We start from the raw sequence: 279,393 nt of genomic DNA, 5'->3' as shown, positions 1-279,393 counted from the left end.
GATCTTTGTCTTTTCGTTCTAATACATTCATAATGTTCTTTGCGATTCTAAATATTTAGTATTTTATCTGTGTATTATGGTATATGTACTTAATGTGTTTTCTTGGTTAGGTGGGTGTGTTGGGGGAAGGAGGGAAAGGGGTTTCCAAATCCTTCAAATAGGAAATATCTCTATGGCTAGTTTACATTATGTGCTTAATAATAATTTACTTATATTTCTTTTGAATGCTGTTTTATTATAGTTTTTATAACATCTATGAGTTCACATTAGGAATAAATGTCCTCCACATGATCCTAGTTAAAATATTATTACTCATAGATTTTAATTTTATCTTTTACAATACCATGTGATATTCTATTTAATCAATGAAATTCCATCTATAGCTCCATCAAATTTGCTGCTGCAGTGGATATCCATGGTACAATATGCACGTTATGATGATAAAAATTCACCCATTTAACTCAAACTTGATAAATAGCTCCAGTAACAATTAAATCTTTTAGTCCTTTCCGATATTGTTGGAGTCCCTTTGATATGAGCAGTGAAACCATGGCTTCTTATATATGCATATAGGCATAGCATGGGGGATGAGCCTCTCTTCTCTCATTCTCATGCACACCAAGATAAAGGCTCTTCCACCTCTCTTTTTCACAATGGCCTTTTCTTTCTTGAAAATATCATTACAAAACAGTTTGCTCACATCAGTTGCACCTAAACAATAGGATTTGTAAAAAACAAAAAGAAAAAAAAAAAAATTAAAGACCACTTGTGTGAGCACAAAGCAAAAAGAAGCATCCTCTCCCTATTCCTAATCACGTAGTTGGTGATTAGCATCCTCTATAACTCGCTTTTTTCTACAGCAACAACATTATTGAATTCAACTATCTACAAATTTTCCTCTTCTTTTAGACACATAAATACTTGCACATTTCCCATATATAATGCGGCTCCCAAATGTTTTGATTGCTATTTTTCTTATAGTGATGCTTTCTTTTTTTCCAACCGGATATTCTGCAGACGAACAAAATTTCACTACTGGTAGCTCATCCTCGCCATGGCTCAAGAAAGTAATAAAAAACTACCCACACATAAACCGCCGCCGCCCACATCCACCTGCACACCTGCACCCACACCCACCGCTACAACGCCCGCATATGCGACCCCTTGCTGGGTGCAGGAGCAACCCTTGGATATGCAGAGAGAGAAACCGTCGACCTAACGCTCAAATGCGGTGTTGTGCAAATAAGTGCATTGACGTGTCTTCTAATGTTAATCACTGTGGTTCATGCGGAGTTAGGTGCCCTTTTAGTTGGCTATGTTGCCATGGAATTTGTGTTGACGTCAATATTAGCCCCTACAATTGTGGCGAATGTGGGAACAAATGCCCCTTGGGGATCTACTGCGATTATGGGATGTGTGGGTACTCTGAGCCCGAGCCCGAACCCGAGCCAGACCCAGACCCTGAGCCCGAACCCGAACCTGAGCCAGAGCCAGAGCCAGACCCTGAGCCCGAGCCCGAGCCAGAGCCAGAGCCCGAACCTGAGCCTGAGCCTGAGCCTGAGCCTCTACCTCCATGGCGTCCACATCCGCGTCCTCGTCTTCGCCCTCACCGTCGCCCTCGCCCTCGTTCTCGATTTCCATTTCCTCCGAAACTGCTCAGACCATGGCCGCATTACCCACCTAAAGGTGATAAGCTGCCAGCAAATGCAACAAATCCAAGCTCTTGATGTTGCATGTTTCCTGCTAACGTGGAAGTTTTCTTGCTCCACCAATTTTCTCGTTTTATACCATGGCATCTCTTCTAGTTAGGACATATTCAAGGAAGAATGTTGAGTTGTGTTTTATAATATTATCTTGTGACTATTGTTCAGAACTATATTATTAATTTAAATAACAATAATATTAATTTAAATAACAATAATATTAATGATAGTAATAAACTAGTGGTTTCAATTTTACCTATTTTGATGAGATTTTAGAAAATATAAGTCAAGAGCAATTTTTATTAGATCCTATCTCTAATGAATTTAAAATATAAATAAATAAATTCATTTTTAGGATTTTATCTAGATAAATTATATATATATATATTAATAATTTATTTTCTAATTATGAACAGTTGGAGTAAATAAAATTTTTAATCCAACAACAAGACGGTAATTAATAACAAAAACCTCATTATCTTGTTCCAATTGTGGACAAGATAGCAGCCTTTATATACAATTTCCCCCTTTTTCCAAGGTATACAAAATTGAAAATTTATCCTTAAATAATTTAATATTAACTTAAATCAATGATCATCCATGAAAGACACTTCCATAATGACAAATTTTTAGATTTCTCCAAGTTGTATCCGAATCTTGTTGAGTATATCTCAATTAGAAGCAAACTTTAATCCCTAAATACAAAAAAATTTATAATAATTTAATTTAATTCAATTCTATTATATCAGTTTTCTTGGTTGGAATGGAGAAATTTATTTCCTTTTTAATTTATAAAATTTTTATTTTTAGCTACCATAAAATTAGATATAATTTTATAATAATTTATTTAAATTATTTTTTTAATAAAATAAATTATGACAAATGGAGAGTATATGAAAATAAAAGGATATGGATATTTCTTTATTTAAACTTCAAAATAATAATAATAATAATAATAAAATGACTTTATGAATTTTTTTTTAATGATCTTCCATAAAATGACTTGGAAATAATACAAATCAGGTTTTATGCTGCTGAGTTCTATTATTAATGTTTCTTAGTTTGATATATATTTTTTTTAAGTTTTTCGTTTAACATTTTGAATCCTCATTTTAAATGTATTGAATAATTTACTGGCTATAAATTAATTGTGGTATGATACTTCAAGTTTTTCTTGAATTTTGATTAATTAAAATTTCATTTTCTAAAGAAAACAAATAAAAATCTGTATTTGTAAATTTTAGCTGAATAATATTAAGTTTTTTTTTTAATTATAATGCTCTAAATTTTAATTTCAATAAATCAATTTTTTTTTTAAAAAAAAGCAAATGTAAAACCTGAGGGGAAAAAAGGAACTCTGGAGGGGTTGGATGTAATTTACGTTTTTTTTATTTGCGCCAAAAACATAGCTTGCTTTTTCCAAAGATCCCGCTTTTTTCTCTTTCTTCTAAAACCCTATCCTTTTCTCGCCAGCCAAACAAACTAAGAATCTGCAATCGGCTCTCTCTCACTATACTCAGGTTCGTATGCTCTCACCTCTCTCCCCTGTTCTGTTTCCTTGATATATACTTTGATCAGTTCTATTTTAGTTTTTCTTATGTATGTTTTTAAGCTTTTATACGATCTAAGAAATGTAAACAAAAAACGCAAAAGAGTCTTGAAAGTTTCATTATTCATTGTTAATCAATCAATCAGGTCTTTGCAATCAATTCGAATTTTTCTTTAATGTTTTTGTTTGAATCTACATAAGTATAAAAGTATGACACACTATAAATTGTGATTGCGTTTATTTTACAGGTTATATTTGGCGGAGTTTAAGCTATTTGTTAATGGCCGCCTCTTCTTGGTTTTCCACCGGTTTATTGAATGAACGTTCAATCTCTTTCACGCCCATGAAGTGCTATACACGGACAATATGCAATTGTCCAAATCTGTTCAGTAAACAAACCTTTTGTCCAAAGCCTGTCTCTGTTTATGCTGGATCAAGACATTCAACTAGGAATGGAATTCGGTGTAGAACATTGGAAGTTGAAAGTACACCTTCATTTTCAATTGGAAAGAAATTTCAACTTGATGATGTGATTGAGGCACAGCAGTTCGATAGAGAGATTCTAAGTGCTATATTTGAAGTTGCACGAGAGATGGAGAAGATTGAGAAGAATTCTCCTGGGAGTCAAATTCTTAAGGGTTATCTCATGGCTACCCTTTTTTATGAGCCGTCTACTCGTACTAGGCTTTCTTTTGAGTCAGCCATGAAACGGTTAGGTGGTGAGGTTCTGACTACTGAAAATGCAAGGGAATTTTCATCGGCTGCCAAGGGAGAGACCCTTGAAGGTGATTTTTTCCGCCTTTTTTCATCACTGTTATACTGACAGCCTGGTTAATTATGTTTGGAGCTTGATTTGCAGATACTATTAGAACTGTTGAAGGGTATTCAGACATTATTGTCATGCGTCATTTTGAAAGTGGTGCTGCAAGAAGAGCTGCAGCAACCGCTAACATTCCCATTATTAATGCAGGGGATGGTCCTGGACAGCATCCAACTCAGGTGTGCTGCAATTTCTTTCAATGCTTTTTGCCTTTATTTTTTTTCTGCAAGCAGTACAGCTAATTAAAAGAAAAAAACAATTGAACAGAGAGTCAGTTGATAGGAAAAAGGAGTAACCAATTGCTTATTGAATAACATAACTTTTGACAATGTGGTAAACAATATGAGAGGCTATGGAATTTTGTTTTGTATAAGTTTATCATCCTTCAAAATCTATCACAAGTTGTACTTTTTTCAGTGAAGCAGATGCATAACTCACATTTTTGTTCTTTTTTTCTTGGAGTAGAACTCTGATTGTATCACTTTGTTCCATTTTCTTCCTGCTTGTATATAGAAACTGTCATCTTGACTAAATTTTTGTACAGATCATAAACTAGTCATTAGCATTTATACATTGATGTGAAATGTGGTGTGAGGAAAAGATGTCAGTTGTAAAGATATTATGAAGTATTGCTGGTGGCTGAGACCTGCCTTTCAAACTTTTTTAGATACCCTGTTTCTACGGCAATATATTTTGCGCATGATATTGAAGATACTATTACAACCTCTTCTGTTTGTATATGATGATAGTGGATTTTATAGTTCTTAAAACTGAAGCTACAGCTCTAAGAAATCAATGCAGGCTCTTTTAGATGTATACACTATAGACCGAGAGATAGGTAAATTGGATAGCATTAAAGTTGCACTTGTGGGAGATCTGGCAAATGGGAGAACAGTCCGTTCACTTGCATACTTGCTTGCCAAATATGAAGATGTGAAGATCTATTTTGTCTCTCCTGATGTAGTAAAAATGAAGGTAATAGAAATTTCTTCTAACAAGAACGTACATTCTTTTCATTAATGGGTTGCAATCATACAATAAATGAGTTCTTTAATTTTTAATTTGGGCTAGATGAACAAGCCTTACATCGGATGAAGGACTTTGAAGACTGAAATTTACATTTTTCTTGCATAAATGTGAAAAGAAAACCTTATATGAGTGTGGATTTGAAATGTCTTGTACAAAGTTGACATTTGAAATTCTCTTAAAATGAGTTTTTAGAAAATTCATGAAGTAATGACTCGATTTTCATCCAAATAATTTAAACTTAAATTCAAATCATTTTGTCCAAACATAGTGCAGAAGGATTTCTGGAACTTCAGGTTCTAGTTTTTTATATGTCATGCTTCTTTCTTTCTCAGGATGATATCAAAGACTATTTGACGTCGAAGGGAGTCAAATGGGAAGAAAGTGGTGATTTAATGGAAGTGGCTTCAAAGTGTGATGTTTTGTATCAAACTCGCATTCAACGAGAACGGTTTGGAGAGAGAGTTGACCTTTATGAAGAAGCTCGAGGCAAATACGTTGTGGATAGTGATGTGTTAAATGTGATGCAGAAGCATGCTGTGGTCATGCATCCTCTCCCGAGACTTGATGAGGTAAATGTGTTTCCTGTAGTTACTTTGGTTTGATTTTACTTGTTTGTAATTCGTTCTTTTCACCATTAGATTAGGCTTCCTCAATTCCTTTAAGGGTAGTTATTGACAAAGTAATATTTAGGGAAAATTACTACTTAGTCTCTATGATTTGAGAAACTCACTAGTTAATCCTTTAGTGTTAAAACATGCATTAAAATGCTTTTAACGTTTTAAAAAGTCTACTAGTTGGTCTCTCCGTTAATTTTGCCGTTAAATATTTTATTATTTAGTTCTTATGATTTTGAAAAACTTATTAGTTTATTTCTTACATTTTTAAAAAGTTTACTAATTAGTCTATTTGGGGCATTTTAGATTTTTTTTGTAATACTTAATGGTTAAAATTAATGGAGGGACTAGTAGACTTTTTAAAACGTCAGGGACGTCTTAATACATTTTTCAAAACCGATGGACTAACTAGTGAATTTCTCTATACTATAGGAACTAAGTAATAATTTTTCTTAATATTTACTTTATAAAATACAAAATTACAGTAGGACCTCCTGGAGGTAAATCCTATAAGCATTATATTATATATATATATATAACAATTATCATGATGGTTGGCAAATTTATTTCTCTTCATTATGCTTTGTAGATAACTGTAGATGTGGATAAGGATCCAAGGGCTGCATATTTTAGACAAGCACAGAATGGTCTATACATTCGAATGGCGCTTTTGAAACTTCTACTTGTTGGATGGTGAGAGATGTGCTATTGGAAGTATTGAATTTTGACATTTCATCTTATGGCCTGCTGGTTGAATTTATAGCAAAACTGCCAGAATCGCCTAACATTTTAAGAAATCACTAGTCAGGAAAGAACTATGATGTACGCATCTTTTCTCGACAATCCTTTTGAGGCCTTTTTCCCTTTTTTTTTGGTGGGTCTGAATTAAAACCATCCAAACGGAAGAATCCAATAATGATTCCTTTAACAGTGTGATATCTTGAAGAATAACTTTGGGAAGATTACGGAGTTTGAATGCAGGTTACTTTTGAAGTGGCTGGCGAATAGAATTTGTAGTACACCAGTTGCCAATTTAATTGTAAGAATGCAAAATCCAAATCGTGTTCTGCTGCTTCTAATTTGATTCCTTTATAGGGTCGAGGATCCAAGCATAAAACGGTTAGCTTGTAGATGACTGTTTCTTCGTCCTTGGCGATTCCTCAGTAAATTGCAGATTAGTTAATGTGCCCTTCAACAATAACACAGATCAAAAGCAATTTGAAACTGTTAGTGGTATGACCCTTCAGGTACAAAACTGGCACAATGATCAAGTAGATCTCCTCATGTAAATGAACTTGAAAATAATGGTTTTGTTCAACTATGTGGGGAAATTTGGATCAACATTACGAGCCCAGGCCTCTAGGCCCCCAATGACATCCATGGCAGAACTAAAGGCTTTCTTGTGTAATAATTGAAGAACAGCCTCTGTGAATCATCATCTCTCCTGCATACAACGTATAAGCTTATACCCGGCTCTGATTCAATACTCCTGCGCTCTCTCTTCCTCTAAAGCTGATGATATCTCAAGCAACCCTATCTCCAAACTTCCTAGCGGGATGTTCAAGGCACTGGGAAGAGAAACAATCTTAAAATGGTGGGCAGGGCGTACATCTACCGACACGTGTGCTTCCCCTTTAACAATATCCTCACTGAATTCTCTACTGCTTATTCTGGAATCTGATGGAAGCAGGTTCAACTTCAATGGAGCAAGCACATAATCTGTATATGCCTTCAAGGATATTACTAAAAAAATTTAACTTCCAAACCAAGCACACATCCAAGGCCTACTGAAAAAAGCAAGTCTTACCAACACCACATAACAAAGCAGGCGACCCCAGCCCTCCAGCTCCAACAACTAGAATAGAATACTTTAAAAGATTCGACTGCTCTTCAATTGATAAAACAAAAGGGGTTATCACACTAGTAACAATAGTAACAAATTGAAGTATACAACACAAATGATAAATATATTAATTTGAAGAAAAACTAGGGCCTTGAACTCCAACAGAAGGGAGCAAGAGATGACGACTATAGTGGTGAAGCATATCAAGCGATAAACCATGGCCGAAACCAAAATGAGGTGTGCAAACTGAAAGATGAGAACCGTTAAGGCGACAGCATCATTTTGGAGATTCAAGTTGAGAAAGCTGCTCTTCGAGAGACGCAATCCGATTCTCTATGTCGTTTTTAGAGGCCTTCAAGGCTTGAATTTGGGCGATGATTCCAGCTGCTTCACCTCCATTCGACTCAATTTGAGTTGGTTGCTTTCGGTTAGCTTTTGCAGAGAATGAACCTTATGGTAGAGTAAATTATATCATCAGTCCCTTTACTCTAAAAATAGTTTCATATTTGTCTCTCAATTTCATTCCATCATCAAAGTATTCGACTTGAAGATAATTTTTATATTCATCCACCAACTTTATTTTATCACCAAAATATCTTACAACTTTAATTTTGTCAAAAAAAAAAAAATCTTTTATACATGGAATTACTTTTTTTCTTCTTTGTCCTTTTATTTTTCTCTTATTTGAGAATATTTATTTATGTAATATTTTAATTAAAGTTATTAACATTAATTTATTAAAAATGTTAATATTAATTTATTTAAAATATTAAAAATCTTAATTAAAATATTATGTAATTCAATAAATCTTGAAAATTTAATAATTTTGCAAAATATTATCAATTAATATAAAAACTATATCACTTTATTTTAATATTACAGATAATAATTAATTTTATCCGTAAATATAATAAAATATGTTAATTATAAAAATAAAAAAGAAATATAAGTGATATTGTTCGGATTAGATTGATCACGTGTTTCAAGTGGAATTGAGTTATGATTAGCTAGAGCAAAGAAGAAAGTGTGAAGTTGTCATACCCAGCTAGAGTCTGACATCGGAATTCCAACTTAACCCCAGTCTTGCAGGTCCAGTGTACTGGTTGTACAGGGAAAGAGCAGCAGAGTACAGAAAGGAGTGAAGAGTTTTGTAATAGCATAGTGTGGACATGTAATAATAGAAAGAGATGTAAAGGTTGTATAGAGTCAGAGTTGTGCTTGATTCAGTTGTACTATAAATCTTTTGTGTACGTGGTCTGTTTGTATAACAGTTGTAACGACCCGAAAATCGGACCGCTACCGGCGCTAGGATCCAGATCGGCTTAAGGCCGCCGGGACCCGTAGCAAGCCTGACACGTAACCTGTAAACCTGTTTAATCCCATACATGATCAACAATCATACATAAAAATTTAAAACTTTTCTTTCATACATTCTATCATACACCAAACTCAACCTGTGCATGCACTGAACATATACATAATCATAAACTTGACCCCTCAGTGGGATCTCATCAATGCCCCCAATGGGTGGCATAACAAGTGTTGAGTTGGCTAAACATAATCATCAATAAACATTTAGATCATGTATCAAAAAGGGATTACAATATACTATGATCAAGCACATTTCTAACCTTAATATCATTACATTACATATCCAAACATCATTATACAATCTGTCATGTCCACATTCTAACTATTACATGCATAAGACTTCATTACTCTTCTTGACTTCTCTGTCTAACCCGTACCTGCAAACCTGGGAATTTGGGAGAGGGGTGAGCTACAAGAGCCCAGTGAGCAGAATCATAAAGCATTTAAAACACATGCTATCATGGAATGCATCACATCACAACTAATCATATCAAGGATGAACTTGTCACCATTTAGCCCTCTACATATTCCAATCATGTCAGGGGCGTAGTGCAGGCCACACCTAGTCTTTCTCTTATACATAACATATCATACATAATCCATGGTGCCGGGGGCATAGTGCAGGCCACGTCCGGTCTTTCTCTTACATAGTGCCAGGGGCGTAGTGCAGGCCACACCTGGACTTCCATATCATATCATCATGTCATAACATACGAGGGCTAATGGATCATTCAACATTCATCCACATCAATCAACATATTATGCAATGCAACATATTCGTGATTTCTAATGCAAACAACCTAAAATATCACATGGCATCCGTGATGCATGAGCATGCTCAAAACTGGTTTATTTATTTAAAACATAAGAGTTATTCCACTCACCTCTGGCTAGCTCTGACACTGACTGAAGCAGCTGACTCACTGCTGAGGTCCTCGGTTCCTCGGGTCCGAACCTACACAGGTGGACTCAAATGAGGGACCAACATACTATAACATAACTCTAAAAACATCCCCCAAAAACCCTATAAAACTCCTCAAAACATTCATGCAAAACATGCAAAGGAAGGCTGGACAGGGCACTTTCGGCGGCAGGTTCGGCGGCCGAAAGTCCCTCCAGAGCCGAAAGTCAGGCAGGTTCGGCGGCACCTTCGGCGGTCGAAACTCCCAGACAGAGGCGAAACTCATGCATGTTCGGCGGCACTTTCGGCGGCCGAAACTCCCAGACAGAGGCGAAAGTCCTCTTTCGGGGGCAAGCTTCGACAGCCGAATTCTGCCTCCACAAGAGGGTTCGGCGGCCGAAAGTTCCTTCAGCTGCCGAACCTGGTTTTTCCCAGAATGACAGAAACCAGGTTCGGCGGCCGAAAACCAGCTCTTCTATGCATATTTGCCTCCAAAACTTCTCACATGCAAATAACTCATTCAAATCATGCAAATATACATACATTGGCTCCTAGGGGCTTCAAACTAACTTAAACCCCAACTACAACACATTGCTCAAAAACACCTCATAAACTCAAAAACCTAACTATAAGCTAAACATGCATTCTACCCCATAGATCTTGCATAAAACTTACTTTAAACATGAAATGAGCTTAAGATCGGCTCTTACCTCTTGAAAATCGAGAGAGAGACGTCCTAAACTCGGAGGTGGGCGATTTTTGAGTTCTTGAACCTCAAAGCTCCAAAACTTGCTTTAAACTCGAAAATCTTCAAAACAAAGCAAAAACTTGTGAAAATCTTGAAAGATTTGAAGGAAAAACTCAAGGATTGATGAGGAACGGCGGAGAGCTCACCTTGGCCGACAATGGGGAGAAAAACTCGTCCATTTTTGGCTAAGGGACCCTTTTATAGTGGCTGGCCAGGCCACGTTCGGGGGCCGAACGTGCCTCCGCATGCATGCCATGTTCGGCGGCCGAACTTGAGGTTCGGCGGCCGAACCTGGACTTTCCTCAACCTATGCCTTCGGGGCCTAAGGCACACCCGAAATGCTTGCATGTTCGGCGGCCGAACTTGAGGTTCGGCGGCCGAACCTGGGTTTTCCTCCAAGGTTGTTTTTATTCAAAAACTCATTTCCTCTTTACTTAAAATCATCAAAAACATTAAAACATTTCATGAAAACATGGTTTTACCCTTCTAGAGGTTTTCGACATCCGAGATTCCACCGGACGGTAGGAATTTCGATACCGGAGTCTAGCCGGGTATTACAACAGTTTTATGAACAGGTGAAAAACCAGGCTTAACAGGTATGAGTTAACCCATCTAGAGCCAGCTCTAGTCAGGGGTACAGAGTACAGAGATAGTGCATGCACAGGTTAAGCCTTGGTCCAGAGAAAAGAGTTTTTATTTTCACAGAAAATATATGATCATGTATGAGATTGTACAGATACCCAGAGAGTATAGCAGGCTTGCTACGGGTTCTGGCGGCCTTAAGCCGACCTGAATCCTAGCGCCGGTGGCGGTCCGATTTTCGGGTCGTTACAAAAGTGTTGGTAGATGCCTATAACAGTCACTCCGACACTCAAGTCAATATCACGTTGAGAAGAGAATAGAACGAATTACTTATAGTTTTTTTTGTTAAACAATAATGTATCTTTATCTCTATTATCGTTCTCCTTTTATACTGTGAACGGGTAAAAATAAATACAGTGTTTCTTAAAAATTCCAATAGTGATGTGGCTGGCTATTCGATAATGGATATCATCAGCTAATTAGATTGATAATGCCATGATTTCTGGCGAAATGAGAATATGCCTGATAGTGGTAACTCTGTACCAAAACTCGGTTTATCCAAAAGCGAGTCATAATGATATTCCGCGTGTCAAAATGTCCGGGTCTTCTTCTCCTATAGTGAGACTATGCTTTCCACTCGTCAGATCCTTGCTACGTGGCTCTTGTCTTGTGGTGATAGCTCACAGTTTTCTTTGGCAGATGATATGTGCCATCAGAGGTTTTCCGCTAGTCTTCGACTCTTTAGATTTGAAGGGAACATTTTTTATCGAGGTCTGGGACACATAGCTCTTCAAAATTGGCTCATTGTTATTTATGTCACTTTATCTACGGGACATTTTGGCGGTTGTTGCACTATTTGTTGTGCTGCATTTAACGCTTGCTGTAGAAACTACTTTTATAAGAGTCCATTGTCTTCTTCAAACATTGTTTTTTGCTTTTTTCTGCAACTTCTTTTTCCAAAAAAATCATTATGCGACTTCCTTTCAGTTGAAGCCCTTTCCTGATTTACGGTAATTTGTGTTGTCCTTTTAATATGGATAGAAACATTTCTTCCTCCCCTAGTGGGGTTTTCAGCTCTTAATCAAACGGTCCCATCCAAGTGCCAGCCCCTATTATTCCCTTGAATGAGACCTCAGAGAATGAAGGTGGCTCCCTTAGTGATATCTCGTCCATCCTCTCATATAGCGATGTGGATTGTTTGTATGATACCTATCACATTCCTTAGGATTTTTTCTGAATCTTTGCTCCTTCTCCTTGCATCCATGCTAACGATCTTATTCCTGCTGGTGACACCATCATGGTTTTTGAAGAGCAGTTGAAGATGGATCTTTGTTTCCCTTTAGACCCCTTTTTCATGGAGGTTCTTTAGTTTCACAACCTCTCTGTTACTCAGCTTCATCCTAACAGTTGGAGAATCTTAGTAGCCTTTCGATTCATGTGTTTTAATAATCATATTGAATTTAACGTAGCGCTTTTCTCCCAACTGTACCAACTGAGTACTCGTAAGAATGAGGAGTTCTGGTATTTCAACAGCCATAAGTACTTGAATATTTTTTATCAGATGCCTTCTTCTTTGAAACGGTGAAAAAATAATTTTTTTATCCTCCATCATCGCATTCTGGGGGGGGTTTTAGGCACCTTCAGACAAGGCTATGGCTTCCCTTATGGTGATGGCTAAAGTCTTGAGGAAGATTGATATTACTTATGCGGTGAGGAACACCGTCTTATCCTGGCAGAGTCACCTACCGGCAAGCCAGGCCTGTGTTCCTCCCTCGCCCCTCCTTTCCAAAATTGTACCCCTTCCTTAGGATCAGTGTACTTCCCTTTTCAACCTTTTTATTTTCTGAACTGACTATCTCACTAACTTTTTCTCTTATTTTTAGATATGGTTGGGTCAAGCAGGTTCATTGAGGTGATACGTGTTGCTCGAAAGGTAAAAGCTGTTGCTACTGAGTTTACCAACCCCCCTGCTAAGTGCGCTCGCCCTTCGGGGGATGTGATTGCACTTCCTCCTCCTCCTTCCCAACCTTCGGCCGAGGAACTGGCACCCTCTAAGGCTTTGGTCCCAGGCGCCTCTATTTCTACCTCATCCCCAGCACTTCCCACTGATGCCTCATCTTCTTCCGCTCATGTGGATGTTGGGGTCGAGTCCTCCTGGCCCGCGGGCATTCAACGTCTGACCTTGGCGCTAAATAGGGCACCTTCTCTCCTTGATGACCCTTATTTGGGCCTTCTACTAATCAAGAGTACTTTGACGCCCACAGATCGTCATCACTTAAATGAGATTGAGACATATGAGCTATTTATAAATGCTATTATTCCGCGCTGGGGGGCCTTTGTGCCTGTAATACCCTGCTAGACCCCGGCATCGAAATTCCTGCTTTCTGGCGGAATCTCGGATGTCGGAACCCTCTAGAAGGGTAAAATTATGTTTTTCTAAAATGGTTTCATGTGTTTTAAGGTTTTCAGTAAGAAAGAAATTGAGTTTTTAAAAGAAAAGCACCAAGGAAGGAAAGCCAAGTTCGGCCGCCGAACATGGTGCACTTTAGGGAGCACCTTTGGCCCCCGAAGGTGGTCTGGCCAGCCACCTATAAAAGGCCCCATGTCCGAAAATGGGCGAGTTTTCTTCTCCATTTTCAGGCAAAGGTGAGTCCATGCCCTTCCATGGTTAGTTTTGATGTTTTCCTTCAAATCATTCATGTTTTGATGAGTTTTAACTTGGTTTTGAAGATTTTGAGCAAAGATCGAAGTTTTGAAACTTGGAGACCTCAAGGGTTAGTTTCTCTACATCTCCAAGCTTGGATCATCCTTCCTCTCGATCTTCAAGAGGTAAGAGTAGATCCTCACCCTCTTCTATGTTTTAAGTAAGTTTTGAGGGGTTTCAAGGGTATATGATGCATGTTTAGAGTAGATTTAAAGTGTTAGGGTTTATGTGGGTTATATGATGAAATGTATGTTTATTGTTGTTAAAATGTAATGTTGTTGGGGTATAGGCTAGTTTTAAGCTCCTAAATGCTTAAAGTGTGTTTGTGCATGTTTTTGCATGGTTTGGGTTGAGTTTGGAGGATTTGGGAGGCTGTTTGTGCATGAGAACTCGAGTTCTGTCATTTCTGGAAGAACTCAGGTTCGGCAGCCGAAACCATGTTCGGCCGCCGAACCTGCCTGAGGAGGCAGTTTTGGCTGCCGATCCCTGCCCCCGAAAGTTTGGACTTTCGGCTCTGGAGGAGATTTTCGGCCGCCGAACCTGCCGCCGAAAGTGTCCTGTTCAGCCTTCCTTTGCATATTTTCTATTATTATTTTATGATGTTTTAGGGGGTTTTTGGGGAGTTGTTTAGAGTCATGTTAGTGTATGTTTGGTCCCTCATTTGAGTCCACCTGTGTAGGTTCGGACCCAAGGAACCGAGGACCCCAGCAGTGAGATAGCTACTTCAGAGTCTTCTCAGAGTTAGCCTGAGGTGAGTAGAATGGATCTTTATGTTTCAAAGCAAATAAATTTCGAGCATGTTCATGCATCACGAATGCCATGATATATATATACTAGGGTGTTTGCATTAGAAATCACGAATATATTGCATTGCATATTATGATGTTGTGGATGGATGTTGGATGACCCATTAGCCCTCGATATGTTATGATGACGATGATACGGTATGGAAGTCCAGTGAGGCCCATTCTACGCCCCTGGCACATTGGAATGTTATGTTATGTTATGTTAAGAGAAAGACCAGTGAGGCCCATTATCTGCCCCTGGCACCATTGGAATGTGTAGAGGGCTATTGGTGATAAGTCCATCTTTGATGTGATTTGTTTGTGATGTGATGCATTCCATGAAAGCATGTATTTAAATGTATTATTTTACTATTCTACTTACTGGGCTTTAGTAGCTCACCTCTTTCTCTTAACCCCCAGGTTTGCAGGTTCGAGATAGGTAAGGAAGTCATCAGGAGTAAAAGTACTGTGTTTGTAATAGTTAGTTGTGGACATGAAAGATATTGTAATGTAATGTATTGTATCGTATCGTTAGATATTGTATAAAATGGTATTGAGGTTTAGTATTGTGCTTGGCCCTGATGTTATATTAATCCCCTTTTGCACATGATCGATATAAAATGTCTTAATGTTAAGAAATGTTAAACCAAACTTAATGTATGATATGATGTCCCACTAGAGCATTTGATGAGGGCTCTTGTGTGGGGTTTATGTTATGGTTATGGTGCATGTACAGGTTAAGCTTGGTGAATGAAAAAGTCTAAAATTTTTATGTAAATGTATGATCATGTATGGGATTATCAGGTGTGACAGGATGTATGTTAGGCTTGCTACGGGTCCCGGCGATCTTAAGTCGATCTGGATCCTAGCGCCGGTAGCGGTCCGATTTCGGGTCGTTACAGTGCCTATGTGGTCAAGGAGCATTTTAGGATCTTGCGACGGGATGGCGCAAATGAGACGGACATGGAGCTTTTGGCTGAAGAATGTTCGGCCTTGAAGACCTGGGTGGCTGAGGTTGAGAGTACAATGAAGTAGACCCTAGAATCTGTGGACAAGTTTTAGGCTGACCTTGACGCAGCCTTTGCCTCTAAACTGGGCCTTAAGAATCAGGCTAAATTTGTCGAGGATCAGGTGGCCTTGTTGCATTGCCAGGTTTTGGAGCTGCAAGCTCAAGCTAAAAGGGCCCGAGTCGCTTCCACTAAGGTAGTTGAGCTAGAAGTAGAATCTAGGAGACAATGGCCCAGTGCGAGGAGATGTTTGTTCAGGGTCAGGATTCCGTGAAGAAAGAGCTGATGAAGCGTTATCCTTCTAAGAATTTCTATTGGATAGATGATGTCCTCCCCGAGGAAGAAGGTGAGGGTAGAGGTGTAATACCCGGCTAGATTCCGGCATTGGAATCCCTACCTTCCGGCGGAATCTCCGTTGGAATATGGAATTTTGATGATGCCAGAGTCTTCTAGAGGGGTAAAATGTGATTTCTAAAATGATTTTTATTGATTTCATGGTTTTAAATGAAAAAGAAGTGAGTTTTGAAAAGAAAAGACTAAGGAGGTTTTTGCCAGGTTCGGCCGCCGAAAGTGAAGTTCGGCCGCCGAACATGAGTTGGTTTTGGGAGCGCTTTTGGCCTCCGAAAGCTATGTTTGAACAAACCAGGTTCGGCCACCGAACCTCAAGTTCGGCCGCCGAACATGGGGGTGTTTTTCTTGCACGTTAGGCCGCCGAAGGAGGTTTGGCTGGCCACCTATAAAAGCCCCTCAGACCGAAAATGGGCGAGATTTCTCCCCATTCTCGAGCTCAGGTGTGTTCATGTCCTCCTTTGGTCATTTTCATGTTTTATCTTCATCTCCTTCATATTTTTATGAGTTCCATGGTTGTTTTGAAGAGTTTTCAAGCTTAGATCAAAGTTTTGGAAGCTTGGAGACCCAAGGAGTAGTTTCCTCCCATCTCCAAATTAGAGCTCGCACAAACCCTCGATCTTCAAGAGGTAAGTGTGGATCTATGCTTTCTTTTACGTTTCATGAAGTTTTAAGTGAGTTTTAAGAGGTTTTGATGGTTGAGTATGGGTAGATATGCATGTTAGGGTTTATGTGGGTTTTATGCCCAATGTATGAATATGTATGTTCATGTGATGTTTGTGTTGGGGTTTAAGTTAGTTTTCAAGCCCCTTGAGCATATGGGAGAGAGTATGCATGATTGGGAAAGAGTATGTGAGGTTTGGTTTGTTTTGATGGTTTTGGCCTATGTGGGTCATAAACTATCTATGTATGCTTTAGATGTTGTTTTTGGGAGTTTAAGCTTGTTTGAGCTCTTTTGTGCATGGTTAATGATGTATGCATGTGTTTGAGAAGTTGGGTGCTTGTTTTGGGGTGTATGGAAGGTTTGGGAGGCTTGGAATGCACAAAGGCTGAGTTCTGGATGAACTCAGGTTCGGCCGCCGAAGGTGGTTTCGGCCGCCGAACCTGCCTGAGGATGCAGGGATTGGCCGCCTAACCTTGCCCCCGAAAGTTGGGTTTTGGCTTGAAAGCAGACTTTCGGCCGCCGAAGGTAATGTTCGGCCGCCGAAAGTGCCTGACTTTCGTCTCTGGAGAGAGAGTTCGGCCGCCGAAGGTGCCGCCGAACCTGCCTGACTTTCGTCTCTGTCTGGAACTTTCGGCCGCCGAAGGTGCCGCCGAAAGTACCCTGTCCAGCCTTTTCATGAGTGTTTTCTATGCATGTTTCAGTGATGTTTTAGGGGGTTTTTGGGTAGTTGTTTATGAGTTTTTTAGAATATGTTTGGCACCTCACTGGAGTCCACCTGTGTAGGATCGAACCCGAGGAACCGAGGTGTTCAGCAGTGTTAGCTGCTTCAGAGTTAGTCCAGAGCTAGCCAGAGGTGAGTGGAACTAACCCTTATGTTTTAAATCAAATGTTTTCAGCATGTTCAAGCATGTTCATGCATCATGAATACCATGTTATGCAATAGGTTGTTTGCATTAGAATTCACGAATATGATGCATTGCATAATACGATGATATGATGTGGATGGATACTGGATAATCCTCTAGCCCTCAGTATGTTATGACATGATATGAAATGATATGATATGGCATGTACGATATGATATGAGATGAGAAGTCCAGGTGTGGCCGTATCGCCCCTGGCATAGAGCATATGAAGTCCAGGCGTGGCCGTATTGTAACAGCCCGGAAACCGAACTGCCACCGGCACTAGGATCCAGATCGACTTAAGGTCGCCGGGACCCGTAGTAAGCCTGCTATCCTGTGTATACCTGTAAAATCCCATACATGATCATACATTTGCTGTAAAAACATAAAAATTTTCTTCATTCCAAGGCTTAACCTGTGCATGCAATCTTTCGATTCTCTACTAATCCCTACTAGAGCTCCTCATGGCCCTAGGCGGATCAAACTCATCATGTTAAGCCTGGTTTTGCTCATAAACATACAACAATAAAGAAACATACATAAACTGATCATGTGACTCCACAATGGGATTACAAGTCTTATAAATCAAGCACCATTCTATACACTGTACATATACATTATCTCTCTATACATTTACATGTCCACACTAGCTATTACACCACTCTGTACTCTTCCTGTACCCTGCTGAGTTCTCTCTGACCTCTGAACCTGCATAACTGGAGTTAGGGGAGAGGGATGAGCTACGATAGCCCAGTGAGTAGAATAGTAAAATAACAGGTGATAAAACATGCTCTCATGGAATGCAACATATAAGCACATCACCTCGGCCGGACGGATCAAAAATCCCTCTATCTCATCTGGGGTACCTAAGTACCATGTTCCTGGTCCCCGTAGGGCTGTTCCAGGTCTTTGTGTTGTGCCTGGTCCCCGTAGGGCTATTCCAGGTCTTCCTCTGAGGGCTAATGAATCCTCACGAAGTCCGTGCCGTCTCACATAAGCAATGTACAAGGAGCAATGCCAAGTACAAGGATAAATGCAATGCATCATCTTTGTGTACACTAATGCACTCACCCTATAGCATAGTCATGATGCATGAAGCATGAGAAAATATCAGTTATCATATTAAAACATTAAGTTAAATTCCACTCACCTCTGGTTATCTTTGCACTGACACTGCAGGTTCTGACACTGGACTCACTGCTGATGTCCCTGATTCCTCTGGTCCGTACCTACACAGGTGGACTCAAATGAGGGACCAAACTCACTCAAGAACATCTCTAAGAAACTCCCCAAAACCCCTCTAAACAATCCTAAAACCATCACATACAACATGCAAAAGAAAGCTGGACAGGGCACTTTCGGCGGCAGGTTCGGCGGCCGAAACCCCACTCCAGAGACAAAACTCATGCATGTTCGGCGGCACCTTCGGCGGCCGAAGGTCTCGTCCAGAGACGAAACTCACACACTTTCGGCGGCCGAACTCCCTCTTTCGGCGGCCGAAAGGCTCTTTCTAAACCGAAAGCCTAGCTTTCGGGGGCAACCTTTGGCAGCCGAAACTGCCTCCACAAGGGGTTCGGCGGCCGAACCTTCCTTCGGCGGCCGAACCTGGTTTTGCCCGAAGGACAGAACCCTGCTCTGTTTCATGCAAACTTTGCCCAAAAACCTACAAACATGCATAGCAACTACTCCCAACTAGCATATACACATCTATATGCACAAAGGGGTCTACAACTACCCTAAAACCCCAAACAAACATAGCACATAACACTTAAACATGCTGGAACACCACAAATCACCAAAAACCTCACCTAAACCTAAACATGCATACTACCCATACAAACTGCATAAAACCTTTCAAAATCATCAAAGAAGCTCAGGATCTTCACTTACCTCTTACACAACTTGAGGATGAAGGATCCTAACGTGGAGATATGAAGAAAAGCTCTTCCAAAGCTCCAAGCTTCAAACCTTGGTTCTTTTGCTCAAAACCTTCATAAATCACCAAAACTCTTAAAACTCTTGAAAGATTTGATGAAAATCATGGAAAACATGAAAGTCAACGTAGGAGAGGCTGGAACTCACCTCTGGCTGCAAGTGGAGGAGAAATAACCTCCTTCCACCGACCCTTGGCCCTTTTATAGGTGGCTGGCCAGACCACCTTCGGCAGCCGAACGTGAAGCCGCAACCATGCAATGTTCGGCGGCCGAAAGTACCCTTCGGCGGCCGAACCTTTGCATTTCTCCCTTGTTGCTTTTCTTTCAAAACTCAATGCTTTTCACACTTCAAAACATGAAAACAAGTGAAAATACCTTGGAAAACATATGCATTACCCTTCTCGAGGGTTCCGACACCCAAGATTCCACCGGACTACAGGAATTCCGATGCCGGACTCGAGCCGGGTATTACATTCTCCCCCCCTTAAGAACATTCGTCCCCGAATGTCCCTAACACAACATAAACACATCGAAAAGGGGAAAAACTAACCTTAAAACAGATATGGGTATTGCTGGAGCATGGACTCCCGAGTCTCCCAAGTGCACTCTTCTATGTTATGGTGGTTCCACAGAACTTTCACCATTGGTATCTCCTTGTTTCTCAGCTTTCTGATCTGAGTGTCAAGGATCCGCACTGGCTGCTCTACATAGGTGAGATCACTTAAGATTTCCACCTCAGGTTCACTAAGAACCTTCTCGGGATCTGACACAAACTTTCTCAACATAGAAACATGGAATACCGGGTGAATTTTTTCCATAGAAGCCGGTAAATCTAGCTTATACGATACAGGCCCGATCTTTTGCAAGATCTCAAAAGGACCAATGTACCGTGGGGCTAGCTTACCCTTCCTTCCAAAGCGAACCACTCCCTTCATCGGAGACACCTTAAGCAATACCATATCCCCCTCCTGGAACTCTATCTGCTTCCTACGGATGTCTGCATAGCTTTTCTGTCTGCTTACAGCTGTTCTGATCCTCTCTCTGATGATAGGCACTAACTTGCTGGTTATCTCAACTAACTCTGGCCCTGCAAGCGTTTTCTCTCCTACCTCTTCCCAGCAAACAGGTGTTCGGCACTTCCTCCCATACAAAGCTTCATAAGGCGCCATCCCTATGCTAGCATGATGGCTGTTGTTGTAGGCAAACTCCACCAGAGGTAGATGCTGCCTCCAAGAACCGCCAAAGTCTAACACACACATTCTCAGCATATCTTCAATGGTCTGGATGGTCCTCTCTGACTGACCGTCTGTCTGTGGATGGAAAGCAGTGCTGAAATCCAACCTTGTGCCCATTTCGTTCTGTAGACTCCGCCAAAACCGGGAGGTGAACTGAGGTCCTCGATCTGATACTATTGACACTGGAACTCCATGCAACCTTACTATCTCGTCGACATACACCTGCGCCAACTTGTCCACAGAGTAGTTACTCCTGACTGGAATGAAGTGAGCAGATTTAGTGAGTCTATCCACAATCACCCATATGGAGTCTAGTCTGTTAGACGTCGCCGGTAACCCCACTACAAAATCCATAGCTATGTTCTCCCATTTCCATTCTGGAATTGGCAGTGGGTTAAGCATTCCAGCCGGCTTCTGGTGCTCTAGCTTCACCCTTTGACATGTAACGACCCGAAAATCCGACCCGTCACCGGCGCTAGGATCCAGATCGGCTTAAGGCCGCCGGGACCCGTAGCAAGCCTACATACCTCCTGTAAACCTGTGGAATCCCATACATAACAACATATACGTGATCTGTAAAAATTTTTCTTTTCTCTTATCCAAGCAAAACCTGTGCATGCATAAAATCATACATAAACCCCACACTGGAGTACTCATCAAATACTCCAATGGGGTATCATCATCATACATAACAGCTTGGATAATCATGGTCATTAACATCATTACTCATTAAACACTCTGTACATAATGGGGATTCACACACCTCTAGGTCAAGCACTACTATAATCCTCAATACATCATCAAATCATTCGTTACATTACATGGTCATAAATACTCTTTACATCATGTTCATGTCCACTACTATCTATTACAACATACATGACTTAACTTCACTCTAGCCGACTTCCCGATCTATCCTGTACCTGCAACTCTGGGGATAAAGGGAGTGGGGTGAGCTACTAGAGCCCAGTGAGCAGAATAATAAAACATCAATTTAAATCATGCTCTCATGTATGCGCCATAACACAAACATTTCATAACAAGGATGAACTTGTCACCATTTAGCCCCTATCTTTCTTACTTATACATGCCGGGGGCGTAGAGCCGTAGCAGGCACACCCGGACTACCATAATCAGTCATAGTGCCAGGGGCGTAGAGCCGTAGCAGGCACACCTGGACTCACATAGGCTATCATGACATAAAGGGCTAATGGATCATTCAACGTTCATCCACATCAACAACAAAGTATGCAATGCAACATATTCGTGAATTCTAATGCAAACAACCTAATATATCTCATGGCATTCATGATGCGTGAATCATGCTAAAACATTTCATTGATTTGCTTTAAAACTTAAAGTTTATTCCACTCACCTCTGGCTAGCTCTGAAGAGACTCTGAAGCAGCTGGCTCACTGCTGGGGGTCTCGGTTCCTCGGGTCCGAACCTACACAGGTGGACTCAAATGAGGGACCAAACATACATGAACATGACTCTAAAATACTCCCCAAAAACCCCCTAAAACATCCTGAAAACATCACATTTCCAACATACATTGTTCAAATCACAACATAAACCTAACAACAAGCCTAAACATGCATTCTACCCCATCAACTTGCATAAAACTTTCATAAAACATAAAAGAAGCATAGATCGAAGCTTACCTCTTGAAGATCGAGAGGAAGAACGACCCTAGCTCGGAAAATGGAGGGATTTAGCTCCAAGACTTCCAAGCTCCAAAACTTGTTTCAAAAGCTTAAATCTTCAAAACCAAGGGAAAACAAGTGAAAATCTTGAAAGATTTAGAGGAAGAACATCAAAAATGGGTGAGGGGCGGCGGAAAGCTCACCTTGGCCGAAAATGGGGAAAAACTCGCCCGTTTTCGGCTAAGGGACCCTTTTATAGTGGCTGGCCAGACCACGTTCGGGGGCCGAAAGTGCCTCCGCATGCATGCAAGGTTCGGCGGCCGAACATGAGGTTCGGCGGCCGAACCTGGACTTCCCTCACTCATGCTTTCGGGGGCCTAACGTGCCTCCAAATCACATGCATGTTCGGCGGCCGAACTTGACTTTCGGCGGCCGAACCTGGGTTTTCCTCCAAAGACTTTTTCATGTAAAAACTCATTTAATTTCTTACTTAAAAACATGAAATACATGAAAACATTTCATAAAATCATAGTTTTACCCTTCTAGAGGTTTCCGACATCCGAGGTCCCACCGGACGGTAGGGATTCCGATACCGGAGTCTAGCCGGGTATTACATTCTCCCCCCCTTAAGAACATTCGTCCCCGAATGTTCCTCAACTAACATACAAAGCATGGCATCAATCATAACATACAACATATCATACATGCAACACATAGAACAACTAACACTCACCTCAAAACAGACGGGGGTATTGCTGGAGCATGGACTCCCGTGTCTCCCAGGTGCATTCTTCAATATTGTGGTGGTTCCAAAGGACTTTCACCATCGGGATTTCCTTGTTCCTCAGCTTTCTGATCTGAGTTTCTAGGATCCGCACTGGTTGCTCTACATAGGTGAGATCCTCTTGGATCTCTACATCAGGCTCACTAAGAACCTTGCTCGGATCTGACACGTACTTTCGTAACAGAGAAACATGGAAAACCGGATGGATTCTCTCCATCGAAGCAGGCAAGTCTAGCTTGTACGACACATTACCGACCCTCTGAAGCACCTCGAAAGGACCGATGTACCGTGGAGCTAACTTACCCTTCTTCCCGAACCGAACCACTCCTTTCATAGGAGACACCTTGAGCAAAACCAAATCCCCCTCTTGAAATTCTAGCTGTCTTCTGCGGATATCTGCATAACTCTTCTGCCGACTAGCAGCAGTCTTGATCCTCTCTCTGATTATGGGTACCACCCTGCTGGTAAGCTCTACTAACTCCGGACCCGCAAGAGTCCTCTCTCCTACCTCCTCCCAGCAGATTGGTGATCTGCACTTCCTCCCGTATAAAGCTTCATATGGAGCCATCCCTATGCTAGCATGATAGCTGTTATTGTAGGCAAACTCCACCAAAGGTAGATGCTGCCTCCAAGAACCGCCAAAATCTAGCACACACATTCTGAGCATATCCTCTATTGTCTGGATGGTCCTCTCTGACTGTCCGTCTGTCTGTGGGTGGAAGGCAGTACTAAAGTCTAATCTGGTACCCATAGCATTCTGCAGACTCCGCCAAAACCTGGAGGTGAACTGGGGCCCTCTATCTGACACTATAGACACCGGGACCCCATGCAGTCTGACAATCTCATCTACGTACACTTGCGCCAACTTGTCCACAGAGTAACCACTCCTGACGGGGATGAAGTGAGCAGATTTGGTGAGTCTGTCCACAATCACCCATATGGAGTCCAATCTGTTGGACGTCGCCGGTAACCCCACTACGAAGTCCATAGCTATGTTCTCCCATTTCCATTCTGGAATCGGTAGTGGATTCAACATTCCAGCCGGCTTCTGATGCTCTAGTTTCACCCTCTGACACACATCGCAGGCTGACACGAACAGTGCCACGTCCTTCTTCATAGCTGGCCACCAATACACTCTCTTCAGATCCTGATACATCTTGGTGGCTCCAGGGTGAACACTATACCTGGTATTATGGGCTTCCCCCATAATATCTCCCTTCAGACCAATGTCATCTGGCACACATAATCTGTTCCCGTAGCGGAGGATCCCCTTATCATCAAATCTGAACTCATTACTCTGGCCTGACTGAACCGTTCTGGCTATCCTGACCAATTCTGGGTCCTCATGCTGTTTCTGAGCTACCTGCTCCAGAAACACGGGTGTCACTCTCATCTGAGCCACTAAGGCACCTGTGCCAGACAACTCCAACTGTAATCCCTCACTCATAAGTCTGTGGAACTCCTTCACCACCGGCCTCCTCTCTGCTGAAATGTGGGATAGACTGCCGAGTGATTTCCGGCTTAGGGCGTCTGCCACAACATTCGCCTTACCCGGATGGTACTGAATTTTGCAATCATAGTCACTCAACAGCTCTACCCATCTCCTCTGCCTCATGTTCAGTTCTCTCTGACTCAGGATGTACTGCAGGCTCTTATGATCTGTGAAGATCTCACACTTTACCCCATAAAGGTAATGCCTCCACATCTTGAGTGCAAAGATCACTGCTGCCATCTCTAGGTCATGTGTGGGGTAATTCAGCTCATGCTTCTTCAGCTGCCTAGAAGCATAAGCGATCACCCTCTCATTTTGCATTAGCACACAACCCAGTCCCACACGGGACGCATCACAATATACTGAGAAGTCATCATCACTTTTTGGCAGAGCTAACACCGGTGCTGAAGTCAACCTCCTCTTAAGCTCCTCAAAGCTTTCCTCACACTGATCGGTCCATATGAACTTCTGATTCTTCTTTGTCAATTTGGTCATAGGAGCAGCAATCTTTGAGAAGTCCTGAACGAACCTCCTGTAGTAACCTGCTAAACCCAGAAAACTCTTGATCTCGGTCACTGTGGTGGGTCTAGGCCAGTTAGCTACAGCCTCTACCTTCTTGGGGTCTACTTCAATACCTTGTTCTGACACAATGTGCCCCAAGAATGATATGCTCCTAAGCCAAAACTCACACTTGGAGAACTTGGCATACAAGCCATGCTCTCTCAAGGTCTGCAAAACTGCCCTCAGGTGATGGGCATGCTCCTCTGCATTTCTGGAATACACCAAGATATCATCTATGAAGACAATAACGAAGTGATCCAGATACTGACTGAATACTCTGTTCATGAGGTCCATGAATGCTGCAGGGGCGTTGGTCAACCCAAACGGCATCACAAGGAACTCATAGTGCCCATACCTGGTCCTGAAAGCTGTCTTCGGTACATCTTCATTCCTTATCCTCAACTGATGGTACCCTGATCTCAGATCTATTTTGGAGAAACAACCTGCTCCTGCTAGCTGGTCGAATAGATCGTCGATCCTCGGCAAAGGGTACTTGTTCTTGGTAGTGACCTTGTTCAACTGTCTGTAGTCGATACACAGTCTGAGGGATCCATCCTTCTTCCTCACAAACAAAACCGGAGCACCCCAAGGTGAACTACTCGGTCGGATGAAACCCTTATCTACCAGTTCTTGCAACTGTTCCTTTAGTTCTTTCAATTCAGCTGGTGCCATCCTGTAGGGAGGGATAGAGATCGGTCTGGTACCAGGCATTAACTCAATCTCGAACTCTATCTCCCTAGCAGGTGGTAACCCTGGCAGCTCGTCTGGGAAAACATCTAAGAACTCACTCACCACAGGCACTGAGGCGGGCTCTCTGACATGACTATCTAACTCCCTCACATGAGCTAGAAACCCCTGACATCCCCTCCTAAGCAACCTACGAGCCTGAAGAGCTGAGATCAGACCTCTAGGTGTACCCCTCTTGTCTCCTCTGAAGACGACCTCTGACCCATCCTGATCTCTGAATCTGACTACCTTGTCTCTACAGTCCAAGGTAGCACCATGGGTCGATAACCAATCCATCCCTAGAATGACGTCAAAATCTGTCAAATCTAGAACCACGAGGTCGGCGGAAAGGCATCTTCCCTCTATGAAAACTGGACTACATTGGCAGACTGCCTCTGCCACTGACGGGTCACACTTGGGTCCACTGACCCATAGGGGACACTCTAACCCAGAGACCATCAATCCTACCCTCTCCACAACTCTCGGAGCAACAAAAGAATGAGATGCACCCGGGTTCATTAAGGCATACACATCAGAACAACCAATGATGAGATTACCTGCCACCACGGTGTTGGATGTATTGGCCTCCTGCTGAGTCATAGTGAAGATCCGTGCCGGAGCTGATGGACCTTCACCTCTGTATCCTGCTGATGAAGAGGCTGACCCTCTCCCTCTGCCTCTGCCACTGGCCTGTGTTGCGGCTGGAGCTACTGGCTGCACCACACTGCCGGAGGCTGTCTGCTGAGACGGTGCTGCAAAGGCTGCTCTAGGACAGTCTCGAGCCAAATGACCCGCCTGTCCGCATCTGAAACATGTGTTTGTCCCTGCCAGACATACTCCTTTGTGTGGTCTCCCACATCTCATACATGCTGTAACCTCTGCGCCAGAGCTTGAACCACTGCCTAAACCCAGACCTGACTTGATTTTGTTCCAGAACTTATTCTTCTTAGATTTTCTGTGGCCTCTGTCCCACTTCTTGCTGCTTGCAACTGCTGCACTCAGAGAAGAAGAGTCTAACCTTTCCCCACCTGGGGTCTTGGAACCAGAAGACTGTGCCACTGACTGTTTTACCTTCCCCTCAACGATGGCACAAGCCTCCATTCTCCTAGCCATATCCACTATGGCATGGAAACTCTCCCTCTCTGCTGACTGTATCAAAGAGGAATACCTGGAGTGCAGCCTCATAATATATCTACTTGACTTCTTTTGATCTGTGTCCAAATTCTGCCCAGCATATGGCAACAACTCCAGGAACCTGTCTGTGTACTCCTCCACACTCATCTGATCAGTCTGCCTCAACTGCTCGAATTCTATTATCTTCTGCTCTCTGGAGCTCTCAGGGAAAGCCCATCCTGCAAACTCATTTGCGAACTCCTCCCAGGACATACTGTCCGCTCTCGGGTTCACATAGTTCTTAAACCAACCACGTGCCTTCTTGCACTCCAGTGTGAACCCAGCCATCTGAATGGCTCTACTGTCATCAGCCCCTATCTCATCTGTAATAGTCTTGACCCTGCTCAGATACTCAAATGGGTCATCACCTGTTCTGTACTGAGGAGCACCCAACTTCATGTAATCGGTCATCTTGACCTTGCTCCCTCCAGATGAGGTAGGTTTGGGTACTTGTGTTTCCGGGACAGTAGGTACTGGTGGTGGTGGAGGTGCAACATCCCCCGGGGTAGGGTTTGCTGCATTGGTATAGGGAGGTGGAGGTGGGTACATGGGGTACTGAGAGTATGGTGGGTAGTAAGGTGGGTATGGCATATGTGGAGGATAAGGGCTAAAACTGGGGTTATCCGATGTACCTCCCATCGAATACCCTGGATGGTGTGAATAGGGTGGGTAGTGATGTGGCTGGACATAACTCGAAGCCTGAATGCCTCCTTCTGATTCTCCCATGCCCTCTTCCAGCATGCTCACACCGAGATTGCCATCCCTCCTCTGATCTACTTCCATATCCTCAGACATTCCTCCCTGCACTGTTCCCCTTACTGATCTGCTTCTACCCAGATCCAAAGACCTTCTAGGGTCTCTAGCTACTCTGTCTCTGTTGGACCTACTAGACATTGCCCTAGGCAAAGCTGAAGGACGGGCATCAGCGCCCTCGTCCTGAGGTGGCACTCCAGTCAATCGTGCAGATCGACGAGTTCCTCTCATTCTACCTTCTGAAAAATAGCACATAGCATAAACAATCATTAGCATCATATGGTTCATGTGGAAACACATGAACCCTCATCACATACATAGCATCATATCATAGCATTTATGCACATGCATATCATCATGGCATATCATATCATCATATAGACAGGACTCTACATCCTATCCTAGTGGACATGATTTTCCTAGTGTGCTTGACCTTCTATAACATCTATGAGCCCGACACTCTAGGTCCGACCATATGAACCTAGGGCTCTGATACCACTCTATAACGACCCGGAAATCCGACCCGTCACCGGCGCTAGGATCCAGATCGGCTTAAGGCCGCCGGGACCCGTAGCAAGCCTACATACCTCCTGTAAACCTGTGGAATCCCATACATAACAACATATACGTGATCTGTAAAAATTTTTCTTTTCTCTTATCCAAGCAAAACCTGTGCATGCATAAAATCATACATAAACCCCACACTGGAGTCCTCATCAAATACTCCAATGGGGTATCATCATCATACATAACAGCTTGGATAATCATGGTCATTAACATCATTACTCATTAAACACTCTGTACATAATGGGGATTCACACACCTCTAGGTCAAGCACTACTATAATCCTCAATACATCATCAAATCATTCGTTACATTACATGGTCATAAATACTCTTTACATCATGTTCATGTCCACTACTATCTATTACAACATACATGACTTAACTTCACTCTAGCCGACTTCCCGATCTATCCTGTACCTGCAACTCTGGGGATAAAGGGAGTGGGGTGAGCTACTAGAGCCCAGTGAGCAGAATAATAAAACATCAATTTAAATCATGCTCTCATGTATGCGCCATAACACAAACATTTCATAACAAGGATGAACTTGTCACCATTTAGCCCCTATCTTTCTTACTTATACATGCCGGGGGCGTAGAGCCGTAGCAGGCACACCCGGACTACCATAATCAGTCATAATGCCAGGGGCGTAGAGCCGTAGCAGGCACACCTGGACTCACATAGGCTATCATGACATAAAGGGCTAATGGATCATTCAACGTTCATCCACATCAACAACAAAGTATGCAATGCAACATATTCGTGAATTCTAATGCAAACAACCTAATATATCTCATGGCATTCATGATGCGTGAATCATGCTAAAACATTTCATTGATTTGCTTTAAAACTTAAAGTTTATTCCACTCACCTCTGGCTAGCTCTGAAGAGACTCTGAAGCAGCTGGCTCACTGCTGGGGGTCTCGGTTCCTCGGGTCCGAACCTACACAGGTGGACTCAAATGAGGGACCAAACATACATGAACATGACTCTAAAATACTCCCCAAAAACCCCCTAAAACATCCTGAAAACATCACATTTCCAACATACATTGTTCAAATCACAACATAAACCTAACAACAAGCCTAAACATGCATTCTACCCCATCAACTTGCATAAAACTTTCATAAAACATAAAAGAAGCATAGATCGAAGCTTACCTCTTGAAGATCGAGAGGAAGAACGACCCTAGCTCGGAAAATGGAGGGATTTAGCTCCAAGACTTCCAAGCTCCAAAACTTGCTTCAAAAGCTTAAATCTTCAAAACCAAGGGAAAACAAGTGAAAATCTTGAAAGATTTAGAGGAAGAACATCAAAAATGGGTGAGGGGCGGCGGAAAGCTCACCTTGGCCGAAAATGGGGAAAAACTCGCCCGTTTTCGGCTAAGGGACCCTTTTATAGTGGCTGGTCAGACCACGTTCGGGGGCCGAAAGTGCCTCCGCATGCATGCAAGGTTCGGCGGCCGAACATGAGGTTCGGCGGCCGAACCTGGACTTCCCTCACTCATGCTTTCGGGGGCCTAACGTGCCTCCAAATCACATGCATGTTCGGCGGCCGAACTTGACTTTCGGCGGCCGAACCTGGGTTTTCCTCCAAAGACTTTTTCATGTAAAAACTCATTTAATTTCTTACTTAAAAACATGAAATACATGAAAACATTTCATAAAATCATAGTTTTACCCTTCTAGAGGTTTCCGACATCCGAGGTCCCACCGGACGGTAGGGATTCCGATACCGGAGTCTAGCAGGGTATTACAGACATGTCTCGCAGGCTGACACGAACTGTGCCACTTCTCTCTTCATTGCTGGCCACCAATACACTTTTCTCAGATCTTGATACATCTTGGTGGCTCCCGGATGAATGCTATACCGCGTATTATGAGCTTCCCTCATAATGTCGGCCTTCAAACTGCTATCATCTGGTACACATAACCTCTTACCGTGCCGAAGAATCCCCTCTCCGTCAAATCTAAACTCTGCACTGTTGCCCGACTGAACAGTCCTGGCAATCTTTACTAACTCGGGGTCTTCGTGCTGTTTCAGAGCCACTTGCTCTAGAAACACTGGTGTCACTCTCATCTGTGCGAGCAAAGCACCTGTACCAGATAACTGCAACTGTAACCCTTCGTCCATGAGCTTGTAGAAATCCTTCACCACCGGTCTTCTCTCTACTGCAATGTGGGATAAACTGCCAAGTGATTTTCGGCTTAAGGCATCAGCTACAACATTAGCCTTGCCCGGATGATACTGGATCTTACAATCATAATCACTGAGCAATTCTACCCACCGTCTCTGCCTCAAGTTTAACTCTCTCTGACTTAAGATGTGCTGCAGGCTCTTATGATCCGTATAGATCTCACATTTTACCCCATAGAGGTAATGCCTCCACATCTTAAGTGCAAAGATAACAGCTGCCATCTCAAGATCGTGTGTCGGGTAATTGCACTCGTGCTTCTTCAGCTGTCTAGAAGCATAAGCTATTACTCTGTCCCTCTGCATCAACACACAACCTAATCCCACTCGGGATGCATCACAGAACACTGTGAAATCTTCATCACTGATCGGCAGCGCTAACACCGGTGCTGAAGTTAACCGTCTCTTTAACTCTGCAAAACTTTCCTCACATTCTTCTGACCACACAAACTTTTGATTCTTTCTGGTCAGTCTGGTCATAGGAGCAGCTATCTTCGAGAAGTCCTGAACGAACCTCCGATAGTAGCCTGCCAAACCCAGAAAACTCTTGATCTCTGTCACTGTAGTGGGTGTAGGCCAGTTGGCTACTGCCTCTACCTTTTTGGGATCTACTGATATACCGTCCTCTGATACAACATGTCCCAAAAAGGAAATGCTCCTTAGCCAGAACTCGCACTTGGAGAACTTGGCATACAAGCCATGCTCTCTCAAGGTTTGCAGCACTATCCGCAGATGCTGGGCATGGTCCTCTGTATTCCTGGAGTACACCAAGATATCATCAATAAAGACGATCACAAAACGATCCAAGTACTCCCTGAAAACCCTGTTCATGAGATCCATGAATGCTGCAGGGGCGTTAGTCAACCCGAACGGCATCACAAGGAACTCATAATGCCCATATCTGGTTCTGAAAGCAGTCTTGGATACATCTCCTTCCCTGATCTTCAACTGATGGTATCCAGATCTCAGATCTATTTTTGAAAAACAACCTGCTCCTGCCAGCTGGTCGAATAGATCATCGATCCTGGGTAATGGATACTTGTTTTTAATAGTGACTTTGTTCAACTGTCTATAGTCGACACAAAGTCTAAGAGGTCCATCCTTCTTTCTGACAAATAATACTGGAGCACCCCAGGGTGAGGTACTCGGGCGGATGAAACCCTTAGCTACTAAATCCTGTAACTGCTCTTTCAACTCTCGCAACTCTGCTGGTGCCATCCTGTAGGGAGGAATAGAGATCGGTCTGGCATTGGGCATCAACTCAATCTCGAACTCTATTTCCCTATCCGGTGGTAGTCTTGGAAGCTCTTCAGGAAACAAATCTGGGAAGTCTCTAACAACTGGTACTGAGGATGGTTCCCTAACCTGACTGTCTAGCTCTCTCACATAAGCTAGGAACCCCTGACACCCCTTCCTTAACATTCTACGAGCCTGGAGGGCTGATATCAAACCCCTAGGTGTCCCTCTTCTGTCTCCTCTGAAGACACACTCTGACCCATCCTGGTCTCTGACACTGACTACCTTGTCTCTACAGTTCAGGGTAGCATCATACGTAGATAACCAGTCCATCCCTAGAATGACATCAAAATCTGTCAACTCTAGAACCACCAGGTCAGCTGGAAGGTATCTACCCTCTATGCACACTGGACTGAACCGACAGACTGACTCTGCCAAAGATGGATCACATTTGGGTCCACTGACCCATAGAGGACACTCTAACTCAGACACGATCAGACCCAACCTCTCTGCAGCTCTAGAAGAAATGAAAGAGTGAGAAGCACCGGGGTCCATTAAAGCATACACCTCTGAACACCCAATGATGAGATTACCTGACACCACCGTGTTCGACGTGTCTGCCTCCTGCTAAGTTAGGGTGAAAATCCGTGCTGGGGCTGACGGACCTGCACCTCGGGAACCCATCCCTGATGAAGAGGCTGCCCCTCTTCCTCTTCCTCGGCCACTGCTTGATGGAATGGCTGAAGCTACTGGCTGGACTACACTACCCGTACTCATCTGCTGGGATGGTGCAACTAAAGTCGCCTGAGGACATTCTCGTGCATAATGTCCCTCCTGCCCACATCTATAGCAGGCTGTGGATCCCAACTGACAAGCTCCTCTATGCTGTTTGCCACACCTCTTGCACACTGGAAAATCTGCGCCAGAACTGGAGCCACTACTCATTCCCAGACCCGACTTAAGCCTGTTCCAGAACTTGCCTCTCTTTCCTCTGAATTTCTCCCATCTCTTCTTACTTGCACTTACTGTACTCTGTGAGGAGGAACCTGGTTTAACACCAGAAGACTGTGCCTTGACTACACCTTGACTTATGGCACTGGCCTCCATCTTTCTAGCAGCATCCACAATAGAGTGGAAACTTTCTTTCTCCGCATGAAGAATCAAAGAGAAATACCTGGGATGAAGCCTTGTGGCATATCTCTTTGCCTTCTTCTGATCTGTATCATATGCCTGACCGACATATGGCAACAATTCCAGGAACTTATCTGTATATTCATCAACACTCATCTCCTCCGTCTGTCTCAACTGCTCAAACTCCACAACCTTTAGTTCCCTGGAACTGTCAGGAAAAGCCCATCCAGCAAATTCGTTGGCGAACTCTTCCCATGTCATACTCTCAAGTCTCGGGTCCACATAGTTCTTGAACCATTCTCTAGCTTTCTTACACTTTAACGTGAACCCTGCCATCTCAATGGCTCTACCATCATCTGCTCCCAACTCACTTGTTATCATTCTAACTGCACTGAGATACTCAAAGGGATCATCTCCTGTATTAAATTTAGGAGCATCCAACTTTAAGTACTCGGTCATCTTCACCTTACTTCCCCCTGAAGAACTGGGTTGCTGTGCTTCCACAACAGTGGCTCCTGGTTCAGGAGGTGGTGGTGGAGGAACTGGTTCCCTCACTTCAGGCTGTACTGGACTTGGATGACCAGGTGGGGGTGGATACATGTGATATGGTGGATAAAAGGAAGGATAGGGCATATATGGCATGTAGGATGGATATGGGGCAAAGCTGGAGTAATCCGACGTGCCTCCCATCGGATACTCTGGGCCCTGTGGAAAGGGTGGATAGCCAAACCCCGAGGCCTGCATGCCTCCCTGGGATTCCCCCATACCTTCTTCTGACCTTCCTACACCCATGCTTACTTCTCTACTCTGACCCTCTTCCATCACACCTCTTTCTTCTACTGCCCTTCCCCCTCTGTTTACTCCTCTCCTGCTCTCGTCAGAAGACCTTCTAGGGTCTCGTGACGTTCCTTCCCTGCTTGATCTATGAGATCTTGCCCTTGGCAAGGCAGGTGGACGAGCAGCTGTACCCTCACTTACAGGTGGGACTCCAGTCAATCTCGCGGATCGACGAGTTCCTCGCATCTTCACTCTCTGGAAAACAACAAATCACATAACACATCAGCAACACATCCAAAACATGCACATGCATAACTCATGGCATAGCACAGTAGCAGATAGCGACAGGACTGACATCCTATCCTAGTGGACATGTTTTTCCTATGGTGCTTGACCTGCTAAACCTCTCTATGAGCCCAACTCTCTCTCTATAGGTCCGACCATGTGAACCTAGGGCTCTGATACCAATCTGTAACAGCCCGGAAACCGAACTGCCACCGGCACTAGGATCCAGATCGACTTAAGGTCGCCGGGACCCGTAGTAAGCCTGCTATCCTGTGTATACCTGTAAAATCCCATACATGATCATACATTTGCTGTAAAAACATAAAAATTTTCTTCATTCCAAGGCTTAACCTGTGCATGCAATCTTTCGATTCTCTACTAATCCCTACTAGAGCTCCTCATGGCCCTAGGCGGATCAAACTCATCATGTTAAGCCTGGTTTTGCTCATAAACATACAACAATAAAGAAACATACATAAACTGATCATGTGACTCCACAATGGGATTACAAGTCTTATAAATCAAGCACCATTCTATACACTGTACATATACATTATCTCTCTATACATTTACATGTCCACACTAGCTATTACACCACTCTGTACTCTTCATGTACCCTGCTGAGTTCTCTCTGACCTCTGAACCTGCATAACTGGAGTTAGGGGAGAGGGATGAGCTACGATAGCCCAGTGAGTAGAATAGTAAAATAACAGGTGATAAAACATGCTCTCATGGAATGCAACATATAAGCACATCACCTCGGCCGGACGGATCAAAAATCCCTCTATCTCATCTGGGGTACCTAAGTACCATGTTCCTGGTCCCCGTAGGGCTGTTCCAGGTCTTTGTGTTGTGCCTGGTCCCCGTAGGGCTGTTCCAGGTCTTCCTCTGAGGGCTAATGAATCCTCACGAAGTCCGTGCCGTCTCACATAAGCAATGTACAAGGAGCAATGCCAAGTACAAGGATAAATGCAATGCATCATCTTTGTGTACACTAATGCACTCACCCTATAGCATAGTCATGATGCATGAAGCATGAGAAAATATCAGTTATCATATTAAAACATTAAGTTAAATTCCACTCACCTCTGGTTATCTTTGCACTGACACTGCAGGTTCTGACACTGGACTCACTGCTGATGTCCCTGATTCCTCTGGTCCGTACCTACACAGGTGGACTCAAATGAGGGACCAAACTCACTCAAGAACATCTCTAAGAAACTCCCTAAAACCCCTCTAAACAATCCTAAAACCATCACATACAACATGCAAAAGAAAGCTGGACAGGGCACTTTCGGCGGCAGGTTCGGCGGCCGAAACCCCACTCCAGAGACGAAACTCATGCATGTTCGGCGGCACCTTCGGCGGCCGAAGGTCTCGTCCAGAGACGAAACTCACACACTTTCGGCGGCCGAACTCCCTCTTTCGGCGGCCGAAAGGCTCTTTCTAAACCGAAAGCCTAGCTTTCGGGGGCAACCTTTGGCAGCCGAAACTGCCTCCACAAGGGGTTCGGCGGCCGAACCTTCCTTCGGCGGCCGAACCTGGTTTTGCCCGAAGGACAGAACCCTGCTCTGTTTCATGCAAACTTTGCCCAAAAACCTACAAACATGCATAGCAACTACTCCCAACTAGCATATACACATCTATATGCACAAAGGGGTCTACAACTACCCTAAAACCCCAAACAAACATAGCACATAACACTTAAACATGCTGGAACACCACAAATCACCAAAAACCTCACCTAAACCTAAACATGCATACTACCCATACAAACTGCATAAAACCTTTCAAAATCATCAAAGAAGCTCAGGATCTTCACTTACCTCTTACACAACTTGAGGATGAAGGATCCTAACGTGGAGATATGAAGAAAAGCTCTTCCAAAGCTCCAAGCTTCAAACCTTGGTTCTTTTGCTCAAAACCTTCATAAATCACCAAAACTCTTAAAACTCTTGAAAGATTTGATGAAAATCATGGAAAACATGAAAGTCAACGTAGGAGAGGCTGGAACTCACCTCTGGCTGCAAGTGGAGGAGAAATAACCTCCTTCCACCGACCCTTGGCCCTTTTATAGGTGGCTGGCCAGACCACCTTCGGCAGCCGAACGTGAAGCCGCAACCATGCAATGTTCGGCGGCCGAAAGTACCCTTCGGCGGCCGAACCTTTGCATTTCTCCCTTGTTGCTTTTCTTTCAAAACTCAATGCTTTTCACACTTCAAAACATGAAAACAAGTGAAAATACCTTGGAAAACATATGCATTACCCTTCTCGAGGGTTTCGACACCCAAGATTCCACCGGACTACAGGAATTCCGATGCCGGACTCGAGCCGGGTATTACACGTATCGCCCCTGGCATAGAGTATTGTTGACTTGTTATGGTACGAGATTGATATGTAGAGGGCTATTGGTGACATATTCATCCTTGAGGTGATATATTTGTGATGTGACGCATTCCATGATAGCATACGTTAAAATGAACTGTTTTCTTTTATGGTTTCTGCTCACTGGGCTTTTTAGCTCACCCCTCTCCCCTAACCCCAGGTTTGCAGGGTCAGAGGTAGTTTAGGAAGACGACAAGATATGAGTATGGTCATGATATGTAATAGAATAGTAGTGGACATGATGTAATGTAAAGTTATGTAAGGATGTAAAAGAGTTATGTTGTAATATGACATTATGATATATGTTCAGAGTTATAGTTTTGTGCTTGGCCCGAATTGGATAATCCCTTTGTACATGAGTTTTATTTTATGATGATACATGTGATGGACCGAGTTTGACATAGGGTATGCTGACCCTAGGGGTTCTATGAGTTCAGTCATAGTGCATACACAGGTCAAACTGGTTAAAGGTAAAGTTTTATATGTTTTATGAGAATGCTTGATCATGTTTGGGATTATACCAGATGTACAGGACATATGTTAGGCTTGCTACGGGTCCCGGCGGCCTTAAGCCGATCTGGATCCTAGCGCCGGTAGCGGTCCGGATTTCCGGGTCGTTACAAGAGGGGGGGAGCATACTAAATATACTCCTTTTGAGCGTTATGAAGTTGTACCCTCTAACCGAGTTTCTCCTATAATAAATGTTGAGAATTTTGATATAACGGAGACTCGAGCAAATGAGGTTGATGACTCTGCCCCTTTGTAATCTTTTTATATTTAATGAGAATGTTTCTTTTATCCGTTGTTCATATTTCTTGCATATAATTTTTCTATGAGAAAAAAGGTTTACTAATGTGGCTAACATTTGTTTATGATGTTTAGTCACTGACCCGTCTTGGGTCCATGAGATAAGGAACTTGGTGAATTTCCAGTGACCAATCAAAAGGTATGGCGAACACTTGCCTTATAGTTATAAATCGTGACCTAGCTTAAACTGCCTTATGAACTTATTTTGTAGGATCAATTGCCTCAGTGGTTTGGCAGGAACCGCCTTGTGACCAGTCTTGGCGGAAATTGCCTCGTGACCATTGTTCGTGGGACCAACACCCTGGTAGTTTGGAGAAAATTACCTTTTGATATGACTTGGCTAAAATTTGTCTTATGGCATTAATTCGTGGGACCAATGCCCGAGTGGTTTGGCAAAAATTCTCTTGTGACCTGACCTGACTAAAATTTGCCTTATGGCCTTGATTTGTAGGACCAACGTCCGAGTGGCCTGGTGAAAATTGCCTTGTGATCTAACCTGGCCTGGTTAAAATTTACATTGTGGCCTTGATTCATGGAACCAATGCTCGAGTGGTCTGGCGAAAATTGCCTTATGAACTGGTTTGGCTAGAATTTGCCTTATGGCCTTGATTCGTAGGACCAATGCACCAGTGGTCTGGCGAAAATTGCTTTGTGACTGGCTTGACTAAAATTTACTTTATAGTCTTGATTCGTGGGACCCGAGTGGTCTGGTGAAAATTACCTTGTGACCTAGCCTGATTAAAATTTGCCTTATAGCCTTAATTCATGGGACCAACGCCCAAGTGGTTTGGTAAAAATTACTTTGTGAACCAACGTCTGAGTGGTCTGGCGGGGACCGCCTAAAAACATATCACGTATGAATACTTTGTTGACTTTATTATTAAAAGAATCTTCTTCAGAATCTTCTTCATTTACATACGAGGGTAAAATTAGATTTCTTGTCAAAATGTAAACTATACGGAATGGATACTTCGGGTGGACAACCTTTACGGGCGAATGTTCTCCTTGCTTTACGGGTAGCTAGGTTGTAATCTTGTCTATCCTTCATCTGATCCTTTTGTTATCACATGTATGATTCCCACGGGTTTTCGATCAAGAGTCATTTCTGGGGTTATTTCCTCAGACTCGGACTTTTGCTCTTCTTTTTCTTTTCTTATGAATTTTTGGAGGGTGTCATCTCTTATGAGCCTCTCGATCTCATCCTTTAGTTGTCGACATTATTCCATTGTGTTGCTATGATTTTCGTGAAAGCAATAATATTTGGTCATGTCCCGTTTGTCTGTCTTCTCGGGATTTAGCTTGGGAGGCCACCTGATCTCTTTGTCATTTTTCCTGATCCACATCAAGTTATGAGTTTGTGAGTCATTTAGTGGGGTGTAATTCCTATACTTACCATATTCGTCCGTCTTTCGCAAGATGGGATAGCTTTTGTGATCCCCTTCAAAGGCTCGCCTGTCAGACTTTAGCTTTTGACTCGCCTTTTTATCTTCTTTTAATGTCTAGATCTCATCATCTAACCTGATATACTTCTGGATTTTGCCTATCAGCTGTTGATATGTTACCGTTATCTTTTTTATTAAGGAATCCATGAACTTGACTTTATGGGTCCCTTTCTTCAGTATCTCACATGTTATCTCATGATTTAACTCTTCTACCTGTATGGCTTCAGCGTTGAAACGGGAAATAAAACTCCTTAAAGACTTGCCCTCTTCTTGGCGGATCTTTCGCATGTCCGAGTGGCAAAACTTGGGCTTACGAGAAAAGTTTTTTTGGAGGTATGCAAATGTTAAATCTAGATTTGAATATTGTAGCAAATTGTGTGTTGATACTTCGGATTAAACTTGGGCCGAACATTACTTTCGGCGGCCGAACCTGCACTTGTTCCCTTGGTCTTTCCTTTTCACAACTCACGTCCTTTCTCTTTCAAAACCTCAAAACACTTAAAACGATTTTAGCCAACCTTTCTCTTACCCTTCGAGAACCTTCCGACATCCAACTTCTAGATTCCAACGGAGATTCCGCCGAAAAGTAGGGATTCCGATGCCGAAATCTAGCCGGGTATTACAGAGAAAATGATGACTCATTCGTTGGTAGCAACATTAGCTGTGGCTGTAGGGGTACCGACCATTTTGAGAGTGAGAGAAGAGAAAGAAATAGAAAATTGATCGTAATCGAAATGAATGAAGGGGATTCAATAGATCTCTCGGCAGCAGAACCAAATGATATTGTTGAGATTAGATTGATAATGTGTCCAAAATGAAATTGAGCTGTGATTGGCTAGAACCTATAAGGAAGAAAGTGTGAGGTGGTGGTGGGTGCCCACGACAGCCACTCCAACGTTCAAGTCAGTATCGTGACAAGAAGAGAATGCAATGAATTACTTATAACTTTTGTGTTAAAGAATAGTATACATTTGCCTTTGAGATCGTTCTCCTTTTTATACCTTGAGAGGATGAAGATAAATTTAGTGTTTTCTGAAAATCCGGAAGTGATGTGACCGGCTGCTTTACAATGAACATCGTTAGTCAATTAAGTTGGTAATTCTGCGATCTCTGACAAAAGGAGATCGTTCTCCTTTTATACCGTGAGAGAATGAAGATAAATTTAGTGTTTTCTGAAAATCCGGCGGTGATGTGACCGGTTGCTTTACAATGAACATCGTTAGTCAATTAAGTTGGTAGTCCTGCGATCTCTGACAAAATGGGAATGTGTCTAATAACGGTGAATGTGTCTAATAACGGTAATTCTATATCAAAATTCGTCTTATTCAGGAGTGAGTCTTAACGATATTCTGAGTGTCAAAGTGTTTGGGTCTCCTTCTCTTATAGTGAGACTGCGTTTTCCACTCGTCAGATCCTTATCTCGTGACTCTTATTTTGTGTTACTAATTCACGGTTTTCTTTGGACGTATATTATACAACATCAATAAAAAATAAAAAAAAAGATAATATCATTATTTTTAATTCAAAAATCTATTATTGCATGCGAGAGAAACTTTTGTTTAGATAAAATTAAAGTTAAAAAGTATTTTGGAAAGAAAATGAAACTGAGGGATGAACAAATTATTCTTAAAGTTTAGAGATGTTTTGGTGACAAAATGAAGTTGATAAAGAAATATAAAATGAGGGATATATTGACAACAAAATAAGGTTAAGAGACGAATATCAAATTAGTTTTAAATTTTTAGGATATTTTATTGGCAAAATAAAATTAAAAAACGAATGTAAAATTACTCATAAAATTGAGAAATGAATGATATAATTTGCCCAACAGTAAGGAGAATAACAGCCAACAGAGAGACCCTTGCTGCCTTTCGGATTTTAGATAATATTTTTAAATTAATTATTTTTTAATTCGTTTAATTTCAATTAAAATTAAAACTCAATAAGAGCTTAGAGAGTAAAATCTATTGTACTTAATTATTAAACATTCATCTAGATTAAATTAAATTAAATATTAACAAGTTATCTCTCAAATTGAGGTATTATATAAAGTTACTTTCTCAAATTAATTACGACTTCAATTTCAGATGTAGATGTATACTCTTATAAATTACAACTTACTGTAGATATTATTAGGAGCTTGACATTCAATTGAATTATAAAATTATTGTTTTAAAGAAAATGAATCTGTGACTCATCTGAGGATAGAGTTAGTTCTTCACTGAAATGCTAAGGTCAAGCTTTTCCAAAAGAGTAATTACGTAAGAGTACAACATTGAATTTTATGATCTTGCAGTTTTCAGCAGTCAGGCAATGGCAAGGGGCTGGATTTGGAAATACTTTGGACAACCAAAATTCATGCATTTATTTATTAAGTTTCTTTTGGTTTTGCATGAGCTGTAAATCAATAATCACAATGTAACAAAAAAATTCATTAACAAATGCAATTGTAGGGGGGAGGGATTTTAGCTTACATTTTACAGGAAAAATAAATTTATAAATCTTTATGTGGTAGGTGAACTGGTTCTTCAAAACCAAATCTCGCTAATATATTTCATATACTCTCTGTGGCCGAAGAATTTTAATGAAGTTTCTGTTAGCTAGAGCTCGACGCAAACTGATGATGGATCAGCTTACAAATCTTCCTCTTCGAATCTATGCAATTTAGCAAAAACCCCAACAAGAGTTGCAGTATTGTAAGTGCAGGCCTCTGTTTGCATGTAATTTTCTCTCTCATCCCAAAACTCATCTTTGTTATTGGGCCCACCCACTATGGCCCCCACAATAACATTAGGGTTTGGATCTTGCCGGCTGTACCAAAGATCGTAACCTTGTGTGCACCCAATAAAACCCTTGTTCCCTCTATATGATTCAATGGATGCTCCTCTATGGTGGACCTTTAAAGGGTACCTCAAACCGTACCCAACTAAGTAGCTCATGCCCATTGGATTATTACCCAATATGTAATCTACTTGTGATTTTGCGAAACTGAAAATTTCTTGTGGGGTCAACATGCCCTGATCGCATTTAAGCCGCTGATTTGATGCGTCCAGGTAATCAGAGTAAACCGTGAGTAGAAATGCAGCCGTGGATACGTATTGGAGATTGTTCCACTTGCGGATGTGTAGTAAGCCTCCTGGGGTGCGTTCCACATTAGTCGCATTGTTTTTGTGAAGGCAAGAACAGAGATAATGCTCTGCTTTTGAACGGTATTTTTGTAATATGAGCTTGTGTTTTCTCTGCCTCTCATCCCTTAACAGCTGCAATAAATTATCAAGAAACGCTAGTTAGAGAGCAAATCTTTGAATCTTCCCTCGCCTCATTTCAAGGATTACACTAAAGGATAATGATGGAAACAAGGTATTTTCAAGATTTTAAATTTATAAAGTTATACCATAGAAGCAATGAGCTGAACACCAGCATACTTGACATCCCAGCTAAACTCAGAGATGGCCCAAGTGATCCCACCAAATCCATAGCCATTCTCCAACACATACATCAAATAAGCCTCGTTGTCGGTGGCTTTGTGTAGCCACAAGGCAGCCCATAACAACTCATCCTTATACCCACTCACCGACGGATAGTACCCTTTCACTGCTTTCACACTCTCATCATATTTTCCCCTATGCTTGTCCCCAAACTCGAACAACTGCATCACAACCCACCAACCCTTTTTAAAAATTGATTCAACTCATTTACTTGAAAAGCCAATTTTTAAAAATTTTTAATCTGGGATTAGTTAAACCAGTTCTCTAATTATATGGCTTGTATGGAGAACTTTGGTGAATAGCCTACCTACCTTGTATTAACATGTTAACAACGTTATTAACTTACTTCTTTTGCATGATGCAATAGTAGGTAGGAATAATGTGGGTTTGTTCTCCTGAACACGATTGATGCTGCTGCCAGTGCCGCCGCCGTCTCTCCGGCGACATCTGATCCTGGGTTTTTCTCATCCACCTTGTAGGCTTGCCGAGATGTCGTCATGTCTTCTGGCCGTTGCCAACAGTAATGATCGGTGTAGCCATCACCTACCTGAAAATGTCGAATTGTAATAATGTAGTTCAAAATGCGATATATATCCCACGCGCTATCAACAATGGCAATGCGACTGGAAATGCCACATGAATAATGCGTTACCTGAACCCACAATACATTTGGTTGCGTGTGTGCCTTGATGAAATAATCCGTTCCCCACTTGATAGCTTCAAGGGCATGCTGGTACTCGCCGGCGTCAGACATTTGTTTTTCGTATTGGATAACACCCCAGGCGAGCATTGTGACGGTGAAGGCCATTGGCAGACCAAACTTGACGTTATCGCCTGCATCGTAGTAGCCTCCAACCAAGTCCACCTTCAAATATAAAAGAACAACAATATCAATTATCCGTCAAAATTAATACAGACGGCAATAGAGTCGTCGGCGGAGAATGAACACACTTACTCCTTGTTCAAGGCCATCGGTGAGGGCAGAATGGTGGCGCCAAGTGACTCTTTGGTTGTAAGGTAAGCGGCCGGAGCGTTGGGATTCAAAATAGAGTAGACTCTTGGAAAGAGCTTCGGTGTAGTTGAAAGATTGGCATACGGGTAATAAAACTGCGGCGAAGCTGAAGAAGAGAAGGAATTTTTGTTGCTTCTTGTGGTTGTCCTCCATGCTTAGTTGGGCTCCCTTTTCTCCTTGAAGCCTTTATTCATATATTCTGTTTGCTTTGCTTCCATCTTTATATATACGTTTTAGGCGCAAGGGGTTGCTGGCTGTCTAAAGCTCATGACTGATTACCTGTGGTCGTGTTTATGAAACTTGTTGTCGTGGGATGAGTTGATTGGTCTAATTGATAACTGAGTTGATTGGTCTAAAGCTCATGACTGATTGCTCATGAGAAAAAAACTTTTGGTGTATGAATAACATGCCAATAAAATATTATTAATTTAAATTTTAAGATGTATCCACTTTAATTTTAATGAGTATATTATGTATTCAGTGAAAATGCCAAAATTGTCCCCAACTATAAAGTAGGGAAAACAAAAATGAAATGACGTGTTCAAGGTAAATTTGCTTATCTATTTATTAAATGGATGAATGCATACACAGACAATTTTTAAAATTTATACATAAAATTTTTTTAATGTAACTATTGATTTGTAATCGTTCAAGCTTTCTTTTTAAGCATATTATTTTCAAGTAAGTTTTTATTATTTAAGTTTTAAAAAGTTATTTATAACAGAAATGAAGGAAAAAAACACTATAAAATCAATCTCAATTAATTTAAAATTAAAATTTAGTGGTTGTGAGAATATATAAAATTAATTTTATTATAATTAAAAAAAAACAAATTATGATTGTATATTTATACTATAGATAAAAATGGAAGATGAAGGAATATATGGATTTTCAAATATACCTCTAAATTTGTTAATTATTTATAATTGAATTTGAAATTTTAAATGGATAATAATTTTATTATTTAAATTAAAAAAAAATAAGTTTTAGATATTCATAAATGCTAAAACATAAATTTTTAAGATAAAATTATTAAAATAACATTTAAATATTAAATAATTCTTTAAAAAAAGGTAAAACAAAAATTTTGATAATATAAAATTATTAGATAATCAGTGTTTTTCTAATTATTAACAAATTTATTTAAATTTTAAATTAAAAATTGAATAAATAATTTGATAATATAAAATTATTAGGTAATATCTTTTTCTTTTAATTATTAATAATTATATTTAAATTTCAAAGCCAAAATTAATATTTATTATAAATGAATATTTGGATTTTGGTTATATACATTAATAAAAAAATCAGAATTGAGATAATATTATTAAAATAAATTTAATTCTCATAATATTAAATTATTAGATAATAAATTTAAATTAAAAAAATAATTAGAGGGATGGTAAATGATAATATAGTTTAATCATACAATAATGATAATTCAATTTTAATAAAAATATTAAAATAATTATATTAATAAATAGTGATTATATTAGAAAAATAAAGTCTAAAAAGCCTAATAACAAAAGCCTTAATTCAAGAACTCGAACGGATTATTTTATAGTATATTTTAAATTATAATTCTAAATAAGAATTAAAAAACTGTTTTATCGAAGATTCTGAAAAACTGTTTTATCGAAGATTCTGAAAAAATCGAAATAGGTGACAACTCGATGCAGCATCAATTAATTTCGATTTGAGTTAATAAATAATAGGTAATAAGTTTTAAAATTTTGATTAGTTGATATTAAAATAATTTATAAAAATATTATCAAATATCATAAATTTATTATTAATTCAAATATTAAATAATTTTGATTAAATTCAAATTTAATCAATAAATAATATTAGAATATTAGATAAATATATGTATATATTAAAATAAATTAATTGAAATAATATAATTAACACTAATGTGAAGATAAATTAGTTGAAATAATATAATTAACGTTTAAACAAGATAGTTTACTTTTTAGATAAATATAATAATTAAAATTTAGTATTTAATTTGTATAACAATTAATATTTAAAATATTATTTTAATAGTGAATGTAATTTGTACCAAAAAATTTTATTACAATTTCTAATTTAAAAAATAGTAATTTTACGATTGTAATTCTATAATATTAAATCATAAAACTCATATGTTAAAGTTTTTATATTATTTAATTTAAGACTACAAGATGATTTTTTATATAAAAATAATTATTTATTTTTAAATTTTTAAAAAGTTTATTAATTATTTTTTGTATAAGAAATATTTTAATTTTCTTTTACAATATTTAATAAATAAAATTAACAAAAAAATTAATTCATAAACTTTTTAAAATATTAAAGATATTTTAATATGTTTTTTAAAATAAAAAAATTAAATAGTAAATTTTGTTGTATAAGAGTTTATTTTTTAAATAAAAATTAAATTTAAAATAGATGTTAACATATAAATAAAAATTAAAAAATCTTTTACACGTCAGCTATATATATATCAATAAAATGTGATTAAATATGAAATTTTCTAGAATTTTCAATTGTTTATTTATTATTTATTTATTTGTTGAGGGTATAAAGCCAGTGGTCTTTTGTATAGATTTAATCACAATATGTACAAAGTATTTATAGTATTCCAAAGTGGTATATGATAAACCTTGATATATAATCTAATTATATCAATCTTAATCTTATTATATCTCATTAAAGGATAGCTATAATCTTTACGATTGATAATACTTACCACACCCAATCCCAATCAAGAGTTGGACGGATTAGTAACAAATTACGAAGATTATGATGGCAATAATTAAGTTTTGTCAAAGTGTTTGGCAATTTGGGCTTTGGAGGAAATGTATGATAATCGAAGTTTTTTCTTAGCAATTAATAATATTTTTCCCCTATGAAAATTAACACTCAACAAACTAATACATTAAGAAATAGAACCGCCTGTTTGGTGCAGCATCGCATCTATCTCCATTTCCAACTGTAGCAACAAAATATTAGAAACAATGAACTTAAACAGTAGTGTGCCCTACACAATTAATAACACTATTTTTTTTTTTTTTTTGAGAGAGAGAGAGCGACCTCATCTGGAGTCTGATCCCCGCGAAGCCTACGACCATAAAATAAAAATGCAATAGAGCTGAGCTCCACTGACTGACGATCACAGTAAGCATTCATGAGCTTCTTCAATTGAGTGCTTCTCTTAATCCTGAAGAATACTTCATTACCATCCTACAAAATGAAGCCAATCAGCCTGTCCATGTCTAAAACACCATAAGATTTGAACAGGTCAATACACCTATCCATCAGAAGTGACAAATTATTTTTTTTAAAAAATCATACATGTAATTTGCATAATAAAGATAAAATATTCCCAGTGTGAAGCTCAAAATAGAGACATAAACCACATAAACAAAAAGTAGCAAAATATTAAAAAAATTAATCAACTCATATTTAGTTGGCATCAGTTCTTTTTTCTTATTATTTTTATGATTATATTGGTTTGGTTTAGTTCAGTTATTTTGAGTTAAAAAAACTGGAAAATCAAACTGACCCTATACGTGATGCTAAAGTTACTTTTTTTTTTTGCCTGCCTATTAAACTCCTTAGCCAGTTCTCACTGAGCAAGGCCCAACGACTGATGCCACCCTCTCACCTCTCCTCTCTTCTATCCACTGCTCTCTTCCGTTCTCAGTTTCTTACTCTCAACTCTCAAGTTTCAATCTCTGTTTCCATCCTAAACTCATCTTCTGTAATTCATTCAAACTTCCAAATTTTCCCAATGTCACAGTCATCCTCCATGCTCATCCTTGCAGTGGCCAGAGTTCTGGTGTTCTCACATCCAAAGATCTACCGATATCGCCATCCTCCTCCTTGATTACATTCACAATGATAAAAGCTATTGCTACTAGCGCCCCACCCCCTCTCTCTCTCTCTCTCACACACACACACACACAGTGAGTTACTTCAGCAATGAATGGGTAGGAAAAAAGCTGTAACTAAAAATCTTCTAATTTTCAAGCTTTAGCCATACAAATGAGAAAACTTGGGGATTGTTTTATTTTGATCATAATTGACAGTTTCATGGTTTAACCCCACAACTTGTAGTGTTTCTTCTTGCGCACTAAACTTCTGAGCATGTTCTGAACACCTTAGGATATTATCATATTTGAATTAAATTGATAAATTTTTTGTCTTCTTATTTGTCTGCAAAACTTTCTTGCTTTTAACTGGAATCTTCGTTCACTTCTTTTTGGGTCGTTTCCAGCAATGGTGCTTTACCATTCATTTGCTTGTAGCTTTAATATTATGTATAATTCTGAATCTTTGCATGTTCAGTAAAAATAAGGTGTTTATCAAATAAGTTTGTGGGCTTTCCTTTGTGTTTATGTGAAACTGTGTTGAAAATTATTTAGCATATGAAGATTACTGATGGTCATCAAGTTGTATGCAAAAAATGGAGGCTGATAAACAGGCACAAACCAGATAAGCTTAAATGTGACGCAGAAATGCCCAAAGTAAAAAACTAAACTAAGAAAAGTTTCCTTCCAAAATACAATGCAGTTCACAAACAATGGTAAGCATGTTTATAATGCTTTTAGAGGCCTACTTCTAACAACAGTTAGTGGAAAATAATACAGAGCAAGAAAATGTATTCAAACTAGAAAAGCTACGGATCAATCTACCTCCAACACTAAATTTGTAACTTATATATTTTACTATGTCATTCTCATGTAATTTTTATATTTCACTAAATACTTTTTTATTGATTTAAATTAATATTTACCCTAATTTAATAAATTTTAAAATAATTTTTATTTATTTATTTTAAAGTCGAATTATCTTGTATGAATGAAATATGTTTGAAAATAATAGCATTGTAAAAAAGTGATTAATATAATTAATTATTTAAAAATAATTTAATACTGTTTTAATTATTTTAATAATAAATGTTCCTATAAGGTAGTATCCGATAAACACAACAATGGATTGCATATACTTAAAAAGCTCTCATATTTATAATTAATTTTTATAAATTAAGTCTGATATTTTTTATATATTTTTTTAAGCGAAATAAAAATTTCAGGAAGAGGATTAATTGAGTTATTATTTAAAAAAGATTATAATTTCACCTATTTTTTTATTTTAAAATTTAAACTTTAAGATATAAATTTAATTTTATATTAAAATAATATCTTGCAATATATATTATGATATAAATTTTATATTAAAAAGGAGTTTAAAAATTATCAATATTTATTAATTATATAATATTATAAAATATTATTTTCACATAAAATTAAATTAAATTTTGAAGTATCAACTGATTGAAATAAGAGGGTTTACTGCTAGAAGATTAATTAATTTAACTTTGCCGCGTTAAATTGTTCTTCAATTTGTAAGATTCTAAAATTAAATTGGTACTATAAACAATATTTATTTATGATATCCTTCACTAATATTTTGAAAAGAATACATCAGCATATGATTAATTATAAAAATACCCCAAAATTTGGAAGAACCTTACTATAACAGACAGAACAAGTAAAATGCTTTCAAAAACTTCCTACAAATACAGAGACAGGAATAAGGAAACCTGCGATTTCAACGTTCCTAGTTTAATCTTATATACATATTGATTTTAACCATGTGGCATAAACAAATTAGACTCAAATATTCAAGCTTTAAATAAAGATGGCTTAGAGTTAGCTTCACACCGTTGATTTTACAAACTATTGGTGATCATATTGTATTACTAATGTTTAATATCATAACTCATAAGCTCCACTCGCAAGCGTATACTCGTTAGAAGATAACAAAAATGAAGGGGTTCAATCAACTCTGGGACAGTAAAAAGCATTCGTCGAATTAAAAGAATTCACTGTTCTAATAGTTTCGACTTATGTTGGTGTTTAGTGCCCTCTGGCTCTGCTTCAAAATTTTAAATTTTCAGAAAAAAAGAAATTTTGAAAGGGAAGAATGGGGAAGAGAGAACATCCCATGCAACTGACCCACCAAGGACAAGGTTCATACTATCTGCAAAAAACTTCAGAGCCTAAAACTAAAGCAACGATTTAACTTTGTAAACAAATACTTGGAATAGCACATTCAAATGCCTCAAACAGACAATTTTAAAGCAAGCGAGCCAAACTCCAAGCTATACAGCAAACTATGTCCAGAAAGGATGGACTGCCAGAGAAATTGATAACTCTAGCCATTGTTATCCAGAGACCCTAAGTCATGATACAAATATTTTATCCCTAATACATTAATAACACATCAAACCCAGGCATCAGGCAATTGCACCACCTGTTTGGTGCAGCATTGCATCTATCTCATCTCCATCCTCCATTTCCAACTATAGCAACCAAAAAATTAGACATGTTAGACATAAGAAACTTAGATGATAGTGTGCCCAAATAAATTGAGAGAGAGAGAGACAGAGAGAGACCTCATCTGGAGTCTGCTCTCCACGAAGACGACGGCCATCAAAAAGAAATGCAATAGAATTCATCTCCACCGACTGTCTATCACAGTATGCATTCATAAGTTTTTTCAATTGTGTGCTTCTCTTAATCCTGAAGAAAACTTCATTACCGTCCTACAAAATGACACAGAACACTCTGACACTCTGACAAAATATAGCAGCAATGGTCTACCTAGAATAATCCTACCTAACAAGCTTAACAGATTAGACAAGACGTCAAAATCAGCAACAAAGTTGTAAGAAAGGGATTTTCTTCATGAAAAACACATAAAATGAAGGAAAAGAAAAGGCTGTAAAAGAGAGGAGCCCGGGGAGAGGAAGAATTTTACATCCTGATACTATTAGGTACTCAGCCAAAGAGCCAGGAAGAGAAGCCGCGGCCCATAACAACTGAAAGTATATTAAAAAAGAGTAAAAAAGAGCCCAGAATAGAAAAGAGAAGAATGGAAGGAGAAGGTTCTACAAAGAGGCAGCTGGTATGAAACGCAAGATGGTTAGTTTGTCAGAGGAAAATACAAGGGCCAGAATACACAAGATCATTGCCATCTGGAAAGAACTAGAATCTATATATAGAGCTAATTCAGCTGTGGAGAGGCACCTAAGAAATCTGGCATTTCCCCTGGTATAGAGGCGCAGAGCGTTCTGCACAAGGATTCTTTCCTGGGGGCAGGTTGCAGCCATTGTTTGTGATTTTTTTTCTTCCCTTTTCATTCTAGAATTTGTAAGCGAGTAAAGAAGAGAAATAAGTTCTGTGATTGCTCTACACAAATTGTAAAAAGTATTCTGCCAATTTATTTCAACCAAGTAGAATTCTTATTTCACAACCAAATATTTAATATTACAATGTTCCCAACTCCATCAGACACCAAACCATTTTCTCTTCAAGTGCACAAAATACTACAGTGAATTACCAACCAAGCAGTGTCAAAGTCGACAAGTAAAACTAGCTCCAGACTATGATTTTGGGAAGGCGCCTTCATTGTTCATCTTCCAAAAGCCGAGTTATAACCATCGCCAAAGTAGCTAAATCCGAATTTAGTTTAACCATCTCAAAATCAGCAGTGACGCCTTAAAGGAAAAAACTTGGGACTATCTAATCATTCTACGAAACCCACATTGATAATTGAGGATATAAATATAGGAAAGAAAAGAACAAGACCTGATGAACAGAATCAGAAACCCTAATAAAATTGCAGTTGGGTAAATTAAAACCCTAAACACAAAGAAAGTATAAAACAGAAAAACATAATGGTACTTATCAAACCCTAGTAAAAGGTGGGGTGAAAACCAAGTAATGCATTTAAGCAAGAGGAAAAGGGGAAGAAGATCGGACCTGTCCTTTGACCTTGAGATTGATATGAGCCGATTGATCGGCGGGTTTCTTGTCCTCCTCTTGATTGGTGGTGACTCCCGACATGCTTAATTTCTTCGCAGCTCTTCGGTTTCTAGCTGATGAGAGATGAGGCTGCCACTGATATTCAATTTCTCTGTCGCTCTCTAGGCTACTTGAAGGAGAGAGATCAGTGTCTGCCTTTCTGCTTACGACGAATGAAATTCACGGCTGTGATCGTTTACTTGAAGTTAATCAACGGAGGGTAGAAGTCGTCTTACAAGTCAACGATTGCAGATGAAGAGGCAAAATCCGCAAAGGTATTTAACTATTTATTTGTGTTTGAAAAATCAACCTAATGTTTTGTTGAATTTTAATCCTATTTTTTTAATTTCTTAACATTTTAAGTCTTGTTTCTGTTAAAAAACAATATTTTGTCTCAAATTTTTAGTCTCTCAACTCTTTATTTTAAATAAAAATTAATAAAATAATACTTAAAACCTCTCAAATTTATTTAAATTTACCGATCTAACGTATTTCCGCACAATTTAAAAGGCTTTGTCTTTTTAATTTTACAGTTTATATTTTTATCCATCATCAACTTTTATAGAAATTGAAAGCAAAAAGTTACTAATCTTTTAACTCCTCACAGTATAAAGTTAATGTGGGTAAAAATTATTCAATTTTTACATAAATTTTACATTTTAGTTCATAGAGAAAAACTCAATGGAGAATTTAAGTAGCTTAAGAATGATAATGAATATGTTACTTGCAAAAATCATATTATTTAAATTTAACTTATTTAATATTTTAGCAGTCTTCTTGAGCTTGATTAATTTAAACTTATTTATAGTTGTTGACTATAATGGATTATACATAAATCTTACTATAATTAATTGTAAGAATTAATATATGTTAATATATAGCGGTTGTTAAAGAAAGTTTATATTATTTGGAAAAATCTCAATTCAAAATTATTAAAAATTATAAAATATAAAAGAATTTAAAGGTTAACAAAATCAAATAATAAGAAAATAAATCAGAAAAATTAAAATTAGAAGAAGACGTTGGCAAAGATATGCATAGGTAGGAGATAACAAAAGTAATGTCCTCCAAGTCCAGGCTTTACAATAACAACCACATTATCAAATGGGTTTTTTTTAAGCCACATTGTCCATCTCCCCGAAACAAAAAGGAAAGAAAATTATAGACACTTGACATTCTAACTATGGGGACAGCAAGGGAGACATTGATAAATCCCTACCAAATTTCTGGCCTTTGTGAGTTTTGCATAGAAACCACATCTTACAATTCCTGGGCATGTGTCCCAACAAGACAGTGTCGATCTTGATTAACTTATTTATTTATTTTGCCTACTTGGCGAACCAATTCGAATTTAACTTTTCAATCAACCTGATCATTTGGAGCTTGTTCGTGAACTCGAACTGCTGTAGGCTTCATATTCAGATCGATCATTTTATTCTCCATCCTGGCATGCCCATCAGATTTAGCTTCAGATGGCGTCACATGATTTTGTTGATTTTGTCCTTTTTTGTTCTCATCTTGATTCATTATTATAGCATGTGAAGTTGATGGCTCAGCTGCATCCTTTGGAAACTACAGACAACAAGCAAAGCAGTGGACATCACAATTCACAAGAAATCAAAGAAATTACAGAATTATGCATAACTCGTGTCTAAGAACAAATCAAGAACGAACCTCAACTTGTTGTCTGAATAAAAGATACCTCCCATGAGTTCTTTTACCTCCAACATGAACAGTCACATCACATTGCAAACAAAGAGAACTTCCATCTACCTCACAGTAGAAGAAAGCTACAAATTTCCATTTTTTACCAATAAGATATCAGATAAACATACAAATTTGAAACCCTTTTCCATAATCACCAAATTAATCAAGACTTTACAGCTTCAGTATGAAAATTATACGTGAGAAAAATAAGTAAGCTGCTAAAGTTACCAGGTGCATTTTCACATATATCACAACGGGGAACATCACTGGGGTTTGCCAGACCAACTCTCACGTGCCGGCTAGCAAGCTTGTTACACTTGTGAACCTGCCAACTCAATTGAAAGTTCAAAACTTCTGATTAAATACTTCAAAATTTCAGATGCTAGACCAGACAATCTGTTAACATCTGGTGTTCAATGAGTTCAGTCAAGACAAAGCTTTCAATAGAATGCCCATTTCTGGATAGCAGTTCTATGAAGAGGAAAAGGCCCTTTTTCAGTTACTGTTTCTTAGTTATCTTCGTTTTGGTAAAAGTTTGGAATCGCAATTAAAGCTTCCAGCACTTGATTTTTATCCTGTAATCTAATGGATTTTGGAGATTTTCACAGCAAAGAGGAAAATTTATCACTAAAAATTAATGTTTTATTGATTTCGATGTGTAATAAATAAATCTCTACACCATAAAGGCAGATGCTCGAGTACCAAGTTGTACAAAGGCAGACTAAACTATGAAAAAGCAAGAACTTTTAATATGTAAATACCTTCTCGTCGCAAGCATGGCAGAGAGCAGCCTCATCGGCGGCGCAGAAGACAATAGCGGCAGCACTCTCACAGGCATCACAAAGAGTTCGCATATTTAACTATAATCTCTTCAACTGAAGATCTCATTTCTCCAATAATAATCCAAAAACAAGAATAAGAAGCAGATTCATGTAGAGTATGGCATGAGGAAGCAAGAAGACCGAAAGCTGTCAAGGATAACAAATGCACGCACCAGAACAAGACACAGGTCACCAAATATACACAGAAATGATTAGATTTGTGATGGGTATGTGTTCTCATAAAACGTTTCAATTCTTTGTTGTGGTCATTGTTGTTGATGGTGGTGGTGGTGGTGGGGGGTTAGCGGAAGCTGACGATAGATAGAGACTGTGGATTAACCAGCGAATGAGGATAAAGAGAAAGGGGTAAGGGGGGGGGGGGGGGCAAACTGCACACGTCGACTTAATGAGGAGCCTGCCACCACAAGTTTGGAGGTTCAGTGGGGTTTGATGGCTGCTCTTCGACGCTTCTGAGCCACCAGTTACATATCCGATATGGGGCCCAGTTTTCTTTGGTTTATGGATTTATCTTTGCAAGCCTAGTTGTCCACAAAACAAAAGGCGTCTCCTCTCTAGATCTTGCTCCATATGTCCTATTGTTTACAGCTAACTTGTCTAGAGAAATTTTAATTAGTTTTTTTTTTTTTTAAGATAAGAGATAATTGCATTTATAAGGTCTAAGGCCCAAATTACATGCATATAAATAAGATTAAAAATAAAAACACAAAACAGTCAACAAGTCTAAGGCCCAAAGGGTCATAAATTTTAGAGCCACATTAAGAAGAAAAGAGATCTTTCCGCCATTTTAGAGCTGTTGTGCTCCGATCACCATATGAAACTGTTGAGATCTTCATTAGCAAAATTTAATACACATTGAAGAGCTAAATTAAAGAACATCCAAATCGCAAAATCAAGATAAGCCTCTGATAGCCCAAACCAAGTAGAGTGTAGCGAAGGGAACGATTCAAGGTAAAGGAGGACGCTATGCAAAGCCTAAAATCTCTCGTACCTTGAAGCAACTAGGTGAAGGATGGGAAGGAACAATGCCTATGGAATGTGCAATGTCAAACTCAGAAGAAATTACCCCCAAGCCAATAAAGCAACAAATCCTTCCATACTAAAATACAGAAGAACAATTTTGCATTCTTAATCTTCAAATTAATGCATTTGGTAGAAACACAGTATACATTGAGCTCCTCAGTCCAACAAGAATAGAAAAAAATATAATACAGTCAAAGAATCCTACGCATTTAGCACAATTACTTTCAAAAAAAATAAAAAAAATTAACATTCCATTATATTTGAATATTGAATAATTCATTAAATTAATTTGTTCGAATTTAAATTATTTAGATCAAGCTATTTTTTTAATAATATCTGAATATTTACTATCTATATTCAGTTATGGAGAATGCAAATTTTTTTGAAATATATATATTATATATATATATATATAAAACAAAGAAAATAACTGAAAATAGGGTAAAAAAAAAACATGTATTAATCACTTGTGGTGGAGAAGAGAAGGATGGACAAAAAAATGAAGATTGGGAAAGTAAAGCATGTGGGATGCGGGAACGAATTTCCCGTGTGCCACAAGAATGCAACTCCCGACAACAGCAACCTGCCGACCTCACCCACTAAACTGTCCCAATTGATATCAACTCACTGTAAATGTAGGCAGCCTAACCTCATTCACTGTCTCATCTTTACGCCCATTTCCCACCTGCCCCTGTTTGTTTCATCTTCCAACTAACCCTGCACATGCCTTGTTTTTTTCAAAAAAAAAAAAAAAAAAAACAACTTGAATGGATGCCCTAAGTCAAATTTTGATTAGGTAAACCTCCCTACACCATAATCCTTTGTCGTCTCACTACACCCACTTCTCTGTGCTGTGTCCATTAAATAAACATAAAACAAGGCATAACCACAAACATATGTTCCCGCAAATGGGTTGAGATTACATTTTTATCAAACTTTGGAAAAACTTAAAAGATTTGGATAGGGCTTCATTCGGTCTGTCTACTCCTATGACAATCTATTCTCCAATAATATGACTTTGAGATTTATATTTTATTTTAAAATACATCTAAATTCAATTCAAAAATTAGTGCGAGATAAAAGAATTATTGAAATTTTATTAAATATATATCAAACTAATGTAATACAACACATCACCCTTATTAGGTCGACTACTCTAATGAGGTGACTAGAAATGGGCCAAGGGGGAAAATACGGTCTTGAACCAACAACGACTACCTAGTACCTGCAATGCCCTGTAATTCTTAATACAATTAAAATGTCTAAATGGCGTGGATTCTCCGTCTCTACCCTCTGCCAAAAACAGCTAATTTCAATCTTACATCAATCATTATGGATCAACGGTACCAATTTGGTTTCACATTTAAAAGTCTGCCTCTCAACTCTTATAGGATAAGCTTTGTTTTATATATATATAACATATAAAAAGGAATTTTCTGGAGGAGCTATCTACACGCCTCTGCTAATGGCATGGATTATCATTATCCTCCTCCAACTCTTTCGTCTCAATATCATTTAAGAAATTGTTCCTTAATACTATATTCAATAAACAAACAATATTTTTTTGTATAATAACAAGGGTTGGAATCAATCGTTATCATCAAATCATTTCCAATTTGATGTCTCAAATTAAATAAAACCATAAAGTATTGAATATTACTAATTTATTTATTTATTTTAAATATCTTGCCGTATATATCTTCTTCCGCCCAATTATCATTTTACCTGCAGAACATATTGATTAATGAATTTTAAACATGTAAGAAAACCCAAAAATATGTGGACATCGACCTAATGATTTTATATACCTCTATTTGGAATAATTATTTTATTTTTTGAAAAAACTTAAAAATTTTCATTTATCTTGCATGAATTTATTTAAACATTTTATTGCAAGGATATAATTGTCACAATGAAGATATGGGTCGGCTACAAAATAATGTTTAAGCTTGGAATATAATTATTTATTGGCTTTCCTTTTCATCACTTAATAAGTTAGAAATTATATATGTGAAATATAATACAGGAAGTTGAAATGTTTGACAATAAATGAAGAAAAACAAAGTGAATTCATTAACTAGAGAGATTGACCCAATTGCAGCCGAAGTACACAATACACATGTGTAATAATATCTTATACTTGGAGATTAAGCATTCAACCTTAATGTCAACCTCATCACAATTCTTTACTTTTATAAATTTTTATCCAATCACTCGACTTGATTTATAAACTCTTCGTAGAAAGTACTGATTTTTAAACTGGTGTTACAATCAAAATGGCTAATATCATTACATAATAGCATTGGCAATGGCATGCAATCAGTGACAAAGACTATTCAACATATTGGACTGGTAATCATTGGATAATGCTTCACAAATCATATACTAACTATTGCTAAGGCCCCGTGCTTATAATAACAAAATGATGCTGATGCTTCATATATAAGTTGCGGCCTTAAATATAGATGATAAAAGTATTTTCATTACATAGGATGTCTCTCTAAATTATAATTTACAAAATTAAGAATGACTATGTTTATTATGTAATATATTACCAACAAAATGAGAGGGATTTTTCTTTTGAAAGAGACAAAATTAATTAAAATAATTCAATAATATTTATCTTATATTTTAAATTATTTGATATGAAAGTGTGACAATTTAATAGATGAATAAAAATAAAGCATAAAAAAATATATTATACACTCACAGGTTATACTAATAGTAAATAGATTTTAATAAATTTAAAAAATTTTAAATTATACTCCTATTTTTAATTTTTATTTAAAAAAATGCAGTATATTTTAAATATTATTTATAAAATTGGTGTTTACTTAGACGTTGATTTCGATTAATTTAATTATAAAAAATTTAATTGTTAATATGATAATAAAATAGTGGTAATCAACTTTATGTGCGACACTGGGTCTGACGATCAATGCTAATACGACAAGCACAGCTGGCAATCCAACGTTCAAATTTGAGTGAAAAAGAGAAACAAAACAGAAACCGCAGGTAACTTCCTAGATCACAGTTGCGACTTGCGAGGTAAAATAAGGAACACCTAAACCCTCAACTCAACAAAAGATCCGTTAGCGCCAATCAAAATGAATGGAGACAGGCGTAGGCCATCTGATCTGATCTCTTAACCACGTGTAGGACTGCCGTTTTGCAGTGAAAAAATTAATTGTGGGAGTGGAAATGAAACGGTCAAGTAGGTGGGTTCCGTTAACTACGCAAATTTGTATTATGGAAGAAAGAAAAAAACCTGTTTCGCCTGTTTGGTGTTTGCTATCTCTATTCTCCCACGCGGGCTCCACCATCAATCACCCCACCACTATCAAGCCCTAAAACTCTATCCCCCACCCCACCCCCAACTTGTATTCTATAAAAATATCTCTATCTTTGGGTTAACCAGCCAGTTTCCCCTCTCTCTTGCTCTGCTCTAAGAACCGGAGCATGGCAATGGCATCCTTCACTTTCTCTCTCTCGTGCTTCCTTGTGCTTCTTTCTTTCTTTGTCTTTGCAGGTTTTTTTCTTATTCTTTTGTTGTTGTCCGTGTTTATTTATCCTTTTGGTGCTTATTCATTCTTGTTAATGAAATTACGCTGTGTTTAATTTGCAGATGCAGCGGGTATAATAGGAATAAACTACGGACGAGTAGCCAATGACTTGCCAACCCCGGACAAAGTGGTGGAGCTTCTGAAATCACAGGGGATCAACCGTATCAAGCTCTATGACACTGACTCAACCGTTTTGACAGCACTTGCCAATTCAGGAATTAGCGTCGTCGTAGCGCTGCCTAATGAGCTCCTTGCCTCCACTGCCACCGATCAATCATTTGCTGATAAATGGGTCCAAGCCAACATCTCTCAGTATTACCCCAAGACACAAATTGAAGCCATTGCCGTCGGCAATGAAGTTTTTGTTGACCCCAAAAATACCACCAAGTTCCTTGTACCCGCCATGAAAAACGTTTACAATTCACTTGTCAAGCTTAACCTTTCTTCAATTAAAATCTCGTCTCCTATAGCTCTCAGTGCATTGCAGAACTCGTACCCATCATCAGCCGGATCGTTCAAACCCGAGTTGATTGAGCCTGTGATGAAACCCATGTTGGAATTTCTGCGTCAGTCCAATTCATATCTCATGATCAATGCATACCCATTTTTTGCATACTCTGCCAACTCAAAGGAGATTTCTTTGGACTACACCTTGTTCAAAGAAAATCCAGGAGTGGTGGATTCCGGAAATGGTTTAAAGTACTACAGCCTTTTGGAGGCTCAACTCGACGCCGTTTTCGCTGCCATGTCAGCTATCCAGTATAGCGACATAAAGATGGTGGTCACAGAAACCGGATGGCCTTCACTGGGCGATGAAAACGAGATTGGTGCAAGCGAGGAAAATGCGGCGTCGTATAATGGGAATTTAGTGAATAGAGTCTTGACCGGAAATGGGACCCCTCTAAGACCGCAGGACCCACTTAACGTTTACTTATTTGCATTGTTCAATGAGAATCAGAAACCGGGTCCCACATCCGAGAGGAATTACGGATTATTTTATCCTAATGAACAGAAAGTCTATAATATACCACTCACACTGAAGGAGTTGGAGAACAGGCAATCAACCCCAGTCAACGGGAACAAGAGTGAAGTTCCGGTGAATGGCACCAGCGGCGAAGTGTCAAAGACGTCCGTCGGACAGACATGGTGTGTAGCCAGCGGGAACGTTGGAACGGATAAACTCCAAGATGCAATTGATTACGCGTGTGGAGAGGGAGGAGCAGATTGCCGTCCGATCCAACCCGGCGCGACGTGTTATAATCCAAATACGTTAGAGGCACACGCTTCGTATGCGTTTAACAGTTATTACCAGAAGAAGGCCCGTGGTGCTGGCACGTGTGATTTTGGTGGTGCCGCATATGTGGTCACGCAACCTCCCAGTAAGTAGATAAAATCTCTCTACTTTGTTTATTTTACTTGATGAATTTAAATTTACATGATATTATTTTTTTTTAGCATTTTATCCTGACAGACACAAGTTTTCGTTAGAATCGGTAATTTTTTGTTAAGCAAGAGACATTTTGATATCATAAAGTTGAATTGGTAAGTGGGTCTAATTTCTATGCAAAAGTCATGTGAGGTTGGTTAGAAAAAAATGGTTTAACTTTTTCAACAATATACACTTAAAAATCTAATTATGAGGGTGTTGTTAATGACTTGATTGAAATATAAAAGAAAAATCAAATGCATTGATTTATGTAATTAATGAAGATCATTAATTGACTTTTATGGTTTGAAACTCTTTTGTTGTAGGATTTGGAAACTGCGAGTTCCCTACCGGCTATTGAGATGAGGCAGCTATTTGTTTGTTTTTACTGTTAGAATATATTAGAAAGCATTGGCTTTTGTATTTAATATAATATTATTATAAACATAGTAATGAGTTTATGGTGTAATTTTAGTCTGTAGGTGATTACTTGTATTAATGTTAATATAATATCCCCTTGATGAATATGATTGATTTCTATGGTATGATATAAGTAGGTTGGAATATGTGATAGAAGGGATGGCCTACTACAACTACTACCTTTACCATGTATGGTTATTTTAGATTTGGGTGTGGTTGGGTTGTTTTGGAAATTTTGGTAAAATTAGCTACTGTAGTTGAGTTGCGTGAGTGAGTGATGACGATATGAAATGTTGCACGCTAGCTTTTGGATTGAATCGTATTTTTTGAATAAATAGCTTTTGGTTTGGGTTTGGGTTTGCGATGCACACCGTGACCTGATACACGTTCATTTTCCACACTCTTATTTCTGTAGGCACTGCATTTGTACACGGTAACTTCCATAAGTTAATGTATAAAAAAATGGTGGTATTTAATAAAATTTTAATAAATATATATTAAATTATTTAATTCTTTTAACAACGACTTTTTTTTAAATGTCTCAAATGCTAAAATACAAAATATATTTTATGAGAAATAAATAAAGCTAAATCAAATCCTAAAAATAACATATTTAAAAAGAATTTAGAAGTATGGCCTTTTTATCTCAATATATTAACAATTTCATATATAAACAAAGGGGAGGGGGTTTGGGAGTTTTTTTTTTCTAAGATACTCTTCATAACGACATACTAGCATTAATGTCTCTCATTGAGCGTAAAATGTTACCAACAAATAGCAATTATGAAAGCTGTTAGTTTGATAAAATTTCTCTATGAAAGCTGTTGTTTTATTTCATGTGATTTATTTTCTTAGTTTAATTATAGTATTGAGATAAATCGCCTACAATGACGTCCTTAATTTGGAATTGTTAAGGGATTGGCCAATCTCGAGCAGTCCAAACTCTTCATGAGCTTCTTGGTAAATATCGGCCTAGTATAGTTTTTCATTGAAAACCAAAAATAATAGACAATATATGTTAATGTTATAACTAAAGACATCATGGGTATCCTAATGCACTGTTTGTTGATCTGATTGGCATTAAGAAGGCCTATATCTTTGGCAGAATGACTTAGTTGAATTGACATCTTCCCTTTAGTGTCAGAGTTTTGTAGATTGCCATGTCTCTTTGTTAGCTACCAAGCAATATTGAAAAATGACTTTTGTCTACAGATGTCCGAATAGAGTGAGAAATAATGATCTTTGGGCTAACTTACCAATTGCGACTATGTGTTTCTATCCCATGGTGTTGTGTTGGTGACTTAAATGCTATTTGCCCCTCTATGGATAAAATTGGATAAAATTTGTGATCGTTCTATGAGTATTTCTTATTGTTTTAGGTTTTAATGCTTTCGTTCAAAGTTATGCGCTATTAGAATTATCATAGCAGGGCTATCCTTTTATTTAGTTTAACAAGCGTTTTGGAGTTCAAGCTATTCAATAAATATTGGATAGGGCACTAGTTTCAATAAAATGGAGAGACTATTTTCCGCGGGCTCATCTAGTGCATAAATCTTTGGTGGGATCAAATCATATACCTTTGTTGTTATTTTTAGATTCTCTTCCAACCAAGCGTACTTTCTTATTTCGATTTGAAGCAAAGTGGTTACTTCATCCTCAATATTTTGAAATTGTTTCTAACGCATGGCGTACACCTATTTGTGGTTCTTTAATATTTTCATTTTTGTAGAGGTTGATGGCCAACAAAACCCATTTGACTTGATGGCATAGAACAATATTTAAGAGAGCTTCTTTAAAGATGCAGTCTATTCAACACCAATTGGAGGATCTTTATTCCAAATCTTCTGATGCTTATAATGCGATTCTTGAGTCTCCATTATTGTTAGAACTCCAAGAATTACAATAGCGTGATGATCTCCACTGGAAACAACGATCTCGAGTGCAATGGTTATAAGAAGGTGATCATAATCCTAAATTTTTCCATATAACCACCATATAACAGCGGTACCATGATGTGATTCACGAATTGCAGAATGAGTTTAGTACATGGATTGAAGGAGATTCTGAGATACCGATTATGGTTTGAGATTTTTTTCTAACAACTTTATACAGTAGGGCATATTGCCAGCAGCGAAATAGTAGTTAGTCTAATTCCTCGCTTGGTCATAGATGAAATCATTGTTATGCTTTTGGTGCCATTGTCAAATGATGAGGTTAAAAAGGCAGTCTTTAATTTGGATGGTAGTAAAGCTCATGGTCCTGACTGTTTCTCATATTTGTTTTATCAAAGTAATTAGGACTTACTTGGTCTGATTTATGTAATATGATTCACAGTTTCTATCCTTGGGGTTATCTGTTGAAGAAAATAAATAACACTAATAACGTTCTCATTCTAGAACGTGCTACTCCAGTTACTTTGGCTCAATATAGACCTATTAGTATTTGCAATTTTATTTATAAAGGCAATCTCAAAGACTTTGGTTAATCACTTGAAGCCGTGGATGAATTATTTAATCTCATAGGACCAAACTGCTTTCATTCCCTCTCGTGCCATCTAGGATAATATTATTATTGCCCATGAAGCTTTTCATCATTTTAAGGCTTCGCGTAAGAAAACTCATGCTATGGCACTAAAACTGGATATGCACAAAGCTTATGATAAAATGGAGTGGTCTTTTTTACAACAACTTTTACTGTGAATCGGCTTTGTTGATCGGTAGGTGCAATTGGTCATGCGGAGCATTACTACAATTCGATGTTCTATTCTTATTAATGGCATTTCTACATCAGCTTTCTCTCTTTCTAGCTAGGGGATTTAGATAAGAGGATCTTTTATCTCTATATTTATTTTTGTTTGTATCTCAGGCTCTTTCCTACTTGATTACAGGTACTAGAAATGAGGGTCGACTCCAGGGCTTGTAGATTTCTCATTTTGCTCCAACCATTACTAATGTCTTATTTGTTGATGATATTTTACTCTTTGCAAGAGCATCAAGATGTGAGGCTAGCCATTTGTTATAAATTATCAGGAACTACTCTTCAGTGTCTAGTCAATGCATTAATTTCTCTAAGTCTTATATTTACTTTAGCCGGATGACGCCCCCTTCTTTGAAGCAAGAGATTTTGCAGCTTCTTCATATGCAGGAAATTTGCCAATGTGATAAATATTTTAGCTTACCTGTACTTTTGGGTAAATCTAAACAATAGGCTTTGCATTAGATTGAGAATCGCACTCATTCTAAAACTCAAGCTTGAAAGCAGAAACTTTTATCTCAGGCTAGCCGAGCTACTTTGATTTAGTCAATCCTTACGGCTGTTCCGTCTTATTCTATGTCTCTTTTTTGATATCCTAAAAAGTTATGTATAAAGTTGAATGAATTTTGGCCAACTTATAATGGGGAGGAGATGGGGAGACTCGAAAAATGCATTGACTTAACTGGCAACGATCTTACTTATCTAAATTTTGTGGAGGTATAGGGTTCAAGGACTTTAAAATTTTTAATCTTGCATGCTTAGCTAAGTAATGTTGGTGCCTTCTCTAGAATCCATCTAGCTTATGGGCTCGACTTCTTAAAGGTCTATATTTTTCTCGCGCTTCTATTTGGGTTGCACAAGTTAGGAGGCAAAGTTCTTGGATCTAGCAAGAGATTTTGACTGGTAGAGATGTGCTTAAGGATTGTGTCTAGATGAATATTAGCGATGATCGTAGTACTCTTTTTTGGTATGATCCATGGGTTCCTGGTGTGGCTGATTTTCGTGTGGTCAGGTCGCTTCATTACCCTCTTCATATTAATTTAGTAGCAAATTTGGTGAACCAGAGTGGTATGGACTAGAATCATCACTTGGTGCATCACCTTTTCCCTTCATCTCTTGTTATGGCTATTCTCTCTATTCCAGTAACTCCTATGGCTACTCTAGATTCCTTGGTTTGTCATTTTGAGCAGAATGGACAGTATAATATCAAATCATGCTATAAGTATCTCACCCAACAATCCTTTGTATAGGCTTCCATCTCATCCCTTTCCTCTTCGACTATCCTCATGAAGTTGACTTGGCAAAGGACGTGGGCTCTTTAGGTGCAGCTTAATATTAAGGTTTTTATCTGGTATTTATGTCATAATACAGTTTCTACCATACATAATTTAGTTTTACATGGCATACAAGCTTCTCTCATGTGTCTCCTTTATTTTACACAAGTAGAAACACTAGAACATACTCTTTTTCTTTGCCTCCATTGTAACGACCCGAAAATCGGACCGCTACCGGCGCTAGGATCCAGATCGGCTTAAGGCCGCCGGGACCCGTAGCAAGCCTGACATAGAACCTGCAAACCTGTATAATCCCATACATGATCAACAACCTGTATAAAAATTAAAAACTTTTCTTTTATCATCCAACTCAACCTGAACATACATGTACATAATCATTATCATAATCATGATCCCTCTGTGGGATCTCATTAATGCCCCAACAGGCGATACAACATGAGATGAGTTGGCTTATACATAAACATCAATATCATGTATCGACAAGGGATTACAATACTCATAGGGTCAAGCACATCTATAACCGCAATATCATTACACATAACATAAATATAATCTCTTACATTACAGCATAGTACAATTGTAATGTCCACAATCTAATTATTACATAGATATACTTCAAAAACTCTGGCTAACCTTCTGGTCTACCCTGTACCTGCACATCTGGGATTAGGGGAGAGGGGTGAGCTATAAAGCTCAGTGAGCAGAATAGTGAAAACAGTATATTAAATTTCATGCTTTCATGGAATGCAACACATCACAACAAATCACATCTCGGATGGTATTGTCACCAATAGTCCTCTACATAGTCCAACTGTGCCGGGACGTAGAATGGGTACAACCGGTCTTTCCCTTAACATAACATATCATACAGTCCAACTGTGCCAGGGACGTAGAATGGGTACAACCTGGACTTTCTCTTACATCGTGCCAGGGACGTAGAATGGGTACAACCTGGACTTCCATACCGTATCATGCCGTAGCATCATCATGCCATATGAGGACTAAAGGGTCATCCAATAACCAATCCACATCAACATCATAAATGCAATGCAACATATTCGTGAATACTAATGCAAACAACCTACTATATCTCATGGCATTCATGATGCATGGATCATGCTCAAAATTCATATTTCATTTAATTTAAAACTTAAAGTTCATTCCACTCACCTCTGGCTAGCTCTGACAAACTCTGTAGCAGCTGGCTCACTGCTGGGGTCCTCGGTTCCTCGGGTCCGAACCTACACGGGTGGACTCCAATGAGGGACCAAACATACATAACATAACTCTAATATACTCCCCAAAAACCCCCTAAAACATCAAGAAACAATCATAGAAAAACATGCAAGAAATGGCTGGACAGGGCACTTTCGGCGGCAGGTTCGGCGGCCGAAAGTCCCTCCAGAGCCGAAAGTCAGGCAGGTTCGGCGGCACCTTCGGCGGCCGAAACTCCCAGACAGAGGCGAAACTCATGCATGTTCGGCGGCACCTTTGGCGGCCGAAAGTCCCAGACAGAGACGAAAGTCTCTTTTCGGGGGCAACTTCGGCAGCCGAAAGGCCTGCCTCCCCAGCCATATTCGGCGGCCGAAAGTTCCTTCGGCTGCCGAACCTGGTTTCTGCCAAAGGGCAGAAACTCGGCTCCTTTATGCACATTCGCCTCCCAACACTCAAATCATGCATAAACTCAACCAAAACATGCATACAAGTTCCTAGGGGCCTCAAACAAACAATTACCCCAACTACAACACTTCAAGCATACTCAAACATGCCACATTGTTCAAAATCACATAAAACCTAACATTTGCTTAAAAACTCATACAAACCTATACATGCCATTCTACCCCATAAAATCACTTAAAACTTACTTAAAACATGCATTGAGCTTAAGATCGGCTCTTACCTCTTGAAGATCGAGAGAGAGACGACCTAAACTTGGAGATCCAAGAAAATGAGCTCCTGAGTTCCCAAAGCTCCAAAACTTGTTTCAAAAGTTCAAAACCTTCAATGCAAGCTTAAAACTCAAGAAAAATGGTGGGGATTTGAAGGAAAAACACTAGATTTGGAAGAGGGAGGTCGGAAGCTAGCTGTGGTCGAAAATGGGAGAAAGCTCGCCCATTTCGGCCAAGTGACCCTTTTATAGGTGGCTGGCCAGGCCACGTTCGGGGGCCGAAAACGCTTCCGCAAGCATGCCATGTTCGGCGGCCGAACTTGGGTTTCGGCGGCCAAACCTGAACTTCCCTCACTCATGCTTCCGGGGGCCTAACATGCCTCCAAAACGCATGCATGTTCGGCGGCCGAAACCATACTAGAGCCACCTGGTTTTTGAGCCCTTGTACATATAACCTGTGCCTTCCAATTTTTTGAATTTTTCTGTCTAGTGGGAGACCTTTTGGGATCATTTTAAGGCTAAGCCATATTATGATACTATTATGCAACTTTTGTCTCTTATTCTATGGCATATATGGAAGGCACAAAATAAGGGAGTCTTTGAATTTATCCTTACAAATCCTTTAGCTACTTCTTTTTGCATTGCTCTTAGCTTTGTGGAGCTTAGACAATATGGAGTTTTTGCTACTTTTTCATCGAGCAGCTCTCCGCGCCAATTTCGAAATGAAGTCTGATTACCTCCTCCTTTTGGGAATCTAAGATATAACACTGATGCTGCTTGGCTCCAGCTACTATTGTCGTAGTGGTTCGAAATAGTAATAGTGTTTTAGTAAATGGGGTAGCTAAACGTGTTTGGAGTTATTCTCCATTAGCAGCGGAGGCTTGTGCCATACTTGAAGCTCTTTGATTAGCCTTGGCTCAAGGTTCACGATTTTTTATTTGTGCCATTGACTCACAAGTTTTATTTGCAGTTTTAACTAATACGAATTCCCCACTACTTTATAATATTGTGACTACTATTGCAACTATTTGGTTTTTGTGTTTCCAGTTAGGTGATTTTTTTTATTTAAGCTTATCCATCCAAAAGATAATAGAATTGTTAATATAATTGTTAAACTTTATTTGAGAAATGTTTTGCTATATTTTGTGGCTAGCTCTTTAGAACTAATCTTAGTTTTGTAAATCATTTTACATTTACGGTCATGTGGCTTGCACTTTGGAACTAATCTCAGTTTTTTAAATCATTTCACATTCATAGTTATGTAATACATAATTGTGTAGATTAAAAAGAATAACAATTATGATGGATGTCCAACCCAAACTTAAAAATTCCCTCAACCCAATTCCAGAAGAAATGAAAAGTTAAAAAGCTTATCCAAGTTGAATACAATTTATCATTAATAACGTTAGCTAGATGTCGCATGCAGGTCAGGATGGCCGAGTGGTCTAAGGCGCCAGACTCAAGTTCTGGTCCTCGTGAGAGGGCGTGGGTTCAAATCCCACTTCTGACAAATGTATTTTTTTTTATTATTCTCCATTTTTTCTCTCTTATTAACTATTAAAGCTTCCGTATTTTCTATTTATTATAATTCATTATCATTATCCGCTTCTCTTTTTTCCTTTTTCATAATTCTAATATTTTATTTTTTTCATATTATTTTGTTTGAAAGAAAATAATTTATAATCTCACATTTTCCATAAAAATAATTGTTGAAATATTTATTTTAAAATTTTGGTTCAAGTAGATTTACATGTATTATTAGAGTGAATCCAAATGAAACAATTTTCTTCCGGACAAACATAACTTATCTTGGTTAATATAGTAAACTAAATTTAATTAAACTGTTATTTAATAAATAATATCAAGTAATATTCAATAGTTAAATTCATTTGAGTGGTTCAATAGAAAAAATAAAAAAATTAAGTCTAAATTTTTGAAACTTAATAAAAATGGAATGATTCAATTGACTCTAGGGTTTCATGTGTTGTGGGCTATGGACTCTGATGGATTACTCGGCCTCATATTTGTCTTATGTTGCAATCTAGAGGCCCATGTCTGAAATGCAAAATTATCTTTACTAAACTTTACATTTCACAAAAAATAAAGAAATAAAGTTATCTTTAATTCTTTTTTTAGTAACATCTAAAATAATATTTAATAAAAAAAACTTATTCCAATCCCCACTGAAACAAACGTCGCTATATGCAATGTTGGGGTCCCATAATCTGGAGGAAAGAAGGAAATCCATTAAATGATGGGGAAACAGAGTTTGGCTGCTTCATGCTCCGCAGCGGCAGCCAGCAATGCCTGCAAAAATTTGATGCCAAACCCAGTTGCCCAATTATTGTTTCTGCCTTTTTTTTTTTTTTATATACGCCATGTTTATTTCTTTATTTCTCTTCTCTATTTTTTTCCTTATTTTTAGGCATATTTTCTTTACTTTATTCTACTATACTTTTCTATTATATTAGTTAAATAATATAAAAAAAATTCAGTTGATTTTATTTTCAAATTATACAAATAGAATATTTTTATCAATATTAAAATAAATAAATTAATAATTTTTTATAAAAAATTAACTACTTAATTTTATAAAATAAAAAATATTTTAATTGAATAATTTTAAAATAGAAGGGTAGAAATAATATTTTTAAAAATTGAGGGATTCAATACTAATTCTAAAGCAAAGATATGTTGAGAGCAGTTGCGTTCATATCGAGCGAATGGCGACACAAGCCCCAAGGCCTATGCTGTAAAAAGCAGAACAAAAATTTTCAGGCAGGGTCCGACGTGGGTCAGAGTTTAGCCACCTAATTTTCCCGCCAAGCCCAATTGCTCTCGATACTTAATAGATATAATTATTATTTTCATCTCTCTTAATGATGGGAAAATAAAGCAAGGAGAAAATTTTTGAAAATAAAATATCTTTATTTTCTATTTCATTTATGTCTGATGATAATAAAAAAAAGAACAGAACATTTTAATAATAATAATAATAATAATAATAATTTTTAGTTTTTACTCTCATTTTCTCTATAAATTAAAGAAATTTAGGAAGAAAATGTTTAAGATTATACAGATACCCTACATTTCTAATTTATTTTAATTACTTAGAGATAAAATTATAACTTTATTATTTAAAAGCTAAGATTCTCAATATTTTTTTTATCATATCCTGTTATTTTCTTTCTTTTCATCTCATATGAATTATATTAAATTTAGTAATTTAATTTTTATATTTTAATCTAAAAATATAGTAATTTTTATTTATTTTATTAACTTATCTTTTAATTAATTAATTAACAAATAATTAATGAAGAAAAAAAATATAGTTGACATTTTAAGATGTAAAATATTATTAATGATAAAAAATGAACGAAGAGGCGGATGGCGGATGCATATGGTAAAGCTAAAATTTAAAAATTAATTAGTAAGTTTTTTAAATATAAAAAAGTTATTTTTCATAAAAAAATAAAGATAAAGGAGGATGCTGTTGCCTGCCTCGCTTGGGTCCATGGATTAAAAAAAACACCAGCATTCAACAGGCACATTATTTTTATTTTAAAAAATAAAAAGAGGTTAGCGTAAACCGTGTACACGTTGAAAGCACAGTTACGAGCTACAGCCTCCACCCACACTTTCCTGCGCAGTAACGAACCAGAGGGATAAAAAATTAAAAAAAAAAAAAGGCACGCCGCGTGCGCGTTTCGCAAACCCTGGTGGTGCGGTCCGTTGCGTGCCATTCCGATGCGTCATCTTCAAGTTACATTTATTTATCAACCACTGTTTTCTGAATTTATTCTTTATATTTTTATTATTATTATTATTTCTTTATTAATATTACAGTTACCTCTAAAATTGATAAATTTTATATTTAAATTTTACTTGGAGTTAATTATATAAAAAAATATTATTTATTTATTCATCTATGCCTGAATTAAATTTACACGAATTTTAATTACATTGATTGAGTCCAAAAAATGTTAATTCAAATTTATTGAAAATCAGATTTAAGATATAAAATATCATTAGAAAGAGAAATTCAATAATTACTATTGATTACGGCTAATATGTAAGCTTATATTACGTGAACACACAAAGGAAGGAAAAGCTAACGTGTAACGGTGTTGAAGCAATGATGTTGACATGGCAGAGCATGGGTGGTCGGTCAACTTAGAAACCAATCCTGACCTGACCTCACCGGACACTACCCACACCCATCAATTGTGTCCCCACCTGGCACTCATCCACCCGTTCATTCCGGTACATGCCACTCACAAACATCGAAAATTACTATTCTCTTTCTTTTTTTTAAAATTAAAAAAAAAAAAGGGAAAGCGGTCAAAAGTCAAAGCCCGATTTTAAAATACTATCCCGAAAACAGGAGAATTTGTTAACCGGTTCACACGTGTCGGTCCTCCAATGCGCTAACTTCGGATAAAAGAAAAGCACACCTGTCGGTTAGCGTGACCTCGAGTCACGAGAGACCGGCCCATAGATATGTGGACAATCAGCCGGTAGGATATTACCGGGGAACCGCTTGGTGCCGGTAAAAGAAAAGGAAAGAAAACCAGGAAATCAAAAGGGATACGCAGCTTTGATGCGGTGAGTGAGGGGGTCCACCGAACCACGCCTTGAGGTACGGCGTGTTGCGTTTCAAAAATTAATAAAAGGGCGGAGGAGGAGAGGAGGTCCGGTCAGGATCAGAACAGTCACTCGCTGGCTACTTGGCTGGGGTTCAGCCTGCCTCTAGGTCCCACGCAGCATGGTCCAGAATCAAGAAGATCTTCTTCTGTGGAACTGAAACCATTTGTCCCCAGTACATATATTATTATTACGTGACTTTATTGAATTAGTATATATATATTTCTATATGTAATAATTAATAAATTTAACTTGATAATGATAAAATTATTTCAAAGAATCACATTAAAATCTAAATTATATATCAATTTTGCAAAGTAATAATAAAATTTTTATTTTTTATTTTTGAATTCTGGTGATCATACTTATATGGGACATAATTATGTCTTTTTTTGGGATAATTAATCCTGCCTTTATCATCTAATTAAAGTAAGGTGAAACTTGATTACCTTTGGCCCTAATTCTTTCACAGTCCTCGTAAGCATGATTAGGATGCTGGTGGTGCTAGTGACCCAGAAAGCGATATAATTAAAACTCTTCAGTAATGGTTTAGACTCTCATAATCCTCTATATGTTCAATTTCCTTAATCAAATATTAAGCTCTACACTTTTGCATAATGGAAAAATTTAGTATTAATACGAATATAATGTAATTAAACAACCTTATAATTTGACTAAAAGTTTGTTTTTTTTTTAATATTTTCTACAAAGAAATTAATTAATAAAATAAGTTATTTTATAATAAAATATTTTTCATGAAGAAAACCATATGAAATATTTTTTTAAAATTAAATTATTTTTTATAGATAAACGGATTTTAAACTAAAATTATTTATCTAATGCTTACGTGTTAATTATAATTAAACTGTTTTAGTACGATTAAATTGTTAGTATTTTTCATATATTTAATTTAATTATCGACGTGGGGAGGCCTGAACACACGTGTTGAGCATGTAGACGCATTGCTTAAGAGCTAAGACCCACTCGCAATGGAGATGAAAGGAATGGTCATTTAGTAATGCATAAAAAGCATTGAGAATAATCTCAGATATTCAGCATCCATCCTTTTTGTAATAAACATTTCACGTTTCAAATTAATATTTAAATTTGTAAGTTTCAAATATATTTATTCAATTAACCATTATTTAAAATTAATTTCAATATTTCTTAATTTTAAATATAAATCCTTATAAAATTTATAAAATAGTCATTGTATTTTCTTATAATTTATCTAGTTGCAAAAAATGAACCCATTATTACCTAAAAATTATTTTTCTATGCTCAAATTAGTTCTAAACGTACGTTTTTTTTTATAAATTATTTTATATTTATATTTATGTATGGAGAAAATATGCAATGTATTTATTTTTAATGCTTATGAATGAATTACTATTTTTTCTATAAAGAAAAGTATCTATTAATAATGACCTATTAATAGCAACTTATTTATAGTAACTAATTACAAAATATCTTTTAATTTAATAATTAAAAAAGTAATTAATTATAAAATGATTTATATTTTATTTTTTTCTGAAAATATTAATATTATTATATAAAAGTTATTTTTTATTTGTCAATTATATTTCTTTTAAATTATTTTTTATTTGGAAATAAAGATATAAAAGGTTAAAATGCTTAATTTTTATTTTTAAGATGATTTATACCAATGTTTACATTTACAAATATAATATTTTTATATTCTAATAGAGTATACTTTAGATTATATTATTGAAGGGGAATTTTAATTCTTAAAAAATAGATAGAATAGTGCATATCCCTTCCATTTTAATTTAAAATTTTCAAATTTAAATTATATACCCAAACCGTTTTGATTTCTTACTATATTTTAATAATTATAATATATATATATATATATTTTACTTTCCTTTTTTTTAATCATCAATCATATTACAATTTAATTGCAAAATAATATAAGAAAACAAAATAAATTGTATCACGTATTTTCCAAAAAAGTGTTTTTTAATTGGATTGATGTCTTGGTTTGTCTTTTTGATTAAAACATCAATAATCATGTTAACTTAAAATATTTTCATAAAAATTTCTATAAATTAAATAGTTAATTATTATTAACTAATTTCAAAAGCTTCATATATAGTGACTAGCAAAGGAATGTGACATAAAAATTAGAAAAGAGAATTTATCAATTTGAAAGAACTACAATGACAAGACTTCAGTGTGATTGTATTTATTTTCAGTATTTTTTTAAAAAAAAGCAAAATGTGATGGATATTTATGAAAAGAAATGTGAAATTTAAGTAAAAAAAAAGGAAGAAAATAGATTTAAAAAACACGAGAAAAAAGTGAAAAATGAAAATCGACATGGCACAAAATCTAATCAAAATCCAGCATGACCCACAGACAAGTGAAAATGGCAGCCAACAAAAACTTACTGCAGGGTATTAAGGAAAACTGGAAGGACCTTTCTGTCATTTCCTGCGCTATATTATTTTCAATAATAATCAGAAAATTAATTTATTTATGTATAAAATAAAAAGGAAGAAGAAGCAATGATCCGAGTCGGTTTGTGGGGGCGAGAGAAGGTAGAGAAATCGAGAAAGAAAAAGAAGGAAAAGCCATTTCAGCCATAGAAAGAGAAAAAGCTATTGCTTCTTCTACTTCCTCATCTCTCTCCATTCTCTATCCTTTTCAAACCCCATAATTTCTCTTCTCCTCTCTCAATCCATTTTTACCTCCTCCGATTGAATCCTTCAATTTTATACATGAACCTTGGTTTTGATAAACTGATTTGGTGCTGATTGTGGGTTTTCTTTTTTTTCTTCTCCTCACAATCCACCCCTTCTTTTGTTTATTGCTTTTCATTTCATTATTTTATCTACTTCAACAACCCATATGAGGAGAGGAAGAGGAGCCGCCGCCCCTAAACAGGTCGTGGAACCAAATGGATCAGCACCTCAAAATATCGTAAATGGAAAAGAGCCCAGATACAGAGGAGTCCGGAAAAGACCGTGGGGCAGATTTGCCGCTGAGATCAGAGATCCCTGGAAAAAAACGAGGGTCTGGCTCGGCACATTCGACTCAGCGGAGGATGCTGCTCGTGCCTACGACGCCGCTGCACGCTCCCTCCGTGGTCCCAAGGCCAAAACCAATTTTATTTCCGACTCCCATTTATCTCCTTTCACCTACCAAAACCCCCCACACCCTTTCATGGATCACAGATTATATACATCAAATGGGTTTCACGAGCATCACGTAATTCCACAGAGACCCGCATCTAGCAGTCAGAGCAGTACTGTGGAATCTTTCAGCGGTCCTAGGCCGCCGGCACAGCAAACAACAACGGCAACAAAAAAATCGAAGCTTCCGTTGGCGGCGACAGCCCCGAGGAAAAACCATCATCGGACCCCACCGATGGTACCGGAGGATTGTCACAGCGATTGTGATTCGTCGTCATCGGTGGTTGACGATAGAGATATCGCATCATCCTCGTCCTTGAGCTGCAGAAAGCCCTTACCTTTCGATCTGAATTTTCCACCGTTGGACCAGGTTGACTTTGTTATCGATGATCTCCAGTGTACTGCTCTATGCCTTTGATGATGATGATGATTATGATGATGATAAAAGAAAGAAAATACCAAATTTTTTAACATTGTTGTGCGAATTGAAGAGAGAAAAAAAAAACAAAAAAAAAATCAGATTAGGTTAAGTTAAACACATCTTAATCTGTATGAGGATGCACGTATGATGTTTTTGTTGACGATCATGTTTGTCAGATTATGATGGACTATTAAATTACTGGTTACAGATCCATCTATGTAAATAAAACGCCTGATTTAGTTTTTTCTTTCCCCCTCCCCTTTAATAGAAAGACTTCTTATGATAATATTTGGTGTTGTGCACTGCTTTTGCTGATTTGTTTGCTTGGGGTAATCAAGAACATAACTGATATATTTTGTTTATTGCTAATTGTGTTTTTAATTTTGTTATGAAGAAAGAAAGAAAAAGCAGCTACAAACCCTCTCTTTTCCTTATGGTACATGAACTTGTTTATTTTCTTGCATTTGTAGGTAAGAAAATGATATTTGATGACTGTGTTCATGAAGCTACAGTGGATGTAGGTGAAAATAGTATTTCTGGCTAGACTGGTTAATCTTTGTGGTTGCATTTGGTTAACATTTGCATCTGCGATTTTTTTTTTTTTTTTGGTGTCCAGTAATTGATTTCATGATGGGTTTATTGGAAAACAGGTAGGTTTAGCATTTAACCTGGTCTGCTGTCATTTGGTATAACTATAAACCAAGCTCCTGAACTTGTATATTATAATCTTGTGAACTATATTTCACTTGGTCTGTAGTTGAATACTTGAAGCAGAAACCCTAGGAAAGACAGCGCTCTCCTTTTTGAAGCTGGAGCAATTAGATTGTCCTTGTTCTCGTTTCTAAACATCATTTGATGGCTTAGATGTCTCTAGCTACACTGGTATTGTTCATCATTGTTTAAGCTGTGAGAATGGGTAATTGGGTGTACCGTAGCCAACTGATTCAGTCTTTGTAGTCTATAGGTGAAAATAAGATGAATGTTGTTCATTTATATAAAGCAAATTGTAGGAATCAAATTTTAAAGGATGATGGAACTCTCATGCTTTCAAGGAAACTTTATTATTTGAGTTGAGACCTTAACATTGGGTGTAGGCTGTAGCAATATGAGGACGGAAGATGAGGCAAGGTTATGCCATTTTTTTCTTCTCACGGCCTGCCGCTGATAGTTGTGTAATATGCATTTGGTTGAGGCGATTTAGTATTAGCAATGTTTTGTTGAAGGGTTTATTATATTTCTTACGGCCTCCTCAACCAAACAAGAAACGACTGTTTATGGGTAAATCTCCTAAGCGACAGACATCATACGGCGAAAGATGGCTGAAATTCCCAACTTGGAGATGAAGCAGCAGCCATCGAAAATAACGAAATTGAGCGTCCTCGCAATATCTTTTAGCCGTGTGGAATTGTACAAATAAAACATTTCAGGCTGATGCTGCTTTGATTTCTCCCAGATCGTAAGCAACTTTCATCGTATCAAGCAACCCAAAATTCGGAAAACAAAAAGCAACCCAAAAAATCTAAGAAAAAGAAAAGCAAATCGAGTCAGAGGACCGATTCAAATGGGTTGGGCTATGGTAGCAAAACGGTTTTTTCCAAATCAAAGAACTAACTGTTTTATCTTCTTTGACATGATTAAAAATCTTATTATATATATAATTTTTATATTTTGAATAAAATTTCTGATTTTTATTATATTGCATTTATATATCTTAATAGCATTTTGAAACTTTATGTAAAACATGTCAATTATTTTATAGCAATAATTAGTATATAAAATAGTTGGTTATATCCATTTCAAAAAAAAAAACTTGGTTATATCTTTAAAAATCTAAGGACAATACTTGTAAAATATTAACATTGAATTATATGGAAAAAAATGGATCAAATTACTAATTCTTTTAATTAAAAGGCCAACTGAGTTTAGCGTTTGAAATTTGAATCCCCGGTTTGGGCCGGACAGAATCCAATAATACTGGTTAGTTTCAGGGCATACTGAAAGCCCGTAAAAGCTACAGGTCTAGGGAGAAGAGAAGGTAGAGAAAATCGAGAGAAAAAGAAAAGCCATTTCAACCAGACAAAGAGAAAGTAACCAAAATAACTTTCCTCAAAAATAAAATAAATAAATAAATTCTCTCTTTTATGTAGAAGAGAAGATGATGTTTGTATCGTGCCATCCAGTTCCTATCCTCCCCCTCTTCTCTGTTTCTGTTCTCTTTTTTTAATCCATGTCTGCAATATTTCTCATCTCTCCATCCTTTCCCTTGCCTTATTTTTACCAACTCTGGATTTCTTTATGAACAGTTTGGTTCTGATGAGCTGATCTGCTGCTCATCCTGGGTATTTTTTCCGTCTTTGTAGATTTTTTTTCCTCCCTCAAAACACTATGAGGAGAGGAAGGGGAGGAGGCGCCACCACTATTGCAGCTGAGCAGGTCGTGGAACCAAACAGATCTGCACCTCAGAATATCATCAATGGTAAAGAGCCCAAATACAGAGGAGTCCGGAAAAGGCCATGGGGAAGATACGCCGCTGAGATCAGAGATCCCCTGAAAAAGACGAGGGTCTGGCTGGGTACCTACGACTCTGCCGAGGACGCTGCTCGTGCATACGATGCCGCAGCTCGCACCTTCCGCGGACCCAAAGCCAAAACCAATTTTCCCATTCCTGCCTCCCATTTATCCCCTTTTACCAACCAAAATTTCCCAGACTCGTTCATGGATCATAGGATATACACAACAAATGGGTTTGAAGAGCATCACGTAAATGCTCAAAGACCCACATCTAGCAGCTTGAGCAGTACTGTGGAGTCATTCAGCGGTCCTAGACCACCACTGCAGCAGCCAAAAGCAATAAAGTCGAGTGCTCCGTTGGCAGCGGCGGTTGCTCCGAGGAAACACCACCCTCGGACTCCACCAGTTGTGCCGGAAGACTGTCACAGCGATTGTGATTCGTCATCTTCGGTGGTTGACGACGGAGATATTGCATCGTCGTCGTCTTTGTGCCGGAAGCCCTTGCTGTTGGATCTGAATTTCCCACCGTTGGATGAGGTTGCCTTCGGCAGTGATGATCTCCATTGTACTGCTCTATGGCTTTAATGATTACTATTAAAACTAATCATGTTTTTTTTTGGGTTGTTAGTATTGTTATCTTATTTATTATCATGCGGGATTAAAAGAAACAGAAGAGAGTGAAATTGGATTAGGTGAAAAACAAAATTGATGTTAATCCAGTATGAGCGTGCACGCAAGGTGTTTGATGAGAAATCAATTTGTGCTAATATTTTTTACTGGATGGGTGTATGGCAATTGACACTTTGATTCTTCTTTTTCCCCCTTGCTTAATATTGATAAGAAGAGATGAGCTGTAGGTAGAAAAGAAGAGGAAATATGCCGAGCATGTTGTTTGTATATTCTGAGAAGCAATGAATAATGGCAATAATAATGATGCTGTGTTGGTTGTCGCCGATCAATCATTTTCAGCTTTGCTGGCCATTTGTGAATGCACGACAAGATCGTATTTGGGCGGAAATTTGATGGATTCCGCTGTTCATAAGCTCACGGTACCAGTTAAACGCCAAATGATTAAATCAACAAGCGGGGATAGCTCAGTTGGGAGAGCGTCAGACTGAAGATCTGAAGGTCGCGTGTTCGATCCACGCTCACCGCATTTTAATTTTTCAGTACTTTTCTTATCTCCATTTGAGTCTACGTTCATTAGATAGTGCCATGGGCTTCCCGCAAGTTTCATTTATTCAGAAGCAATATGGGCTTGTTGGACCCTTAAACAGTCATTCTCGCTTTAGTTTATGAACAAAAACAATTATGTTTATTGATGGGCCAAATTAAAATTCAATAAATTGAATCTAAAACTTTTAATTCTTTGATGAATTAAGTTTAAATTAATTTAGGTAAAAAGTTGAAAATATACTAAAACAAGATTTCAAATAAAAAAAATTACGTAAACATACCATTTTTTTCCCCTTGAACTATAATATACCTCTAAATATGTAATTACATTTCAATTATATGCTTCTTTATCAATTTATATTAAAATTTGCAACGTAATTTCTTCAAATAATAGGGTTTGCGCCGATTATGAAGTTTGCAAGTCTTGGATGACAATTTTTAAATTGGGTTTTATATTCCGTGTGTTGTTTTTTGTTTCGATTCTAATAGGGACTTTTTTATAAATTAAAACCGAAATAAAATTTGCTACATTTTTTATTTGATTTTTCAATCTTTTCATTTTAAATTGATTTAATTTTCGATACTTTAATTTCTGTGTAATTTTTATGCAATGTTTTTGTTTATTTATGTAATTTTAAATAAGGAGTCATACCTAACTATTATTTAAGTTTTAAAATTTTTCACTTTTGTTTTTTTTTTAGAAAAATGAATTGATTTTAATATACAATATATCATGTTATGTTTTATTATGTCGTATAAAAGTATTTTTATAAATAATTCATATATTAGAAGTTCAGAAAATTAAACAAAATTTAAATTTTATTTTTAAAATGTAATATTTCAATATTTACAACTAAAATATATAATTATACTTAAGTAATAGGTTTGAGCAACAAGCAACAGTGAAATTCAATATTATACTAATTTTGAAGCCTAAATATTTGTATTTATTATTCAAACAAATCTCACAAAGATATGGTAATATCGAGTGTCCAAACTATTTTGGGCCTTTTTGTTTTTGCTAAAGTAACAGCATGTTGATAAAACACATATTGCTTTAATTCCAATTTTGTTATATACGGTAATTAAAATTTTATCCCTACGGTAATATGGGCTTTGTAGAGTGAGTTATAAAAACTTAAATTTGAATTTATTAAATAAAATATGTATTTTTAGCCACGGTAACAAGTTTGCCATAATGATTATATTGTTATGATATTGTAGAAAAAAAAGTTCATATTTTTTAAATAATGCCCATTAATTAATGTGTTCTATAAATATAATTTAATAAAAATAATGATATTTAATTAGTGATGGCAATAAAATAATAATCTAACATATTATTTTTTTTAATATACGTAACATATAGGTTTGAACTCATATGATTGTAATGATGTAGGTTATAATTATTATTATAAAATTAATTAAAATATTTATAATAAGAACACAACTAATCTTTTATATACATGCATGGAAGCTGAGGAATGGGTGAATGCAAACTATTAATATTGTTATTATTACTATTTTTTTTTAAATTGCATTGCTTGGCCAATCAGAGACTTACAAGTGTACCAGCTTTACAGCAGTGCATTTGACTATCGTGATGGGCTCAAACATTTGCTTTTTGTTTTTGTTTTAGTTTTTTTTTTTAAATTATGTTTGGACTATCATTAATTAAAACTACACAGGCAATAGATATGAGACACTTAGATTGTGTTTGGTATAGAAACCAAACAAAGCTTTAACGAAGAAGGGTGATGATTCATTGATCTCGCATGTGATGTGGCATTGGCATGTTGGCATTTTCCATAGATGACGGAGGGACTGTACACGTCTCATGTGGTGGTCCCACAGCCAGCTGTGTGTTATTATGACTCTTTAATTATGTTATCTTAATTAAAGTTTGATTATTAACATTAATGACGTGATGATTATGTTGTTTCTACTCCCAAATAAATCCCTATCATTATCAATGCCTAAAGTGAAAGCTGAGAAAGCAGAACTTTGCTTCACATGAACCTTCAACATCTGGACAAAGTGTGCCAAAAGTAATAATAAAAATAAAAATAAAAAGGAAAGATATATTGATTTCAATTATATTAATTTCAATCCATTATGAAATTTCAGTTCTTTTTTAATTTTAATTTTAATTTGTACATCAAAATTAAAACATAATCGAGTAGTCACATTTGTCCTGTATAGTAGACAGTGTGATTAGATTACAATAAGGTAATGTGATTGGATCACAACGAGCAGGGACAATTGGAATATATTACAGGCAATAAATTGAAAATAAAGGAGAACAAAAATAAGGTGGAGTTGGTTCTCTTGATTCTAGAATCAATCAATCAAAGCCATTTTTCCTCCTTTAATTGGGCTCTAGTGCTTGGAAATCACAAGTGCCGGACCCTTATATAAACGCGCAGGCAGAGACAACCTTAAACCCGTCCAAGCACACGCCATGGAAGACAACACGGAACCTTTAACAGGAGGGAATATAAAATTCACGAGAAGTGCCTCCCACGCCTACGATGAATTGAAGAGCTTCAGATCCTACCTTCGATGGATGTGCTTGGACCAATCCAACAAATGGTCGATTTGCCTGTCTTGGTTCATTTTCATTCTTTTTACCCTTGTCGTCCCTGTAATTTCCCATTTCGTTCTTGCCTGTGCCACCTGCGATAGCAATCACTCGAGGCCTTATGATAGGGTCGTGCAATTGTCCTTGAGTAGCTTCGCCACTTTGTCTTTCGTTTGTTTGTCGAAATTTGTTAGGAAGTATGGGCTGAGGAGGTTCTTGTTCTTCGACAAGCTCTGCGATGAGAGCGAGACGGTGAGAAAAGGGTACACGAAACAGCTCAATGTGCGTTTACTTCTTGCTTTTTATTTCGCCTTTTAATTTTGCTTTCTTTATTTCATTATTTTTTTTTTATTTTTGATTTCTGGAGTCCTGCCACTTTTGGCAGGGAGAATGGGAAGAAAAAAAAATTGTGAATATAATTGGAAGAATTTGTGAAATTTGTGAATGAAGCCACTAGTGGCCACTGTTGTTAATCCTTTTGCTGCTGATGTTTGTTGCTTCTTCTTCATTCTTTCTTTTTTTCCTGTTTGGGTGTGTTATTTTCCTGAATCCTGACCACAAAATCAATAAATTGAAGGGACAGTCATACTTTGGTGGTCACTCATAAATGGAAAAACGACAAAGAACAATTCTGTAAATGAAAATCATTGTTGAAACAATTATTCTCCTTGAAAAGAGAAATAAAAACAGGGAATATGGCAAAAACTACCATTTCTTGTTTCCAATTTACTATTGAGTTACAAATTGTAGGTGATGAAGGGCAATTAACAGGTCAATCATGTTTCTAATTTTGATGCAGAGGTCATTGAAAATTCTGTCGATCTTCGTTGTCCCATGTTTCATAGCAGAATGTGCATACAAGATATGGTGGTATGCCTCTGGTGCCTCTCAGATCCCATTCCTGGGCAATATCATCCTAAGCGACACCGTTGCTTGCATAATGGAGCTCTGCTCTTGGCTTTACCGTACCACTGTAATATTCTTAGTGTGCGTCCTCTTCCATCTCTTATGCCACCTCCAGATCCTACGCCTTCAGGACTTCGCCCAGGTTTTCCAAGTTGACTCTGATGTGGAATCTGTGTTATCGGAGCACCTTAGAATCAGGAGGCATTTGAGGATCATCAGCCATAGATATCGAGCGTTCGTTTTGTGCGCCCTCATTTTGGTCACGGGTAGCCAGTTTGCTTCCTTGCTCATTACCACCAAATCTGGTGCTACTGTTGATATTTACAGAGCTGGGGAACTCGCGGTATGAAATCTTTGCTCCTTGGAACAATGAACTAACGATTTGATTTAATAATCTGTAAAAATTTGTGATTTTTTTTTTTCTCATTTGCAGCTATGCTCTATAACCCTTGTCACTGGAATCCTGATAATATTACGGAGTGCTACAAAAATCACACACAAGGCTCAAGCTGTTACTTGCTTGGCTTCCAAGTGGCATATTTGTGCTACACTAGACTCATTTTATGCAACGGACGGTGAGACCCCCACGACTCCATTGACGATCCGCCCCACTATCGATGCAGGATCAGAAGATGATGATGCCGACGACGAAGAAGATGAGTTAGATAACACTAAGTGGATTCCTGCATATGCACACAGTACCATCTCGTTCCAGAAGAGACAAGCTCTAGGTAAGATATAACACACTTGGCACGGACCTTTTGATTAGTGGTGAGGATGTATATGATTTTAATTAAATTCTGATTATGATTAATTTATTGGTCAGTGACATATTTTGAGAACAATAGAGCTGGGATTACAGTATACGGCTTCACGCTGGATCGGAGTACACTGCACTCCATTTTTGGCGTAGAGTTAGCTCTAGTCCTATGGTTGCTGGGGAAGACAGTTGGCATTTCTTGAGCAATTGGGTTGAAGACGAAGGTTTAATTATCCGGCGATCCTCCATTCATTTGGAAGGAACATTTGGCTTTTGAGATGGAGTGCGAGAGAGATTGTATCATTGCATATGAGTTTCTGTTATTCTCATGGTGTGTTGTATTTAAAAGCTTATAGAGCAGGAGATTACGATATTTATGATATTTAAAATGGAATAAATTAATTTAAATGACACCAAAATGAATCATTTTCGTCATAAAATTAAATACTTGAGCATGTGATCACAACACAAACATCTCTTCTCTCTATTTCTTGTCATCTCCTTTGTTCCAGGCGAAGCAAAGTTTGGCATATAAATAATTTCTTAAACAACGGACTGCCGAGTGCGGTTCGATGAATTTCCACCTAAATGAGAGCGAAGACGTATACTGCAGTAATTCAATTTTTAAGATATCGTTAACTGTTAGGTCACACGCGGGCCTTACTCAACAATGAAACGACCGCGTTTTCCCTCTCCGAAGGCACTCTCTTCCCCAGAAACAAGAGAAACGGAAGAGAGGAAAGTGTTCTCAAGTTTTTCATGATCACAATTCAAAAATTCCAAGTTAAGGTCTATCTAAATCGAATTTCGAAATCCTAAAACCGACAAGCTAAAATATTTGCTCCGCCTTATCCTTTGCGATCATGGAAATATCTACAGGACCAATCTGTTCTTGCTCAAAAGAGAACCAGAAGATCTACCTTGAGTGGTTTAACTTCGCTGATTCAGGTACATTCTCCTCACACTTTATTTTTTTGTGTCATTTTTAGAAAAAATTTAGACTAATACTGTATATGGACCTATGTTTGGTTCAGATGGTGACGGTCGAATCACTGGTAGTGACGCTATAAAATTCTTTGGCATCTCTAATTTATCTCGACAGGATCTTAAGCAGGTTTGTTCCCCTGCCTCCTTTTGAATTTAGTCTTGATGTCTTCTTGTTTCATTCATATTGTTAGGTTTAACCTCACATATCACTCATTCTCTTTCTCTGCATCCTGTAGGTGTGGGCGATTGCAGATTCTAAGCGACAGGGATTTCTAGGTTTCAATGAGTTCGTCAGTGCTATGCAGGTTTTAATTAATATCTTCTTCCTTCTTTCTCTCTCTCTCTCTTTTTTTTTTTATGGTTAGCATAGCATAAAATTATTTATTATTTACTTATCCGGTGTTTCCTTTTTAGTTAGTTTCCCTGGCACAAGCAGGGCATGAAATCAGAAATGATATCTTAAATAGCAATGGTAGGCTCTCTATTTTTATTTTTGCTTATCGATTTTATGTGGTCATTGAGTAACATGTCATTATATTGCAGTTGACTTTGGAAATTTGAAGCCTGCATCCATGGAAGGTCTGGATGCCCTGATCGCGGTAAGTGGTTCCTGCTATATTGTTTTTACTAAAATTTACTTCTGGTACTGTTCTTAATTCTTATTCTATTCATGGCAGAAGAAAAAACGTTCTTCAAAATTAAGTGACCCTGATACAAATGGTAAGAACTCCTGTTATTTATTTGTAGGTTTTAATTTTCCCCCCTTTTCTAATCGTTTAAATAATGATTGTCAATAATTCAGGTAGTCCTCCAGTGCAAACATCACCTTCAGTTAATTGGTTTTCTTCAAAATCATCAAAAAAGGTTTGTGTTTTAAATTGAAATTGGTGCGTAGGTTCTAAAATATTACAGAGTGCTTCTTTTTTTAGTTTATAATGCAAGGAACCTTTTATTTTTTCTTATGCATGCTAACAATGAATGATAATCTTTATAATAGTTTCTACAGCTATTTCTGTATATTTGCTACCAAGACAGTCTTTTCCATTTGGGTTTTTGGTTATTTTGAAGTCTTTTATGTTTCACCGCATGGACTATCATTGAATTGCTGTTGATAATATTATAACAATACCGCCATACTTGGATTTTATCTCTTCTTAAAGGCTTCAGGTTGTATATGTTGAATATGTCAAATATTCTTTTGCCTATATGTTGAATATGATCTAATTTACACCCTCTGATATGTAACATCAAGTGGAAATATGTGAATATCTATTTGCCTACCTGGACTTGTAGAAAATTTCATTAATGTCCTGAAATAAATTCCTTTGATCATTATAAAAAATAAATTTTCTGAACCTGCAAGTTTGATTTTTTTCCTTTCAATTTCAGTTTTCAGGGGACAAGCTTGAACACTTAATCATTGCCCATTGGCCTAATGATACTAAGTTCTTCATACATGCACAATACTTGTGTTGCATTGTGTTCTTCTGTTTGCTTTTGAGTTATAAGTTGTTATTGGTATTTAACTTACACCTTATTACCTTCCTTTGTGCTCAAAATTTGTGGTATTTTCATAGGTGCCTCTATCCTCGGTTACATCCATCATTGATGGCTTGAAGAGACTGTACATTCAGAAGCTGAAGCCGCTTGAAGTTACTTACCGTTTTAATGATTTTGTATCTCCGTTGTTGGTAAGTGAGCAATGGTTTCAGTTTGATTTTTTGCCCAGAAAATTTATCCCACTTGTTTTTGGTGTCGTTTTATATCTCAGGATGTGTGAATGTTTAGTCAATGGCATTATTCATGCTTTAGTATAGATTCTATACCTTGGTAGATTATGAGCTTATAGGCCTCTGGGCACTTTATTGCAGACAAACAGTGATTTTGATGCCAAACCAATGGTTATGCTATTGGGTCAATATTCCACTGGAAAAACAACATTCATCAAACATTTACTCAAAAGTGGTTATCCTGGTGATCTCTCTCTCTCTCTCTCTCTCTCTCTCTCACTCAACCCCTTCCTGTACCCAAAAAAATATATTTGAGTAATATTCCATTTACATTTGATTCATTCATCTTCTTTTGTTCTGCTACAGGAGCTCATATTGGACCTGAGCCAACAACCGACAGATTTGTTGTTGTCATGGTATGTAGTCCACTTAGTATCTACACCTGAGCCAACTAATGGGCTCATATTATCTAATTGCCTATACTAGTTGCATGGGACAATTAATGAATATCAAAGTTGATATCCATTTTCTTTTAATAATCCACTTAGTATCTCATAATCAATCTCATTAAATGTAGCAATGATATTTACATTCTTGTTGTGCTTTGTACAGTCTGGTACTGATGAAAGGAGCATCCCCGGCAACACAGTGGCAGTCCAAGCAGATATGCCCTTTAATGGGCTCACAACTTTTGGAACTGCTTTTTTGTCAAAATTTGAATGTTCTCAAATGCCTCATCCTGTGAGTCTTGGATTCTAGAGTCAGTAAAGAAATTCTTGTTATTCAATCTGAAACACTTGCAAATACGTATGTTGATGTGTATTTTTTTGTGCCTGAAGTTACTGGAGCATATTACATTTGTGGACACACCTGGAGTTCTATCAGGGGAGAAACAACGAACACAACGAGCTTATGATTTTACTGGTGTAACTTCATGGTTTGCTGCTAAGTGTGATCTCATTCTGCTTCTGTTTGATCCTCACAAACTTGATGTCAGCGATGAGTTCAAACGTGTGATTTCATCCTTACGTGGTCATGATGATAAGATCCGTGTGGTTCTCAACAAGGCAGACCAAGTTGGTACTCAACAAGTAAGATCTTATTCAACATTTATTTTTGACTCTGATGTAACTCATGTGAGCATGTATGTTTATTTGTAATGGATCACTCTCTCTCTCCCTCTCATATTGTTTGTACTGCATTTCAATCCACTTCTTTTGGCCCTCTTTCTGCAGCTAATGAGGGTTTATGGGGCGCTAATGTGGTCACTTGGCAAAGTTCTAAATACTCCTGAAGTTGTGCGTGTTTATATTGGGTAGGTTTTCTATTGATAAATTTGTTCTATAGCATTGTATGATTGCTTAAGAGGTCCCTCTCAAGCATATTACTTGAGTGCACCAATGCAACCTGATCTCGTGAGGTTGGTTCACTTGGTTGTTAAGCTTTCTTGGATTTGTTAAAACAAAGCCTCAAAAGGTAGTTTATGGTTCTGAACTTTTGACCTGCTATTCTCCATTAACATGAAATGTAGATTGCATTTCTTTTATGTTCTGTTGCATGTTGTTTATGTAATGCTAAAAGTAATATTCCCATTGCTTGGCAGCTCCTTCAATGATAAACCAGTAAATGAAGCTGCTGTTGGTCCAATTGGGAAAGAACTTTTTGAGAAAGAACAGGACGACCTTCTGGCTGATCTAAAAGATATACCAAAGAAGGCTTGTGATCGCCGAGTGAGTTTATTGTCTTTGTTCCGTTAGACGTTAATATATTTCCCAATGTGCACGAGTTAGAAAAGTAGAAATACATGGTTGGTGTATGCTACAACACATAATTCATATATCATGTTGTGCACTATGTGCTGGGGCCTAGGAATAAACATTTGGTGGGAAATGAAGCCTAGGTTGCATGGTGTCTTCTTAAGCATAAAACTTGGTCAAACCATCTCCTTCAAAATTGTTTTACTAGGAAATATCTTTCTCCTTGAGGATGAATGGCTGTTGGACAGGTCTCTGATGACATTAGTTTCTTCCAGATAAATGAATTTGTGAAACGAGCTAGAGCAGCAAAGATACATGCTTACATTATTAGTCATCTTAAAAAGGAGATGCCGGCAATGATGGGGAAAGCAAAGGCTCAACAGCGTCTTATTGATAATTTGGCAGATGAGTTTGGAAAGGTTTCATCTCTCTCCCCCTCTCTCTCCATGTATTTGAACATGCTTGGCATATTTTGCATTAGATACATTTGTGGTATGTTCCTTATTCTTGTTTCTGCAGGTCCAAAGGGAGTTCCATTTGCCTCCAGGTGATTTTCCAAATGTTGAATACTTCAGAGAGGTTTTGAGTGGTTACAACATTGACAAGTTTGAAAAGTTAAAGCCTAAAATGATACAAGCTGTTGATGACATGCTTGGTTATGACATCCCAGAGCTCTTGAAGAACTTCAGAAATCCATATGACTAAGAGGTCATTGATGTAGCCAGTTTATAGAGGGCTGAAATTTAGATCAATACTAGATGGAATAAAAATGTCTGTTACGTCTGGTAGGAGCATTGTGCAGCTTAGAACTTCTCCGTTACATAGATGTACATTTATTGGAGTCGTCCCAGGGTTTGAATGCATCGATTTACGTAAAAAATATATAGTTGATTCAGATGCTTGATTTACACTTGCTTTAATAATGTGAAATGGAGATAATAGGGTCATCTAATTGCTTCCAACTTTTTGTAATTTGTCTAGTTTCTATTTCATCAGCTTTTTTCTGTTGCAAGGGTGGGATGGCTCATATCTTGTATTGTTTTTAATAAGGGAAATAAATTTGGAATGATGGTGTTTCTGATTATAGTTTTATTATCCATTAATTATAAAATGAAAACTTTCTTTGTTATAACGGTAGAATCTTAAAAAGCATCTTATTATTAAACAAAGATGGCAGTATTTGAAACGTTGGATCCACTACTATATATAACACGATTTTGCTGACTCGATTAAAATTGGATTGTCCCTCTAAAATTTATCGCAATTTATGCAGTTTGAAAATTTCATTTCTTAGCAAACGAAGCATATCTGGAAGTTGAATCTCCATGACTAATCCTGTTGTGTAATAAAGGAAAGGTTTCTGCATAGTACATAGCAACTTTATCCGTTGGATGTATCAAATTTATACTATCCAATTTTGCAAGATTTTCTTTAATGCTACTGCTAGAGTATACCACGAATGCAGTAATCAAATAGTCAACTTTTAATTATTAACATCCTAAAATAAATCTGGAGAAAAAGGCAACTTCCATGATTTTCAGAGATTCATAGCTGTTGCATTTACCATTTTCAGAACTGTCGTCCATTTTCGTTGTTTTTTTTTCCTTTTGGTAAATAATCTTGTATTCTGAATATGGGTGCTTAGGTGTTAGAATCACAATAAGAAAGATTCTCAGAGATTTGGACATATCTTCAGAAATATTGCAAGGTCGGGAAATATATATATTATACACAGAAACATCCAGCAAAACCATAATTTTCATATTCTTCATCTTCTGTTTCATTTTGCAGAGAGAGAAGAGAAAAAAAAAGGAAAAAAGAAAAAAGTTATGTCAGTTCTTAGAGCAGAAAAGAACCTTTCAACCCTTGTGAAGGCATGGAAGGGCCTCATGTCCATACTCCATAAGAAATTTAATCATCTTAGAAAACCAAAACGCATCAACAGCAAGAGAACCACTCATCGATCCCTTCAACATCGCCATTACTACTATAAGCCTAGCTATCACCATCGTCGATCAATTCCAATTAGTTATCATGTCAAAGCTGAAAGCTACAATCATAAGGAAGATAATCAGCGTGACTTGGAACAAGATCACGATTATAAGAAGGATGTTACTGCCTCTGTGGCACTGCAATTGAATGGAGTGGACGCAAGTGCAGAGGAGTTCATAGCTAAAATGAAACGAAGATGGAAGCTTGAACGGCAGATATCGGACGAGAATTTCTATTCAGATATGGCCTCGTTTTCATGATTATATGTATCATTTAGCCACCTTATTATATCGCTAAAGCAGTGGGTTAGTGTTTTTTATTTTTTTAATTTTTTTTAATTACTACAATGATCGTTGATGGCGCTTCTTATCATAGTTATTTAGATTTTTTTTTTTCGGTTTATGCCCAAATACTGAAGAGCTTTTGAAATGATAGTTCGTTTTGATTATGATATTGTGGTTTATAGTTTTCATTTAAGGGAATTTTGTGATGTAGTGCTCAAACTTACGTCATGGCTAGGATATATATGTATGTCAACAATCTTTCTATTTTTAATGATTCCATGATTTTTTAAATTCTTAATATATTCATAAAAGATTCATTTTGATTGAGCATTATCCATTATAATTAATATAATTCATTTAAAATTAATTAATATATCCATGTTAAATGAATTATATTTAACTTATTTAGAATTTTTAAAATTATTTCATAAACTTTTGATTTTGCAATTAGGAGAGGAGAGTAACATAAAATGTTATCCTAATTTGCAGTAGCAGCTCCTCCTTGTCCACCTGAGAATAATTAGATGCTTCGAATTTGAAGAAGCGAAATAGAGATCAATGCCATGATTTTCTGTGCAAATTTACATTCCCAATCTATATATCTCATTTTTTGGCAAAATAGAAAACCTTACCATTTTTCTCAACCAGATTTTTTTAGCCTATCTCCGCTTGCTACTAAAGGATCAGCAAAATCAGCAGTCATGTGAATTGGGTAGCTAACAATGCTAAGATGATGTCTGAAATGTAATAATGTTGATTTTTATTGTAAAAATATAAATATTGTGATTTTTTTTTTCCGAAGAAATATGGTGGTCCTTGTGAGGTCGTTTTATCGAGGCAGCATCTTGTTCGCGTAACCTGACAGTAATGCCCTTCCTAAAACTTAAAATCTATTCTCTTTACGATATATATTCTAGAAAATTTTTCTAATAGACAAGGGTATTCTGGTCATCAAATATAATACATTTTCAGCGTTCAACGGCTTTTCCAGCTTCCAGGCCTTTTTTTTTTCCTTTCCTCCGGCCACTCACTTTCTCTCTCTGTATTTTCCTTCATTTTCCTTCAATCTGCCTCTTCCTCTCACTATCTGTACTTTTGAAATATTCTCCATTTGCCTTTCCAATTCATTTTCTTTAATAGCTATGTTGCTGTCCAGTGTGGTTCTGTCACGGGTATCAAGGGGCGTGGGCCGACGCTCCCTGCTTCTCCTTTCTCCTTCACAAAAACAGCAGCTACCGAATCTTATCGCGTTAGATTGACTCTCTGGTTCATGAATATCCTAACCAGGTATGGTTGACAGATAAAAGCTTTAGTTTTAGTTTTGGCATTCCATGAATATCCTACGAATCTTTGGGTTTTGCTAGGGTTTAAGATTTATATAAAAGGTCAAAGGGATTTATTCTTGAATTTTGGTTTTATTTTCGGGGAATTGTTCTCATGCTTGACTTCGAGTAGCGGTTTAGTAGGGTTTAGGGGTTTTATTTTCATTTTTCTTTTATCTAAAAGAAGGGTATAATGCAGGCATTTCTTTTGGGATTATGATGCTTTGTATCAAAAACAAAAAAAAGATATTTTAAGTTAATGGGTGTTTGCTAAATTTTCGAAATTTTAGTGGGCAATGATTTGGGATTTCAAGTTTCACTCTGCCCTGGGGATTAAAGAATGCCAATAGTGTTTATACCATTTGGAGTGTGAAATTATATAGGTCATTAGTAAGCTCCTCTGCTAGATTGGTTCTGGTTTCCTATTGCTTGGTTTATTTTGAATTTTGAACTAATGAATGTCAATCTGTTTTGCAATTTTTGGTTGCTGCTTGGTCAAATTTTAATTTGTCCTCCCCTTTATATCTTCATTTGGTAATTTTTGTGATGCAAATTCACGCATGTGTTTATGCTCTTCCAGTTTGTTGCAAGCCGGGTGTCCTTGTTGCATCTTTCAGCCTTTAGTTCCTCTCCCTTTCAACTATTTGGATTTGCTTCATCTGCATCCCCTGAACTTAATGAAAAGGAACAGGGTAGCCGTTTAGAGAATGGTGCATGACCACCATTTTTCTTCCCAATATTCAAACATTATTAAAAAGCATCTTTTTCAGTAATTTACCCTTTTCTTCCATTATTTTTGTTTCCCTCCTTAACTAGCTTCCAAAGATGGTGTAAGCAAGCATAGCCTATCTTACAAGTGTAGTAGGCCCACGAGGGGTGGGTGAAATGAAAATGGACACCCTGATAATATGTGAGCGCCACCGCACCAACTCTGCATAATCGCCACCTCAGCCACCATGCTAACCGTTTTTAACTCGCGCCTCCACTGATCACAGCTGTAAATGGACGGAAAGCTCCATCCCTGCCAGAGGGTCTGCTAACCCTGAAGCTAAACAATCTGCTTGGGCAGTAAAATAAGTATCTGATCTGATGATGGTCTTCCTATGAGCAAATGCCATTAATTGACCTAAAATATTCATCTAAAAAATCAATAAATCCCAAGCAATGTCACTCCTACAATGTATCATTTGCTATAGTCATCAAAATAAGTTGCCCAATTCAGAGTTCATACTAGTTTAGAGCTAAGCAGCTTCTTCAGTTTCAAGGATCTTCTCAGTGTCAACTAGTCCAAAACCAAGCTGAGATCACTTTTTTCATTTGACCCATTTTGCCCTACCCAAGGTTATCATGGTCACCATTGTGATTTTTCAAGCACAATCCCAAACCCAGACTACACGTTTGAATCCTGAAAGGGGAAAAAGTTGTTTAATTCCACTACTGTAAAAAAGTTGATTTCAATGGATTGAGACTCACTGCCATGGACATCCTTAAACATTATGTCTCTATGTGCTAAACTGATAACTGGCAGAGATATACTCAAGATGCATGCTTGCTAGGTGGAAGTGGCAAAAAAGTTTAATAAATGGTCCTACCTACGAACACGACCTTCTGAAAGTTCTGTTGTGCCCAGAGAAATAAAATTTCTATCAACAGATGAATGATAAAATAAAGGCCTCAAACTTTGATTAAATTAAAATATCAGAGAAAGGTTATTTGTCAACGATGGTCAATGTCCATCATGGATGCGTGTTCCATGAATATATTAGATATTCCATCATCATGCCTACTGAGAGGTTTAGGCAACTCATAGATCAAATGTCATCCTCGGGATATCAAACTGATCTTCATAAAACAATAGGGAATTGGTCCACAAATCCTGTCTATTGCATTTCATTCAATCTTATTTCATGTATGTTTCCATCATGGTAATCACACTGACCTCATACCTTAGCATGATAAAAGTTCTTGCATGGCATATGAAATGATAAAAAATAATAACAATCTTAAGCAAATCTAAAGACCAACAAGTATTCTGGCATTTTTTTTATATCTCCTTTAAATAAGTAATATTGAGAATACGTACAACTTCTGATGTAAAGGTGAAAAACATCCATTCTCATGAAACATGACAAACAACTAAAATCCCTACCACAAGAACAATGGACAAAGACAAAGGCATATATAGATCACAGGTGTATATATAAGCAAAGCCAGTAAGAAGAGGCACAAATGGTAAATAGTGGCACCTGGGTTTCTGTCTCTAAAGCAGTAGCACTGGTTAGCCCATCGTTCTTGGTGGTTTGCAGTGCTCTGAACTGGCTGATCCCGCTTATCTCAGCTTCATGATCAACCCTTTTATCTCTCTTTCCCCGTTCTTCTAGTACCGCAATCTTGAGACGTGAAAGCAATCAAATCATGCTCGACTTGGTAAAAAGACTTCTGAAATTGAATAGGCAACACATTTTTACCAAATAAAAAGACTTCAAATTCTATACTATTTCTCCTATTTACCACCACTTCCACAGTGTTTGGCTCAATTTCATCTCACAAAAATGTTGTGGAATTCAAGATAGTCTCGTACCATAACATAAAGAGGCCATAAAAATGAACTCAACGACAGTTAAAGACATGATGATATGAAAAAAGTAACCCATTTACAAATGTCCAGCATACCCACTTCAAAATTAAACCATAAACAAGAGAAGAACAGCAATTTATATAAGAAGAGAGAAAAAGAGCACATACGGGAGTGTAGCGGAACTTGCATTTGGGAGGCTCCTCTGACGAAGCAGCGTCCGCGGCGGTAGCCGGGGACAGAGGTGTCCACCGACAGAGGAGGAGACAAGAGGTGTTGGCGGTGTGGCTGTTGAACTGGGAGTGGGAGTACGGTGGTAGATGGAGACACGTGGATCCACTTCTTCTTCCACTTCCTTACCAAGCCGTTGAACATAGCTGCCGTCGCTGATGGGCCATACCGAGACGAGGCGCGACCAAGTCGAGACCCCACCACTACTCAACCCCGCGAAACCGATATACCGGATTTTATCGGGGCATTTGCCGCCGGTGGCTATCCATGGTCACCGGTGTATAGCGCAGGCGTGATGTTAAATAATCTGAAACACCCAAAACCTTTGTTAATGCAGCGACGTCGTTTCCTCACTCGCGCCATTTAGTTGTCAGTTTTTCGAAGAACGACGCGCGTTTCGAATAAAATAGTGAAAAGATATTTCTAATTTTCTGTATCTCATCGTTTTATAACAGCTAACTGGAGCTCCTCGTTTCGGGAACAAACAGTCATAGACTTTATTTCAGGTCCAGAAGTAGAACGCTTCTAAATTGGAACGAACAAGCCCCACAATTCCTGAGCAAGATTCTCTTTCTGCTTCCCTCCAATTCAACAATAACAAGAAGAATCGCTTAAATTTTCACAAACTGCCGTTACTTCCCGCCAAACCCATCATCCAGCAGTTCCTAGATGTTCTCGTAAGTCCACTGCGTTACCTCTTCTTCTGTGGCTGTTGGACCTGAGAAAGATCGGATTCCAGCTGGCATTACTGTCTCGGAGACTATGAGAACCAATTTTAATCTCTAAATTTTATTAATCAGTGCCTCCCTTCTTAAAATCAAACACTTATTCCTATTATTTTTATTCAATCAAAATGAGATCCTTCCGTGCTATAAAATCTCTTAAAAAGAAGAAACAAATATTTTTAATGTTAAAAACTCCCCTAAAACCTCACCCTCTCCACCAAGCCCAAAGAGCATTTCTTTTTGTAGGATATGCGATACCCTCTTGCCAGGGAAGACACAGGAGGAAGAAAACAGCCATGGAAGAAGAGGGAGTGGAGGTAATATTGGCTAAAGCCATAGAATTGTGGTTGAAGATCACCAATTACATCCACAAAGCAAGCACAGGCACCAACAATATCAATGGCAACTCTCTTTCTTCTGAACAGAGCAAAATAGAAAAAGAACGTGCTGAAGAGGGTGTCGTTTTGAAGGGAGAGAAGGAACAGAACTCTAATTCTCAGTCTCTTAATGGGGTCTTCGAGTGAAGTAGACGAAGAGGATGAAGAGACTGAAAGGCTTTTTATTATCCGCAATGCTCTTGAATCCCTTGAGCACCAGCTCTCCAACTTGCAGGTTTTTCCTATAATACCCAATTCTTAGCGTTAGGGTTTCACACAATTTTTGGTTTGTTTACACTGGCTTGCATTATGCGTCTCTATCTGTGAAAAGGGGAGGAATTAATGGATGACTTAATGTCTGTGATTTCTCATTTGCAACTATATTCCTTAGAATTTGTTCAGATTTATCTCTGCTTTTTAATGGATTTTAACATATTTTAGGGAGTTTAAGTTTTCGGTTCTAGAAATAGAGAACTGACCTATCAATCATGTTAAAATATAGGGACTAAAATATAATTTATCATTTTCTTTTTTCTTTATTTTGTAATCAATTGCCATGAAATCTGGGGCTCGTTTCAGCTACTTGCAGAAAATTAGACACCTCTTTTCAACATATTCAATTTGAGGCTAAACTTTAGACATTTAACATAAGAGATTTAATGTGCTCTTTTTGTTCCCTGGTAGTGCTTGTTCCTACAAGACGAAGACCATAATGCTGTTAAATACCAGTTAAAGAACTGTAATCTTATTGCATGTTCCCCCTTAGTTGACTGGAAGGGCTTTGACAGAATTGGTCGCATTGTAACCAAATTCTCTGATACGGATAAGGCTTATTCTTATGATATGTGCATTCAGCTTGATTCTTGAATACATGACTTCAAAGATATAAAAATAAAGATAATAAAGATGAGCTGACTGGATACACAGGTCAGTGTTTAAGGGTGTATACAACTGAAAGAATTGTGTTAGAAAAAGAGGAACAAGAATCAATTTATAAAAGAAAGAACTTCAATCAATCTTCCTCACATCACCTTCCGAAATAACACCGGAATACACGGCGATCTAGGATAAACAAAGGTCTACAAAACTTTACTGCAGCTTCTGTTGCCTCTCTCTTGGAATATCTCCCCTAGCTTCCTATACAAATCTTTCTGCTCCTCCAAAGTAAGACTCCCCAATATCTACATCGACATATGTGCATTGTAAGCAACAAGATTCATGCACTTTTCAATATTCAGAAATTAAATGGAAATGTAGGTTCCCATTTGCTCCATCTAGATATAATAATACAAAATTAAGAAAAGAACAAAAGAGGGAAACTGTCATTTCCACATGATTTGGCTCCCTTCTATCAATATGAGATAAAAACAGTTACCTGGTCCAAAAACATCTCAACTGTATAGTCTTGTGGAAAAACAAATGACTGATGATAGATGTAAGCAAAAACAGCCATGATCATCTGCAGCATGCAACTAAGTTTAATTTCAGGAAGAAGAAAAATAATATTTATAACTAATCTAAAGGTGACAGGAAAGCTTCATTATATATGGGCGTCCTTGGACCTTTAGGACGCCAGCCCTCGCACATTCTCCATATTTTTTGCAATTAACACTCATGCAACATGTCCATTGAAAAGTAACAAGGAAATACTACCCAAATAATTAAAATCAGCATGAAAGTTTGTGCATTGAAAAGTTTACCTGACAGTCCATTCTATCAGTAAATCCACCATGTCCAGGAATGCTATCGCCAAAATCCTGTAATAAATTGGGAAGGTAAAAAGGCGAGGAAAATCAAAGATTATCCATTAAAAACTTTATAAAGTTGCCCAAATTACTGTTAAGACGCTAAATATAATAAACAGATTCACCTTGATCTTAAAAGCTCTCTTGAAACCACTAGCAAAAAAGCCACCAAAAGGTGCTATAATCGATGCAAACAAACCCAGCCATAAAGCATGCCACTGCACTGGCAAAACTGATATCTCTTTCCATGGGAACTATAAAATATTGGCAAGGATTGCACTTTGTATTCAGCAAGAAATGAGAATGAACAGCAAAAATAATAAAATAACTCAAGCATAAAGAAAAAGCTAAGCGCAACTTATGTCTTCAGTATTAAGTGCAAAACTTTGTCTATGAGACATATGTCAGCATTTGGAAAAGGCTAATATCATGTGTCAGCATTTTGAAAAGCAACATTCACTGCTGGACTCAAAATAGACTGGTTATAAGAATTTAAATCATAAACTACTCAAAATACGCCAAGATGATCAATGAAATTTTTTTCTTTTAAAAAAATGTGTGGCTTAGTTAAAATTCAGTCATACTTGTTTTTTAGAACTGTTAGTTTGGCCGAGTCCAATAGGCAATAGAAGCAAGATTATCAAAATGACAAGCTCTGCACTTCAAAGAGTAAACTATGAGGTGTATAAAATTATCTCCAAGTCAAATCTACTTGTGCTAGTAATTAAAAATAACTTTGTCTATGAAACATTTCTAGATCAATTACTCACCCAGTCTGGCATCCATCCTGGTAAGGAATAGTACTCTGGTTTAAATAGCGGGCCAGGATCACAATGAAGCCACCCTGTTGATAAGTCCTGCAGGCTTTCCTTCCAAATGAGAAACACTTGAAATAGAACAGGCAACTTTCATAAAGCATATGTCAAACAAGTTACCTTTCTTGGACATGTCAACCACTGGAAATTCCCAAAGATGTTTGCTAACTGGATAACAGGTAGTGGAAACATTTGTGAATTCGCAATCCAAAACAATAATGCCGAACTAGAATTTCTAAACATTAGTCCTAGCTCACTATTATCTTTTCCTTGCTTTTTCTGGTAGCCGAATCATGTGTACAACAGCGTGCATTCTAAACATATGACCCCCCCAAAAAAAGCAAATTCATAATTTTCAAATTACACTTGTAGACCTGGTAACTCGGTGAAAATGGAATATAACAGAAACAACATCAAAGGAAACTACTAAGTTATGATAGAACAAGTGTAGAATGTGTTCTTGGGCTTTAAAAGTATATTGACATGCTAGCAAGTTTTATTAAGATTAGTGGACCATGGCCAGGATCTAAAACCAGCCTTTATAAATTGGTTTTAATCCATATTTGATTTTTTGAATGGCTAACTAGCTTTAAGAACATCACTGACAAGGGTAGGCAGATATTTTCTTGCCATGTCCTTTATTAATTGGAAACTTAAACAACAATAAAGGTTATTTGAGAGGGAGGCCTAGTTGCAGAGTAAAACAATATCAGAAGTTAGGATTCAGTGCAGATAACAGAAAGCAGTCCTTTTCTATTGAAAGTTCACATTTCTTTGAAATATCTTATTTCAGCCAAAGAGAATTGAAACACAAGAATATAATCTGTTCAAAATACTTCTCATGGTCCTTCAGATTTGTAATATTATTCTCAGGCCAATAAGCCAAGGCAAACAATTAAGTTTGGTTCAAATAAATTAATCATAGAACAACTTGAATGAATGTGTTGTGTTTTGATCAAGCTTCAGCTTAGGCCAGTCTACATATTTTATTAAGATTACTGTTCACCTAACACATGCCTACATAAATGAACAACAACAACAATAATGAATGTCCTTAAGTTCATTATTTTGTCATATTCAAGACCAGCTAACTCTGTAAAATTGAACCAACTGTCAATTTGACGAATGAATGATAATAATTACCACAAATGCTGAGATCACAGTTGCAACTGATGCTCCAATAAAACCTTCCCATGTTTTCTTTGGAGATAATTTGATCAAAGGTGTTTTTCCAAAAAAGAAACCAAAGAAATAAGCAGCAACATCATTAATAGCAATAAGTGATGCTGGGAGAAGAAACCTGCATGCATATCCAGCTAATCAGGTAACTTACCACAGAGTAGAACTTGCAGGAGTTTAAAAGTAAGATGCAATAAGAAATATAATTAAATAGACGAAAAGAACCAATATATCTTTTTGTTAAATAGAAGAAATAATTAAAAAGGTAAATCAATTCAATAAATCTCGAACCATAACTACATTTCAATCAAAAGGAAAAGAACCATTATATCTTTCTGTGAAATGTTTCAGGCTCCCTGTAGTTAACCATCTCTACTAATGACACCACTGTGAATGCATTAATTGCTAGTAAGAATTTTATCAGGCCATTACATTATAACAGTTAGAGAATAATGATTAGTAAAGCAAAATAGATGTAAACCGACTCAAGGATTGGTAAACCTGACTATGAACCATTTTGAAAGAAGTGTTACCAGAAGATCCCTTCAAAAATATTGGCTACAGTGAAGGCAGACTGAGTAAACACTATAATGAGTATCATGTGTGTCCAAGCATACTGCCCAAATTGATACTTGTACATCTTCTTCTTCAATGTAAGAATGAACCACATAAAACCTGAAAAATAGAGATATGGTCCATTTGTTTAAAGATTGCAGCATCAAACGACAAGTCAGTCAGCTCCCTGAACAGCAACTCAAATAAAACAGGTCAAAGGAAAGCTCAAATTCCTGAAAACTGTCAAGTCAAAGCGAGGATAACACTGATTTGATTAAAAATTCTAGAGTAAGAACCTGCAATATATAAAAAGTAGCAAATGACCATCTGGTACTTGATGATACGGCCCACAAGCCTATAAAAGAATTTATCAGAAGTTACTGTGTTCACGAGTCGTTGACTGATAATCCGGCCATAAACAAAAAGCATAGCTGTGAAGAAAAAATGCCTGCAACAACATATGACACATTATCATCACTTTCATATTGTCCAAATACCAGAACAAACCTAACATTATTGTTACCAATTCAGAAGTCTAAACCCAGGAAGACGTCTATCTTCATGAGCTCTTCTGAGTAGATTAAAGAGCTCCCTAGCCATAAATATTTGGATTACAACAACTGCAGCCCAAATGTAAAGATGTCCCAAGTAAAGAATAAACAGAAAACCCCCAAGCATCCACAAAGACGAGTTTGCTCGAATCCACATTGATTTGTATTTATCTTGGTCATCACTGAGCAAATGGATTCCATTCAATTTGCTCAACTCATTCGGAATCTGCCAAGCACCAAATTAAGCAAAAGTGTAGAATTCTCCAAATTTTCCAATACAAATATAAATCCAAATACCATTAAAACACCAACCCATCAGTCGGTAAAACCTCCTGAAGGTGTGTAAGTGAAAAGAGACTGGGAAACCAACCTCATTAGAACGCTTCCGATGGCGAATTCTTGGTGTTGTCGGTGCACTTGAAGAATGGTTATGGTCTTTGTGCATTGCTATTACTGTAATCTTCTCTTCTGCACTCCAATGTTACGGAAGAGATGAATGTATGCGTTTCTTAGCTAGGGTGACAAAAATAAAATGGAATCAATGATTAGAAATTAATTTCTCGCCGATTCGAAGAAACAGAACTGAAAGAGACAACTACAAAAGCGGACACCGTTTCTAGGCCATTACGTGGCATCAAGCTTTCATTGCCACGTGGGAAACAATCGAATTGAAGTACTCTAACGATTCAGCTTCAGGAGAAGTTCCCCTGTTCCGGGATGGGTAACAGAAAGAATACGCGTAACTGTCATTATTAATTATTATATTAAAATATCATTGCGATATATATTTTCTTTTATTTTTACATAAATTTTAAAAAATAATTACACTGACTAATGAAAATGTCCATGTTTTTAGGCATTATATTAAAATCTCCATGAAATTTCATAATTCTCTAATTATCCTCCAAATGCAAGATAAGATATAAACCTTTTTTCTCATTTCAATTCTCTAATTTTTTATATATTGTTGTTGATTAATAAATTATAAAAAGGAAAAGTAAATAAAATTAATTTTCTAGTAGAAGCTAGCGTTGGAACTTCGAATCAAATCAGCCAACTGAAATGTGATCAGGGGCTCAAAGCGTAATTAGTGAGGCATACACTTTTTGTTAAACTTTTGGGGAAGAAAAGCAAAATATTATAATGTAATAAATACAAACATCATGTGAGGGTATTATGCTTTTGCTGCTTCAATCTCTGTCTTGTCCGCACGAAGCATGCCCTACATAACATTGTCCTCTGTAAGTTTCACAGGCAGAATTTGCCTCACCTCCCTCATCCGTCCATTCTTTATTCAATAACTCTTTCATCGTCTTTTGTAATTTCTTAATCATCAAATAACAACATAGAAAATCATATATGATTAATTTTTTATAAAAAATAATAAATAGTGTATGTTAAATTTTCATGCGATTTAATAATATGTAATAGTTATTATATTTTATAATAAATTATTAAATAAAAAGGTGGGGTATTTTTTTTTAATAATGAAAGGAAATAATATCTGTAACATGATTTTGGAGAGACTAACCGTAAATATGATAATCACTTAGCATGATGATTTCATTGACCAAAATGGCAAAAAAGGAAAAAAAAGGACAATGACATGTTGGCTTTGTCCCCAAATCTCATACTGTTTTCTCATTAATCACTTCTATTACTTTCCAACTATTCTTTTCTTCATGTTTGTCCTTTTCCTTTTCACTGCCCCTGCCCCTGCCCTTCTTCTCATTCTAAATTACCAATTTGCCACTGCCAGCGATAGATTCAGTAAGGAGTATTTCCCAATTACAATTGTTTTTCAACCTAATTATGAAGTTAGGCAGATTGATTTTTTTATTTATTATTATTTTGAGATACATTGAGATTTTTATTTCAAATTTCAATGATTATTTCATTTCTTATACTTTCTCGATATAATATTCTATCATATCTCCTCAAATATATTTAATATAAAATGAGAACAGAAAATATTTTTATTTTTCTCCCTTATTACATTTCCTCCCTTATTTTTCATCCAAACGAGCCATTGGTGTTGGCGTTTATCAGAAAGACTGATTTGGACTTGGTTGATCCAAACGACATAGTGGACCCACAAGATTACAATCCAGTCACCACGAATACCGCTTGATCAACGGAAAAAGTTGGCTGTTCAATCCAAATTACACCTGTACACTGACAGTGTCATTCTCGTAATTACTCCTCAACACGCGGGCAGTTAGTTCCTACAGCTTTCTCAGGACAAGTAGATTTAGATATGTAAGGGCCCCACCTTCCATTTCTCTCCCTCTCTGTTCTTTTTTAAGCTGCGCTGCTTCTGCTCTCTCTCTCTCTCTCTCCGTCAGTGTACACAAACACTGAGACCCAGGACCAGATAGGAAGCTTTAGATCTGAAACTAACAAACCCCCAAAAACCCTAGCTCCAAGGACGATCTGGGTAAGCATTGTTTTTTTCTCCCTCAAGTACATCTTAGCTTTCGTTAACATTCTTCTTTTTAGCCTAACATGGCTTTCTTGATCTCGTTTTGGGTGTGGTTTTGCTTACTGGGTCATTATTGTCTTTGAGTTTTCGGGACAGGGGAGAGATCTGGGAGTTGTTGAAGCTCTGCTTGTCCTTGATTCAGTGAATATGGGGTTATTGGTGGTGCATTTTAGTTCAAATTAGGATTCTGAGTTTTGGGTTCATTTAGTTATTTTATGATTGCAATGTTCAAATGGGAAGTGAAGTTATGTGATTTTGATCATGGGGTCCGATAGCCTTATTTTGGCTTGTCAGTTGGAGATGCTGTTATTGATTCCTATTCTTTTGATCCGTAGCTGAGCAGTTTTGAGTATTTGGAGGTGGGCAATAATTTGTTTGACGAAGTGTTTTATAGTTATAACTGAGCTAGTGTTTGGTTACTGAGTAAATGTGAGCGAGGAAAAATAACTTAATTGCTGTTGTGATTTCAGTTAAGTGAGTTCCTGCTGTGATTCAGTTGCATGAGTTGCTCCTGTAATATAGTTACGTTAATTGCTACTGCGATACAGTTAAAGGAATTTCTATGATGCAATTGAGTAATGCCTTTTTATGGTTGTTGAGACTGTGAGCTAGAGAAGAAGGATTGATCGATTCTGAGGTAAGAGTAAAGTAAGTTGTCTTGCGTGTTGCTAATGTGAAATGCAGCAAAAGAGAAGAAATCAAGATTCAAGATTCAGAAATATAATTTCCTTTCTCTTTTGTCATATTTACTCAGAAATCAAACAGCAACAGTAGGTTCTAAATTGGTAAAATGATTTGGAATATAGTTTTCTGCTTACAAAGAGACATGATTTAGTTATCAATGCTTGGAACCTCATACGTTTTCCAAAAACATTGTTTCTAGAGAAAAGATGTAGGCAATTTGTCAATTCTGAAACTTGTTTATGAACTAGAGGGTTTGGGCATGGTGATGGACATGCTAAATGCCATATTCTCAAGCAATAGGGCTGGTCATTCCCTTTTTTGTTCCCATGTATCTAATGCCATTTGAAAGTTGTGATGTCTTTGCAATTAAATAAGTTAAAACCGTTAAGCTGGGTAGTCTTATTATGTGGGCTTCGTTCTTGTTCTTTGTTTCAACTATCATGATTCTGGAATAGTTGGACCTTCTCTGTCCGTCCTTGTCTATGATTATTTGACAGGTATACATGTTTTATTTGTCTGATAAACGTCTGTTTCTTGCTGGTCAATAAGGTGTACACATCTGATTCTCAGTTCTTTGATTGTACTTTATATTTGCAATAAATGTATGCCCCTTGAAGTCGAATACATAATCTAGAATTGCTTTTAAATGCTCTATGATGCATGTTAGGTAGTAGAATTACCGTCAATGGCAGTCACAGATGGTCATAATCCTCTTTTGGGAGAAACAACATGTGGCACTCTACTGCAAAAACTGCAGGTATTATTTTATTTTGTTTTATTTTCCCATAATTAGTGCGTTTGGTAGGGAAAAATAGCTTAATTTATTGGTGACTGCCTTGATGTATGCTAGGAAATCTGGGATGAGGTTGGTGAGAGTGATGAGGAACGGGACAAAATGCTTCTTGAAATAGAACAAGAGTGCTTGGATGTGTACAAGAAGAAAGTTGAGCAGGCTGCAAAGTCAAGGTCACAGCTAATGGAGGCATTGTCAGATGCCAAAATAGAACTGGCCAGTCTTCTCTCAGCCCTTGGAGAAAAAAGTTTTGTTGGAATGGTAAGTAGTTTACTTTTATTTGATCTCTTGTGGCCCCTGGTACAAGTGAAAGGTTCCTTACGGTTTCTTTTTGGCTCTAATATCAGCCCGAAAAAACTTCTGGAACAATCAAGGAACAACTTGCAGCTATAGCACCAGCACTTGAACAGCTCTGGAAACAGAAAGAGGAGAGAGTAAAAGAGTTTTCTGATGTACAGTCACAAATTCAAAAGATATGTGGAGAAATTTCCGGGAACCTTAATCTTAACGAGGCACCTGCAGTTGATGAGACTGATCTATCCTTGAAAAAGTTAGATAAATATCATGCCCAACTTCAGGAACTTCAAAAGGAAAAGGTAAGGCTTTATCTTCATGATGATGCATTAGCAATGAAATTACACAACTCCTAGCACTATAAATGCATCGAATTGCAACTGCTAATTGCTTATTTGATATGGTAGAGTGATAGGTTGCAGAAGGTCCTTGAACTTGTGAGCAGTGTGCATGATCTATGTGCTGTCCTTGGAGTGGACTTCTTCAGTACTGTAACTGAAGTTCACCCAAGCTTAAATGACGCTACTGGTGCACAGTCCAAAAGCATTAGTAATGATACATTAGCAAGTCTGGCAAAGGCAGTCTTAGTGCTAAAAGAAGATAAGAAGCAGAGGCTTCATAAGGTAAGCTTTCTTTATTTTAGCTTTTGGTGCACACAAAAGAAGAAATAACTTTTTATCATTTCCTGATATACTTGAACATCTGGACATGTGGATGCATATTGTTTCAAGATTTCACCTGAGGGTGACTGGCTGAGCCTCTTGATTAGTAAATCCTTTTCTAAAAACTTCTTATTTTAAATAGGAATTTTATTCCATAAAATTTCACATAAGTCAGTGGGACTATGGGAGAAAGCTAAGGACATTTACTCAAAGGGGGTTTTTTTCATTACTTTTTCCCAGTAAGGCTTTGCTGTAAATGTAGGCATGTCAATTTTAAATGTCCAGGTAAAATCAAACATATTTATTATGTACCTGTAATTTGGATATATTTCTCGGTATGAAAGAGAAAACTTTCTTTTCACATGGTATGTCTGTTCGACAATTGACATCGACAATTGACAGTTGATACGGGGTTCCACGTCAACAGTCTCAGAACATATAAAAATCTGTGCTGCTTCCATTAAAGATGATTATCCAAGGGGAAGATAAATAATCCAAACATCTTTTTTTACAAGCGGTATGGAACTTTAAAATGTCTTTTGAGTGTACGTAATTTCTGTCACATTTTTGGATGCACATGAAGATTTTTAGGCACTTTTATGACTTTGTCCCTTGAAGAATGATTTGAATGTGCGCTCTCTTTTCAAAAAAATTAGTAAAGCTCTTTGACAAGTATCTTTACTCCACAGCTTCAAGAGTTAGCAACTCAGCTGATTGATCTATGGAATCTGATGGATACATCTGAAGAAGAAAGGGAATTGTTTGATCATGTTACCTGTAACATGTCAGCTTCAGTTGATGAAGTGACAGTACCTGGTGCTCTTGCTATGGATCTGATTGAGCAGGTATTTAAATTATGCAAGGAATTAGAAATACAAGTTTGAATGAACTGTGGGAGCTGTTTAGTCATTTTACTGTCATTTTTCCTAAGGCTGAGGTTGAAGTGGAAAGGCTTGATCAGCTAAAAGCCAGCAGAATGAAAGAAATTGCATTCAAGAAGCAATCAGAACTTGAAGAAATATATGTGCTTGCTCATATAGAAATAGATCCAGAGGGTGCTCGAGAAAAAATCATGGCACTGATTGATTCTGGGAATGTTGAGCCTGCTGAGTTGTTGGCTAACCTGGACAATCAGATATCAGTAGCCAAAGAAGAAGCTCTTAGCAGAAAAGAAATTTTGGACAAGGTCGAGAAATGGATGTCAGCATGTGAAGAAGAGAGTTGGCTTGAGGATTACAACCGGGTATTTAGAATTCTCTTCTTTCCTTTAAGAATTACAGGTCTAAGAGGGTGATCTTCTTAAAGTTACCCAATCATGTCTTCTATGCTCATCATAATAACTTGCAGAGCTTTTGAATCTACTGGTTAGGAAAGGAACATTTGAGAAAGATATAGTTCAACAGAAGACAGATCTAATTTGGCTTTTGATCTTATTTGTATGACATCCACTTCATTGTTAAAAATAATTAACTTCGCTTTGATAAAACAGGATGAAAATAGGTATAATGCTAGCAGAGGTGCACACTTAAATCTCAAGCGTGCAGAGAAAGCCCGAATTTTGGTAAACAAAATTCCAGGTATCTGTAGAATCAGAGATCCACCAGTTTTATGGTAATTAACTTGATCTATACTGCTCTTTTAACTATTCATGACATTATTTTATTTCTAATTTTTGTAGGAATGGTGGACACCTTGGTTGCCAAAACTCGGGCATGGGAGGAAGATCGTGGAATGCAATTTGCTTATGATGGAGTTCCTCTCCTGGCCATGCTAGATGAATATGCCATGCTCAGGCAGGAAAGAGAAGAAGAGAAACGAAGAATGAGGGTAAGTTTCAATTGAGTGAGGCCATGCAGGCCGAGGAGAAAATTGAGGTTAGACCTATTTGTTTTTAGTTTATGTTGGTGTACACTGGGCTTTGGAGTTGGCCAGTCGTTCACAAGGCATAAAATTTTGAAGGATCTGATGGGTCTCCCTTACTAAAGGAGGCTAAAACTTTTGGACATGGCAGGATCAGAAGAAGTTCAACGAGCAGCAAAACACAGAACAAGAAGCAATATTTGGCTCAAGGCCCAGCCCTGCTCGACCAGGTGGTACAAAAAAGGTGGTGGGCCCACGTGCAAATGGGGGTGCCAATGGCACTCCCAACAGACGGCTATCCCTGAATGCTCATCAAAACGGCAGCAGGTCCAGCACTAAAGAGGGGAGAAGGGACAGTATTAATAGGGCAGCAGCTCCAGTTAACTATGTTGCCATTTCAAAAGAAGATGCTGCCTCTCACATTTCTGGTACTGACCCAGTTCCAGCTTCACCTTGACAAGACACGAAACCACAGATGTGTAGGTTTACATCTTTTGATATTTACTCTTACCAGTAGGAGCTTGTTGTAGTGATATAGTAGTGAAAAAACTGAGAATTGGAGAGTGAACTGTTACTAGTTATTTGTATTCTATGGGCAATTTGAAGATGTTAAAAGTCCATGGTGCTCTGCTTCTTGGAGTTGGAATATATTGTATTGCTTATATTGCTTTGTGAATTTGCATCTTGATAATAATTCCAAATTTGCCTGACCAGTCTCTTCTGCATGTAAACTCGATTGACGTGATTGAATTTCTGGCAGAATTCCACTAAGAACTTATGGTACTTCAAGATGAAAGGGTGAGGGTCATGCAGTCTCATCTCGGAAATTTCTTACACGTGCATATGCATTCAGCCACTAGATGTGATTAAGTGTGGGATTTATTATCATTTTAATCTATATGCCTGAAAAATTTATTTGTATTGCATCAGCTCATCTTTAATTTCATATGGGTGTTGTGTTAATATAGAATTGCTCTAAATTAATAATAATAATAATAGAGGAAATATAGTATAGAAATAAAATAAAGAAAAAAAAATGAGGCAGATAACTTTATTTTTAATTTTAAAACGAAATTAAATTTCTATTCCTACGATTTAAGGATTTGAATCTAAGACTTGTAGGAAAGTTATAGTGTCATTATAAACTCAGTTTATATGATAATAATAAATTTAAGTTAAATATTTATTATAAAATTTACAAAAAATTAATATATTTATTATTTTAATTTTGTATATAGTTTAATTACTCTGGTGTATATATATAAATATATAAAAGCAATGTTTTATGCGTACGCAACTCTCTCTCTCTCTCTCTCTCTCGATCTCTCGATCTGTCGAAACGAAAAGAAGATGGAAGAAGTAAAAGCCCGCGAAACTGCTGTTGCCATTACCTGCAACGAGCCGACGAGCTGCAAAAACACGATCCCTTAGTCGCTTACTATGGTAAGTCTCTCTCTCTCTCTCTCTCTCCCTTTCCCTGTAAACCTTACGGGCCTGTACCAATTTCTAATTCCTTAAACTGAAGACTACATTTGATAAGGCAATCAGATATTCTATTGAATTCCTAAGTTTGGTAATGCCTGATATAATGTAATGTAATCAAATAATCTACTGAATTCCATTGAATTTCAATGAACATTTGACCTATTTGTTGGCTATTTGGTTAGGTCGATTATATGCAATGGAGAAAGGGTTCAAGAGTCCAAAGAATGAGCGCACCAAGAACTCCAATGCTCTTCTTATTTCCCTCATGATTCAACTTGAAAAGGTTTGCTCTTTTTTTTTTTTTTTTTTTTTTTTTTTACATGTATTCATATCTTTGTTATGTGTGCTTTTCTTTCATCAAGGAGTTGGTGACTGCAAACTTTTGATTGACTTTCTTTTCCCTTCTTTTTGTTGTTCACTGAAATCTTATTCCGTTGCTTCCATTCAATCTTTTAGTAAATGAAAGGGGAACCACAAAGGGAGAAGTATGTGGAGCCTTTAGTAAACTGTAATCACTTTTTGCTGCCTGTAATGCCCACACGTTTTTTACACGTTTTTCTAAAAACCAGTAAATTTGAATTTTAAAAACTTATCAACGAAATGACGCATGTTTATTATTAATTTAATATTTTCTATTAATCTTTGTTAGCCATTTTGTTGATAGTTCTGTTTTGAGGATATTGTGAATTTGTTCTTTTGTAGCATGAAGTTGGTTATGTGGAATGAAACCTCTCTTTATTGGAAAGCCATTTTATGTTCTTGAATGCTTATGATCTAGTGTCTCCAAAAGTGTAGAATTTGGTCGTTCTATATGCAAATCCTGTCCTATATGCTTATGATCTAGTTCTATATGCTTATGTTCCAGGAATGTTTCTATGTTCTTTGGAGTTATTCCGAGTGTATTTTGTTGATACCATGGTTGACTGTGATTTAAGTTTGAAATATGTCTGTGCTGCTTATGGTCTATGTTTTGGATCTTTTACAGGATAAAAAGTCATTGAAGTTGGGCCCAGAAGACAACTTGCATCTGGAGGGATTTGCACTAAATGTATTTGGGAAGGCAGACAAGCAAGATCGCGATGGTTGAGCAGAACATTTTTCTTCATGTTTTGCCTTATTATTGTGGAATGATACCTATTCTAATTCAAGGCCCTTAGTTGATTCTTTTTTTGGTTTATCATAGAGACTACGGATCTAGGTGGCATATTCTCTCATGGAACTTATCTTTGAGATTCCCTATCTGTTTCCCACCTCATAATATATTTTGACTCATTCTCTTGAGTGGAATCTGGTTTCAAATCCAATGTTAGAGAAGTAGCTATATTCCTAGAGTTGCACTTTGTTGGCAGCATAATGGTGTGCACGTATGATTGATTCATGAATCACAAGAGTATATGTATATATTTAAATTCAATGATAAGGAGCCTAACTATAATACTTGTCCTTTAGGTCTCTTTGAACTTGTGGGGAGGGGACATGGCAGTGGGAAGGCATATTTGGGCCCTGACTGTTAATGGCCCTAATTTGTTAACCTCACTTTGCAATCATAATAATTATGATACTTGAATAAGACATTTGAATTTATTTTGGTCGGCGATATGTCCATATTCATGTAACTCATTTGCGAAATTTTTGTACTGGATTTTGGGTCTAAATACTGTGCCTGGTTATAGGAGTACTGCAAAAACATGTTATGCAGCGAGCATTTTCTTTGAGATTTTAAAGCAGTTTGGTACCCTTCAGCCTGATGTGAGTTTGTAATGAACTTATTTGTGCTTCTGGAGTGGGGATTCTGCTCCTGAATTTGAATGTTTTAGTTCATGTGTTATTCATTGTATAAATGGAGTCTTTGTTTTATTAGAAAGAAAAGAGAAACTATATATGTGATATTCACCTTCATTTTTTAAAAATGGCGTTGTATTTATGTTTTACTCTTTTAAAATGTTTTAAAGCTTGAGCAGAAACAGAAGTATGCAGTTTTCCTCCTGGTGGTGATGATTGATTTGGCAATTCCATCAAGTACAGCTGGTGGTGATTGAGTATGTTTCTGAAATCATTACCTTAGTCTTGAACTTATCAAGGAAATTGCATATTGCTATTTCTTTTTATTAAATATAACTTAGACTGGTGGTGGTTGAGTATGTTTCTGAAATCATTACCTTAGTCTTGAACTTATCAAGGAAACTGCAAATTGCTATTTCTTTTTATTAAATATAACTTAGACACATTTTTTATTAAATATAACTTAGACACATTTTTTGTACTGATATTAGTATTGAATTAAATATTTTCTAACTAATTTTATAATTTTGATAATATTTTATAGAAAAGTATAAAAAAAAAAAAAATTTAATGAAAAATGGCTTAAAAACTTAGAAACTGACTTGATCAAACAATTTGAGCAAAAAATTGTCCACTCTATTTCGCAGAGGTCAGAAGATTGTATAGAAATCCAGAACCGACTAAATCTATAGATAATGATTTGTCTAGAATGATTTGCTCAAATTAACTGGATAAATTATCAGAAGATTGCACGAAAATTCGGAATTGATCAGATCTGCAGCTAGTGATTTTTCATAGTGATTTGTCCAAATCAGTTGGGCAAATCAACACATTGACAAGAGGATTACACGAAAATATGCATTTTCGAGCAAATCAACACATTGACAAGAGGATTATACGAAAATTTGGAACGGCTCAGACTTGTGATTTGCCCATAATGATTTGTCCAAATCAATTGGGCAAGTCAACGGATGGTACAGAATTAGCAGTAGGCAGAAAAATTTCAGATTTAAAAATTTAGAAACATGCTCCTCTCATGAAAACCGTGGAACCTAAGTTAGAATCTCTTTAAATATGCGGCACAAAATTTTTTTTTAAATCAAAAAATTCTAAAGAAATCCATTTAAAAAAAATTCAAAATAAAATAAAAAAAAGAATTACCATTCCAAAAGAATTTCTATTAGGGTTTTAACGCCTATTTAAGCAAAGCATTGAGAAGGGGAGAGGAGGAGAGCTTCTGATCACAATTTTGTACAGTAATGAATTTTCATCTTCATTTCTTTTCTCTTTTGTATTTTCTTTTATATTTTCTTTATAAAATATGAGTAGCTAAATATTTTATTTCTAGTCGAAATTAGAAAAAAATTTTCAATTTTTATATGAATGAGGAGATCTAAATTCAATGGTTCATCTTTTATTCTTTAATATTTATGCAATTTCATTTTTCATATTATTATTACTTTATTATTTGGATTAATATAATTTATTTTTTTTAATTTCAAAATAATATATTATTAATTTGAATGGTTGAAATCCGTAATTGCTTAGATTATTCAAATACAAATAATAATTACGATAACAGCTAAGAAATTGCATAATCTAACTCAAATTTAACATGCGGCTAATCAATTAGAATTAGATTTCTCTATTACTTGAAATAGTTGGTAGTTGATAAGTAAAAATATCAAGGATGGGCAATTTGTTGGCTAGAGATTAATTAGCGAATATTTTCTAGTTAATCTAAATTTAAGGAGAGATTTAGTTATGTGTAGCGTTTTTCGTAACCAAAACTAATTTATAAAACGAATAAAAAAATTCAAGTATCGATGATCAATTATCAAACTGAAATGTATTCTATACTTCAACCAGAATTTGTTTACATTTATTTTTTTTTTTAATTGTCGCTTACTTTAATTATTTTAATTTTTATTTCACTCATTATAAAAGTCCCTTATTTTATTTTCATTGTTTATTTGCTCTTATAATTATTTGGAAAATCATAGTGTTAATTTCATGTGAATTCGATTCTATTATCATCGTACGTAATGTTTAATCGTTGATGTTTTAATAGGTTATTTTTTATAGTTTTAACACCCGAAAAGTGTTTTCGGTTTTTTTGGGAAAATAGGGAATGAAGGGGGTTGTTTGTTGGATCATTTTTGTAGTTTAATTGCAAAAATTGGTCATACATGTAATGATCAGATCTCCTACAGTATTCTTCTCATCCTCAAAGGTTCACAAATAGTTGAACCTTTAGAAACATGGTAATACTCATTATGGATTTTGCAATTTGGCGTCTTTCAGAGTTTTTGTAAATTAAATTATCAATGTTGGAATAATAGACCACCATGAATGAGAAAATGAGAACAGAAGTGATCTCTCATTTCTCTTTTCCATGCACAGGTAGATGGAAACTTCAACAAATTACTAGCGTAGTGTTCAGTAAATTTAACCTTCCTTCAACTGAGAAAAATTGCTGAGGCACACAGCGCTGCAAGATCTGCAGTTGGAGCCTCGGCATTTGATGACCTGTCAGTTTCAGTCAGGGCTGTAATCGAACAGAATCGAGCCGAATTTTGATAAGTTCAGACTTGATTAGAAAATAAATTTAAAAGTTTAAGTTCGAGTTTGAACTCAACTCGGAGTTTTATTTATAAGTTTGACCTCAATTCATAAAATAAATATTAAATTCGAGCTCGGTTCAAACTCGATTTGTAATAAGCTCGTTTATCACATTAACGAGCCAACTCAAATTCTATTCAAAAAGTTTGAATTTGAGCTCGATTATATTATAAACAAACTCAATATAACTCAAACTTATTTAAATTATAAACAAATTTAAATTATAAGATTATTAAGAGATTTCTAAATTTAATTTTTTTATTTAATTGAAGTCTCTCTGACCCAAAACAAAAAAAAAAATATAGAAGGGTTGTCCTTTTATAGAAAAGCCACGATTCTCCATATCCCTACAACTTTCGATGTGGGATTAGTATTAGTAAACAAACTTGTTCGTGAGCCTACTCACGAACTTATTCACGAGCCTGTTCACGAGTCAGCTCATGAGCCTAAACGAATACTGCTAAGCTCAAACTCGGCTCGTTTATTAAACGAATCTAAAAAGTGGACTCGAGCTCGGCTTGTTTTCTATCGAGCCGAGTCTCAAATAGCTTACAAACAGTTTGTTTCGTTTACCCCAAGTTGCAGTTGACCGCTTAAAGAAATCTCTTGAACTTCTGACAAATCCATCAGCTAGTCAGTAAGTTATTTTCATTTGCATCTTTTATCATTTGGTCTTTAGCTTTTGCATGCTTCGTTATGTGAAGTTATTGGATATTTGCACAAAAGAGCTATGCTAGACCATTTACATTTGATGAGAATGGAAGTTATTAACATTAGTCTCTTAGTTCTTTGTAGCATTATGCATATGTTTGAATGTCAAGGGATAAGGTTTTCCCACTTTTGTTTTTCTTATTTCCATTCAAGTTGCAGAAACAGCTTTTTCTGCCAAATAAGGTTAAGGCTACATCCGTCAACTTTTCCCTGATCACACTATGGTTAGGCAGTGTGCTGAATAAGTCAAGTATAGCCAGTGTTTTGCTTGTGCAGGAAAAGAAAAAGCAGCCTCTATTAGCTTCTCATGTGATGTTTTAGGCCATTAGTTGGCTATCTGGTTTCGAGTGTAGCATTTACGCCTGGTTTATGCCTGCTACAGGCAACATTTGTTGCTGTTAAACTATTGAAGATCTCATTGTGGTTACAATGATAAATCGTGATCCTCTGATCTAACTATATCTAGATGTCCTTATTCTAGTTAGCCTATCATGACAATTGTAACATGATTCAGCCCATCAAATACATTAGAAAGCAGTTCTGAAACTTCTCCATTTTTTGGTTGTCCATGTGGGGGATGGTTCCAAGTTGAATCTTCTGCATGTTGCTTTAATGGATAATGTGAACAAGAGAGATGCTGAAAGGGTCAATGCAAGTTCTTTGTCAGAATGTGCAAGTTATAGGTTAAATCCTCTTTGATTTAACACTTGATTGGAAATGAAGGCAAAAAATGAAAAGATACCTCTGTACTTGCCATTAAAGGGTTTTGTCCCACTCTAGCTGTTGCATTTATCACCGGTCAATGGGATAAGCCTAGAAACAATGTCGTCATCTTTTTTTTAATTATTTTTTTAACCAACTAATTCCTGGTAATGATGAATATAATTGTGCCAGTGAAATGGGATCATATATAATAGTTCATTGGATAAGCAGTCTTAAACAAACTTCTTCTGTGTTCAGTAATTTGATAATAACTAGGGTCTACATCCAAGTTGGCAATGAGCATTTCCCCAATCTTCGAGAAGAAAACGTCAAGGTAATGAGCATTCTATGTGTGATTTACTCCGAATTGCATCTAATAAAATGATTAAATGCGCATACTCTCAAAAGCAAAGGGAGTAACCGTTCTTGTTTTGGGCAACCGAGCCCAAAAACATTGCCTGGAGGGGATTTTAATGATCAGGATGTTGGTTTAACATCATCCATTATTGAGTTCATGATGCATGGAGAAGGAATGAGATAAAGAAGAGGCTGCTTCACCAGCAGCATGAAAAAGAAAAGTTCTTTAACTAGAGGACTGTCTGTTAACTTCCTTAGTGTTGAATAGCTATAACACTAACGGAGACCAAGTGTGCCACGATGTTCTGAAGCTCAAAAAGGCATCTAACCCAAGGCAAACGCTTCTAGAGCTTGGTGATGTTGACGGTCGTAAAGTGAATGTTCCTTCTTCTTTGAGCAGAAGCCAAAGTGGGAAGATGAAGAGGGTGGGGTTTAACTGCCAGAAGTTGCTGACATAATCATATACTTCATTGAGCAGTATCTTTGGCCCAAGACTAGCTAGCTAGCTAATTGTCAAGAAACAATCATTATTAGATTAGAAATTTACAATTAATACCAATATTAAAACTTTGAACAGAAGTTCAAATGATTATTAGTCAATGAAGAAAGAAAATACTACTATTTAGTAATACTTTTGAAAAAGGGGTGAGCCTTTCTGGTCTAGAAAACTGAAGTAACGACCTTTTGCACCGTCCTAGTTTTTCAAAACCAGCAAACAACAAAAGGGATCATTTTCAAAGTAAACTTGAGTCAATTAGCATTATCAAAGGTGTTGATAGTATTGGAGTTGATTTTTTATTTTTTAAATAATCTCATTGCAATTCTTTTACTTATAAAAATGTGCATTCATTATAAATAAAATAAAATAAAAGATCCCACATATATACACTCAGAGAATTGAATTTTCTGTAAAGAGATAGTTAAAGTTGACCACTTATTTAACGTGTGTTTGTTGATTTGGAAAAATGGAAATAAAAAAGGCAGCCTTGCCTATAAAAAGAGAATGCATTTGGTGAATTGGAGGGGAAAGCCAAATGACATGTTCATATCCTATTAACATTTGTTCAAAAGGATCAATAAGTCAATAAAATGCATAATTTGCAAACAATTGGTCAACAAATGAACTTATTTCTTATCTTTGGTGGAAATTCTTGAAGAGTAATGTTTGAATTTTTTAGAAAAATCTAGAGTGTTAGAGTTGATAATATTTGCTAATAATATTTTTTTTTAATTACTAATGATGCAGCGTTTTGTAGTTATAAAGAAATGGTTGTCTATGGTTTGGGCATGAAATTTAGCAAGCCAGTCATGTATTTGGTCTGCGTTTGTTGATATGAAAAAAAGCACGATTTGCTTATAAAGAGGAGAGTGTATCATGTCAGCCTGCAACATGGAGTGGAAAGTCAGTGTATCTTTTGTTTTGTGCTTCTTGTACTAATCTTTTGTTATTGTTTGTGCTTTTGAGTATCTCTTTTTCATCTCCAATGAATTAATGATATCAGTGAACAGTTCATAATTTTCTGTTTAATTAATCTTGTTTTCCATTTTAAATTTGTTTATTATTATTTACATTTGAGCGTTTCAATCATGATACAAAAACATTAGCCTCCATTTTCCCAGCAAGTACAAAGGGAAATACAAGTTTACATCTGCCGACAATTTTCCTTGGTATAGATTGATGTTTTTTTTTTTTTAAGAAAAAGATAATTTCAAAGGTTTAATAATTATGATACTTTTACAAAACATACACTCGAAGACTTTAATGCAATAACTCACATCTATAGACATAAATAATTAGCTACAAAGGAAGCAAAATGAAGAGGGTTTACAAGCTTTACTTACCTATTTGGATTCAAGGGGGAACACGAAGTCACAAAACCCATCAAGTAAAAGGAGGAAAAGTTTACATAGTGAAATCAAATTAAGCCTTTTCTCCTCTCGTTTGTGTTTTCTTTAATCACCTTTGCACTGAAAATACCACACAAGAATAGAGGATTTTCCTCCCGTTTTTCTTTTTCCCTAAGCCAAAGAAAGAGATGCAACTATATGAAAGAACTGTAGCTTCTCTAGTAGGTCTTTTGCATGGCTTGTGGCTCGGCGCTCAACCCGTAAAAATAGCTCCTCGCTTAGCCGGTCACCAATATGGGCATCAACAAGCACACCGGATACACTCCGGCATGTGTTGGCTAAAGCTCGGCCAACCTCATCGGCGTTGTCAGGACAATCAACTACCAGAGGGCTCCCTCCTTTGAAAACCTCAAGCTTGTTTATGGCCAATGAGCCATGAGCTTCTACCACGTCTTTGAAGTCTTGAAGGCTTGGCGCATACACAGGAATATTGAAATTGTCGCGCTTCTCACTTGTAATAAGCCCCTATCATCAGTGTAATATTGATTTATTAAACTAATAATAATAATTTTTATTTTTTGCTCAATTTTTAAAAAGTTTAAGATGGAAGTAGTGTTGTAATTATACAAGAAAAACAAAAGGGGTATAATTTGCAGCCCTTTTAGGCCCCCACTTGATGGTTATCTGATAAACGATTGATGATGATCTAATGGATCAAAGGCTATCGTTGCAAGACATGATTGTGTTGGTACGTGGTACAGTATTCTTATGAGTCTACCATTATTGTCATTGGCTATGTCCTACCCACTACGCAGACGATGGACAAACGAATGGCTAGATTGTAAACTTGGGAAAGCATCCAACGGCTACGTTTGACTAGGGTTAATCATGACCAGTGACATTTCATAATGAGGGCTTTGTAAGCCCTACACATAATCATGTCCTCCCCTGCATGGTGTCTTATTGCTTTTTGGTCTGCCAAGGGCATACGAGAGGATATATGAGCAAGCAAGTAGTAGTAGTAGTAGTAGTAGATGATGATGATGATTACCTCTTGAACAAGATCATCCCAAGCATCCTGATAGTGGGTCCCAAATAAGAGCCCAGCCCCACCTTGGTCTGTGGGGTCCACAGAAGTTCTGCCCAAGCAGACAAGGAACATGGACCCACCTCTCTTCATTTCTTGTGATCTTGCTCTTAGGAATCCTGCAAGGTCAGTTTGAAACTGGTGCTTGTAAGCATTTGCTGTGGACTCACTGGCTCCATGGATAAACACCCTTTCTTTGTTGTATGCGCCTGATCTCTTGTCTACCACACTCTCCGGCACCTTTATAATTTTACACACAAAAACATAAAATTAAATAAAACAAAATCCACAAAAGATAATGTCACAAATAATCATCAACTGCTTGCATGGGAAAACTAAAGTTCTCTTCTTTAATTATCCCACCAACCTAGTTTTAAGAATTTCATGAATTTTAACAACTAATGAATACATTAAGTCAACAAGCATGCATTGGCTCACTTTTTTGAGTTTGCTATTGCAGGCTAATCCTCATGTAATAGATGCATCTGATTTTCCTGTCCTTTTAATACATTCACTTGGTCCAAATACACTTCCACCCACCCACCACCTCAAAAAGGACACTAAGAAAAGGAAAATTTCAACCCATGAAATTTCAAAATGAGAAAGAAACGACAAATATTAAAACCATGAAGATGCATCCATCCAATGGTCGATCCGAACACTCCTTTCAAAAGTGTCAGGACCATGATATTGTTGGATGACTTTGACCACCTCTAAGCCGGCCAAATATAGAAGACAATTTGTATAATGTAATTGACTTGTAACAAAAATATACTATATATATATATAACATTTTTATTTATTTTTTTTCCCAAAATACACCAACAAAATATATTATTTCACATGTCTTAAAATTAAGAGAAATTGGAGTAAACATAAATGAAGATGGTCGTTTCCTTTTTAATCCATCTCAAACTAACTTCTAAAAATATTAAGATTAAAAAAAAAAAAAAAAAGGAGCTAACCTGAGAGAGCCAATGCAAGGAAAATGCTGAGTGAAAAACATCAATCGATCTCGCTGGAAAAAGTCTCCGATAAAATGAACCGGGAACTCCAGCTGCAAAATAATTTCTGTGGCCACTGGCGGCTAGACACTCTTCCATGCTACCCCCGTAATTGGCTAAGGGAGGAAGGAGTTGAAAAAGGGTGTTAAAGTCGTTGCTAGGGAGATCGGAGAAAAATGCAGAGAACTCAGGTGGGTCAAGTCCCGATGACTCATATCGTTTCATCATGTGCTTGATGATCACGTCAATGATATATATTGTGTTGTTGCCGGAAGAGCATCCTAAATCCACCACCTGAAATGGGACCTCCGGGGAGCTGAGGTGCACCATATCTAGGGTTTCCTCTAGAAGGTGAAGCATAGATCGAGCATGTAAGGCCTGCATGGATAATTAGGGTTTGTAACCATAAAGATAGCACTAGAGAATGGAGGGTTTTGGTTTTCATCATTCCTAGTTTTTTTTTTTTGTCTCTGTTAAATGAAAATTTAACATCTCAATTAGGCTAATTACACAAACAAGAACTTCAGGAATTAATTAATAACATTAAACAATATCAATCATGGTACATATATGGAAACTCAGTATGACTTAAACAACTTGAATAGTTATTATTTGAATTAGTTACCAAGAGTCGCTTACATAAATATAAAACTAAATATTATTAATGCAGAAGCTTAGATCTATGACAAGAAAGAAAGAAAGAAAAGAAAAGAAAAAGAAGAAGCATAATCTGTGCAAGAAAAGAAAAGAAAAGAAAAGAAAAGAAAAGAAAAGAAAACATGAATATAAGAAGATAGCTAAATTAAGGATGAGAAATGGAGAAAAAAGAAACCTGGGCTTGGGAGTTATTGGCATAGCTAGCCTCTCCTTTGCCACCTTTCATACAAAGCAATTTCTCAAGCTTGACATTAGAAACAACAAGATTATCTCCAATAGGAGCCATAGATGACAGATTGTGTAAGAAAATGAAGGTTTGAAGAAAGAAGAGAAGGAAGAGGTGGAATATATAAAGTGTGGAGTGGGAGTAGTAGGTTATGTTTGTAGTCTAGTTAGGATACAAAAGGCTGAGAGGTCATTATTATTTTAAAAATTAATGTTAAACAAAGTAGAAATAATTAAGATGATAGAGAGAGGTACAAAATCCACAAAGATGGGGCCTCACATGCAGCAACAAAGTCTCATAGGCCCTCGATTATCGCCGGAATTCTAATTTGCCGACTCTATGTGTGCCACTCACAGGACTCTTTCTCTCTCTCTATTTCTATTTCTTTCTATGAATATGGGAACAAATGGTTGGCAATTTTAAGGAAATGTAGCATTTATAGGTAAAATATGGTGTTTGTTAATTCTGGAGTTTGTGTTAGAGATGGTTGGGTATCAAACATGTGACTTATCTTGCCCAATTAAAACATTCACATATCTAAATAGTGTTTTTTTTTTTTTTTTGGATAAAATTATAATTATATTAAGTTGGAACAAGTTTATATACAAATTGAAAGAAAACTAGAGTGGTACAAATGGATGGGTCCAACCTATCCTGAAATGAGCAAACAAGCAATCCTAACCGTGCAATATAATAATTAATTACCTCCAATCGGAAAGAAACAAGCCAGAGGCAGACTAGACTCATTGTTGACCAAACCCATTCCTCATCAATTAGTCTCTTTGGATTCTTTCTCTCATAAATACAAACCTCTTGCTTCCATTTACTAAGCACTGCAAATTATTGCTTAATAATCCTAATTAATTACAATTACTAATTAATACTACGTCGTATAATCTCTCTCTCTCTCTCTCTCTCTCTCTCTCAGAGTCTCATCAAGTTACGAAGAAAAGATGACAATTATGGGTATACCAATCATGGGTTGAAGATGAATGATTAGGAGGTGTTGTGAGAACAGTGGTTCAGACCAAGATGAGCAATCAATCCTTAACCTTTTGTCTTTTTCCCAAGTTTTAATATTCATCTTAATTTTTATCAGTTGTTGCTTTATGGGATGATTAAAGTTGAATTTGGTCGACACCGTGAGAGATGGGATAATGTAATTGCAACCCAAATCATGATTTTTATTTTATTAAACCATCATCCCAGAAATCAAGGTTCAGATAACAGAAAAACCCTTCCTTTCCCTAATAATACAATTTTATTTGAAAAAAATAAATTAATCTGTTTGATAAAAACAATCTTGACCATGATTTTATGGGTTGAGTCAGTTGATGCTCCACTTATCCATGAGTTTAAGTAAGAGTGCAAAAAAGAAATTTTCGACGAGTAGAACGTCCAGTGTTGTAATTTTTTTAATAAAAACTTTATGAGATTAAAATCTAAAGATCCGGAATCTTGTTCTCCATCTTTCAACTTTTGCTTGTGCTACTCTCTATCTCAAAGTCTACGCCACCGTGATAATCGCCGGTTCTCATGAACCTACAACCTAGGCTACACTTTCTTAATCTTCTCCTTCTCCTCCTCCGCCTTCGCCTTCTCCTTTAGCTTTAACTTCCAACTGCCCTATGTACGTACCACTTTCTAGGTTTTCTGCAATTGCGTGATAGTAGTTAACCGCATAGCTACCCATGAAAAGATTTTGATATATAATATAATTTTGTATCTTTTATAATGGATTTGAATCGGTTTTGCAAAAGTTTATTTGATTAATAACCTAATGATCAAATTCATAAATTAGAAAATTAATTAGGAGGCAAAATATATTAAATATTCGATGCTACATTTACATCACTAAAACTAACTTACATATGAAAATATTTTTCACAAAAATTATTTAAAAAATAACATATCTTCTAAATATATGTTAATTAATAAAATTTATGTATAGAATGTAAATTTCAAAATATAAAAAATACTCTCAGAGATGCATTTTCTTTAAATAATTTATTTTATTTCACTATCCAATTTTCTTAAAAAATATATATGAAAAAAAAATATATCCTCTTTTTAGAGACAAATGGGCATTAATCTGAGTGTAAAATTATTTACTAAAATTTGAAACTTTAACCAGCTTATGGGGTGGACTGAATTTCATCTTGAAGGAAAGGTTGAAATTATTAGAAAAATAACTTTTTTTTATTATTTAATTGAAATGTTAAAGAGTAAAATATATTAATAAGATTCATATATAGATAGTAAATTTCAAAATCCAGGAAATTGATTCTTTTTTAAAAATTAAAAATCGTTTTCTTAAAATGACTTCTTTTGTGAAAATTCTCTTAAGTCCATAAATATTAAAAAAATGTGAAAAAATATAAACTTTTTCAGGAAACAAATGGGCTTTAATTTGAATATAAAGTGATTTAGTAAAATTTGAAACTTTAAGTAGGTAGCATAAGGGTGTGGACTGAATTTGATTTTGATGGAAAGGTTGATTAAGATGTTGATTAAATCTAGTATAAAAATGTTAAATTCTCGAGCAAAGAATCAAAAAGGTCGGAAAGTTTTAAGGGGGTAAAAGGCGTAAAAGTAAAAGGTGGTAGAACGGTCAAAAAAGATTGTAGTTACCCGATTTTCATGTGTTCTTGTCTCTTATTTCTTTCTCTTGGCAATGGCCCCCATTTTTATTCTGCATAATTTCCAGGTCATGCCCAAACCCCTCAAAAACCTCCCTTTGCTTTACCACTTACCTAAGTTAATTTATTTTTTTTAGGGTTTAGATTATTCAATACAATTTCCTCATGCTATATATTTTGTTTTTCCATTGATAATAATAAATAAAATCCAAGATTTCTCTCTTTATTTTTGTGCCTAAACTTAGAAAATATTGAGCCTAAGAGCCTATATATATCATGTGATCATGTGACTTACATATGAGTAGTGGTAAGGTAGAAGGTTGAAATGCATCGAAATGTGACCCTGCAATAACCAAAGAATTGTTTTTGTAACACTTGAAAGGAACAGCCTTCCAATAATCAGTGAAACATAGTAATGACTTGGTTCTGGATTTATCAGGCAAGTCGCCAACATCTGTGACGACGATTAAGTATACACAACAAAAAACCTTCACTACACCTCTCATATGTGGCTACCTCCCTACGCATTTTCCGATTATTTAATTGACTAGAATCTTATAACTTACGGCTAAAATGTAACTATTGGTTGAATTTGATGGCCCATGAAGCATGTAATGAAAGAATATAATATTGTTAATGCTAAAATTACTTTAACAACAAGAAATCCAAAAACTCGGCCATTATTGTTAATGGAGAACCAAAATGATACACATATCTATAAGCCCTGTTGCTGCTTCAATTGTATTGGGAATTGTATAAATATATGCATGAAAATTTGGGCTTATAGCAGATTTCAAACGAGTTTTTGTCCTTTGTATCTATTCATCATATTCTGTACCCAGAACAAAGATTAAAGAGTCAAAATAAAAATTAACGTGTAAAACTATGTGTGTGTGTTTTTTCCCACCATGCTCCCTTAGCTCCGTCAGTGATTATGTACGTTGGACCCTATTATCATGTGAGTTCCAAATCCAACTAATTAAATTAGGATTGCTAAACATTCCGCCTCTTCTTTTCGCTCTTTAGCAGTTCACATGCAACGAAATAACCGAGAAAAAGGGTAATATCGTGCCTCTAAAGGACGTAGCCCATAAAACTTTCGGCAGTGTAGGCGTGGCCCATGGCTAGCAAATTAGGGAAGATCCAAAAGAACACGCAAAGAAGATAGGTAAGAAAGAAAGTTCCGCGATTAAAACATTTTCAATTTTGCATACGGTTTGCGAGCTTTACACATTTATTTTAATAACAAATTAATAAATTGAATAGAGCTAATATTTATATGTTAAAAGTGGTCAATCATTCAAAACAGGAATCACCAAAAAGTCCTCACTTCTTTTAAGGCCATATCCAATTTCCTCCAGAACGTTTTTCTTCAAAATCTTAAACAGGATCTTTCCAAGGAATGCAATTCGTGCTCAAATTTGACATTTTTTTTTTAAATCCGAAACTCCAAGTCACTGTAAAAGAAGTTTTTCTGGGGTGGAATGGACAAGCAAGTTGCTAAGTGAAACCCTATTTCCAAAGGTTAATAAGCTGGAGAGCAAATATTGGAATATGACTAGGGTTTATAGGGCATAGCCGCCACTAACACATCAAACTTATTTAATATCTGCTATACAAGATAATAATGGATAAGTCTAGGTCACACAAGAAGTCATTATTATATCTATTCCAAGTGGTGATGAACCCCGCGTGCAAACTTTCCGCAAGGATTAGACACTTCAAATTCCTTGTGTCATTTATGATATCCTAGAAAATTCAACTGGTGTTCACTGTGGTGGGTCATTGTTACACAACAAATTATCTAAAACTAATTCAAGAGAGGAAAAATAAAAGAAAGTGGGGAAGGGGATTGAGAGAATAAAATAGAACACTAATTCTACAATTTACGAGGCAATTTGCACTAAAAAATACTAGAGTAGAGGAGATAATACAAAGTTGAACTAGAGCTACAAATTACACAAAGTCATGAGTATTAAAACTCACTCGTCAATTTTCTGAAGGCCCCATCTGATATAGATTACCTGTTCTTACCAACACAGAAAAAAATAAATATGTAAAATCAGTAATCATTCCTGAGAGATTCTAGGCAGAAAATTAAAAGAAAGGACAAGATAGTGAAGGCAGCAAAAGTGGGGGAAAAAGATAACAGCAGAGAATGGCAGTTAAACTTGTGGCTCAACCTAAAACAGAAGTGATGCAATTCCATGGACATGCACACACATTCCTAGTAACTACCAACCTGTTTCTAAAACCAATCCTGCAATCCCACCATCCCCCTACCTGTAAGCACGATGTCAATCAAGCATGCACTAACATGTCAGCAAAAATTTAGTTGTCACATTGCCATGCAAATTCGGAGATTCTGAACTCAAACATATACTCCTGAACTCATTGTGAATGAAATATCACCATATGAAAAAAAAAATGCCATAAGAAGGAAGATTAAAGCTAAGCGCAAGCACATGATAAAAATGCATGATTTAGCACTTCTAAAAACTAGACATCTACTTTTCTAGATGATCCCTGTGCTATGATATAGAACAAGTAACAGAAGTTAACATGAAAGCAACAGTTATCAGCATTTGCCAGAATACAAACCTGATCAAAGGGAGCACCATTAGGATGGCATTAATAGCAAGACTTCATTATCTCACAAAATATGTGCATGAATGGCTAACCGAAAACAGGTTGAAAACTTCCCTTCAATTCATCATAAAACCATCTGCAACACAATTTTTCCTCATCAAATAAGAACGGAAAAAACAAGTCAATTCATTCTCATTTCTCATACTGAATGAAAGCAATCAAACAGATGCTGAATATTGTATATCCTCATCAAACTATTAAAGGGGAAGGAAAAAAATATTAGTAAAAGGAAAAGAAAGAAGAAATCAAAACCCAAAAATTTTGTCTCAAGCTCTAATTTAGAGGAAATTTGGAATAGTCAGATAATGCGACAATTATGGGTACAAGAAGCAAATTTTCAATTGAAGCATTTCCTCATTGGTATGAGCAAACAGAATGGCATCCTTTTTTAAGAAAAGGAAGAACATATCACTGAACTTCGCAAACGGGAAAAGAATAGGAGAAATGTTGAATTCAACTGCTAGTTATGCATGGAGTTAAATTTTAGGTTTCAGCAGTCCCTTAGATGTCAGAGTTAAAATGCGACACCTAGGAACCTCTTGATCAATCTATCTCCAAGCAAGAGTCTAATCTGTTTACTGAGTGGCTGCAGCACCATTATAGCTAAACATTGCATTTATCTGAAATGAAGTCGCCACAATCTGTCTACTCAACTATTAAATGCTGAATAATTAAAAAGAAGACAAACCAACCCCATCAGACAGTGAACAGAAGACAACCTCCTAGGTTTCTACTATGGCTTGGAGTTTGACAGAAGGCAATGGAGGGCTCTCGACATACAAATTTGAGGGGAGTTAAGCAATCAAGTGTATCTCACTCTAAAGAGGTCTTTAAACATTTCAAAAGAATTCTCTCAAGACTTCTACACAAGAAACAACTGTTGTCAATATTCCCTCTGAATTTCATCTCACTGCCCTTCATTTGTGATGAATATAAAAATGGAAGAAGAAAGAAGAAACAAAGAAGGTTTTGAATATTTTATGTCAAATATTAATAGGATTACAATAGCAAGAAAAAAAAAAATCCATGTCTATCACCACCCCAGAGATATGTGGATACATCATAAAGTTTTTCTCAAGCAATCAAGAGTAGTGAGCAAGGGCTTGCAAGGAATGTGTGAGATAAAGAGACATACTTGCATATAAAAACTGGCTGTAATACAGTATTAGCCTCAGTTTCTAACCGACTCCGTCTTTCATTGTTCTCTTGAAACTTGGTAGGAGGAAGAACTGCACACGGACCTTGAATCAAACCAGCCATTACACTGCTTTCATGATTAGATTCATATACCTGAAACAGAGACACATGGAGTTCATTACACAAAAGAAGGGGAAAAAAAATAACAACAAAAGTATCGAAATGCGAATTCAGGAAGTGAAAGACAGAATTAAATTCAACCACCCAAGGACATTAGCTTTGAAAAAGACTGTGTGGGTGTGCATGCACAGGACTGAGGAGACATATATGACCAATAAACTAGTATGTTCATCCAACCACTGAACCACGCAACTAATATACAAATGATCAGACTACATGACAACTTCAGATACTAGAGAAATGCAAAAGTATACAAGATAGTTCACCTCATTGCTTTCAGGGGCACATGGGTGGCCCACAGCCTCAGGCAGGTCACTTGGAAAGTAGCATCTATTCACAACAACCCACTTTGATCCTGTTTCAATATCCTCAAACATTGCCTGCAACAAGAAGTCCACTTATCCATACAAGGAACGTAACATTTAAGGGAAAGGAAACAAAAGTAAGTGACTAATATAAACAACTAAATAAACAAACCAAATTCTCTTAATAACATGCAATATTTGAGAAATGGACTTATTTCAGACAAAACCAACTTTGAATGTTTTCTTTTCTTTAGTTGTACAATTATATTTGCAATAAGCATTTGATCTAATAATTGGTGATTCACTTGCCTGAAGCTTAGAGGGTATCAATTTTTCATGGCTAGAGCGAAAAAGCGCATGATCCTGCACTTTATATTTTACTCCACCAACAAGACAAGACTCATAGAATGTCTTTCCATCTGAAATTTTAAGTACATTTCCAATCCATTCAGTGCTATGGACACCATCAGAAGACGTTCCAGAATGCTTTCTACTGTCATTATTAGGTTCAAAACTTCCAACAGGATTTGCATGGGTGACATCTTGGTCACTTTGCTTCACGTCAAATCTTGGATTACAAGCACTAAGTCCTCTTACACTTTCTGAGTCTTCAACCATAGAATGATCCTTACTAGTCTTCAAAGGAACTTCAGCGTTTGATGACACTGTTGGATCAATGTCTTGTAAGATGTTAGAGGGTCTGGAATTTTCAAGTTTTTCACTAACTTTCTCATGTAATGTAGCAGGAGGCTGAAATTTTGATTCAGAAACTGATCCCTCTTCTTGTATGTGTGATTCAGATACTTGAGTTAGTTGCATAGATATTTCATTTGATAAGCCAACGGAAGGAGAATCAGAGACTACACCCAAAGTCTTTGTCAAGTTATTTGGGAAATTTGTGGCATGTGTTGCCTGATTCACATCTTTCATACTTGACCCGAAACTATTCCCTGTCATTTCCCTTGCATTGGATACTTTGGAATCAGATGTTGGCTCAGCATGGTTACCAATCACAGTAACAGATCTTGCAGCACTTTGTAAACCAGAGCTTCCATTTGCTATTAACTTCTCTTGAGTGGACTTTTGATCTAAAATTCCATTTTTCTTCTCTGATGAAGGCTGAGCTCCAGCTGGATTAGAGGGTCCTTTTGGTGGAGTAATGCTCCTCATGACCCGGCCATATTTAGGGGGCAAAGGCTTTCCATTACTTAATGTTGTGCACCTCAAGCAGTGCCACTCACCACCTCTAGGTATTCCTTTCTGATTCACTGATTCTAGACATTTTAAGTGAAAGCCTTTCTCACAAGCATCACAAAGTACTACAGTTTCCACCTCATTGACTGTGACTTTGCACATCTGGCAAGTCAAAGGCTTATTCATATATTCCCTTGAGGGTGGAGTCCATGTGGGATGTTCAGGAAGTTTTGGTTGCAATATTTTCTGAACAATTTTAGCAATTTCATTATGGTTATTGAAAAATGATGATGGTTGCACAACCTTCATGCCTTGAACAGGTTGATGTACACCTGGCAAATTTGCAGGTGTATTTTGAGCAATGAATGGTCTGAATGCTTGATCTCTTGCAGCTTGAGGAGCCTGGGACAAATCCAAATCAGTAGGTCCCTCAGCCCTAGCGGAATTATGATTTAATACCTTGTTTTCTGGTGTAGCTCTAGCTGAGGACATAGAGTGAGATTGTAAAGGCCAAGTCGAAACATTCAACAGTGGCTGATTTGCAGAAGCATTTGCTGCAATTAGATAACTTAAAGAGCATAAGCAGACAAACACAAGACAAGGTAACAAAAATGGTGATATTGATAATTTCACAATTCATTTCAGAAGAATTTAAGAACATAAAATTGAAAAAGTATTAGCATTCACACAACATTGGACCTACCATCAAACCCAGGCCCTCTTCCCTACCTAGCTTTTTCTCTCTCCTCACACATGCACCCACTCATTGCAAAAACACAGATACACATAGGGTGAGAATAGGGTGTGATAGGAAGCGACAATAAAGGCTCCACACAGCGCAACTAAGCTGATTAACTGAATCTGACGAGATTGCAATTTTGCCTATGTGTTACCAATCAAGTGTGTTTTACTTTAAGGTGAAACCCCAATAATATTAATAATATATAGCTAGCATACAAATTTGTAAGATGGAAAATACGACTCCTAAAACATAGTACTATCAAATTAAGCAGAACTTGTGCAAACAAAGTGTGCTTCATTCAACAATTTCTTAGTATCTATGTTATTAGATTTTTCTTGATTACATCTTCTTATAGAGGGTGATTCAGTGCACAAAGCACCCCACCACTTGTGCACATTGAAGCGGGTTGCTGTACATTTCCTTATGCTTACTTTGTAGAGAAGCTGTTTCTATGACTCAAACCTGTGACCTCAAGTCACAAATAGAGTAACTTTACTGTTACACTAAAGCCACCTTCTTGATTACATCTTTCTATTTTATTTCAACCAATCGTAACAGGCTCAGAAATCCAAATATTATATCTGCCAAGGAAAGGAAGAGACTGAACTAAAGTAGATGATCATTATAGACCCAGAAGAGAAAAGAGGTTAGTGTAAAGGGAAATGAAAGATTACCTTGTGCATATGGTATATAAGTAGTCCCATTTGGTCCCTCTGATTTAAAATGAGATTTTTCAACTCTATGGCCTGCTAATGCAGATGAATCTCTTCCTGGATGACTGTTGGATAACCCAGTGGACGCTGTAGATACTCTCACTTCAGAGGGAATTGGCTGACTTGCTAAAGGTGTAGAAGTTGCTGCCGAGACATGCCCTATAGTTGCTGGAGTTGGAAGTCCTCCAGAAGGTATACTTGTATTACTTGGTTTATCTGATGGAAACATTCGAATAGAATGAGATGGCCCACGGATATCACCCATTGCACCAAAACTTGGCTGCGACGTTTGAGCTGAATATGTACCAGAAGGTGCAGCAAATTTCTTGGATTCTTCCATCTGGAGAAGCGTCAACAAATTCACTTCGTCTAGTCACAGCACATCTTTTAAGTGTTTGACGCAATCAAATGAAATCCAAAGTGGTAGTTAAATAGCTCAACCAGAGCAGAGATATGAAGTTAGTTGACAGCTCTCCATGAAAAAGATATAGCATACTTTGGATTTACACTGTAAATACATAACATCATGGACCTAAAATTTTTTTGGCTTATAGCCTTCTCCCTTTTCATCAGCTGCATTGTTCAAACTATGGAGCAGCTTAAAATTCTACTTTTTACTTGGTAACTCAGAATTGCCTCAAAAGCTAAAAGAAGACTAAATGTTTCCCTTTTATTGGTAGAAAACTGGTCTTTTGTCATTTCCAAGCTCCTCATCCTCATATTTAGAAGGCTTATTGGCTGATAAGCACACTCCATTATGTGTTTGAAAGATTTACATTAATTAGGTCCCACTTATTACAGAAATATAGGTTCCACTTTTCCTTTGTCACTTCTTCCTAGGGAAAAAAAGAATCTTACTCCTACCTTTTTTTTATTACGCATCAAATGAAAGCACAAAATTAGCAAAATTAGAGCTCGTGGTCTCACATTAAAAAAACCACCTGCTTTTATTAACCTCTAAAGTACAATGCAGCTCACTACATTCTAACCACCAAACAAGGCAAGGTTCTTCCCAGAAAGGAGACAAAAATAAGATAAAGCAGTTGAATCAGAAAAAGAAATCCTACCGTCTCTGCTAATGGCACTAAACTGACATTGTAAGGAAAAATGAAAACGTTAATTTATGGACTAATAACACCGCTTAAACCAAAAACCAAACAAAGAAAGCCAATATACTGAGAAGCACACAGAATCCGACACAGATTTGAACACTTTTACCTTCTTCTTTGTAAGAGCAATCTTCTCTTTAATAGACAGCCTAGTGCCCCGAAACCCTAATCTTTGATCTTTGAGTTTCCAATTGAGCCCTAGATCCTCAATAACTGTCCCAATCGCATCCCTCGCCACTAAATCCTTTGGCGCCAAATCCTGACAAATCTCGACCAATTTTGCCCTCGCTTCCTCCATCAAATTTACCTCCGCTTCCGTCGGACTCTTCCCTCCTCTCATTCCCGCCATAGTCGACAATACGAGCACTATCTCCGCCACTCTACGCATCTCTCCGACACCACACTTCGCCTTTTTGGTTGATTTAACACCTAATTCTTCAGTCTCCCCATTCTCAACCGGCCTCTTCTCGCCAACCGCAGCAATCTCACATTCCGATTGAGGATTCATACCGTCTGGAGCCTCATCATTACCCGCTGAATCCATTTCCTACAGAGCAAATCCCATTTACGACCACTCCACGGGGGGCGACCTGCAAGAGAGAGAGAACAGAGGCATGTGAGGAGAGAAGGATAGAGACGGGGGTGGAGGAGAGAAACCCTAGAGCGAGAAAGAGGGAATTAAAGAGAAATTTGAAAATTGGAGACGTTAAATTAAGGAACCTTTTTGGCGGGTAAATTGGAGAGTGTGATTTGTTATTTGAGCAAATATATTGTTGTAAGTGATAATAGGGAGCGAGACAGAGAGAGAGAGAGCCCGAGAGAAAAGGGTGCGAATTGAGCAGAGAGGAGGATAGAGAGAGCGTAAGTGTTTGTTTCTAGAGAGAGATAATAGGTTTGGTTTTTATTATTCGGTTCGGTTTTAAATTGCGGTTCTGACCCTCCGTTTCACCCTATCATAATTGGGGATTCATCGGTTTAATCTAGGGATTTTGATTGCAGTGCTGTGCGTACTTCTACGTTGTTGTCCATTTACCCAATAGGTGTTGTCCATGTCAGCTTCATCAATAATTAGATGGTTTATAATATTTAGTTGTCCTTTCGTATTAAAATTATTATATACACTATGTTTGGAATTATATTTATAAAATAATTCTTTTCTTTGAAATAGATTTCGGGATAACATAATTTATTTCAATTCTTTTATTTTAAATAAATTAATAATAAATTTAAATTGATTTATTTTTCTTATTGTCTTTATTATTTTTAAACTAAATATAAATTTTTATTCTTATAAATAATAATTATTCTTATCATATTGAAAATATTTTTTGAAAAACATCATTAATATTTTTAACAATTTTTGAAATCTAAATTTTACAATTTTTATCATTAAAAATATAAATTTAAATATACTCTCTTTTTTTTAAAATTAATTAAATAATATATTAAATTTCTTATTATTAATCATAAATGTATAAGCATTAATACTTAATATTAAATTAAATTATAAAAATAAAGAAAGTCGTTATTAATTAAAAAAGTTTAAGCAAATTTATAGTTAAAATAAATAAAAAATAATAAAAAAAAGCTTTCAAGCGTTAATTAAGTAATTTTAATAAAATTTTATGTAAAATTATTTCTTACAAAATTTTAATAATTTTAACAAAATTCACTTTTAATTTAAAATCAATTCTTACAATAATTCAATTTTATTAAATTTTTATATAGTTGATTTTAAGAAATAAAAAAAAAATCAATCCATTTAAATTCTCTCAAAATTAATAAATTTCAATTATATTTTTATTAGTTCCAATATAAGGATAAAAACTATTAGGAATGAATTTTAATTCATTGATGCAAGCGTTTCACATGCAAGATTCAACTTTCCTGATTCTGCATGAACCCTTGGCCTCTGGTTCTGTTGTTTTACATAATTAAATTATTATCTAACTTCTAAGATCAAATTATAAAAAAAGGCATTTTTCTCATGATTTTCTTAATCATAGTAAACAATTTAGGCATTAGCCTTTCAATTCAACAACATTCAACTGATTACCATATTTACAGATTTGAATAGCTTTACTGCTTACAGCTAATACAACATTTGAGCACATGAAGTTTTTTTACATGTATATCTGAAGCATCTAGTTGACTGCTAATTGATGTAGTACTGTTGTGTGAGGACAAGGTTGCTGCATATCATCATCCTTGAATTTGTGTAATGGATTGCAGCATTCTTGAGTGTAAATCCATGAAGAAATGGCAAAGGTAACCCCTTTAATAGCCGGAAGTTCACATATGGAAGGAAGATGGTTTCCAGAATTGCGAAAGCTACCGGCTGCAGATAGTTGCACAAAACTTTGCTGAGATTAAATACTGATTTACCATTTAATAGTTATTCAAGAAAGACAACCTTCACAGAAGAGAGATCAAACAGGATCTTGTGACTGTTAACCATTTAACTGAAAAAGACTATGATTGAACATTCTTACGAAAAAATATACCCATTAGGTAATATGTTCTTACCATGCACAAGGTAGAATATTTCAAGCTCAATTCATTAAAATGTTAAAGATTCACAAATATTCTAAAAGGTTGATTAACGACCAGCAAACTTCAACAATGATAAATGTTGCATATCAAGAAATTCAAGGCGAAGTTCAGTATGAACATACCCGAAGCAGATGCATATGCAGGTCCCCGATATTGCTCCACTTATAAGACACAGTAAAGCTTTTCAACTTGAGGATACCAGCCAGCTTATTCATTAAAATTTGTGGAGAACACGAAGCATTTATTACCTGCAATGAAAAGTTATTGGGTAAAAAGGCAATGAAAAGTAGCTTGTGAAATTACAGTGACAAAGGATATGATAATCTAATCAAACATACCAATGAGACACATGCAACCGGAACAACTTCATCAGCATCCACAACGTCAACAGTCACATCTAGATAAATGGTCGCATCAAGGTTGGTTTCTGCAACTCTTATCAGAGGTGGAGAAGTTAGTGATATATTCAGCTTCATTTGATCGTTCGGATACTTCTGGTATAGTTGAGGATAAATAAATCTCCATGTTGCAGTGTTTAAGAGGGACTGATTTGGAAATCTATCCACTATCCAATGCATATAACCTGCCTGACCACAGAAATTAGCCAAATAACTCTTAGCTTAACTGCTTAACCACAGAAACATTATACGTCATGCAAGTTTATATCTAAATGAGTTGGCTTAGAGGCTGCTGCATACGAGTTTGAACTATGTCCGCTGGAATAGATAATATGAACAATTACCATCTACTGTTTCGACTTCTTTTCCTTTTTAATAAACTTCTCAAAGAGAAAAAGGATGAAAAAAATGTACTAGTGTTATCGAGTCAAAGTTCATGCTCTATTTATGCAGGAAACTTACGTTGAAGTATACTACTGCAGCAGTATTAAACACATTTTCACATAATGAGATTCCAACCATCTTAGCTGCACAGTTTGAGGAATCAGAAGGATGCAATCCTTTACGGTAATAGCCGGAAATCAAAATGTTGTCCTTCGACATGAATAAACCATCAATATCAATTTCAACTGAAGAATTTCTCAACACAGGGTCGTCCACAAAAGTAACATTCATAGCAGATGTATGATCCACTGAGACTTGTTTTGGAAGTGATTGCAATCGGCTATCAAGTTTTAGTATCCCTTCTTTTATTTTCTTTGAAATAGCATTTTCTACTGCAGACCCTATTGGAGCTTCAAAAGCATCAACCACCCTGAAAGATAAAAAGATAAAATTGGAATTAGAATATAACAACCAAAGTAACATGTACATTGTTATTGTGTTTTATCGCCTCATTTATTTATATAAAGTCGTGAAGAGTCGGATATAAGGGTAAATTCCTAGCCTTTAACCTTTACTTGGACATCAATACACTTCCAATTTTTATGGAAGTGATAGAGCTTTCATCATAAACAATTGTTAAAACTACACAAGTGAAACTGCTCTCTTTACTAGAACAGAAACAATAGTTTCTTAAGGCTTAACTTAAGTAAGAGGATTGCTTACACTTGATAAAGCCAAGATGCTCCTCCATCCAACTTAATAGAGATATCTTTCACATAACATCCGCAGTCCAAGAGAGACGTACTGAGAGTTCCATCTTGTTCTTTCAAAGTAACAGAAACTCCAATTTGCATATCTTTAACCTTTATGCAGAAGCAAATTCATCAAATTTTTATTTTACGGAATTAAAACGAAGAAGATCGTGTCATGCCAAATTTAAAATTGCTAATAAAATGAAAATAAATGACACATCACAATACCTTTCCCTTAAAAGTAAATACCAGAAAAAAGGGAAAACAGAAGCAACATTACCATCTCATTCTCTATCATTCACTGGAAGACATGGAAGGGATGCCATGGATTATCTTTTAGTTGGAAAAAAAAAAAAAAAAAAAAAAAGAGGAAAGGAATTCAATGAAGAAGAATATTTTGACTTTGACTTTGATGCTGGCTTCAATGTTATATTCTAGTTCAATTGATCTGACTCGCCAAACCTGGAACTCTATGCTCAAGATGCATGCAGATCCCCATACCCATATAATTCCAATTACCGACACATTTTCATCAGAATTGTGCATTAAGATATATTAACTTTTGTTCTTGCAGCCTTCTTTTTCCAAGTCCAGAAGTAATAGCCCTCAACAATACACATATACTTCTCTAAACAAATTGCAGAAGGTAAATTGTAGACTTTACCATCCACAAGACACAAAGACTAGATTGATTATGACAATAACTAACTTCAAGTCTTCAGTTGCTCTTCATAGAATGTTGAACAGGCCATTAGAAAGATTGCACTCTCGGATCTCTCAGAGAAAAAGAGTTCGTATGCAGCAAAGGGAAAAGTGAAGAAACTCCCATGAAGAAAGAAAATCATGGAAAATATCATTTTGTCACAACCCCCATTAAGGGTTTGACAAGATAAGATTCTGAAATCCCCAGTGTGCATTCAGTCAAAATTACAAATTAAAATATCAGAATCACTGTGTAAGCAACTTTAGTTCATTGGATCATGCAGCAAACACTGCTAACCTTTTGTCTCCTCAAAGTTTCCCCCTTTCTTGGCATAAACAATTTCTAACAGAAAACATAATTCCCCAATTGCATAGCACTCAAAGTGAAAATTTTATTATTCATGAACGCTTCTTCCCAAATAGCTTAATTACAGGAAGAGCAACGAAAAGCAAGTAGAAATATTTAACAAACTGTAAGCAACTCTAGCACTTGCCTGAACTGAGGCATCTCCCTTATCTGAAATCACAACGATCCAATTCTTATAAGAGTACCTCCAATTCATTGTCAAATCCGCTGTAGCACCTGAAGCAAATAGGACAATACCCATCTCTCCAGTTTCAACAGAAGAAGAGGCAATACGGACACTATTAATGGTGATGTTTGAAAGAACCACATGGACTTTGCCGAGAAGTGGGATTTTGACAGACTTGTCTATGTCAGGCAGATGAAGTGGAATCATGGAGGATACTGCCTTTTTTATGAGCATATCCTTAGCAAAATCAATACCTTTATCAGACAAGAGCACAGAAATATATCCTTGTTCATTGGATTGAAAAGGGGTAGTTGAAGGAATCAACAAAAGAGACAAAACTAAGAAGAAAATAGGGCGCGCCATGGATTCAAGAAACAACTCATGTAAGAAATATGGCTAAATTAGGGAGAGATCAGACCATAAAAATCCACAGAGAGAAGCAGCTTAAAGAAAGATTCTCTTTTTATTCTTTTTCCAACTTTTCTATGGTGAAAGGAACTGGAATTTTTATTTTTATTTGTCTAAGAAAGGAACTGGATGAGGTGAAGGTCTTATGTGCACGAAGAGGCTTTAGAGCTTTTGCACTTTGTTCGTTGTTTTGATTTGCTTGAGCCAATGGACTTTCAGGAGAATTGAGCTGACGACGACAACCGCGCGTGTCTAACTCGCGTTACAAACATCATCAGTTAAAGATAAAGAGAGAGTGTGCGTGTCATGTTTGAAAGGCGCGTGGTTCTTGTTTTGTCAGCAACGGAAGCGTGAAAGCGAATAAAAAAAAAAAAACAACCGAACACCGAGCAGAAGAAACTCATGAAAGTTGAGGGGTGAATTCCGACAAATATTCGTCATATTACAAACATGAAGCTAACTTTTCCCTTGAAAAAAATTATTATTTAATTTAATGAAATTATTTAATTTTAATTTTTTAAATTATTAATAATATATAAAATAATTAATATATTTTTAAAATTAATTTTGATAAATTTTAAAATCACAACAATTAAATTATCTATTTAAAAATTAAAGACTAACTATTAGAGTATGTTTTAAAAATAAATATGTTAAATATTTAACTTCACCAAATTAGATTTATATAAAAAAAAATTATTAATTATGTTCAAAAGAGTAAAATACTCACATAAATATTTATTTCATAATTTCATAATCTTTATCATATTAAAAAGAAGAGTGTCGAAATACACTGGATAATTTATCTTTATCTTTTATGTTTAAATAAGTGAAAAATAAAAGAGATTAAAATGAAAAATAAATTTCTCTCTTATTTAGAAAAGAAATTAATAGTAAGAAAATATGTAAAAATACCTATTTTTTATTGTATAAATTATATTTTATACAACAAATTTTTAAAAAATTAAATAATAATATCATCAAACCTATTAAATAATACTACATTTTACTCAAATCATCAATATTTATTTATTTCATATGAAAATTAATATAAAAATATATTTTAATAAGTAAATATTATTATAATCTTATCAATTGGTTCTATAAAAAAAATTGGTAACGTATTTAATATTCCCGTACATGTTAAATAACCATTCTTAAAATTTTTATATTTAAGAACATAACGTATGAGCAATTAGCCATAATAAAAGGCAAATTTATAAGTGGTGGTTCTTTATACAGCATTTCAAAACACTTACATAATTATATATATATATATAATTTTTTTAATTATGAGAGATAAAAAAATATTATAATTAATATAATAATAATAATTATTAATCAATACAAGTGAAACATTACATATTACAATTATCTTACAATAAAGAATTTACAAAGTAAAGGTAAGAAAATTAATATTAAATCCAGAAGAAAAGCACATTATTCTGCATAATTATGAAATAAAATTAATACGGAGAAAAAAACATATATAAATGAAGAAATATTCCACAAAAAAATTTAGAGTGAACCCTCAAATATACCCAAATTTGCACTGGATAGTCCTAATAGATAGTCATAGATAATTGTTTTATATGCATTTGGTGGTGGCACAGCGATAAATGAATAAAAATAAAAGGATATTTATGTAATTTTAAATTTGTCTGAGCATTTTCCTATTTTTACTGCGAACTTTCTGTTAATATACGGGAAAAGTAAGCAATATTCTCCCTTTTCCCATCCATTATCCAAAAGTAAGCGTTAAGCTGAAACAACTGGAATGTGGTGTTTAAAGTTTGTGGCCTGGAGGCACTGTTTGCATTGAGAATCGACTGCATCCGCATGAATAGGAGAGAGCTTGGCAGTTGGCATTCATGGCCAATAAGCCATCGTTTCCGTATTTTAAAATGAAAATACCACATTACCACAATGTCCTATTTAAAAATCCGGTTCTCAATAAGAGCTGACAAACTGCAATATACCATCATTTAATGTTTGAAGTGGCAAGCTTTGTCAGGAGAAACTTAACAGGCAGGGGGGAGATCAAAGTGAAAAAAAAATGAAGACAAGACAATAGGCATATTGAGCAATATTAGATATGCTCATTGGCAATTTGGCATTTACCATGATATAGCAAAAGGGAATATATAATGCTTTAAAACCTTGCAACTCTATAAGTTTAGTTTCACCAAATAATGCAAGCATTACCTACAAATCGAGAATCAGTTCAATGGAATTTTTTTTTTCTCATTCAGTTGACAACAGAGCATGTTAAGGATCCTGCAAGGAATATTAGTATTTGTTTCCAACAAAACCAAATAAGAAATCATAATCAGGTACCTACCAGTTGGATAATACAAACAGTACACCAGAAGGACGTTATTATGTGAAAAAGTAACATAAGCTACACTAAAATCAATCTTATATGAATTGTAAACATCTAACTTATCAACGTCATAAACTCAATTTCATGCACCAAAGAAGTATCTGCCGGAGACAATAAGCCTCAGATATCACCCACATCCCAACCCCACCCTACCCAGCACCGCCCCCCAACCCAAAAGAAAAAAAGAGGACTTAGCAGTGGATCTATATCTTTTGCACCCTTAAACCTTGTTTAAGTAGAAGAGCCTGTATTTTCTGTACCATACCTAAGGTAATCAAATATATCTGTGCAATATCTCCAAAGTCCAAACATTCACAAAGCCATATTTACGTAGGCACTCATCATAGGATCCAAACACCTGCAAGACAACTGATCAATACCTTCAATAAATAGAATGTTAACAGGAAAACCAGATTATATAAAAAAAATTAAATAAACAATAACCTGTATTATCTGACAGCTCTCATGGTTCCCTCTAACGAGAGTTATCCGATCTGGATATATCACCTGACGAACACAAATTATCAGTATCACACATAGTCGTTGGTAGGCGAAGAAGAAAGAAGAAATGAGAGGAAAAGTAATTGCAGACATCAATAACTTTATGAACAGGATACCAATACTAGTGGTAAGGAGAGGAAAAAGAAATGAGAAAACAAATAATTGAAGACATCAACAACTAGCTGAACAGGACTATATAAATGATAAGTTAATAGTAGTCTGGTTAGAGATGTTGCTTGCCTTGACCCATAAAGGCTCTGGCTCTAGGGCAGAGGGCCTGATGCACCTTGTGCCAGTTTAACAACTATGAACATAGTAAATGACTTAATTTACATATCTTCCCTATCCTATCAGTTGACATGATGCTTTGCAACGACTTCCAAAATTGGGGAGAACCCTTTAACATTGTGACTGACTTTACACAACATTATCGAGATATGCTACAGCGACACGATTCAAATGACTTGACTCAAGCAAATTGTTTAAGAATTCTTGAGTCAATCATATTTATATAACAAGAACTAAAATATAGAGAGCTAAATTTATAATCCACAGAAGTGTATTGTCTAGGAAGCCATAAAACAGGACAGCTGGTACAAAGTCAACAAATATTCAGCTAAAATTAGATAACAAGTAAAAGAACCCGCTTGAGCTGAAAAGCAGATAAGGGAAGGCAAGACAGGAAAAGGGAGGAATTTCTTCAGAAAAGGATAGCACCTTAAGGGCTAGTAGAAGTAGAAATGTTTCAAGAGAGTAAAATCCCCTATCAACAAAATCTCCAAGAAACAAGTAATTAGTCTGTCGGCAAGCCCCTCCCACTTTGAAAAGCTCTCTCATGTCATAGAACTGCCCATGAATATCCCCACATATCTATGCATATGCAAAGTAATCAATATCAATATACAGTAGAGATATCCAAAATTTAAAACAACTGTAGCACAATAAACAACTATTCCAGGAGGAAAAATTTCCATTCAAACTTAAGCTGGGATCAACTCCATGCAAAAATTATTTAGAGCCAATAGAACACTACTGAACCATACAGTTCAGAACACCAAAAGTCAAAGTGGAAGGAACTGCCTTTAACTTAAATCTATTCATCAGTATCAGGATTATGCAAATATGTGCTTGATACAGGCCAGAGATTTCAGTGATCCAATTTTATTATTGGCTTAAAAGTCTAAAATTCTGCCTAGGATAGTTGTTGCAATACTCACGCCAAAAACCATCATTCTAACCAGAAGCTGCCTAGTTGAACCATATTTTATACTTTCTCTGTGAATTTCTTATGCCTTCTTCTCTCTGCACTGTAACATGCAGAAACTGGAATGAAGAAAATTGCTGTAAAGCCTTTAAATCCGTAACCCATAAAAAAAAGTGATTACTACCCTCAAAAGATCCATAGTGCAGATCCAGACAAAATGGATTAAAATTACAATGAAGAACTGAAGCGCATTAGGTCCAGCCAATTAGCATCAAAAGCACATAAGGCCTAACTAAACCAAAAGCACTAAGACATTTAAAGCTCTATAATTGCCAGGGACTCGGTTATCTACGACATCTTTCTTCTAGTCCTACATCTCATTTTGTAAGAAAAAAAATTAAATAAATTCTTTTAAAATTATGCATGAAAAGTTTTTAAGTGGAAAAGAATTGAATTTTTCATTTCAAAAAAAATTTTGAATTCTTTATGAAATTCTTTGATTCCGAACCGAGATTCAGAGAAGAAAAGAAAAAGCTGCCACAAAAGCTCTTCATGCTACCATTACGCTTAAATCTTAGAAAACATACCAAAACCCAAATGTAATGCGAAAACCAATATTTTGTTCAAAAGCCTTAAGTCCTTATTTTACTTCAGAAATCCGAGAAATTGTAAATATAAATACTAACTGTAAGAGGGGCATCGACGCGTTGGACATTGCTCTCTTCAACAAGAATTTCCATGGCTTTGAGGCAAAGAGCCTTCACTTCTTATTCCTTCAATGGTTTGCATTTCTTTAGCTGCTCTATTTGCCTATCTAGGTCAGACATCTCCCACTACCCCTCTCTCGTTTCCCTCTAAAAACCGATAAGTAACAGGATTACGAATTTGCAATTTTCCTGTCTCTCCCTTCGAATCTTAGTGGCTCCGCATCTGCTGCCTAAAGTATTTCCGCATGTCCACTCCACCAGTTTCTCCAATTTTTTTTCTCTTTTTTTCTTTTTTGGCGCCCCGGAGATTCCTGCTAGCATGCTGCTGCGCGCGCCCTTAATGGGTAAGGAATGTTTAGGATAAAATTATTTTCGAAGGAAAAAAAAAATGATCTCTCATTTCACGTTTGACCTCCATTATTTCCACTGCGCAACGGAAAGCTAATATTTGTTTACGTGGCTTTCCATGTGATCAACTTGTATCTTTTAAAAATACGAAAACCAACTAATTAATTTTATCACATTTCAGATACTAAATAATTATTTACTCTTAGAATTAAAAAGAAGCGCACAAGACCTATACTAATTACCATTTCCCTGTCCGGTTCACCATTATGACAACTAGACATTTGAGTTCTGGCATTACGGAAATATTTGAAAGCGACAAGAGGCAGACAGGTATGAATTCCTGACCTCCTGCACGGCAAAATAAACACTCAATGACAGTCCTATTCTAGTTACGATATTATGCTTCTCAACAGAAGTGGTGAGAGTAGCTACTAGGTACTTGATCATTGCCAAGTTAACTGATTCTCCATATCTTTACCTGCTGGTGGTAGTTTTCATGCTACATTTTGGCTTATTTCTTCTTTGCATAGCATCAAAACAAATTTAGATTGGATTGACAAGGGGGGTTGTTGCACTAGCAAGACTGATAGGCCAGAGCATATTTAAGATACAGAGCAAGGAAGGTTCCCTGATTTTCGATTCTTGAAATATAACAGTTGCCTAGCAACTCACCATTTTCGCTATTACTTGAATAGCAAAGCAACAAAAGAAAATTGAGAAGAGAAAATGCCAAAGGCAATGTTCCAACTTGAACAAATAATGAAAGGCCAATTGCACATCACATCACGCAAAATAACGAGGAAAATGGATAGTATTGCTATTTATAGTGTTACAAATATTTTATCAGTACATATATGACGACAACCAGAATCACAATGCCAACAACAGCTAAAAGCATGCAAAAGAAGGAGCAACCACCCTTTGTCCGCTTGTTCAGACTGGCCAGATTCTTCTGCACTCTCTGTTTTAGAAAGACCAACAGTCCTTGTTCAGTCCAAAATGTAAGATTCGTATGTCCAGAAGCTAATAAAACAGGTAGCTGGACCATTCTCGCGCCCAAGTGAAGTATGTATCGCAATATTTACACTGTTCTTAAAGCAATGACCTTGCATATAGCATTATTTCATTGTTTTAAGATTTTTTTCCTTCCTCCCTTTACTATTCGAAATCTTAAACAATGCAACGAATTAATAACTTAACTACATCCTTGGATTTCAAAACCTCCTATCCAAATGTACCTTCAAGTTGCAGTTAAATAGATAGGAAATGAAAATGTCAATAACCATGACAATTAGCCCAATGGTTTCACTTAAGATTCAAACTAACAGCAAGCCTAAAAAAGAGTAAATGCATCCCTCAAAGTTCCCCTAAACTTGACAGCTTGTAGAGAATTTCCAAATATAAAAATTATCCACTCAGGACTACAACAATTCCAGATATTCTAAAAAAACAATATACCCTTTGTTTCACCTTACATATTTTTGTGTGGCGTGAGCAAGTTGGCACTTCAGAGACTTCTTTTTTCTTTCCCAGTTTATTTACTCAGATTCCCTTATCCCCAATATAAATAAAAGAGAAAAAAGCATTATACAATTAAATATCTTAAGAAAAGAGTACCCGTAAGCGGGAGTCTGTAACATCAACGTGTTGGTCCAAGTCATCCTGCACAGTTTGAGAGCATAATTCATGATCCTTACAAAGCTAGGATGATTCAATTTATAAAGTGTATTTATGGTAGTGATATTCAAATATTGAAAAAAAAAAGATCCAAACGAATAAGAAAATCGGTGTGTGTGTTGGCTGGGGCAGGGGGGGGGGGAGAGAGAGAGCATACAATAAGCCTGGTGTGAAGACCAAGTTCCTCATTAACTGCCAATGCTATATGTTTTGTACTTGTTACTGTCTCCTCCAACTTCTCAAGGCCCTCATCTTGCTCTGCTTCAAATGCATATAGCAATAAGAATCCAGTACCACAAGAAACTGAGCAATGTAACAATAAGTAAAGAGCATAAACTACTTGCCTCTCATGATTTGCCGTTGAAGACCGACAATGCCATGGTTGTCCAAACCTTCAGTTCTTCGCATGGCATCATCTGCCTTTATTTCTGGACCAAACAAGCTATCCCTGTTGGCAAATTTTGACATATCCAATGTGGAAGCCATTTGGTTTACTTTTGTTCTCAAATTTGCAACCATGTCCTTGCGACGATTCATCTCTTTCTCTGATCTGTGTATCACAAAAGGCAGAATCTATAAAATTTTTAGATAATTACAATAATTAAACCTTAGTTCAGAATACTAGGGTTTTAGATGCCCATATTTTACAAAATTAATGTGGAAAATTTTTATAATGAGAACACAAATATATCATGCTGCCACCACAATGAGTGAAATATGTGCTGCAGGCACTCATCTTCCACTCGTTTAACATGTTTATTGATTCTTTTCCTTTACAACCAATAAGACACAACCAACATTACTACTCAGGTTATCAATTTATTATGCCAATATAAGAAACATAACTACCAATTTTGAACCAAAAAAAGAAGATAGCGAATCGCCAAAAAGCACAGGGAACAAGAATTAGAAGTTCAACATTTCAGGAGAAGTTCGGGAAGGTTTGACCATATTCAAAAGATAACAGTGGATGCCACAGCCAAAGAAGGGATAACTGGATTAAACTAGAATAACTTTGAGACAGAGGCAAGCAATGGCAAATCACTATTTCCTACAAATGCATCAAATCATGGCTTGAGGTAACAAGCCTTGTGCATAATTGCAGCAGGACAGTAGACAACTATACATACGCATATATGAAAGAGGAACAGCTAAAAGGTACATGGAAGATTGAAACAAAGTGAAGGCAAGATGTTTAGCATAAACACCAGATATCATGGTCTAAATACAATGTAGAATAACTTGCATTTGCTGCTTCCCAGGAAGTTTTGTCAAAAGGGACTGCAAACTATCAAGCTTAGTCCCTAAAATTGTAATCTTCCTCCTTGTAGCAGAGGCATGACGCTGTGTTTCAGGCCCTGAAGCAGGAAAAGAACTACGTTCTGCAATCATGCCATTGATATCATCCGCAAGCTTTGCTGCTTCACTATATTCCTTCATCCATGAGTCTGAAGAAGATGCCATTTTACCTGAATGATAGCTGATCAACAGATAATCTTACTATAAATCAATGCATAAAAACCATTAACCAATAAAAGAATTAAAATGGCTCTCAATTAAAAGGGATGAAAAAAGAAAGCAATTGAATATCCATCATGGAAAAAAATAACATAAGGCAGTATTAGACCCGATACAAGATAAATGAAGCTCAATTTTTAAAAGCACATTATCCAATTGTCGCAAAATATTTGTTTCTTTAATTTCCTCTTATGTCCTCAAAGATACTAAGAAGAAGAGCTTAAAAGGTAACAAATCCTAAGGGACATCATGATCTCCTCTAATAAAAACCAAAAACGGAAACCCAGAAACCATAGTGATCTCAAATCTTATAATAGAATTTGAACAAAAATTGCAAATCTCCAAAATAACACAGAAGGGGGAAAGAAATCAAAACCCTAAAATTCAGGCAGATACCCTAACCTTGATCAACATAACAGAAAGAATAAAATGCTTCTGTTGCTCATAAAACCACGTGAACAACCCTAAAGATCTCGTCAAATCCAGAACAAATACTATCAGATAAATTTACAATGCATTGATTGAAATTCACATATCTTATTATCCTATCATCCAGAAAATTACCGATCGGGTAGCCTATGAATTGAGATCGGTAACAATTGAAGAGAAAATGGGAAGGAGAAGAAAACAAGGGACGAAAAAAGAGGAGAATTAACCTAAGTTTGGTTTTTCTTGTTGCGATCAGAAATTTGAGAGGGAGAAGAGAATTAAGATTTTAGCCGCGAAAAGAACGCAGTCGTATTGAGAGTGGGGAGCCTAAAATACGGGAGCTGGCGTCGCCATTAGCCGGCAAATGTCTTTTAGGCACATTCGTCTTTTTGAAATGATGCGCAATGGCAACAATTCGTCTGTGGAGGGAGGGGGGCCCCTAGTGACGTTGACCAACTTGTCTTCACCTTAAACGCACCGTTTGTTACTCCAAGACCGCGAAGCAGGAAATTTTGGACTTCTATTAGGCTATTGTTTTATTTGTAGATTGTTATTTATTTTATCAATTTATGTTTATAGATTGTTATTTATTTAATTATTTTATGCATACAAAAATAAATTTGGCCTTATACTGTAGATTGTTATTTATTTAATCATTTTATGTTTATAGATTGTTATTTATTTAATTATTTTATGTATAAAAAATAAATTTGGCCTTATCCGTAAGTTATAGAATTTAAAAGGGTGATACTCCATGTTTAGTTTTCAGTTTTGCAGGACCCTCTGCCAGAATGGAGGAAATCTGTCCCTGACTGATAACATATTCGTCCTTCTTGAAATAAATTTTTTTTATAATTTTATATATTTGATTTTTGTTTTGTGTTGATTATTTGTGAAATATGTAAATTTTTTGGTATGCCTTTATAGGGTCTTGTGGAGCATTTAAGCTTTTTGGTCTTCTCCCATGGTTAATTACTGCAGTAGTGATGGTTGGTGATTTCGGCGTCCAAGCCACGTTTTCACTCAAAATTGGTGGCTCCATAACTATTATAGACCGAAAATATCATGGGCTGATTTTTACTCTTTTGCGGTAGTCAACTGTGAACCTTTGCAACCTTGTTTTCGTGTGTTGGGTGCTTTTGGCTTTACGGTGGAGATGATTCTTTGGGTTTGTGGATTTCCATCGCTGCCTTGGTTGTTTTTCTGAATTTTTTGGACTGCATGTATATTTTGAAGTGGCTTCATGGAGATTTTAGCTGGAGATGGTGTCTCTCTTTCTGCCTCTGCAATTGTCGATACCAAGCGGTGGTCGAAGAGGTTTCCCGTTGCAATGGTTGCTTTGGTTTATAGGTTTGGGTTGTGTGGGCTTGAGTTCTTTAGCCTGCATGTGTATTTTGAGGTGACTTTATGGAGATTTTGGTTGGAGATGGTGTTTCTGTTTTTGCCTCTGCTGTTGTCGGTGTCAAGCTATGGTCAAAGAGATTGCCGATGGTCAAAGAGATTGTTGTCGGTGCTCTCCTGCTTTCCATTGCAATGGCTGCTTTGAGCTTATAGGTTTAGATTGTGTGGACTTATTTTGTTTAGAAGCTCTGTAATATTCTATAGACTTTTACTTTATCCAATTTACACAAGTTGAGCCATAAAATGCAACTATGCTGATACAAAAAAAAAAAGAAGAAAAGAATTTGATGGTATTGCTTTTACTATTATTTTATAAATGTGTATAAAAATAAATCATAATAGGAGAAAAAGGATATAGCTGATTGCCTACCTTGCAAATTTTTTTGAAATCGTAGCAAAGAGGCTGGTAGTTGGGAGGAGATGGTCACCCTTTCCGTTTTTAAGGAAAATATTAATCTAAATTGAATCAACATGGATATTTCATGGAAGTCCATATAAACTCAGTCTGAGCAAAAATTGTTTAGTTTCCAAATTAGTCTGGCTCTAGTCTCAATCTCCGGCTTTTGGCGTATTAACTACTAACTCTCCATCTCTGCTAGCTTCGAAGATGCTGAGAATGATAAAACATAGATTGAATAGGACACTTTAAGACTCGTGTAGCAGGTTGATATTAATATGAAGTCCTAACCAGAGAGAATGGAAAATGTTGTTGAAGAAGAGCAGCATCGGCTGCAATTGGAGGTGGTTTCGTTTCATACAGGTTTTTCAACCCTAGGGATTTTGTCTCTAGGCTTGAGGTTTCAGTGTTGCATGCAGTTCGAGTGGGACTCTGTTTCTACAATTGACTTCAGTCTTCGCTTGGCAAGAAAAGAATGGTGCAAAAGCAATAATTCGAAAGCACATAGCATTTTCTTAGTTCACCACAAGCCGAAGCTTGTTGAATCCACGAACGTGTTCACTGCCTCATATTCTTATTTTCCAAACTACCTGAATATACAATCAATACTCCTCTGCAACAATTATTTCATCCAAATTACATCTTCGTACACTCACTCTCAGATAGAATCACTGATCAATGTTTTAAAATTTGAATGCCAGGTCATTGAAACCAGGAAAAGAGAACCACCAAAGTAAAAAAATCAATTCAAAGTTCACATTGACAAATATTACACCCAGATCCAACATGAGAAGATATTGAATGATCCATGAGGCATCAAAGATATTCTCTGCCCACCAATGCGCAGGACATATTGTTGGTATACCACTAAGGTCCTATTATTCCGTGAACTTCTTCACTCTCCTTCACTAAGAATTGGAACAATGAGTGGTTTCATCTGTGCAATGTAAACAATAGCCCACCTAACAAATACAAGAAGGAATACAATAATCGTGTTAACAATAGGGCAAAAAGAAAAAAGCAAATAAAAACATGCAGAGCTATAAGTTTAATTTAGTATAGAACCCAAAGGAAAATAGCATAGACTTGTATCCATATCAAAAAGCTATAACCCAGAATAATTGTTTACACCAAGCAGTTATGGAAATCAATATCACAAGCAAAGCACAGACACTGATTCATCAAATGCAAATTCACGAATGCAGTCCAACCCACAGAAACGGTAGGAAAAAGTGTAAACATAACTAGTGAAATCAGGTACATTTAGGAAGCTTTATCATCTTACAGTGTAATAGATCAAGGTAAATAGGGCCTCTTTGTTCATATCACTGGAAAACCAAGGAGCCATATTTCCTTCAGAAAATGACAAGAGTTTAGGTTAACTGACACAAGGCAATCATGATGCCGGTTGGCTGTTGCTATGGTCATAATGATGCAGAACAACCGAATTTGTAAAGGGGAAAAAAGCAAATAAGAGGTTAGATGAAGAAAATAATTTTTCCCAACACATTCTCAGTAATATGAATTGCACCAAATATGTATGAAGAAGACATGAGAAAACAGTCCTTTCACCACATAATATAATTGATATCATGTGAAAAACTAGCTTTAAAAACATTGAAAAGGAAGCATTTTTATTAGCAGGTAATGAAAAATGTGCAAATCATAAGCAACTGTCTTCCAAATGAACTTGGACCTTGGAGAAAAACATAAGCAGAAGTAACAATTGCTATATTACAACTGACACAACATCTTGATGACATACGAACTTCCTCCCTCAATATATTTTTCTCTTTGATTATGGATGCAAAATAGTAAATATACATCTACAGTCTAGATACAAAATGCTTAATGTCAAGGAACACAAACTTACATCATCCAACAGCAGACCGTTGCCGTTATAACCAATGTCAAATGTAGCCTGCACCAAAATGTTATATAAGACATATTGCACCAGCATAAAGAAAAGTAACTTAACCATGCAGAGGAAATGAAAGAAAAAAACATAGAGCATATGCATGGTATTCAGAATTTGTAATCACAAGAATCTAGAAAAACAGAAGCATCTGACAACTAACTTGCAAACTATAAGCATCTGGTCAGTGCATATGCATCACATAAATCTATCACTAGGCAGATAAACCATGCACTCCATGTTTGTACACAAACAGAGTGTCGATGAGATCAAACGGTCATAAAAATATTTTCTACAATGACAACAAATCAGGCAGCATGTGAAAGTGATGCCATGCCATGGATACGGTTCACTTCTAGAGAAATGTTACCATCAAGTAATGCACAACTAAATAGTAAGTGTCTAGTCTGATCATCAGTACCCAACCACAAAGCACACAAATAACAACCATCAAGGACTAATAAGACACTTAAACTCAAGGACATGTGACCCTAGTCAAATTCAATTGCCCAAAAAAATGGCTTAATTTTTAATTTCACCCATGTACTATCTTCAAATCTTCATGCAAATTAGCCCAGAAGTTTCAATTTACTCTCAATTTAACCCAAATATAAGAAAGTCCAGAAATTGAGTTTCTTGATTTTGAGCTAAATCAATAAATTAAGAAATTTAGCCCAAAAGTCAAGGAATGTAGCCAAGAAATTTTCATTTTAGCTAAATTGGAGCTTCTTGTATAACTTGAATAAAAAACTGAAACTAAGCTAAATTGAACAACCAAAGTACACGGGTGAAATTAAACATTTAAACCACAAAAAATTGCATCTTTCCCCTTGCACTCAAATAGTGGAAACCTAAAATAACTATACTCTTATATTACACAAAAGCCGACATTATAAAAAATATAAAAAAAATAAAAAAACAAAACCAGAGCATGCAAGCTCTAATTGTTCTTTCCAAGAAAGCATAGCACATAAAAAGAATGTAAAGAAGCAAAACTTTATGCAAAAAGACGTCTTAACAGAAAAATGCAGCAGCCTTTACGCTAATCAAACAAAAATTCAATGATTAAACAAATAGAAACAAGCATAATTGAGCCAAAGAATCCTACAAATTGGTAGAGGGGCCCCTATTGCAACAGATTCTGGTACAGAACGACGCGATTATCCCGATCACTACAAAAATTAGAGTGGTTATCAAAAACCCCATCTTGATTCCTAGTACGATCTCAGATTTCTGCAACCAATCAAAAAAAGAAGAGCGAGGTTTAATTTATCAATATTCAACATACAGATAAGGAAAAAGGGTGTTTGGGATCGCTAACACAAGCAAGCTGAAATGCCCAAAGGAAATGGTAAAAGAAAATAGAACACTTCAAATAATCCGTTTGGCTGGAGAGAAAATGAAGGAAAAATGAGGGGACCAACCTTGGAAGTTGAAGCTTCCGGTGGTTTACGTCTGCCTTCGCTGCTGCGAGATCCGTTTTTGTGAATGATTGATTCGCTATGGAGACATTGAGTTCAGGCCCAAACTTACTGAGGCCCATGCAAGCTTCTTCCTTTTTTTTTTTTTTGGTCTAATGAAAACATGTGATGTAAGCTTTTTAAAGGATATTATTACCTGCTTACCTTCTCATATTAAATCGATACACCCGATCAGTAATAATATAATAAATTATTATATAATCTAAGAATAACCTCAAAAATCCACACAATCATTTAATAGTTTATATCTTACATAAAAATTTAAAACAAATTGAATTTATGAAGTTTTTATTTTTAATAAAATTATTTATGTTTTTTACTTATTAATATTTTAATAAAAATCACAAACTCAACTATTATTATATAAAAAAAATCTAAATCTATTTAATTTAATCATTTATAGACAATATAATTTAAAATATTAGTTTATATTTTAAAATTTTAATAATTAAATAAAATATTAAGATCTATTTATTTCATATATAATATATGTAAAAAATATAAATATTTTTATCAGAATTTTTGAATTATATTTAATTAATTAATTATATAAACAATTTAAATAACGTATATTCAATTTAATACAAATTTTATATAAGTATAAAATTTAAAATTATTTTAAATACGATTATATATTATTTAATTCCATAATTATGGATTTGATCGAATTACATACCCACAAAAATATCCAACCAACTTCTTTAATACACTCTCCCCGTTTTATTCTTAAAAAAGAGTTTATATAATAAAAATAATTTTCCAAAATTAATATTTTACTATCACATTATTGGATTCTTTTGACAATAACGCTTGTTGAGGAAGGAAAATTATTATGGTCTTTGCAGAAAATAATTTATATTAAAAAAGATTTTTTAATAAAATGATTTAAATTCTGTTTATTTTATTAAAAATATTTTAAAACACTAATAAAATTTAATTAATAAAAAATATTTAGTCTATCAATTTATTTAATTAATAAATAATTTACAAAATAATTAAAATATTCGATCTTGATCGATTCACCAATATCAAAGCAGGATTATTCTAGACCCTGCAATTTTAGAACTATAACTATTTAGTATTTTCAACATTATAATTACTACTATTCACTCATTGCAATCTACGGAAAAGAGTAAGTAGCAAACGGCTTGAAAATACAATTTTTTTAGATTAGAAAATTAACTAGGCAACGCAAAAAAATTACTTCCAATGGCAATTTAATCCAAATTTTTTTGTCCTTTTTCCTGCTTTTGATAAATACTCTATTATTTAAACTGTCTTCGCAATGAATCATTCGACAATAAGGAACTACATTGCCAATTCAAAAGTCAGTACTAGTTTTTATTTTTTATTTTTTTTCTTATTTTAACGTTTACCGTAAATTTTAAAATTTATTCATTGGATTTTTTTAATAAGAGATTGAGAAAGTAAGATTTAATCTCTCATATATTTTTAATTATTATATACTAAATTACGCTAAATTATTTATCATTATCATTATTTGGGGAAAGATAATTATCCTCTCTCTAACTAAGACTGTTCACTAATAGTATTGAATTCCAAGTATCAAATCCTTCAATCACCTGGTGGCCCAATCTTCATTTCCTTTGAATAAAAAAAACTATAAATAGAGGAGCCCAAATCTCCATTTGGTTCATCCATCACCACAAGCAAATATCTCGTACTAAGCAAAATGGGCTGCTCAAAGACTCTGTTTCTCAGTGGCCTAGCCGTTGCCTTCATTGCTCTAATCTCCTTTAGGGTGTCATCCGCTAGGGAGCTTGCTGAGGCAGTTCAATCCGGTTTGTTTTTTACTTTTCTCTTTTTTTTTTCAAAAAAAATAAAATTGATATGCAAACTAATTGGTGTTTTGGGAGGAATTTTACAAATTCTATCACTTTAAAAGTTAAATTTTTTTTAAAAAAAAAAAATTAAACACAATACGCATAATAGAAGTATAATAACATGATTTATAATTTATTTCATATGTATGGTCTTTTCTTTGCATAGGAAACTTTCAAATTGATTTGTACAATTAACAATAACTCAATTTTGTAGAAGAGAGTGCACAAGAAAAGTTGGCTCAAGTCCAGAATGTCAAAGAAGATCTCACACACAAAAATTGGTATAGTTACAGTTATTGGTTTGAAGATAAACATAGACATGACCACGATCATAATCACAAACATGATGGTGACCACAAGCATGATCATAAACATGACCACAAACATAAACATGATCACGATGGTAAGCATGATCATGACCATGATCATAAACGTCATCATGACCACAAACACAAGCATGATCACGACCATGATTACAAACGTCATCATGATCATGATCACAAGCATGACTGCGACCACAAGGACCACAAGCATGACTGCGACCATGACCGCAAACACGATCACAAGCATCACAAGCATGATGGTGACCACAATCGCAAACATGACCACGACCATGATCACAAACGTGACCATGATCACAAGCACGATCACCATCACGACCACGATCGTAAACACGATCACAAGCATGACCATGATCACAAGCATGATCATGATCACGATCGCAAACATGACCACCACCATGATCACAAGCATGACCACGACCACAAGCATGACTACGATCACAATCGCAAACATGACTATGGCCATAATCACGAGCATGACCACCATCACAAAAAGGATGGCTACAAAAATTATGGAAAGGTTACTACGATGACCAGCCTGGGAATGGAATCACAAATTGAAATGAAACCTGAAAATTAATTAGAGAAAAAATATTTCTCTATTAATACTTGTTAGCATATGTTACTTAAACTAAAATATATGTGTGAATAAGGTCGTTGCAATCGACATTAAATAAAATGTTATTTTGAATCTATAGTAATAAGTCGAAATAAACGACTTATTTTAAGTTTTTTGTAATACTTAATTACGGTGTATCTTCATCTTTGTATGTAATAATAAAAACAATAAATTTTTATTTATTATTATAGTCAATTAAATTAATAATTTATGGTTATTTAATTTGATGTTATTTCAAGTTATAGGATCAATATGTATACCTTACTAATACTTATGATCTATACAATAATTTGTTGGTATGAGACTACTCATCAATCATATTTAACATTATTGTTGGAGCTGATTTTGAAAAAAAAAGTTATGAAATATTAAAAATTGACTTTAAATTATTTTTATTGAAAATCAAAATGCATAATTAAAAAATAAATACGAAAGAAATAAACAACACAGATTTAATATAATTCATCATAAATTTAGTTACGATTTATCGTCATAAAAAATTTTTATTTTTTTATATAAATTTTTAAATAAAATATATTAAGAGAATAATATAAAAAATTAAAATAACTTTTAAAAAAATTCTTACCGTAAAATATGATATACAGTACATAATATATCATAGTTTGTGCTGTCATAATCTCAAAAGCTCTTATTTTTTCTTCATGCCTTACCACCTCCATTCACAAAGCTCTCTTTCTCTCTCCCTCTTTCTACCACTTCGAAGTTTGAAGTTGCAGTACAAAAGAACTGATCTTGTTTCTCTAGTCTGTATATGCCTGCATGACAATTGATGATCACTGATCAAAATTTATCATTTTTTTAATTTTCATCAGTTTCTTGAGGTTTTGATTTCACTAAAAATGATTATGAAGAAAAGGAAGCATTACGAAATGGCAATCGTCTTTTTGCTCTTTTTGATGTTGTGCTTCATAATCCCAACGAATTTTTCTTTCATTCGGATCAAGAAATGCAATTCTTTCATCAAAAGAAAATTTTGCAGATATGCCCTAACGTATCTTTCATTCATTTTTTTAACTCTATCATTTGTCAGTATCCCAGCATTAATTTGATCAAACTGTAGCGCTGAAACATTAGATGAAGAAATAACAAATTAGTTAAAATTAAATCGATAGATAATCATATAACCTAAAAATTAAAAAGTGAATATTTTAAAAAATTAATTTCTAAATGTAAATTTTTCTTTGGAGAAGTTGAAGTTAAAGAGATTTTTTAAATTTATTTAGATGTATGAGTGTACTTAAATTTAAAATTTTATTATGAGTGTACGTAAATTTAAAATTTTATTATTTACAAATATAAATTATATTATTTACTGATAATTTAAGAAAATAAGAAATATAATTTAATCAACAAAATTTTAAATCTTTTGATAAATTCAATGAATTTAATTCGTAAGTAAATATAAATGGACTTCCATTGGATTTTAATAGATAAAATAATAAATAATATATAATTTTTTAAGGAAATTTTGAATTTCTTGATAAATTAAAAATAAATTTTGTAAAATTTTTTAACATAAATAATAGTGTATAATCTATTAACATATTTAAAATTCAATTTTAAATCATTTGGTATTTAAAAAAAAAAACAATTTACTATAAATGAGCTCAGGTAGGAAAATCGTATTAGCATATTCAAGCAATTCCCTTTCTCTACCTAAATTAACCTTCATCAAAGTCTTGTTTTTTATATAAGTATAAATAGTATTATTCTACTCGTATTAAACTGATTAATTAAAAAATAAAATGTTCGACAGTAAATATTTATTTCATTTATAAAAATTAAATTTTAATACCGTTTAATGAAAAAAAATCGAATTAATTAATTATCAAATTCATGTTTCAACTCTTAACTAAATAAAAATCTCATTAAATTTATTGTTTAAAAAAAAAAAATTACAGTTTTCTTTAAAATTAGTTTTAAAGTAAGAGTTTTTTAAACTCCATACAATTAATTTAAAGAAATTGCTTCCAATTTCAAATTCTCCATTTATGCTTTTGACAAGATTTTACGTACTGAAATAATATTTGAAAATGAGTATTTTTCCCATTGAAATTCAAAAAACATATATCGTTTGTCTGATTTTTTTTTTCATCTAGGCTAAAACCTCTTTGTATATAAGGTAAATTTTTTTTTTCTTGTTGCAATTCAATTTGAAAGATAAACTATTTATGACAATTTATAAATATAGCCAAATAATTTAATTTTAACCATAAATCTAAACCTTTAAAATTAAATACAATTATAGCTAAAAGAAAATTGATTAAGAGAAATTTAAAATTTATTTGGTAAACTATACCAATATGTAAAATTGAAATAAACTTTAAAAAATAAAATATGCTAATTTAAGTGAGAAAAGAAAAATATGTAGACTTATTTCTCCTGTAATTAATAATTAGAAAATACGTGAAACATACTAGTTCTTCTCCTAATTTTAAATAATAAATAAAATAAAAATTAAATTCAAAAATTTTAAAAAGATAGAAAAATTAGCTTTTTATAATTTGAAGTTCATAAATTCAACATTTTTTTTGTCATTTTCTTTTAAAATTTAATATTTACTTTTTTTTTCCCACTTGCTATGATTTTGAAATTTTTACCATTTCAAAATTCAGATATTTGACATCTAGAACATTTCCCCTATAGATTAATTAGTTTAAAAGAAACCTGAGAATGAAATTAAAGCTTTAGATAATAAAAAAAAGAAAAAAAAATCATATGTCTAAGAATTGCTTACCACAATTCTCAGCTATATCTCCTCATGTATCTAATTTATTTATTTTTTTAAGGAAAATTTTCATCACTATTCTCACTTTTTTTTTTTTTCATCTAGGCTAAAACCTCTTTGTATATAAGGTAAATATTTGTTTTCTTGTTGCAATTCAATTTGAAAGATAAACTATTTATGGTAATTTATAAAAATAGCCAAATAATTTAATTTTAACCATAAATCTAAACCTTTAAAATTAAATACAATTATAGCTAAAAGAAAATTGATTAAGAGAAAATTAAAATTTATTTGGTAAACTATACCAATATGTAAAATTGAAATAAACTTTAAAAAATAAAATATGATAATTTAAGTGAGAAAAGAAAAATATGTAGACTTATTTCTCCTGTAATTAATAATTAGAAAATACGTGAAACATACTAGTTCTTCTCCTAATTTTAAATAATAAATAAAATAAAAGTTAAATTCAAAATTTGGACTTCGATACAAAAATTTTAAAATAGAAAAATTAGCTTTTTATAATTTGAAGTTCATAAATTCAACATTTTTTTTGTCATTTTCTTTTAAAATTTAATATTTACTTTTTTTTTCCCACTTGCTATGATTTTGAAATTTTTACCATTTCAAATTTCAGATATTTGACATCTAGAACATTTCCTCTATAGATTAATTAGTTTAAAAGAAACCTGTGAATGAAATTAAAGCTTTAGATAAAAAAAAAAAAAAGAAAAAAAAAATCATATGTCTAAGAATTGCTTACCACAATTCTCAGCTATATCTCCACATGTATCTATTTTTTTTTTTTTTAAGGAAAATTTTCATCACTATTCTCACTTTTTTTTTTCTCATGCAAAAATTGTATAAATAGAGGAGCCCCAAGTTCCACTTCCTCAAACAAGCATCACCTTCTTCACAAATCACATTTATCTTTGTTTTGCCGAGGAAAATGGCTAGCTCTAAGATCTTCCTCCTCCTTGTTGGACTTACCTTTGCTGTTCTTCTCATCTCTTCTGAAGTTTTTGCTCATGAATTTACAGAGGCAGTTCATCAAATTCGTGAGTTTTTTTTTTCTTCTTAATATTTATTTGATTAAATATTTTTATGTTCATATGTCTTTCTTTTTCTTGGAAAATATCATTAGAAATTTAACATGTTTTTAATATTTACACAAAAAAAGCATTGACACTATTTTTTTTTTTATTAATTTATGTAGAAGACAGTGTAAAAACAGATGTAAACAGCTTCCCAGCAGGAAAAGGGTATGGACACGGGCACAAACATGGACATAAGCACGGGCACGGACACAGAAAGGGGCACAAACACAGACACCATGGAAAGCATGGGTATGGTGGTGGCAAGACAAAAGCTATGGTGGAAGCTGAAACTGGGAATTAGAAGAAAAATATCTTTCCCTATATGGGAATTTATTTTTACGATATGTTACCTAAATAATAATTATGCAAATAAGCATATAAGTTTAATGGTCACTTGGATTGAATAGCTAATTATCTTATCAAAGTTGTCCTCTTTATTATCGTATGTCTTTTTTTTTCTTGCTTTTTTCATTTTAACTGTGTTATTATATTGATATGCACTTAAAAATTTAATAGTATGAACTTGAGATTTCTCACTACAAAAATTTATCGGAATAGTAACGGATATTAATAACGGATTTAAATCTGTTACAAATTTGTAACGGATTAGTAACAGATTTTATATTCCGTTATTAATTTTTATTATTTAGTAACGGATTAACAATCCGTTACTAAATCTGTTACTTAATAAAATTATTTATAAATTTAATAACGGATTTTGAGATCCGTTATAAATCCGTTACTAAATTAGCTAAAAATTAGTAACGGATTTCAATCCGTTAATAAATTTGTTACTAAATCGGTTATTATTTTTTTAATAAAAATCAATTTTTAATAAAAAATTTGTTATATAATTAGCAACGGATTTAATTCGTTACTATTTTTTAATAAAAAATCAATTTTTTATTTTTTAAAATTCCAATTTTTTTTTAAAATTTAGTAACAGATTTAGTCCGTTACTAAATCCGTTACTAATCTAAAAATTAGTAACGGATTAAGAAATCCGTTACTAAAATTTGGAGAATAATAACGCCTTTTTATTTTATTTCGCCCGCATTTTTTTAAAAAATTTTAGTAACGGATTTAATCCGTTACTAATCTAAAAATTAGTAACGGATTAAGAAATCCGTTACTAAAATTTGGAGAATAATACCGCCTTTTTATTTTAATTCGCCCGCGTTTTTTTTTTTAAATTTAGTAACGGATTAAATCCGTTACTAAATCCGTTACTAATTCGCGTATTTATACACTCACCTATTTTATCTCCCTCCACTTCATTCATTTTCTTTCTCCCCATTTTATTTCCCTTCATTTCATTCATTTTCTTTCTCCTCTTCTCTCCTCATTTCTCCATTTCTCCATTTCTCCCTTATCTTTTTTCTTTCTTAATTATTAACTCCATTTTTTTTTTCATTTTCTTTCATTTCCTTCAATTTTCTCTTCAATTTTCTTTCATTTCCTTCAATTTTCTCTTCAATTTTCTTTCATTATTGATCTTTCTTTTATCACTTGATTTTTTTTTATTTTCTCTCATATTTTTTTCTTTCATTTTCTTATATTTTCTTTCATTTTCTTTTATTTTCTTTCATTTTCTCTTCCACTTTCTATCATTTTCCCTTCCTTTTTCTTTTATTATTCATTCATTTACTTTCTTTTCTCTCATATATATACTCTAATTTTTCTTTTTTACATTCTTTTGTATATCTTCATTTTCTCTTTATTTTTCTTCATTTTTTCTTCATCTTTCTCTCATTTTCTTTCTTTTTTCTATTTTTTCTTCCTTTTTTCTCATTTCCTTTAATTTTCCCTTTTTTCTTATTTGCTCTTCATTTTTATCATTATTTTCTTTTATTTTCTTTCTTTTGTTATTTTCTCTTTTATATCTCATTTTTTTCTATTCTCTCACATTTTTTCTTTTTTTAAATTTTCTCATGTAATTTTATAATAATTTTCTCATAAAATTAATAAAATTTAAAATATTAAAGTTAATATTTAATATAAAATACAATGAAAAAATTAATAGTTTACCATAATTAAATTATTATCTAATGTAAAATATAATGAAATAAATTAATTCCATTTAAAAAAAATGAAATAAATTAATAATTTAATATAATTTTTAAAATTAACAATAGATTTAATAACAGAATATAAATTTAAAATATTTTTTTTTAATTTTATCAAATTAGTAACGGATTAGTAACGGATTTCTATCCGTTACTAAATTTAGTAACGGATGCAATTTATTTATATATTTTTACCTTTTATTAAATTAGTAACGGATTTGAAATCCGTTACTAAATTTCATTACAAATCCGTTACTAAATCCGTTACTAAATCACTAACGGATTGCTAATTGCATTAGCAACGAGGTTCATAGTAACGGATGTAAATCCGTTACTAATCCGTTACTAAACTGGTTAGTAACGGATTTTTCATTGATTAGTAACGGAAAAATCCATTACTAATCCGAAAAAATCTTGTAGTGTCTGCTACGGACTGTATGATTTACTTCAATTCTCTGCTCAGATGTGGGTTCTGCTCTCTTCCATTCAGATAAGTTATAGATATCCTTTTTGTTTTTTCTCTACAATCCAAGCTTTTGCTGAGAGAGCACTGAGTTTATGATTTGTTGTGTGTTGCTTTTCTTGTTTGGTTTGCTCTTGTCTTGCAGGTGTGCTTGCACGAAAGTATCTCTTCAACATGGATAGCTGGAAAGCCTCAGTGCCTCTTTCAGGAAGAGATTCAGGTTGTAATGATGTTGAATTAGCCTCTTCCTCTAGGATCTCCAGGTCCTTGATTTGATATTGGCCATGGCATCTCCAAGTACACTAATGATGCCATTGTGATTGTGCAGCATCTGGTCCCTCAACTGGCTACATGAGAATGAGAGTGCCAAAGAAGCACTACCTAACCGCTCTATAATCTTCTCGCTCACTGGTTTCCTTTGGCCCTTTGTTGTTTTCCTCTGAGTTTACTAGTTCTCGGCTGGTAAAAGCTCTTGGGTAGTTTTATTTCTTTTGCTTAAAGGAGTCATTTACTTGTTTGGGTGCTGGAGATTGGCAGCGAAATCATCGACTTGTGTATTTGGTCTCATCTCCCTGGCGAGGATGGCATTGCCGTACTGCTTTGTCTCTTCATCTGAGTTCTTCTCTTGAGTCGGATCAATTCGTTGCGCTAGGGTTCTGTTGTATGAACTTTAGCTCCGTTTGGATGTCAGGTGGGCTTAGGGCTTTATTTTAACTAAATCCACATATTTTAATTGATTTTTATTAATTTTATTAAAGTTTTATGTCTAAATTATGATTTTTAGTTTTAGTCTATTATTTGATATTTTTATTTTATTATTTATAGTATTTTTATATATCAAAATAAATCAAGGAACAATGAAAACATTTTGCAAAGAAATTTGAGAAGCCTGTGTTGCAACTTTTTTTCACGTCTAAATGTAACCGCACTTACATTCTCTCTTGAGTTGATTATTGTTTGGGAAGATATTCCCTCATGAGCTCCAATTTACTTATGGAGGTAATTAGTTGGTTCACTTATATTTTTAAATTTTGAAACTTTTTCTTGAAATTTTTGAGCATTAATTGCTAAATTTTTGACAATATCCTCAAGTGACATACTTGAATTTGATAAAAATGTTGGTTGTTGCTGAGGATTTTGGAAACGCGTTGCTCCACGGTTGAATTTTGAATAATCTCTCCATCCTTGATTATAAGTATTCAATCAAGCATTATATTATCATTGAGGAAGACCATAAAATTCACCAGTTATATTTACTTGCATCAACAAATTTTTTATATTTAACAAATTTTTTATAGCAATACCTCATATTAAAATGGTCAAATGTGAAAGTTGCAATGCAAAATAAAAAAAGATGGTTCATAACTGTTTAGATTTGAATACATCACATTGCTATAGTACATCCCTATAAGAATCACATTGCTACAATACATTCCTATAGGAAAATCAAAGATTTAACTGCAAGAATAAATAAAGCCTTTCAAAAGAATTAATAACCAATTAAAATTAGTTTTCGGAAATGGCAACAAAATTTGATGGGCATCGAAACCACCAAAATAAATTCCTGTTTAAAACAAAACTTGTGATAATGGTAAATAAGGTTGATCCCATAGGTAAGTAAATTAATTCTATTGAATGAAAAATAAAATAAAATGAGGGAGATTTTGAAAGTAGAAAAGTGAAAATAAATAAAACTAATTCAAAAAATAAACAATTAAATTTAAGAGAAAAAATTAAAATGAGAAATATTCACTTAAAAAAAATAATCTTAATTCAATTTTTATTAGTTGATTATATATATAAAAATAATCTCAATTTAATTATTGATAAATCAGTTATAGATATCGAATACGTTTTAGATATTCAATCAATTCTTATATTTTAAATTAGCTATAAAACGCTCGTTAGTTAAACTCTTGGACAACGGTAGGAGACGCTCATAAAATTTTATCTAATTATCGTATTAAAAATTAAAAGAATATGATTATAACTAACAAATGTGAGAAGCTGGATTCATTTAAGTTATATTATACTATTTTTTAGAAAGGTTTTACGCAATTTAATTCACTATTTATTTTAGTTTAACTAAACAATTACGAATTTAATTAATCTGAATAGCAATATATCATTCTATCATTTGAGTAATGACGCCTTAATGTAATAATCAACATAATAATATTAAGCAATAAACACGAAAAATATTATTTTCAAGAACAATCTAGAAAATAATAGAATCATATAAATTTCACAAACAATTGAATTGAAACCTTAATTATCCTTTAACTGAAAATAATAATTTAATCACACATGTTTATGGCTGAAACACCATAATGAGAAAAGTATTTTCAGCATCCTAAGAGATGAGATGAGATATCAAATTATCCTCTTTTTATAGTATTAAGAGTTCTTACTCAATCTAAATACAAATAATTAAAATCAAAACCGAGTATATCTTGACAGATGAGAATTATCTGTTTGTTTATCGGATTTGTACTCCGATACATTAAATATGTTATGCTCATAATGTAATCTATAACACGGTTCGTCTAGGAGTTAGAATTCAAGTATAACTTTACCTCTTATTTTTCTCTTAACTTAGTTACGCCTATGATTATTTTGAATTCAAAATATAGAGTCTAAATTATTGAATTTTTTCTTTATTATTCTCTAATTCTTGTTAATTTTATCAAAATATTAAAATTTAAATGAATTTATATATTTTAAATAAAATCAAACTCAATATTTAAAATATTTTAAATTTGCATATGTTTTAAATAAGTTAAAAGACAGGAAAGACAGAACATCAAACAATAATTTATGGTCTATGCTCTCTTAGCATATGATTAGATGGAATATAAGAATTTAATCTGTTTACTCAATCCGATTTTTTTTTGTATTTTTTTATAATGAATTTCAAATCAGATTAAATCAAATTGATTAAAAAAAAAATCAGATTAAATCGGTATCGCCAAAATAAATTATTCCCAAATTTTTTCATTGATACAACTTGTTGTGCTTTTAATCAATTTTTTTTTTTTTTAAATCAGACGGTAGTCTTATAACTATACCCATGATGTGAACGAATCCTTTCAAGAAGTAGAACTGAAAATTGTGAAATATTAAGATTTACTTTGATTTTTAATAATCTATAAAACTTCTGCATATTATATTAAGTTAAATAAAAAAGTGAGTATTATAAATCATAATATAATCTTTCAGTAATTAAAATGAAAAGAATAATATAAAAATATAAATGTCTGGACATTCAATAAGGCAGTAAATTTTAGATATATAATTTTTTTTTTATTGCAGTTAAATCAAAAAACCTTTTGTTTTCACAAACAATATATAGTAATTTTTTTTAAAAAAATTCATGTTAATTAAATCTCTTAAACGTTAGCATAACTAATAACGACTAAATAAATATATATTTTTAAAAGATTTTTAGGGTTATAAAATATAAAAATTTAAATAATCATATATTTTTAAATTCGATTTCACCGAGTATCTCGATAAAAAGACAAAAAATGATTAACTCTGTAATTTTATTTTTAACTATACGAGATATTAAACTGTTATTTTTTAAAAAATAAATAATAATATAATTATTAAAAATACTTTCTACTTTATAATTTTTATTTATTAATTTTTTTCAGTTATTCTAAAATTATTATTCATTTTCCTTTTTTATAGTCTAATAAATTTTTATTATTTGAAATTCATCTTCTGTTTTCTTTAACCATTTTCTTTCTAAGCTACATCGTAAAATTTGAAAAATTGTTTTCAATAGCCTAATATGTTAATAAGCACTTGTTACTTTGAAATTTTTATCGTGTCAATTTTCAGAGATCATCTAGAGCAATTCCTCTATGGATTTGTTGGAAAAAAAATAAATTACATAAATAAAATGCAGAAGAAATTCTAACCCAATTTTATTGTCCTTTTCCTGGTTTTGATAAATAGTATATTGTTCAAACTGTCTTAGTAGTGAATCATTTGACAATAGGTAGATTTATTTACTTTTATTTTCCTTTTCAAGGTAACAATACATTTTTAATTTTATTTATTTAATTTTTTTCAGTAGATTTTGTCAAACTACCAGATTAAATTATTTACGACTACTACACTTTATTACTTGATTATCCCTATTTGGGGAAAGATATGTACGCTCTCTCTAACTAAGATGACTAATGAATATTGAATTCCAAGTATCCAATCCTTGTGGCCCAACCAATCTTCATTTCCTTCAAAAAAGCTATAAATAGAGGAGCCCAAATTCTCCATTTTGGTTCATCCAGCACCAGCAGCAAATTTCTCATATCAACCAAAATGGGCTGCTCAAAGACTTTGTTTCTTACTGGCCTAGTCGTTGCCTTTATTGCTCTCCTCTCCTTTAGGGTATCATCCGCTAGGGAGCTTGCTGAGGCAGTTCAATCTAGTGAGTTTTCACTTTCACTTTTCTTTTTCTTTTTCTTTTTTTAATATTGATATGCAAACTTGTTTACGAGTTTGGTGTTTTGGGAGATATTTTACGAATTCCATCACTTCAAAAAGTTAGATTTTTTAAAAAATAAAATTCTAAACACAAAGACACATAATAAATATAAAATAGCATGGTTTAGAGTTGATTTCATATATATGAGTTTTTCCATGGATATGAAACTTTCAAATTCATACGTTCAATTAACAATTACTTCATTTGTAGAGGAGAGTGCACAAGGAAAGCTGACTCAAGTCCAAAATGTCAAAGAAGATCTCAGACATAAGAGTTGGTATAGTTATGATTACTGGTTCAGTTACAAGCACAAGCATGAACACGATCGTGACCATAAACATGACGATGAGCGCAAGCATAATCGTGACCATAATCACAAATATGATTATGATTACAAGCATGATCACAAACGTTACTACGACCACGATCATAAGCATGATCGTGACTATAAGTATGATCGCGATTATAACCGCAAACATGATAACAATCATAATGACCGCAGACACAAACATGACCACAAGCATGATCGTGACTATGATCACAAACATGACCGTGACCATAATCGCAAGCATGACTACAAGCATGGATATTAAACATAAACGAGGATATGGATGGAAAAAGAGGACAACCACAAGCATTATAGAAAGGTTACCATAGTGGGCAACCTGGGAAGGGAGTCTCAAGTGGAAACTAAACTTAGAAAGTAACTAGATGTCTTGTTAGCATATGTCACTTAAACCAAACTATATATGTGATCAAATAAGGTTGTCATTACATGGTGTATTTGCTTATTTGTATGAATAATAATAATAATAATAATAATAAAGATTTGTTCAATATCATAATGAAATGAAGAATTTATGGCTATTTAATTTGATGTTATTTCAAAATGAAGAATTTATTACTATATGCATCAACTTCTTACCCATCAGTTTTTGAAAATTTTCTTGTTTTATCTGTTAATCGTTGACTCTAATTTTATTTTCATAATAAAGTAAGACAAAGCCAGAAAATTAAAATAAAATAAAATAAGTAATACTACGATACAAATTTTCAATTCTCAAATTTAATCCGGTTGTTAAAAATATATCATTCGAATTCTCATTTTTCAATTCATATGCCTTTAATATATTGCTAAATTCAAAAAATAGGTTCATAAGCTTTAATTAATAAAAATATCATTAATTTTTGAGAAATAATTTGACATTTTATTTTATTTTTTCTTGTTCTTATCACAAAATTAAAGAATTAAATTTAATACCATATAAAAAATAACTTAAATTGTAACTCGAAAAATAATATTTATAATAAGATTGAGATTTACACGTTAATATATGAAATTTCTAACTCATAATACAGAATATGCATGCATCAAATTCAAAAGAAAACTGGAAATTATATAATTTATATCAACAATTTTTTTTAAAAAAAATCTTTGATAAATTCAATTAATTTAATTTGTAAATAAATATAAATGGACTTCCAATGGTACTATAAGATAATAAGAAATTGTATATATAATTTATTAAAATTTTTTGTAAATTTGTCAATAGAAACTATAAAAAAATAAATACATAATTTACCAACAGATTCAAGCTTCATTGCTAAATTATTTGATATTAAAACAAATACCCAATTTCTGTGGAGGAGTATTTTAAAAATAGGAGTATTTCTTTAGAATATACTTCAATTTCATTGTTTTCTTCTGTGCTTTTGACAAGATTATACGTATTGAAATCATCTTTGAAAATATTTAATTTGCTAACTGAAATTCATAGAGCATATCATTGCTGTTTTTTTTTTTTTTTTTTGTCTATTTTTTCATCTAGGGCAAAAACTTTTTGTATGTAATTAGAAATATCGTTTTTTTTTTTCTTTTTGCAATTCAATGCAAAAAAATTAAACATTAGTGATTTTTTATAGTATAGCCAAATATTTTCTTTTTGACCATAAATCCAAGCCTTTGAAATTGGACTCAATTACATGAAACTAAAGTTAATTTAGAGAAATTTAAAGTCTATTTGCTAATCTGCAATTATGGCAAGCAAATGCTCTAGAAAGATTTTACTTATGTGGATTTGAATAATAAACTTTAAAGTCTAGGGTTTTTAGTTATCATTTTTGTAAGTTTAATAAATAAAATCTAAATTGATCAAAATTAATTTTTGGCTTTAACTATCTGTAACCAATTTTAAAGGAGAGAGGAGCCGGAATTGCTTTACTTGTTCATCCAGCACCACATGGGTAAATCCGGAAGCTTAACTAATAAGCATATTTTTCTATTACTAATTAATTAATATTTCAACTTAATTTTTTAAGTCATGTAATTAATATAATAAATATAATAAAAAAATATTATAAATATTAATATTTTGAAATTCAGAACATGTGATTTTGTAAGTCTAGATGAAAAAAAAGACGTTACTCACATTTTATTCTTTTATCTTTTTATCTTTTTATCTCTTTTTCTTTTATTAACTAGTGACGCTTAATTATTTCTCTGCTACAGTGTCATCTGTCTCTATCACTTAAATCTGTATGTACAGATATGTCAGTCCCTCTCCAAGATAAAGCTGCGAGGTGATGACCTGCTCTCCTTCCTCTTATCTCGTCATTGGATTAGGTTTCCTTCAAATGGATTTGCGTGTAAGGTATTCCCGACCTAACTCTCATGACTAAACTAAAAAGCGCAATATGGGGCTGACCTTAAGAAGGGCCTGATGGATCTCAGACCTATGTTCTTTTTTTGAGTCTGGCCTCAATCCAAGTGAAAAAAGTTCGACAGTTATCAAAATATAATATAAAAAATTGTTATGATTTTTTTATTAGCTGGTAGCCAAAATAGATAACTTAGAAACTACTTACAATTAATTCCACTTAATTGATTCAATTCATCTTGATATAGATGCAAGCTAACTAATTTTAAATAAAACATTTATTATTAGATTTTTTTTTGGGTTAATTAGGTATAGACAATACTAAAATCATGCATATTTTACAATAAATATTTAATTTAAGGATTATTTAATTAATTTTTTTATAAAAGATTTATTTTCAACTTCGAAAAAACTTAATTAAATCATGAAATTTAAATAATTTCTGTCATCTTTCATATTAAATATATAATTAAGAGTAAAAACAAAACCTAACAAGAAATTCTTCTCCGAATTCTAAAAGTAATAATAATAAAATTAGGGTTGAACTTTTACCGGCGATGTATGCTCGTACGTAAAGCATGCACTCACGTACAAATTTAAACTTCCAGCTCTACCTGTAAGTTCTTGTCCTTTTTCTTTCTAAGGTATATCAAAAAATTTTAAATTTACTTTTTTTCACCCACTTAATCTGTTAATGTTTATCAATTTATATTATTTTTAGTTGAATAAAATATAAAAATTGAATATAATTGAAAATTTATACGATAGAAAATTATCTTTTTTATTTTTATTATAAAATAAATATTATCAAATAAATAATTGAAATATATAAAATTTCTCAATTTAAACAAATTATTAATCATCAATGTTCTTGATTTTGTATAATAATTAAAGATATATCAATCCTCTAACAGATTCAGATTTGAATTTCACTCATTCAATTGTCTACTGAATATATTTTTTTAAAAAAATTTCTAAATTAAAGTAAATGAGACTTGAATTCTCGAGAATGTTTTAGGTGCAACTAATATAAGACTAAAATGAATACATTTTGAGAATGTTGATAAGAAATGAAAAGGTTTGGAAAATGCAGAAGATTCCCAGTTTTAAAAAGTTTGCTCATTTATCAATTGTTTATTCTTACACATCTATTTTTTCAAAGGAGAATTTGATACGCTATTCTATCTCATTCTCTTGCAAAAATTGTATAAATAGAGAAGCCTCAAGCTCCACTTCCTCATCCACCAATCAACCATACAATCTCCTCCTTTACAAATCGCATTTCTCTCTGTGTTGCTAACGAAAATGGCCAGCTCTAAGACCTTTCTCCTTTTCATTGGAGTTGCCTTTGCTGTTCTTTTTCTCATCTCTTATCAGGTCTCTGCTCATGAATCTGTAGGGACGGTTGAAACTCGTAAGTATTTTTTTTCTCTTATTATTTATATGATCAAATATGTATTACAAATTTAACATTATTATTTTCTCTATTTGTTAATTTACGTAGAGGAAAGTGCAACAGCTGATGTAAACAGCTTTCAACCAGAAAAAGGGCACGGGTATGGATATGGACGAGGATATGGTTACGGCGGATATGGGCATGGACACGGAGGCAAACATGGCTATGGTTATGGCTATGGAAGGAAAGGGCACGGCTATGGAAAGTATGGATATGGTGGTGGCAAACCAAAAGCAATGGCAGAAGCTGAAGTTGGAAATTAAATGAGATACTACTGATTGTGAGGCGTAGTTTAAATAATAAGTACGTGAAAAATAATAAATAGGGGGTTTTAGGTAGGGTACATGTCCCCCCTAGTTGAAAATACTGTAGCTTAGGAGTCACTTGGGTGGAATAGTTAATTTGACTTGGCTCTCACTCATAGTTGTCATCCTTAGTGCCATGTATCTTTACTTTGTCTTCCCAGTTATATGAACTTACATGCTCAGTATCACGATTGCAGTTTTTATCTTTTTCAATTAATTGCTAATTTAACTCTGTATTTTTTAAAATTTTGCAATTTTACCCCACATTTTAAAAATTATCAATTAAATCATATATTTTAGATCTTTAACCAATTATATCCTAATTATATCACTTCAACTGTTAAAATGTTTGTGATAATTGAATGACTGTTTTCAATTAATAAGCACTTTCATCAGTTAAAAGCTCTAAATCAATTTAATTTAATTTAATTTTTAATAGATGTTTTAAATAAACAGAGCTCTAATCGTATTTTAGTCAGTTCAGCGTTACAAAAATCTCTTGATTCCTCGATGATGATAAAGCAGTAATAGAAATATTGATTACCTTGAGTTCCTCAAATTTTCTGAGTCAACTTTGACATTTGTGCGCCGTGAGATTTTGAAATAGCACGCTGGTGATTGCAAAGAATGATTGCAACCTGCATCAAGTGAAGCAAAATTGGATTTGAAGGCAAATAACAAAAAGAATGAGCACCAATCGTGAAGGTTTATGGCCAGGCTGGCTGTACCTCCTTGTTTGCTCACCGATAATAACAACTTTTTCTTCAACATCCTCATTTTTAGTTTACCCTTCGGTTAAATTTAAATTAAATTTAATACCTTAGATCGAAATAAAATAGCGCATAAAATTTTAGTTTACTCCATTTGTTAAATTTAAATTAAATTTAATATCTTAAAAATTAGCTTGAAGTAAAATAGTGTATAAAATTTTCATAAAATTACATTATTATTCTTATTTCAAACTGATATAATATTTAATATATATAATTGTTAATATTATAAAATTATTATTTTGAAAAGTTTTAATTGCATTATGTTATTTTCGAGTCAAATTAATTTTTATTGAAAATGTTAAACTAAATAATAAAATTAAGAGATTTTAATGTTAAAAAATTTGTTTAGCATTAAGTTTAGAGGATAGAAAAGTATTTTTAAGAAAAACAATTTTTTTATTTCATATTTTTATCACTAAATTATATCAAAACTTATTTTAAGTATTTTTTAGATAACTCAAAAATATAGTATAATAAATGTATCTCAATAAATCTTAGAAGTCTAAGATTTTAATTTCATTTCCGTTTAAAAAAAATATTTTTTAAATAATATTTTTAAAATAATATTTTTTTATTGTAATACCAAACATATCTAACATTTGGCTGGAAAAGTTTTTACGTGTTTGAATATACAAAACCCAGAAACTATCAATAGCCATTGCAAAAGGATCATAAATCAACAAAATAACCGATTGAAAATAATGCATATATTGCAACCAAAATTTAATTTGAGGATTGTTTAATTCATTTTCATAAAAGATTTATTTTCAGTTTATATAAAAAAAGAATTAAATTAAATCATGAAATATAAAATAATTTCTTTCATTTTTTTATTAAATATATAATTAAAAGTAAAAACAATGAGAATTTCTTAAATTAACTCGATTCACTATAAATTTAATAAATATTAAAATAAATTCTGTTTTTTTTTATGAAGAAATACACTCATTTGTATATCAATATGGATTAGATTTAGATAAGTATTTTTTAAAAATAAAAAATAATAATTAATTCTAAATAATAATAATAATAATAATAATAATAAAATTAGGGTTGAATTTTTTACATGCAATGTATGCACGTACATAAAGCATGCACTCACGTGCAAATTTAAAACCAGCTGCAACTGTAATTATTTGTTGTCCTTTTTCATTTTAGGGTATAGCATAAAATTTTAAATTTACCTTTTTCACCCACTTAATTAATCGGTTAATATTTATCCTTTTATTATTATTTGAATGAAATACAAAAATTGAATACGATAGATAAATTACACAACAAAAGATTATTTTCTCTATTCTCATAATGTTATCAAATAAATAGATGAACAAGCAATATCCATACTTTGAAATTTCCTTTTATCAAGATACATGAAAAAGATTTCCATGGTTCCTTAATTCAACGGGTACAAATATATTTAAATTTATTAATATATATTTTTTAAAATTAAATAATAAAAAATAAATTATTTTTTATAAATAAATGAAAACTTAATATTAATATGATGCTATGATAAATAAATTATATATTGTGATTCACGTCCTTTAAATAATACCTATATTGAAATATATACAATTTCTCAATTTAAATATTATCAATCCCGTACTCACATATTTATTCTGATGGTAAGTGTATCTAAATAAATTTGAAATATATAAGGTTCTATTCCATCGTCCCCGATCCCCATTCCAAAAAAAAAATTAATCATCAATCCCTTATTAACTATTTTATAAATGTTAATTAGGAATTTAATACTCAACTTCTTTTCAAAATATTTGGCTTGATTTTGTATAATAATTAAAGATTTAATAAATTTAAATTTGAGTTTTACTCTCTCAATTCTCTATTAAATAATTTTTTTTTCTTAAAAATTCCTGAATTAAGATAAATGAGACTTGAATTCTCGAGAATATTTTAGGTGCAACTAATATAACATCAAAATGAATGCATTTTGAGAATGTTGATAAGAAATGAAAATATTTGCAAAATGCAGAACATTCCCAATTTTTAAAAAGTTTGCTCACATTTATCAATTGTTCATTCTTACACATCTCTTTTTTCAAAGGAGAATTTGATACGCTATTCTATCTCATTCTCTTGCAAAAATTGTATAAATAGAGGAGCCTCAAGCTCCACTTCCTCATCCACCAATCAACCATACAATCTCCTCCTTTACGAATCACATTTCTCTCTGTTTGCTAACGAAAATGGCCAGCTCTAAGACCTTTCTCCTTTTCATTGGAGTTGCCTTTGCTGTTCTTTTTCTCATCTCTTATCAGGTCTCTGCTCATGAATCTGTAGGAACGGTTGAAACTCGTAAGTTTTTTCTTCTTTTGTTATTTATATAATCAAATATGTATTAAATCTGGTTTGTATTATCAATGTCAAATGTATAGTAATACTATTGTTTTCTCTATTCATTAATTTATGTAGAGGAGAGTGCAACAGCCGATGTAAATAGCTTCCAACCAGAAAAAGGGCACGGGTATGGATATGGACGCGGATATGGCGGATACGGTAGGTACGGACACGGATACGGCGGGTACGGACACGGACACGGACACGGACACGGTGGATATGGACGCGGATACGGTGGATATGGACGCGGATATGGGTATGGAGGTAAACATGGATATGGTGATGGCTATGGCTATGGTGGGTATGGGAAGCACGGATTCGGTGGTAAGCCAAAAGCAATGGGAGAAGCTGAGGCTGAAAATTAAATGAAATCCTATAATAATAAATATGTAAAAAAGAATAAATAGGGGGTTTAGGTAGGGTACATGTCCCCCTAGTTGAAAATATTATAGCTTAGGGGTCACCTTGGTTGAGTAGTTAATTTGACTTAGCTCTCACTCATAGTTGTCATCCTTAGTGTGATGTATCTTTTAGTTATATGAACTTACATGTTTAGTATCATGATTGCTGCAGTTTTTATATTTTTCAGTTTTATTTTATTTGCTGCCTCAAAGAATCACTTGACAAAATACTATATATATAAATGGGGTAATTGCTAATTTAACTCTGTATTTTTTAAAAGTTTACAATTTTACCCTATATTTTGAAAATTATCAATTAACACCAATTATAACCTAACATTACTTCAACGGTTAAAACTTTTGTAAAGCAAAGAGTTAATATATATAATCAGTATAGTAATTGAACAACAGTTTTGAATTAATAAGTACTTTCATCAGTTAAACAGCTCCTAATCAACTTAATTTAATTTTTAATAGGAGTTTCAACTAAACAGAGCTTCACTTGTATTTGAGTTTAAAAAAAACTTCAGTTTGTGAGAATTTGTGACCGTATCGATGCCTTGATGGAAACAATTGCAGGCCTTGCTCTAGGCGATTAGCACAGACAGAATTGAAAGAAATAGTGATCGCTAATATTATTAAAAAAAAAGAAAGAAAGAAAGAAAGATTGAGAATGGATCTCTAAAAATAACGAAAAAACATCTACGCCTTTTTTTGGGTTTGGCTTCTCTTGATTTTAGAGAGAAGTGGTTACTATAAGAGAGAGAATTGAAGCGAACCTCATTCCTCATTTTGTTCCTAAAAGGATGGTGTAATTAGTTAGCAACGGATCCAGCTAGCCACCACAGCGGTGGAGTCCCTGTTCCTTCGCTCTCTATAGATTTTAGTTTTTGTAAGGTTTATTGCCATTTCATACTGATTGTACTTTATGAAGGAAAGAAACAGCCCATTTATTGAACCTGTGCTTCTGTTTTTGATATTTACTACGATTGCGATGCTATGTTCATCGGCTTAAAACAGAGTCACCTTGTCCAGTCCCGTGTTAATATAATTTTATAAATGTGCAAATTATCACGTGATTTCCTTTGTTTGATTTATCCTGAGAGTCACGGCGCTAGTAAGCGAATTTGTATAGTTCTTATATTCCACACTTGTTCAGTCTCGAGCATATAACTTGAAATAGTAATTAGATCTGCTAAATTTCTTGTCCCACATTCATGAAACCAAATAAAACCTTGCAAAACACATATGCTAGACCTGCACTCTTCCATTACAACTTCTCCAACCATCAGAAATTACATAACAACAAAAGGAAAACCAACAAAAATTACTGGTGTCTGATTAATTATGTGTGTTCTTTATAGTTATATTGTTAGTTCTTGGTATCACAACGTCTATGCAACTCACCATCAACGAATGATCTAACTGAAAAAGTATGAAGAAGGGGGGGCAAATCGCCCCATAATTAGATTAGACTGAACATACAACATTAATTTCCGCTTGAACAGGAGGAAAAAAAATGTTAAATAAATTGTGATGATGGAGATTAAAAGAAGAGGAATTGTACTTTTTTTAACCCCTTTTTTGGCGTTTGAGAAAGGAGGTGGGGGAGAGCGAGTGAAGTTACTTCATTACTCCACCAGAGAAGAATGAAGCTCAGAATCTGAATTGGGGATCCACATCCATTGCCCAAGCAAACTTTGCCAAAAGCGATTTGTTGAATATCTGCCAAAAAAGAAAGAACAAAACAGTCGGTTACATTATCCGCCTTTCACAAGGCATGCAACTTTTGAATTTGCTTCCAACCAGCAGTAGCAGTAATGGAACCAAAGTTGTTTGTAATTATCCCAGAAAAGATGTTCACCTTTTCAATGGGAACTTCATGTCGTTTGCACCATGCTACTGTGATCCTAGGATCAAGGTAATTGATTTTGGACGTGCCTAAGGCCACAGTTTTCAGATCCTCTTTAGTCTTCATGGCCAATTCCATTTTCTCAATCCTTTGATTGGTTGATGCGATCTTTTTCTCTATGCTGTATCAATTAATGAACCACAGTGAAACAGCTTAAAAACATAAGGTTCATAAAATACTTCAACAAAAGGCTCAAGTTGTATTACGCTTCAGGACTCAGGTTCCTCTTTTGCTTTCCTGCTGCATCCTTTAATGGAGGCTTCCCCTTCTTGGCCCTGTCCAAATCAGTTTTTAGCTCTTTTAGAGTTCCCTGCAATCGAAAGAACAAACATCAATGCAAAGCATGAAATTAATGAACACCAGAAGCTCTTAGACCAAATTTGTGAGGGTCCCAGAATATGGAGGAAGATAAGGTAAAATATATGGCAAATGAAACAATTAGCTGGGGAACAGAAATATATGCACGAGCATGTGCAAGGACATATGAAAAGGAAATGAGAGGTGGAGACTCAGCGCCCAGAGAACTCTATCAAACCCATGTGCATCAACAAGGATCCAATTTCTAAGGTAAAAAAATGACTTCATTCCTCAATAATGATAAAGCAGTATTAGAAATATTTATTACCTTGAGTTCCTCAATTTTCTCAGTCAACTTTGACATTTGCGCACTATGAGATTTTGAAATAGTACGCTGGTGATTACAAATGATTGCAACCTGCAGTAAGTGAAGCAAAATATTGGGTTGTAAGGCAAATAACAAAAAGAATCAGCACCAATCGTGAAGGCATATGGCCAGGCTGGCTGTACCTCCTTGTTTGCTCGTTGATAGATGACAACTTTTTCTGCAACATCCCCATCGTCTGTTTCCTCATACAACTGTCAACAGTACAAAATTAGCCATGAGATGGACCATACCAACAAATATCAAGGATGGCAGAGAAAAAAAGAAAGCATAAAGCAGTGAAACCCTAAATTACTTTTATCAGGTCTGTAAAGGCCACGATGATGAAACAAGTCATATTATACCTATCTCAAGCAAAACCACCATGACCTCACTTTGTTATGAACATATTTTTCAGACATATCACCAAATAAACTCAATCTAATTTTGGATCCACTTCATTAAGTCTCATTGTGACCAACACAACCACTTTGGAACAAGCTGTCTGCCTGTCTCACATACTTCACCATGAAGCATGAAATTTATTAAACATCATGAAATATGATAGCAGGCACCATTTCTGGATTCACCTTTTCATCCAATGTGATTGATGCATTATATGTACGAAAAACTTTTGCAGTAAGGCCAGGCATCAGTTCCTTCAGGTGAGCATTCAGTTTAGTTGTGTCCAGCTTGTCAAAAAGATCATCAGTTTGCTTTTTCCCTAGAAAAATTGAAAAACAAGTTCATCAGGCCCAACCTTTAAACATAGAAACTTAACATTGGGACCATATACTCACCCTTTTGGAAAGTTCCAATTGCATCGTACACCTCAGGCTTAACCTCAACAGTGTTTTCGTATCGAATCGAATCTTTACCGAGGAAGTCAAACTAAACAAAAATGCAAAAACAGGAAGCCTTAAGACTAATATTTGGCTGGAAAGGTTCTTATGTGTTTGAATATACAAAATCTAGAAACTATTAAATCCATTGCAAAAGGATAAAATAACCCATTGAAAAATTAGTTAACTAGGGGCGCCTAAATCTTCTAAAAGAATTTAGAAAATGAAAATAGGCTCACTTGAACGGTTATAAAATGAAAAGAAAAGATGGTTCTTCCAGAAACATAAACTCATTATACCTTCAAATTAAAACTTCCAGGAATACACTCTACATTTGCTACTTTTAATGTACAACAACCAACAGTATCAGCTTCATCATCATCCTGCATAAATAACCTATTGATGAGGTAAACAAGTATATTGACTGAATAAGCACAAGGGCTATAAGCAAATTGCCACTGGAAATAGTTTAAACAGCTTGAAAGGTAACCAAATAATATCAAGCACCACATCTAACCGAAGCAAACATGCTAGCGATAACTTAGTATATCCTAAGAACCAATATAGAACACAAAATCACTATCTACTAGTTAATACATATCTAACAGTGTCCATTAGCCCACAGGAAGCAAATTCCAGAATCAATTTCCTGGTACTGAAAGTTTCTCAACCTCACTCATATCTTCAATCATCCTATGATGGTTATATATTGCAAAGAGGAAAAATAACTTAGCTTTATTTCACTTGTGCAATATCAAAACATAGACCAAACAAAAATAAGGAGAAGACAAAAAGGGAATTAGAATGGTAGAACAGTAGCTTGTGATGTCATGCAGAATTTGATATTTGATATAACCAATTTCCATTCACTTCATGGAAGAACTTGAGGAAATTATTTTTCTGAAAAAAATAACACCTTTAGTTGTTTGGTTGAAATACCAAAACCAGAATGAAATCATTTCACATCACTTGGCGTACATTGAAAATGTTAATATTCTTACTAACTGAAAAATATTTGGGCCTACAATGACATTTGTCTACTTTTTTTCAAAAAAAAAAATCAATAAAAATGTGAAAAGGGAGAAAAAAAATTAAAGGAGAGACTAATGGTGGTTGCCACTGCCGACAATGTCTGATATGAGACCACCAAACACAATCAGCAGTGACCAGTGGATATTACATGCCAATGCAATTACCAATAGGTTCATTCCCTTTTCTGAATTTGTGACAAAAGTGACTTCCCAATTCAAGCATTAGAAGTTTTTGACCGACCCATTCTCTCCTACACGTCCCAAACACACCAAAAAGTGTAAAACCAAAATTGTATGCTTTTTTGCAAAACAACAAAGACTAAATCAACTAAGCCAATGAAACTTATACAAAACAATGTGGTCTTATTATATTTTTGCCAATCGTCTTATTTGTAAGACCACATTCCATAAAGACCTAAGGCAATATCAGAAGTTTTCTTGTATCAAGTTCATGAAATATGTCTAAAATTAGAAGATTTCCTAACTAAAATCATATCCCCTACAAATGGAAGACAAAAAATGTTGACAAAGCACAAACAATTCTCTCAATACAATAAATGCCATATTGAATAAAGAATAACAACATTCTACAGGGATTTAGCTTAAGCCATGAAATGTATGCACTCGTTAGAAAAAAAAGAGGAAAGACTAAAACACATTAAAAAAATAAATATTTTAAGCAAGATCAAATATTTTAATACCTTCTCATTACCCGCCCTAAGAGCTAGCTTATCAATAAGATAAGTAGCAACTGCTATTTGCTTCTTTGCAATATCTTTACTCTTAAAGTCCTTCTGATAAGCTGCTCTGATGTTGTCTATGTAGTCCTGCACTCATAAGCAGCTCATTATTGAAAGGACAGCCCACTTAGCTTTAGATGCATATATTGCAAACTAGAAGAAGATTGTAGGTCACTACCTTCAGCTTTCTTGCCTTCTCATATTTCTCCTTGTCACTTTGCCCCTTCAAGGAACTGCTAGCTGCCAGAAAAACATATTTGAATTCTTTCGGATTGATTGGATCATTCCAGAAAGCCAGCCATGTAACAGTATTATCATGCTTCACTTCTTTCCAACTGCAATGCAAAGTCTTCAGAAATTCAGTTCACCAAGAATCCTAATCTTTCAATAGTTATTAAAGTGTCTACCTCCCATACTTGTAAGAGATCAAATGAAACTAACACCTTTCACCAGGGATAGGGCATTCTGGAATTGAGGCATCCTTTCCAATATTTATGGTAATGTCACTTGGCCGGATACGGCTTTTCAGCTTACCCATCTGATAAGTATCAACAATTAATAATTTAATAAATGATTCAAATATTCTTTTTCTTAAAAAAATAATAAATAAATTTTTAACTAGTACAAACTCAGTCATAGCCACCACACATCAAAACAAACTATTGAAAACAGCTCATTATTATTGTTGTTGGTGGGAAAGATGTCACTAGAACCTTTGGATGCTCTCCCCGGCCTCGAAACAGCCCAGGTGGTTCAACTCTGAAATTTCCAACCTGAGATTCAAATAAGCATTAGAAAATAGATGAAATCAAAGTGAATAATAGAAAAGAATTAAGAAACAAAAATGAAAATTATGAATGATAGTTTGCTAGGATATCTGCCCACAAAATATACACACATAAAAACATGTCAAAACAGCAGTTCCTTACAAGAGCAATATTAGAATAATTTCAGAAGACTACCTTCTCTTTGACACCATCAACTATAGCCCACATGTACTTCTCCTCTTGCCGCAATTTCTCTTCTTTCAAGGCCTTTTTCTCCTGCATGAACAGTAGCATTGTTTATCAGAGAAGAAGATACAGTATGAAATATGCTCCAGCAGAATAAGACAGAATAAATATACTGGTTTTCCAATAGTGTAATGATAACAACTAAAAATAGTGTGCCTAGGAGATGCTTAAACGTAGAATGCATAATATAAAGAGTCCAGATCTTATAACAGAACAGCATAATTCATTGATTAGCATTTTTTATAAAGCATTAGATAGTCCTAGAATATCCAAAAATGAATTTTAGTTCCAGATTGAGGCTAGAGAAATCCACAGTTGCCAGGGCAAAAATGACAAGCATACACCATGAGTGGACTTCTCTGTGAAAAATGGAAACTTAATACTTGTGTTGGCTTATCAAGTTCATTGGTGCATGCAATGACAGTCTTTGCTCACTGACACATTTAGAATATTTTGGATGTTCCAAAGAGTGCCATTTGTGCAGTGACATACTTCTGTACTCATTTGTTTTTTCTTCTCCTTTTCCCGCTGATGCCATTCATAAATTGGGGTGAAATCACAGTCCTCCAACTTCTGTATCACATGGTTCTTCCCCAATAATTTTCGCCAATCATTCCAGAAGTTCTCAAGAAATTTTTGTTTTAGCATATAATCTGTATCTTTCATCACAGCAAACATTGTTGCAACCTGCAGATTGATAAAATCAAAGTAAAACAAAGAAAGACCTTCAGATATTATAATGGCGACACAGAAATAGAGGAATGAAGCCATCCACACATGCAAATGACTTCTAATAGAGGGGAGAAAGGAAGACCTCCTCTTGTTCAGGAGTCAAATCAACTGGCTGCCCCTTGTAGAGAATCTTAATCCCATGAGGCTGGTATGGAGGCGGAAAAATGACACCATTATGAACCAAGGTAGTCCATTTTCTCTGCCCATCTGTGGAGCTAGGTTGCACTTTTGTTGACTTACTATATTTTGCATTTTTCATTTGTTTCTTATTCTTCTTATTTGTCTTCTTGAATGAAGAAGAAGCAACTTTTAATGCCTTTTGCTTGACAGATGATGATTTATTCTCTGAGCCTAAATTTTTTCTCTGATTGAGCGGAACATTGTCATCATCAATTGCCTTCTGTTCTGCCTTGACAGTTACTTGCTTAATTTTCGCCATTGTAGATGCACTGGAAAGCTTAGGCTTTTTAGCAGAAGACTGATCTGATAAATTAGCCTTATCTATAGGTCTCTTAGTAGGTAGCTGAACTATTTTCTGTTGCTTGTCCTTTGCAGTGGAACCATTCTCTTGAATGTTTGAAGCCAAAGATTTCTTTTCACTGAAATTGTTTGGTTTACTGCCCGATGCCCCTGCATTGGCTTTTAGTGTGAACTTCTGAGATAAAGGGACTTGATCATCATCTGAATCTTCATCTTTGAGAACATTTGGTCCACTTTTATTGGTTCCCTTAAGTCTAGAACTCAATGGTAAACCATCCTCAGAATCATCATCAGCACTATCTGGTTCAATTTTATGTTTAACAGAATTGATATCCTTCTTAGCAACATTAGATGCACTATGTTTGGATGCCTGTTTCAACTGTTCATCTAAAGAGTTTGATGCTTTTGAATTTGCCACTGGTGACTTCATAGAAGATGCCTTCACAGATGAAGTTGATGGTTTAGGACTTCCTATTGGAGATTTTACTGGTGATGCCTTAGAAGATGGAACAGAGTTTTTACCCTTTTGGACATTTGAACTTTGTCCATTGGAGTTCTGTGATGATGATGAAGGTTTCTTCATTTCTGGGTTCAATTGATTTTGCTTAGAAGTTGAGTTGCTACCTCTTTTGAAAACTATGGGCATATCATCATCATCATCATCAAAATCATACACATTTTGTTTCGCAGATGTTGGAGCAGCCATTATCATCCAACTAAACTCTGTTTTCGCATGTATCAATATCTGACAGATAAAGCACAATGTATCAAAACCGAATGAAATCATGTAAATAATAATAACATCAAAATCAACTTACTGAATAAGAAATACAAATTACAGGAAAAGAAAAAAAAAAAAAGAAAAACCAAATTTAAATCAATACATTAAGCAGGTATACTAATGGAACTGAATTCTGCTAGAGATCAGCCCAGTAACTAAAAACCTGCTATTTCATAGAAGCTGCAAAATCAAATTGATCACGAAAATTCAAAAGTTAACTAAATCCATAAAGAAAGCAATCCATCCCTAACCCAGCAACCCCAACCAAGCAAATAGAATCATAGATAACAAACTAAAAGATTGAACCAATTGAACTAAGCTACCAAATCCAAGAGCACCAAAATAGACGTCAGATTAGGGCTATCAATTTTGAGCCTATTTAATGAAGAGGGTAATGTTCAGGTTCAGGTTCAGGTTAGCTCTGGAGCAAACACAAAGCAATACCATGCATTGCATATAGAGCAGAGGCAAATCAATGAGCTAGGAACAAGCCAAAAATAGGAACAAAACATGAACTGAGACCACATGGAGAAAAGGGGGATAATGGGAGACGCTGAGCACAGATAAGGAATACAGTAAGAAGCAAAAAGAGGGAATTAAAAATTGAATAAGCTAAATTGTACCTGGGAACACAAAAAACAAACCCTCTGTTGCAGAGATGATCGAGGCGGTAATGGAGCAGATCGAGTCCTGTCTATGTGGGTGTTCTTCTCTGTATCTTTTACAAGCTGTTCAGAAACCGATACCTACAGAGCCTGAAGTCTTTGATTTTGTATTTGTGCCCTCGCCAAGTTGTTTTTGGGCCTAACATTAAGGCCTCACTCTTCTCTTTTTGTTCGGCCCTTCCACCAGTTTTTTTATTAAGAAAAAAAAAAGTATTCAAATTTAAACCTATCGCTATATTTCTGAAATCATCTCTTTAGTTTTTAAAATTTTAAAAAGTGATAAATTTAATCTATATTGTAAAAGATATAGTAAAGGCTTCATTACTTGTTATATGTAATTAAATTATAAAAATTCAATTATTGATATTTATAAAATTATAAGACTAAATTACATATAAAATAATAAATTTTAACAGAATATATTCTTTTACATTTAGGATGTAATGAATATATGGGGTTATCCCATTTTTGTTAAAAATATTAATATTATTATCATTTAGAAGTTCTTTTATGTGTTCTGTTGTATATATATATAGTTAATAAATAAATAAAATTATAGTAAATTCCCGTCCAAGAATTCCTGTTATTTTGTAACAAAAAGATTCACTACAACGAGGTCGTTGTAGTATAGTGGTGAGTATTCCCGCCTGTCACGCGGGTGACCCGGGTTCGATCCCCGGCAACGGCGATTTTTTTACTTCACAATTTACTCACCGGCTACAGCGTTGTATAGTTAGGAATCAAATAGGTCACCGATTCAATTGCATTAATTTTAAATTATTAATATATGTATAACCAATTTTTTATAGTTTCGGAATTACTACATATACAACATACCCTCTCTATTTTTTGAACTCTCAAAAAAAAAAATTTTTAATTTTTTTTAAAAATTAAGATTGAAATAGTAAAATCTAAAATCTTTTAAATTTATTCAGGTAAACTTACTATTAAATTAAGTATGGAAATATAAAAATAAATAAATTTTATTGCATAAATTTTATTTTAATATTATAATTAATATATAATATAAATATTTTTATAAATGAATAATTATTTTATTCATATTTATAGAGCACTAATTATATATTATATAATAACATATATTATTTCACCAATATATATATATATATTCTATGAAGTTGTGGTTTTACATAGGTCCACAGTAACTTTATATTTTAATAGTTATTAAGTTCCAAAACAAAATTACTTATTACGTTCAAATAAAGCACACCAAAGAATTGGACATCTTATTACACAGCCTGCTCATATAATCTTTATTTATTTATTCTAACTTAATTGTATTGGTAAAAATATTTAAAATATATTAATTTCTAACAATTTACTAAATTTAAATGATCATAATATATGCCCCGAACATTAAATAGTTAACGAAAACGAAATTATTTACATTAAATAGTTAACGAAACGAAATTAGACGTAAATACTTTATTTATCATTCTTAGAATTGTTTGGAAAGCTGCAGAACCACTTCCAGCTACCATGCACAAAATTATCTTACAATATAACTGCCAAAAAGAAAACCACCTGTATTATCCCATAACTAAATTTTAAGGCCTACAATTTCAAAATTTTACTATTCATTAAGCCAACCTGCTGAGTTATGGGGATAAAGGTGCTGAGGACCTGGAGCAAACCCCATCGAGTCACCATGGTTGCCAGGAACGCCTGGTCGAGGTGCTCTTGGATCGTACAAGGCATTGTTTCGGTTCAACATGGACGGATCAGGACCAAAGTCATTCATCCTTGTATGGTTCAATTCATCCAGCCGAGGTGCGTATCGCTGCATTGCAGACATGTTCATCCTATAAGACGACTCTACAGCTGGACCCATGTGCCCATAAGGGATTGATGAAAGCGATCCCATTTGACCGTATCCGGGTTCATGACCACCCAGATAATTTCTTTGGACGGAAGAATCAACATCTTGCCCATAAGCTCGAATTTGCGATCGCATATCTGGTCCCCTTTCTAATTCTGTCATATATGATCTATAACTAAAACTCTCTGCACTTTCTCTCATGTTCCCTGTTGACTGTTCCTCCATGTTGGCATGAGAAAATCCATGAATGCTATGTGAATACTCTATACTGTCCATGCTGTATTTCCTTCCCACATCTTCATGAATGTAGGATGCACTCCCACCACAAGCCATTCCATATGGCATACGTGAGCTAGGCATACCCGACTCCAAATTTGGCAAACTATTTTCACGAACGTCTCCGTTCATGGGCATTTCGACAGATCTAGATGGGGGAACTTCCTGCCTGGATCTACCATTGACCACATTGGTCGGGGAACAATGAGGCATTACCTTGTACATATCACTTCCAGGAGATGTTCCACCTTTCCATCTGTTACTGGGTAATTTTTCAACTGCTCCTTTGCTGGTCTTATCTTCACTATGCTTAATCTTCCTTGAAGTCTCCTCCTTAGACCGGCTTCTCTCAGGGCCATGACTATCTTGGCTTTCTCTATCACCACTCTTATGAGAGCATTCTTTACGACCCCCAACCACAGGTCCCTCATGATTTGATTTTTCTTTATGTTCCACGGAAAGATCACCTGTCACTTCTGCAGTATCAGCATTGTGACAGTGGATTTCCACTGTATGATCAGGGATTTTTGTTTCAAGGCAACTTTTGACCAAATCAGATTCTCCCTTTCGCATAGATAAATGATCATGCTTTTTAGATATGGCCTTGTGCCTTACAGTCCAATCGGGTCTGCTCCAAAGATAAAGAGGCGGGGCAGTCACGTTCCACTGTTCCATTTGTTTGTCATTCTCATCAACAGAGCCAGGTAGATAAAATGACTGAAAAGGATTATAAACAAGCCACCATCAAAACACAAATCCATTCTTAGCCTTTTGCACAAAAACAAATTACTAATATATTACCTTCCCTGACAAAAAATGATCATCCTCCCAAACAAGATCATAAGGTGTATGCTTTTTGTCTAACCTGGTAAGAAGGATCACACGAAGTAAGAGAGAGAGAGAAAGAGAGAGAGAGAGAGAGAGAGAGAGAGGGAGGAAGAGGAACAAATGTAAGCTTGTACCTTTCGGTTTCCGGCGGAACAATCAGAATAAGGAGTTTAGGTCTAAATTCAAGAGCCTTGTCAATGAACTTGTTGGCCAAAGCTGCTTTAACCCCGAAAGGAGGGTTTAGTCCCATTATCTGATCAAGAATCAAAAGGTCCATATTGAATTAAAAAATATACACATATCTTATCCTTTCTTCTTTCTTTTTTTTTTCAAATGGGAAGCATACTACTAACCAACTGTGAACCCCTTTTTGGCAGCTCATCTGGACGAACAGTCATCCAATCCCTCTTCTCAAAATTGAAATCGTTCTATAAAAAAGAAACAAAGATTTTAAACCATCAAATAACAAGCAAAGCATGCAAGACACAAGCACATACACCCAAGGGAATAACATAACATGGTAGTCAATATAATAAAATTAACCATAATCACCTGTTTGACAAATAATTACAAAGCAACTGGAAGATAATCAAAGATGGGAAACTAGCTCCTTTCCTATATTTTATATCAGAACTAAAAAAATAGCAGAACCCAAAATCTTTAGTTGTCATATTCCAAAAATAGAACTTTTGAAATTTGCTCATGGACCTTAAGAAACAAAGAAGGCTTTGGAGATTAGAGATTCATTAGAATGTTATTAAAGCTCAATCATGTTAGCCTGGTGGCACATCCATTGCCTGGTTAAATAAAAGAGAGAAGCATAGAAGGAATTTTGGCCAAGAGATCATACTTTGTAATGAACACTTCAATCTCTAGTTATTACTTCTCATTTTTTATGCTGTGGAGCATTTTTCATATTATAATTAGTGTTTAAAGTTATAATTAGCTAGTGTTTAAATTGTACACAAACCCTAACAGGTCAAAGAGGAGCCAACAGGGGACAAGTCACACAAATTAACATATTTGCAGCAAATATTTACAGTTGCTCTCATTACTCACAAGAATTAAAACGTAAGTTTTGAGATCTACAAATGTGTAATCAGTATTTATTCAAACAGCAACAAGGTTTCAGCATTTCACATTTGCACATATATGCAAGCACATCCCAATAGCCACAATATCCCAATAGGTACCAGAGTTTCTCATTTCTTATTTTCACCTTTAAGTAAATCCACATTCACTTCAAACCATAAAAATCCTACATATTTCAGAACTTACTTTTTCCCACAGTTCATTATAAAAAATAACTTTTAAGAAACTAAATTTTTGCCTGAAACTAGAAGCAATGTCAGATTTTTATGGTGCATTTTGGACAGCAGAAATGGAGAAGGGGGAGAAGCTCTCTTTCAACATAAAGGGTGCTTCTATGGTTCTGCCCCTTCTAGAGCACTTCATTTGCATTTGCAACTCATGATTTGATTTCCCCAGTATTTCTTCCTTCTGAATTCTTTAGGGGGCAGAAGAACAGCATTGTTTTCTCTGTTAGTTGCATTCAATAAAACCTTTTTGACCAGATTGCTTCACCCTTAAACTAGCAACTCTATCATCACTGCTCTCTCAGCTCAAGTGATTTGATAAGGTATCCAAGACAAGGCGAAGTGAAGAAAACAGACGCACAATGAAAGAGCAGTCATCATAAAATTTCAAATAACATCAAAAGGAAAAGCAAAAAAAAATCTCTCTGAGGTCTCTAGCAAAACCTTTAATTGGCTGGACAATCCTTAAACTAAATTAAATAGAATGTACCAAAGGGTTGACAACAGATTGCTTTTTATGCAGTAATATCGAATATGAATAACAAGGCATAGTAATTCCCTTATTAGGTGAAATACAGGTTACCTTTGGTTGAAAAACATCATAGTTTTTATATGAGCACTTCTTTCCTGTCTCTTCAAGCTTCTTTTTCATGAGACAACTGAAATCATTCGCACCACAACAGAAATCAACAACCTGTCCACAGGGGTATTAGTGACCAATATGCATTTGACATAAAAGAAGTTTAATGATAGCTCGCATATATTCTTCAGTACAAAAACAGACAACTGCAATTCTCAGGTAGAGAATGATACATTTGAAAATTTATACAAGGGAACAAAAGAAATAAGGTTTCATCCCTTTTCTTTAGTGTCAATGAGGAGAAGGTTCCATTTGAAGTTCCCTAGAAGATTTTCTTGAGTGTCAAAGAAAAAAAGAAGTAACTTAGCATGAGAAAGATGAGAGGGAAAAGAAATATTTTGGAGTTGTTCAACATCCAACTTCTCCTACTGGAATTTTAAAGAATGCATAAGTTTAAAAATATCCATCCTAGGTCAAGACAACGTATAAACATTGGTTTAAACTCTTACCATATCACCATCTTGTACATACCAGTGGAGCACATTGACAATCTGCATGTTAGATTTCTTACTTCAGAATTCTCCACAAGAAATGAAAAATATATCAACAAAAACAACACAATCTTTTCATTTGAACATGAATCATCAAACAATAAGCGTGAGAGGAGAGAAAAAGGAACTGGGATATTTTGGTTTATGGTTCCCAACTAAAAACAATCACAAAAACAGAAATTACTACAAATTAGCAAGCAAATGATCCCAAGAATAGGATAGCTTATAAATTCAACAACTAAACAATTATAAGAAGAGGCTAACGATAATCACATTCACTTGGCCTTGGCAAGGCCCTTGACTTTCTGGACTACCTCCCAATTAACCTAAATACCTCCCAATTGTTGATCACTATATCGCAAAAGAAAACCTGTCAGAATACCTAAGGCAGATCTGTTGGACAACAAAGCCGCAATCATGAAGATGATTTTTCAGGTTTTTTTTTTTTAAAAAAAAAAGAAAGAATAATCAATATTTCCACATCCACTTGTTGAAACAAAACTAGAACTTCAAAAACCAAACTGCAAAAAAATGAAATAACTCAATTTCATTGCATTTGGTCTTGTTATACCTGATTAAATGCTGGCTTTTTCAATATCCATTAAACACTGCTCCCTTCCAGGATTCAAATTGAGCAGGATTAAAAAATATATATTCCACAAATCCAGATGGTACCACCTGCCACTATCCGGGCACAGATTCTCTCTCTCTCTCTCTCTCTCTCCCTCCCCTCTTCTTCTTTGTGCTCCTTTGCCAGTCCATTTCAGTCATTTCCATGTTACCAAAACAGGATCTAATCTAACAGCCATTATTTTTTGAAACACTGCTGATTCATTCTGAATTTTGCACCACAGGAGGATCTAAAATTTGCCCCTTAAGCTTTAATACCTTTTCAATTTCTTTTGAAAAAAAAAACTCATGAACATTGTAGAGATTTTATTGAACAAGTGATGTTCCACTTACCATAAGATTCCTTTACAAAACAAAAACATAATCTTTTATGTCCATAATTCTTGTAGATTGCCATTTTTATGTCTTTTAAATGTCAAAATCTGGTGCATTACCAAGACAAGTAGTTATGAAGCTTCCTAATATAACAGTTTCTCAAGAGGATCATTCAGATAGCGTTGAGCTAAATGTTTTATAGAACTAGCATGAAAACTAGAAAATTCCAACACGCTACAAGCTACTAGGCAGTGTACATGCTTACCTTGGAGAAAAAGAAAAGTTCAAGGTAGTTTAAGGGAGGAAAAGTATGGCGAACACTACTAGGCTTAATAAATTGATTTACTCAACAGAAATGTAGTAAAGAAGACTATTACAGCACATAAACACAAAGGATAAGATAAACTTAATAATAGTACATTCTGCAACATATAAACTTACCTCTTTGAGCTTCTCCACTTTTGTGAAATGGCGGCCAAATGATGTATATCGCATTCCATATAGAAACGGCGCAAGATACACTCTGAGCTTATTCTAGAGATACATGAAACAAGCAATGGTGTTAATGAAGACCAAAAACAAAGTTGTTAAAGTCAAATAAGTACGATAGCCCAGCATCTAAGTTGATCTGTTTTGGGCCCTTGTACCACAGCAGGCAGACACAAAAGATAAAAACCATAATAACACTAATAATAAATACCAATCATCTCTAAATAAAGCATCACGAAGATAACAGATGCACTCACAGGTCACAACTCCAAAATCAAATAACATTAAATGCATGAGAACAGAACATGCAGAAACAAGTATCCAGTCCTAAGATTAGTCTATCCAAGCAAAATGACGGGGGTTATTGTGAGTGCATACAAGAAGAATAGGTGAAAGAAGGGGAAAAGAAAAACAAACAAGTGAGCGCCAATTCCTCTAAATTGGCAATCCTTACAGAATAATAGTGCTTGCTAATAGATGCAATTGGACAACTACCTTCCACCTAAAAACCTGATTCAGAACCTCTGGTTCACAAACAGCTTTCGCATCTTCAGTGCTGCAGCCATCTTCAAGCTTCCTTAAAGCTGTCCTAACAGCCTGCATTATATTGGCGACAAGTATTGATCAAATGCAATTTGAAGTAAACAAGATATAAAATGTGAAAATACATAATGGTTAACAATTATGGATTAAAGTTTAAGAAGAATTGATAATGCATGTACCTCAACTGTACCCTCCACCTTTCCTGCTGTAATGGTCTTGTCAACAACAGTTTTTGATGAGTATGCATGTGTAGATGGAACTTCATGCTTTTTCTTAACATCATCCAAAGTGATTGATGATGCAGACTCTTTTATTAAAGCCAATATTCTGCACAAGAACAAATTATTGGAAGAATAAGATGATATTATTAAACAAACACAGAAACATCAACATTATGGAATTCTGTCATTATTATAATCCCTTAGAATTTAAATAATCTGAAAAATGAAAACATGAAAAATAAGAGGCGTCTAAACTTTCAGAAGCTAAAATTTAGAAGGTACCTCTTTTCTGTTTCAGCATCCAATGCAGGTATTTCACTGCTTAACTTCCTGGCAGAAGTCTTAACCGTCACACTTTTATCTTCATCTTGCTTCTGGAGTTTACCTTGTCCGGACCTTTTTGTCATCAAACTATATAATCTGTCACCCAGTGACATCTTGTTTACTGTAGTTGTTGCAGACCTATCCACCTCTGTTGAGTTACACTTTGTTTTTTCCTTAAAAGTCTTCCTGAATGCATCATTTTTTTTTGCTTTCCTCAAGGAATTTGATCCAGATAATATTTTTTCACTTTTGTCAGCACTTGCAAACTTTCTCACACCAGAATATGAGTGTTCAGGTGCTTTAGCAGCAGTTTTTGCTGAAAATGAATCTTCTGATGTAAGCCTTCTTTTCTTTGCCAAAACTTTCCTTGAGCTTCCAGGCAACTCTAACATCCGCTTTTTATTTTTTCCCTCCACATCAGGAAACCTTATGTCTCTAACCGGAGTTCCAAGGTGCTCAACGATCTCATGTTTTCTTGTTTGAAGAAAAACAAAGAGGAAAAGGAGAACCATATTTAGCAAAATATAGTTTAGAAATCAAAGTGAGAAGAAAAATAAATAAATAAATAGAAGAGCTAAAGGATGAAGCTTACAAGCAATATATTAGTATACGGTTTGGCAAGAGATCCTCCCATGCTCTTGCTGCTTCCCCTTCTTCTTCTTCTTCTTCCCCTTCTTCTTCTTCTTCTTCTTCCCCTTCTTCTTCTTCCCCTTCTCCTTTGGCTGCTTCTTTCTTTTCAAATACTATCTCCCTGGTAAATCGTTCAAGCATGAATTATTTATAAATTAATGTACAACTGTGTATGAGTACAAGTATATGACAACAGAAGGTGATAGGAAAGAGACTACTTTGGCAAGCATTTTCGGTGGTATGATGTGGGACACCGCCTGCATACAGCAAATTGTAGCTCCTTGATCTTCTTATTCTCTCCTTTTCTACAAACGCAGCACTTATGAATGGGGCAAGTAAAAGGCTCCCCTCTAGCAACTTTTTTCTCAAGCTCCTCAACAGCAACTTCATCCTCTTGTTGAACTAACTTTGCAATACAACGTGGGTGATAAAAGTAACCGCAGGTTGCATTAGCACAACGAAACACCTGAAAGCTAATTGGCTGAATAAGTTTGCCCCCATTGATGCATAGAAAGAAAATATATATATATATCTTAAATAGAAGGGCGTTTGTTGAAATGACATGGTACCATTCTATCAAAGAAATAGTGGGGGAAAAAAGAAATCCAGATTTAATTCAAATCAAATGAAGTTATTCACCCCATAAATCATCACTGCATTAAACTTATATTCCGCAGACCATCTAAAAACTAAAAAACAGACAATAGATCTCAAATATTTAGATGACATTACCATTTTAAGCTATACAGCAACTAGCTAAATATCCACTCCAAAGAATCCGCATGAGCAAGGATTCAGAACAGACAGCAATCAAATCCACAATTTCATTCTCTTGAAACAATTAGAGAAATAATATGAAAAAGAAACCGGACGAACTATGATAGCAGTACAGCCACAAGTCCAAGAGCTGTGGATCAAGGCCCAAAACAAAGAGTGTATTACAAAAGGAACAAGAAAAAAAACGGAAGAGCAGGCAGAAAGAAAAAAAAAAAGGGAGAAGATTCCAGAGAGGTACAGCTGTGAGAAATCAGCAAAGATGTTAGTCTTTTGGAAAGAAGTACTTGACATGCCAGCTGGAGGCCTGAACCTGATTGGAGACGCTAGACCAGCACAAATATCCAATAATAAAGCAGATTTGTCTAAAAGAATTCAGCAGCTGTTGCTGGGGATAATATTTGTTTAATGTAGTTATTGAATGTGGTTGTTCAAGATTTTACCACCAAACTTGCCAACCACTCATCAGTCATCAGTGCTGGCAAAGGGACAAAGCTAGAAAATTTATTCCCAGAACTTCAAATGCAGAATATCAACTTATAAGCCACATAACATTTATCTCCTAATATGAGGTTAATCAACTTCCACGACTGGGAAAAAGCATTAAAAATAGTTCCTCAAATTACCAAAGAAAAAGTAAAAAAGCTCTTCATTCTGAAACAGATTTAGTAAACAATGCTGCACAGGACTCAATAACATGAATCAAGTCGATTGGCATTTGGGATGGCTATTGGCTACAGCATAAATTAGAACGATAAACATATAAAAATAGATCATCCATTTTCTTACAGCAAGCTCATACCTCAGCACCAGAAGATTTATCAGAGGAACCCAACTCTCCACAAGCAAAGCACTGATGTTTGTTATATTCACAATTCTTACACAAAAACCTCTCAATTGCCTGTCAAAAGGGAAAAAAAGAAAAAGACAATGCTAAGATGACGGGAAAAAAGATAGCAAATTGATTAAACTCAAGTAGCAGTAGCATACATCAACTTCCCGCTGTGTAAAGCCAAGAGACTCACACTTAGACTCTACCCCATCATTAAAAGTTGGATGAAATGATCTCATACAACTCCCTTCACAGCTGTGAGATATAAGAACACAAATGGAAAACATAACTTAGAGACAAGGTAAAAAGAAAAAAGAATACCATAACAAAAAAGAAAGCATAAATAGGGAAATTAGCTTTCTATACGAATATAAATACCCAAAACAAATTTCAAAGTACATATACAACACTCAAAGGTCATCTCTCAAACAATGAACCAAAACTAGGTATATAACAATATGCTAAAAAATGCAGCACAATACAGTAAAATTATAGGGTTAACTGCAAAATAGACCCACAGCAATTTACCTTAACATACACCTTGATCCCCATGATTTTACAATTAGCACTTTTAGTTCCTAAGTTATACTGAAAACCCAGTAGTTTAGACCCTTGCCCTAAAATTAACAACATTTCACTATATTTTAGTCCCTGATATATTACCAAGTTCTATTACAATGACCCTGATGACAGTCATCAAGGAGGAAATTATTTTGTTTTCAAGAAGAAATAATTTTTACTCGAAGAAATGCCAACAAAGAAAGCAAACCAATCACCAAAAACAAGGTAAAATAGAAAACATGCCTTAAATACTAACCAATCTGAGGAACAACCAGCAAAAGCACATACCATAGAAGGTTGCCACCATTATCACAAAATGTACAAACAGAATCAAACAACTCCTCATCTTCATCAGACTCATTCTCTACTGCATCTTCAAGGATGTCATCATCAACTATAAATGCAGATAGAGCAGTAGACTTAACATCCTGAAAAATGATGAGCTACCCAGTCAAAAGAATATAATCACTTGGAAATAAAGTGCAGCAAATAAAAGAATAAAAACCATAACTACCAGTGCAAAAGAATATATAACCTCATCAGAGAGCTTTCTCTTCTTTGGTTTTTCCTCAACAAGTGAGAGTAGAAACTGCACATGGCAATTATAATTAAGTTAACACAGAAAGCAAATAAAAGAATAAAAACCATAACTACCAGTGCAAAAGAATATATAACCTCATCAGAGAGCTTTCTCTTCTTTGGTTTTTCCTCAACAAGTGAGAGTAGAAACTGCACATGGCAATTATAATTAAGTTAACACAGAAATCATCTGACTAATCCAATAGAACAAGTCAATAATTTCACATCAAATTACAAAGGGTATGGATTCAAATTATAGCTTGGACACATACAATTCTCCAGAGCTCACTGGAATTGACAGAAAACTGATTACAGTAACCAATAGAGACAGCACCATTCACCAAGATACACAAAGTAACAATATCAAAACAATTATTTGCAGCAAACCAGTCATAGGTGATTAGCCATATGTCTTGGCAACATCCAAATCCTATACTCCATCAACTTAGAAAGAAACTAAACAGATAACCACTTCATAATGCATATAACAGTATATAGATAAGGCAGACGTGAAACAATGAAAAATTATTCAAACAGCAGGTTAGATGATACTGTAATAAGAAAATTGTAAATACAAGAAAAAAAAGTGGCATAACGGTTCAAAAAAGTAAAAAACTTCACAGGTTTTGTCATTTTTCCTGATTTCAAAACTTAATTGCATATGTCCAGACAGCAAAAATTAATCTAAATTGGAACCAAAAAAAATTACATTTTAACATCAATTCAGATAAAAAAAATATGGGACTACAGCATGGTGAAGGACTTACAACTAATTCTGACTATCGTTTTTATTCAAATTGATACACACACACCTACACATGCATGTACATTGAATTTCATGCCAGTTGGACATAGTTGCAACGGAGGTAATTATGACAAAATTTTCAAAATTAAAATGTTTGGACAAAAATGCACCAAGTTCCATTACGCAAAAAAGAAAAGAAATAGACGCCTTTCAAAGAAGGCCTGAACAAAGAGATAAGGGACTAAATGTGAAAAATAGATCAAGCACAGACTCCAGTTAATAATTAAGGATGATGAAATCCCCAGATGTTTACCCAAAGGGTTTAATATCACTCCAAAGAAAGAAAAGGAAAAAGGGGCTTTCTTTTAGCACCGAAAAAAAAAGTGCACAAGTGAATATGCAATGAGAAGGAAGCAAACCTTGGACTTCCCTAACCAATCATCCCGTTTAACAGCTTCAGATATTAAAGCCATGTGGTCCACCAAATCATTTAGAGAAGGTCTAACCTCGTATAAGCTATAGATTTAGAAATATGTGTCACAATTTGAACTGAAAAGACAAATAGAAGATAAAGGAAACATGAGACACATCCAAAAGAGAACCTGAAAACTCTGCACAAGTGGTCCCACACAGATTTACCAGATGCCTCTGGATTCCTCCTTGTAAAATGAAGACAGTGCACTGTAATCAACACTGTCCTTATTATTTCCTCAAAGCTCTTCCTCGGCTTTTCCAGTTTGATCCAATTATTCTCCTTTGTGAGCACTGATATAAGTGGAATTTCATTCAAGAGATCAAATTTCCATGCTTTGACTTCCTTGTGTATGGTCTGAAGTCCATTGTCTACACTCCCTTGCAAGAATATCTGTTGCTTTTCCACCTCTTTGACACTCTCACTTTCGCTCCAATCAAATGGTAACACTGAGAATGAAGTTGGTGCATCTTCATCATCCACAAAATAGTAGTTTGAGACAGATCTTGGCCCAGCATCAGCCTCGTCATCTGAAGATGCCATGCCCTAACAAAAAATTCCACGTACCTCTTTCAAAGCTCAAAATAGGTGCTCAGAAAATATTGCTTAAAAAAATTGCATAGCAACGATATGAGAGGCAACCAGCAAGAATGGCTGAAAATTTCGTCATACACACACCACCACAACCCAATAAGTTTTCACCCCTTCTTACACATATTCATCCCTAATCCCATTACTACTATAAGCAAAAGTACCGGAACTTGCCCAAACCATCTTTACTCCATTCTTGCTTGGAAACCCATAAAAGATCACGTTGTATTGATACCTAGTCCAATCCCAAAACAATTGTGCATACATGCAAAAATTTTAAAATGTGTGTGTGTAGACCATAAAATCAAATAAATCATGAACAAATTCATGCTTATATACCCTTTCTAAGTCACTACAATATAACTGTATTGATAACAGGCGCTGGTTCGTCAAATAAATTATGTTAACAATAAAAAGAAATATCGAAAACTAAAGAGAACTTAGGACAGAAACATTGAATCCAGGATGACGCAACGCAAAGAAACAAAAAGATAATAGAAAAATTATCTAAAAGAATAAAGCACGATTGTATCAGACAGACAACTAAATAACATCATGATAGAGGTTCAATTTTCTTTTCACATAGCACTAGAGCATCCATAAAGCATGAAAAGGATAGCAATGACTGAATATTTAATCGGAAAGATCACCTCAGCCACAGTGAACAGCGCCGGAGACGTAAACAAGGCAGTTAGGCAGAGGGGTAGCAAAGGCAGCTATAGGGCTTCTTGGCGACGGTAAGGGAAAGCGACAATGGTGAAGGACAAGTCGGTGTCCGTTAATTCAAGGGTCTAGGGATTTTAAGGAGAAATTGAAATCCCACTAATGCGCAATCGGCTTATGATGGAATTACGGAATTCCATTTCATATATATACGTATTATTGTTGTTTATAATAAAATAGGAAATTGAAAAAGGCCAAATATGTAAAACAAATTTTTTAAAAAAAAAATCGGGAATTAATTATCTTAAAGGTACCGAGAATAACCAAATTAAATAATTTTATAATTAGAATTCAGTTTTATAATAATTATTAAAAATTGTGTGCATCAAATATTTTAATTCATCAATCTGATATCCGGATCATATAGAGATTAGAAAAACTATATAATTATTTAAATTTCAATAAATCGTATAAAAATTATTATTATGTAAGTTAAAAGAATTCCATTTTTATTAAAATCGGATAACTTTATTGTAATTAATATATTAAAAAAAATTCAGTTATCCTTTGTTTTAAAATAAAATAGATTTATTTTGTTATAAAAATAAATGAAGTTTTACAGAAATTTAATATTTTATATTATAAATCTACAAAAATGATATTTATTTTTATTAAATATTACATAAAATCTACTAAATTGATAAACAAATATTTTTAATGTAAAAATATTTTATTTAAAATTAATATATTAAAATTATATTAAATTAATAACATTATATTAATCATGTTATCTGCAAATAGATACTTCAAATAATTTAATAAATTTTCACAAACTAATCTCTTTGCGACAATATATATCATTTTATAAATTTATAAAACAAAATATAAATATTATAGATTTTATATTTTAAAATTTATAAAAAAAATAAAGTCTAAAATTATAGAAAGAAAAATATTTTTTCATTTTCTTGCTTTCTGTATATCCACTAATACTAAGATGACCATTCTTCTTGAACAACATGCTCATCCCAGCTGTTCCTTTCAAATATCGAACAATCCTCAATGCTGCCTCCATATGGTCTTGTTTTGGATCGTACATGAACTGACTTACTAAACTCACAACATACGTCACGTCTGGTCTGGTGTGTGATAAGTAAATCAGCTTTCCTACCTGTCTTTGGTATCTCCTTTTATATGTTGGTCATTCTTCTGAATGTTTACTCAACTCATGATTGACCATTACTGGAGTATCAACCAGCTTGCAGTCTATCATTCCTATTTCGGCTAACAGATCAATAATGTATTTTCTCTGTGATATCAAGATTCTCTGGTTTGACCTGAGAACTTCAATCCCAAAGAAGTGTTTTAACCCCCCAGGTCTTTCATCTCAAATTCTTGGAATAAGTTGTCCCTCAACCGTTTGATCTCGTCCACATCGTCCCTTGTTATAATCATATTGTCCACGTATATAATCAAACACGTGATTTTTCTTCTTCGTCTCTTCAAGAACAGGGTGTGATCGCAGTTATTCTGCCGATATCCATATTTCTTCATTGCGTTAGTAAATCTCCCAAACCATGCTCTGGGAGACTGTTTCAACCCATATAAGACTCGCCTTAATCGATACACTTCTCCCCGTCTATATTCACTCGTGAACCCTGATGGAGCATCCATGTAAACTTCCTCTTTTAGGTCATTGTGCAGGAAAGCATTATTCACATCAAACTGGTGAAGTGGCCAGTCTAGGTTTGCAGCAAAAGAGAATAGGACCCGTATTGTATCAATTTTTGCTACTGGAGAGAACGTTTTAGAGTAGTCGACTCCATAGGTCTAAGTGTATCCTTTTGCTACCAGTCGGGCTTTATATCTATCCACCATTCCATCCAGCTTATGCTTTACAGTAAACACCCATTTGCATCCCACTGGTTTGTTTTTCCTTGGGTAGCCAGCATTTCTCATAGGTTTTATTTTTCTCCAAGGCATCCATCTCGATTTCCATTGCTTCAATCCATCTCTTGTCCTTCTGGGCCTCTGTGGCATCCTTTGGTATCCATTCTAAGCAAATATTTTTTCTGTAGAGTGATAAACAGAGGTGATAGATTCTCTCCTCTAGTAATATTTGTCATAGGATACTTAGATCTGGCTGCCACAAATCCTGGATCATACCTCATGGGTGGTACTCCTCTGTTACTCCTAGGGGGTAGTACATAATGGCCTATTTCAAAAGACTCAAGGGAGATGGGTTCAATGGTAAAGTTATTAGAGGAAGGAGAGGGTTCAGATTCATATACCTTAGTGGCGTATTCCTCAGGATATTCTACGATGGCAGGCTCTGGTTGTGGTGTTGAGATTGAGGACTGGATGATCAGTGTTTCGAAGTTCTGGTGTAGACTTAGGAAAGAAAAGTGGATGGACAGTCTCTGATTCCCCCTGAGGATTTTCTGACTCTCCCTGAGGATAGCTAAGCCAACTTGAAAGTGGTGGTTCTGTTGTATTATCCCCCTTATTGCCAGTTGGTGAGGAGAAAAAATACTTGTCTTTAAGAAAAGTGCAGTCCATAGTGGTGAAGAGCCGTTTAGAGATTGGGTCAAAACACCGATAACCCTTTTTATGGACACTATAACTGAGGAACATACACTTAAGAGTACATGGTTCAAGTTTAGTACGATGTGATTTAGGAATGTGAACATAGACCGTGCAACCAAAAATTTTAGGTGGAAGGTTTAGATGGGAAGGGATGGCGTGATAAGAAGACAAGGTATGCAGTGAAAATCGAAAATTAAGAACCCAAGATGGGAGTCTATTGATGAGATAAATAGAAGTAACAACTGTTTCGGACCAAAACTTAGAAGGAATCCAGACTTCAAACAATAAGGCTCGGGTGATTTCAAGGATGTACCGATTTCTTCTTTCGGCGATCCCATTTTGCTGTGGGGTATACGGACAAGTAGTTTGGTGAATGACCCCATTGTTCCAAAAAAAGGTTTGAAGATGATTGTTGACAAATTTGCCCCATTGTCAGACCGGAGGATTTGAATGGTGCTGTAAAATTGAGTTTTAATCATGAGAAAAAAGTCGTAAAATTTTTCAGCCACTTCGTATTTATATTTCAACAAGTAGATCCAAGTAACACGAGTGCAATTATCAATAAAAATAACAAAGTATCTATAATAATGAGAAATAGTTTTCAGAGCAGGCCCCCATACATTAGAGTTTATTATTGAGAATGGAGTATCATAATTATTTGCGAAAATATGATAAGTACTCTTATGACTTTTAGCAAGTACACATGAAGAACAAATAGGGATATCAATGGATTTAAATTCAGAAAACAAAGCACGAAGATATTCACTTGAGGGATGGCCAAAGCGTGCCGGTGCCAGAGCCACAACTATCAGGTTGAAGACCTTTGAGCTAAGTGAGCCGACCCAGCACTCGAGACCTCCTCCACATAGTACAATCCATATTTCTCAAAAACCATGGCCCAGTACCGTGTCTGTATGAATATCCTGCAAAACACAAAAATGAGGATACATGACTACTTTGCAATTTAACTACTTGGTAATTTGACTGATAAAGAGTAATTTGCAAGATAAGGAGGGTACATAGCGGCAGTTGGAGACATTTACAGTGGGGTTATAGGCATGATACCACCACCGATGACTGGGAATGAGCCACTGGTAGCTGGGAATGAGCCACCGGTAGCGTTTAGGAGATTGAATTTGGTGGGTGGAGTTCGGGAAACAATAACTGAAGGATCATTGGTCATAGTGTATGTGACTCTTGAATCAAATATCCAACCACTAGTACTATGCACATTATTAACATGTGTAACTGTCGCCGGCGATGGAAAAGTGAGATCTGCTGAATCAAGAGTAATTTGATTTTTTTGATTTATGATTTGTATTTTGGCTATTCTGAATTAACAGAAAGAGTTTGTGTGACAGGTTTACTATTAGATTAGTTACTGCCTGGGATTGATCGGCTGGACTCTGGCTAGAAGAATCGACCATTGCTGTTTCTTATTTAGAGAAGGTTGGGAAAAGTATTATGGCAAATAATGATTGCGAAAAAAATCGTCTAAACTTTTAGACTGAAACTCGCTCTGATACCATCTAGAATTATAGAAAAAAAATATTTTTCATTTTATTGCTTTTTGTATAATAGGATATAAGGATTATATAGTATAAAATATAATTAATTATATCTGTGATTATATTATCAATTATCGATTAAAATCATGTTAGGATTATATTAATTATGGTAATGTTAATTATTGATTAATTATAATTATGATGGAATATTTTTTTAAATGTAAAGTTATTAATTATGATAATTTTTTAACATTATATATTTTATATAATATGACTAATTTTTGAAAATATATATTATCCAAATATTTGAAGTGAATATTTAAATTTTCATAAAATTTAATTTATTTTATAATAAAATATTTTTTTTAAATTTATTTTTGCTCTTATTCAGCTTTACTTGGAGAGAAAAGGAGTAGAGAGAGAAAGTGGGCTTGAATGTTTCTATAATTAAGAGTAAAAGAAGAAAGAGGAGTCGAAAGAGAAAGTTCAGGTCGCAGAAAGGAGTCGAAGGAGAAAGTATTTCGATTTCTTGCCGGAAATCGAGGAAGGATTTCTCTTTCTACTCCACTAGTCCTTTGTTTGGACAGTATTTCGATTTCTTGCCGGAAATCGAGGAAGGATTTCTCTTTCTACAAGAAATCGAGGACAACCTTGTAAGGATAAAGGAAAATAAATATCAAAAAACAAAAAAATAATAAAAAATAGTGAAATAGTTGTTTTCCTCTCATTGTTAAAAACTAAAATAAGATGATAAAATAATTTTTGAATAGTGAAATAATTATTTTAATTTTTATATTGTAATAAAAGTAAATAATTATATGGATTAAAAAGGCAATTACATTTATTTTTCATCTTATTTTCCTTTAATCCAAATAAAATAAGAAGAAAATTGATTTTACTTTCTTTCCAAATTTTGTTCACTCTCTTATTTTCCCCATCCAACATAATGTAAAGAAAGATTCAGCTTCCACTTTTACTAATAAAAAATAAATTTCAGAATGCAATGTAATAATAATAAAATTTATTACAAAAAAAATTCAAAAGCTTACTATATTTAAATCTAATTTTTTTACATTTATTTTAATTTTAATTATTTATTTGAATTAATTTTAACAAATAAATTTATAATTCAGTTGTTATACAAAATTATTTTTTTAAAAAAATTATTAAATAAAAAATCAAAACTTTTACTTTAATTCATATTTATATAAAATATTTTAAATTTTAGATAATAAAATTAAATCTTTTTCGATTTGTCACATTTATAACAAAAAAATACTAGATTGAATTTGAATTATAAAAAAATTATAATATAATCTTTAAAATTTTATTTAAATAATAATATAATTCTTAAAATATAAAATTTTATTTTAACAATGTCTTTTTTTTTTAATTTCATTATTTACTTCTCTTTCTCATTTTATACATATAGTATAATTTAATAAAAATTAAAATATAAAAAATTATAGTGTATAATATATAATATTTTATTTTATTTAATATTATTGTCAGATTAACTAATAAATTAATATATATTATAAATTTATTTTTTATATAGATGAGTAAAATAAAAATATTGAATATCTCAATTAACTATAACAGATATGGTTTACATATATAAATTTTTATAAAAATTATAAAGGAATAACTTTATATTATTTATATATAAAAATTATAAAGGAATAACTTTATATGATAATATGTAATATTTTATTTTATTTAATATTATTAATATAAAATATAATTTTTATCAGTTAAAAATATGTTGGTAATTATAAATTTTAATAAAATATTTTAATATATAATATTTTATGTAATAAAAAATTTATTTATAATAAATATTTATTTAATATTACATATAACAAATAAAAAATAAATGTATTTTTAATATAAAATTTAAATTAAAAAACTACATGTTTATTAATATAAAATTTAAATTAAAAGACTACATATTTATTAATATAAAATTCTAAAGACTATATTATAATTTGTCATTAATTTTTTAGATTTAATTTAATATTTTTAAGTATAATTATGATAAATTGAAAAATATTTAATTTTATTAGTAAAATTTAAAGTTTTGAATATAAATTTGAATTAAGTTGAAATTTTTTTATTCAATAGATATTTTGAGAAATAAAAATTATAAATTTTTTATTAAAATTAATTAAAATAGTTAAAATTAAGCCAAATGTAAAAAAATTATCGTGAATAAAGATAAATAATTAAAATTTAAATAAATGTAAAAAATTAATTCTATTGTTCAATATTTTAAAATTAGGGTATAAATATAAAAATTGTTAAATCATTTGGCCAAATAATAATAGTTAGAAAACTCAATTGCAAAGTAACATTACCTCTAATCCATATAGAGTTTGTTTGTTTATTTATGAAAAATTATTTATATTTGAAAATATTTTACATACAAAATAAAGAATATTTTTTAAAATATTAATAAAATTTTCAGAATTTTTAAAAATGACTTAAAAATCATTGTCTTAAAAAATACTTTTTAACTTCTTTATCATAAAAATATTTTTCATTGCTCAATTTTCTTGAATATCCAAGATGTTAATATATATATAGAGAGAGAAACATATTTCCTTAAAATATTGTCAGTGAAATACATAAAGCCTTAATTAAGGTGGTTTCAAAATAGATGAAACTTAGAATTTATCCTTCGTTAAAAAAAAAAAAAAACAAAAAATACTGAAAATCAAATTTCAAATATAAAAATTGATTTCAAGGGTGAACAAACTCATATAAAGAGAAATGCATCATTAAGAAATCTTGCTTGTTTCATCTCAACCAATACTTGAGTCGGTTTCTTTCTATTATCGTCATGATAATGCTAATGATTATTGTAAGAAAATGTGATTATGTCAAAAGAATATATCTAACAGTATAACCTATAACGAATAAATGGGAAAGGAACATCTCCATTTCTTTCTCATTAAGCAATTTTACAAAATCATGTTCTTTCCTTCCTTTTGTTTTCACATTTGCTGTTGCCTCAAAGGAGTTGAAAAGTAGACTTAACCCCCAAACTGCATATTGTATATTCACTTTCTTCTGCTTATTATACCCACTATGATATCATAGAAAATCTTTCTTCATAGTTTCACTCTCCTCCAGGAGCTTCCTCACTCTCCACCTGTGAGGAGACGGTCGTATCAGAGGCAGCATCGTCGATATTTAAATTTGACACTTCGCCCCCAAGAGAGGAGCTCTCATCTTCACCATTAACAGAAGGTGCAGGAGATTCATCAGGAGTAGAGTCGCATGTGCCATTAACAGACTCTCCCTCTTCCATTGCTTTTTGCAAGCTCCAGTACATTATGCTGGCCGCTAGGGTTAGAATCATCTTCTGATTTACCTGCCAACAATCAAGTTAGATTGCATTAGTTCTCCATTGCAATATCTAAACCTACTCTTATCTTCAAAAGTAAATAAGAAACTGAGCTGTGAGAAATTGCAAGTCTGCAAGTTTTGGTGAACACCTATCTTCTAAAACAATTAACAAAACCAACACAGTAGCATTCCTACCTCCATGATATCCTCAGGCAACAAGAAAATGGAACAACCAAGTTTCCTTGCAACGCTGATTATATATGTAGCGTTTAATCTCTTCTCATCATCTGGATTTCATGGACAAAAGAGAAAAAAGAAAATCATCATGAGTACTTCTCAGCATATACTCAGGCTCTTTAGAGCAGTAAACAGGAAGATTAATAATAAAAAAGGAAAAAAAAAATACTATTAAGCACAAATAACAAGTCATTTCTAATTGGCCCAAAATAATGCAATAGTGAACATGCATACCAGTTTCACCCTTGGTAACAAGATTCCAATTAACCACCCTAGGTTCCACAGCACTCAGAAGCTCAAGAAAGAATATCCCTGTCGACAGACTTTTATCCTGAAAAAGTTCAGACAATACTACCAGGTAATATTTATTGTCCACAGGTTGAGGATATGATGGCTAACAAAATGATAAATGCCAAAATTTGCTAACCTTGAAGTTGTCAATTTTAGAAGTCCTGCCAGTACTTCTAACCTTCTTGTTTGACCATTTTAGAATATCAGCATCAGTTACTTCCTTCCCTTGAGAGTGAGATCTCAAATTCTTCAGTAGTTGAAGCATATTATATCTCATCAACTGCCATAAGAAAGCTGAAAGAGATCGTGTCAGTGTATGCATTTTTGGACCACCGCACACGGGATTTTCGGTTGAAAAAGGTTTTTTGCACCAAGAAAAAACTAATAGAAAAAAGGAAAAAATTAACATATTAGATTCACAGGGTAATTCACGTCTAATACTGGTCTAGTGCCTTTTCTTTTCAGGTCTAATTCAAAGGGTAGTATCTGTTGAGGAATTGTAAATGAAAATTTTGCCATCCATATTTAGTCCTTCAGATGTCTATCTTCCATTTTTGACATGAAATGAAAATTTCCAAGATATAGCACAAAACCAAGCATAAATGGGAAAAAAGAATAAAATTAATTTGTGTGCAAAAGACTATTCCCACTAAAAATATAATTTGACATCAGCAAATAGTAAAGCTAAGGATCACACCATAAGCCTCTAATTAAAAACTCCATTTCCTACACTTTTTACTAGTTTTATGGCAAAACGCTAACAGAACACTCATCACAAGTCCAAATATCAAAAAACATTAAAAATGAAATGCTAAAAGCAAACTCTTTACAATACTATCATCCTGTGCATTCAGAATTCATTTTCCATACTTCAAAAAACGTAAATTTAACATAAAATATAAAAGCATAACATTATTTATACAACAGCAGCAATTTGAAACTTCATAGAGTTCCATATCAAGCACCTTCATATCATTTAACTTCATTAGTTAAAGTGAGAATCACCAAAAAAACCCTTAACTTTAGTGGCTGAATTTTAGCTGCGAGAATCACCAAGAAACCCTTAACTTTAGTGGCTGAATTTTAGCCCACTTTTCAAAGTGTCAATCATACCCCTAACTTTAGGGTAGTTGTGTCGACTATAACCATCTCTTGAATTAAGCCTTACTTGGACATTTCATAGTCTAACATGGACATGGCATGGCATGTAGGCATCTAATGCAAAATCAAATGCACAATAGACATGCCAATGCCACATGAGTATTTTTCCAGAAAGAAGATGCCAATACTTGTTGCATTTGTAGTATTTGACTCTTTTTTTTTCTTTACTAACGTGATATGTGCATTTAAAAGTCATTGCCTCATTGAACATACCAACATGCCAACATCCACATTTGATGGGCGTTTGCCCCAAGTGAGGGCGATACAAGTAATAGGCTAATTCACAATGACACCCAAAGCTTATGAAATAATCGGCACAATTAGGTAGGCTAAATTTACAAGAGTGCTAAATATTTATTTTTCTTTGAAACATTTGGCCAAACATAAGTCAGGAGGTTTCAAAATCAAACAAGAATACTAGCAAATTTATAAAAGCCTGATAACTCCTGCAAACAAAATAATAAATAAAGGCAGGTTATAGAAACAGTCATCAATACCTACATAACAAGGTTTATGTTAAGGACATACCAAGAATGAGCTTCTTATTTCCTTGAACAATATCATTTCCACCAACATTAACAAGGGAAAATTTCAGTTGTCTCCCAATCTTTATCACTTGATTGCAGTTCTCTACTTTTCTGAATGGCATCTTGATAGGAGGCTTTGATGCCTGCTTCCAGTTAACTGATCCAGGAGAAATTTTGTCAAGCACTTCTAAAAGTGGCCATCTGTATACAAAAACATTTGAGAGTCAAGTTTATGATTTCAATAGTTTCAATGCTATATAAAAAAAAATATGTCCACTCCCTGGTAGATTATATATCTATAAAGGAATTTGAGAGTCAACTTCATGATTTCAATAGTTTCAATGCTATATAAAAAAATATGTCCACTCCCTGGTAGATTTATCTATAAAGGAATAGTGCAGCGACCCAAAAAAGAACCACAGAAACAATGAGTAAAAAGACCTCATGAATGAATTGCAAAGGTGAAATATAAGATTTCTACTCCAAAAACATTATAAAATAATAAATAATAAAACCCAATTAGGTTAACTTCATCCAAAGTACTATTACCCAATTTTTAACACAGGCCTAACAATTCAACAAATTTGGTCAAATTAAGTTTTTTGCTTAGAAAATAACACTCACCCATTTCTAACATCCTCAAATACATTGTTAACGTAAGTAGCAATTCCAAGACTGTTAATCCACAGTCGAAAGCATCTCTCTTCTCGAGATGTCTGGACATCATCCTTCATCATCTCTGCAAAGGAATACTTTTTGCTGTCTGTAGAAAGGCCACTCCTGCAAGCAGACATATTTGTTCTCAATTGTAAAATTAAATTATGAACAGAGAGTGAAGGATAAAATGATTTCACTTGAAGACAAAAAGAAAATAAAAGGAAAGAATTTCAGAAGAATAGCTAGTTACCAAAATCTGAAGAAGGAAAACAAGGCAGTATACAAAGAGAGCAGTAAAAGAAACTAAATACCAATGCACACTCAATAACCCCCATTGAACCTTATATAACTGAAACTAAACAGTTGTTTGTTTTAAACGATTATTAAAGAAATAAACATGCAGGATCAGAATGCTGTCCACTTCCTAAAAAATACATCATTGCGCATGCACCCAGATAATCCTCCTGAAACAGTAATGAAAAGAGAAGAGAAAGAGAGATTTCAGGAAAAGAAAAGCTTGATTATTCCCTCAAGCTAATTGGGGCATTTATATTGTTTACAAGAGTATCTAATAGGTAACAAATAAAGGCAATCCCCTAATTATAGCCTAATCAAATCACAATCTAAGCACCTAATTATATATACAATCACTACAAATCAGGCTATTTACAAAAAGAATCTCAATACTCTCCCTCAAGCTGGAGCATACATGTCATATTCTCTAATCTTGTTACAAATATACTCAATTTGTGACCTCAAAGAGGTTTTGTAAGTACATCAGCTAGCTGATCACTTGAGTTAATAAAATTAGTTGCAATACACCTTGACTCAACCTTTTGCCTGATAAATTGGCAATCCACCTCTATATCTCACAAAAAATAGGATTTGATGCGATATGGAAAACAGCTTGATTGTCCCATATTAACTTCATTCGACCAATGTCACCATACTTCAATTTTTGAAGGAATTGCTTCAACCAAATAAATTCGCATGTTGCCAAAGCCATAACTTGATATTATGCTTCTGCACTTGATCTTGCAAGTTTGCAACCACAGTCTGTTTTTTACTTTTCTAGAATATGAGATTTCCTCTAATCATAATAGAGTATTCTAAAATAGATCGTCTGGCTGAAGGGAATCCTGTCCAATCTGCATCGAAATATCCAACAATTGGTGAGACCCTTGTCTTCATAACGGTATTCTAGTGGTTATTATATGGATCTTGAAGAAAATGACTAATCACATTTATAGCAAAGGAAATATCTGATCGTGTAATAGTGAGATAGTTGAGCTTACCAACTAGTCTTCTATATTTACTAGAATCTTTAAGTGGCTCCCCTGTTTAGAAGGAAGTTTGATATTTGGGTCCACGAGAGTATCCACGTATCTACAGTCTAACATTCTTGTTTCTTTCAATATATCCAAAGCATATTTCCATTGAGAAATAACAATACCTGGTTTAGACTATACCATTTCAATCCCTTAGAAATACTTCAATTTTTCTAAATCTTTAGTTTGAAAATGACTGAACAAATATTGCTAAAGTTGAGCGATTCTATCACGATCATTTCCAGTAATGATAATATCATCAACATAGACCACCAAGTAAATAAATTTCTCACTATTTTCATTATATTTTCATCATGACGAAAAAATACAGAATGAACAGATTCACTTCAAGACATTGCAAACTTTTGAACCATAGTATTGAATTTTCCTAACCATGCTCTTGGAGACTGCTTTAGGTATAAAGATCGCCAGAGACAACACACTAAACCTGGCTCCCACTGAGCAGCAAATTCCGATGGTTGCTCCATATGGACTTCTTTGACTAGCTTACCATGGAAAAAAGGCATGTTTAATGTCTAGTTGCTGAATGGTCCATGATCACAGCTAATGAGATGAAAAGACAAACAAAGGCGATCTTGGCTACTGGAGAGAAAGTATCATTGTAATCAAATTCAAAGATCTGGGTGCAATCTTTAGCTACTAGGTGAGCTTTGAGCCGATCTATTTTGCATTAGGTCCCACTTTAATTGTGTAAATCCATCGACAATAATAGATTTATCAGGTGGTAAAGGTATCAATTCTCAAGTTTTATTATTATGGAGAGCAATCATTTCCTCAACCATAGGATTACACCATTCTGAATGATCCAATACTCTCTAACCGTCTTTGATATAAAAACAGAAGACGCGGTGGAAACAAAAATATAGTAGGAAGGAGACAAACGATGATAACTTATAAAATTATAAATGGAATGAGGGTTTCGAGAAGAGCGAGTACTCTTGTGAATAATAATTGGAGGAGTAATCGCTTCTGTTGAAGGCATGACCGAAGTAGGTGATGGTGGAACAGAATGTAAGTCATTAGAATGTGATGAATCACCTCCATTAGAAAGAGAAACATCATTGTTGTTAGCGGGGGATAAGGACGATGTGAGGCGTAGAAATGGAAGATGGACACACTTGAGCCAAAGGAGAAATAAGAGTCGGAGATATAGGTAAGGCTACAAAAACAAAGGTTTTGTGTGCTAGTTCAAAAGAAAAATAAGGAGAAGTTTCAAAAAAAGTGATATTTGTAGACACAAAATATTTTTTAGTAGTAGGATTATAACATTTGTATCTTTTTGAAATCGGAAATATCCAAGAAAGACGCATTTAATAGATTTAAGCTGGAGTTTATCTTTGCCAAGAGTATGATCATGAACAAAATATATACTTGCAAAAACCCGTAGGGACAATTGATTGGAATTATGGGTAGAAAATAGAATAGAACAAGGATTTTAATGTTGCAAAATAGACGAAGGTATTCAATTAATCAAGTAACGTGTAGTAAGGACAGCTTTCACCAGAAACGCAATAGAACATTGTGACGTAGGAGTAAGGTGCGGACTGTTTCAATTAAATGTCGATTTTTCTGCCTCGCAACCTCATTTTATTGTAGGGTATGAGAACAAGAAGTCTGGGAGTAGACAGGAAGTGAGTGAATGAGGACGACAAATATTCCCTTGCATTGTCGTTGTGTAATATCTTAATGCGAACACCAAATTGATTCTGAATTTCAGCATAAAATTTGAAAAATAAAAAACTACTTAGAATGATTCTTTGTTAGAAAAAGCCAAATGTAATGAGAATAATCATCAATAAAGATAACAAAATATTAAAATCTTAGAGTTGTACTAACCCGACTTGAATCCCAAATATCTAAATGAACAATGTCAAACATAGAAATGGCCCAATTATTGACTCGCTTGGGAAAAAAAACTGGAATTTATTTCTCAAGTTGACAAGACTCACATTCTAAAAAAGGCAAGTAAGAGAGATTAGAAACCAATTTTTGTAACTTGTTTAGATTTGGATGTCTCAATTAGTATGAATGGGTTCAGCGAAAGTGATAGACACAAATGCAGCTGGAGGGTTGAAAGTGGAATTCACCCCGAAAACTAGGGGTGGAGTGCCTAAAATCCTTATAAGGGTATAATAAGATAATGAATAATTGGATAATTTCAGTATATTTTTCCATTGAAGTAAGTGGGTATATAATTATATATACAGATTACAAAGCCTTGTTAAGACAACCCCTAATAATTCTCTATTAATCAATTAGCCTATGATTATGTAATCTCCTATAATTATGTACAGATTATGTTCACACTCTAACACTCCCCCTCAAGTTGGATCATAGATATTTATCATGCCCAACTTGTTAGAAAGATATTGTATTCGAGGCCCATTTAAAGCTTTGGTAAGTAGATCACCCAATTGCTCTTCTGTCTTCACATAACTAGTGGAGATTAAATTTTCTTGAATCTTCTCACAGATGAAATAACAATCAACTTCAATATGCTTAGTCCGTTCATGGTATACTGGATTGGAAATAATGTGAAGAGCAGCCTGATTATCACACCAAAGTTTCGCAGGTGACGCAACATTCATACCAACTTCTTTCAACAGATGATTTATCTACACAATCTCACAAGTGGATTGAGCCATGGCCCTGTATTCTGACTTGGCACCATATTGGGATACCACATTTTGCTTTTTACTTTTCCAAGACACTAGGTTTCCTCCAACAAATACACAGTAGCCTGTAGTCGACCTTCTATCACTTTTGGATCCCGCCCAATCAGCATCAGAAAAACATTCAAGTGCAGTATGCCCATGATCTCTGTAGAGTATACCAAGTCCAGGAGTCCCTTTTAGATAAGATAGAATTTGTTCTAAAGCGGCCCAATGTTTCACCATAGGTGCAGACATGAACTGGTTTACAACACTTACTGCAAAAGCAATATCTGGTCGAGTCATCACCATAAGATAGTTCAGTTTTCCAACCAACCTCCTGTACCTCTCTGGATTATCATAAGGGTCTCCGTCATCTTTTGTAAAATATATATTAGGAATCATTGGTATGCTACATGGTTTAACTCCCATGTTCCCAGTTTCTGAAAGTCAAGGACATACTTCCTTTGAGACAAGAAAATTCCCTTTTTACTCTTCAAGACTTCAACTCCTAAGAAATACTTAAGCTGACCCAAGTCTTTGGCATAAAATTTTTTAGAGAAGAGATCCATATACTATCATTCCCTGTAATGACAATATCATCAACATATACAACAAGGAGAATAATACCATTATTTGAAATTCTATAGAAGACTGAATAGTCACACTTGCTTTTTTTCAACCCAAATTTTTGAACAACTTCACTGAATTTGCCAAAACATGCATGGGGACTCTGCTTCAAACCATACAAAGATTTCTTCAAATGGCAGACTTTATACTCCCCTTGAGCAACAAACCCTGGTGGTTGCTCCATATACACCTCATCTTGGAGGTCACCACGTAAAAATGCATTCTTGATATCTAATTGGTGTAAAGACCAATGCTGAGAAGTAGCTAGGGAGATGAACAAGCGAACTGAGGTCATTTTGGCCACAGAAGAAAAAGTGTCAGAATAGTCAACGCCATAGGTTTGGGCATAACCTTTTGGCGACAAGACAAGCCTTAAGCCTTGCTGTGGAGCCATCTGGATTGACTTTGATGGCAAAAATCCAGTTATAGCCCACAGCCTTCTTGCCAGAGGATAAATAAACTAGTTCCCACGTATGATTTTCATCTAGAGCCTTGATCTCCTCAAACATTGCATCACACCATCCAGAATGAGCCAAGGCCTCTTTAACTGTCTTAGGCAAAGAAATGAAATCTAGAGAGACAATTAAAGAGGTAGAAGAAGGAGACAAGTGATCATAAGACAGAAAATTAGCAACAGAATAGATAGATTTACACTGTCATTTACCTTTACGAAGACTAATGGGGAGGTCAAGGTCACTCGGTGGTGGATCTGATGGCGAAGAAGATTCCGGTGCAGGACATGTATCATCAGGCAATAGTCTCCGAGAGTAAATTTGAACAACTGACGATTTAACAAGAAGCTCAGTATTAAGAGAAATGTTACCATCAGATTGTACAGCAGAAGGCATACTCGAAGAGGTCCCACCATTAGATATAGAATCCACTCATCATCATCCTCTTGATCAGGAGACGTTTGTGCAATAGGATAAAAAGGAACTTGCTAGGAGAAGACTACATCTGTTGAGACCAGATAATTGTTGAGGTCTGGAGTGTAACACCGATACCCCTTCTGAAGGCGAGAATATCTCAAAAAACACACTTCAAAGCTTTAGGATCAAGTTTATTCTCATCATGGTTTTAAATCGCGGTCGTGGTCGCGGGTAACGGAAATAGACCTATAACGGCCATAACGTAACGGTAACGGCCTGGCGCTACGCAAATTTTTTAAAAAAATTTGCAAAGTTCATAAATAAAATGATATTGATTAGATTTAATTTAGAACAATGTATACAAATGCATAATAAACATAAATATATAAAATATAGATTATTTAACTTAAGTTAAACATCATATAGTTTAAAATAAGAAAAATCAACATAATCTTTATAGATTGAGTAAACTAATAGCTCAAAGTATAATTTTAACTCAAAACTAACACTTTAATCCACAAAAATTTACAAAAAAAAAGGGAAAAAAAACAATAATTAAAAACTAAAATAGCTAAAATTTAACTAACTTTTTAGAAGAAATAAGCTTGGAAATAGAGTAGTTTATAATGGATCTAAGTTTATATGAGAAATATGCAAGGAAGATTGAAATTTGAAAGAGAAAGGGAAGAGAAAACTTAAAAAATATAGTCTTTGAAGCTGCTAAAAAATAAACAAACTAATGAAAATGAGAATAGGGAGCAAAAAATAAAAGATGTAAAAGAATTTTAATTATTGGTAACGGCCGTTACCGTTACATAACGGTCGGTAACGGCCGTTACCGTTACGTAACGGTCGTAACGGCCGTTACGCATGCAAATCAGGAGGGGCCGTTATATAACGGGATAACGGGTAACGGCCCCCCCAAAACCCGTTACATAACGGCCGTTACGTAACGTAACGGCCGTTATTTAAAACCATGATTCACATGAAGTCTAACATCCCGAACATAGCAAGTACTGCCAAACAGTCGTGGTTCGAGAGGAAATAATAGCTTCTTAGGAAAAATGACATTATAAGGAGTATTACAGTTTAATACTGCGGAGGGCATGTGATTAATGAGAAAGTATGCAGTAGAGACAACATCAGCCCAAAATTGCTTAGGAACTTGCATTTGAAATAACAGAGCTCTAGCAGTCTTAAGGAGAAGTCGATTCTTCCTTTCAGCTACGCCATTTTGAGTGGGTGTATCAACACATGACGATTGGTGAAGAATACCATGTTGAGTCATATAAGCCTGAAATGATTCTGACATATATTCTTTAGCATTGTCGCTCCGCAAAATTTTCACAGAAACATTAAATTAAGTCTTGATTTCAGCACAAAAGGCAGAAAAATGAGAAAACACTTCTGAACGATACTTCATAAAATAAATCCAAGTCATTCTAGAGTAATTATCCACAAAAGTGATAAAATATCTGAATCCAGTCTTAGATCCAACTGGACATGGACCCCAAACATCTGAATGAACTAATTCAAAAGCAGACTCAACTCATTTATTGACTCTAGGACTTAAAGAGCTTCGATGATGTTTTGCAAAATGACATGACTCGCATTCCAGTAAAGATACCTCATAAAATTGAGGGCAAAACTTCTTCAAAACCAGTAAAGAAGGGTGTCACAACCGACAATGTGCTTCAAATGGAGACACGACATTGGAGCAGGCAACAAACTGAGACACTCATGCATTCAAAATGTAGAGACCCCCAGATACATGTCCTTTACCAATAATTTATTTCGTCACAAATCAGAAAAAAAGTAAACACAACAATTTAGGTCTTTAGTAAGTTTACTCACAGAGATTAAATTAAAGACAATATTAAGTAAGCTTAGCACAAATGATAGGGTAATAGAAGGAGTAAGTTTAACAGTCCCAGAACCCTCAACATTATAGGTTGACCCATCAGCTATAATAACAGGAGAATGTGCTTTATGAGATCAAAAACTAGTAAAAATATAAGGGTTACCTGTCATGTGATCCATGACACCAGAATCAATGACCCATTTATATGAAGAGGAAATAAGACAGTTTTACTTGTCTTAGCCGCTACTGAAAACGCTGGGATAATTTTACTAATATGGGTCTTACTGTCAGAAACCATTTCAACCAAAACTATACTCGTATACCTTCAAACAAATTAAACGAATTAAAGATAACAAAACCTAACCCAGTGAATAATATCAAAAAAACGCCTCCACCCAACACCCAAATGGCAAATGAACCATAGATCTAATAAGGGGGCTGCAAGGCGACTTCGGCGTCCTCCCTAGGTAGACGGTGAGAGACAAATATTGCCCTAGATGGATAACACAAAAGAACAGGAGCCCTAAGTCTCCAAAAATTTAAAACTTAACGAGAGAAAAAAAATTAAATCTCTATGGGAATGGCTCTAATACCATGTAATAAGATAAGGAATAATAGGGTAATTTCAGTATATTTTTCCATTGAAGTAAGTGAGTATATATACAGATTACAAGGCCTAGTGAAGGCAACCCCTAAGAATCCTCTATCAATCAATTAGCCTATGATTATATAATATCCTATAATTATGTACAGATTATGTTCACACTCTAACAAAGGAGCACATTATCCCTATCTCTCTCATGCCCAGGACTACACTGGAGCGTGAAATATTCACAGGAGGTCCAATATCGATGGGAGGCTCTAATACTATGAAACAACAATGAAAAAAAGAAGAGAGAGAGATTTTGGGAAAAGAAAAGCTTGATTATTCCTTCAAGCCAATTGGGGTATTTAAATTGTTTACAAGAGTATATAATAGGTAACAAATACAGGTAATGCCCTAATTATAGCCTAATCAAATCACACAATCTAAGAAACTAATTATGCACACAATCACTATAAATCAAGCTATTTACAGAAGAATCTCAACACCTCCCAACATAGACTTTTATCTAGTTGGTTTCCTTTTTAATTTGGCTCTTCAACATTGGCATATCTTGGACAGCCAATAAAGCATTTTACAACTAGTGTTATCCACATCCAATAGCAAGAAGGTTTGCAAAACTGCTTCGCTTGATAAACCTCAAAAACTTAAAAACACAATGAAGTTGTGATATCTAAAAGGAATTAATTGTAAATTAATTCCATCTGATAAATTTACAACAATGGTCTAAATGGCATGCCAATATTCTCTCAAAGTGTAAACATATGCAATTTTAGTCTCAAAGAAATCATGCAATGTTTACCTACCAAACTGAAAGGAAGGAAGGAAAGAACTTGATCCAAAGTTGCAACCAAATAAGAGGAAACGCAACACAAATGTCCATTTCTTACCTTTGATGAAATATTTGGGCAACAAATGCAAGATTTAAATTTGGTGAACCTTCAGCAATGTCTTCTGGTTTTAAATATCTTTTGCAGTCCATCCTCTCCGCATGGTCCAGTACCAGCTTTGCCCTTTCCTTGGAATCTTTTGCATCCAATGTAGCTGGATTGCAGAATTCTGGGGCAAGAACATTAAGCAGGTAGGCATAAGCCTTGCCATCCTACATGTATAACCAAAATACATCATTACAAGCATCTTAATTGTGCACCAACTTATTTTTATGCTAAGAAAGAAAATCAATAATTGTCTAATCTAAAAGAGAGTATAATTCTGCTGTTGAATTTAGCACAGACAAATTAAAGCGCATGTTTGAGAAGAGCAGAGATAGGGAAGCACTAATTATAAGTTCTGAACATTTGTATAGACATAGAAGAATGGACCTAATTATGCTTATGCTCTGAAGAAAAAAGAATCCAATAATAACTAAACATCATTGAAGCCTAATTTCTGATCCCTTTACAGCTGATAACCAAAAATATTCCAATTGTGCACATACTTCATAGAAGGTAAGTTCTAGTGTCCGGCAATGGCCATGATTTCATAAAATTAGCCATGCCTTAAACTCAAGCCCCAAGAACAAAAGAAGAGACATTCATGTCATTATACAACTTATGCAGTAAATTATAATTGCTATCAGATATGCAACTGAAGAAGCAATACCTTCAAATCAGACGAAAAATTTGAAACAGGTTTCTCATAGCCTGCTTTCTTCAAATGGAAATTCATCCATTTTAACAAAACCTTCTCAGGGGCCAAGCCCATAAGCTCCTCAACATCCTGAAGGACATATTGATGATGAAGCAATTACCCATTTTGTTCAAAGTACTATAAAAATTAACAAGAATAAAATTTAAAATTCCATAAAAAGACATTCCATTACATTGTTATCATCCACTAATTCCACAAGTTGAGGTGTCTTCTTAAGGCTAAGATCTGCCAACAGTTGAATCTGATATTGCCACAGCAAGTCAGTTGATGTGAGATGAAATTAAGTACAAGATTAAAAAATAATAATAAAATAAAAATCCAATGTCAATCTGTAGTGTTATTTTGAAAACATTACCCTCTTACTAGAACATCATATTTGATTAACAGGGAAATAAACTCTCTGCAAATATATATCACACGAAATACGCACCTTTATAATTTGAGAAATCAACCCAAGAACCAGATGAGGCTGCAAAACAGACAAATAAAAGAAAATCCTTTAGATTAGAACATAATGCACATGAAAATCTGTATTTGGAAAAACGTACTCTTCCTTCCACCAAGTCCTGAGTCCCAATGTTTACTACAGTGCAGCCAATAGCTTTAGCAGAGTTGAGGCAGAGGGTGTGATTTTCATTCCTCTCCCATGGGTTAAGAACCCGTTTGGTGTTGATAGCTCGTTCATCTATTGTCCCCGGAACAGCAACATTGATAAGCTTGCTGAATCCAAACACGAGATAAAATCACATATCCAGCAACTATCAATTTTCAGTAATACAACAATCAAAGAATCAAAAGCAACCATGCCTCCATACCATAGGAGTACTCCATCTCTCACAAGATTGAATAAATCGTTTGAGGCTGGATCTAAGGGAAGAAATTGCTTCAGAAATGGGTCATCCCCAAGGTAGCTGTTTATGTGAACAACATAAGATGCTTTCTCTGATTCATTAATGGTGTGAAGAAGAGTGGTTGTCATGGCCTTGAGGAAGGATGAAGCATGCTTTTGCTCCCCTGACTTTGCAGTAGCTTGACCTTGCAAATTAAGATATACCTGCCCATTCCACAAAGCATGTCATCTCCCATTCCCACCTCTCGACAGCAGTTAGAATAACACTTCTCCCACAGATAACTCCAAAATAGTTAAAGTGGAAGAACTCCAATACTGATGTGATGTTTTTAACAAGGCACTGAAAAAAGAAGGAAAACTGACACAAATGACTCACCCTGAGGAAGTCTTCGAAATCAATCTCAATGCCCATGTCAGGAAAGGACTCACCCAAGATCCCTCTAATTTCCTCCTCATTAAACATTGAAGTAAAAGCTTTTAATTTCACCATCAGAGGAGGCAAATCTTCACCAGTTACTTTGCCATTTTGATTCTTCACTGTTGTAAACTAGGACCCACCAAAAATATAAACATAAATTAAGCAACATTCTCATTCAAAAACGAAAGGAACTTTAAGCAAAAGCTCAATAACTCAGCGAATAACCAATGAAACTGAAATGATAGGAATCTTACTTTGGATTTGAGGCTGCGAAGCTCAACCTGTGTGAACTGACTTTGAAGCCATTGATCAGAGACATGAACACCCACATAACTCGACATCTCCGCGAATTGCCAATGCGGAGAACACTAACTAATCTGAAAATTGATCTTTCAGACAAGACAAGGTGGACAAAAATGTCTCGAGTGTCTTTGAAACCAGAGTTCAAAAACCAACTCTAGAATCAAAGACTCAAATTCAGATCCTATTATGTACAAATAACAGCAATCCACAATTAAATTACTCGTTTAGATGGCTTTGCTTGCTTGAATCACCAAAAAATCAATTTTCTACAGGCCTGAACATAAAGCATAAAATTAAGAGTCCATTAAAATAAGGACCAGAATGTAAATAAACAAACCTAACACAGACCGACCAAATTATCCTTAATAACTGGTGTTTCCATAGTAATACAAAATAATGAATCAAACCCATCATCAAAGTATAAAGAGAAACAAAATTACACTCAGGGGGAAAACAAAAAGAATGCAATAAACGTGCAAACAACATAAGGTAAACCCTGTTTGTGTTTTTCTGACATAATAACAGAAAAAAAGAGCTAAAATCACCATCTAGAAAAACGTAAAATCAAAGACAGCTCATACTTGCATACCTATGAAGAAGTCCAGAAACAGCAGATTCACGTTAAAGCCTATCAGCCGCTTTCAAGAAGTATTCATACAGACACGTACGTCTCCAAACAAGCAGGAAGAAGAAACGGGAGGTTTTTACAGACAGAATGGATCGATGTTTCTTCTTATGAGAGCAAAGGCAGGAAGAGAAATAGAGAGAAGAGAACGATTTTTACCAAGCGGACAGCGAATAGCTTACTGGCCTTGAAACCAATTGACGCCAGTTTTGGTACGCTCGAGTGCATGGTAAGGTCGTGGACTCACTGCGTATGATTGCCAGCTCATCAAATTGATGGACACGTACTTTTGTTTTTCGACCTTTTCTGTAAGTTATTTTTGTTCACTTCTGGATCCGTTGGATTTTTCATTAGGGGCAAAAAAAAGAAAACCTACATTTTAAGAAAATATTTAAAAAAAAAAAAGTGAAAGGGTGTTGGGAAATAAAAATGATAGTAGTTTTTTTCCATACTCGTTTAAGAAATCTATAAATATTTAATTATTAAATTAATAATTTAATAACAAGTGTTTGTTATTATTCTAATTATTTTATTATATTTTTACTATTTTTTTTTCTTAAAAATATATGTATATATATATTTTTTAATAAGTAAGTCTTATTTTCCATGTTTCTTAATTATCTTGAATTGGTGGACCATGGACCAAGGCGGTGGAAGTTTTGTTTTGTATTGGTGAAGCCACTCCAGAATTTGTATCATTCCGAATAATTGCATGTGGTTACGGAACTATTTTTCCCTTTAAATTAAAAAAAAAAAAACTTAAATATAATATGTCATAATTTTTCATAATAGAAAAGAAAACAAAATTAATTTTTTATAAAATTATTAAAAGAGACAGCAACATAAAAATGCTTAGCCATTTCCTAATTTTCAGAAAAAAATATTAATTATTTAAATTATTAACTAAAAAATAAATTCAAAAAAAATACAGTTGATTCATAAAATAAATAAAAAAAGTAGTGAACATAAATATTAGATATTACTATAAGCTGTCAACTTCCCAGCTTTCTGGTATGAGCTGTGGGCCCCTTTTGCTTAATATAAGAATAAAGGACACAAATAGCATAGATTCAAATATAGTGAATATTTATTACATGAATATTGTATTAATAATTTAGGAACCATATTAATTTTAAAATTTATGTTTAGTGGGTTGATTTAATTAAAATACTATTGTTTAATAATTAAATAAGCGAATATATAAAATTAATTATTATCAAAACAATTTATAATATAAAGGATAATTTAATATATTTAAAATTAATATAATTAAAAAATTTTAAAAAATATAATAAATAAAAATTATAAGATGAAAAGAATAATATGATTTGTTATTAATTGAAATCTTCTTGTTTTTGGGTTTGAAAATTTATTAATTAGACGCGGTTAGAAAACGATTAGAATGCTTTTTTGTTAATGGAAGTTTTTACAGGGTCAGTTGGTTCACACATTAATCTCCTCTAACTACCAGCCACCGACCCAAACCGACCAGCTTCCCCTTCTTGAATACTCCTCGCATGTGCCTTGCACGTTGGACAAAGCATCCCAGCCTCTCACCTACTTTCTTTCATTTAATTATATTTTTGTTCTTACTACGGATCCAAACGCATTGCGTTTCATATAACTCACAGAATTTATTAAACTTGTAAATTACAATCTTTAAGTTAATTTGTGTACTTTTAGAAAATTTTATCCTCCTATTATTGCTCTAATAAATTTCATGCATTCTTTAAATAAAATAAATAAATTTATATACTTTCATTATTTTATTTTTTTTATTAACGGTTATAATTCATTTTATATCAAGCTGTATATATATATTAAATTTAATCTATTAAATAATATAAATATGAGTTCATTATAAAAAACATTATGTATTTTTATTTTATTATAATTATATTATTTATGTATTTTTAATTAAATTATAATTTTTTAAAAATTACTCTAAATAAACCTTTGTATCATAAAAAAATTAACAAAATTATAAAGTTATTTATCACATCTCATCACATTATATCAGTAAAATTTAAAATTAATAGTAAAAAATTTTATATATTTTAATTTTATTACAATTTCACCTTATATTTTTATTTTTTATTAACTAAATTTTATCATTAAAATGTATGATTAAATAGTAAAAAATATAATATATTTTAATTTTATTATAATTTCATCTTATATTTTTATTTTTTATTAAATAAATTTTTTTATTTTAATGTGTGATTAAATATAATTTATATAGTGAAAAACTTATAAAACTATCAAGTTATTTTTTTTATTATAAAATATATTTAAAAATTATTATTTAATTTTATTTTTATTAATAATTTTATAATAATAATTTATTTTAATATTATTTTAATTAAAATTATTATTAATCGAATTTTATTAAATCTATATGATATATTTACTATTTAGTATTATTTTAAAATTATCATTACAAAATTAATTTTATTAAATATATTAATTATGAAATATTAAAAAATTTAAAATAATATTTAATATGATTTAATTTAAAAATATTAAAAATAATAAAATATTTTTTAAAATATTTTTTTAATTATTATTTTAATTCTTAAATATAATGCTAATTCACCATTTTTTAAATTATACTAATATTTAAAATAAAATTTTAAAAATAATAATATATGAATTAAATATTTAATTGTGTAATTTGTTTTGGTCATGTGGTAAAAAAAATATATAATTTATTAAAAATTATAAATTTAATTTTTATTTTTTTATAAAAAATTATTAATAAAATAAATAATTATCAAAAAAATTATAGTAAGTCAATTTATTGATATAATATTAATAATGTGACATGTGAGTGACGTGATAATTTTAATAATTTTTAAAAATATAAATAATAGTATAATATTATAAGAAAATAAAATATAAATTATAATTATAACAAAATCAAAATTAATTTTTTTTACTTTTTATATTAACAACATATAATAATAATATTACTCTCTTAATAATTTCAGTGTCAAAAATAAACCATAATAAATAACGACTAATTTTAGCAATTTGCATGGCTAATTCTAGCTGCCAGCACACGTGTATTTTTTCCAGTTTATTATTGGTCAATTTAATTTGTTAGAAGTCCAACTTTGCCTTCCCACCTTCTATACAAACTTGTATATGAAGTAGTATTCGTCACCTAATAAAGAATCAGTTCCAATTTCAATTAGTATTCCTTTAATGTTAAAACATGACAAAAAAATATAATAAATTGTAGAAAAATTTATTTTTTAGTCCCTAAGATTTAACGTAATTAATATTTTTATCCCTCTATTTTGGCGACCCAACACTTAAATTCCTCTCTTTCTCTTCCGTCCAAATTCGTAGCCCTTTCGTCCATTTAAACTGTTTGGTCAAAGAGTGAAAAGTAAGAGGTGATAATTTTTTCCAAAAATACCCATATCTCAGTGTGAAATCCTATTCTTTTTCTCTTTCATATTTTCTCCAGTTACTTTTATCCAGAAGAAGAAGAAGAGGCATTTGGATTTGGGTCAATGAGGGTTAATTTTATCAATTCACGTATTCCAAACGGCTATTTTAGACGGAAGGACTACGAATTTGGACAGAAAAGAAAGTGAGGGACTTAAGTGTTGGGTCGCCAAAATAGAGGGATAGAAGTGTTAATTACGTTAAACTTTAGGGACTAAAAAATAATTTTCCCTAAATTGTACAATAAATATTAGTATGAACAATTTTTTTATCACTTAAATAATAATTTTAGTAAAAACGTTATTATATAAATTATATATAACATACATAATTAAAATTAACAATAAACCTTTTATTAATAGAAAAATGAGGACTCGTATTTTGATCTATTAAATAAATAATATTTATGATTTTAGTCTAGAGAAAATGAGGTTGAGCTAATTAATAAAAAAATTTAAATTAAAAGAACTTGGAATATTGAATTTTAAATATAGTTGATTTTGAAGGATACACTTATAATTATTTATATTTATATAAAATTAATAAAAAAATATGTTATCTGATATATTTTATTATGTTTTAGGTAGATTATGTTTTTTTTATATTATTGTTTTGAGTGTATAGTTTAATTTAACATAGCTTAAAAAAATAACATCAATTAATATTAATTTTGAATTATCATAATGCAATAAATAACATATAGTTTGATAATAAAACATTTGCGGTTCCGAGCACCGACGTTTCAAAACAGGAATGTTTAATAAATTCTTTGTTCTTGCTATGGATTTTTTCTACCAAAAAAATAAAAATCCATTTGGCTGCTGAGAAAATTTGAGGGAAACTTTAAATTAAATTTCATTGTGCTTCCAGGGGCCCTAATAATGTAAGAGAAGAGGTGGGCCAGGCGGTCTTAACAAACTTTGTGGTGTTTCGCCTCAACTTGAGGCCATTGTTGGGCAGCCAGCTCTGCCAAGGACCGAGGTTCAACACGCTTGCGCTTTCTTTTTATGCGCTAATTGCCGGTTTATGGTCCGTTTAGGTTGCTGCTAAATTTTCCCCATGATTGGGCTTTAGATCGTGAAGCAGCTATGGGTTACATAAGGAAAAAACAATCTTCAAGACCTAAGTAACAAAAGGAAAATAATTTGCAGCGATGAGCTGCGCCTGGTGTTTGAGACGGACTGTGTGGATGTGTTCAAGATGAACAAGCTGCTGGCTAAACATATCATTCCCCTCGAACCCACGAGTATATTTCCATGTATTTCATCATGGCTTTTCCATTCTTGTTGCTGGTGCTGTGCTTTTATGACTTGAATAGAGAGTTTTCATGTTTGTTTGTTTCTTAGAACAGCTGGGGTCTAAGAAGCAAAAGATGGATGATGAGCTTGCAGCAAAACAAACTGTATCTGCTCCTTCTGTAGCAATTTCTGAAGAACTTGCAAATTTTTTTGGTGTTGCTGTGAAAGAAATGCTCCAATCAGAGGTCTAGGGCCATTGCGGGAATACATAGATGTGAATAATTTGGAGGTGGCTAACTCACAAGTTTATTTTTATTTACATTGCTTGTTAGTGCTTCTATGATATTGTGGATTTTGAGAAATATTTTTGCTCTCTGGTATATATTGGTCTTTGATAATCGAGACTCGAGGAGTTGACCTCTTCTGCATAAAGTCTTTGTTTTCTGGCTTGTGCTGGTATTCATTATCACTTGTGGTTTTTTTAGTATTTACTTGCTAACGCTATGGTGTATATTATTGTATACTTTTAGTGTTTGACAGCAATTTGTGAATCTAGTTGACTAGTTGTATTTACCTCTTGCTTCCCTTGCTTTTTATTTATTTGTAGGATCCCCATTGTCCATTGGTGATACCATGTGATGCAAAACTTCAAGAACTATTTGGTTGTCAAAGCCTTCCTGCCTCAAGAATACCAGAAGTTTTGGCACAGCATCTTATATTTAGAACATGGTAGTGGCTAATCGCAGCTGGCTGGTTAGTGGACATGATGATTCCAGTAGTGTTTAGATTCATTGTTAGTTTGATTATGCCTGTTTGTCTTCTTTCAGTTATTTATTCCATATGGTTGGATGCTATCTCCTAAATTGCTTCTTTTCTTTCTGGAGACATTATTGTTATTAGTTGAACCTCGGGCTTCTTATCTTGATACTTATGATACTAGTTCTTGTGTCATTATTGTTTTCCTTGAATATCTAGATGTCAGGATTAGCTCAATGCAAGTTATACACTTTTGGGTTTACATCTTTGGCTGTTGGTTTAAATTGCCTTAGTGTTAGAAAGAGATAGTACCCACCAAAAAGTTAATTTTGCAGCTTTTTGAAGCCCCAAGATTTTTCAGATTGCTCCTTTGCATTCCATATGACTTGAACATAATTCTGGTTCAATCTATTGTGTGCGCTTTAGATTGGAAAAATTGTAGGTTGTCCCTTAATGGTTAGACAGAACTCTGAAGAAATGACTAGTTGCTAATACCTACAATGTATATATGTTGTAAGATGACTTCTTTAGTTATTTTTTGTTCTATGATTTCTGTAGGTTTATTGGCTCTTCTTATTAGCATATAACTACAAATTGACAAAAAGCATGCATGTTTTTGTCTTTGCAGACTTTTGGTGCCCACACCAACAATCCAGCATCATGTCCGAGGTGTAAATACTAGATGTGGTTTCTTCATCTAAACAGCATTAAGATAATAAATGAATGGGGCTACAGGCGAGAAGAAGTTCTAAAGTGAAATTGATTGCAAGCTATGGGTTCTGATTGAAATTGATTGCAAGCTAAGGGTTCTGATTTATCTAAGTTGTTATTTAAGTCAGATTAACCATTGGGATTTTCTAACAACTGTAGCATGTATATGTTAGGTCTGTAGGAAAATAAAGTTGTATAGATGAGGATTTCAACAAAAACACATATGAGATGAGATGTGTTAGTTGTTTGTGCAATGGTATTTTGTCTATTACTTAGATATTGGTATGATTTTTCTTGAAGGGCTCAATTCGCATTGCTTAATGCCCCTGATAGGCTTGAGTTGATGTTGCATAGTTTCTCTAGAATATTACAAAAATTGTAACTTATTGGCTCATAATATATTGTAGTTAAGAGATTGCTGACACAGAGCTCTCTCAACTTTGCCTTTTCTCTCTCTTTTTTCACGAGGCTCAGGCCTTCTAGCAGGGGGCGAGGCTCCTAGCTCTCTCCTGCCGATTGTGGGTTTCCCTCTTCTCTGCCGGGAGGAGGGCAGATATTCTTTATTGTGCCTGAAGGACTTCTATGTTGCTGGATTCTGTGCTTTGCTCTTTTCTCTTTGTTGTGCAGATCAAGGAAGGTTGTGACCATTGTCTTTCAGTCAAGAATGAGTATGCTCAACTGGTAGTATCTCATGGGACAGTAGTCCAGAAGGAAGGCGTGATTGGAACATCAAAGAGTATACTATCTCTCCTTCTTTTGGTGCATGCAAACTTCTAAAGCCAAGAGTGACAAAATAGGGCCAAATATGATCTTAGAATAGGACTCCATTTTTTAACCTGTAAAAGAATTCCCATCAAACAAAAGCACACCACTTCATAAGCAATTGAGACTGCCACTCTCATTAGCCCAGCCCACCAAACACCTATCTAAAATGTTTAGCAGGCCTCAACTTCACTCAACTGTCAATTGTTGTAAGTTCCTCATTCTTTACATGAAAAACAAAGGTTACTGCAGCACTTTTAAAAGCTCTAACTTGGTGAAGAACAAGTAAAAGAAAAATCTTCAAGGACACGGAAGGTTGTCATTGAATTAAGCTTTCTAACATGAAAAATCTTGCATGACTAAACTGCACAAATAAAAGGAGTGCCATGTTGGTAAAGGACCTGCAAGCAGATAATTGTCTGATAACATCCACTTAAAAGAAGCTGGACAGTTGACAGGAGAAAAGGCAGAGAATATTTTCAAAGCAAGATTTCTGATGAAAGTGAACCAGACAAGTCACATGCTGAAGTAATTTATCAAGTCATAGCTTCCCACTTTCAAGAGAATAATGATCACCCCCCTTCATTTAATTTTATCGGTGGGAGAAGTTAGATAAAGAATAGCTCCTCATTGAATCTTCCATAAATTTCAACAAAAAAGTGGCAAAGAGACTTCAATTTTGCTTGGAATGGTATATGACAGAATGCTAGTAATATAGAATGCTAATTACAGTCATTTTATTAAATGATTGATGGCCGAGAAATATTCACTATATTAATTATTATTCTCTCGTTTTAGTTTTTTTTTTTTTTTTAAGTAAATGTAGATAAATTTTATTAAGTACTATCAAGTCTTAACAGAGGTAAAATATAAGTAGAAGGTAAAACAGTCCATTTCAGCCCTAGACAATACATATGCTACGCCATTAGCAGATCGAGAAATATAACGAATATTAACACTATTCATCTCATCGATTAGAGATTTACAATCATAAATAATTGAACCAAAAGCCGAATAATCCATATAAATGGATTAATAATAGTCCGAATACTAAGTTGAGTATCTGACTCCACAATCACATTGGACCATTACTCGCTTTTAATTGAGTTAAGAGCTTCTCTGATGGTTAAAGTTTCAGTAATTTTTGTTCCAACATCACTAAAAACCACCGTATGCTTAACACAAATAAACTCTCCCATGCTATCATAGGTTACTATATCCAATCCAATATGAGAATGATTAAAAGTGGTTGCATCACTATTTATTGTTAAAATACCTCCGGGAGACTTTTTTCAACTCAGTATTAAAGTCACGTCTCCATTTAAATTTACTGACTTTACTCGTGCCGCAGTCCAATCTTAAAAAAAAATATCGAGCAGAGGAGATCTCTTGCAGAGGAGATTGCTATTAGCATTTATTGTATAAAAAAGTCCTAATTAATATATAAAAGGATGAGAAAGGATGGTGGTAAGAAGATCAAGTCAATTCACCATGCAATTGACATCATGCATAGAAAATCAAATTAGTATACCAAAATATTTATATATAATTCAAAATGATATAATAATTTTTTTTATTTGATTTGATTTCAGTTAATTTAAAGTTTCTTTAAAAAAAAACAAGTTAACTATTTCAAAATTAATAAATTATACAAGTGATAAGATTATCATTTTTAGCTAAAATTTAATAAATTAGTTTGACTTGGTCTGAGTCGCATGTTACTGCCCCATTACAAACGTAAAGAATTTTTTTTTTTAAATTTTTTTGCCAAAGGAAGATTCCATTTCATGGGAATCTTAAAATGGCGTACGAAGCATCAATGGTCGATTTACGCCATAAATAAATTAATAAAGATAAATATTCAAATAATTAATATTAAATATAATAATATGCATCAAGAACTAAAATATATCAAAATGAAGTGTGCCATGATTGTAAAGAAAAATCAACATATCTTTATGTTATTAGTTAATGTTTGATATTATTTAACTACCACATGCCCCTGCCCTGCCTTGCTCTTCTGTTCTGCTTTGTCTTCTATGTTCTAATAATCTGAAATCCCCCAGGTCCTTTTAGATTCATTTACTACTAAATCAAACCTGCGGATGCGGTTCAAAGGTTTCTTTTTTTTTTTGGTATCTCTAGAATGTCCAAACAAAACGCATTGGAGTTGGAATGGAGTGCGCCTCATCACTATCATCTATGATATCGTTGCGTCTCTTTCTAATTTGTCCCCACCATCAATTCAACGTGCACTCACTCCTTCACTAGTGAGTGGGACCCTTTTCCACGTTTTCACAAACCTCGCTCTTACATTGCCCTGCCCACGGCCCCACTCTCAATTCCTTCATTGTATTTGTCTCCTTCTGCCTCTCCAACTTATTCCACTTAGTCATTTTGGATCCTTAAAATATATTACTAACTAATATTTTAAAAAAATGGTAATGCAAAAATGGTTAATAATTTGGTACAAATGATGAGCCGTCTAATTTATTTTAATATTTCACAATCCATGTGCTGCCAGATGTACAGCTTTGGCACTGAATCTTCTTGCCAAAATAATTTTCCTACTGAATTTTGAAAATTGTAAATTTATATTATGCTAATCAAACAAAATTGAATTGTTTGAGCCTGAACGTTAGATATATATATATTTTTATATTTATATAATTATATAAAAGCCGGAAAAAAGGGGTTCGGGTTTGATTTACAAAATTTTAACATTTATTTCATGGTTTAAGAGTAAGGTTGGGTTTGATTTTGAAAGGACGACTCGGTCCACCTCCACAAGTAAAAAAATGAAGAAAAAGAAAAAACTCAAGAAATTTGCTGCTGTAATTGATTTTGCTTCCTACTCATTATTTCCTCACTCGCTTCTACGTTGAACCAAATCATTATTTACTCTTCCCGTAAATAAATCAAACGTTTCTTCCACACAAAGTCTCTCTCTCTCTCTCTCTCTCTCTCTCTCCATATAAAAATAATACTTCACAGATGCTATGCATTTAATCATCCACATCCATCAACATTATTATTTTTCTTTTTTACGTATAGGTGGCCCTGGACATTTCGTCGCTAATGCCTGTCCTCAACGAAATTTATCAAAGAAATCTTTTTTTTTTTTTTGTCATTTCATTTTCTAATATAAATTTTTTATTTCAATTTTTAAATTCATTTCATATATGCAAATTGCAATTTAACAATTCAATTCGGTCATTATCAAAATTACCAATATGGTCAGTCTACTAATAGGAACAAAATGGTGTTTAACGAATTGTCGTGGAATAATTCGACCCGACCCGATACTGGACATCGACCCCAGAGAGTCAATGTCGCCAAATGGCTCATTATAAACCCTCGGAATTGGTCTGTGGATTGCAAGTAATAGCGGGAAATTTGGGTTTTTTGTTTTGTTAAATATACTACTTAATTATTGTAGTATGGATAAAATATATTGAAGCATCTTTTAAAAAATAGTAAAATGTTAATTAATTTTTTAATTAAGTTTTAATATTAAATATTATAAAAAAATTTAAAATTCATTTAATACAAATAATTAAGTAATAATTTTTTATAAAATTAAAACATTAATTATTTTTTTTAATTACAATAATTAAATAATAAAATATTTAATAATTAAAATTAATTAATAAAATTTTAAAATGTTAAGATATTTTAAGATATATATATATTTTTCAACTTCCCTGGCCCGCTCTGCGCGTTTAGCTAACCTCAGTGTGAACTGCCAATAAATTAATGCCATTTCAGCAATAGCCAGATTGTCTCTGCCCACTTTGTGGACCCTGTATAGCTGTAGTCCAATAAGCACAGTCTGGTTGCAACTCAAGCTCATGGCTGGCGGCTCCATCGTCTATCTCGCATTATGTGAGAAACAACTTGGATTTCAGACAAAAATAAAAAAAAAAAGAAAGAAATAAACATTTTTCCTGGCGCTGTTAAAAAAGAAAGAACCAATAATTTTAGTAGCTTAAAGTCCGTAAAGTTAACATATATTAATTTAAAATTTTAAATAAACTATTTAGGATTTTTAAATATTTACTTTGGTTTATTTTATTATAATTAAACATTAAGGAATGAAAAAAAGGTGGTCTTAATTTTGACCCACTTGAAATAACGGTATGTTTTACCATCCTTAATTTCAACATTATAACTTTTTTGAAAGCATGATTTATTTTTAATTAAATGAATTGAATAGTCTGCTGAGCTGGAAGTTGTTATAGCTCACGTGGAATATTTCCTTCATCTAACATATATTACATTATTAGTAATCAAAGATATAAAAGTTTATCAATTTTTCAAATTATTTGTCATAATTATGAGTCTTTAACAATGGATTATCTTTAAATAATATTTTTTAAGAACTTAAGAAATTAGGAATTTATCAACATGTGTCCAAGTGGAATTCGCCTGGATTAGAGAAATGTCAACAAAAACTAAGAGAACTGACCAAGTAAAAACATCAAGAAAAAGACAAACTCCATTATCGAATGCTGAGCAACATTAGAAATTAAAAAAAAAAAAAAAGGAAAACGAAAAATCAGCAGCATGCTGGAGCCAAATTGTCAGCGAGCTGCAGCTGTAAGCCGGTTTTCAGTAAGAAAACCGAAACGCGTAGCCGTATGATTTTTTTTCCCCCCTTAACTGCACTGACATTAAAAAACTACTTAGCATTTGTTTAGTCCATATTATTTCTCTAATTAAAATAATTCTCAATATATAAAAAATCCAGAAAAGCCAGCCTGAAAAGCTCCAGAGCTTCATTCACCTTTCCTCTCCCTCTCTCTCTCTCAAGTTTATCAAATCTCGCACGTTTTCCGAGGTTACCTGACTGGGAGCTGCTACGCTCCGTTGATGAGTTGCCGGCGAGAACCTCCGGCTGCAATGTCCAGTTCACGCGCTTTTACTTCTCTACTGGCTGCATTTCTGCTACTTTACTCGTTAGGAACTCTGGTTTCTGCTCAGGGATCTACTAATCGCTGGCAGACACTTAGCGGTCAGTCCTGTTTTTCCCCTTCTTGCTATTTTTTTTTCCACTTTATCCATCTGGAATTCGGTTCCAGTGCTTGCTATTTCTTTGTAGAAAATGCATGTAAGTTTGATCTTTTATCGACTGCAACTAGTGGCATTTCTTCAATCGAATCTTAGCCTGTTTTTTTGGTAAAGAATTTCATTTTGTTCCTGAGAAAGCTCGGGAAAATTAGTGACGGAAGAATGCTAATATTTTCTGATCTCCGCGTTATTCTTCTTTAAATGATGAAGTTATTTTACCTCGATGACGTTTTGTTGGTTTCGTTATGCTCAGTATTGAGGTATTTATCCTTCTTATTTATTTGGCAAAGTTTTGTCTTAAATAATGAGATTTTATTCAATATTTGTCTTATTTTTTTGAAATCTAGATATCCTAGAGCTTTTGAAAAAACCAATATCTTTATCATATTTTGGTCGTTGTTCTGATAAAATGACCATTGATTTTTTTTTTTTAAATAATTGTTTTGGCCGTACAGGCAAATGTATTCTGAAATTGGAGTGATTATTGAAAGCTCTATTCACTAAGATTTCTCTATCAATTAACCATAGCTTGGCCTGATGAAGGTATTCGTATATTGGATCTCAACTGGTTTCCAAAAATGAAGGTGTAATTAGTTTCGCTTTTCGTGGATTGTCTATATAGGATAAATCTCTATTTCTTTCTGTTGGACTAAGTTTGTTTTCCTAAATATTTGTTTTCTCATTAAACGGTCTCTCTCTCGCTTTCTCCACGAATGGAAGAAAGAATTAGACCAATCCAATGAACGAGTCCCACAAGCGGATGAGTTGAGACGCTAAAGTACGTGGCACTTAATCCATTGTATTATTGCGATACACTGGTGTGACCAAGTCTTCAAGCCGAGGAAACTGGCAGAAACAAAAGAAAAGGAACCTCCTTTAAAGAAGAAAGAAAATTAATATTTGGTTTTTATTTTCCCTTTAAATTTCTTTGCTTTGCATCATATGATCTCTTATGATGCCAAAAATATATATATGGAATCCGAGCTGAACAAATCATATGCATGGAGAATAAAACTGTATATCTGGTTTAATACATGTCCCTTTACTGCCTCAATGTTTGAGTTACGTTAAATACAGCAGAAATAGAACATGCTGGATTGAGAAAAAGAGCATGTAAATCATTTAGCTATGGAATCAAGTTTCAGTGATAATTTCATGTGCTTTTCTGGCTGTATGTTGCATAGGCTCACTTATTCAATTTCCTTTGCAGGAAATCCACCTTTAGTTGTCGCACGTGGAGGATTTTCTGGAATATTTCCAGATTCAAGCTTGTTTGCTTATCAATTGGCACTGCAAATCAGTGTACCCCATGTAATTCTATGGTGTGATGTGCAGTTGACCAAAGATGGAGTAGGGATTTGTGCTCCTGATGTCAGGCTAGAAAATTCTACAGACATTTCATTTGTTTACAAAAATAGGGTCAAGACTTACTTAGTCAATGGTGTCCGCACTCAAGGATGGTTTTCAACGGATTTCAATTTCAGTGAATTAATATCAAATGTCTTTTGTGAGTTTATTTTATCTTAACCAAACTTGTCAATTTTTGATGTCTTGATTACTTTTACACATGTGGTTTACTATTATTTTCATCTTGCTACTGTTATATAATACCTGCACTTCTGCATTTGGAAATTCATTGGCGAGAAGCCATGCTTGTGGATTTTGGTGGGAAGGATAGATAGAAGTGAAAAGTACATCTTATTATTGTCAGCAGTGGCGGAGCCAGGAGCTTCCCTTTGGTAGGACACTGGCTGCGCCGCTGCGGCACCTTCATCCCCCTTCAAAGCATTTTCCGGTTGCCGGTACGGCACGTGCCCCCCCTTGCCGTACCTTCCCTCCGCCCCTGACTGTCAGCAATGACTTTCACTAAGTACAACTATCAAATTTCCTTTCCTACAATTCCAATTTTCAAATTTCCAACTATCAAGTGAATTTTTTCATGGTCAAGGCTTCTCTGATGTTCATTGTCTGAGTTCATGGTATTGCCTTATTTCTGGCCTGTAATTCACTGTTATTAGATGGACCATCTCTGTATTGAATACGATGATTGAGATCATTCATACCAAAACAAAAAAGGGAGACAGTTGTATTATTAGTTCACTGCATGATGACTGTTGTTTTGTGGCAAAAGCTCAGTTCATTTAATTTTAGATTGAAAGATTTGTGTTTTGCCTTCGGGATTTGGATGTACTTGCATCACTTGTCAAATTAACCTGAGTAGAGCTGCTTTCTATCAATATAATTCTTATATCAGATACTCAATTGTATGGAACTGCCTGCTTTGCTTCTCTTACCTAGGAAAGACAATGAACAGTTATAGCAACTTAATTCTGGTTTTTGTATTCTTTTGATCTGGGTCGATCTGATGGTTAAATTTGTTGCTTGTTTATGCTGTGACAATCTGATTCTAACATAACTTTAATATGTGACAGACATCCAGGGTGTCTTTTCTCGATCTGGCAAGTTTGATGGCAATGCGTTTCCAATTATGATGGTTGAGAATGTGACTGCATTAAAACCACCAGGCGGCGTTTGGTTGAATATTCAGGTAGGTTGCAGAATAACCTTTCCTTTTTATGATGGGTGCGCACTTTAAAATTAAAGGCCTTAGTTTTATCTTATGTGTTTTTTTTTTTGGCCTTTTCCTATCATTGTTAATATTCCATTCCTTCAATTTTAATGGAATATGCTTGCTTAGCTATTACTTTGACCAACCTTTTTATTGGATTCTTTTGCAGCATGATGCATTCTTCATGCAACACAATTTGAACATGAGAAGCTATGTACTTTCTCTATCTCGAAGAGTGGTTGTCAATTATATCTCATCACCAGAGGTGGCTTTCCTGAGAAGTATTGCTGCAAGAGTCAACCCTAATGTAACAAAGCTGGTCTTCCGATTTCTAGGACCTAACGATTTTGAGCCTTCAACAAACCAGACTTACAATTCTCTCTTGAAGAATTTAACATTTATCAAGACATTTGCCTCTGGTATTCTTATACCCAAGGGTTACATTTGGCGTGTTGATTCAAGTCTTTATTTACAACCTTATACTTCTGTTGTCCTGGATGCACACAAGGCAGGCCTAGAAGTTTTTGCGTCAGATTTTTACAATGATGTTCCATTTAGTTTCAATTACAGTTATGATCCAGTAGCTGAATATCTATCTTTCATTGATAATGGTGAATTCTCTGTTGATGGAGTGCTATCTGACTTCCCAATAACTCCATCAGCAGCGATAGGTGAGCCATATTCTTCATTCATCTACCCTCTAATTGTGTATATACAGATTGTGAAATAGTACTTTATTATCTTGCTTGCATCTAACATCATCTTCCAAGTGTTCATTCATTGCATCATCAACTATGAATGCAAGTAATTTGTTCTTGGAACAAGTATAGTGGATTCCTCAACATTGTGTTTACTAGGTAGCATCATTTGCTTGAATAATTATTAATTAATTGGTTATTTGGCAGTAATGCTCGCATTGCTGGCTCACCTGGAACTCTCTTTTAGGTTTAATTGCTGCAACTCCTGGCTTGCCTTAGTTTATTCCTTGATTACATGTGAATTTGTAATTTGATCAAGCTTAATTGGTTGAAAATTGAACTTTACTTTCAATGTTATTGGAAATTCCATCTAAGAAAGAAAGCTCCTCTGCCTATTGCTAGATTATGCCCTTTTTGAGGAATGCCTACCTTAAGGCTGGTGTGTTATCCTGGTTTAGAGAAACAAATGTTTTTGAGAAGCTAATTTCTCCTTTTTCTTTTGTTGCAGGTTGCTTTTCCCATATTGGCAAAAATGCTGCAGAACAAGGTAAGCTGTTATTACATAATGCTTGTTATCACAAGATTTTACTTTTACTGACACATCTCTGGAATAGTATGGTTTGATTCATCTTGTTTATGGTGCAGCAAAAGTTTTGGTCATTTCAAAAAATGGTGCAAGTGGAGATTACCCTGGTTGTACCGACAAGGCATACCAGAAAGCTATTTCAGATGGTGCCAATGTTATTGATTGTCCCGTACAAATGTCGAAGGATGGGGTACCTTTTTGCTCAGGCTCCATAAATCTTATTGACAGCACGACAGTTGCTCAGTCCAAATATAGCAACCTTGCAGAAGTAATTCCAGAGCTCAAAAAAGACAGTGGAATATTTACCTTTAGCTTGACATGGAGTCAGATTCAGCCATTGACATGTAAGTAAATTCGTTATCAGCTGAGTGATCATTACACTTCTGACTTGCCCTTCCCCATTGAATATAAATTGGTTCTGTGTAGTTGAAACTCAAGAGTCAAGGCAATATGATTTATGAGGTGCAATTAAAGACTTTATGACCAGCCAATTATGCTACTTGAGAATTATATACACATAAATATATGCAGAAATTAGAAGAATTCAGGCTAAAACTATAGGAAGAAATGTCCCAGCATTATAGGATGATTTTTCTCCATGTTGTATTTGAAAATGTAAATTTTGGTTTTTATGGAAATGGTATGGTAGAAATTAGTAATGTGGTACATGAGGGCACAGTCATCAATAAGGATCTGCTATTTTACCCCTTTGGTGCTTATATTCCATGGCTTTCTTAGCTACCTCTAACATCTACCAAGAAATTCAGTAGTTGTTTGGCTGTTGAATTTTGTTCTGTTTCTTGGGTTAGGTAATTAGATATTACATACCGGAATAATCCATCTTTAAAATAAATACTATCCTTGCATTAATGTAGTTCTTATTCTATTGCAGCGGTGATAGAAAGCCCATATGCAAAATATCAATTATTCAGGAATCCAAAGTTCAGAAATGATGGGAAACTCCTAAGCTTGCATGATTTCTTGGCGCTGGCAAAAAACACTAGTTCTCTCTCTGGTGTCTTGATAAGCATTGAGGTGGGTTTTTCTTATGCTGATGTTAGTTGTTCATGATCCTTATTCCTGTATATGAGTTATTTTTGGCTAGTTGGTCAATTATGGTGATGAAGCGTGCCTCCTTTGCTTTCTTCTTTCCTCTAAATGGCAAATATTATGCATGTGGTTTTGGTTGGCCAAAGAATTTGGTAGTGATATCCTTGGACAGCCAGTGTGGGTGCGGTAACCAAATCATAATTTTGCTTCTTGCTCTGCCTTGGGGCTTGCTGTGCTTTTTTCCCCTGCACCTTCTATCAAGCTTGAACTGTTTGCAGAAGCCCATTCACAAGGGTGAGCTGTCCTGCCTGATTATCTGTACTAGGATCTACTTTCTAACATCTTTCTGATTCCAGGTCCTCTGGTTGAAATGAATATATGACCAGGAAATGCTTTTCTTGTGGGTTATAATCGAAACCTTCTATTATGGGTATAACTGTCTTGTGTATATGACATACATGTGATTCGAAAAGGCTATTCTTCTGGTAAAAGTTTTTTAGCTGTCCTATTCAGAATTTGTAATGGGAATTACAGATGTCAGGGTTTGATTTGCAAAACGATAATATGGTTTCAATGCTGCAGTCTGTTCAAGATTGTCAAGAATTTATCTACTTCTATTGCAGCACCAAACTCAATAGAAAAATGGAAAAAAGAAATTTTCTAGTGCTTGAAATTTTGTTCTCTTCTGTTCCTTTCAGAATGCACCTTATCTGATAGAGAAGCAGCAATTACCTGTAACTGATGCAGTACTGGATGTTTTGAGCAAAGCTGGTTATGACAAGCAGACTGACTTAGAAGTTATGATTCAGTCAAGTAATAGTTCTGTTCTGATGAAGTTTAAGGACCAACATAATTACAAGCTGGTTTACAAGGTTGATGAGAACATTCGAGATGCTCTTGATGCAACCATTAATGACATCAAGAAATTTGCTGATTCTGTGGTCATCAGCAAGAATTCTGTTTTCCCTGATAATTCACTATTCCTCACTGGTGCTACAGATGTTGTGCCAAGGCTAAACTCTGCTGGGCTCCCTGTTTATGTTGAGACCTTCAGCAATGAATTTGTATCTCAAGCATGGGACTTCTTCTCGGATGCTACTGTGGAGATTAACTCTTATGTCATGGGAGCCAATATTAGTGGTGTGATCACAGACTTCCCTTTAACATCAAGTAGATACAAAAGTAAGAGTTCTACGTGGCTTCTTTCTATTTATTTGACATAAATATATATTTATATTATGTTTCATAGACAACAATAGGATTCTTTCTATTTATTTGACGTAAAAGATATCTAGGATAAGTTTCACAGATTCAGAGTTCAATGTTTCAATCTGCTGCATTCTTTATCCCATTGCATTTCGTTTCAGTCTGCTGAACATCTTCCATGGGAGTTTGACAGAATAGGGTGACTTCTTCATTGACTTATGGTTGTCTGGACAAATTTGAAAACTATTTTACCAAATTCCTTAAGGTTGCTTTTGGCTTCATGGATTTGGGAAGGGGAATTTGGATTCATTGTTTCATTCAAATAACCTGGAAATAGACTTATTTAATTTAATTTTATTAGTTTTGTTAGAATTCATGGATGAGATGAAAAACTTGTTCACAGAATGGATTGAGAGTAGCTACTTAATCTTTATGGAAATAGTTTCAACCCTTGAGAAGATAACCTGGTTGCTTTCTACTGATTTGATTTAATCCTATCAATTGCAGAGAACCGTTGTTTAAATTTGGGCAAGAGCGCCCCTCCTTACATGACCCCTGTTCAGCCAGGCAGTCTTATGCAACTAATTACACCTGACTACTTGCCACCGGCTGAGGCTCCTAACCCAGTGCTGACAGAGAGTGATGTGATGGAGCCACCTTTGCCCTCATTTGTCGCAAGAGCTCCAACTTCCAGCCCAGGTAATGGAACCGGACAATCAGCAGCAGCTCCAAGACCAAGTGGACAGCCTAAAATTGTTGCATGTTTCTTCCTTACAAATCTGGCCACTATCTTCACCATTTTGTCGCTGCTTTGAAATTGGAAAACGGTGAGATCTGCTTAAGATCTTTCTGCGCTTTCCTATTTCCAGTCTCATTCTTGTAGGATCAAGTAGCGTGGAGCTTTTTGATGCATGATTGCTCACTACAAATCTCGACTCCAGTTGGCTATTTATTCTTTTTTGCTTTATTATTGTAGGAATGTTCATTCTTCCCCTTGTATTTGAGAGAAACAAAATCAAGACAGAATTCACTATCTTTGTAAGATATATTTATATTCATTGGTGTGTATTATTTATGAGAGAAAGTTAAGAGGCAGCATGGACTGAAATATTCTCCTGCATGCGTCTATTTGTTCTCCTCTCTTGTTTTGTGGGTTGACCCGTTTATTTTGCTATCAAAACAGGTAAGTGAATAATATTGATTTTTTTTTTACCTGCAAAATTAATGCCTTGTATAGCAGCTAGCTCCGGCAAAGCAGCTACTAATTGGTCAAATGGCAAACATTACTCAAACAAAATATGAACTTTATTACTATGTTGATGTGTAAGTTAAAATGAGAGATCAAGCGGTTGAGTTTGTAGAGCTATAATGGCAATAATAATAGTAAAAAAATAAGCTCAGTCAACATTAAAAAGAGAATCATTGCGGCCATGGAATAAATAAGTAACAGTGAGTTTTTAGCCAAAACTAATATGAGAGTCTCAAGTTTGGCCATTCTATTCATCTAATAAAGTATTAGTTGTATCACGAACTACTATGATAATATCAGTAATATTGATCTTTAGCTTAATTTTAACTCATTTGTGCGGTAATCGTTTTTAATATCGTGAGTTTTGGGATTTGAAGGTCAGAAAGGCAAGGGTTTTTTATCAATTTTGTTTCGGTTTAAACAGAAATGATAACATGATGATTTTGTAATAGCAAAATCAGCCAAAAATTATGTTCCAGCCAGCTGATGGAAAGGCTCCTAAAGTCTTACAAATGACAACACGTTAACTTGTATTTGCAAGGCTGGTTTGTTTATTCTACAGAATTTTGACACAACTCTTTCTTGACCCACCCATTAATCCAACGGCTTTCCTTGCATCATGCTCACCTGTCTCTTATGTCATCTGCATTTCTCCATGCATTTGATGGTCCACTCTCGCTTTCCCATTATCCACCCCCACCAATGCCCTAAACCCTAAATCATGAGTGATTATACAGTATTTTCAAAATGTACGATGAATCATGCATTAGTATTAACGTATAAATTCCGCATTTAATATATAAAAAAAATTATAAAGCTAGAATAATATTTGCTATTTGCAAGAAATTATTTTAATATTTTTAAATTAAATATTTATATTAAAATTTTAGTTAAATTAAAATATAAAATTTATAAAATTCAATTCAAATTTTTAATCGAAAATAATTAATTTGACTATTAAATAAAATAAAATAAAATATTATATGTCCTTAAATTATTTAATAATAATAGTAACTGCATAGAAAAACAAGTATGATATTTTTATTAATCAATTGACCAAAAATCGATGCGGATAAGATAAATGGAAAGAGAAAAATGTAAAGCTTGGTATGATTTTTCTCCTTACGAAATGTGGTCTTGATTAAATTTCGTTGAGGCATGATCTTTCATGGGATTTTTTTCCCAACCTTTTCCTATTGAACCAAAATAGAATAGAAGCGTTCAATTATGTGATTATATATTCTCTCTTTTTTCTTACGTTTTAACAGAAAGATTCATAGTCGTTTTTCTTTCTACTATTAATTATATAATAAATAATATTTTTATAAATAGAATAAATATTTATTTTTTATTAATTGATTTAGTGTGAATAAAATAATAATTAATTTTATATAAAAAATTTATTTTTCAAATTTACCATTTAATATAAAATAAAATAAAATGTTATTAATATAATTAATTCTAGAAATTTAAATTCAGAATCTATTAATTTTTAAATGACTGCAGCACCCATGAGACAATTTAATGGATTTTTTTAAACATGAAATATATATTGTTTATTGAAATTTGTGGAAATAATTTCTACTACGGATTTATTCAAATTTAATTTTAAAGAAATTCCTATAAGAATAAGAATAACAATAAAGTAGAATTAACACGCAAATAGTAATATTTCTCAATGATAATAATAGATTAATTAGAGCAGCTCCAGCAAAGAAGCTGGGAGGCAAAACAATTGAAATTGAGCGACAAAGACGTACACAAAGATCATAGGTGGAGGTGGACCAATAAAATCATGCTCTGGGTCCACAGACTAGTATCACGCTGACGTATATGTCCACATAGGATCATTACCATGACTAAGAACATGAGACACAAGAACCTTGACTAGACACGTGTCGAGCACCAACGGCTGTGATCCACAAACACATCATCACAACGCTAAGCTGACGTGATATGATCTGATAAAACAAAAAACTGAAAAAAGAAAGAAAGCAAAGGTTCCTTCCCTTGAGCTCATGGAAAACTCTCCATGTGGGCCGCCCAAAACTCTCCTTTGACCTTCCAAAGCAAAGCAGCTATGCCATTGCCACCCTGTAAATAATCTCTTATATATATACATAAGACTTTTCTCTTTGCCTCTCACATTTGAAATCTCTATTAACTGTTGTTGTTATTATTATTTTTCATAGAGAAAGAAAATATAAATGCCTGAAACAGAGAGTTCTTGTGTTCTTGAAGAGCCACGCCAGGTGGTTAGGAAGTTCTTGGCTCGGCCTCAACATGAAGGAGTTGGAGCCATTGTTAGAAGGAGCATAGGAAGGTATAAACAAGAGATAGAGATTGATATTTTTGGATTTTGGGGGCTTTTGGTTGATGGGTTTTGTTGTTTTACAGGTTTGAATTGAAGTACTTTGATCCTTTTCTTGTTTTGGATGAGTTCTCTGGTGGGTGCTCTGTTTTCTTCTGTTTCTTTACTCGAAAATTAATTCGCTGTTTCTGGTTTAACTTCTTCCTTTTTTTGGATATTGCAGTTACTGCCCCAGCTGGTTTCCCTGATCATCCACACAGAGGTTTGAATTCTTGATCTTATTTTCTTTTTCTTCTCTTTTCCTGAGAAAATTATCTCGGCCTTCTGGCGTTGAAAGTGAATTGATAATGATTATTCTCTGTACTCTTAACAGGATTCGAGACAGTTACCTACATGTTGCAGGTACAGAAATTGATAATCACCACTTAGAATCCTTTGTTCTCTGCCACCGAAATTGTCCTAGCTCTGGTTTTTCCCTTCCTATATCTACTCAGTGCATGTGCATTCGACTAATAGAATGTGATTAACTTATTTATTCATTGATCGAGTATATATGCTGTTCGTGTTGCGAGAAAATAAAAACATGCAGTGGGGGGGCCAAAATTCCATTCCCTTGCACCAAAAGTGAAGGAAAAAACATCATAAGAAAAAACAAAACCTCAACCTCATGGGTTAGGGGATAATTATTATTCTCTAGGGTTGGTGCATTAATTAGTGGTGAAGTTATATCATTTATGTGAGGGACACTTGACCTTATTTAGAAGGGATACACTGCTTGTTAAATAATTAGGGATCTGTGACACATGAAGATTTTGAAGGACACAAGGGGACAATAGGTCCTGGTGACTTACAATGGATGACTGCTGGAAGAGGCATTGTTCACTCTGAGATGCCTGCAGCTCAAGGAACCCAGAAAGGCCTGCAACTGTGGATCAACCTCTCCTCAAAACACAAGATGTAAGCACAAGAACCCTATTGATATTATGGGCAAATTTTCAGTTCCATTGTCCTTATCCATATATCAAGAATTTCAAGCAAGAACATGATGGCTTCACTTGTGCCCTGTTATGATTTGTCATTATGCATCCTTTTCCAAAAAGGCGTGCTTTAGAATGAGCATTTTGCTGCCTTTTGCCTTTTTTGTCTGAGAGAGTCATGTTGTTGAGACAAACAACTTTTAATGATGCTTGTGCCACTTCCTCTACATGTTTTTCAAGAATCTTGATCATTATTTTAATCGCAGGATTGAGCCTAGATATCAAGAAATAAGCAGCAAGGACATAGCAGAAGCATCAGAAGATGGGGTTAAGGTGAGGGTGATAGCAGGAGAGGCCTTGGGGACAAAGTCACCAATCTACACAACGACTCCTACAATGTACTTAGATTTCTGTCTGAAACCAGGAGCTCAACTTCAACAACCCATACCCATAACTTGGAATTCTTTTGTCTATGTGTTGGAAGGTGAAGGCGTGTTTGGGAATTCAAAATCTTTGCCAGTTTCAGCTCACCACCTTCTTCTTCTGGGGAATGGAGATGGGTTGGAAGCATGGAACAGGTCTTCTAAAACCCTAAGGTTTATTTTGGTTGGAGGAGAACCAATTGGTGAGCCTTTAGCACAGTGGGGGCCATTTGTGATGAACACTCAAGAAGAGATTGATCAAACAATTAGTGATTTTGAGAATTTTGTTAATGGGTTTGAGAAAGCAAGGTATTGGAGATCTGAAGCTGCCAATAGCCTTGGTTTTTAGATTTTAAATTATAGTTATTTGATTATGAATTTTATTGATCGGTTTTGAGATGGAAAGAAAAATAAATATTTTATCCATCTCAAAAGTTTGTACATTAATTAGTTTTTATAATTTATTTAAAAAATAAAATTTATGAATATTGACATGGAAATAGAAATACTGCCACCTTGATAGTGGTATCCATTTTTATTTAGAATGGGAATAAATCATGAGAAAATGAAATAATTAAATGAAACAAAGAGCAAATAAACTACTAAGTTGATTAACCCTCCGTTTCTTTCGCAAAATATTGTTGGCATTTTTTATATTTGAAACACGGAAAATTTAATTAATAAAAAATATTTAAAAAATGTAAGTATTTTAAAAAAAATTCTCTTTTTAAAATTATTTTTTATATTTTAATATTCTTACATTTATATATAAATTTTTAAAATTAAAATTAAAAAATAAAAAGATTTATTTTATCAAAAAATATTTTTGAATTAAAATTATTTTCTATAAATAAATAAAGTTTAAATAATTTAAAGAATAAAATATGGGTTTTTAGCTTTTACTCTCCTGAAAAAAGGCATATTAAGAGTGTTTGTAAGAAATGATTACAATAACTCAATTAGTTTAACCGTATATATTTGTGAAAATATTCCGTTGCTTTTCTAAGGAAAATGGATTTTCCGTTGCTTTCTATAGAAAATTGGAGGTTGAGAATCGGCTAGTAAAAAAAAAAAACAAGAAGGGAGGTTGAGAACAGCCGAGCAGGAATAGAACTCCACGCGTCACATCTCTATTGGAGGAAGGAGCCGGAAAAACCAAAGTACAATTCTGGTATCACCTCACCCCTACCAACAACTGCGAAATAGAAGAGGCCGAGATAGGAAAGGGAAGGAGATAAAACCAAACGCAGCTGATAAAGATCTCATTGGGTTTTGGATTTTTTTGAGGAAGAAAGAGAGGAGAAGGGTATTGACTCTGGTTCTGTAATTTTTTTTTGAATAAAAAAATGAACAGGACTCAGTCAAAGCTTTTCAAGATCGTCCTCTCCCTTTTCGCTCTCAACTCGGTCTCTCTCTTCCTCTACTTCTCCTCCCATTACCACCATACCCACCAGCAATCCCACCACCGGCCGCTTTCCGGGGCGGACCACATCACTTCCCTCTCGGATAAAAACCGTCATTTCCTCACGGATACCCGCCGTACCCAGACGGACAACCACCGCCTCCAGAATAATCATAATAATAGTGATTACCTTAAGCCGTGGCCGATACTACCGTCTTACCTTCCCTGGACTCAGAATCCTAATGTCTCAGCCGGCTCCTGTGAGGCCTACTTCGGCAATGGATTCTCCCGCCGCGTCGATGTCCTACCCGCGAATACCGGCGGATCTTCTGGATGGTTCCGTTGCTTCTTCAGCGAGACTCTTCAGAGCTCCATTTGCGAGGGAGGAAGTGTGCGAATGGTCCCTGAGAGAATACAGATGTCTAAAGGAGGGGAGGCGATCGAGGAGGTCATTGGGAGAGATGAAGACGAAGAGATGCCTAAGTTTCAAACCGGTGCCTTTGAGATTCTTGGGGATGGAAGGAAAGATAAAAATCTTGTTCAAAGAGATTTCTTGAATTCTTATATCCCAGCACGCATGATTTCACAGCACACGATCCGTCGACTGATCACTTCAATTCGTGTCGTGGAAGATAATGAATTTCATTGCGATCAGGTTAGGGTTTGCGGATTTGAAATTAAGGTTTCATTTGGATTTAGTTAGCCTTTGTTTAAAAATTTATTTAGATTGCTGTGGTTTGTGAACTCGAGGAACCGGAGATTGGCTTATAGTTAGCCTGATATATCAGGAACTTTAATTTGCTGATTAATTATTTGGTCACTAATCCCTGGGAGGCGATCTGAGGAATGGTAATGATTAGTTATTTGATGATTAGCTGTTCAGTTCCCGATTAACCGGAAGCAAATTAATGCAGCCTTTGTTGTGAATCAAGATAATTAGCGGGCTTTTCTGACAGTAATGCTTTTGTTTACAGTGGATTGAGGAGCCAACAATTCTTGTGACACGATTTGAATATGCAAATCTGTTTCACACAGTTACGGATTGGTACAGTGCATATGTGTCTTCTAGAGTCACTGAATTGCCTTATCGGCCTCATTTGGTTTTTGTGGATGGCCACTGCAAAGTATGTACTCTCCATTTCCCTTATTGCGCTTCAATATGTATATGTACATGTAACTTTTATTGGTTTATTTTTACCCAGAAAAAAAATGTTGGTTGATAATAGCTAACCTAAATGTATAAGAAAGATTTAAAGCCTAGGGATTTAGATTGTAGACATAGGAGTTTAATTGGTTTGCATCTGTACTTAAATTAGTGTCTGAACATGATCTTTGTACTCACATTGATTATTGACATGGAAAGATTAAAGCGTAGGGATATCGATTATTTTTGTTTACATATGTCTAAAGCGTACTTAAATTGGTTACACCAGTAACTAGACTAATTAAAGACACTCTCCTTTCTCTCTGGTAATCTGAACACGTTTTTTGTTACATAGGTGTATTGTTCTGTCTTAGAAGTGCCTGACTTGAATTGATCATATTATTATAGTGGAAGATATTAATATTCTGGCGTGTTGCAGTTGTCTTTTATTTTATAGCGTAGAGCATAGTTATTTCTTTGTACTCACTCTCCTTTATTGTTTTTGGAGACAAAATTCAAAAATGCCATAGCTTATATGCCACTAGCCCACTAGACTTTTTCTTCTTCGTGAGATTCACTCTCTAATTGTTTTTGGAGACAAAATTCAAAAATGATATAGCCTCGAGTCTTTGAATGACCAGAGTCATTTCACTGAATTGGGATATTCTTGTTGGTTGATATTTTTAATGTGACCTAGATGAAACTTGTTCAACAGGGATTTTTCACAATACTAAACTTATTGAACTGAGATTTAACTATTTAAAATATTTCAATTTTGTAAAGCCAGATTGGTGTCCTTTTTTGTTTAGATTTTTTAGAAGCTTTTTCTGTCCTGCTGACATGGCTGAAATTTTCAGACAGCTTTGGAAGAAACATGGAGAGCTCTATTTTCAAGTGTTAGGTATGCTAAAAACTTTACTGGCGCAGTTTGTTTTCGCCATGTTGTTCTTTCTCCTTTGGGATATGAGACTGCACTCTTTAAGGGAACGAATGAAGATATAAATTGTGAGGGAGCATCAGCCCATGATCTTTGGCAAAACCCTAATGACCGAAAAACAGCTCGTTTATCCGAGTTTGGGGAAATGATTAGAACGGCCTTTGGCTTTTCTGTCAATAGACATGGAAATGAAAAGTCTGTTTCAGGTCATAATGTCCTCTTTGTCAGACGTGAAAATTATTTAGCCCATCCACGTCATGGTGGTAGAGTTGAATCAAGACTGAGCAATGAACAAGAAGTGTTTGATGCATTACAGAGTTGGGCATCTAATCATCCTGAATGCAAAGTGAATATTGTCAATGGATTGTTTGCACACATGCCTATGAAGGAGCAATTACGAGCCATTCAAGAGGCTTCAGTTATTGTTGGTGCTCATGGTGCAGGTCTCACTCATATAGTTTCAGCAACACCAAAGACAGTGATATTAGAGATCATCAGCAGCCTGTTTAGACGGCCACATTTTGAATTGATTTCCCACTGGAAAGGATTGGAGTACCATGCCATCTACCTTGCTGAATCATATGCCTCTCCTGCTGTTGTCACTGAAAGGCTTCACAGAATCATGAAAAGTCTTGGATGTTGAACTCCTTTAACATTGTTTGAAATTATCCACGGCCTTATTGCTGGGATGTGGAAACGTGACAAGAAATCCTCTCTGTTTGTATTATTAATCTCTGGGAGTCTGCTGTGCACGTTATGGTCCATTTCTTTGTCTCCTTTTGGACTTAATTTTCCTTTCTGTGCAACATTTTCTTGGAGGATGTCAGATTCTACTTGAGCTTAATTTAATGCATTCATGATCAAGGGAGGTCCTTCGGAGTGGCATACCAAGGCAATATGTAATCCTGACACTGTTCAATACCATGCTTGGAAATTATTTGTGGTCTCTAGGGAAGAAAATGATAGGTTGATTCTTGCATTTGTTTTTTTTTTTTTTGCTTGGGATTGTCTTACTTGTACAATACATCACTGATAGATTATTCAATTTTGAATGGAGAACTTCTGTAGTGAATAACATTATTTTTTTTTTCTTGCATGATGTACGTATGCATTGTACAGCAACATCCATAGAGCTATCATCTTTCGTTATTGATAAAGTTGCGTCTCATATTTGGTTGATTGGTTGAGAAGGGATTATAATTGTTCTTTCCTAAGTCCACATATTAGTTGGGCGTATACGAACTCAGCATTTTAGCCAAGAGTTCCATGGTGTTGAGAGACATTACCAAAGGAATAACTCATGAGTTTATTAATTAACAAATGTCGTCACATGCGAACCATGCATGGCTATCCGTTCTCAAAGCAAGGTACAAACATAAAAGTTGCAGGACTTCGAATGGATTTGGAATCATAATATTTATCCCATAGCCTGCCTCTCTAGGCTTGTGAGCTGAATTTTTGTAGGACAATGGAGATTGATTCAGCATGGATGATAATAGTTTGTCTTCGCATTCAAAATTTTAAAAAAAAATCTCTAATAAAAGAAAGTAGATTACAAATTTCACTATTAATATGGAAACAATAATGTCGACAATTTATTTTGAGTATGCTTATGCATGGCCACAAATGTATTAAAAGGAAAAAGTTGGGAAAGGCAAGAAGATTAATGAATGTCACATGACAGAACACGTGACTTGTATCGATAAAAGATTGATGAGGAGGAGGCTACCAACTTTCCTATTTTCAGAAAAATTACATAGATGGCAATGACGTTGTTGCACCCTTCTTTCTCGGAAAACAAACACCTCTTCCTTCTCTCCCTCTCTCACTTTCGCAACACAAAACCCTACTACTCACTCAAATGAAGAACCTCTTCAAGTCCAAACCCAAATCTTCTGTCGAAATCGTCAGGCAAACTCGGTCCCTTCTCCTTCTCCTCAATGGCAGCGGTGACTTTCGCGCCTCCAAGCGGGACGAGAAGGTTCGTTCTTCTCCGGTGACCTAACATATGTGTTTCTGTGAAGTTTGAATTAGTTTCCTTATTCATAGTCCAACTCTTGGAATTGGTTTTTGAGTCGCTTGTTTTTAGTGTAAGTGTGTATGATTGTTGTCATTATTGTTGTTTTTTTTCTTGTGTAGATGGACGAATTAAATAAACACATTCGAGAGCTAAAGCTGATCCTTTATGGAAGTAGTGATTCTGAGCCTGTTGCCGAGGCTTGTGCACAATTGACCCAGGAATTTTTCAAAGAGAACACTATGCATCTTCTCATTGTCTCTCTTCCAAAACTAGGCTTGGAGGTGAGGAAATGAGAATTCAGAAGCATCGTATATGTTGGTTCTTGCGAATTTATCTTGTATAATTCATTTTTTCGACTGCTATCGGTTTAATTACACTTTTATATCTTGTTCGTTCTTCTTTTTTGCTTATCATAGAGAATATCATTTCTCATAGGCACGTAGAGATGCCACCCAAGTGGTTGCAAATTTACAGAGGCAACAGGTTCAGTCTCGGATGATTGCTTCTGCTTACTTGGAAGCTAACTTAAATCTTATTGATATTTTGATATCAGGGTAAGGTAGAGTCGGTGAAGTTGATATTTTGATTGATTTTTTTTTTTTTTTTATTGATGTATCACCTCTACTCCATAATTAAATCCAGTGTTGGCTTTGTTATATTGCATGTTTTAACCTTTTTTACTCTGTCCAGACAATTTTTGAAATTCATATCTTGTATATGCACATGTAAAAATTAGTTTGGTGCCATTTGATTAAGAATTACGTGTTTGGACTCCATTGCAAAAACCATGAATTGGCATGAGACTCTGGGGTTCATCACAGGTGCTGTGACTGTGATCCCTCATGTTTCTTGTCTTTCCCGTTGACATCTACTAAACAGTGGTCTCTGCTTCTCTAATTTTTGAAATTCCTTTATTCGGTATGCATGGGTTTGGGTTGAGGTCCTTGTTTATATTTGAACTTTATCTCATAGAATATTATAAAAGCATAAAACTGCGTTTAGAAATAAAAGCAACATAACACAGAATGACAAGTGGAGAGAAAAGGTGAATTTGAGATGTGCATCAGGCAAGAACTAGTTGTGCTATATAATATGACTTTGTCACATTAAGGTGTAATTCAAAGCTTTCTAATCTCTATGGCCATCTTATAAGTGTCACTGGAGCTAAGTATCTTCATGATCTACTACATAATTTCCAAATAATGTTTTGCTTGTATTGAATTCGTGATTAGGTATGAGGATCCAGACCTTGCTCTGCATTATGGTGGTATGTTGAGGGAGTGCATACGTCACCAGAGCATTGCAAGGTAATTTACACAAAGATTCATAGGCTGCATCTTATGCATGTCAGAATTTTTTTTTTATTTATTTTTTAAAGGAACTTTCATATATTTCCACTCTGCCAGTGGAGAAGATCATTCTGTTCCTTTATTTTCAATTTATTTATCAGCTTAAATATTTTTTAAGTCTCAAATGCTTTTGGTAGGTATGTCTTGGAATCGGGACACATAAAGAAGTTTTTTAACTATATACAGCTTCCTAATTTTGATATTGCAGCAGATGCCATGGCAACTTTCAAGGTTGATTTGTCTTCCATTATCTTCTTGGCATTTTTCTTGTCTTAGTTTTCTTATTTGTGTATTCTAATTGCATTATTTGCAAGCAAGTTGATTTTAATATGCAATATGTTCCAGGAGCTTTTGATCAGGCACAAGTCCACTGTTGCTGGATTCCTTTCAAAGAATTATGATTGGGTAAGTATCTTCTGAAATGGTATTTTTGTGTGAAAAAGTTTGTTTCCACTTTTGACACTTAAACCCTGCACATTGTTAATAAGGACCATTAGCATAAAGCTTGAAAGTTCATTTTGTTTTGTCATTCTTAAATTGGATAAGTAGACTTGATATATAGAGAGGGGAAAAAAAGAGAATAAGTAGGATAAAAAAGTCACCAGAATGTATCACTTGTTCAATGTATGATTATGATTTTCTATGGAAATTTGGCCCATTGTTCTGCTGTTGAAAGCTTAGAATTAGACAAGAATATGGCTGGAGATCAGGAGGCATCTAATTTCCTCTAATTCTCTATTTGTGAGGTTTTATAAGATTTCTTGTTACTCTCAATTTTCTGATCTTTGGACATGCATATTTTATTTATGTGCATGATTTGTTCCTTCCACCTCTCTCTGTTGATGAGGGTTAGGGTGCTAGGATCAGTATAGTCTCTCCAATTTTTTTTTTCGACTTTGATTCTTAAATTACTGGCAATTTAAATTTTCTCCATCCATTTTGTTGGTTTTAGTTCTTTCAGGATTTCAATTCCAAGCTGCTGGAATCTGACAGTTATATCACCAAACGACAAGCTGTTAAGGTGTGAATATGCCTGTTAGTTCTCAACTTCTATTCTAGCAAATTGCTGAGCTTGATCTCTGCATAATTACATGTTTTCATTGGCAGCCTGTTTAGATATCCTGTTTGGAAAGTTTTTACTTCTTTCCAAGAATATGGCTTCATTGACATATAACTGAATCTTGTACATCATACTTCTTTCTTACTCTATTCTTCCTTCTTTTCCTGGAATATGGAAGATAGCATTTCCCTTTTTGTATCTTATTCAGAATGGGAAATACTTACTATGGGAACAGAATGCAATTACATGAATTCAGCATCCAGTGAACTTTCGGATTTAAAATCATCGCATATAAACATGGATCTTAATTGGCATAATTCATGCATTCTGTAAACATTGTAATAGGGGCTGCTCTTGATATGCCTTTTTATTCTTGCTACAATTACAATGAGATATCCTTTCCTATCCACTATTTTGATTTCACTACTGTAGGTAAAGCTGAGCTCATTTATTGTAAAGCTAAGATCATGCTGACATTTCCTGTTATTTGTTTCAGCTTTTAGGTGAAATTTTACTTGATCGTTCAAATTCTGCAGTCATGGTACGATATGTGAGCTCCAAAGATAACTTGCGGATTCTAATGAATCTTCTGAGGGTATGCTGCTCTTTGTTTTTTATTTTTGTAAAGGAGACCTAGTTTTTGAATCTTCTCTCTGATTGAGTGAAGTCCATGAAGAGGAAAGAAAGCATGGAGGCAGCCCCACAACTACTTCATTATGATAGCATGTCCATTCTTCCTCATCATATAAATTTCTATTGCAATCAAATGGAGTAATGCTGAATGCATTCTTTTTTTTTTTTTTTTCTCTTTCTATTTCAGGAATCAAGCAAGAACATCCAGATGGATGCATTTCATGTGTTCAAGGTTTTACTCAAATGTTTGACATGATTATTTATTCTTAACTTTTTAAAAAAAGAAAAAGAAACTTTTTTTCCTCATTGTTTACAGCTATTTGCTGCCAATCAAAATAAACCTCCTGAGATTGTTAGTATACTCATCGCAAATAGAAGCAAGCTTTTGCGATTCTTGGCTGAGTTTAAGATGGATAGAGGTAAGATTTTGATTTTACTGAGTCGTCCTACTGATTCTTTCTTTTTCCTTGGTTTTCTGGGTGAATGTGAGTTTCAATTATTGCAGAGGATGAGCAGTTTGAGGAAGACAAAACGCAGGTGGTCAAAGAAATAGCTGAATTAAAACAAGCAAGTAGCCCTTGAACGGCCATGGAGTATGTACAGCCTGTATTATATAGTACGAATTAAGTATTGCCAGATGAGGCTAGCTGCAGATGGCATCACCTGATATAACAGGTTCAAACGAAATAAAGAAACTAATAATGAGTGGTGAATTTCTTGTTAGAATTTTTGTAATTTGATGGAAGTCTGTTATGTGAGAACGTTTACACATTACACAAGTTGGTTGTTTTGGGAGTTGAAATAAACTAAACTAAGCTAAATTGGATATGAGGTACGAGATAGTTTGTTCATCTCCAGAAACAAAAGCTAATCATAATCTGATTGATGTGTCCAATGACGACCCTGTCGTTGCAGTCTGGGCATTTCTTGGATATGAACTACATAGCACTCGCTGTTGCGTTTCCTTCGTTCAAATAAAATAAGTAGGCAAACACTGGTTTTGAATTTACGTCTGTTGGACATGACAAGTCGTTAACAGAGAAATTGCAATTTGTTTTTCGAGCGACTCGATTCAAGTACATTGCGTGTGAATGTAAATGTGAGGGAGAAATCCTAAAATTCGAAGACGTTGGAATCATTTCACAACGTCAGCATATTCTTGATCATATATTCATTCAGCTAAGTCGGCTAACTTTCCATCTGAAGTGTATAGGACCGAGCAAGTAACGATCAACTTCCTTTTTTGATGTGGCGAGTTCAACCGCTCTTGGATATAAATCTCAATTTTACGTCAGTCAAGAAAAATTTTAACATGTAATTTTTCTATTTCCGATGGTTATATTATTGCTATCGATTATAATCCATAATTATCGATGTATATATAATAATTATATTATAAAATTTCTTTTAAACAAGGGACATCGTCACTTTAAATTATCCGTTCTAATTCTCCGTTCTTCTTGTAATGCTTCTATTACCTCAGCATATAACTGATGGTCTTGAAAGAGAAAAAGAAAAGAAAACTAAACCAAAAAAAGTCTCATCAAACAAATCCCAGCCAAAATGAAATCTTAACATACAACGCAAGACAAATTAAACATGTCTTGGTGATGGTCCAATAAGGTTTGATTTGTTAAAGCCATCTCTCTGCTAAATCAATAGCTCAACTTGTTAATCCATTTTCATGAAGTTGGTTTGTCGCTGCGTCAGTTAAAACAATTTGGTAATGGTGAATGTCATGGACAATTTCAAGTGTACTAGATTAAAAATAACAAAAGTTTTTTTTTCCAAAAAAAAACGCACATGGAAATTGATCAAAAAATTGAAAGAGTAAGCGACATAACATCGTCACCTATCTGAGAGCCCTCGTAGCAAGCTCCTCTGCGATGTCATTTGCGAACATAGGAACAACTCTTCGAGTAAGTTTACATTGTGTGCGTAGGAGCATTCGATCGATTCGGTTGAAAATTAAATTAATATTTATAAAAATCAAATCAAATCGATTTTAATTAAAAATTAAATCAAACTAAATTGGTCTGATTTAATTTGATTTAATTTGAATTTTTAATATTTTTTTTACGCTTTTAAAATTTAATTAAAATATTTTAACCTTAATATAATATAATCAAAAAATAATATAGTATTATTATTAATCAGTTCGGTTCCATTTTTTTAATTTTTTTCTGATCAAAATCAAATCAAATCGAATAACAAAAAATTTTAAAACTTAAAACTGAACTGAATCGAAATAACCAAAAATTTTAAAATTAGAAACTGAACCGAATTTTTAATTAATTCGATTTGGTCAATTTTTTCAGTTTGAATCGAATACTACTCACTCCTACTAGCCAAAGCCAGGCACAAGAAACAGGAGAAATCAACAAACAAAACGATGAGGGATTGATAAGCCTGAGATTCATTCAATGGGACAAGGAAATGAAGACACTTAGGATTTGATTCACGAAAAAATTAATGGTTATGGTCGGATAGAATGAGAGTTAATAAGACTTGTTCTTCTGCTTTTTTTTTTTGGAGATTGAGATTTTTAGGAGAGGTTGAGAATTTTTTGGATATGGGATTATTGAAAAATATATCTTCAACGTAATTGGTTTAGGGTATTAATATATTGACCGTATTGGAATATTCTAACGGGTTGCCTTATCAGATATGACGGTGGTATGCCGTGACAAATGTATGAGGTGATTCATTAATGGTGGGCATTACCTTATCCATCACGTATATATTTTATGTTAGTCTTAATGCATGCATGGTTATGTCATTATGGAGGTTCCATATACTTTGAAGAGGTTGATTAGTTCGCCCCGAATATGTGTGAAGTCGACTCGCCTATTCCTGATATGATATGAGTAAAGATGTAGAAGGTATGATATGGACACATATAGGATGAATTTTCTATAGCCCGATCAAACTAAAATTCCCACATAAATGACTATTTTATTTTTCTTATACGTGTGTCGCAGTTTACGTGAAATTTATCATTATTATATTATAATAAATTTTTTTTATTAATTCATAAAAAAATAAAAAATAAAAATAATTAAACTAAAATAGACTGTCAACTTTGATTATTAGTTTATCGTTATATTTTATAGAAAAATAATAGCTATCAAACTCAAAATCCTAAAAGCAAATTTACAAAATAATGAGTAAGCAAAAAACAAAAAATATTTATTAGACATGGACCGATCATTTAAAATAAACATTTTTTAATTTCTCTTTTCATGAATATAATTTTTTAATTTTTTAGACCAACTCTAATGCTACTTTAAATTCCATTTTAATGTTAGAGTTGATCTTTTAATATAACTCTATAATCCAACGTTAATTTAGTGTGTTGATATAATGTTAAACTATATTTACCGTCAATGTGACGGTGTTAGTTAATTTTGATATTGTGTTATTTTAATATTTTATATCAATGTAAAAAAGCAAGACTCGTGAATTTACTGTATCGATACATGTATTGGCTCAGATTCTAGAATGGCCAAAACTCAAAAGTGACAGAGAGAATTGTTTCTATGTATCTTTGGATTTAAAAAAGTTCCTGTGTAAATAAAAAATTAAAAAAATTCCTGTGTAAAAAAAAAAATAAAAATTCCCGTGTAAAAAGAAAATGAGCAAAATTGCATTTTCCACGAACAGAGATCATATTAATGGAGATGCGGGGAATCGATCCCCGTACCTCTCGCATGCTAAGCGAGCGCTCTACCATCTGAGCTACATCCCCTTACTGATTATGGTGCTCTCGATTATCTATCTGTTTGATTCATTCAATATAGCCAGCGCATCCACTCACGTCGATATTGATGGTGGTGATGAAGGCCTGTTGTGTGTTTGTTGAATAGCCGCTGACACAACTGTGTTTCTTCCTTGGCAAATTCTTGACTTTTAATTGGATTTTCCCATTGCACAAATTGCGTCCATTGATCTAAGTTTTAATCTCAACATGTAGAAATAGACGCAGAACGGAGGAGTCCACTTCTATTTTTTGCAGTATATATGTACATATGTTGGTTAGTGCCTCTAGTTACAGAGAAATGGTGGTCTGCTACCCCACAACACCCGAGGAATTAGCGATGCTTAGTTACTGGAGCTGCCCTTTCGCCGTTGGCTCACATTTCTCCTACGTACACGAGCTTCTCAACAAGCTCTCCTCACGGCTCGAAATGCTTTTTGACAATGGCTGCTGGAATAGTCTGCAGTGGTCATGTTTAATTCCCTATTATTCTTTATTCTTCGCTGCAGTTCTCAAGTACCAGCGCGTTAAATTAGTAACATTTATGGCAAGTGTCATTATTCAGTGATGTTATCGGACTATAGTAAAGACCATTTTCTGCCCAAGCACGGTTCTGACATGATGGGTTATTTAGAAACTGAATCCATTAACAAAATGCTAGTATTAACCGCTTATTACCTGCCGTTTGTGGAGTTCCGAACCTTCTATCGTGGGTAAGCGTACAAATAAAGATAGTATATAATGAATTGGATAAACTTCCATAGAATAAGTTTCCATGATACATGTATGATCTCACCAGGGGTTTGGTTTGGTGAAGCGGGTCTTTATAGCCTTGCCTAAGGGCCCACTCCGGCCAGACGACCATTAAAAAGGTAGTAAATTTATCAGGTCGGATGTATGAACGCCACTCTCATATAACAGAATAAGTTGATGTCCATTACCATCAAACTCCACATATAAAAAAAATATATAGATGAGGTAATCCCGTAAATCAAAAGCATCATTTGGTTTCTAACTATGAATTCAACAATAAAACTAGTTGGTGCTACAAACTTAGCAAATCATCTCATTTTTAAAAAAAAAAAAATCAATGTCCAAACATAAGGGGAATAATTAGGTGGAGAAACAAATCTGAACTGAATAGAGGGTCAGATCACAAAATTTCAAGCAGCACCAGCTCCCTTGCCCTTCTTTCTCTGCAGTTTCTTCATGTAGAACTCCAGCTCTTTACCCTCCAAGATGTACCTGTCAGAAAATAATTAAGGAAAAAAGTGAAATGCGATTAGCAATGTTCACTTTCCAATGTGTTTTGGAGTGAGGGTGGGGGTTTTAAATCAATCCTCCTTAAGTTACTCAAATGAGATTTTTATAACGCGTAACCTTTTCTTTGATTGGCTAAATTCATGAATCTGGCAGAAGACTTGTTCAATTAAAACTTCAAAAGCATACTAAAGAGCTATAATTTCAAATACATTATTGGATTTAGTTGAAACAAGGATTTCCCCTCCATTACAAATCCAAATCTTTATTTATATAAATTGACCAAAATCAAGTCATTAAATAGAAAAATCCTAGGGACTATTATGAATCATTAACTTGGACAACCACTATCACCACTGCTGTATTGGGACCTCATACAAGTCTCTCTATTAATCACCATGCAAATGTGTATGGTACAAAGAGATCTCTGATCCAACTCAGTATCAGCAAGCTACCACATTGGTGGAGTTTGCAACACATTAAACATTTCTTCGCAATACGACAAATTAAACCATGCCTTGATAGCAAAATTGCAACCAAATGAAATAGAAAAGGAGAAAATACGCACCCATCAGCACGTCCACATTGACCAGGTCGCGATGAGATGCAAGCTAATAGACGACCACCACCAAATTGTTCTTCAATATGGGGGTCAAGCTTGCGAGTTTGCTGTCTCTTCTCCAGCTTTCTCATGACATGATTACTCTTCTTCACTTCATCAGTAGTGGCTTCACCTTCCTAACAAAGTGAAATAATACAAAGACTTCAAATATCAATCATTTCAACTAATTTACCAACAGGGGATACTAAGAAGAACCATTTAAAATTCACAATCATATGAACAGTTCTAAAATAAATAAAAGACACAACAGGTGTTCATTTTCATGTACTTTTCTTCAAGAAATCAAAATATCTGAAAACACACAACCTATTAATTCCACCCGACAAATCATATTTTCACCTCAGAAAACAAGCAATTGGAAAAATTAAATATGCTAGCACAATCAGATTATTACTCGTGCATAACAAATCACGCAATGAAGAAAGCAAATAAGTGAAACTTCACAATAATAAATATGCAGGATAATCCCCGGCAATAAGGCCCACATCAATGCTTTGAAAATCAAATAACACTTAAAATCATAAGAAATCATTTAAAACACATCTTACGCAAAAAACAATGCCACTAAGAAATATCCCAAGAAAGCAGAATGAAATGACAATGGATCTTTGAATGCACAACGCATCTAGTCACTTTTTTTGACAACTCAAGAAAAGCTCATACCTCTCCCTCTTTCTTCACAGCTGCAGTTTTCTTCTTGCGACCAACATCAACTCCATAGTGCTGAAGATACCACTGCTTGAAAGGTGCAGCATCAACCTGAACGATGGCACTCTTCACCAAAGTTTGAGTTCGGACCAACTCATTGTTAGATGCATTGTATACCACATCAAGAATCCTGGTCTTCCGAGTAACAGCCTCACTACCCCAAGAGTAGTTTCCTGTGTCAAGCCTCAAGGCACGCCACTTCACATTTCCACCTCTGACCCTGATCCTCCTGACTGTCTTGTTGCTAGACAGTTTTGTGTTTGCAGGCTGCCTTCCAAGCTCATACCTAAAGATAAGATGGAAGAAAATAAGTATTATTTAATTGGGGCAATGAAATATAAAATGATCTAATGAGAATATAAACTTTACAAAAATAATGCCTCTTATTCAAAACTAGGCATACAAATTAACAAGATAAAAACAGACGATAGAAATGTGGGTCTCAAAGAACTTTTCTTCAATAATAACAACGAATATCCATCAAGCAGTCATATCAGACTGATTTAAAATTAAAGAGTAGGATACAACAAATGGAATCAAAATAAGCTCAAAAGAAATCGATACGTTTTCTGGTTCAAAAATGGCCACTAAACAACAGTTATACAGAAAATCCAATTGATCCATGCACGACTTTTGTTTAAGTTACAACAATATCTCATTCCTCCCAATTCCTCCCAATAAATAGCAGCAAGGGAAGATTCAAAACAGTTGCGTGATTTTGGAGCTTCTCAGCAGCCAATCAAGAGACCACAAATCAAAATTAAAAACCTTACTTTCTCTTCTTCCTCCAAGCTTTCTTCTTGCCACCAGTGGCACGCCTCTTATGCATTGAATCACGAGAAATACCTGTAAATCCATACAGCATTTAGACACTAGCACCACTAAAATGTCATTATACCCACTACATGTTTAAACGATATCAAATTGAACAAAAGCATCAAAGACATCTGATATATACCCATTTTTTTGCCGATAAAAGATCCCAAGCTCTTATCCGCCTCGCGAGTCTGAACCTCGACACAGTCGCTAGGATTTCAGAGAAAGAGGGGCGAAAGTATGGCGGGGGCCTTGTGGTTATATGAAAAACCCTAGTTATTCAAATTACTAAATTATCCTCCTCTTCTTCATAAAACGCGGGCAAAAAGGTCAACAATGGTAAATGCAAGAGAACGACGGCGTTTAATTCATCCAGCCATCTCTATTTTTAACGGTAATGATTGTGGCAATAAGTTCATACTCCCCTATATTTTTCACAATGATCAAATAGGTCTGTTTTCACTTTTTTTTCTAAATAATACACAAGTTTACATTAAACAAATTAGATTTTATCATATTAAAATATTAACTTTTAATAATAAAATATAATTTGTATAATTCTTAAGTATTATTTTAAATTAAAATAATATTATATCAGTTTGAATTTTGTTGTTATTATTTTTAATTAAAAATGATATTTAAAAATTATAAAGATTATGTTTTATTATTAAAAATTGAGTATGATAGGACTTATTTAGCCAAAAGACTAAAATTGATTTATCTAGCCTTTATTGAATGGAAGATTTTAACTTATTTCTAATAATTTATCCATACAAAAGCAAAATCTACACCGATGATTTAGAGTAAGGTTTAAATTCTCTCTTTCTTTACAACTTTTTTTTTTTAAATTTCAGTTTTGTTTTATATTTCCATAATCTCTGCTTTATATATGTATTAATATTACCATCATCTCTGATATATTAATATTAGCTATAATATAGCTTTTTATGCCTATAAAGGAAAATTGTTATATTATAATCCCTAGTACCGACAATAAATCAAACATATTTTATTTAACAAATAATCGTTAAGAATTTCATATTCAAAATTTTCATTTTAGTTAGAATGTACTTAACATATTATATAAAAATAACTTTATAATCATTAGGTTAAATATTTGCATTGAGACTTATGCAAAATTAATAAATATTTATACAAAATAATTCACCATTATGCTTGAAAATTATTTCAATTTGCAAACCTTTGTAATCGTATAATAAATGCATGCTAGGATTCATCAGTGACTTTGGCATGCCAAAAATGAAAATCCATACATAGAAAGGTACCATTTTTATCATTTAAGCAATCAGTAAGCTTCAGAATCTAGCTACGAATTTACATGGTACAGTCTCCACAGCAACAGTCTACAAAATGTTAAAGCAAACATTACAACTCTCCTGGTCATTTACCAGGGAGCAGTAGGAAAATTGCTAGTGGGTTTCTTCAAGGACTTGCAGAAAAAGGTGAAGGCTGCTTTTAGCTCATTTGGAAGAGGGACTGAAAGAGGAAGAGCAAAAGGGTGAGGTGCACTAGTGCGAGCCAAGGGGCGAGATGCATCGTGGTAGCCGCGTTTGTGTCTCGCAGAAAATGAATGAGCAAGGGCTGGTTGCTGCTTGTTAAGCCCTTCAATAATAAATGAAAATGCCCCAAAAGTCAGGCAGCTCTGTAGGAGAGCCTGAGGTGCTCCTGCATTACCATATAGCTCATATAGTCATATAAACAAACGAGTCTCACACTTTTAGTATTGGTTAGTATTGCACAAGACTTTGCATTCTTATATTTGCATAATTCAAGCCACTGTTTGAAGTGGAAAAATAGCTACTTATAGAACTAGCCAGTTACATATAGATGAGGAAACAACAGCGCTTCCCCATTTAGAAGTGGTAATAAAGAAGAAAGGTACAGTAACACGATGAAAGTTGGAACAGTAACATGACTAAAGTTGGGATATTACAGAAATTTCTTAAGTAGGATTGAAGCAATGCTTCCCTTAAGAACAGCTATCTTTGAGGACTCATTGACCTGTTCTGAGAAATTTTCAATATGGTAAGCCATGTCCTGATGGCACCACAAATTTGCCTCCAAATAATTGTTTTCCCCTCCATTCGGTATCCACAAAGTTTATACAGGGAGAAAAGGTCCACGAGAAAAATGATGACAAATATAATAAATACCATAAAAGTAAGGCCAAAACAAAAACATGACCAGCTATTTTTTCCCATAAACAGAAAACTCTACTCATAATTATTTAATGCGTTACCTAAGAAACTAAAGGTTCAATGGCATGTCCCATTAGATTGCAGAAAATTAAGTTAAATACCTGGAAAACTTAAAGCAAGACCAGTGCAACATCCCGCTACTCCAGCATTGATGACTACAAAGCAAGAAATAAAAAATAGTTAAAAATAGAAGCATATAAGGGATGCCAAATAAGCAGCTCCACAGCTAACATGCCATACCATCATCTTTCCCTCGCAACCTCTTCAAGAAGCAGACAACCAAACTGTGCACTCCAGACAGGACAGCAAATGTCTGTTGGCAATTACTCATTAAAGGTTTCCTTTTTTCCTTTATATCTTTTACCAACACAAGAAATGAAAGGAGGAACAATAGTAGCTAGGAAATAGGTTCATAACAATACTTGATGAAAATGTAAAATAATGACAAATCTAGTTGTACCTTCCATCACCCGGTGGAAAATCAATCTGTATAAATATGTTAGAATTTTCCCCGCTTTTTTAAAATGCTACATAAAATAAATAATTTGTTGCCTATGCAGCAGACTTGAGAAAATTTCCATATTTCAAACCTTGGCATAAGATCCAGCCTCCACAAAGGATCCTTTGAAGCCTTTCTTCTTAATCAATCCCGAACCTGCACATATTCATATCAAGCAGTCATATCAGGCCATGAGTCATCTCCTAGTTATCCATACAGAACAATGATTTGCAATTGGAATGTGAAAAGGTGAAAAAAATAACCAAAAGCCGGTTCTGGTTAGCATCGTCCTAATATATGTATAATAATTGATTTCAACATACAGCTTCCAGCAGGCTTTCATTTACCCCAGCAGCGGATTATAAATGTACAAGAATGTACAATTCTATAATAGCCATATCCAACCAAACTCATCTGAAGGACTATTACAGTAATATATGAGATAATATTGGAGACATGCCAATGTTAAACAACAGGCAAGATAATATTGTAGAATCCTACTTATGGACACCTCAAAAACTAATGACAAAAAATGAAACAACTGAAATCAATAAAAAATGGAGATGTGCGAATAACCTCCAAAGGTTCATGCTCTATCTTCCCATTGATGAGAAGGGGCTAGGGAAAGCTTGAACTTTCTCTGGGTCATCATATCCTAAGTGCTCAGCATGAACAAGCCATGAACTTAAAATTAAAAAAATATCCATATACATATCACTAATACGCTCCAAATGTATCACCTTCTCTCTCCAACTGCCTCAAAATTGACACACAAAATGCAAAACAATTTTAAAATTCTAGAGAAGTACTAACATCATGAAGCATGTGGATTGTTTACTTGGATAATATTTATACAATCAGGGATGCAAGATAAGCATTTTCTTCACTCATCCTATCTAATCAAATAAAGTGACCAACATGTTGGCATGACTTCAGAGGTCATCTCCCTCACCAAAAGGCACTAGAATATTTATCTCCAAGGATATTTAGTTCGCATTATAGAGGTAAGTAGTGCCAAGAGAGTGTGTGTGTGTTTGTAAAGGCTCTTGGCATTTACACATGGCAGCAAAAGTATCATGGAACAAGTTACTTTGTTTTTCCTCAATAGTTCCTTACATGCTGGAAGCACCTTTTTTTTTTTAATTGCAATTTACTTGCATTAAACAGCAAAAAACCCATCAAAGCACAAACATTTACATGACTGTGTAGGCCAGTTAACCAGCCAATCCATGGGAAGTTATCAAAGATCAACTTAGCAATAAAATTTGCAACTGCATTGGCTGCTCGAGGAACCAGGGAAAAATTATGATAGCAAGCACCAAAATTTTCCTTTCCGTTTAATATTTCTTATAATAAAAGTTGAACCTCAAAAATATTATTAGAATCCCATACCAAGTACCAACTGCTTAATTCTCTATTCATATCACCACCGCAGCTAATGTATCCTAAACCCCAACTTAGAATGTGCTATGTGTTAAATAAAAAAAAATATTAAAAAAATCCGCTTAAACGCCTGTTAACTTTTAACTAGAACTAACTCACCCAAAAGCTAGCTCTAGGGGAGGAGTGGCTAAGGCCTTTACAAGGGGCACATTACTCCTGTCCCACACTCCCCTCACCCCCCACTCAGCCCCTCACCTAGAAGGATAAAAAACATTTATGGAAGGCCCAACACCAGTGGTAGGATCGGATACCGTTAAATTTGGATCAAGCTTAACGTGAAGCTCTGATACCATCTTAAATTTGGGTCAAACCTAACCCTGGAGGAGTGTTTAAAGGGCATATTTCCCTGTACCAAACAGATGTGGGATTCAACAAGGCCAATGGAGCATCAAAGAGTCGAAATGATAACCATTTTAAACCAGAGGGCATGCAAGGCAGCGGGCATTCGAAATCCTGGACTGGACACACAACTCAAATCTCAGAATTCCAAACAATGGAAATCACTTCAAATTCAGATTACGGTGATCTAAACATCACTTACCTTATAAAGGCAAGATTCAACTCTTACTCACAACCATAACTGCTGAACCGGAAAAAAAAAAAGAAAAAAATACCACAACAACAGCAACACTACAGGCTAATCATCTAAAGAAACAAATGTATAACAGTCAAATTTTCTATTGCATTCAACTACCAATAATTTCATCAAATAAAAATTACAATTAAGCAAAATTAAAGGTGAATAAGTGCACATAAAGACAAATAAACATTATTTAATAAGGATGGGAGAGAAGACCGTAGCCAAAGATGGAGCCCATGAAGGCGCCACCAGCAGAGTCGCCGGCGAAGCGCAAAAGGCAAACTGCAGGAGAGCCAGATTCAGGAACCAACACATTTGAAGAATTAGGGTTAGGATTCTGATCGTTATCTACGAGCTCAGTATCAGCGTTGGTATTTGGAGAACCCGCCGATGCCATCTCTCTCTTTCTCGCTGTCGTTCTATCAAATATCCAAATAGAAAGTGCAGCCAGCCCCTTTGTCCCAGAGATGGTGTCTTGTTACCCTCTCGCCATTTGCTACATGGCACCGTTTATTGCATCCAAAAACCAAGCAATACTATTTTGGGCCCATCCTTTGTTTTTACAAAAGGCCAAAACCAGGCCCGTGTGCCACAACTTTCGGCCTTTGTTTAAATGAATGGGAGGTCTTTTGGAAAATGTTGCTCATTAAATTACTTCGTTTATTCTATAATTTTTTTTCATATATTTTTTAATTATTTTAAAATTATTATTTATTTTTTAAATTATAATAATATATAAATTGACTATTATAATTTTAATTTATTTTATTTATTTAATATTTTTTAATTTTTTAATATTTAATAAATCTTAATATATTTAAAATAAATATAATTAAAAAATTAATTAATAAAAATATTATTTTTTAATATACATAAAAAATAAAAAAAATAAAAATTATAAGACAGTATATTTTTTTAGAGCAGCACATAAATGTATAGATTTTAGTGTTTTGTGAATAATAAAAGGAATACAGTCAAATGCTCAGTTAAAATCGTTGTCCTCCTATAGATGAGATGGAGTTTTTGTTAATTGGTTTTTGAGGGTTCTGTTGTAATAGAGACCTTATTTGGTTTTTTTTTATCTCCTTATAATCTTTTGTAACGAAGATGCCTATTTTGCTTAACTTGTTTGATAATACAATATATTTATTTGTAGATTTTTAAATCTCATTTTAGTAAATATTTCTTATAAAACTTCAGTATAATGGAATGAATACTTGGACACCTGAGTTGGTGAGTGCACACCTCTACCTCACCATATGCGTTTTCATAATAAGTAGACATCATTTATCTTGATTCTTGGTTTATTATGTTGTCCTACGATATTTGATTGGCTTCCTCTTTGTCCATTGGGAATTAGTATATCCCTTCTAAATCTTCTTGACGTGGGGTTTCTGTTTATAGGAACCAATGTTTGGTTGGTCCGGTGGAAGTCACTTTGAAACTTGTCTTAATAAAAACTGTCTTATAGTCTGTTTTGGCAAAAACTGTCTTATGTCCATGATTAGTGGGACCAACGTTCGAGTGGTCTGACGAAAATCAACTTGTGACCTAACCTAGCGAAAATTGTTTTATGGCCGCAATTAGTAGGACCAACACCTAAGTGGTCTAGCGAAAATCGTCTTGTGATCCGGCCTGACGAAAACTGTCTTGTAACTGTAATTAGTGGGATTAATGTCCGAGTGATTTGGAGAAAATCGTCTTGTGACCTAACTTAGCGAAAACTGTCTTATGGCCGTCATTAATGAAACCAACGCTTCAGTGATTTGGCGAAAATCGCCTTGTGACCTAACCTAATAAAATTGTCTTGTGACCATGATTAGTGGAACCTTTTTCGCCTTGTGACCTAACCTAATAAAATTGTATTGTGACCATGATTAGTGGAACCAGTGTTTGGGTGGTCTGGTGAAAATTATCTTATGATTTGTCCAGATGAAAATTACCATGAGACCATAATTAGCAGGTTAAATACTCGAGTGGTCTGACGAAAATCACATTGTACTGATACTTGTATCGTTAGGGAAAAAAGCGAGCCTTATTTTGATGACTCGAGTGTTAGGATATCCCAATTTTCTTTCCTTCTTGTTGATCTGTGTTTTATTAAAATTTAAAGCTTACTTGAATAATCGCATATAATATCACTATCTTAGTTTTCAGAATCCTTGCTACTTTAGTTGAAAAATAAATAAAAAAATGTAAAATTTAATTTGATTAATCTTAAAATGTATAGATTTTTTGTTTAAATATACAGCATAATTGTGTGAGAACTAAATTCATTTATTTAAAACTTTTGGAAGACAATGAGAAAAAATAGATTGACAATGATTATAAGACTAGTAGAGTTTTGATTCATTAAATTATTAAATTTATTTAAACTTCACTGCACGATTTTAATATGAGTAATTTACTAAAAAAAAGCTAACGTTTATAAGTGTTTTATTTTAATTTAAATTTTTTAATTTTAATTTAATTATTTTAATATAATTTTAGTCAATTTATAAAATTTTAAATTTGATAATTTATGTGCAATTTAATTATGCAATTAACATGTCATTCTTATAATTATTTTTAATTGGTCAACTGACAGAAACAGACATAACATTTGTGTTATTTTACATTTTAATCCAAACATACCTTTATATTTTAGTGCAATTTTAATCAATTTATAAATTCTTAAATTTGATAGTTTATGTGGCAATTTAATTATGCAGTTGACATGTCATGTATATTTTTATAATTATTTTTTAATTAGTCAATTGACAAAAAAATGTATAACGTTTGTGTTATTTTACATTTTAATCTAAATGTTTGAATTTTTAATAAATTAGCTCTGAATGTAATTTTAATCAATTTTTAAAATCAAAATTAAATATAATTAATTTAATTATTAAATATGTAGGTCATATCTTCAATTGTAATAAATTTTATTTTACGGTAATAATTATAAATATTTCATAATAGACATATTATTTAATTTAAAATAGCAGTATATATAAAATAATTAAAATAATATATTTATTATAAAATTTTCATAATTATCAATGTAAAATAAAATTTATTTATTATTGAAATTATTTACTATATATTTAATAGTTAGATTATTATTATTTTTAAAATTAAATATATTATTTAATTATAATTAAATATTAATTTTTTTATGTAAAATTAGTTTATATTTAAAAATTAATAAAATATTATATTTAATATTTTATTTGATCTCTTACATTTTAATTTTTAAAAATTTATTAAAATTACATTTAAGTTTAAATGTTGCACCAATCCATTTAAAATTTAAATATTTGAATTACAAATAATGTAAACATTACATTTTTTTCAATCATTTAGTTATTAATTTATATATAAATAATAATAATAATAATATACATTTTATGCTAAATAAATTAACAAATTGGCATATAAATTATCAAATTTAAAAATTTATAATTTGGTTAATATTATACTAAAATATAAATATTGGGCCAATTAAATTAAAATTAAAATATTTAAATTAAAATGTAAATACTCATAAACATTCTATTGACCTTTTAATATAACTATTTAATAATTTTTTTATGAATAAATTTACTAAAGTTTACCTTTTATGTACAAATAAATTTATATTAAATTCATACAAGTAATATTTATATTATGTAAATTTCCCTCATCTCATCCATTGAGAATACATGGTGATGACCGCTGGATTCCTTCACCCCAGAACAGGGACTTGACCACAGCCAAAGGCCCATGACACAGAGGCCCACGTACTTGATACCCCCCAACAAGCCTGGCTCATTCCAGCTTCCGGGCCGGGCTCGACCAAGCTTCCTCACTCAGTCCAGCCTGATCCCTGACCAGCAGACCCCTCTCAGGCCCAGCGTCCAGCCCAACTCTCGGCCCAGCCCGGGGTCCAGAACAGTACTCACCAGACAGCCTGGCAGATCCGCTCGAACGTACGCATGAGGAGAATCAGAGGTCGTTACTTATGTAACAGGCAGCTGATACCCTAGTACACCCGAATCTGTATGGCAGAGACGCGTGGCCCAATCCTGGAGAGACCTTTACACGTCACCAGCAAGCAAGACAATGTATAAAAGAGGAGTCCCCTCCTCAGAAAATTTTAAGCCTTATTCTGTAACACAAAACCCTTGAAAAACCCTATTCTATTGGATCTCAGATCATCAATTGGCGCCGTCTGTGGGAAACGAAGGAGATCTTTTCATCACCGGAGTTTTCACTTTCAAAACCCACTGAGATCCACAATGGCAAACCACCAAGAAAGTAACCTTAATATTCCAAATGACTTAAGCTCCGCCCAAGAGGGGCAGCAGTTCTCTTTTTCTAGCCCTACGACGTTGAATAACCAAACACCCATCTCTCTTAATCCCTCGCCAGGCTTGGCAGGGAATACTCCCACCATGACCCTGTCTAACCAAGACATTCAAACCATGGCTCTCCAGCTACAAACCACTGCTCACTGGTTGGGGCAGCTAATGCAACAAAGGGGACTTAGCACCCTAGTAAACGCACTCCCAGTAGTGGAGGAACCCAGAACCGATGAACCCCGACCTACCTCTATCCGCCTCCAAACTAACAACCACGATGCCGGAGAAGAGGAAGAACCGGAGGCCCGAATCCATGGGAGAAGGGCAAGAGAGATGATAGAAAATGAAGAGGTGGACGACTATTCTGCTGAAACAACCAGGGAAACGGGAACTGAAACAGAGGAGGAAGAATGTAGTTTGGGCAAAAGATCCAACCCAGAAGACGAGAAAATGAACCAAAAACTGAAAAGGTTGAAGGAGCAGCTCCTAGCCGAGCTAGGTAAGAAAGATCAGAGTCAAACCTCCTTGCCTACTTCTTCTCCCTTCTCAAAGGTAATGCAGCAGGAGACCGTTCCCAAAAAGTTTATGATGCCGCCGATGGCGGCCTATAATGGGGCTGGAAACCCGAGAGAACATGTCATGAACTATAAGACCTTCATGGAGTTGCAAACTATGTCAGATGCTCTGATGTGCAAGGTGTTCCCAACAACGCTCTCGGGACCAGCGAGGGCATGGTTCAACAGCCTGGAGGCCGGAAGCATTAAAAGTTTTGGAGACCTTGCCCTCCGCTTCATCAGCCGGTTCGTAGCCGGGGTGCCAGCAGATAGGAAGACAAGCTATCTGGAAACAGTTAGGCAAAAAGTTGGTGAATCTCTCAGAGAGTATGTCGCCCGTTTCAATACGGAGGCCCTGCAGATTCCCGAGCTCGACGAAGGAAGGGCGGTAGAGGCCATGCAAAAGGGAACAACCTCTGCCGAGTTCTTTGGTTCTTTGAGCAGGAAACCTCCGACCTCACTGGCCGAGTTGATGAAGAGGGCGGAAAAGTACATAAGGCAGGATGACGCCTTAGTAACGAGTAGATTTGCCAAAGGGGTGGCAGGAAAAGAGAAAGCCCCGGAGGAAGGAAGGCTGGAGAAACACGAGAAGAAGCGTGGGAAGAGGCCTGAGCCATATAAGCAGGCCTGGGAAAGAAGGGATCAAAGGCCCCCTCCTCCTCCCAGGGCTCATGAACCACGAGTGCTCCCCCCTTGGGTTCCTGAGAAGCCTACTCCCCTCAACGCTTCCAGAGCCGAAGTGCTCATGGCAGTCCAGGATAAGGAGTTCCTCCAGTGGCCTAAACCCATGAGGTCGGAAGCAGATCAGAGGAATCCTGACAAGTATTGTCAGTACCACCGGACACATGGCCACGATACAAATAACTGTTTTCAGTTAATCGCGGAGATTGAAAGATTGATAAAAAGGGGGCATCTCAAAAATTTTGTGAAGAAACCGGAGGGGCAGAGGCCTCCGCCCAGTCCGGCAGCCCAGATGCCCAGGAGAACCGGAGCTGGACCAGTGAATGATGGGTCTAGTGGGACTATTAATATGATTGTTGGAGGAACTGGAGGACGGATGAGCCGTCGAGGAAAGAAGAGAAACCGGGAAGGAGAGATCAGCAATGGCGAGGTCATGCAGATCGTTGAACACTCACCCATGGCCATCGTTTTCTCTTCAGAAGATGCACAGGGCATTCAGATGCCCCACGATGACGCGCTTGTTATTGAAGCAGTCATTCATAATTTTCGGGTGAAGAAGGTTCTGGTGGATGATGGGAGTAAGGTCAATTTATTGCCATATCGGGTTTTCCAGCAGATGGGAATCCCGGAGGAACAGCTGGTTCGGGACCAGTCACCCATCAAAGGGATCGGAGGAGCACCGGTATTTGTAGAAGGGAAGGTGAAGCTGGCCCTTACCTTGGGAGAAGCACTCAGAGCTCGCACCCATCATGAGGTGTTTTTGGTGGTTAAACTCCCACTGAGTTACAATGCGATTTTAGGGAGGCCGGCGTTGTTTAGCTTTGAAGCTGTCACCAGCATCAGGTATTTGGCACTCAAGTTTCCAACGGAAGAAGGAGTGGGAATGGTTCGGGGCAGCCAGGCAGAAGCAAGGGCGGTATACTTGGCCACAGTAACAGAATCGAGCTCAACTGGAGAAGCACTCGACTCGGAAGTTCTGGAGGTCAGAGATGAAACAAAAGAAGCCCGGACAGAGCCAGTCGGAGAATTGGAGACCTTCCCCTTATCAGAAGCAGATGCAAGCAAGGTTTTCAGTCTTAATGCCAACCTCACCAAAGAACAAAAAGGTGAAGTCATGACTCTGATCCGAGGTCACGCGTCGACCTTCGCATGGAAGCCCTCAGACATGCCAGGAATTGACCCCAAAGTGATGACACACCGATTGAATGTCCTCCCCGAGGCCAGACCAGTGAAGCAAAAGAAGAGAGTAGTAGGAAGAGAAAAACAGCAAGCCACCCGGGAGGAAGTGCAGAAGTTAGAAGAAGCAGGCTTTATTAGGGAAGTAATGTACCCACAATGGTTGGCAAATCCTGTGTTAGTCAAAAAAGCCAATGGCAAATACAGGATGTGCATAGATTTTACCGACCTAAATAAAGCCTGCCCCAAAGATTGTTACCCCCTCCCCGATATTAATAAAATGGTCGATTCAACGGCCGGATTTGATTATATGTCTTCTTTGGATGCTATGTCTGGTTATCACCAAATCCCAATGGAGAAGTCGGATGAGGAGAAAGCCTCATTTATAACTGAAGACGGGACTTACTGCTACAAAGCTATGCCTTTCGGATTAAGAAACGCCGGGGCAACTTACCAACGATTAATGAATAAAATCTTTAAGAACCAGATTGGCAGGAATGTAGAAGTGTATGTGGATGACATGGTGGTTAAAAGTTCAACTTTTCAACAACACATAGCAGATCTAAGGGAGATATTTGGGGTGTTAGATCAATACAGAATGAAGTTAAACCCAGCAAAATGTGCTTTTTTCATCAGGGGAGGAAAGTTCTTGGGATACATGGTGAGTGGAAGAGGCATTGAGCCTAATCCGGAGAAAGTAGAAGCCATATTGAATATGCCAGAGCCGACCTGCGTAAGGGACGTCCAGAGATTAACCGGGAGAGTGGTGGCGCTTAACCGATTTATGTCGAAGTCAGCAGAAAAGTGTTTACCATTCTTCAAAAAGTTGAGAAAGGTACCAAACTTCGAATGGACGGAAGACTGCCAAAAAGCTTTCGCGGAACTTAAGAAATATCTTAGCTCGCCTCACGTGCTCAACAGTCCCATAAAAGGGGAAGAGCTTCTGATATATTTGGCAGCCTCAGAACAGGCAATCAGCGCGGTACTAGTAAGGGTAGAAGGAGGAGAGCAGAAACCTGTTTTCTACATCAGCAAGGTACTTAGAGACACTGAGGTCAGGTACTCGAACATTGAAAAATTGGCTTATGCCTTGTTGTTAGCAGTCCGGAAATTCAAAGTTTATCTGGAAGGCCACCAAGGAGTTGTGATGACGAACCAACCCTTAAAGAAGATCCTACGTAGGCCGGAAACTTCAGGACGGATGTTAGCATGGTCCGTGGAAATCAGCCCCTACTGTCTGGAATACCGACCTCGGACAGCAATAAAATCTCAAGCGCTGGCTGACTTCATAGCAGAATGCTCATTCAACGAGGAGAAGGAAGAATCATCCTCGGAGATGCCTAGAAAGGAAGGAGAGCGAGAGCTTTCCCAAGAATTTAGCTGGAAGCTATATGTAGACGGAGCATCAGGATCTGAGGGCAGCGGCGCAGGGATAATGCTTAAGGGGCCGGAGGGCTTCAAAGTGTGTTATGCTTTACGGTTAGAATTCAAGGCTTCTAACAATATGGCCGAGTACGAGGCCTTGGTGAATGGGATGTTGGTAGCCTCGGAAGTAGGGGTAACCGACCTCGAAGTAAATAGTGACTCTCAACTAGTGATCAACCAGGTAACGGGGGTATATCAAGCCAGAGACCCCATCATGCAGAACTATCTTGATAAAGTAAAAGCCATAGAAGCCGAGCTCGCAGAACGGGGAGTTATTGTCAGATTTCAAAGAATACCTCGGGATGAAAATGAGGAGGCAGACCTGCTTAGTCGATTGACCAAAGAAGAATTAGAGCAGCTCCCTGACGAAGTATACATACAGCATATCTGCACACCTGCTTTCAAGAAGACAAACACGGTACTGCAGGTGGACCAGAGCCCAACTTGGATGAGCCCCTATCTGAAATATTTGGAGAAGGGCGAACTCCCTGAAGATAAAGACGAAGCCAGAAAGATAGCAGCTCGAGCTGCCAATTACCAAGTAATAAGGGGAACTTTGTACAGAAAGGGGAAGTCCAGCCCATGGCTCCGGTGTGTAAGTCCGGAAGAAGCTGCAAGGGTAATGGAGGAAATACATAGAGGCCTATGTGGGGCTCACGAGGGAGCAGAGACATTAGCTAACAAAATATTCAGGCAAGGATACTACTGGCCCACTGTTAAGAAAGAAGCAGAAGAGTTTGTCCGAAGGTGCGACGTATGTCAGAGATTTGCTAATGCCATCAGGACCCCTGCCACTCCTCAAGCAAGCATATCCAGTCAATGGCCTTTCTCGCAATGGGGAATTGACATCCTGGGCCCTTTCCCCAAGACTACGGGGCAAAGAAAATTTGTAGTGGTAGCTGTGGAATACTTCTCGAAATGGCCAGAGGCAGAAGCAATAGCAACAATCACAGCCAGAAAGATGATAGATTTCGTATGGGGGCATATCATCTGTAGATTTGGCATACCCAGAGTGCTTATCTCAGACAACGGCAGACAATTTGACTGCAACACTTTCAAAACCTTCACGACGAACGTGGGCATATGGCATAAGTTCTCCTCCGTGGCCCATCCTCAGACCAATGGTCAAACGGAAGTCACTAACAGAGCAATCCTCCAAGGATTAAAAAAGCGGCTGGATGGTGCAAAGGAAAACTGGGCAGAAGAACTCAATAGTATCCTATGGGCACTCCGAACTACTCCCAGAGCACCCACTAAGGAAACACCGTTCGCACTTGCTTATGGTACAGAGGCCGTAGTTCCAGTTGAATTACAGATCCCCACTCATCGAGTTCAATTTCTCAGCGAGGACACTAATGGGGACAAGTTAAGAAGCAACCTGGATGCTCTTGAAGAAGTTAGGGAAGAAGCACAAGTCCGAACTGCTGCTTATCAACAACGAGCGGCAAGATATTATAATCAAAAGGTCAGAGAAAGAAGCTTAAAGGTGGGAGACCTGACTTTAAGAAACTTGGAAGCTACAGGAAAAAGAGCAGCCGCAGGCAAGCTAGCACCGACCTGGGAAGGTCCATTCAAGGTGACAAAAGTGGTTAAGCCCGGGGTATACCGAATTGAAGATATGCAAGGAAACCCCGAGCCCCACGCCTGGAACATCCAGCACTTAAAAAGGTACTTCCCTTGAAATATATGTAAAGAAAAATATTGTACTCTGAAAGGCACAAATAAATAAAATAACGCCATTCTTTACGCAATGATGTTATCTCCATTAAGAATGTTACTTCTCTTTGAAAAAGAAAGAACAAAACTAGAAGACCGGGATCCCCAAGATCTCTCGGATGCAAGACCAGGATCCCCAAGATCTCCTGGCGAAAGAAGACCTCCTTGAGACATAGAGACCTCCTGGAGGTAGAAGACCGGGATCCCCAAGATCTCCCGGACACAAGACCAGGATCCCCAAGATCTCCTGGCGAAAGAAGACCTCCTTGAGACATAGAGACCTCCTGGAGGTAGAAGACCGGGATCCCCAAGATCTCCCGGACACAAGACCAGGATCCCCAAGATCTCCTGGCGAAAGAAGACCTCCTTGAGACATAGAGACCTCCTGGAGGTAGAAGACCGGGATCCCCAAGATCTCCCGGACACAAGACCAGGATCCCCAAGATCTCCTGGCGAAAGAAGACCTCCTTGAGACATAGAGACCTCCTGGAGGTAGAAGACCGGGATCCCCAAGATCTCCCGGACACAAGACCAGGATCCCCAAGATCTCCTGGCGAAAGAAGACCTCCTTGAGACATAGAGACCTCCTGGAGGTAGAAGACCGGGATCCCCAAGATCTCCCGGATACAAGACCAGGATCCCCAAGATCTCCTGGCACTAGAGACCTCCTGGAGGTAGAAGACCGGGATCCCCAAGATCTCCCGGATACAAGACCAGGATCCCCAAGATCTCCTGGCACTAGAGACCTCCTGGAGGTAGAAGACTGGGATCCCCAAGATCTCCCGGACAGAAGACCAGGATCCCCAAGATCTCCTGGCACTAGAAAACCTTACTGAGACATAGAGACCTCGGTGAGGCAGAAGACCAGGATCCCCAAGATCTCCTGGCACTAGAAGACCTCCTTGAGACATAGAGACCTCCTGGAGGTAGAAGACCGGGATCCCCAAGGTCGTCCCGGAATTACAAGACCAGGATAGGTCGTCCCGGAATTACAAGACCAGGATCCCCAAGATCTCCTGGCAAAAGAAAACCTCCCTAAGACATAGAGACCTCAGTAAAGAAGAAGACCGGGATCCCGTAGAACTCCCGGAAAAACAAAATAAAGGATAGCCGGTGAGGCCCCAAGGTCACCCCGGCACAGCCAGGATCTCGTAAGACCTCCTGAAGGTAAGAATAGTTGGTGAAGGACTTCAGGGCCCCCCAAAAAACGAAAATTTCCCATAACTTTATGCAGGAACAACTTACAAAACTATATTTCCGACCTCACAAACATAGAGAGGTCCGGCGCTGCCGAAAAAAAAAAAAAAAAAAAAAAAAAAAAAAAAAAAAAAAAAAGAGAGAGGTCGAGCTCCCAGCTCGGACCGATAAGCCCAAGACCGAGCTCCTAGCTCGGATAGATTCATTTCTTCAAAAGATCAAGATACGAAAGCCAAAAACAAAGGCCGAGCTCCCTCCATAGAAGAACTCATAAATCCTTAGGAGGATACTAAGGCTATAATCAAAAGCCTAAATCAGTTTATTTCAAATACATATACAAAGTCACAACGAAGAAAGAAGGACTAGAAGTCAAAAACTAGCATGACAGTTGCCATCAAATGGGTACGAGATTTGATCTCTCAGACGACAGCTAAGAGCTGAACTCACAACTTAAGATTAATTTAGAGCTTCTGAATAAACATATGAAGTCTACATTACACATACGAAGAGTAAAGATAAATGTCAAAGAATATGAAAAACAAAAAGGAAACTAGTATTCCATTAATAACTATTACAATTTATTTCTCCGGTGAGGAAGGAGGATGAATAGTCCTTAAAGGACTTACATCAATAAGAACACCCTCACTATTTCTATTTACAGCCACCCCTGAAGGAAGCTCGGTGTCCTTTGGACCAGAGCTCTCAATAGTAGGGGCAATTTCTGACCCAGGGTGAAGGCCTTTTTTCACAGAATCAGGATCGTCCTCCTCCGACCCTAGCTCGGATCCCTCTGAAGAAGACTCAGCTGGCCGATCTCGGTCCCTCCGGCAATCTCCTCGGGGCAAAGGGAAATCATCCTCCCCGTATAGCACTGACTCGCCATCTGAGTCCACTTCGCGCCTACGAAGCTTGGCCAAAGGAATATCAGGAGCCTGTCTAGCTTCTCTTAAACCGCGATTGTAGCCAGTTACATACATGCGGTAGGCCTTATCAAAGATAGCCTGTTTCATTTCACTAGAAGCTTTATACTCATCAAGATGTTCTTCACAAGCCTCGGCTACAAATTCCTCAAACTCAGAAGAATCTTTGTAGTCCTGAAGATGAGCTTCACAGGCCTGCTCAATTTTACCCTTTAGCTCATCAGACTCCTGATACTCCGCTATGTACTGATCGCGCTTCAGCTGAGCCTTCCCTTCGGCATACTTTACCACCTCAAGCAGGGCTAAACATTTACGTTCCAAAACTCTGACTTCATTTTTCAGCTGTTGTTGGCGAAGGTCGAACTCTTCAGCCGAGGAAGTCAAGTCTCTGATACGGTCAGAGCTTGTGCTCAACTCCTGCTCAAGGACCTGCACCCGAGCTAAGGCCATCACTCTCTGAGCCTTTACTTCCTCCAGATGAGTCTAAAGTCCTTCGAGATCAGCCTTTAAGGCATCAAATTGGCGCTGGACTTCAGCTTTCTGGCTAACGGCCTCATCTCTCTCCTTGAGAGCCTCTGTCATAGAGGACAGCTGCTCTAGCACTCCTCTACAGCGAACCTCCAAGGTAGCTGCCCTCTCATCAGCCTCCTGGAGAACATTGCGAGTCCGAGACAACTCATCTTCTAAGGACGAGGTATGCTTTGCCGTCTCGGCTATTTTCTCTTCAGCCTTTTTGAGGGCCTCCAACGCAGAATGCAATTCCACCTGGAGGGACTGGATCTGCTCCCGAGCAGCTACCAAATTGCCCCTCGCATCACTGGTGGCAGATATATTCTCCTCCAGACGTGCCTCTTCAATTCGGCGATCTACGGACTCCCGGAGGGAGCGATCACGGATATCCACCTCCATAAAGAGGCCCGTCACCTAACATGAAAACGCAACCATCAAGAAAAAGAAACAAAGCGAAAACGCAACCATCAAGAAAAAGAAACAAAGCAAAAACGCAACCATCAAGAAAAAGAAACAAAGCAAACTGAAAGGAGGGGGAAAAATGACTTACCATTAGAAGCATCTCCCTAATGGACGATCCGAGCTCCTCACGAGAGCGAGACTGGAAGGATGCTTGCTCCTTGGTAAAGCTGGCTAAAAGGCCGGTCAGAGCAAGAAGGCGTGGATCTGAGGCCTCTGTGGCTCCACCAAACATTTGCTCCCTAAGAAGGTCGGCAACAGCACTGGCCGGAGACTCGGATGTAATACCCGACGTCTTTAGAGAATTGCCAGGAGAAGGCAATGACGGGTCAGCAGCAACACCTTTCCCTTTCCCAATGGGAGGAAGAGCTGGAGAAGATCCTGTTGCAACCCTGGACTTCTTCCGGACAGGAGAAGAGGCAGATTTTCCAGAAGAGGCTGGGCGCTTGCCTCCGACCTTTGCTGGAATGCCCTCAGAACCCTCAGGTTCAGTCCTCACAGGGGCAGGGGCACTTTCACCAGAAACCTCTGGACTTTGACCCCCTAGGAGGATGATCTCCATCCCCGTCCCAGAGGTCTCCTTTTCTTCAGCAGGGGACTTAAACTTTCCCCTTGACACCTCCTCAGTAGAATGGGCAGCACCCTGTCCCACTTGTTCAGTAGACTTTGAGCTCAACCCACCACGGCTAGATGGCTGAGCTGATTTAGTGCTGTGAGAGCTCGGCTTGGAAGCTCGAGAAGAAGCTTTACCAGAAGGCCGGCTGACCTTCTCGGAGGAAGCGACCTGAGCTAGCTCTATAGCAATCTCAGTTACAGAACGCCCATCCCCGAAGGCGTCAAAAACTGCGTGCATGTTCTCCCGAGACAGGTCAAGGTTCTTGGGGAATTTGATGCCGTCCATTTTAACCTCAGAAGCTGCAAACAATAAGAAGTTATACAGAATCAGCATATTATCTGATATTCTTAACAACGAAGAAACAGAATAGCCGGACAAAGCACTATACCCGTGTCCTGGATATCCCTAAGGTTGGCCGCAAACATACACTTCTCGACATCATACTTCCTCTCAACGGAAGTCAGTCGAAGCAGCCCAACCTGCTCAATAAGACTCAATTCGGGCAGATCATTACAGCCCGGAAAGATCTCCCCCCAACTTAGGCCCACATCCCACGATCGGCAGGACCCTAGTTTCAGCTCCGCCACAAGGAAATTCTCTATCCACCCCTTTATAGAATCCTTGTAGCCCGTAAGAAGAGATAGCCCATTGCGGGGGGAAAAGTAATAGAAGTTTTGCTTCGCCCTAACCAGGCGGAAAAAAGTAACAAACAGACAGGCCGTAGGTGTGAAACCCCAACACAGACAGATAGACTCAAAACAGGACATGAATAAAATGGAATTTGGGGATAACATTCGAGGAGTTACCCCAAAATATTCAAAGACCTCAACAAAGAAAGGGGAAAAAGGAAATGGTAGACCAAATTCTCTCTGCTTTAGGAAAAACACTATGCTACGACCCTCTTGGGGATCCACTAAACCAGGAGGGGGAGGGTAGGGAAGAACTATCCTCTCATTTGGACGAGGTGCTCGAATAAAATACAACGGCGTATCTAGAAGCCTCCGGGAGATGTGATCAGTTATATTGGAAGACGTAATACGTGACTCAAGGTTAACAACATCAGGAAGCTTTGAACTTGCCATTGAAGAACAAGGGAGCGTACCTGAGAACACAATAAGGTGAAAAACGCAAAAGGAGTCGCAGGAAGCCAGAGAGCAGAAGAGAGCTAATTTCTTCGGAAGACAGAAGGAATTCGAAATGAAAGGCAATGATGAGACGGAACGTTGATCTGAACAGTTTTGTCTTGGAGCGGCGCGATCATTAATTGCTCTCGAAGTTTACCCTCTCAACGGTTAAGTAATAACCGGAGAGAAGGTAAAGGGGCAAAAGGATGATCGCTGGGCTTGTCTACATCTATCAAGGGCCAGGTCCACAATGATAGCCCATCACTTAAAGGCCCAGGCAAGCCCAACTTGTTCAGACCTGATCTCCAGCCAAGACAACGTAACCCACAAAATTCATCACTTCACCACATCCATGGCAAGTATCAAGGAAATGGAAAGAAAAACTCAAAGATGCAAGCAGATGAAAGCATGATAAAGGTTAGACCTACTCATCACATAGAATATATAAGATTTGACTTGTTAAAACAAGGGTACCTCGGATCTATACTGAGCTGAGAGCTTAGAGTTCAACTTATCAGAAGCCGAGCTCATAGGTCGGAATAGTCCAGCTCGGACAACATGACCTGAGAGCCCGGCCAGCTAACCCAGAGCTCATTTCACTAAGCGAAAGACAGAGCTCTCAGGTCGGCTAGTCTAGCTCGGACAACGCACCTGAGAGCCCGGATGAAGGAGACTCAAAGCTCAATTCATCTAAGTAGAGACCGAGCTCATAGATCGGTCAGACAACCCAGTTTGGAAATATGAAAGCCCAGTTGGCTAAATGGATCCGAAGTCCGGCTCACGAGTACAGTTAGTTCAGCTCGGAAAAAACAAATTTCAGTTAAAGCTACGAAGAAAAGCAGTTTCAGTACTCCATCCATGGTAGAGAAAGAACAACTCAAGTATGAACGAAAACGAGAACTTCATTAAAAGAAAAGCACATTACAGCACGTTACAAAGGCCTACACTACGGGACGAAAGACTATCCTTAAAGGATTTACATAGCCACATGCATCATCATCAACAATTACATCGTTATCACCTATCCTACTACTTCGGCCTTCGGTTCGGAGAAACTCTCGCAGCTCGATATGTGAGTTTGGCAGAAAGAGCTGCAGAAAGCCAAGAAGTTAATCCTCATAAGCGTTTCCCATGGATCCTCTGTAGGTTGGCATTCGGTTGCCCAAGTGTGATACGGGTGACAAGCTCACATGTCATATGCTGTGTGTATATCACGCATAAAAAAACACGGGCTTCAGATTACGACCTCAGGAGGATCGCCGGGCTAACGTGTGAAGGTACCAGCAGAAGCTTGACTGAGTGTAGCAGATCTCAGTCTCGCGTAATACTGGTACTTCACATCAAAGAGACTAATAATACTGGTGCTTCACATCAAAGAAAACAACAAGCCGAGCACTTGAGCCCCTTCCATTTATATCCAAAGAAGGCAGCAACGGGGGAGGCCGGCCAGAAGATCTGGGCAAAATAATTTCAGCAACTTGCCGAATGGTCCCACCCATCAACCGCCCTACCAGACGGATCCCCAAAGCAACATTCAAACTCCTTAGAGGTAACATCCACTCCTCTGAAATTTTGAATTGACTCATCTTCGTCTCAGGTACTACGAAAGAGTCCCAAAACAGAGATAAGTTAGCACAATTTTCCGTCGAGATGATAAAAGTAAGATTAAAACAAATTCCTGGGGCAACACAGCAATGTAATATCAAGCTCGCCTTCGCCCGCTTGAAGAAGGCACCAAATGGATCCTTCACAGATAAAACAAGAAAATCTCTCTGTTCCAACAAAGTGCCTGGGAATGGTAAAGAGGTGAGGTTAATATATATATCCAAAAGTTTATGTTTTGCAGGACAAGGTAGAGCCGAATTCTCAATTAATGCTGTCAGAATCCCTCAAAGATATTCATGAGAAAGGAAAGAAAAGACATGTCCAGATAACAATGACAGGAAAGCAAAAATAACCGAGAACGCGGAGAATAAAGAAAAGTCCGAAAGAGGAAAGAGCAGATAGGATTCAGAAACTGCGCAAAGATAAAAAAATGAAAGAGTATTATAAAGACACCTGGACACGAACAGGCGCGGCCATGATGGTTCTTGATATTCACCCCCTCGGCAGTTGGAGCAATAACTCCCGAGAAGGTGAAGGGGCAATTGATGACCGCTGGATTCCTTCACCCCAGAACAGGGACTTGACCACAGCCAAAGGCCCATGACACAGAGGCCCACGTACTTGATACCCCCCAACAAGCCTGGCTCATTCCAGCTTCCGGGCCGGGCTCGACCAAGCTTCCTCACTCAGTCCAGCCTGATCCCTGACCAGCAGACCCCTCTCAGGCCCAGCGTCCAGCCCAACTCTCGGCCCAGCCCGGGGTCCAGAACAGTACTCACCAGACAGCCTGGCAGATCCGCTCGAACGTACGCATGAGGAGAATCAGAGGTCGTTACTTATGTAACAGGCAGCTGATACCCTAGTACACCCGAATCTGTATGGCAGAGACGCGTGGCCCAATCCTGGAGAGACCTTTACACGTCACCAGCAAGCAAGACAATGTATAAAAGAGGAGTCCCCTCCTCAGAAAGTTTTAAGTCTTATTCTGTAACACAAAACCCTTGAAAAACCCTATTCTATTGGATCTCAGATCATCACATGGAAATATTTTTATTTTAATATAATAACAGCTATTATTCTATTTATAATAAATGGATTCATTAAAAACTAAAATACTTTTAGTGATATTTGCCCAAAAAAAAAAATAACTTTCATTGCTCAACAAGAGGAAGGGTAGTAGTGTTATAATCACCTATATGAGATATCAAATTTAAATAATAATTTAATTTAATTGTACTAAAAAAAATTCAAGTAAAATAGCAGCCATGGTCTATGGCGAATCATCAACTAGAATTTTATTAAAAAAATATATAGTATTTAGATTTAATTAAAATCGAAATAAATTAGAACACATCGAAATTAAAACTAAAGCCTGAATTGAAATCAAAGATTTAAATGAATCAGAATCGGGCCGATAGTGGAGTCTAATTTCAACAAGAACATTTCACAGGTATTGGTGTGAGGCCAACCAGGCCTGGCTCTCAAGTCTTGCGCGTTGAACTCCGCATAGGATCCATGTGAACTTGACAACAATTGATCTGAATCACATGTGAACAATAAATGATTGATAATTTTTGCAGCAAATTGACATTTTCTTTGTAAAGTTAACTCATTCTTTGATAGCTTTTTGGGGTTAGGGTTCCTTCTGGATCAGGCGAAAGAAAAAGTCAGCCAGCGTGCCAAATGTGTAAATGGACCTTAATGGAGCTTATACGTAAATTTTTTTTTTTCATTTAACTTATTGTCCGAGAATCAAACTTAATAAAGTATTTACCATAATGATATAATAATTCACTTATAATGTCATTAATAATTTTAAGTAATACAGACTCTGTATGACAACAACATGTGACATTATAACAGAATGCTAATTATATGTTAAAAAAATAAAGAAAAAAATAAATAAAATAAGGAGGCATAATTCATTCATACGAAAGTTACTCACTTATACCAAAATTTTATTTCTTTCGGCATTTCAAATCACTAGAACCTTAATTATGCGGCAATTATTGACCAAAGAAAACCCAATTCTTGAACTTGGAGAAATTCAAGGATGATACCTTTTGATATAGTCAAAAAGCCTCAACACCCTTAATTATGCGGCAATTAGTGACCAAAGAAAACCCAATTCTTGAACATGGAGAAATTCAAGGATGAGTACTTTTTTATATAGTCAAAAAGCCTCAACAATATATTCCATTCTACCATTTTCTTCAACAACTACAAATCCTTGTCTTAAGAATGATACTTCTTCTTCTTCTTTTTTTTTAAAAAAAAAAAAATAAAGAAAAGAAAGAAGCAAGCTTACATATAACCATAATTAGTAAAAATTGATCCAAATAAAATTTACAACTCTAATTAGGGTTTATTTTGAATTATTACATTTTAACATCCACTTGCAGGTTATTCTATGTCTTTTGAACACAATATAAATCAAATTACAACCGACTCTTGTTTAATAATATAAGGTTTAAAATTTAAAACTATCATTATAAAAAAATAGAGTTTTTAAAATAAAATTTTTAGAGGTTTTTTAAAATCTTAAATTACTCTATTAATTTGGTAGATTAAGAAAGTTTATATTCAACGGCTCTCAATATCTTTAAAAATATTTTTTATTCATAAATAATAAAAAATTATTAAAATTTAAAAATCATAAAAAATTTTACCTTTTAAAACAATTTTTATAAAATTTACTTTATCTCCTTTCATGCAGAGCATAAAATTAGCTAGTAATTGTAATTCATTTATTTTTACATTAACTAGTAATTATAGGCTTACAAGAAAATTAAGAATAAATTATAGTTTAGTTCATATATTTTAGTAAATGTACACATTAGTCCTGCATTTTTTAAACAAGTTATTCAATTGATGTAATTTAAAAAAACAAAAAAAAATCTCTAACATGAATAATATAGTTAAATAATAATTTTTATATTATTTTAAAGAACTAATTTATTGTATATATAATATATTTTATATTATATGTCCTAATTTGTTAGAATATATAAAATTATGGGGATTGAATAGTGAATTGAATAAAGGGGGTTATGATCTATGGAGATTAAATCTATTGGATTTTTAAAATTAGAATAACTAAATAATTAATTTTTTAAAAATATAAAGGCTAGTGAATAAAATTTGCTAAAATATAAGGACTAAACATTAATTTGTTAAAAAATTAATTACCCAACTAATCACCGACCTTGACTGAATCAACAAATCAGTCGAATTAGGTGCATTCATTTATTGTTGTTGAATGTTGACTTCATAATTACAATTCCACTCCATGAATGATTTTTTTTTTCAATAAATATTTTATTGAGAGTTTTAATTGTGAAATTGAATTATAAGAAAAAAAAATTACATTTTTATAAAATCCATATGTTTATTGTAAATTTTATTTTTATAATCTGATTGAATAATTTGTAATGTAATATAAATTATTATTGGCAGCAAGTGCAAGAAAGGCCAAGAATATTATAATAATAATTTAACATGAAATATGTTTGTTTAACGTGGAAATAATGACATTTTTCAAATCACTATATAATCCCATTGAGAATCCAATTTAAAATATTTTATTTTATTTATATATAATATAGTTTGAATAAGAGTCAAGATTTGCTGACATTTTTGTGCAATTACAGTAGAAAATATAATATATATTCATATTTAATAATTTTGAAGCTAAATTTTCCACTCTCATAATTGACCTCTCAACATAAAAGATACACTAATAAAATATGAAAAGGTTGAAAAATGAAAGGGAAATAAAAATCTGAGGAAGGGAAAAGTAAATCAAAATGATGCCACACATGACTCATACATCACCTTAAAAAGAAAAAGGAAAAGGAAAATGAAAATATCAATCTCTGTCATGGAGTGATGATCCCTTTTCTGCTCAAGCATCAAGGACACGCTCTTTTTGTTACAGGGTCCACGTAGGACAACACCTTTTTCTTTTTTTTTTTTTTACATGTTATTAAATTCAAATCATTATACAAGACCCAAAAAATTAATAGAGGCAGATACAAGCCCAGAGACTCAATATCCACACTCAACTATAAAAAGCAAGAAACTGTTGCGTGCACAACGTGATCAGACTGAAAAATGATGAACATATGGCACCACAGGTCCACAGAGGAAGAGAATCGTCATCCTCAACCGTGACAGGCTACCGATGCTTGAGTTAAAGGAGATTGCCCTAGATCGAAAGGAGATGTGTTCTTTGGTGATCATTTTACATCTTCCGAAACTCATATTTGCGAGCCACCGATTACACTTATCAGGAAGTAACCACTGGAAAATATATTTATAAACAACTCCTCAAAGGTATACTGTGGATGGATTATATGATGTTTCCAATAATTTCTTTCTAAAAATAATAATAATAAAGAGATAAAAAGGTCCCACCATAAATTATACGTTGATTTCTCTGCTGGGCCCTCTTTGCTGAGAATTTCTGTCGAAATTTTTTGAAAAGCACAAAGAACCTGGTGGAATTTTTTTTTTGCTATGCAGGAACTTAATTCTACAAATTCTTTCACTTTTAGGCAATCTTAATTGATTGATTTAGCATCTGGACTTTTTTCTTTCTCTTTTAATTTTCTTTTTGCTTTTTATGATTTAAAGGAAACATATGAT

The 279,393-nt window shown here is 35.2% G+C and overlaps 30 protein-coding genes, 3 long non-coding RNA genes and 4 other non-coding genes across 62 annotated transcripts in view; 22 read left to right on the top strand and 15 right to left on the bottom strand.

Annotated features, from left to right (window-relative positions):
• LOC110601573 (stigma-specific STIG1-like protein 4) overlaps positions 1–1,867 on the top strand; it is a 2,827-nt gene extending 960 nt beyond the window's left edge. The window contains exon 2 of the mRNA XM_021738751.2: positions 1,018–1,867. Coding sequence (XP_021594443.2) covers positions 1,018–1,727 — 710 coding nt within the window. The 3' untranslated portion in view covers positions 1,728–1,867. The remainder of the gene's footprint in view (positions 1–1,017) is intronic.
• A 1,212-nt stretch (positions 1,868–3,079) lies between these two features.
• Positions 3,080–6,666, top strand: LOC110600991 (aspartate carbamoyltransferase 1, chloroplastic). 2 transcript variants are annotated; one of them, XM_021737955.2, is made up of 6 exons: positions 3,080–3,223; positions 3,501–4,037; positions 4,112–4,251; positions 4,874–5,047; positions 5,434–5,670; positions 6,305–6,666. In XM_021737955.2, the coding sequence occupies exons 2-6, from the start codon at positions 3,533–3,535 to the stop codon at positions 6,410–6,412; spliced, it is 1,164 nt and encodes a 387-aa protein (XP_021593647.1). In that variant the 5' UTR covers positions 3,080–3,223; positions 3,501–3,532; the 3' UTR covers positions 6,413–6,666. The 2 variants fall into 2 exon arrangements, with proteins under 2 accessions (XP_021593647.1, XP_021593646.1); XM_021737954.2 differs by having other exon boundaries at positions 4,862–5,047.
• A 34,452-nt stretch (positions 6,667–41,118) lies between these two features.
• On the bottom strand, positions 41,119–43,391 carry LOC110602504 (endoglucanase 11). The gene is made up of 5 exons (XM_021740040.2): positions 43,141–43,391; positions 42,838–43,050; positions 42,532–42,732; positions 42,092–42,346; positions 41,119–41,957 (listed from the first exon to the last, which is right to left on the bottom strand). Exons 1-5 carry the CDS (start codon positions 43,348–43,350, stop codon positions 41,331–41,333), a joined length of 1,506 nt encoding a protein of 501 aa, XP_021595732.1. The 5' UTR covers positions 43,351–43,391; the 3' UTR covers positions 41,119–41,330.
• Positions 43,392–49,253: 5,862 nt separating this feature from the next.
• On the bottom strand, positions 49,254–51,311 carry LOC110600755 (small ubiquitin-related modifier 1). The gene is made up of 3 exons (XM_021737617.2): positions 51,012–51,311; positions 49,643–49,792; positions 49,254–49,549 (listed from the first exon to the last, which is right to left on the bottom strand). Exons 1-3 carry the CDS (start codon positions 51,093–51,095, stop codon positions 49,484–49,486), a joined length of 300 nt encoding a protein of 99 aa, XP_021593309.1. The 5' UTR covers positions 51,096–51,311; the 3' UTR covers positions 49,254–49,483.
• A 764-nt stretch (positions 51,312–52,075) lies between these two features.
• On the bottom strand, positions 52,076–53,939 carry LOC110601044 (B-box zinc finger protein 19). Its single transcript, XM_021738035.2, has 4 exons — positions 53,522–53,939; positions 52,989–53,085; positions 52,728–52,843; positions 52,076–52,625 (listed from the first exon to the last, which is right to left on the bottom strand). The coding sequence occupies exons 1-4, from the start codon at positions 53,612–53,614 to the stop codon at positions 52,413–52,415; spliced, it is 519 nt and encodes a 172-aa protein (XP_021593727.1). The 5' UTR covers positions 53,615–53,939; the 3' UTR covers positions 52,076–52,412.
• Positions 53,940–57,991: 4,052 nt separating this feature from the next.
• Positions 57,992–60,136, top strand: LOC110602291 (glucan endo-1,3-beta-glucosidase 14). The gene is made up of 3 exons (XM_021739775.2): positions 57,992–58,151; positions 58,248–59,564; positions 59,938–60,136. The coding sequence occupies exons 1-3, from the start codon at positions 58,082–58,084 to the stop codon at positions 59,970–59,972; spliced, it is 1,422 nt and encodes a 473-aa protein (XP_021595467.1). The 5' UTR covers positions 57,992–58,081; the 3' UTR covers positions 59,973–60,136.
• Positions 60,137–67,394: 7,258 nt separating this feature from the next.
• Positions 67,395–67,478, top strand: TRNAL-CAA. Its single transcript has one exon. It is a non-coding gene; the product is annotated as a tRNA-Leu (tRNA).
• A 5,663-nt stretch (positions 67,479–73,141) lies between these two features.
• Positions 73,142–74,195, top strand: LOC110602634 (ethylene-responsive transcription factor 3). Its single transcript, XM_021740202.2, has one exon. It carries the CDS (start codon positions 73,484–73,486, stop codon positions 74,183–74,185), a length of 702 nt encoding a protein of 233 aa, XP_021595894.1. The 5' UTR covers positions 73,142–73,483; the 3' UTR covers positions 74,186–74,195.
• Positions 74,196–76,140: 1,945 nt separating this feature from the next.
• LOC110602590 (ethylene-responsive transcription factor 3) lies at positions 76,141–77,516 on the top strand. Its single transcript, XM_021740144.2, has one exon. It carries the CDS (start codon positions 76,574–76,576, stop codon positions 77,282–77,284), a length of 711 nt encoding a protein of 236 aa, XP_021595836.1. The 5' UTR covers positions 76,141–76,573; the 3' UTR covers positions 77,285–77,516.
• A 266-nt stretch (positions 77,517–77,782) lies between these two features.
• Positions 77,783–77,855, top strand: TRNAF-GAA. Its single transcript has one exon. It is a non-coding gene; the product is annotated as a tRNA-Phe (tRNA).
• Positions 77,856–80,184: 2,329 nt separating this feature from the next.
• Positions 80,185–82,541, top strand: LOC110602205. Its single transcript, XM_021739663.2, has 4 exons — positions 80,185–80,738; positions 81,256–81,705; positions 81,796–82,093; positions 82,189–82,541. The coding sequence occupies exons 1-4, from the start codon at positions 80,337–80,339 to the stop codon at positions 82,323–82,325; spliced, it is 1,287 nt and encodes a 428-aa protein (XP_021595355.1). The 5' UTR covers positions 80,185–80,336; the 3' UTR covers positions 82,326–82,541.
• Positions 82,542–82,686: 145 nt separating this feature from the next.
• LOC110602202 (EH domain-containing protein 1) lies at positions 82,687–87,680 on the top strand. 2 transcript variants are annotated; one of them, XM_021739662.2, is made up of 16 exons: positions 82,687–83,070; positions 83,157–83,236; positions 83,346–83,414; positions 83,524–83,581; positions 83,653–83,708; positions 83,790–83,829; positions 83,912–83,973; positions 84,687–84,800; positions 84,981–85,083; positions 85,206–85,255; positions 85,452–85,580; positions 85,679–85,930; positions 86,075–86,154; positions 86,443–86,569; positions 86,872–87,015; positions 87,116–87,680. In XM_021739662.2, exons 1-16 carry the CDS (start codon positions 82,986–82,988, stop codon positions 87,299–87,301), a joined length of 1,635 nt encoding a protein of 544 aa, XP_021595354.1. In that variant the 5' UTR covers positions 82,687–82,985; the 3' UTR covers positions 87,302–87,680. The 2 variants fall into 2 exon arrangements, with proteins under 2 accessions (XP_021595354.1, XP_021595353.1); XM_021739661.2 differs by having other exon boundaries at positions 83,787–83,829.
• Positions 87,681–89,718: 2,038 nt separating this feature from the next.
• LOC110600943 lies at positions 89,719–93,433 on the top strand. Its single transcript, XR_002485746.2, has 2 exons — positions 89,719–90,159; positions 90,775–93,433. It is a non-coding gene; the product is annotated as an uncharacterized LOC110600943 (long non-coding RNA).
• LOC110600942 (phosphatidate cytidylyltransferase 1) lies at positions 92,289–99,687 on the bottom strand. Of its 2 annotated transcripts, none has more exons than XR_006348825.1 (12): positions 99,318–99,646; positions 98,920–99,173; positions 98,693–98,844; positions 98,375–98,516; positions 97,806–97,962; positions 96,783–96,830; positions 96,618–96,704; positions 95,973–96,101; positions 95,803–95,859; positions 95,478–95,561; positions 92,940–95,283; positions 92,289–92,630 (listed from the first exon to the last, which is right to left on the bottom strand). XR_006348825.1 is itself a non-coding variant. In XM_043951488.1 (12 exons), exons 2-12 carry the CDS (start codon positions 99,390–99,392, stop codon positions 95,182–95,184), a joined length of 1,287 nt encoding a protein of 428 aa, XP_043807423.1. In that variant the 5' UTR covers positions 99,393–99,460; positions 99,576–99,687; the 3' UTR covers positions 95,001–95,181. The 2 variants fall into 2 exon arrangements, 1 of the variants encoding a protein (XP_043807423.1); XM_043951488.1 differs by lacking the exon at positions 92,289–92,630 and having other exon boundaries at positions 95,001–95,283; positions 99,318–99,460; positions 99,576–99,687.
• A 1,566-nt stretch (positions 99,688–101,253) lies between these two features.
• On the top strand, positions 101,254–106,398 carry LOC110602224 (65-kDa microtubule-associated protein 1-like). 2 transcript variants are annotated; one of them, XM_043951290.1, is made up of 11 exons: positions 101,254–101,384; positions 102,611–102,662; positions 102,781–102,870; positions 102,964–103,167; positions 103,254–103,502; positions 103,608–103,823; positions 104,552–104,707; positions 104,794–105,105; positions 105,352–105,439; positions 105,541–105,736; positions 105,874–105,958. In XM_043951290.1, exons 3-10 carry the CDS (start codon positions 102,799–102,801, stop codon positions 105,702–105,704), a joined length of 1,461 nt encoding a protein of 486 aa, XP_043807225.1. In that variant the 5' UTR covers positions 101,254–101,384; positions 102,611–102,662; positions 102,781–102,798; the 3' UTR covers positions 105,705–105,736; positions 105,874–105,958. The 2 variants fall into 2 exon arrangements, with proteins under 2 accessions (XP_043807225.1, XP_043807224.1); XM_043951289.1 differs by having other exon boundaries at positions 101,260–101,384; positions 105,541–105,689; positions 105,874–106,398.
• A 623-nt stretch (positions 106,399–107,021) lies between these two features.
• On the top strand, positions 107,022–108,538 carry LOC110601568. Its single transcript, XR_006348694.1, has 3 exons — positions 107,022–107,165; positions 107,390–107,490; positions 108,193–108,538. It is a non-coding gene; the product is annotated as an uncharacterized LOC110601568 (long non-coding RNA).
• Positions 108,539–115,162: 6,624 nt separating this feature from the next.
• LOC110601438 (indole-3-acetate O-methyltransferase 1) lies at positions 115,163–118,434 on the bottom strand. Its single transcript, XM_021738570.2, has 4 exons — positions 118,153–118,434; positions 117,282–117,698; positions 116,281–116,556; positions 115,163–115,754 (listed from the first exon to the last, which is right to left on the bottom strand). The coding sequence occupies exons 1-4, from the start codon at positions 118,261–118,263 to the stop codon at positions 115,401–115,403; spliced, it is 1,158 nt and encodes a 385-aa protein (XP_021594262.1). The 5' UTR covers positions 118,264–118,434; the 3' UTR covers positions 115,163–115,400.
• A 4,238-nt stretch (positions 118,435–122,672) lies between these two features.
• On the bottom strand, positions 122,673–129,764 carry LOC110601513. Its single transcript, XM_021738667.2, has 8 exons — positions 129,592–129,764; positions 128,981–129,461; positions 127,724–128,102; positions 125,423–126,861; positions 125,075–125,188; positions 124,627–124,781; positions 123,444–123,567; positions 122,673–122,866 (listed from the first exon to the last, which is right to left on the bottom strand). The coding sequence occupies exons 2-7, from the start codon at positions 129,413–129,415 to the stop codon at positions 123,519–123,521; spliced, it is 2,571 nt and encodes an 856-aa protein (XP_021594359.1). The 5' UTR covers positions 129,416–129,461; positions 129,592–129,764; the 3' UTR covers positions 122,673–122,866; positions 123,444–123,518.
• A 1,096-nt stretch (positions 129,765–130,860) lies between these two features.
• Positions 130,861–134,991, bottom strand: LOC110600947 (putative BPI/LBP family protein At1g04970). The gene is made up of 6 exons (XM_021737904.2): positions 134,155–134,991; positions 132,930–133,069; positions 132,285–132,636; positions 131,763–132,011; positions 131,547–131,672; positions 130,861–131,209 (listed from the first exon to the last, which is right to left on the bottom strand). The coding sequence occupies exons 1-6, from the start codon at positions 134,554–134,556 to the stop codon at positions 131,027–131,029; spliced, it is 1,452 nt and encodes a 483-aa protein (XP_021593596.1). The 5' UTR covers positions 134,557–134,991; the 3' UTR covers positions 130,861–131,026.
• A 1,876-nt stretch (positions 134,992–136,867) lies between these two features.
• LOC110602275 (syntaxin-52) lies at positions 136,868–143,755 on the bottom strand. 10 transcript variants are annotated; one of them, XM_043951160.1, is made up of 8 exons: positions 143,504–143,755; positions 142,668–142,901; positions 141,766–141,971; positions 141,579–141,679; positions 141,362–141,406; positions 138,203–138,355; positions 137,429–137,491; positions 136,868–137,342 (listed from the first exon to the last, which is right to left on the bottom strand). In XM_043951160.1, exons 2-8 carry the CDS (start codon positions 142,883–142,885, stop codon positions 137,259–137,261), a joined length of 870 nt encoding a protein of 289 aa, XP_043807095.1. In that variant the 5' UTR covers positions 142,886–142,901; positions 143,504–143,755; the 3' UTR covers positions 136,868–137,258. The 10 variants fall into 10 exon arrangements, with proteins under 10 accessions (XP_043807095.1, XP_043807097.1, XP_043807100.1 ...); XM_043951162.1 differs by having other exon boundaries at positions 142,668–142,890; XM_043951165.1 differs by having other exon boundaries at positions 136,868–137,353; positions 143,504–143,754.
• Positions 143,756–145,706: 1,951 nt separating this feature from the next.
• LOC110600982 (V-type proton ATPase subunit e1) lies at positions 145,707–148,635 on the bottom strand. Of its 2 annotated transcripts, none has more exons than XM_043951555.1 (4): positions 148,506–148,635; positions 148,190–148,314; positions 147,040–147,087; positions 145,707–146,128 (listed from the first exon to the last, which is right to left on the bottom strand). In XM_043951555.1, the coding sequence occupies exons 2-4, from the start codon at positions 148,285–148,287 to the stop codon at positions 146,062–146,064; spliced, it is 213 nt and encodes a 70-aa protein (XP_043807490.1). In that variant the 5' UTR covers positions 148,288–148,314; positions 148,506–148,635; the 3' UTR covers positions 145,707–146,061. The 2 variants fall into 2 exon arrangements, with proteins under 2 accessions (XP_043807490.1, XP_043807491.1); XM_043951556.1 differs by having other exon boundaries at positions 148,403–148,513.
• A 6,392-nt stretch (positions 148,636–155,027) lies between these two features.
• On the top strand, positions 155,028–155,571 carry LOC122721930 (zinc transporter 7-B-like). Its single transcript, XM_043951153.1, has 2 exons — positions 155,028–155,173; positions 155,332–155,571. Exons 1-2 carry the CDS (start codon positions 155,065–155,067, stop codon positions 155,511–155,513), a joined length of 291 nt encoding a protein of 96 aa, XP_043807088.1. The 5' UTR covers positions 155,028–155,064; the 3' UTR covers positions 155,514–155,571.
• A 3,689-nt stretch (positions 155,572–159,260) lies between these two features.
• On the top strand, positions 159,261–162,829 carry LOC110601563 (histidine-rich glycoprotein-like). Its single transcript, XM_021738736.1, has 2 exons — positions 159,261–159,354; positions 162,447–162,829. Exons 1-2 carry the CDS (start codon positions 159,261–159,263, stop codon positions 162,827–162,829), a joined length of 477 nt encoding a protein of 158 aa, XP_021594428.1.
• A 3,304-nt stretch (positions 162,830–166,133) lies between these two features.
• Positions 166,134–166,841, top strand: LOC110600737 (holotricin-3). The gene is made up of 2 exons (XM_021737593.2): positions 166,134–166,307; positions 166,398–166,841. The coding sequence occupies exons 1-2, from the start codon at positions 166,199–166,201 to the stop codon at positions 166,610–166,612; spliced, it is 324 nt and encodes a 107-aa protein (XP_021593285.1). The 5' UTR covers positions 166,134–166,198; the 3' UTR covers positions 166,613–166,841.
• A 2,623-nt stretch (positions 166,842–169,464) lies between these two features.
• On the top strand, positions 169,465–170,346 carry LOC110602623 (cold and drought-regulated protein CORA). The gene is made up of 2 exons (XM_021740190.2): positions 169,465–169,743; positions 169,861–170,346. Exons 1-2 carry the CDS (start codon positions 169,635–169,637, stop codon positions 170,148–170,150), a joined length of 399 nt encoding a protein of 132 aa, XP_021595882.1. The 5' UTR covers positions 169,465–169,634; the 3' UTR covers positions 170,151–170,346.
• A 1,152-nt stretch (positions 170,347–171,498) lies between these two features.
• LOC110601738 (DNA topoisomerase 1 alpha) lies at positions 171,499–179,158 on the bottom strand. Of its 3 annotated transcripts, XR_002485881.2 has the most exons (17): positions 179,002–179,158; positions 177,200–178,342; positions 176,878–177,072; positions 176,335–176,415; positions 176,086–176,145; positions 175,816–175,910; positions 175,551–175,707; positions 175,334–175,459; positions 173,901–173,984; positions 173,560–173,650; positions 173,350–173,483; positions 172,906–172,974; positions 172,724–172,813; positions 172,305–172,408; positions 172,051–172,219; positions 171,754–171,911; positions 171,499–171,611 (listed from the first exon to the last, which is right to left on the bottom strand). XR_002485881.2 is itself a non-coding variant. In XM_021739001.2 (16 exons), the coding sequence occupies exons 2-16, from the start codon at positions 178,307–178,309 to the stop codon at positions 171,843–171,845; spliced, it is 2,634 nt and encodes an 877-aa protein (XP_021594693.1). In that variant the 5' UTR covers positions 178,310–178,342; positions 179,002–179,158; the 3' UTR covers positions 171,623–171,842. The 3 variants fall into 3 exon arrangements, 2 of the variants coding, with proteins under 2 accessions (XP_021594693.1, XP_043807160.1); XM_021739001.2 differs by lacking the exon at positions 171,499–171,611 and having other exon boundaries at positions 171,623–171,911; XM_043951225.1 differs by lacking the exons at positions 171,499–171,611; positions 175,816–175,910; positions 176,086–176,145; ... (2 more) ...; positions 177,200–178,342; positions 179,002–179,158 and having other exon boundaries at positions 171,623–171,911; positions 173,901–173,997; positions 175,551–175,575.
• Positions 179,159–179,659: 501 nt separating this feature from the next.
• TRNAD-GUC lies at positions 179,660–179,731 on the top strand. Its single transcript has one exon. It is a non-coding gene; the product is annotated as a tRNA-Asp (tRNA).
• Positions 179,732–180,460: 729 nt separating this feature from the next.
• On the bottom strand, positions 180,461–192,988 carry LOC110602337 (protein ENHANCED DOWNY MILDEW 2). Of its 6 annotated transcripts, none has more exons than XM_021739831.2 (20): positions 192,791–192,988; positions 191,680–192,095; positions 191,497–191,593; positions 190,429–190,482; positions 190,268–190,342; positions 190,042–190,181; positions 189,351–189,447; positions 189,163–189,261; positions 187,805–188,052; positions 187,549–187,707; positions 186,915–187,430; positions 186,591–186,738; positions 186,364–186,465; positions 185,821–185,913; positions 184,393–184,434; positions 183,887–183,997; positions 182,341–182,415; positions 182,122–182,240; positions 181,961–182,024; positions 180,461–181,876 (listed from the first exon to the last, which is right to left on the bottom strand). In XM_021739831.2, exons 2-20 carry the CDS (start codon positions 192,090–192,092, stop codon positions 180,638–180,640), a joined length of 3,891 nt encoding a protein of 1,296 aa, XP_021595523.1. In that variant the 5' UTR covers positions 192,093–192,095; positions 192,791–192,988; the 3' UTR covers positions 180,461–180,637. The 6 variants fall into 6 exon arrangements, with proteins under 6 accessions (XP_021595523.1, XP_021595524.1, XP_043806835.1 ...); XM_021739832.2 differs by having other exon boundaries at positions 190,289–190,342; XM_043950900.1 differs by lacking the exon at positions 190,268–190,342 and having other exon boundaries at positions 190,408–190,482.
• Positions 192,989–199,660: 6,672 nt separating this feature from the next.
• Positions 199,661–215,115, bottom strand: LOC110601979 (fimbrin-1). Of its 2 annotated transcripts, none has more exons than XM_021739408.2 (15): positions 214,896–215,115; positions 214,258–214,580; positions 213,962–214,132; positions 213,551–213,789; positions 213,284–213,455; positions 213,166–213,204; positions 212,908–212,976; positions 212,688–212,804; positions 211,976–212,187; positions 203,089–203,244; positions 202,466–202,665; positions 200,913–201,070; positions 200,720–200,816; positions 200,444–200,535; positions 199,661–200,273 (listed from the first exon to the last, which is right to left on the bottom strand). In XM_021739408.2, exons 2-15 carry the CDS (start codon positions 214,342–214,344, stop codon positions 200,019–200,021), a joined length of 2,064 nt encoding a protein of 687 aa, XP_021595100.1. In that variant the 5' UTR covers positions 214,345–214,580; positions 214,896–215,115; the 3' UTR covers positions 199,661–200,018. The 2 variants fall into 2 exon arrangements, with proteins under 2 accessions (XP_021595100.1, XP_021595101.1); XM_021739409.2 differs by having other exon boundaries at positions 214,258–214,487.
• A 4,047-nt stretch (positions 215,116–219,162) lies between these two features.
• Positions 219,163–221,516, top strand: LOC110601125. 2 transcript variants are annotated; one of them, XR_002485770.2, is made up of 4 exons: positions 219,163–219,645; positions 219,739–219,914; positions 220,233–220,378; positions 221,010–221,516. It is a non-coding gene; the product is annotated as an uncharacterized LOC110601125 (long non-coding RNA). The 2 variants fall into 2 exon arrangements; XR_002485769.2 differs by having other exon boundaries at positions 219,171–219,914.
• A 5,093-nt stretch (positions 221,517–226,609) lies between these two features.
• On the top strand, positions 226,610–234,169 carry LOC110601671 (glycerophosphodiester phosphodiesterase GDPDL3). The gene is made up of 9 exons (XM_021738896.2): positions 226,610–226,868; positions 228,135–228,431; positions 229,357–229,472; positions 229,663–230,164; positions 230,700–230,738; positions 230,837–231,121; positions 231,670–231,812; positions 232,526–233,009; positions 233,541–234,169. Exons 1-9 carry the CDS (start codon positions 226,727–226,729, stop codon positions 233,846–233,848), a joined length of 2,316 nt encoding a protein of 771 aa, XP_021594588.1. The 5' UTR covers positions 226,610–226,726; the 3' UTR covers positions 233,849–234,169.
• Positions 234,170–236,286: 2,117 nt separating this feature from the next.
• On the top strand, positions 236,287–238,512 carry LOC110601368 (pirin-like protein). Of its 2 annotated transcripts, XM_043950971.1 has the most exons (7): positions 236,287–236,378; positions 236,475–236,605; positions 236,680–236,729; positions 236,817–236,855; positions 236,967–236,995; positions 237,384–237,550; positions 237,837–238,512. In XM_043950971.1, the coding sequence occupies exons 2-7, from the start codon at positions 236,490–236,492 to the stop codon at positions 238,339–238,341; spliced, it is 906 nt and encodes a 301-aa protein (XP_043806906.1). In that variant the 5' UTR covers positions 236,287–236,378; positions 236,475–236,489; the 3' UTR covers positions 238,342–238,512. The 2 variants fall into 2 exon arrangements, with proteins under 2 accessions (XP_043806906.1, XP_021594173.1); XM_021738481.2 differs by lacking the exon at positions 236,287–236,378 and having other exon boundaries at positions 236,386–236,605.
• A 565-nt stretch (positions 238,513–239,077) lies between these two features.
• On the top strand, positions 239,078–242,571 carry LOC110601951 (beta-1,2-xylosyltransferase). The gene is made up of 3 exons (XM_021739361.2): positions 239,078–240,049; positions 240,369–240,518; positions 241,396–242,571. The coding sequence occupies exons 1-3, from the start codon at positions 239,339–239,341 to the stop codon at positions 242,116–242,118; spliced, it is 1,584 nt and encodes a 527-aa protein (XP_021595053.1). The 5' UTR covers positions 239,078–239,338; the 3' UTR covers positions 242,119–242,571.
• A 623-nt stretch (positions 242,572–243,194) lies between these two features.
• On the top strand, positions 243,195–247,365 carry LOC110601270 (putative MO25-like protein At5g47540). 2 transcript variants are annotated; one of them, XM_043951200.1, is made up of 11 exons: positions 243,195–243,456; positions 243,615–243,776; positions 243,931–244,049; positions 244,728–244,802; positions 244,982–245,075; positions 245,190–245,249; positions 245,806–245,865; positions 246,401–246,499; positions 246,725–246,769; positions 246,854–246,956; positions 247,043–247,365. In XM_043951200.1, the coding sequence occupies exons 1-11, from the start codon at positions 243,337–243,339 to the stop codon at positions 247,117–247,119; spliced, it is 1,014 nt and encodes a 337-aa protein (XP_043807135.1). In that variant the 5' UTR covers positions 243,195–243,336; the 3' UTR covers positions 247,120–247,365. The 2 variants fall into 2 exon arrangements, with proteins under 2 accessions (XP_043807135.1, XP_021594035.1); XM_021738343.2 differs by having other exon boundaries at positions 243,198–243,456; positions 245,797–245,865.
• Positions 247,366–250,212: 2,847 nt separating this feature from the next.
• TRNAA-AGC lies at positions 250,213–250,285 on the bottom strand. The gene has a single exon. It is a non-coding gene; the product is annotated as a tRNA-Ala (tRNA).
• A 924-nt stretch (positions 250,286–251,209) lies between these two features.
• Positions 251,210–253,993, bottom strand: LOC110602707 (40S ribosomal protein S8). The gene is made up of 5 exons (XM_021740297.2): positions 253,843–253,993; positions 253,658–253,730; positions 252,840–253,170; positions 252,123–252,292; positions 251,210–251,539 (listed from the first exon to the last, which is right to left on the bottom strand). Exons 1-5 carry the CDS (start codon positions 253,844–253,846, stop codon positions 251,458–251,460), a joined length of 660 nt encoding a protein of 219 aa, XP_021595989.1. The 5' UTR covers positions 253,847–253,993; the 3' UTR covers positions 251,210–251,457.
• Positions 253,994–254,971: 978 nt separating this feature from the next.
• Positions 254,972–258,939, bottom strand: LOC110602720 (chloroplastic import inner membrane translocase subunit TIM22-2). Its single transcript, XM_021740315.2, has 5 exons — positions 258,658–258,939; positions 256,510–256,574; positions 256,160–256,232; positions 256,021–256,074; positions 254,972–255,386 (listed from the first exon to the last, which is right to left on the bottom strand). Exons 1-5 carry the CDS (start codon positions 258,836–258,838, stop codon positions 255,106–255,108), a joined length of 654 nt encoding a protein of 217 aa, XP_021596007.1. The 5' UTR covers positions 258,839–258,939; the 3' UTR covers positions 254,972–255,105.
• Between the last annotated feature and the right edge of the window lie 20,454 nt (positions 258,940–279,393).

Source organism: Manihot esculenta, chromosome 15, assembly GCF_001659605.2.
Source record: "Manihot esculenta cultivar AM560-2 chromosome 15, M.esculenta_v8, whole genome shotgun sequence".
NCBI lineage: Eukaryota > Viridiplantae > Streptophyta > Magnoliopsida > Malpighiales > Euphorbiaceae > Manihot > Manihot esculenta.
This window is presented reverse-complemented; position numbering and strand designations above follow the sequence as displayed.

What these genes read in the sequence shown, in the direction of transcription:
- LOC110600755 (XM_021737617.2), bottom strand. Translation starts at nt 51,095, where the DNA reads ATGTCGGGAGTCACCACCAATCAAGAGGAGGACAAGAAACCCGCCGAT. An exon ending in ATCTCAAGGTCAAAGGACAG is followed by an intron (nt 49,793 to 51,011) that starts GTCCGATCTTCT and finishes GTCATTTTGTAG; the next exon opens with GACGGTAATGAAGTTTTCTT. An exon ending in GAGAGCAGACTCCAGATGAG is followed by an intron (nt 49,550 to 49,642) that starts GTCTCTCTCTGT and finishes TGGTTGCTATAG; the next exon opens with TTGGAAATGGAGGATGGAGA.
- LOC122721930 (XM_043951153.1), top strand. Translation starts at nt 155,065, where the DNA reads ATGGCTAGCTCTAAGATCTTCCTCCTCCTTGTTGGACTTACCTTTGCT. An exon ending in AGAGGCAGTTCATCAAATTC is followed by an intron (nt 155,174 to 155,331) that starts GTGAGTTTTTTT and finishes TAATTTATGTAG; the next exon opens with AAGACAGTGTAAAAACAGAT.
- LOC110601270 (XM_021738343.2), top strand. Translation starts at nt 243,337, where the DNA reads ATGAAGAACCTCTTCAAGTCCAAACCCAAATCTTCTGTCGAAATCGTC. An exon ending in ATGCCATGGCAACTTTCAAG is followed by an intron (nt 245,076 to 245,189) that starts GTTGATTTGTCT and finishes AATATGTTCCAG; the next exon opens with GAGCTTTTGATCAGGCACAA. An exon ending in TTTCAAAGAATTATGATTGG is followed by an intron (nt 245,250 to 245,796) that starts GTAAGTATCTTC and finishes TGTTGGTTTTAG; the next exon opens with TTCTTTCAGGATTTCAATTC.
- LOC110602202 (XM_021739661.2), top strand. Translation starts at nt 82,986, where the DNA reads ATGGAAATATCTACAGGACCAATCTGTTCTTGCTCAAAAGAGAACCAG. An exon ending in AGTTCGTCAGTGCTATGCAG is followed by an intron (nt 83,415 to 83,523) that starts GTTTTAATTAAT and finishes TTTCCTTTTTAG; the next exon opens with TTAGTTTCCCTGGCACAAGC. An exon ending in ACTCAAAAGTGGTTATCCTG is followed by an intron (nt 85,084 to 85,205) that starts GTGATCTCTCTC and finishes GTTCTGCTACAG; the next exon opens with GAGCTCATATTGGACCTGAG.
- LOC110601738 (XM_021739001.2), bottom strand. Translation starts at nt 178,309, where the DNA reads ATGATAATGGCTGCTCCAACATCTGCGAAACAAAATGTGTATGATTTT. An exon ending in TTAGGGCGGGTAATGAGAAG is followed by an intron (nt 173,985 to 175,333) that starts GTATTAAAATAT and finishes TTATTTATGCAG; the next exon opens with GATGATGATGAAGCTGATAC. An exon ending in ATGAAGTTCCCATTGAAAAG is followed by an intron (nt 171,912 to 172,050) that starts GTGAACATCTTT and finishes CTTTTTTGGCAG; the next exon opens with ATATTCAACAAATCGCTTTT.
- LOC110600942 (XM_043951488.1), bottom strand. Translation starts at nt 99,392, where the DNA reads ATGCACAAAGACCATAACCATTCTTCAAGTGCACCGACAACACCAAGA. An exon ending in GGGTTTAGACTTCTGAATTG is followed by an intron (nt 98,845 to 98,919) that starts GTAACAATAATG and finishes ATGTTGTTGCAG; the next exon opens with GCATTTTTTCTTCACAGCTA. An exon ending in AGAGAGCTTTTAAGATCAAG is followed by an intron (nt 95,860 to 95,972) that starts GTGAATCTGTTT and finishes AATTTATTACAG; the next exon opens with GATTTTGGCGATAGCATTCC.
- LOC110601513 (XM_021738667.2), bottom strand. Translation starts at nt 129,415, where the DNA reads ATGGATTCAGCGGGTAATGATGAGGCTCCAGACGGTATGAATCCTCAA. An exon ending in TTATATACCATATGCACAAG is followed by an intron (nt 126,862 to 127,723) that starts GTAATCTTTCAT and finishes ATCTAATTGCAG; the next exon opens with CAAATGCTTCTGCAAATCAG. An exon ending in TGATACCCTCTAAGCTTCAG is followed by an intron (nt 125,189 to 125,422) that starts GCAAGTGAATCA and finishes TTCTTGTTGCAG; the next exon opens with GCAATGTTTGAGGATATTGA.
- LOC110602224 (XM_043951289.1), top strand. Translation starts at nt 102,799, where the DNA reads ATGGCAGTCACAGATGGTCATAATCCTCTTTTGGGAGAAACAACATGT. An exon ending in AGGAACTTCAAAAGGAAAAG is followed by an intron (nt 103,503 to 103,607) that starts GTAAGGCTTTAT and finishes TTGATATGGTAG; the next exon opens with AGTGATAGGTTGCAGAAGGT. An exon ending in AAGAGAAACGAAGAATGAGG is followed by an intron (nt 105,690 to 105,873) that starts GTAAGTTTCAAT and finishes TGGACATGGCAG; the next exon opens with GATCAGAAGAAGTTCAACGA.
- LOC110602275 (XM_043951160.1), bottom strand. Translation starts at nt 142,885, where the DNA reads ATGGCATCTTCTTCAGACTCATGGATGAAGGAATATAGTGAAGCAGCA. An exon ending in TCAACGGCAAATCATGAGAG is followed by an intron (nt 141,680 to 141,765) that starts GCAAGTAGTTTA and finishes CATTTGAAGCAG; the next exon opens with AGCAAGATGAGGGCCTTGAG. An exon ending in AGAGCTGTCAGATAATACAG is followed by an intron (nt 137,343 to 137,428) that starts GTTATTGTTTAT and finishes GTTGTCTTGCAG; the next exon opens with GTGTTTGGATCCTATGATGA.
- LOC110601044 (XM_021738035.2), bottom strand. Translation starts at nt 53,614, where the DNA reads ATGCGAACTCTTTGTGATGCCTGTGAGAGTGCTGCCGCTATTGTCTTC. An exon ending in TATATGTGAAAATGCACCTG is followed by an intron (nt 52,844 to 52,988) that starts GTAACTTTAGCA and finishes GGAAATTTGTAG; the next exon opens with CTTTCTTCTACTGTGAGGTA. An exon ending in TATTCAGACAACAAGTTGAG is followed by an intron (nt 52,626 to 52,727) that starts GTTCGTTCTTGA and finishes TGTTGTCTGTAG; the next exon opens with TTTCCAAAGGATGCAGCTGA.
- LOC110601563 (XM_021738736.1), top strand. Translation starts at nt 159,261, where the DNA reads ATGGCAACAAAATTTGATGGGCATCGAAACCACCAAAATAAATTCCTG. An exon ending in AAATAAGGTTGATCCCATAG is followed by an intron (nt 159,355 to 162,446) that starts GTAAGTAAATTA and finishes CTTCATTTGTAG; the next exon opens with AGGAGAGTGCACAAGGAAAG.
- LOC110601438 (XM_021738570.2), bottom strand. Translation starts at nt 118,263, where the DNA reads ATGGCTCCTATTGGAGATAATCTTGTTGTTTCTAATGTCAAGCTTGAG. An exon ending in CCTTGCATTGGCTCTCTCAG is followed by an intron (nt 116,557 to 117,281) that starts GTTAGCTCCTTT and finishes AAAATTATAAAG; the next exon opens with GTGCCGGAGAGTGTGGTAGA. An exon ending in GGGATGATCTTGTTCAAGAG is followed by an intron (nt 115,755 to 116,280) that starts GTAATCATCATC and finishes CACTGATGATAG; the next exon opens with GGGCTTATTACAAGTGAGAA.
- LOC110602337 (XM_021739831.2), bottom strand. Translation starts at nt 192,092, where the DNA reads ATGGCATCTTCAGATGACGAGGCTGATGCTGGGCCAAGATCTGTCTCA. An exon ending in TTACACAGCGGGAAGTTGAT is followed by an intron (nt 189,262 to 189,350) that starts GTATGCTACTGC and finishes CCCTTTTGACAG; the next exon opens with GCAATTGAGAGGTTTTTGTG. An exon ending in AGGTGGAGGGTACAGTTGAG is followed by an intron (nt 186,466 to 186,590) that starts GTACATGCATTA and finishes AATATAATGCAG; the next exon opens with GCTGTTAGGACAGCTTTAAG.
- LOC110602590 (XM_021740144.2), top strand. Translation starts at nt 76,574, where the DNA reads ATGAGGAGAGGAAGGGGAGGAGGCGCCACCACTATTGCAGCTGAGCAG.
- LOC110602205 (XM_021739663.2), top strand. Translation starts at nt 80,337, where the DNA reads ATGGAAGACAACACGGAACCTTTAACAGGAGGGAATATAAAATTCACG. An exon ending in GGTACACGAAACAGCTCAAT is followed by an intron (nt 80,739 to 81,255) that starts GTGCGTTTACTT and finishes ATTTTGATGCAG; the next exon opens with AGGTCATTGAAAATTCTGTC. An exon ending in ACAGAGCTGGGGAACTCGCG is followed by an intron (nt 81,706 to 81,795) that starts GTATGAAATCTT and finishes TCTCATTTGCAG; the next exon opens with CTATGCTCTATAACCCTTGT.
- LOC110601951 (XM_021739361.2), top strand. Translation starts at nt 239,339, where the DNA reads ATGAACAGGACTCAGTCAAAGCTTTTCAAGATCGTCCTCTCCCTTTTC. An exon ending in ATGAATTTCATTGCGATCAG is followed by an intron (nt 240,050 to 240,368) that starts GTTAGGGTTTGC and finishes TTTTGTTTACAG; the next exon opens with TGGATTGAGGAGCCAACAAT. An exon ending in TTGTGGATGGCCACTGCAAA is followed by an intron (nt 240,519 to 241,395) that starts GTATGTACTCTC and finishes TGAAATTTTCAG; the next exon opens with ACAGCTTTGGAAGAAACATG.
- LOC110600737 (XM_021737593.2), top strand. Translation starts at nt 166,199, where the DNA reads ATGGCCAGCTCTAAGACCTTTCTCCTTTTCATTGGAGTTGCCTTTGCT. An exon ending in TGTAGGGACGGTTGAAACTC is followed by an intron (nt 166,308 to 166,397) that starts GTAAGTATTTTT and finishes TAATTTACGTAG; the next exon opens with AGGAAAGTGCAACAGCTGAT.
- LOC110602720 (XM_021740315.2), bottom strand. Translation starts at nt 258,838, where the DNA reads ATGGCATCGGCGGGTTCTCCAAATACCAACGCTGATACTGAGCTCGTA. An exon ending in GGGCTCCATCTTTGGCTACG is followed by an intron (nt 256,575 to 258,657) that starts GTCTTCTCTCCC and finishes GAATATGTGCAG; the next exon opens with GTTCGGGATTGATTAAGAAG. An exon ending in AGGCTGGATCTTATGCCAAG is followed by an intron (nt 256,233 to 256,509) that starts GTTTGAAATATG and finishes AATTGCCAACAG; the next exon opens with ACATTTGCTGTCCTGTCTGG.
- LOC110600982 (XM_043951555.1), bottom strand. Translation starts at nt 148,287, where the DNA reads ATGGGGTTTTTGATAACCACTCTAATTTTTGTAGTGATCGGGATAATC. An exon ending in AGGGGCCCCTCTACCAATTT is followed by an intron (nt 147,088 to 148,189) that starts GTAGGATTCTTT and finishes ATTTTGGTGCAG; the next exon opens with GCTACATTTGACATTGGTTA. An exon ending in ACGGTCTGCTGTTGGATGAT is followed by an intron (nt 146,129 to 147,039) that starts GTAAGTTTGTGT and finishes TGTATTTGTTAG; the next exon opens with GTGGGCTATTGTTTACATTG.
- LOC110601671 (XM_021738896.2), top strand. Translation starts at nt 226,727, where the DNA reads ATGAGTTGCCGGCGAGAACCTCCGGCTGCAATGTCCAGTTCACGCGCT. An exon ending in GCGTTTGGTTGAATATTCAG is followed by an intron (nt 229,473 to 229,662) that starts GTAGGTTGCAGA and finishes ATTCTTTTGCAG; the next exon opens with CATGATGCATTCTTCATGCA. An exon ending in GTGTCTTGATAAGCATTGAG is followed by an intron (nt 231,813 to 232,525) that starts GTGGGTTTTTCT and finishes TGTTCCTTTCAG; the next exon opens with AATGCACCTTATCTGATAGA.
- LOC110602707 (XM_021740297.2), bottom strand. An exon ending in GCTTGGAGGAAGAAGAGAAA is followed by an intron (nt 253,171 to 253,657) that starts GTAAGGTTTTTA and finishes TCTTATCTTTAG; the next exon opens with GTATGAGCTTGGAAGGCAGC. An exon ending in CTGTGAAGAAAGAGGGAGAG is followed by an intron (nt 252,293 to 252,839) that starts GTATGAGCTTTT and finishes TCACTTTGTTAG; the next exon opens with GAAGGTGAAGCCACTACTGA.
- LOC110600991 (XM_021737954.2), top strand. Translation starts at nt 3,533, where the DNA reads ATGGCCGCCTCTTCTTGGTTTTCCACCGGTTTATTGAATGAACGTTCA. An exon ending in CTGGACAGCATCCAACTCAG is followed by an intron (nt 4,252 to 4,861) that starts GTGTGCTGCAAT and finishes TACAGCTCTAAG; the next exon opens with AAATCAATGCAGGCTCTTTT. An exon ending in CTCTCCCGAGACTTGATGAG is followed by an intron (nt 5,671 to 6,304) that starts GTAAATGTGTTT and finishes TATGCTTTGTAG; the next exon opens with ATAACTGTAGATGTGGATAA.
- LOC110601368 (XM_043950971.1), top strand. Translation starts at nt 236,490, where the DNA reads ATGCCTGAAACAGAGAGTTCTTGTGTTCTTGAAGAGCCACGCCAGGTG. An exon ending in GTTAGAAGGAGCATAGGAAG is followed by an intron (nt 236,606 to 236,679) that starts GTATAAACAAGA and finishes GTTGTTTTACAG; the next exon opens with GTTTGAATTGAAGTACTTTG. An exon ending in CCCTGATCATCCACACAGAG is followed by an intron (nt 236,856 to 236,966) that starts GTTTGAATTCTT and finishes TACTCTTAACAG; the next exon opens with GATTCGAGACAGTTACCTAC.
- LOC110602623 (XM_021740190.2), top strand. Translation starts at nt 169,635, where the DNA reads ATGGCCAGCTCTAAGACCTTTCTCCTTTTCATTGGAGTTGCCTTTGCT. An exon ending in TGTAGGAACGGTTGAAACTC is followed by an intron (nt 169,744 to 169,860) that starts GTAAGTTTTTTC and finishes TAATTTATGTAG; the next exon opens with AGGAGAGTGCAACAGCCGAT.
- LOC110600947 (XM_021737904.2), bottom strand. Translation starts at nt 134,556, where the DNA reads ATGGCGCGCCCTATTTTCTTCTTAGTTTTGTCTCTTTTGTTGATTCCT. An exon ending in AGGGAGATGCCTCAGTTCAG is followed by an intron (nt 133,070 to 134,154) that starts GCAAGTGCTAGA and finishes TTCTGCATAAAG; the next exon opens with GTTAAAGATATGCAAATTGG. An exon ending in CGGTTGCATGTGTCTCATTG is followed by an intron (nt 131,673 to 131,762) that starts GTATGTTTGATT and finishes TTTTCATTGCAG; the next exon opens with GTAATAAATGCTTCGTGTTC.
- LOC110602291 (XM_021739775.2), top strand. Translation starts at nt 58,082, where the DNA reads ATGGCAATGGCATCCTTCACTTTCTCTCTCTCGTGCTTCCTTGTGCTT. An exon ending in TTCTTTCTTTGTCTTTGCAG is followed by an intron (nt 58,152 to 58,247) that starts GTTTTTTTCTTA and finishes TTTAATTTGCAG; the next exon opens with ATGCAGCGGGTATAATAGGA. An exon ending in TGTGGTCACGCAACCTCCCA is followed by an intron (nt 59,565 to 59,937) that starts GTAAGTAGATAA and finishes CTTTTGTTGTAG; the next exon opens with GATTTGGAAACTGCGAGTTC.
- LOC110601979 (XM_021739408.2), bottom strand. Translation starts at nt 214,344, where the DNA reads ATGTCGAGTTATGTGGGTGTTCATGTCTCTGATCAATGGCTTCAAAGT. An exon ending in AAATAAGAAGCTCATTCTTG is followed by an intron (nt 201,071 to 202,465) that starts GTATGTCCTTAA and finishes GATCTCTTTCAG; the next exon opens with CTTTCTTATGGCAGTTGATG. An exon ending in TGTTACCAAGGGTGAAACTG is followed by an intron (nt 200,536 to 200,719) that starts GTATGCATGTTC and finishes CATGAAATCCAG; the next exon opens with ATGATGAGAAGAGATTAAAC.
- LOC110602504 (XM_021740040.2), bottom strand. Translation starts at nt 43,350, where the DNA reads ATGGAGGACAACCACAAGAAGCAACAAAAATTCCTTCTCTTCTTCAGC. An exon ending in CCGATGGCCTTGAACAAGGA is followed by an intron (nt 43,051 to 43,140) that starts GTAAGTGTGTTC and finishes TTATATTTGAAG; the next exon opens with GTGGACTTGGTTGGAGGCTA. An exon ending in CAAATGTATTGTGGGTTCAG is followed by an intron (nt 42,733 to 42,837) that starts GTAACGCATTAT and finishes CGACATTTTCAG; the next exon opens with GTAGGTGATGGCTACACCGA.
- LOC110602634 (XM_021740202.2), top strand. Translation starts at nt 73,484, where the DNA reads ATGAGGAGAGGAAGAGGAGCCGCCGCCCCTAAACAGGTCGTGGAACCA.